Source organism: Chaetodon trifascialis, chromosome 18 (assembly GCF_039877785.1).
Source record: "Chaetodon trifascialis isolate fChaTrf1 chromosome 18, fChaTrf1.hap1, whole genome shotgun sequence".
Classification (NCBI taxonomy): domain Eukaryota; kingdom Metazoa; phylum Chordata; class Actinopteri; order Chaetodontiformes; family Chaetodontidae; genus Chaetodon; species Chaetodon trifascialis.
Window position 1 is genome coordinate 11,193,353 of NC_092073.1, and position 283,607 is coordinate 11,476,959.

General features: G+C 42.8%; 3 protein-coding genes across 7 annotated transcripts; 2 read left to right on the top strand and 1 right to left on the bottom strand.

Annotated features, from left to right (window-relative positions):
• Positions 1-8,429: 8,429 nt before the first annotated feature.
• On the top strand, positions 8,430-241,200 carry ctnnd2a (catenin (cadherin-associated protein), delta 2a). Of its 5 annotated transcripts, none has more exons than XM_070985662.1 (25): positions 8,430-8,702; positions 41,912-42,042; positions 86,152-86,264; positions 112,324-112,358; positions 113,225-113,329; positions 117,079-117,251; positions 122,768-122,822; positions 123,773-123,986; positions 124,380-124,497; positions 125,936-126,068; positions 130,535-130,708; positions 142,437-142,809; positions 166,449-166,581; positions 175,335-175,548; positions 184,886-185,072; positions 196,129-196,246; positions 198,944-199,126; positions 202,920-203,093; positions 205,386-205,536; positions 219,373-219,622; positions 223,401-223,485; positions 232,654-232,780; positions 236,739-236,870; positions 237,438-237,514; positions 238,482-241,200. In XM_070985662.1, exons 2-25 carry the CDS (start codon positions 41,914-41,916, stop codon positions 238,899-238,901), a joined length of 3,873 nt encoding a protein of 1,290 aa, XP_070841763.1. In that variant the 5' UTR covers positions 8,430-8,702; positions 41,912-41,913; the 3' UTR covers positions 238,902-241,200. The 5 variants fall into 5 exon arrangements, with proteins under 5 accessions (XP_070841763.1, XP_070841766.1, XP_070841765.1 ...); XM_070985665.1 differs by having other exon boundaries at positions 238,590-241,200; XM_070985664.1 differs by having other exon boundaries at positions 142,503-142,809.
• A 9,356-nt stretch (positions 241,201-250,556) lies between these two features.
• Positions 250,557-262,437, top strand: dap (death-associated protein). The gene is made up of 4 exons (XM_070986111.1): positions 250,557-250,765; positions 251,652-251,751; positions 257,140-257,182; positions 260,539-262,437. The coding sequence occupies exons 1-4, from the start codon at positions 250,711-250,713 to the stop codon at positions 260,656-260,658; spliced, it is 318 nt and encodes a 105-aa protein (XP_070842212.1). The 5' UTR covers positions 250,557-250,710; the 3' UTR covers positions 260,659-262,437.
• A 3,572-nt stretch (positions 262,438-266,009) lies between these two features.
• ankrd33ba (ankyrin repeat domain 33ba) lies at positions 266,010-280,751 on the bottom strand. The gene is made up of 6 exons (XM_070986587.1): positions 279,918-280,751; positions 270,391-270,520; positions 269,926-270,066; positions 269,196-269,337; positions 268,306-268,504; positions 266,010-267,552 (listed from the first exon to the last, which is right to left on the bottom strand). Exons 1-6 carry the CDS (start codon positions 280,365-280,367, stop codon positions 267,007-267,009), a joined length of 1,608 nt encoding a protein of 535 aa, XP_070842688.1. The 5' UTR covers positions 280,368-280,751; the 3' UTR covers positions 266,010-267,006.
• Positions 280,752-283,607: the final 2,856 nt, after the last annotated feature.

Consider the following 283,607-nt stretch of genomic DNA (forward strand, 5'->3'; position numbering starts at 1 on the left):
CAGCCGAGGCACAGAGACTCACGGTGGATTTACCGGCACATAAACAATTTCAACACAATATTTACAAACCGTGCATACAATGACGGCATGTTCATTTTCACTGACAATTACGGTTTACAGGCGATCCCTGTGAGCTGCCAACACTGAAGCTGCACACAAGAACCTCACTTCCTTGCTAGTTGCTGTGCAAATAGATTCAGACTTTTGCAGCTAAATCTCAACCCATAAAGGAAAACTTAATCCTTCATTTTTATTAGAAACATTCACACTCAGCACAACCAAATTTGGAGATATTACATGAGCTTAACTGGACAAGAGGAGTATGAAAAACTCTTATCTGAAAAGTAACTTGTAACTAGAGGTGCCAGGCAAATGTAGTGGAATAAAAAGCACAAAAGCATGTAATGGAGTTTAAGTATAAAGTTGCATAGTGGAAACAAAGCTCGATAAGAAAAGACATTACAGCCATCTGGGTAATTATGGAAAGGGAATCCACACAGTCAGCTTCCTCCTTCCTCAACTAAGATATGCTACCAGTTTAGATGTCATCTCAAACTTAATGAACCTCCACCCACTAGCAAAAAAAAGAAAAGAAAAAACCATATGTTCATCCTTCTTTTGAACACTTAGTTTTTTAAATATCTGACATTTCTTGGGCACACCTTTACAGATATTTGCAGCTCAGAAGCTTCATGGCCTCTCACTCCAGCTGCTTCCCCTCCCATCACTCTCCAGACTTTGTTCTTGAGTGTAACAGAGATGAAAAACTGTCCATAAGTAAAATCTATGTGATATTTAATGTCCAGAATCTTGCAGCTTTCGACTCTTTAAAAAGAGAAATGAGAAAAGATATTGAAGAACAGATACTGGGTGATGTGTGGCACAGAGCTATTCAGAGAACGTGTTCTTCTTCTAGTTGTCACAGACACATTGTTGAGTTTCTGAATCTAATTTAATTATTTATTTTTTGACTAGTCTGGCTGTTCTTGTTTGTTCTTGAATGTTGAGGTGTGGGCTTGCTTTTATTCTGTATTCCTTTATTATTGCTACCTATGTCTCTCTTTTTTTTGCACTCTTGAAATTAAGTACAAGTACCTCAAATTCATACTTACCTGCAGTGCTTGTGTGAATCCACGTAGTTTTATTCCACTCTGTGCTGCCGCCTGTATGCTTAAACTAAGGTTAGATGGCTTGTTTCATCTGCACATTAATGCAAGTGTTAAATGTGTGTGTGTCTGTGTGCGTGTTACAGTGCCGGAGCTCTCAGTAATTAAAGGCATCCATCAGATTATGACAGCGGTGCCAGGAAGCATTGCATCGTGGGACCCAGAACGTGATCAGGGTAACATGACAACAGCAATCAAACACACAGATGATGTTTCCCGGCAAGGTTCCTCTTGTTTCCTGGAGCGTTGTGATTCATTTATAAGCTATGTGTGGGACACACAACATCAGAAGTGGTGAAGTTATTACATTCCTCACTTTGACTGTTTGCGTATCATCTGTGTGCTGATGCATGCATGCTTTCCATTCTTTTTGTATCCTCCCCTGTTGTAGAGGATGCATATCAAACACTGGAGCAAAGTGCACAAAGCCCTACGAACGATCGTTATTGTTTGTTGGGGCCAACATGGAGTTCGAGTTGGGTGAGGTTTGCCGTGTGCTGACAGGAATGTAATCAAGTATTTCTAGGTTGTCTAATACATCATTCGGGCTGTTCCGTACATACGGGGCTGTCTGTCTGGAGACACGGCACAGTACACATGCTGTGCGCAGGATAGAGCAAACACTGGAACGGTTAGCAAATAATGTAAGAAGTGACAGATTATTTAGCTTGTTGCTGGAAACAGAGTGGCATTTTTTGACAAAATGCTTTAGACAATGAAGGAATTCAAACCACAGACCAAGCAACGTGGAAGGAAACGATACAAAGAGGTGCTGTGCTCACGCTCAGGTTGCATTTTGCCTTGAGGTCATGCGTTACCTCCTGCGGGCTGAAAATACAAACTGAAATTTCCCCAGGAAAAGTACAAATGTATTCTGAATCGGGCCCTGCAGCATTTGAGAACAAAAGGATCTGGTTTGGATTTTTTCTTTAAACCAGAAGAATAGACGGCAGTGTTGAGAGAGCTGTTGATGACAGCAGCTGACGTGAAACGGATCCTTGAGAATGCTGGGAGTAAATATAGGAGGGTTTCAGGTTAGACTGACACAGTAAATAATCGCACATTGCACATTTGTGATTTGGCTTCCCTTCATGTCATATATCAAACTGAAAGCAAAAGCAAGTCCACAATGACCATGCATTCATGAACATTTATTTTGGTTTACTGATTTCTGTCTGTGTGGGAATGCACTGGAAAGTGTTCATTGTTTAATTCTCGGATTTTACTCTCCATCTGTGACTTCAGATCAATCACCGAACATCAGTTCTGTATTATATAAAGATCAAATTGTCATAGCAGGAAAGCATTATGATTGTCTCATTGCATTTATTGCTGTTATTCTCTTTAATAAACATCATTCTATTATTGCCAATTTTGTGTGAGTGTCCATTCTTTGTTAGCCAGCGATCATAACACCCCTCTTATTATCTGATGTATAATAAGGCTACATGCTAACTGGATGTTGTCCTGTTGCATATTTGATCACTTCAGCACCTGAATAAAAAAAGAAAAAAATGTGACTTGTTACACATTTATTCAGTCCCTTCTGTCTCCTTTTTAAAGTGCTGTGAAGTGTTACTGATGGCCCCTTGTGGTTCTTTCTCTATCTCAGGTGAAAACTGTAAATGATTTCTTGCCCGCTGAGAAACATGACATTTAGTCATTTGTTCAGTTCAAGTCAAGATTAGTTTTGGGCACACACCCAAACACTGTGCTGAGCTCTTCACAGTCACAGACAGACATGAGGGTGTGACTTTGAAACACATCCTGGAATAGATTGTTGCTTAATATTCTTGAGTGAAAACTACGTTACTGGTGTGATTTCCCATAAAGTGAGTTGCAAAACATTTTATGAATGGGAAAGTTTGATCATACACTCGGACCGTGAATTAAAAAAAAGGAATAAAAAACAGGAATTTGCCTGAACTTGTGTAACACCGCACACCCGTTGTTGGAGAAGTTGTGTCCTCTGTTTTTAGGGCCATTTTTCTGTAGTTGTCTCAACTAAGTGAAAGTTTTCTGTGTTTCATCTGTGTTTTATCTGAGCATGAGGCCAAGCTCTTTGCACCTGTCACAGTTTTAGCAGTGTGGGAAAGCAACAGAACACCTCATATGCATGTGTGTAGTTCACTTGTGTAAGTCAGTGTTTGCTGTGAACCTCTTCTTCCATGTACTCTAATGACACGTGTCAGGTTACAGTGTGTGTGGTACTTCCACACACTTCCACAAAACCCATACACCATATGGCCAAAAGTATTTGGGTTTGTGCTACAGCATAACGTGACATTTTAGAGAATAGTGTGCCACCAACTTTCTTTGTGGCAACAGTTTGGGGAGGGCCCTCAACATGGCAGTCCTCCCACACACAAAGCCAGGTCCAGAAAGAAAAAGTTTTCCCAGTTTGGTGTTGAAAAATTTTTTCTTAGCCTGCACAGACTGCTGACCTCACCCCTATCTGACACCTTTGCCATGAATTCAGTGCAAAAACCTCACTGATGAGGAAATCTCTGCCACCAGGTTCCAAAATCTGATGGAAAGACTTCCCAGAAGAACTTGCAGCAACTTTACTTTTGGCATTATTTTGTATATCTCTTAGCCTGGAAGTTTACTGTAAAAGTATCCTTTGGGCTTTTCCTTGCACTTTGGTGCGTCATGTGCAAGTAAAACGATGCCTGTGAGATAGATCAGGCTGAAAACTTGTGGCTTTGCGTCTTTGGCAGAAGTTGATATTCCTAAGAAGACTCCTCCCTTATAAGCCAGCTAATATGCAACCCTGTGCCTACTTGCCCTCTGATGCGTCCTGCTGCCATTGTCCCTGCTTCTTCACTGCTTTACTTCTGTGCTGAATGAATTGTTTTTAATCCCTCCACCTCACCAGGATCCACCTGTAGGCTCCGTTTTCACAGGGATCTCGCTCTGTGCGTTCATCTGCTGCTCAGTATGTTTGCATATGGAGTTATAAGACTTGTCACTGATGCCAAAAACAAACTGCATTTTCTCTTCAAAGTTTCCTCTATAAACCTTAAATTTTTGATTTATTTATCAAAGTGATACCAAACTTGCACAAACCACTCTCATAACTCAGCACATACCGTCTGTATTCTGGCGTCTCTTTCAAGGCCATCAAGTAAAAGCCTTGTCTTGTTTCAGCTGTATAAAACCATTTCTTCATACCTCACATTCCACTTGATGAAAAGCTGCTAGTCTGTGAGAAATCCATGCACGAATAAAACCACCTTTGATTTCCTCACCAGGTGCTGTAGCGTTATCTTTTCCCTCATTTTGGTGTAAACGTTGTGTAAAAGGACAGTTATGTACTGTGACTGGGTTTGTGTCTTTTCACATTGTCAAATGAAGAATAACGTCAGCTGAAAGTTCCATCTGATGGGTGTGAGTGAGATTAAGGAGGAGTCTGGAGTGACCCAGTCTGATTTTCCAAATCGAAACTTATTACATAAACATGGAGCAAAACAACACTGTAACCAATGACTTGCACCAAGTGGATTTTACCGCGTTACATTTTTTTTTGTTTCTCCCAGTTTTACCACAGACTTTTCCATTTTTCTCAGCTTTTCCAGAGTCATACAGTGACCACTAAACTGTGTCCAGACATATAAAAGGATAGACAGTTTTATGACTGTGTTTAATTCATTACAGCATGGAACACATATTTGTTCCTTGCTATTTGTTCCATTTGTTTGTGCTTAGATCTGGATGGTCATATCATATCTCAGCTTGGTGGTACCATCTAGTGGTTATTCCTCAGACATGCACGTGCACACACGCCCCTAAATACTGAACATAACACGCACAGGACGGAAGAAGTGAACATAACAGAGGTGGAAGATTAAATGAAGGTACTTTTATTATAAGAAAATCACAAAAGCTTCAGTTACTAAACCATTAGTTTAATGAATACAACTCAAATTGACCTCCCTCACTTTACTTTTTATTTTCTCTGGCTTTTATCAAACTTGTAAGAAATCAGTTCCCAGTCTGTAAACAGGCTGCTAAACAGCAGGCAGGGATATGCAAAAGAATAAACTCAGTTCATCGGCAATATGGAAGAGATTTCAGTATGTCTTTCAAATTCCCTTTTGGCTGTAATGCTCTTCCAATATGGGATGGTGGAATAATCATTCAAATATGTCTGTTTTGTCCATATGTTCAAGATAAAAACAACAAACACAAGCAATTACAATATGACACTGAAGTGCAGGGAAAGCAAACAAAAAGAAAAACGATTCAAACAGGCTGTGAAAGCAGACTGCAAAACCTCCTGTTGTAAGTGAATGACACTGAAAGACAAATGAATGGTGATAATGATCAACAGTCTTGCTTTCAGGACTTTCTCCAGCAGCCAGTTTGCTGCAGAGGCACAGGCAACGGAGGATGGACAGTAGAGCCCCAAAAACAACAGTTGTGAGCAACAGCTGCCACTGTCAATATAACCTTAATTTATCCGGAGAGATCTCCCTGAGAGCGAGCCACTCTTTTTCAGGAACACATGATTCATACTTGGAAGCTGTCTAATACAACCACAGTGTTCTCTGCTGGTCAGTGAGCATGAGCAAAACCACCCAGAGGGGTTAAAGTGCCTTGTTCAAGGGCCCTGTCAGCAGTGTCAGCGTGGGAACGGCCTGTTGGTCATTCTGCCAGGCCACAAACACAGTATGTCAGCATGTTGGATGGTTTGTAAAGCAACCAAGAAACCTAGCTACATTATTCAGTCTATTGTAGTTGAGAGCCACAGTCTCAATTGGTAAACAAAAAGTTATTCACCATTTAACTATAGTTAACACTAATTTAACTGTGCATTTTGAAAACTTGTGTTCTTTCTTTCTAGATGCCACAATTTCAAAGCTATGGCGACGATTTATGATGGGCAAAGTCTATCCGCTGGAAGCTGGACATCACGTCTCCCCCTGTCTGTGTTTGGCAGAGCTGTGAGATGAAGATAATAAGAAGTGAATCAGTGATTTGCAAGTGTTCTTGATATAATTACAAATCTCAAGCTGAGGGTTGCTGTAAATGATTTTGAAGTTATTTTTTTCCCCAGTCCGGGTCAGAAAAAGCGTGACTTTTTGATGCAGTGCTGACTGCAACGTTCACAACTACAGAACAAAATGTGTGAGCTGAAAGTGTGTGTTCATTCACCCTATTATACTTCAAAATATATACCTCTACGTGCAGGAAATACAGGGAGGTTCTAGTGACATTTGAGTTTCTGACTATCTCTGATTATGGTCTTTATTCCAAACACACAGCTTTTTCTTTCCTATTGTCTTAAATGAAATTACTGCTGTTATTTAAGTAAGGAAAAACATACTGTATGTGCTGTGTGTGTTTACACCTGTATCACATGGTATGTAGTGTTAGTTCAGGTGATTTACCACTGACAGCTCACCCTTTGGTTAACTTATATGATGCACACTTGTTGGAAGGTGACACCTGCTGCAGCACCACTGCTGTTCTTAACTGTGAGTACAAGTTAGCGTAAAGGTGACATGGCAGCATGTAAAGAGTGGAGATGTGTCTGGTATCAGTGGATCGAACACAGCGAAACTCATTGTGAGGACACTGGTGTTACTCATTACAAACCAAAATTAGTGCAATTTCACATTCTTCCATCTCATATTTATTTATCTGTTTATTGAGTCTTCTTCTCAAACTATTTCTAGTCTCTACAGATACATTAAAGATCCAGTTTCTGATTGCTTACGCAGCATCCCACAGCACATCTTTTTTTTAAAAAACCTCTGTAGCATTTCTTCTATCCCACTACAACAATAGCATCTTATCCAACGCAGCAAACTAATTTGGGTAGTAAACATGCACTTTTTGCTGTACAGACTATACAACAATACATAAATAAAATTTAAAAATTAAAGGAAGAAGAACACAAATATATTGCCACACATTAAACTTGACCTGAAATAAACTGATCATATTGAATAGATGGAAAAATGTTTACTTGGCTTACTTATTAATGGTATGGTGCTTCTGTCAAATCTCCTATCAAAGTAAGGTCACTTAATGCCACGAAACAAATCAGCACTGATTGTTTCATTATTTGTCATTTTTGATAAGAATTGTGGATTCAGTGAGATCATCTTAGGACAGTCAAGTTAAAAAGAGGAGACAGTGTGCACAATAGGCATATTTCAACATAATCGAGATTTTCTAACGTGTGCAAGGAAAGACAAAATTGAATTATGAAATAATTCCTCAATCCATTCGAGCCAGCAGAGCAGGCTGTGCAGAACTTATGACACAGCCATACGTATCTGAAATACTCAGCACTTCTTCACCTTGGGAAACCAGGTGTGTGTGTGTGTGTGTGTGTGTGTGTGTGTGTGTGTGTGTGTGTGTGTGTGTGTGTGTGTGTGTGTGCGTGAAAAGTGAAGGAAACTGGGGGTTGGAAAGATGATGGAGTGCTGGTCAGCTAATATTATCATCATCATAACCCAACTGGGATCTGGTTGCCATGGAGTGTACATGTGCAGAAGGTGGGGGTGGGGGGATGGGGAGTTACAACAACAACAACAACAACAACAACAACAACAACAACAACATAGGTGGTGGTGGTGGTGGTGAGGGGAAAAGGACGCTCACACAGTCACAAACGGGGACTCATCTCTCATTTGAAAACAAAAGCCACATCCACGGAAGATCAACCGAATTGAATTTTAGGGTTTGGGCTCAGTTTTGGTGAAGGGTTCAACTTCAGTTGAGGGCAAGAGTCGGAGCTAAGATGTGTCATAGGGTCATGGTAAAGCTTTTGCTCCCAAGGGAATAAATACATGCTTATGTGCTGGTGTGTGTCGAAGGGGGTTGTTACAACCGACTAATTGGTGCCATGGATGACCTTCTACAAGACACTATAAAGACGTGCAGCACACGGCACTTGCTGCGCTGCAGAACTGGAACAGGAGATACGCCCTGATAATTCCCTGCAGGCTTCACTGACGCTCCCCAAAGGTCTGTCAAAAACAGAAAGCAAGGAGATCGCAAAGTGAATATGCACGTGACACACATTCAATGCATGAGACAGCTCCCAGCCTGCCTCATATCACCTGAAGATGGCGCTCCATATCCTTGTATGCTGGCTATGGTGCGCGCGCGCGCGCATGTGCGTACATGAGCGCGATAGAGGGCTGCTGTCTACCTCCTCTCTGATGGTGTTGCCTCCCCGTCGCTGCAGTGCTTTGCTGCTCCCCTCTCTCTCTCCCTCTGTCTCTCTTCGTCCTTCTCTCTCGCTTTCGTACCCAGCGCCTCGCCACTTCCTCCTCCGTCTCTTCCTCAGCCTTCTCCTCCACCCCGCGGATGCCTCAGCCTCGCACCCCCGGCCCAGCATACCGGCAAATGGTCGCTCCATTCCCTGCAACTCTGGACGCAGGACGCAGCGAAAAGGCGCACCGCTCTGTTCTGATCTGATCTAAGAACGCTGCGGATTGACTTGAAAGAGAGGCGGACCAGGGGCAGAAGGGAAACAAGGGGAAGCCGGTCGCTGGCAGTGGCCAGGATCACATTTCGGTAAGTCATCCCGTTGTTTTCCCTGCTGTAGACTTAACACGATGGGGCAGAGGGGGAGAAGGTGACAGCTCTTCAAGACGCCGGCGTTTGTGGTCCACAGAGGACGTGGTCTTGCAGTTTGGAGATGAGCAGGAAATCTGAACATGACTTGTGGATCATGCATGGTGGATGGTTTTTGGGAAGCTGCTGGTTCACAAATGCTTTTGATAACAAGCTCGCTGCGAAGCTTCTCTCAAAAACTGTGCTCTGATCACCCAGCACACAGCCGATATTTGGCCCCAGCTGACTGCTGACCCAAATTCAACACTGGTTGTGCGTAAAAGTGCTCCAAAGGTGCGAAAAGCAGCTTTAAACAAAAGGAGTATGGTTGCTCTTCCTCACCAGATGATGGTTATTTTGTTTTGATGAGTCCAGTCACAAACAGAAGTTAACTTGCTATATCCTTAAACATATGTGGACATGATGTCATGGGAAATGACTTATTACTGGGCCACATTCTCTGCCTCAGACATTATTGCACAGTGTATTGCTTATCAGTCTCATCGTCCGCTGATGCCCATTAAGTTTCATGGAGCTGCCTTTTGTCTATAAGGTTCTGGAGCATGAGGGGTGACACAAGGATAAGAGTATGGGTAAGGCTCAGTACGTTTCCCACAGCTGTACTTGAGCTTTGATCAATAGACATTTGCAGGAGGGGGATTGTGCGCTGGCAGTTTGTCAAGGACATACAATATATCCAGCAGATGATGTGGAGGGAAGGAGGAGGAGGAGGAGAAAGGGGGCTTGGCTGCTGTTAGGCAAGCTGTGGGTCCATGTTCAGCCTAAGGCATGTCAGCACTTGGGCAGGTGTGTGATGGGCGGTTGTACAGAGAGGGGAAGGTGTTAGTGTATGCTCAGGTTTGAATCACATTAAACCCTTTGTTTTTTGGGCTGCGTTGCTCCGAAACTGTAAAACTTTGAGATTTGCAGGTCCGCAGGCAGCTGCCTCTGTGGGCAGGTGAGCAGCCGTGTAACAAGCAGAACACAATCCCCTCTAATTCCCCTCAAACTGACCTCCGGTGCAGGAATATGGGGATATAGATTTTTCTCCCTCCTGCGTCCTCCACAGACAACGCCTGCTCAGTCTGTTTAAACCAGCATGTTATTCACTTTTTTGAGTAAAATAAGTGATGACAGTAAAACACTCTCCTTGCCCACAAGCCACACATCTTCAGGAACTTCAATAGATTTATTGTTGAAGGATAAGTAGCATTACAAAAGACCTATCACTGTGGGAACTGTGTCTCACTCACTCACACACACTCAGAGACACACACTCCATCCTCTCTGTAAATTTCCTAAAGATTAGCTTCTTTTATGTCCAGTGAATGTCTCCAGTGGGCATGAAAAGCCTCGTCCTTCATCGCGGACACAGATTAAGCTAATTCACACAGCAGCGCAGGCCTAATGCCTAATCACTATGCTGCGCCGGCAGAACAGAACAGAACAGTCTTTATACTGTGGCAGCCGAGAGAGGGAGAGAGAGCAAAGGGGGAAAGCTAGCCGCCGGTGCCTATTGATCGGACGGAGGGGCTACTGGCAGGCGTCCACAGGATGGAGTGCTGACGACAGTCCAAAGAGCTGCCGGGATGAGCTGTTGCCTTAAAGAGTAATGCTGATGAAGGGAGTGGAGAGTTTGAATTATAGTTATCCTCCCTGTGGCAGAGCAGGGTCAGGGAGAATTTGAAAATACTGTAACTGTTAGGAATTTTCTTTCACTCCAGAGAGAGAGTGGGGTGTGGTTTTCGTGCGCTGATGGTGTGGCGGATGTAGTACCGTCGTGTGACTGTCAAACTTTGCTGTTCATGTTGCCGTGTATGGGAGACATCTGATACAGCATGCTGGAGCCAAGGCCAGTTCTTGACACGTGAAATGAGCAAAGACTGAGATCAAGAGGCTGGAGCTCCCCTGTGAAATGTCTTATTTGAAGTATGGGTGTCAGGGATTGGCGTCAGAATCATCTTTCCAGGCTGTAAAGTAGCTCTGCTCATTGCGTATGATAAATCTTTAGCTTACGGTAAACTAACTGGTGTGTTTCCATGTCAGAAATCAATTTTGATCTTCTGATTTCATGTGATCATGTGCTTAAAAACAAGACAGAAATCTTGTCTCAGTGGCGTGAGACTGTTTCCATCCCTTCTACCTTCACGTGTTCCAGGAATTTTCATAATTCATGTGACATGTAAGACAGCACAGTGAGCAGGGAGACTGTCCTACACCAGCTGGACCTGGAGCACCTGTCAGTGAGCAAGACCCTGAATCTCTACCAGGTCCACGGCATCTGCTCCTGGTAGAGAAACCTGACCTTTGACCTCCGCATCAAAGTAGACAAGGCCAAAAAGTTCTTCCCAAAGTGTCACACTGTGCATTTATTATTTTAAGACAGACACAAGATACAAAATGTTCCTTAAACAAGTGAGAGTACTCTGTGTCTTCCTAATCGTGCATTGTGGTCAGTTGTGTTTAAGAAGCTAAATATTAGATTAGATGATTGTTGAAAATGCACAAATGGCTTTCCTCCAGAGGAGATATGAGGCCCGGTGGCAAATATGGTACCACTTTGAGGTGTGACACAAGCCCAGAGGCAATATCTGATGCTGCTCATTTGTCAACATGAGGTGAAAAAAAGCCAGTGTTGTATTGACTGTATGTCTTTTATTAGCAGTCTAGTCATCGACTGATATGAAATTAAAGTCTAGTTTCTGTGTTTTTCTCCTCCAACACACAAAAATTGCTCTATTCTTTAGGAGAGAAGTATGTCGAGGTCTCTTCATGTCCTTTCCATCTATGACTGCTACATGACTGAAAGAAGAAAAAGTACAGACGAGACAAATGTAGAACACGAAGCACCATCAAGATGAAACACTCTGATGTCCTTGAGCTCTGTTATCTGCTGCATGATGGTGGCGTTTCGTTCTGTTCGTTCTCTAAAATGCGGTGTGAATGGGCCTCAGGCGGCTGGTTGACATTTGATCCATACTTGTCAATTGCATTGATTGCATATGCATGGACACAGGGGAGGTGCTCACTGACAGCCTCAGTGAGCTCATCAATCAGCTGACTTGATGCTTATGTTGGTGACTAGATGCTCATGAGCTTGTTTAATGACATAAAAACACTGATGTGAAACTGCTAATGGACAACTTTACAGTATTCCCATTACTGTGGAATTGTTACAAGATTACATACATGTTATGGACCATTAAACCTGTAATATCACTCTTCTTTCCCTCAAGGGTGCTGCGCACTGCACCCAGCCTAGCTATCTTATGAGGCTATGTCCAGGTACTATTCGAGATGTTGTTCTTGTGTCCATGTGATTAACATTGCTGCCTTTACTTCTATCAATCAGAGTGAGAATGAAATACATTAGCGGCTTGCCCCATCAGGAATATATTCATTCCTGCCAGTGTTGCTGCAGGTCGATGAGTCCAACTCACATATCCGGCAGCTTTAAAGAGAAGTACTGCACCAGCCATATATTTCCAAAGAAGGAATATTAATTTTATTTTAGAAAGTCTGCAACACAACATAATACAATTCAAGAAAAGACTGGAGAAATAGACGACCCCTGACTGGGTGAAATATTTTATGGATATTTCATATTGTATTCGATGTATAACAATAACAGTGCTGAACAACTGAAACTGTACAATTAACCCAAAAACTGAACTCAATAAGTGCTGGTAGTTTGTGTATAATTTCTATCACATATAGGCATACTGTATGTATTTTTTTAGTAGTTTTCTGACACTTTTAAAATCAAGAAGGCCTCATTACCCCCCTTGATGCTTTGGCGACCCCTAGTGGGCATACCAACAACTAGATTAGCCCTGGTGACTACACGTAGCACTCCGTAAGTCCTCACTTGAAGCTGCAGGGTCCACACAACCTTCATCTCTGTCATTTACCTAACATTAGCAGACCAGCTAAGAAGACACACAATGTAAATTAGATAACTTTGGATTTGCAGGAGCCACATTCCTCGTCTCCTCCAGCTACATCCCGCCTTGTGCCAAGCTAACGCTTCCTGGACCAGTCTATTTCCTGTATGCACAGTATTGAAATTGTAGACAGTCCTTCATCAAACCCCTGGTTGGACATCAACATGCTAACCCCCAAAATGTCGACATAATGGACCCTTACTGCAATTACTGTAATGTAATCACTGAATTGAAACATGTAATGCCTTACTTTGCTCATTAATGAAAAACAATCACATTACTGCCCAACGCTGCTCCTATTGAGGCACAGCATTCCAACGCACCACTTAATGACTTGATCTTATTGCAAATCAAGTCGGTGCATGTGAACCTGCAACATATTGTTTTCACCTTTGATCAGTAGACACAACTGATCGATTTAGGTGGCTCTTCATCATACACTCAGTGTGATGTCCTTATTAGAGGAGTCCATTTTTCAACCAAAAGGTCAGGCGCCAAGGCCTCGTTTTATCACCGGAGAGTCCTTGAGCAGGACACAGAATTCCTCGCAGCTCAGAGGATGTCGCTTGTAACTGACCCTCTGGTCTCTTTGCAAGGAAGAGGAAGCGGTGACAAATTTTCCTGTTGGTGATAAGTTAAAAAAATACAGTTTAATAACTGGAAAATGGACACAAAGGGGGATAGCACTTTGAATGCCACACAAGGAATGTTTTAAGATTGTATTGCCAGGCTTTCTGCTGTTACGGCATGACCTCTTTTCATGCTTCCCAGCACCATCAGTGTATCCTCGCCATCTGCTGACCTTCACATTATAGCCAGAAAAAATATTTGTAGTTTAGAGGTGAAAGGAGTGGACAGTGTCATCACATTACTGCAGCCTGGACTGGAGCATGCAACTGAAATAGTTGGCCTGTTTGAAGCTGCACTTGAACCTCACACAAATGGCCAATCAGTTTATTTTTGGCAAATAAGGTGAATGTGCAGTGTCTTAGAGTAAGGTGTGTGCCCCCCCGCTTTGGCAGACAGGTATTGAGACTGAAGGCACTGTTGACAATACCCCGAATCATCTGTCACTTAGCTTCATGCCATCATCTGCAAAAGTGGGGTCAAGCTCAGGCAGCAGTTAGGAATTTAGTCCTCTGAAGTATCCTTCAGCATTTAATCTTCCTATCAGTGATGTATCACAGTCCTTCTTCTTTCACTGTTAGAGAAAGAGAAGAAAAGTTATCCAGCTTTAACAGCACTTTGGATTTATGGCTCGATTTCCACTGATGCCACATGTAGTAAAAATATATGGCCCCATGGTGGTGAAGGGTGGTAAAAGGTAAAACCATTCACCAATTGCTGTGTATTGTATATTGTGGTGATTAATGAGAGCAGGACTTTGAGAAGCGCACCAGGAAGAAGGCAGGAGAGAGAGGAGGTAGCGATGTGTCAGTGTTGGCATGAGTCCAGCAAGGCAGCAGTGTGTGTGTGTGTGTGTGTGTGTTTGTGTGTGAGAGAGACAGACAGAAAGAGAGAGAGAGAGAGAGAGAGAGAGAGAGAGCGCTGTGTGTATGGCTACTAGTGTGTTTCTGCCTCCGATTCTCCTCCCATCTTCTAATGAGCTCACTGCAGATGGGACTCCCTCTGTCGGCCCACTGCCCTCCTCCTCTCCCCCCACTCTATTATCCTCCCTTCCCTTCAGTCTTTAGTGCAAGGGAAAACAAAGGAAGGAAGAAAGAGAGAAAAAAGAAAGAGAGAGGAACTGGGTGATGCGATAAAAACGAAAAGTGCGAGAAGGGGGGGGGTTAAAGATGCGGGTGAGAGAAGATGGGATTCGCAGGAAGGGGTAAATTGTGAAAAAGATGGGTGGAGATGGGGCTTAAGTGTGATACAGAGAGGTGGAAAATAAAGAGCTTGTTGGGGAGTAAGAGTGGCTCATAAGCAGTGAGAAGAGGAAGAAGCATGGAGGCTGAGTGAGAGACCAGGAATCATCAAAAGCAAGAAGTGACAGAGAGGTGTGAAGAAAAAAAAAACAGCGAATGGGACGAGGAGCAGCACAGAGCTACACCAGGCTACATTTACTAGAGTCAAAAATTAAGAGGCTGCATATCCGAAGGTAATGGTATGTATTTAGTGCAGGCTCTACAGTGAGAGCAGCATGTCTGTGGTTTCCTAGCCATGACATCACTTCTGCGCCTGCCACAATGTACTTGCTAAGCTGAATTAATAATTGGCTCAGCTAGCCAGGTCTGCCTGAGTTAATTGAGCATCAAAGTGAAGCCATAGCCGGAGCACAGATCATCTTGATTTCCCTGGGTGAAAATGAAGCCCAGAGTTGGCTTGTGCACGCATGACTGAGTGTGGAAGCGTGCCTGTTTGTTCATCCGTTGGTGTGTGTCTGTGACCTTTATTACATCTAAGGGGGCGTTCGTCATCAGAGTTCATATGTGTCCACAGGCTGGGAAGTCTATGTGTTTGCATGTGCTTGTAAGTGCATATGTGTACAAGAAGGGGTGTGACTGCTCCTAAAATAATGTGTTTTTGCATGCAGACATTCTGCTAATGGTGAAATCTGCATTACTGCTTCACCACCTACCTGTTCTGCCTTTCTGTTGCATTATTATTGACGAAAATATTGAATTATGCCCCTTTCCCCTGCTGAACTTGCACACCAACCCCTTGTTTGATGTGTGAGAAAGTAAAAGATGCTAAAAAGGGATTTGCAACAGGTGCTCCAGGTCTAAGGACATTAAATGTTGCCTGACAGGAGAAAAATGAAAGAGCAGGAGAGAGAGAAGAGGTTGGGAATAATGACATGTTACGTGGCAGGGAGCAGGGAGATATATTGTCTCTGACTTCATCTATAGTCTCTTTGTACAGAAACATACTATTATCTTTCTGGCTGATCAAGTGGGAAATAACATGTTTGGTAGGATATGAACACCTGCGCCTGGATGTGAGCGGGGGCAAGTATGTGTGTGTTCATTTCTTGCTTGTTCATTTAACGCACACGTCATTGCCTTTCTCTGTCTACACAATGACACATAGCTTCACTCGCACACAGCCTGAAATCAGGTCCAGCTAGTATCATCCAACAGTACCAGCACTTTTTAGACGCAACCGCTGTTTTGCCATTGTGGCTTTTGTGCGTGTGAGTGTGTCTAAGGTTTTGCATGGTTCCCTTCAGCAGTGCTGCTTCGCTTGAGTGACAAGTTAAAGTTACTGTAAGGCAGCTGTAAGTCACAGCTAAAAGCTTAACCATCATCCATGATTTTGCCATCTGTGGTGTTGAATACTGAATGCTTCCTCACACCACCTCTCAGATTGTAATTGGTAGTACTGGTACTCCATTTTGTATCAGCAAAGTGCAACATTAGTCAAGTTTACAAGGCTGCATGCCTTGTAAACTAGATGGACATTCATGTGCATTCATGTCCCCTGCTTATTTTGATGTTTAACTGGAAGTAGAAGCACTTTATGTGTTAGATATTTTTGCTTTGCACATCCCAACTGATACCTGTAATTGGCAGTTACATGATACCATCTGACTGCTGTCGAAACTAACAGACGTTTGATGAAAGGTGTTATTTCAATAAATCACTGGATTTAGTAGTTCATCCTCCAAATATCCAGATGTTTTTCTACTTTACTGACCACAAAAAAATAAATGAATATATAAAATACTGGTAGTTATTGAAAGTGCCTGTAATAAATCAGTTTTTGCTTATCAAAAGAGAAATGAATCACGACTCAAAGGGACCGGTTTCTAAAGAATCTGATCCCTTTAAGAGGAAAATCTAAAATATCTGCCTTTTAATTGAGCACATGCCCAATCTAAAGTCTAGTGAAAAAAATGCATGGGGAACATGAAACCACTCTCAAGCTGCGTCTGACAGTAGTTTCAGAACTGCTGAAATATTTGGTATAGAACTTAAAATCATCTTTACGGTAATAAACAAGTGGACAAATTAAGATGTTTACACTTTCTAAAGTTGATAAAGTTGTGCTGCTACCCCACAGTGAAGCACTAATGAGCACTTAATTTCAGCTATGGGGACAAACATGAAATAGCATTTTGTAATATTAGCGTGAAATCCTGCAATTGACCTTACTTATATATTAACAATGAACTGTTCTGAAAGAGTGTAACTTTACTGCAGACTGAAGCATGCAATGCACCTTAAAGTTTGTGAAACATATCAGCATTATTCTTCAGAAATGAATGGGTTCATATAAAAAATATAATCTCTACTTTCTGGGTATTAGTTTCTTTTCCAAGCTCATATTTCTTTTCCTCACTTTCTCATTCACCAGATCTTGGGTAATCCTTGATCCCCCCAACTGACACACACACACACACACACACACACACACACACACACACACACACACACACACACACACACACACACACACACACAGAGTGGGATTTCTATCTTAAAAGCTTGAGGCCAGCGAAGTGGTATAAATGCCATACCTGATGCCTGTGGTCAGATCAGCAGGCAGCCCATCAGCAGCACACACTGATCCCTATCAGCCGTGTATTGCTGTGGCTACTTCCACCTGCCAATCAAACGCCCTCTCACATCTGTAGAGAAGGATTTGATTGAAACGATGGGAAAGACAGAGACAGAAAGAGATAAGGATCGGACCAATATGGCCCATTTATGGATCAAGCCATCTTATTTTATCGGCTTGGTGTGTAGGGTTTACGCGTGGGTGGATTTGTGTCCACCTCGACCAAGACAGAAGAAAGTTTAGCAACGGAGATCAGAGGCAGCAAAAGAAGGAGATATGAGAGCAAGGCGAGACAGAAGGTGAGAGGTGCTGCAAATGGCAGTTCGACATGACATGCTGACTGCGAACCTACAGCAACCACCTGTAGGACACAGACCACATTGTGCAGTATATAAGGGAGACGCTGAGAGAGGATTTGCAAGTGTTTTCAGCACATCTGAAAGGAGAACGGCAGCCGAAATAATGTTTTGACCACGGGGCTTTTTATTAGGTTGTTTATTGATGTGTGTTGACACTGGAGAGCTACATCCACAGCCGAGCCTCAGCTCCTGCTGTCCACATTATTCGATTTCATTTCACAGTCCCTGAGCTAACAAAGGCAGGTTTTCTGTCTAGCTACACATTGTGCTTGTTCCGAGTAAAGCTCATACCAGTGCCAGCTGTATATGCTCTGTCCTGATATTCAGCGTTTTTATTAATGCCCAGTTCCTCCCGAGGCATCCTTTGTTATGCAGCATGCCTGACAACAAAATAATTTCTGTAACATAACAGGTTTCTTCTGCTGGGTGTTTTCAGATTAAAATATAAGTGGAACTCCCATGGACTGTTGTGCTGCACGGAGCCACAAAAACACAGGGTTATTCAGGAGTAAAGGATGATGAAAATGAAGGTGCATGTTTTGTTGTGAAGCCGGGCCATGAATTATATATCACAGACATCAGGCAGAGGAATGCTTCATGTTAAGATCCGTAAGCATGCGGTGGATGCTGGAGGTGCTTGGCAATGAAATTCAACAGCCTGAATGATGGTGAAATAAAGCATTCTTCTTATTTTACTCACAGCATGCGAGGCGCCAGTGCATAAACCTCTGAGAAATGTTCCCTCAGATTTGTAATTTGCGACCCCAAATCACAAATCATTCCTTTAAATAACTAAACATGAGCTCTGTGTACTTATTTTGTTGCCTTAGTTGAGTCATTTTTGCCTTTGAATTATTTAATTGTCTCCTAAAATCTCTTAATTTGCCCGCTCCCCTTATGTTTTATGGAAACTCAGCAATATGCCTTCTTAAAGGGACACTAAATATAACCCAGTGTTGTGTTTAACAGCTAAAATACATCCAAGATTTACATAAAACTAGTTCAAACCGTTCATAGCTAGATTGTCAAGGGGACGAGAACAATTTAACTCTATTAATTTGAGGCTGCATTTAAAGATTTGAAGGAACAAATTAAGTAATTTGTGAGTATGAATTACTAAATTGAGGAAACACATTAATCGAGCACACTAATTAGTCACTGGGATGAATTACAATTTTGAAGGAACTGTTTATCAAAAACTCCCCTTGTAATTTTCTCTAGTTTGCAATGAGGTTACTTTAAATGTTAATGGGGAAGCGGTATTACTAAGCCAGCCATTTGTTCCATTCCTACAACTCTCCTGAAGCTGGGGGTTCAGCGTCTTTCTCAAGGATGCTTAAACAAAAAATAGTCCACATTAAAATATCTTAATAAGACTAGACTTATGTTATATGTTTTGCTGAGTTTTGTTAGATTATCCCAAATATTCGGTGCGTTTCATTTGGTTGCCTGTCAGCGATGACACGGGAAACACCAGACGATGCGTCAGAGTGGGGAAGGAAGTTGTCCAACATGATTAAATCTAAGTAAAACTTGAATGTTACCTCGTCCTTGTGAGTCATATCACATAGATTTTCCTCAGCAGTGGTGGTTGTTTAACTATGAAGACAGCAACTCCTATGATCCCACACTAGTTCATGTCATCAAACTCCCTCTTCTGTTTTCATTGTATTGATTGTTATGATCTCCCATACTCCAGACTGCAGTCAAATTTGCACTTAAACCTTCTTTCTTCAACATATGTATAGTGTTTTCACAGAATTCAGATACGTTCGTTAGCAAAGGGAATGCTTTGGGTGCTCATTTGGCATCAAATTGCCTCATGAATAGCATTTGATGTTACGTCTTCATTGTCTGTGATACGCTCTGCATGGGCATCCTGTACAGATCCCAACTGTGGCCAGGATCTAGAACTGCAAGTGCACATTAATTTCACTCATCTGTCTTCTGTGGGTTCCATCTGCCATGTATAATTCATCAAGCTACTCTCTGTTGATATCCGCATAGAAATTAACTTAGATATTGTGCAGCTCATGAATTTCTAACAGCGTATGTACACAGTGGCACCACAGTTGTACATCAGCTCTGCTGTGTCTCGCTTGCGAGAAGCGGAGTGAAAAACATTTTGTGTTTTGGAATGTTTTCAATCGTGAAATGGGTAAAAAAAAAAAAAAAAAAAAAAAAAAAGTGGCCCACAGGCTTTTCACGAAAAACGTTGGTGAAGCCAAGCCACCCCTCGCTGCTGTGCGTACCAATTATGGCTGGATTCTGTTGGAAATATGTGGGCCACTGTATCTTAGTAGCAGACGCCAAAAAAAGAATAGGGTTGCCTGGGCGTGTCTGTGTCGTTATTGTTCGATGGCACAGGCTTGGTAGAAGGTGCGCTGACAAAGAGAAGATCAGAGAAGCGGAGGAGGTTTGATCATTTTAACCAATAACTGGCTTCACACTCAGAGAGGGAGACTGAAAAAACAGGTCATGCGTGGGTTACTGTCAATGCTCCATAAAAAAAGTAACAAAGTGATGGTGACTTAGTATTTTCAAATGCCATCTGGTCTTAAACTTCAGCTGTCATTTATTTTATAATTACACCTCATTTATCTTATACAGTATGTGCTATATCTGCATGTGCTTTTTTGCTAATTTTGAGCTTCCACTTTTTTTTCTGTGAAGGCTTTAAACAAACCAAACAAATGCTGCTCGCACATTCTTTACAAAAAAAAAAAACTACAGTCATTTGCAAAGACAAGATACCCCTCGCTGTTGTTTAGGCCAATTAGGCTCGAAATCTGCCGGGTTTGGGCTCGTGCCAGACATTTGGAGTGAAAGTCTTTATGTGTCAGAGAGAGGCCTATGAAAGGGATGGAGAAAAACAGACTCGCAGATTCCCAGAAATGCACAGAAATCGCACAAATCACACACACACACACACACACACACACACACACACACACACACACACACACACACGCCATTTCTGTCACTCTCATCTCTCTTTTCTCCCCTCGCTTTCTCTCTGTGGACTGCAAGATAGACAAGACGACACATATTCTAAAACCAAGAGACAAACAATTGATTATATACGCTATAGTTGCAACAAAAATCCACTTTGGAGCCAGGGAATTGTACAAACACACACGCACACATACACACACAGACTGCAGGAAAGAGTGAGCCACTGCCAGAAATCTGTGGAGGTGGGAGGGTTGAGTTAGTAGCTCCCTGCTGCACTGCTACCAGCTTTCTTATGTGATATTAATTCAACTAATTTGACCTGCACTGCAGACGTGGCATGATGCAAGAGGTTTTCTCAGTGTCTCTGTGCAAAGGAACCTTTGGCTCAGAGAGGTTTTATTTTTTTTTCCACTGAATTGGACTCTGTGGGTCTCTCCAATAGATAAAATGATATTGATTTCACGGACATAGCAGGAAAAGCTGAGGATTATATTTACTGCAGGCAGGCAGTAAATATCTATCTGCACCCTTCTTTCTGGTAGATGGACAATATTAGCGTTTCCACATTCAAAAGGTCACATTTAAATGACATAGTTGTGATTTTTACTCGGCATTTACCATTTATGAATCCCATTCTCTGCTGGGTCAGGAGTAGTTTTTGGATGGGGCAATTTTCCAGCTTCTGGGGTGGTCAAACTATGGCCTGCGGGCCAAATTGGGCCACTTTTTCAGGCCACACAGTCTATCAAGTGTGTATTCATAAAGAAAACCCGTCTCCTTTCCAAAATAAGAAATAAAGTATGTGCTCAATTATATACTGTTAGCGTTGAAAAGCTGGAACACTGATTTCAAGCTCGTCTTCACTGACGTGTGACAAGTTTGTTGAATTGTTGAATAATCTGGGATCACAAGGTCTAATGAAACCAAAGGCACAGTGAGGTGTCTGACTTTGATCTTTTGGAGGTTCTTAGCCTGCCAGCACGCCAAGCCTTAAACTGTTATGACGGGGGGTTTGGGGGGGTGAGCGAAGGGCGGAAGTTTTTAGATCCCGTCAAGTGTTTCAGAGCGTTACATCATTTCCATGTCTTCCACCAGGAGAGTATTGCAACTGTTTTAGAAGGAGTCATTTCCTTTTCCCCTCATATAGTGTGATTTTGATGGGTCAGTGAAATAACTTTTCGTGACGCGTCCGCTGACACTGGCGTGTAATGGGAACACACAAGCGCATGCTTTTCTGTTTTGCACACAGCGAAGATGTTCTGCAGTCACGTTGTGCAGCGAATTGGATTTCCATTGGTGGTTAGTCAGGCTGTGTTACTTTTTCTCCCATTATGGCGCATTCGCTAAGACAGCTTCTCCAGCCGAGGCGCACCACCCTCATCCTCATACCCAGTGGTGGACGGTCTTTGTCACCCAACTGGTGGGGGCTGAGTGGAGACAGCTCCATGCTGTGTATGGCTCATGCTCATATCATAGATGCACATGTGCAAGTACATGCAGGCACACACAGTGAGTGTATCCCAGTGCACACACTTTAATGAAAGAGCCTACGCCCACTCCCTGTTTTTTTGTCTTTGTCGCACATACCGCAGGGCAAATTGAGGGTCAGCAGGTCACCAGCAAGAGTCCAGGGTGCCACTGAGGTCCAGTTGTAGAGAAGCCGTGGTAATTATTAGCAGGGTTTGGTTGCTATGACAGCACAGAGATCACCAACTCACTGCAGGCTTGGAGTGATGTAATGGTCCAGTAGAGGGAGGGGATTAGACTTTGTGAAGTGCACATCAAAGTACAGCAGGAAGAAGTACTGATTCTGTTTGATCAATAATACACAAATATGACTGTAGATACTCTGTGCAGTTGCAGTGCATGTATGGTGAAGTGGCTTTCACTTACAATTTGCACGCTGTCAGTCTGACAATGCCAACAACTGCAGTTTTTTTTGCAAATGCATTTTTTATTTTTTAGAGTTTCTTTTAATCTGTCTGCATAATCTTATTCTCATAGCTTGGCTCTATTTTTCATATCATTGATCAAACATATTATATATAGATTTTTTTACATTTATTTATTGGGCATAGGCTCGTGCTGGAATACAGGCAAGATCTCATCATTGCCTGCGGCCTATTGAGGAGGGAGCTGATCTATCATTAAAGCCAGCTCATTATGACCTGTTGGAGGGGGAATATGAATTTGAAATTCTAATTTTTATAGTAGCAGGCTGTCGTACATATTGGTGTGGGGGTGACTGAAGCCTGAATATATAACAGAGTTCCTTGTTATTGCTCAAATCTCTGAAGTAAACCTTCGGTCGAAGCAAAAATCAATAACGTCATTAAATAGCAGGGTGCCGGTGCTTTGGAGTATAGAGAACGTTAATTGGATAAATTTAACTCTAAAGTGCATTCATAGTTATTGTGAGTTTCTATTTGCATTATATTTCTCTGTTGCCAAAGTGTGGACAGGATAGGACAACAACAACAACAACAAAAAATCAATTAGCTTCGAGATGTAAATCTAGCAGGTGCATGTATTCAGAGGTGTCTAATTTCACTTGACTTAACCAAACATAATGAACAACCTCCAGCCAATCGTAATCGATTCCAGACTGAGGTAAATACTTTGATATAAATCACGCCGACAGCGAACATGAAGGATACACGGCAGATGTTGCGTGATTAAAATTAAATAAGCATGTGTGTCAAATTCATCATGCTGTTAATTTTTGCACTTGATTAATGCTGCTGCCTTTACGAGTGTGAGATGTTTTCTGTGGTGTCTGGCAGTAATTTAGTCAGTGCACAGTTTTGTGCTTGCGGGTGCACTGTGGTGTGTTTGTGAATGCAAAACACAGAGGAGAAAGCAGTGTGACTTCTTCCTCCTCCTCTTCTCCCTCTCTGTGCAGAGGTGTTTTGCCACTGCAGTTTTGTCCCGTTGACAAGAAAGAACAAAAACAAGGACAAATGGCTGAAAAGGCAATTTGGCAATCTTGATCTCCTGTTTTGGATCTCTCCCATCAACCGAACAGCTTTCTGATGGTAGCCAGCCAGTTCTCACTCTCGCAGTATGACTAGTTTAGTTCATGTAACAGACTGACTTACTGCTGGTGGTAAAAAGAAATAAAATGTTTAAGGTTATCCATAATGACGCGTTTTGATTCATTCTTCTTCATGATCAGACTGGTGTATTTTCACTGCCACTTCATGACTCTATGACTTTTCCTGTTCACCGCCATCATTCATTTTGTGACCCCACATCCAGCAGAGCAGCATAAACCAAAGATCATGTATGTCTTGCATTACTAATCATCCCTTATAATAATTATGACTGTTTTATTCTTCAAGTCTCAGCTTATTTAACTTTCACATTTTTTGCAGCACATTCCTATTTATGTCTGAGCCTGATTTGTTGTCCGTTTCCTTGGAAACCATTGTTCACCAAATGCGACTAGACTCGCTGTGCTTAGTGTCTGCAGCCTATCAAGGCTATCGCATGGGGGTGGCATGTTTTGTTGGTCTTCGTGTTAAACCCCTGATGCTTCTAGCAAAAGAACTTGAGTAGACTCAGCTGAATTAGACTCAACCAACCCTCAAACATTGACAGCTTTGTCCTCCTATTTAGGTGCTGAACGAACAGATAATGATTACCTTTTCCTCTCTCTCACTCCAGATCAAGCAGTGTATCGTGTCTCTGTTCATCTATCAGTCCCCTCCCCACACACACACCCAGACACACATACACTGGTCGAGGGAACAGCCATGCCAGGAGGTTAACAACTCACTGAGGTCCCATATGTCTCCTGCAGCAATAGCAGCTACTGAGAGCCTGATCACACCTCTGAGGAACAGAGGGAATGAAAGAGAAAGAATATCCTGAATGCTTTTTAATGAGTGATAATGGAGTAGCAGGGATTGAACTTGACACGGCATCTCCGAAAGTCACATTGCGAACGGTACGCTGTGATCGTCTCATCGTTTTTCATTCCAACGCATCGGACTTACGATGACTTGAATGTTCCGTCGCGTCTGTGTTTCTTTGTTTTCGTGGAAACTTGTTTAGAAAGCATGAGTCAGCGTTCACGCAGAAACACCTCCTAACCTCGCTTACTTTACTCACTCTATGTCTGGATTTCTGGGTTCAGCCGTACACGTGTGTGTGTGCGTGCACTGTCGCACACACACATTCTGCACTCACACAGTTAGACAGACTAACCAGCTGCCCCAAGGCCTTTTGGCTTGTGAAAAGGGACAGAGAGCTCTATTGTTTTCCCTGTGATTCAGTTATTACACAGAGATTAACACAGTGGAACTCCTCTGTGACACCCAAGGGCTTTGGACCCGGAGAGAGCGAGCACTGAATGCCTTTATCTCTCTCTCTCTCTCTCTCTCTCTCTCTCTCTCTCCCTCCCTCCCTCCCTCTCCCTCATATCTCCCCCCTGTATTTCACTGTCTCTCTGACAGACACACACATTCTTGCACATGATGTTACGCACTTATTCAGGCATTGCCAAACAAACAGTTGCAATTATGGCTAAAAATGGCACAAACACAAACACACGCACACACGCACACACACACACACACACACACACTGCTCATGCATTTGTCTGGAGGAATGTGTTCAGTGGCTGATAAGCCACTGAGAATAGGACAACAACATTAGAACAGAAATGCCAGCGCAGCGACAGTTCTTCCACACACACGCACCTGCCGCACACATTTGCATACTGCATTCACACACGCACACACATTCACATATCAAACATATAGAATCTTGTTATTATATAACTGGCAGTGATGGGACAGATGCTGCACGACAGGCACAGCAGCAAACAAAAAGATGTTGTAGATCAACCAAACAAATTAGAACTTTGATGCCCACTAATTTACATCACAGATCAGCAGAAGACATTGAAATACTGCACTTGCAGCAGAACCGCTCTCTATACCAGAGACGATTGTCTCTGTAGCGAACACATGTCAGTGGTGCATGACAGACATGAAGAAAGGGAGGAGAGGAGGGAAGGGAAGGGGGGAGAGGAGAGAGGGAGGGCAGGGATAGAGACAGCGAGGGAGGGAGATTAGAGCGAGAGGATGACGTCATGCTGATAGGACTGAAGCTGCACAGCCCCAGTGGGATCTCCCTTCCTCTGACAGATGTACGGCATCCTAGTGGGATCAAACACTACCAGCAGGAGGACTTTCTGCTCTGAGCGGCTGGAAGAGCGTGAAAATAACATCCAAGCCTCGCGTGTGTCCTCATGCTCATGGGTGTCAGCTGTTCACATGCATGCTTCGCACATCAGATAGCAAAAGCATATGTTGTATCCATTTAATTTCCCCTCACCACAAACACTAACACTTCCTGTCTACACTTCTCAGGTGCTTGTCTCAGATGCACACAGTTTAGCTTTTTGATGAATTAATGATTTAAGGAACTAATACTGCAGCTAGCAGTGGCACGCATTTGATAGATGGATTTACTGATGGTTGGTCTAAAGCCATGCATGTAAACCGTCTTCTTTTTCTATTGCAGCTAAATTACTGGTATGATACAGCAGCATTAACTGTTTTGACAGTTTCTAAGATTATTAGCAAGCATTTGATAGGTAAAGGCTGCTAATATACTGAGAGCCGGTGATTTTGTCTCTGTAATATCTTTACTTACAGGTGCTTTCATGGCTCTTATATGTAAATGCAGAATCGCTTTTTGTGTGTGCTTGCGAGCGCTGTCACCTTATGTAAATTACATATGTATTAAATGTCAAGGCTCTGAGGGAGAGGGTGTGTGGATATGTTGATATAGCAATGTTCCTGACAGCTCCCGGCCCCTTTCATCCAACTCTCAGGGGTATACTCTTCCTCTCATGCCACAGCGCAGCCTCTACACCGCGGCTTTATAGGTTTCATACTGTGGTGAGCTCTGCAGCCAACAGAAGCCTCTGCTATGGATGGAAATAATAAAACTTTATATTGTGGTAAGCTACATTATAAATGGGAAGCTGCTGAGGACTGGAGCAGCGATATGAGCATCTCTTGAGTCACAGTCAAATCTGTAGTGTACTTACAGTATGCTTTGTGTAGAGGATTGATGAGTTATTTGCATCTTGAAATGAATCAATATTAGAATGCCACAGATATTATTTTCCTTAAAGAAAGAAAACTGGTTTTGTAAGTGAAATTGAGTTGTAACAGACTTGTAAGAGTGGATATTTCTTCTGGCAGTAATTTCCTTTTAGAAAATTGGATGTCAGTTTACAATTTTTGCAAGGAAACTCATCTTATTTTCTATTGGTTGCTGCTTTTTGTGCTGCCGGTCACAAAGAAGTATCACCAACGTGTCAATGCTCTGTCCAAGGGCAATTAAACGTAGCGTTTGGAGAGAGGGACGGCGTCATGAATTTACTTTTCCACCCAGAATTTTCCCAGCTGGCGACTGGATTCAAACTAGTGAAGCTGTGTATTTACACTGTATGCATCTATTTTGGTTTGTAGAACAGCTAGTTATGCAACCAATTTAAACACACCGTGTGTGTTTGAGTGTGTATGTGCAAAGCAGATTGTGTTTGAAACTCGCAGGGGCTCACATGATTATCAGACTGCAGCAGGGGCAGCCTTCTCTCTCCCTCACTCTCTTTCTGTCTTTTCCTTTCATGCCTCTTCCCATACTTTCCCTCTTCCTCCCTGTGTCTATCCAGCCAGCTCGTTGAGAATCCCGACCCCTGTCAGTTTTGATCTCCCACTCTCCAAGTAGATGCCCTACTTATTTAGTGGGGAGGGGGGGGCTGACATCACACTGTAGATTGGAGAGAGAAATGCAAACAAGAACAAAAACAGCTGGGAGCTATCTCAGAAGCAGGCAGAAATAAGTGACGAGGACAGGTTTATTGAATTCCTGTATTTGTGTGTTGCAATTTGCACTTGAATCTTAACATCCTCGTGTTTACTACAGTATGTAAAAAGAAATTTTAAAAAGTCAGATATGAAATGGCCACCCATTTTTCTTTGGTCCTATATCTCATTCCCCCCTTTGGTCCTGTCTCAGAGGAATGCACTCTTTCATTAGATCACAGCCTGACTCAGGCCTGCTGTCTCAGAGATAACACCCAGGTAAATGTTGGCTCCTATCCCCTTTGAATGCCAATCATATCTTCACTACAAGACAGCTCATGATGACTATCGCGGTCAAGGTTATCAACTGAACCCGCTGCACCGTCATTGCTCTCTGTCTGTAATGTCTTGTGATCTGTCACACACGTTCTCCCTCTTCCTCTCTGTGTCTCCGGTAAGTGTTTAAGATGGGATACGGTGGCGCTGCTTTTAGGAGCGCTCCTTTCAGTCCAGTCACGCTATCTCTCCACCTGTCAGAGGTGCTGGGAATCCATCTCCGGCATTAACAGGTTAGTGCTCTGCAAAAGTCAGTGGCTCAGATGATAATTGTGCAGACATTTGTGAGTGATGAGTTAAGAGTGAGGCGTGATGCCGTTTTTCTTGGATTCCAAGCACTTCAGAGGGATTACGTGCTCATGCAGGGTGTTTGAATGTACAAAAAGAGGTGTAGGTTCATGTAAGTTTTTCTTTTATTTGCAGCAGCTCACATTTTTTCTAAGTTAATAGACTTAACAAATTGGATGTATGATCCTGAGTGAACCTCAGCAGTATATAGTGCCTGTGTTCGCTGAGTGTCTTTATTCACTGTATCAAAGACTGAAGCTCCTTTTAAGTGCAACATATCTTTGTGTCATAAGCGCAGGCAGAGAAACATCGGGGTAGCAGTGTTTTTCAGCACCACGGACAGCTCCAGGATGTCCCTCTATAGCAAATAGCTGCTGTCTGCAGTTATATTTGGAGCTTTTATGTCAAGCATTGGCTATCACCAGCCTGATTCCCACTACAGGGTCTCAAAGAGCCAGCCAAAGCCCACTCATTATTAATGTCAATCAATTTTCCAAAAAGCAAAATTACCAAGGCTCGTTTTTTGGAACTAGTTGCCCATAGCAGTGGAGCCAGACTTTCCCATCAATTACATTAATGAAGGTTTTCGAGCTGCTCGAGGTGGCCTCAGCTTGAACAAGACATACGATATTTGGCTGTGCTCGTGGGCATGGGGGTAATGAGGCTTAATTTCTCCAGCAGGGCCAGCAGGATTGTGCTGAGGCATAGGAATAAAAAAAAATATTAACAGAAAGACAAAGGCACTATCATATTACTTAAAGGTAATTATCTCCAGTGTATCTCTCCCATGAAGAAAAAGTGTAGATTGTGGCACTTGGAAGAAGAAATAAGTTCTTAAGAAGCTGTCCGGTGTCACGGTATAATTAGGATTTTTGTAAAGCAAGTGCAATAGGGTCATGTTGCTGTGTTCTCTTTGGCATGCTAACATCCTGAAAAGGACTTGCAGGCAGAGGCAGCATGTGGGATGGGTGTTTCACTTTCACCGTGGTGAGACAGGGAAAACACTTACTTTGATGGAATTTTGAAATATAGAGGCATAAAAATATAATTGGACAACACTGTGAAATGCTGCCACATCCCAGGGGTGAGATGAAGACCACATATTGTTCCATTTTCTTGCAGATTTGGTCCTTCCCAAAATCAGGCTATTAAAGGCCTTTGCAGGAGATGCTCTGTATTGGTAGATCTTTAAAGGTTTGCAAACAGTGTTTATACATACTGCTCTGTTTCCCTCACAGGACTGTAAGTCATGGACAATGCTTCTGAGGCGTAAAGGAAGCTTTCAGTTATTGTAAAGAAGCATTGGGAGCTATGAGTGGCCTTCCCTCAGGCAGCTGCTAGCTGTTAGTGTTTAGTCCCTGTGTTTCTTGTAAGACAGACTATTGCTTTTCATTGCTATAAATGGATTTGAGGATATTGCATATGCGTTTGCATGCTTCAGTGAATGCATATGCTATTCTTAACATATGAAATGGCTTCTTCCTCATGCAATCTGCCATTGCAAATACTGTGGCTTCTGAACTGTCATAAGGTTTACATAATATATAAAACAGTGGGAATTCTCCACATGAACATATACCCCAAGTGTCTGTCCCAAACATGTAAGTCAGAGAGTGAGTGGGATGTAGGATATCATTATGTGGTCTTTCTTCAAAGTAGTGAGGGCAATGAAAGCAAAGCAAATATACATATATGTGTGTGGGGGGGATCTCTGATTGTATGCATGAGTAAATGTGTTTACATTTCAGAGAAGGAATTAGATAAAAAAGACAGAAAAAGAGAAACAGAAAAAGTGGACAAAGGGCTGGCCTGCTGGCTGACTGACTGACAGATGTTAAGACAAATGATCCTGGCTGATGGCAGGACAAATCCAGTAGCAGTGGACACCATCGCTGAACCCTGTCATACAGCTTATTCAGTCACCTAAGTGTGACGTGCGGATGGCTGATTAAACATCAAATCAATATGTAACAGACAAATTGTTATATTTGAATGCACATACAGGAAACCAGTGACACTCTTCCACAAAAGGAAGACCACATTTCCCACAAGCCCCTCCTGGTTATTGTCACAATGTTGTTAAAAGTGCCTTCCTGTGCAAGATTTTTCACTTTGTTGAGAAAAGCAGTTTGGTTAGTGTCAGACTGCAAAGGAAGGAAAGACTGTTTGTTTGCATCCCGTGTGCGTGTGTGCAGTTGGCAGTATGCCGATTATAAGGAGATTATCAGGTGCACATTGTTCTGACAGGTGTGAAGGGAGTCAGAGGGAGGTGTGAGACAAAAGAGAGAACTGAGATGCAGGAAAGGTCTGATTTCTGCCCATCTTCTCTCCCACCCTCTCCTTTGTCTTGGTGCTACCCCTTCATCCTCTTCCACCCTGTTTTTAGGTCTTATCCTCCTGATCACTCGGCGTCTCTTGTTTTCTCCCCATTCCGTCATCTCCATCTTTGTTGCTGTGAGTGGGTGAGTTACTCTAACTTCCTGTATGTGTCCCATCTTGGGTTTCAGAGGTGACAGTGGAATCTGTGGCACGCTGCCTTCCTGCTGACAGCTCTGGCTTTGGGAGGCAACAGTATTATTTCAGACGCGTTAATGAGCCGCGGTATCTATTAGTCTGCCAGTCAAGGTGATGAAACCTGCTTATGAGCCATCATTGTTTCCAGGCACAAGGCTCAGAGCTGCATTAGTAATCACCAAAAGTCTTATCCCAATTTCATCCCCTCACCAGCGCTGCTTTGTTTCATTTAAGACACGGCCTGCGTTGACCTGCCTTTGACTCTGAGGCTTCGACTCATTTTCGAGTCTGTGTTATTGCCATCGAACTAATAAGGGTGTCATAATTTAAGGTCAAAATTTGCAAGTCAAATGTAATGTCTCAGATCCCATAGGCCCAAATGTGATGAAGCTCGAGAGAGATGATGCATCTTGACACTGTGATTGGCCCAAGAAATGTCTGCATTTATGGAGAATGACACGCTTCACAGCAATTTGGCAGCAACAGCACGTTCATGTTCCAACTTATTTTCATAACATCAAATTAATTTGCAAACAGATCTTTTTTTTTTCCTCTCAAAATGATGTGTGTTCTACTTGTCTATGAAGGAACATGTTCCTAATTGCCAGTCAGATGTTGCCTGTACCTGTATAGACAGTACAGTAGGTCTGGGATCAGATTACACCACGGTGGGCTCTTCTGTATGTCCGTTTATCCGACTACGTTTCTCTCCTTCCTGTCTCCTGTCTGCCTCATTTTCCCGCTCTCCTTCTCCCTGCCTTCCTAACGTCAAACTCAAGAAAAAAAAAAAAAAAAGACTATGGGGGGAAAGTTTACAATATTCTGTAGCAAGAAAAAAAAGTTGGAATACTTTCTACCTCTTTATGGTTTCTCTGACTGTGGGAATAGAGATTTCTGACTTTGTATGCAGATGGTTTCTCCTGCATGTCTTCAAACCCAGCGCCCAATCTAGGTCAACCATCTTGCCGCTTCCCTGCTGCCTGACTGAGCAGTGTGCATATACAGTATATGTGAGCGCATTGGTGTGTACGTCTGTGGATTTGTATGTGCTGCACTTTCAGTGCTCCGGGCTACAACAACAATAAAATTTTGAGATGTATTTGCTTTTTCTCCTTTAAGAGAAATCCATTGAATATTAATTTTATCTATAATAATTGGTGTATTTAGAGTAATATGTTGGAATATATCATAGAAGCGCAACAGGAGCAATAGCTGGAGGTATTGATCGAAATAATCAGTGCTGCCGTCTCTGTTGACTGCTTGCACTGGGGCTTTGAAAACGAGCAAAACAGGCCTAAGGCGTCAGATCACAGTTGTCTGTGACCAGCCTCCTGAATCACTGAAGCTGCTGGAGCCGTGAGCCACACCCAGCTTCAGTCTCACTTTGTGCTCCGCTTGCGCCTCTTCTGGGGTTATCTGAGTTTGTTCGTTTCTCCAGACACAAGTTTGACAAATCACCAATACGCTTTTTGAAGACGTGCGTGTGGACGTTCACACTTTTATTCCTTTTGTCACGTTTATGAGCTTTACGCCTCTGGGACTACACAAGCATCAAAATGCTTAAAAAAGCACAAATTCATGTGATTTTGTAGCTATTTGGAGATTTGCACAAATTTGCACTCATGCATAATTTTATATGAGTGATCATATTTGTGGTGAATGTGCGTTCTGTGCCAGAAGTCTACTGGTAATGTGCCCACACAAATATGAAAATTATATATTATGGTGTATTTCTGCTATATTTTTTTTTTTTAGATTTAAGCAAAATCATAACTCGCTGGGACTTTTGCTACTGCAACACTTTCATCTGTCCTATGAAAGATGGAGCCATCGGAAAATACCGACATCAGGCAAAGACATCATGCAATGCTGCTCCAATCGCTTGTGAAATCAGATGTACAGGGTATTGACTGAATTTGTTTCCAGCTTTTATTGTAGTTTGTGTTCTTGTCATTGTTGTGAAGAGACACAGAAGCAGACAGAAGCTTGATATTCATTAAAGACACAAAAGTTTCAGTCATATATTTTTTTTCTGTTAAGTTGAATTAACTTAAAAAATGAATGAATGAATAAAACTTTTGTTTGTGTCAATAAGATTGGTTGATTCCACTAAATCCCTGTGTGATGTATGAGGATGGCCCTTAAACTCACACTCCCACCACTTAAAAACACATTTTGACATCGTCCTGTATTGTGGAGTTCTGAAACTTGCGTTGCCATTGAAAGCCTCTTGTATAAACGATCTGTTCATTTAAAACCCTCCACTCATTAATCAACATTATGGCTCACAAACAAACTTGTTAAGGTTTGTTGTTCCTTATTATTTCCGATCTCTTTGTTTGATTTGGCAAATAAGTAAGAACTGAACACTGCGCAGGCTAACATGACATATTGTGCTTCAGCAGTCATTTATCAGTCAAGATTAATGATGGAGGTGTCAGGATCTGGACTGTCTGACAGCTGTCTGGAATGAAATCTATAATGAAAACCATAACTTTGACTACAAGGTGCTAAGAAGGAGCCTTATGCTTAAAATTTCCTTTGACACCCTGCATTGTAACGTCTTTGAACTTTGACCAGAGGAAGAGTTTGAACCACTTCGTGCAGTTCCAGGAATGGCCCCTTTCAGATTGAATCAATGAATATGTAAAGCACATGAAAAAATAATAAAACCCCAATGTTTTTCATTACAGTTTTAGTGTTCTTCATTTCAGCTTAGGGGAAATCTGCTCACAAGAATACTCTATCTATCTGTGGTTGTGGGTGTGTCTGCATATTTAAAAATGTTTATGCGCTCGTCTGCACAGCCTCCAATGTGAGTCGTGATGTGGTGTGTACGTGCGCATGTTTGTCCGTGCACCCTCGCAATTCCTCAGTAGAGCTGACTGAATTATGCATTATTCAGAGTTTAATATTAGACGTTACATGGAGGTAAATTGGAGCCATCAATCATCTAAGACATTCATATGTGGCAGACTCTGGGAATAATTTTTGAAAGGCAAAGCAGTCTTTGGAAATCAGGAGTGATTGGCTGGGGAAATTGGGTGTGGAAATTATAATTATTATTTCTTCATTTTCCAAGCTTTGCCTCATTCTGATGACATTAGCATTATTAGCCTTATGTTCAGGATAATTATTATTTGAGCTCTAGAGGATGCTGATGAAGTGCACTCAGCTAATGAGTTACAATATATTCAAAACTCAGAGAGTCAGACGTTTCTATCAAGTCGAATTTCCATGTCCCTCATTTTGAGTGTCATAAACAGGAGAACATTACATGAGTAACTGTTTCTTGGAGAATTATGCAGGTTTGATGGCTATGGAATTCTGTTTGAGATTCGAGCTAAGTGAACATATTGACACGAGTCAGTCCGTTCACAGCAATAGACGAACTGCACTTACGTGGCTGTGTGTGTACATGTGTTTGTCTTTCCTTGAATTCTTCATGCTGGGTTAAGAGACTCCCCATCAAAAGCCAGAATTTTCAGAGAGTGGCTTTGTATCATAAAAACGTAGTCTAATATGCATGAACAGCCATGTCACACTGAGCCATTTTAGAAGCATTTGTCTTTGAAATGTGATACAGTGCATTAGCTCCTTTTGTGCCTGTGTAAGCATATCAAAGGAAATACTGACTGAATACCGACTGTATACGGTGCACAACAGCTTTTTGTGTGTGTTTTTCTTAATAAAGCTGGCCCACAGAAAATAAAGTCCTCCACCAGAGGCTGGGCTGAAGAACCAGTTCTGATTTGGAACTGGTTCCAAGATCATGAGAGGTGGATATTACAATTGCACTTACTGTTGCCTGAAACAGAAATAATTTTGTCTGATGCTCCTGAGTCGGCTGTTATGCACACACACTGGAACGTATAGTCATAGTATGAAATTTGATGAATTTTTCCAATTTTTCCAAAATGATTGCTAAATTTCTGTGTTTTTGCACTAATGAGCAGTCTTGAATAATAGATATGGACTAAATATACATTCCTTTAATTTTATCTGGACCAGAGCCAGAGCTAAATGATATTGTAATGTGAACTATTCAGCCAGTGACATGCAGTGACAGAATATAAGAACTTATATAACTCTTATATAAGAAATATGCATTTAGGTATGCATTTAGCCTTTTTTCATTATTCTTTTGAGAAGATGCCTAATAAATTTGGGACTGAAGCTGTTAAGTCTACAAACTACATGATAGCCTTTGTGGCCTTACAGCACATTACATTACAACACTGCTAAAACTCTTTTTGCATATAGCTTGCATTTCTGGGCTGCAAAACAACACTTGCTTTAAGACACTGCTGCACATTGACTGGCTGAAATGGCATGCCTCATATATCTAGCGCGGTAGAGTTGAGTTTGGTAGCAGGAAAAAAAATCTGCTATCTGAAAACATCAGTGGTGATCATCAGATTTTGGTGACAGCCTCTCAGGAGTAATCCGTTGTAAAAGACCTCTTGCCTCAACAGTTTAATGTAGCCTCGAGCAGGTTACATTATAAATAAAAAGGCTGACTTATCCAAGAACATAGAACCTCTCTTCTGTCAGTATCATTCCGGCTTCTTCCACAGACATGAATAACTCACGCCTGAAAACAAAAGTGATCCCATGTTGTCAGTCCAGATGCTCTCTGGGTTATACAGGAAATGTCTGAGCAGGTTTTCACAGTAAAGATAAAAAGAAGAATGAGTGCAGGTGATCACCGTCAGATCATGATAACAGTGTTAAGTGTGTCCAGTGGCAGCCACATTATTCTTTGAAACCCAGTGTGGAAGTGATGCCAATGTGATGCTTTAAGTTGTTGTACTGCACTTAATACAGTACTGTATTGTGCTGAGTAGGTACTTCATTGTCGAAACAGTCCCTCAGGCTACGGTGTGAAACAGGCTATTATTTTTCACCAGGAGCCAATTTTAATGATGCAATGAATGCAGAACCAGTTTGGGATTTTATAAAGAATACATTATACAAGCCTTGCCTAACCTTATAAGTGAAGTGTTATTGTGTGTATGTTATTGCATTTAACATTTGCTCTGAAGTTATTCAGTGCAGTTGTACATTTTCATTTCATTCATTTACATTTGCCAAAAATTAAATTTGAAGTCAACATACTTATATAATTGATAACATAATACGGTACCAATTTATCAAACTAGTACTCCTTATGACTCTTGACTGTAAGATAAGTAACTCAAGTAAACTGTCAAGACCTAAAGGAAATTTGTTTTGCCTTTGTAGTTTATGAGAACTCCACAGCGCCAGCTCAAGTTCATGTGCACCTAGTTTTATATTTCCATTCTCAGTGATTTAACCAGAATATCATTATATGGCATAATAGCATTTTTGGATTTTTTTAATTATTTTGAATAGCAGGTCTTAAAGGAAAGAGATATGACAAAATGGGTAAATTGACTTGCCAGTAGTAGATGACGACTGGCTTGAGGTACACACTTAATCAACAGTGATCAACAGTGCTGTCTAGCCTGTAAATACCTTGGAGCTGGTCAGGATATCCCCTCGGTCTGCAGAAGTTAAGACTTTGTTGACTGCAGGCATTTTTACTTGTAATAGTAGGAAAAAACGCAGGTGTTAGTCATAACATTAAGGAGGGCTCCCAGTAAGCCGTGGCAGTGATCCAGCATGCACAATAACAGGACCCTGAAACTGAAACAGCTAAATTGAATTCAGCCATCATCAATTTTATTATTTACTCCTGTGCTTCCCTTCCTGTGACAAGCCAAAATGTCTTCCGTGATAAATGCCAGTTGTGTGTTAGTGTGCAGTAGATGTGCTGGAGGACCACCTACAGTATTTCACATCCCTGAGAACCTCCTTCTCTTACAGCAGTCATCCAGGTCTTTCTAACTTAGATTGCATTTCAAAACCTGGTAAATATTTCAACAGTGTCATTTCATGTGAAGGGGAGAAGCGTGCTTTGGATTGTGTTTCCTCTGAGGTGCCCCCCAGTCAAACATGTTGAGGACAATGGCTTCCTGATCACGCAATACTGGAGACATGGCCTGGGGATGGAACAGGAGACAAAAAAAGAGAAAATATCAAGAAGTCAAGAAGAGAAGTAGTAGGAATTTTCACAATTTTGAAAAGTTCTGTCTCCCTGAAGTGGATCAGAGAACATTAATGATTATGAACATTGCATAGTGAAACCAAAAGGACACCAGCTCACTGCAAACGACTGGTCAGACAGTGAAACCAGTTAGATTTTAAAATGGAAAGTTAGAGGGACAAACAGGTAAAAAGAGGATAAAAAGAGAAGATAAGGTTAGAGGGGAGAGCTGGGCAATGCAGTCAAGCCAACAAGGCACGGATTCAGACAGCTGACGGGGCATAGGTTAAAGGGAAAGGATGCCGGAGGAAAATGTGTGCATGCACTGAATTTATCTGTCTGCGTGTGTGTTTGTGTAACACACACATGTTCATGTAAGGTGTGCTTTGCCACAAGGGGCCGGTGTGAAGGCCTGCCAGGTCACGGCGTGAGCATGGGTCAGAGGTGCCCATCCTGCCAAATCCTATGACTCGGGGTGTGAGTAACCTCAGTGTTTGCACATAGATGCAAGTGTTTTTGCCTGTGTGTGGAGCAGAAGTACTTTTTTCAGTTGTGTGCAGACAGTAACAACCAAGTAGACCAGATACCCACATTTAATAGAATGGAACAGCCATGCTTAAGAGAGTTCAACTTCAAAACCCTCAACCAGTTTTACTGCAATTAATATAATCAGTAGGTTTTTCACATCTATTTAATTTTCACATGTTTAGTAATTTTTTTTAGGATCCTTATTAATATCAGTTGCATATATAATATTTTTTATTGCCACCCTAAACATCCATTGTAGACTAACAGAAAGACAATTTTTTTGGCCCAGTCCTGATTCAAGTGTAGAGTACCTGCCAAAATCTAGTGTGAGCTGACACCTATATTTGCCAAAAGTTTGATTAAATATATATCTGACAGCTTGAAGCTGTATTTTTCAAGAGCTGCTTGATTTGAATACTGAATGTTCTGGTTCAAAACTATGAAGGTGATGAGCTTCAGTGACTCCTGACACTGATGTGAAGCGACCCACTAGACACAAGATGCACCACTCTGTTGGAGTTGTTGGGACCTTGAAGTCCATGTGGTTGTACCGTGGTGTCGCGATGGCGCTTCTCATAAACACTCTTTGGCTGAGTCACCGGTTTTCCTTGCAGAGTGCACACACACCAAACAAAAGTTCTGTTTTGCCATGAAGTTACTCACAGAATTAGCAACAGTTGATGTGACCTGCCGCTGCTACCGTTTGTAATTTTAACCAGTGAATGCACGATCTTAGATCAAAAGCTGCTCGCTGAGTGATGTGTACACGGCTGTTTTAAGAGCAGAGAGATAACAGCTCTGTACTTTCGTTTCAGCTAAATGAATCTGTGTATTTTTCCAACCGGGGTGTCAGAACAGAGTCAACCATCTCTAATTTTTACTCGCATTTGGGGGGCAGTGCTGTACTGTAGAACATTGCTACGGTTATAATTTAATCATTTTCAATTTGCTCTTGAAAATACTGTAGAATGCAATGTAGAAAATTATTCAGACACAAATGAGTGATAGCATTGATGCAGTCGGTGGCCAGTGGCTTGAAAGACGGGAAAGCTTTAGAAAGATCCGGCATGTTTTGAGATCTGTTGCTGTTTAGGCTTGAGTTGTTGAGCCTGAATAGCAGACATGCTTTCAAAGAGTACAGTTGTTCATTGACTTGTTTGGTTTTCTCCTTTGCAGACTGCAACCCTCTGAAGAAATTAGTAGTAGAAAAGCTTCAAACTGTGATGTGCAGTTTTTTTCCTCCTGTTGGGAGTTTTTCTTTTGTTGTTTACACTTTGCTCTCCAAGGAACTCCGCTAAACGCTTGGTCCTCTACTATACTGTCAAAAACAGGAGGTTTTTTTCAGAGCTTTTCTTGTCTTATCTAGGCCCAAGCCAAATGAAATGTCAGGCCATCATTCCCGCTCAGTTCAGCAGGAAGCCACACACAACTCAAATCAGGACGAATGCGTTGCAATTAAATGTGTCCCCAGAGCTATAAAAGCCCCCTCCAAGCTGAGGTTCCTGTTACATTGTACCCTGCAAAACGTAACACACCTATTCAATAGCAGCTCAACTGTGCCTGTTGACAATAGCCCAGGAAGAACATTGGGGTGGTGGAGTATTGTGACATTTGATGGCAAATGTGTTTGTACTGGGATTATCTCTGAAGCAGCCAATATACAGTGAGCCAGCTTTGCAATTTTCTGAACACAGCACCTGTCTGGACACTAATCACAAAGGGTTTGTGCCTTCCCTCTAAATGATCACTGACTTCCTCAGACAATAAATAGCCACAATGCCGTGTTTTGTTGTATGGAGCGGCTCAAAAATTGCATCGCTGCTGGGTTTGGATTCAGATTTATTTCCTTTAGTGGTTCAAGAGAAGGCTTGGACCACAAGAAAGCACTTATTAAAATCACTCAAACCTTGCTGTGCTTGCTGAATGTAGTATTTCATGCTTATATTTGTCATTTTACTGAATAATGTGTCAGAAAGCAGTGGGATAATAGATTATTAGATGAACCAATGCCACAAAACAGTGTTCTTCAGTGCCAGCAGATGCAAAAAAAATAATTGGAATTTAATAACGAATCAGTTGCTCATCTACATTTATGCAGACTTAAACAAAGTAGATTTTAAAATCTTCCCAAAAATACAAAAAAAAAAAAAGTAGTGGGTACAGACATGGTACAAACAGGTGTAACTAATAAGAGCTGCATTTCATTTAGGTGTGCCAGTGCAGATGCTCTGCTATTGTGCAGGCTGGCACACTGGCATGGCTTACTGGCACAGCTAAATGGAATGAAACCTTCATTAATATCATTAGTCACACCTGTGATTTTGCTGCCATGAGAAAGGTCTGTCATGCCTATTTCAAAATACGGTAGGTTTTTCGTGCTGCAGATGTAACTGAATGGTTTGTGGCAACAAAACCAAACCACCACAGCAGCAAACCATTGCCAAGGAGCCGCAGATTAAATTATTGATGGAGCACGTTTTTACATAGGTTCATTCTGTTGTGGCTGTTCACGGCTCCAGTTCATCGCTGGAGGTGTTCACTGAAAAAAAAAAAAAAACAACAACTGCTGGACTCCACAAAGAAAGTGAGGTAGCCTAAGTCTGTCCTCTTCCCACTTACTTGCACATTTGGCTGTCTCATTCAAGAGAAATGCGGCAGTCAGCCAGCTGGTGTAATATGGTCTTTGCTGGGGTTCTGGTTGCTCAGGAGCCAAACTCTGGTGACTCATCTCTACTCAGGAGGGGAGATGCCAGACACAGTAGTGGTGTTTGTCAGTGAGAGTGAAAATAACCATCTGCGGGCCATCTCGCTAGCATCTTTTATTTACCGACACCACCCTGTCTGGCCTGCTGTCTGTCTGGTGGCTAGCTGACTGGCTGATACACTGACTGGATGTTTGATTTGCAGGCTGTCTGGATCCTCACTGACTTTGAAAGCTGACTTGCTTGACACTAATGGCTCACTTACCCTCAACGTCTGTCTGATCCGCTCTCTAAATGGCATTACTGTAAATAGATATTTGCTCTCAAAGAGCTTGTGTAAAACCGTGAAACACTAGTAAAATACATGACTGAGCTTGCATTGCGTATGTGTACATGCACCAGTGGGTCTATACGTATATGGGTTTAACCAAAGCTAGTGCAGATTTGCATCTCCGCATTAAATGTTAAAAGGGAAAAGTGTAAAGCAAGAAACTCAATGATCAAATCCCACACTCAATCAGTTCATTATTTAGTCTTTTACTGAAGTCAGGGCTGCTGTATTGACAAAATCCCGTCCCCATGGTCCTTTCTCTCTTAAACTCGCAGACCAATTTCCTGATTTCTCTGACTTTTATTTCCCCGTCTCTGAGCTCAGACAGGAAAGAGGCACAGAAGCCTTTTATTGATGATTTAGAACAATTCAAATTAATGTTACAACAGGATGAAATTTTAAATAATTTAGCATTTTATCGATGGCTCAATTTAGTAAAGTGTTGAATGATGCATCTGTTATCACTGCAAGTGTGTCCAGGCCTTATGATGAATTTCGGAAAAGAGGAAAGTCAGATGTAACCATGCAGGACTGATGCTAATTTGTTACATTTTTTTTCTAATAAAACTATAATAATTGCAATTCTCATCTCTTTGAAATGAATTAGTTAGAGACATGCACCACTTTCCTGTATCCTTAATAAAGTAATTACAGTCAGGATAAGTGGGGCATCACATTTTAACGAGTCTACAAGGACCCCTATTTGTGAAGTGACATGCTGGCAGTGACACAGGTGAGATGTGTGTGTGTGTGTGTGTGTGTGTGTGTGTGTGTGTGTGTGTTGCAGACTAATTTCTGTTTGTGTTTAGAGTTCAGGCTTTGGTATTCATTTGTATGCCATAAGCAGCCACTGTATCCACTGTGTTGTAAACTCACTAACTGGCTGACATGTTTAAAGGATTGGTTCCCCGAGATATTAACTGTCATACTCTCTTTCATTTTCTACTCAAACTTATGTGTATGAGACCCGGGAATCTTGGTGTAATGTATACACTGACTTTGCAAGCTGTATTTAAAACTTTATTAGCTACTTAAAGCATAGTTTATTGATAATAGCTTTGACCGGTTTATGACTGGGTTGGAACACGTAACCCTGCAACACTCCCTTGGGGAGACTCGCCTCACAGTTTGAAAACCTCTAAATAATCAGTGCCAGGTCTTTTCTGGTGTAAGAAAAAGTGCAATTATTTGTATCTAAATTTTGGGAAACTAAATTTCTAATTGCTTGGAGTTGATGGAAACAGAATGAAAATACACCTTAGCTGGTTCCACCGTTGAAAAAAACATTTTTATCCTAATGTAACTGTTTTTATCCAAACCCTGTCCTAATCTTAGCCCTCACCCATGGACAGGGCCGGCAGTAACTGAGCTAACAACTGCAGGGAGAGTGTATATTTTGGGAGCAATGGCCCTTTGGAGCAATGGGCGTTTATTTTCCGGATAACATGCTGTCGGACAAATGGCCTTTCAGTCCTATGGGACATTTTTCCGACTACTGGGGTTTCAGAATAATAGGCCGTCTGAACAATGGACAGGCCCTGAAAAATGGACCATATGACAGAAATGGAATCATTGAAGAAGATCCTGCATTGTTGCTACTGTGCTACTGTTCTGTGTCTCCAAAGTAGAATCGACTGAATATTCTTGCATCAATGCAAGGTGGCAACTTCTAAGCAAAGTAAATTTATTGATCTTTAAAACACGATTGACATTGATATGACCCATTTTTACTTTCACTTTTTTGTGCCTCAAAAACTGCAGGAACTTAATCATGTTTTTTCTTTGTGTGTGTGTGTGTGTGTGTTCATATTAGCGATGCCGGTGCCAGAGCAGCCTGCGGAGCAGGAGAAGGGGGCCATGGTGGCCCCTGTGATGCCAGCCTCCAATGGAGAAAGATCTGAGACAGAGACGACCTCCTCCATCCTTGCCTCTGTCAAAGAGCAGGTAGGAACTCTCCCATGTACATGTGTGTGTTGCATATTTGCCAGACCTGTATTATGTTCAACTTTGATAAGAAAGGCACATTTCTTCTTTTGGTTGCTTTTTCTCTCGCTCTTTCCTCCTCTCTGCATCAGAGCCCTTGACCAACTTGCCAAGGGGTGGGTCAGAAGGTTGCCACTGTTATTCAGGGAAGAAGGCGCTCCGCTGCTTTAAAGTGTTTGAAAGACACCAAAGATTGATTGGTGCCAAGGGAATGCTGGAGTGTAATAGATGGAAATGATGGAGATTACAGGGCAAGAGCTGTAGCCAAGTAGACATAATTGAAAAAGTCATTAAAATCAAGGCAATTACTCGATGGGGAGCATTGGAAGGAAGCTGCAGTGCTGCAAGAGGATAGGCCGGGCTATGATGCTGCCTGGTTTCAGGTTAGCAGGAGAAATGGGAATTAGGGAAGGGAAGGGAAGGATGACGTAGAAGAGAGAAGAAGAGGCAGGTGCGATGATGTAAGGAGGGGTGGGTTGCTTCTGTGTGAACAAGTAGGGAGGTGGGAGGTGGGTGTTGGACAGTAGTGATTTGCATGTTTTGCATTGGAAGCCACTGAGATTAAAATGTTGGACTGAGAAGGGGCGGGAGAGAGAACAAAAGGAAGGAAAGATTGGAGGGGAAGTAGCTTTGTGGGTTTGATTAATACAGTTGCGTCCATGTGGGAGTTTTGCAGAAAAACGTCACATTCAACAGCCTTGGTTACTACAGGGCGTGTGTTTAAGCCTGCACAATTAAATCAGTATCCTTCTCTGTGTGTTTTTCTTCGCTTTACTGAAGTATAAAACAGTCAACCTCATGCACGAACATGTGCGCGACCCTTGCTTGCACTTTGAAAAGACATTTTGAGTCCCGACTGGAAAAAAACAAAAAAGGTTCTCACTAATTGCATTTGGTGATTTGTGTTTAGCCTTGGACTTATTCCTTTGTGTAATGGAATGCTGTCTCATTTGGATTTAGCTCATCAGCAAGAGCAATACACCATAGATTTATCATTTTGCCTATCTAAATCGACTCTGAAGTTCTCCTTAATTTAATACCACAAAATATTCCATTTACCCTTACCGAGTGAAGGACAAGTGCTGATGGCAATTTAAGTTTTTTCCTCCTTGCAAATGGCATTCATTTTTCTTTTTTCTCTACCAGAGAACCTCTCTGTGCTCTCACATTACTGACTCATTGAAGCATGCAGTGGACCAGATTTGAACCTGTACCCCAGCCCAGCCCCCCCCCCCCCCCCCCCCCCACACACACACACACATGGGGAGCTGGGGTTTGCAAATGTGCAGAAGTTACCCAAAAGAGAATACATCACAGACATGTAGCTATTGTTGAGGTCTTATTTTCTTCTGCAGTGCAGCAGCAACTCAAAGCTCAAAAAACTCCTCCCCTGAGAAAAATGTTTGGGAAATTCATCATTAGTTCCTTGTTCGTTCATCAAAAAGGCAATGCCTTTGCATTCAGGTGTTCGTGCAGCATGTCACAATAAGTCTCGATGAGGGAAAAGGCTGCAGTGACTGCTGGAATATGTATTTTTTCCCCATCAGAACTATATAATTCAGCATTGATACATGGTGTCAGGTTGTAAAAATAACCGCCAGCTGTGGGATTTTTCATCCTTTTCCTTTCACCAAACATTTTTACATACTGTTGAGATGCACTAGACAGTCCATTCTCCCTTTTTTGACATACAGATTGCGTTTGGTCAAACGTATTTGACCAATTGCTTTGTTGGAGCTGATTATTGGCCAGCAGCAGAAGACAGTGGCTGCAAAGGATAATTTCCAAACAGAAATGGCTTTACAGTAACTACATTAGCAATAGTTTGAAGTGATAATTAATAGATCAGATCAGATTCATTTGGACTGTATGTCAGATCCTTTTGTCATCGTGACTCTACACCAGTCTCACCGTGATTCATTTATTGCATTGATTTTGCTTCTAAAAATTCCTCTAAAATCAATAGTTGCAAAGAAGCATATGTTTAACTGATTTTTCCAATATTTCCTTCTACAGTCCCTCCACCTGCACTCCCTGTAGTTGTTCCTCTGTTTGGGGTCCCACAGTGTTTATTGTCGATAAGATAGTGTGTATGTATATGAGACACAGATCTATTTGTACACCAACGTGATATTTCATGAATAATGTATTTCCACACCAGGCACACATGTCCACATATTAACTGATGGTGTGGACAACACAGAAGTGTGATATTATGTGATATTTTGATATGTTCACACTGTGGATCTTAAATGTAGATTATCTGTTTCACTGATTTCTACACAGTCCACGATTTTTGGCTTTTTTGTGTGCACAAAATGTGTGTGCATGCATCTGCAAGTGTGTAATAGATGCAAGATGTAAATGTCTGATAAAAGGTTAACACTAAATATAGCTCTCACATTCTCTCTGCCTCACACTAGCATGCTCTGTCCAGGTGTGTGTGTGTGGGGTGTCCTTGCACATGGACACATTGCTCCAGTAACCCAGCAGGCCCACTCCCGTTGCAGCACATCATCATGCCTAACACACACCTTCCTCCATTGTGGTGTCCGCCGAGGATACACAAATGCGAGAAAACACACATGGCTTGGATCCCATTTTTGTGGGCACCATCTGTCTGCTTTTTGAGTGTGTGTTTTCATGTTAGGGGAATTATCTTCTACCACTGTTAGCCCAGGAAAACGAGTCACAGTTGGGAAATGGGAAGTTCAGTAAGGGAATGATGGTCTGTGACACCACTCTGAGCTGTCACTTGTGCTGTTATTGGGCCAGAAAATCCATATTTGTGAAACAGTATGGATGTAAAGTACAGCTGAAGTGGTGAAAGCTTATTGTTATTTGTGAATATTATATTTCTATACAGTATCTTTCTCTTTTATCTGAACTTGGCAGATGTATTGTTAGAGGAAACAGGCATCTGATTTCCCATGTCCATATTCACATAACTGCTACTGATATAACCACAAAGAAACACTGCAGTGGAAACACAAGGCGCACCTATTACACCTGCAGCTTCATTCTTGCCAGTTTGAAGCAAAAAATACACTTGCAGATATTTGACTGCAAAGATGTTTCATTCATGAAGAGGCTGCCCGTACTGGTTGTGTTAATGCAGGACTGACAGTAAAATTAGCCAATTTATCTCCGTCAGGGAAACAGAAAATAGACTCAACATACTGTAAATACAAGTGACAAAGAATAAAATGAACGGCTGCATTTTACATCAGAAGGCAGAACTGCAGCACACCACATGTAAAACGTAATTACAACTGACAGCACAAAGCAACTTTCTGGAAATAGTTGTAAGTTTATACAAGACGTGATATTTGTTACTCAGAATTTATCAGAGCCTGCCAGTCTGCTCTACAGCTGAACCTGCCATAACATTAACACTTAACAAGACTGCCTTACCTTAAACCATCAGGTTTCCTTCTCCTCTTCCTCTGTGCATCCACAGTATTCTTAAGATGTAAATACCTAAATTATATATAGTAAATTAAATTCACCAGTTTAGAAAAGCGATTACTTCAGCAAAGCGTATCGTACTGGTCTGCTGAAATTCTTTCTCTTTTGTACATTGATTCCGTGGTTTTTGTGGGGGGAAAAAAAAACAAAAACATCAAGTGGTCCATTAGCTCACGACCTGTGAGCTCCAGCCCAGTTGGCTTAGCTGGTCACAGAGAAATGTTGATGGGAATTCCTTACGCAGAGAAGCAACCCAACAGCCAGTGGTAATGCACAAATACACCGCTATTCCAATGAAGTCCCTGAGATTTAATGAAGATACATGACACTGAAAAGTGCATTCTCCTGTAGTTCTGTTAGTCTGGTTTTAGCGGGCAAAGCACTCCGACTGAGCGGTCCTGGCTTTGCAGGTCATGGCATGACCAGTTCTCTGTGTACTACACGCATCATTGCTGCTAATAACTCTGGGGTAGCTGAAGGTGTGCCATGTGTCTCCTCCAGTGCATGAAGTCCCCAGCTATTTTTTGTTGCTGAGGACCCTCACTTGGAGGGCACACAGCAGCCAAATGAGCAAAAAATGTGTGACTAAAATTGAAAAATGCAGTATCCATATTTACAAATGCATTATTATACTAGTCGCTCATTTTTCAAAATGAAGCTACTGCACAGAGAGTTGAGTATTCCAATGCATTATTGTGGATTGTCCTCTTAGTTACCCACTTAAAGCCCACAAAAACGAGGGGTCTAATTGAATGTACAGGAGTTCGAAAACTCAACAGGAAATCTGCTTCATGCAAAATCTCCACATTCTCAGATGGATATCAACTGGCTATCCCTCTTGTTAGAGTTCTCATAGTTAATGGCAGTGTTGCTACAGTTGGAGCCATTTGAGTTTCTCAAGATGCTTTGCAGTGTGTTGCATCATGGCTCAACTTGCCTCAGGAGAGCTCCACAGAGACCAATTTAACCAGTGCTGATTTGCTCTACAATCTATCAGTTTTCTGCATATTTTCATTTAGCTGGAGTTAATGTCCTGCTCTGTTTCTGGAATAAGCCCTGGCAATTTAACCTTGTTTCTTGCTAAATTATAATCTGCATGTTATTTTGTGTTTTGCCATATCCCTGACTGATACCACGAGTCAATGATTCCACTCATAATGACTTTAATGAAAGCTGTTTTATATGCCGTGCTGAACACCCAGCAGCCAGTTAATCTTACCTGAGAAACATGCTCTGGCTTAAAGGAGGTGTTGCTTTGTGTTCTTCATCTTCACATTTTAGCATGTAGCCAATCTGTCGCTTTCAAATTACATTCTATTATTGACAGGTTGTGGCATTTTGTATCATGGCTTAGTAAACAATTATGCAACCTTTGAGCCAATTAAAAAAAAAAAAAATGCAAAGAAAAAAGAGACTGAAGGCTGAAGGGAAAAATGATAAGTTATTGAGCAGTCATAGAATAAATCTTTTAGAACAAGAATATTTTCAAGGTGTTTAAGAATTACAGTTTATTATATTGCCTTAGATCCTACTGACTGCTTGACTGAAGACATGACCAGAGCCTTTCATGTCTGGATCCTGTGTTTTTAGATAAAATGAAATGAGGTCTGTCTCTCAAATTGGTTATGAAATTATTTTGTGCTTTTATTAGCTTTCAGTTATTATTGCTGAAAATGGCTCCGTCTGTTTTTATTACTACCTTTTTTGGTGTTTCTCCACAATGTGCATGACAGAAGCAAAAAAGACAACTTGGTGTGGAATGAATGGAAGTGGGCCAGGGTCCTGTATGTGCTACTGGGCTGGGGAAGTGTTGTGCAGGTGGGCGGGGGAGGTCAGGTGATGGGGAAGAGTGGGAACATGCATGGGAATTGCAGGACCTGAATGCAGACAAGGAGGATTTGAGACTAGGAACTGGGTGACGTTGTGACAGTTGGTAAGATCATAGTTTGGTTATGGTGACACATTTCACACGTACAATTTACACACAGCATCACACTTTGCATGTAGAATTACGCTGAAGCTGTCATCAGCAAATTACATGATTCAAAGCATTCCAGACATGCACAGCCTGTCACGTTACAGTGCTCTTTCATGTGTGTGCATGCATGTTTTCACACCTCCCATGCATGCATTGCAGTGAGTGAACTGGGGGAATTGGAGGGAATAGAGTTAGATTGACCTCAGTTTGGTTGTATAGTTTAGAAACCTTTGGTAATGTTAAATCTTAATGTTTGAAGGGTTGTTCTTAATAAAAAATGTAATTTTCCATCTAAAATACAGTCCACATTTACAATCAATGTATATGGTCCATGAGCACTGATCGGGGACTTTAAACTTCAACGTCTTGTTTTTTTTGTCATTTGCAATATTCATTATCACCGTGAATATTGTCATCATCAGAGCTGTAGCCATCACTATCATAGTCAATGTCATCTTCATCATATGCTTCCCTTTTATGGAGTCAGATCAGTCTCAATAATAATGAATGTAAGTCAAATCCAAATGAAAAAAAAAAGTTTCACGAATACATTTGTAATGCACACACACAAATATTTCTTGTATAATCCACAAATATATATAATGCATTTAAAAGTATTCAGAATTTTCATCAAAATCATGTGCTAAGTTAGTGATATGGCGTTTAACATTAGCTTTAGCTAACAAGTTAACTGTTATTGTGATAATGCATATTACATATATTTGCAGATATTAAGATACACGTGTGGATTTGTTTTCATTTATATGGAACGATACTGTTTCAAATAGAAATCCTGAAATACATGTGTGCATTAAATAATATTGAGGTTCATCTGACCCTTCCGCATCTGTAAAAACACTTGCTCCTTCTGCACGTTGCTGAGCTACACTGTGCTCGTCCTGCTTTGAGTTTGTTGCATGTGAGCTGAAAGTATCCATAAACCACTCAAGTTATCACAGGTTCACAACTGATGGAGGCTTTGCGTATTTGAAAGGAGCAAGGTCTTTTTCAGAGCAGAGAGGGTAATGTATTCGATCCTCTAGACTGCTGACTTATTCTCCAGACTCCTTTTCTTTGGTGGAGCTTCAGTGCACTTCACTGGCCTTTACAGTGAGCTCAAAACTTTCCATTCGCTAATATGCTCTCACTAAGCTTGACTACTGTTCTGCTTATTTACTTTGCATATTCTCACCACTTTGACACTCTCGAACACTCATAGGAGTTTCTTTTTAAAGTGATTTTGTGTAGGTGTCTGTGTGTCATTTACGATTTGCGCTGAAACCGCATTTGTGTAGGTGTGTGTGTTGTTTGTGCATATGTGTATCCTAATAGACTTCTCTGCTTCTCTGCCTCAGCGTCCATCTCTGCCTCTCCTGTTCTCTCCCCTTTATTGATACCGTGTCTTTTGCTGGGGTTGACAGCTGTGTTTTGCAGCTGGTATAAATTAATTCTATCTCAGGGTCAGAATGACTGGGGGGAAAAATGAATCCTCCCACACAACCACAGCTATCAAATACAGCAACTGATGAAAAACCTTGTGACTCCTGAGAAAAAAAAACTTATTTTCCAGTTGACAACAATGGTGAAATTACCAATAATGCTTTGAAAGGGTTTCCTAGGGTTGTGGAATCTGATATCTGTGACACGGAAGACCATGTAAACCTTCAATTTATGCAAAAGAAATTGGAAATTGTAAGGTTTCTCGCTGCTATAACAGCATAATACTCTTACAGCATGCTCTTTCTGCTGTGGTGGCGGTTAACTCTGAAATGACACTGTCATACCACCTTACAGTTAGAACTTTGACAGCACATTCAGAAAGTGGATGTGCTAGTTCAAAGCTTTTTGTGCTTTGAACCTATCTGCCAGCCCCTCTGCCAGTGGTTTTCAGGCTGAAAATTGGGTTCGGTGCCTCTTTCACTCTGTGTGTGTCGTCGGTGTCCTTCAACATTTGTCTCTTTCACTGTGCCAGTGTGGGAAGAGATCATTTAGCTGGCGGGACTGTGTGTGTGTGTGTGTGTGTGTGTGTGTGTGTGTGTGTGTGTGTGTGTGTGTGTGTGTGCGTGACTGGACTAATTGCACAAACATACGTACGTACAATATATGCTCTTTTGTGCATGCAATTATTCCTGTGAATGGGTCTTTGCCTGCTTGTCTACCTGTGTGTGTGTGTGTGTGTGTGTGTGTGTGTGTGTGTGTGTGTGTGTGTGTGTGTGTGTGTGTGTGTGTGTGTGTGTGTGTGTGTGTGTGTGTGTGTGTGTGTTTAAGCCATGTGGATAACTACACTGTATAGATGGTTGCCTGTTAGGTATAGAAGAAATTGCTCAGCCTGCCAGTAAACACACTCAGCAGGAAAGATTGGGAGACACGGATGTTTTTTACACACACACACACACACACACACACACACACACACACACACACACACACACACACACACACACACACACACACACACACACACAGATATCAGATAATACTGGGAAGCCAAACCTGTCTCACTGCTATGAGGCATTCTTCCAGCAGTTGCTTTCTCACTCATTCATTCAGCAGAGAGCCGTGCTGTGTGTGCTATCCCTCCTGTGTGTGTTTCTGCCGCCTCCAGAACACCTGATTCACTCACAGATGCCAGGTGCACTTTTAATGTAAGAGTCCTATTCCTGGTGAAGACTTGTGGCTTTTAGATTAACCTAAAGGCTGCCAAGGTGACTTGTAACGATTTTTAAGCAAGCCTCAGTGGGATATATGTCATGGTAGCAGTATCCCCTTGGCATTTACTCACAGAGAGAGCATCTGGGGGAGACTGGGGCAGAAAAGGGTGGTGTTCAGCTGCCTCACCCCGGCTGTGGCAGGGGAAGAATTATTAGTTGGCCCGAAGGCTGTTGTGCTCTTTGGCACCGTTGTTGTGTGTGTGTAGTTGAGTGTGTGCGTGCATGCATGAGCGTGAGTTTGTGTCTGCCAGTGGTGCTGCAATGTTCCATTTAGTCAGCATCACCCAGCCAGCACCCCCACTGCACTGTCACCATCATCATAACTGGCAGCTGGCAGGCTACATGCTACTGCAGCTGCCATGCTTTGGGCCTAAGAGAGAGAACGAGCAAGAGAGATGAAACATGAAAATCGGGCAAGGTATGTGTGTGTGTGGGAGGGGAGAGGACAGAGGGCACAGGTAGAAGATGCAGCGGTTTGGAGAAGTTATTTGTTGGTAAATTAATTAAATGACAAAGAGGGAAAGAAAACAAGGTAGAGAGGGCATGAGAGAGAGGGAAAAATGGAAGAGAGAGCTGAGTTTCAGTGGCAGCCATCCAATACCCAGCACTCCGAGACAACTACCAAACCAGACTTGCCAATTACCGTTTGAAGGTCAATCAGCAAAAGTGGAATCACAGTACAATGCTGTTTGTACACTCTCTGTGGCGGGGATAAATGATCCAATACAAACACTCCACGACTGCTGGGAAGCTCACCAAAAAACTAAAAGTTTATTCAGGAAGAACAGCCACAAAGTTAAAACTTTTTCATTCAAGCTGATGAAGGCTTTAATGCTGATAATTAAAATAAAAAGTCAGTTGCTGGGCATGCTCTTTGCCCCTGTAATGACCAGCTGTAGGCGCTGCCTTTGTCAGCAGTCAGGACAGACACAGCTCTCGTATGCTGGTTGGGACTCCCCTCAGTCAATGAATGTACTCAGTATTGATTGTTTTCTGTATGATCACGGAGACACCTGCAGCTAACCTTTCTTCCACTGCATGCACCATTTTCATTGTGGTTATTGTGGCCAATCTACCATAAAACATGACTCTTTTATTGAATTAGGTGTCTCGAAATTAAGGATTCTGCCTCATCTAAAAATGAATCTGCTCTCAACATTTCAAAAAGTGAGAGTGTACATTATGCCAGGCACAGCGACACTCACCCATCTTATAATAAATGAGTTGTTTGGAGCTAGAAAAATCAGTTGTTACTGATATGTCACTGGGGTATGATGACTTCAGTCATAAAACAGTAAAAGAACTTTCTAAGTACCAACAGTTTGTTTTGGAAGTTCTGTCTGCTCTGTGATGAGAGTTACAGTTTGTAGCAGCTACAAACAACTGAAATCTGGGTCAAAGTCTGCAGCCTGTCAAGGTTTCCCCACAATGCCCCACCAAGCTCAGACTCAGTATTAATGTGTTCATTTGTTATGTGTCCACCGTCCCCTCCCAGAGTTATATCTGGTAATTTCTGAACGATGCAGAATCCTGTAGAACCAGGAAGAACAATGACATTGTTAGACAGGAAGTCTAATGAGGCGTGAAATCAATATGTACAATCCTGCCTCACCCGGGGCATGCTGGGTAATGGAGTGTCAGGAGTGCTTTGGAGCTGTTTTAATCACAGGGACCTTGGATTATCCACTCGTAAACAGGCTGGTTACTGCCAAAATACTGCAACCCCCTGAGATGTGTGTGTGGCTGTGTGTGTGTGTGTGTGTGTGTGTGTGTGTGTGTGTGTGTGTGTGTGTGTGTGTGAGTGTGTGTGTCTGTGATTACTTTATCCATAATTGAAGAAAACTGTGCGTCCATATGCCCATACCTGCATGAAACAAAACAGAGCCGTGTATTTGTGCATCTCTGCGTGAATTTAGTGTGAGTATGACTGTGAGATCCCCATTCTAAGTGTGTGATCATGGCTCCGCTGCAAGGATCACAGTGACCCCCTCCCCACATATTGCTTCTCCCTCACTCGAGTTCTGTTTCATTAGCCTTTACCGCTGTGACAGAGTCCAACGCTGAACCTGCATGTGAAGTAAGAGCTCTTCCTGCTAATCACTTAGCCTGCCCCCTCCTCCATCCCCACCACAAAATCCCACTACCATCTGCATGCTAATGCTACCTGAGCCTCAAATCTAGCTCAGGCTTGCATTTGCCTGCATGCTGATGAACTTGTTAGCAATATCTTGAATGCTAATATTGCAATAGCCAAAGGGCTAATGTGCAACCTGAATGCTAATAATATATTGAATTGGAATATCTACAGGTAGCACTGTAAGTTTAATGCTAATGGAAACATTTTGCATATTTGCAGCCTTTCTTAATTCTCATTCCTTGGGCGATAATGATCTGTTGGATAGCTGCCAACATGAGGCAATTAACAAGACTTTTTCTGATTTTGTAAAACCTAACCTCAACTAATGTAGTAAACAGTGTAACATTGACTTAAAATCAGTTTCACTGCGCCAATATTCATTTATCCGTTGTTATTTCTCTGCATGTCTATGGAGTGGGGTGCTCTCCAGGGCTCAGCAGGTCTCAAGTGGTACAGCCGTGTGCTGCCGTAACATTGGCGTGAGCTAACGCCCTGGAGCCATGAGCGAGCCTTGGAAAACTGCACGCTGATGTGTGAGGAAAGCATCGATTAATTGAACGTGTCTGTCAGGACCGTTTGTTTACAGGCAAAGCTAAGCGTTGGGGTCAGACACCAGGGGAGATGTTACTGTTGGTTAGAAGTGGAGAAACATTGCTGCTAAGTCCAGTTGCTCCACTGTCCTCTGCCCATTACACAAAAACCACTGCAGACACAGCACATGCTATTGCGTGGGTGTTTGAAGGGTACCTTTCCGGTGCAGGCTCTACATTGCTTTCGCTTTTCCTGTTCCATTGTTTTCATCAATTTGTGTGGGTTACTACTTCACAGAAGGTGCTCTCTCTGTTGACTGTCTCTCCCACTCTGCCTTTAAAATCGCACTGTGCTAATGATACAGTGTTATTTATATCCCTTAAACAGCCACGGCTCTTCTTTTTTTAGCTGACTGGAATCATTTTAACTTCAGTCTGTGTACTACAATTCAAAGATTGACTTGTTCTTTACACTTGATGCCACTTCATCTGGTCCTGTAGTCTGGCTGACATGATTAGAAAACATGAGACGGCCCCATGTGGTTAAGCTTTATCCCTATTTGAGAGGAAATAGGCCTTTCATTCTCCCTGAGTCCCTATCGATCAGAAAATGAGAAAATGGAAAGATTACTCTGTGATGGAAAGAGCCATTAAAAAGCTGGGGAGGCAAAGAGCTCAGAAAATGCCCAAGTATTTATCAATTCACTGGCAATTTTTTTTTCTTTTTTTTTTACCTTATTCACCCAGACAATGTTTGCTGATTGTGCATGCTCTTTTGAACAGTGCTCCTCAGTACAGTTACTGTTTTCTAATTCATGTGTTGGATCTTTAAAGGCCTGCTGTTGTACAGACCAAACGTGTTATAATGAGCTGACAGCAGTGGCGGACTCAGGCTGTCTCAGGGGCAAGGGTGAGAAAAATATAAAGGGCACCAGCTGCATGTGGTGGGGTACTAGTGCTCAGAGAGTTGTGGTGCATTCATGGTGAAACTGTTCCAAACCCTTTCCTAGCATGTAAAACCGAATATATCGCACAGCATCACATTTCTCCACTGCAAGGCCATACTAGAGGGTAGTTTGTCGCATGCGCCACAGTAGAGGGCACCTTACCATGTTTTATCTACTATGGGGGCATCCAAGAGGGCATTTTTGCTGTGTTTTTTTAACAGGGGGCACGGGGTGGCAATCATGACTTAATATGTCTCCGCCTGAGAGATTTGTGCATGAAATGACTGCCTGCCAACAAATCCACAGTGCTTGACATTAGACTGTCAGTCGTAGTAAAAAGTTGGATTGTCATTAGTGTTAGCTTGGTACAGTAACTGAGCTGTGAGCAGCTGAAACAGAAATGTCTGTGTTTGGCACGAACACAGTGGAACCGGTGATAGGCAATTTATAAGCAGCCGGTGTCTTGTGTTGAGGTCATCCTCAATAACATGCCACACGCCACATTGCTGATAATGTTGGGATCTCACATCCACTCCATTCGTCTTGACAAGAGGGACAGTTTTTTTCTGCACTGCATAATCTTTTACTGGACCAAGGCCAGCGGGCTATCAGTTACGTTGGACCCTGTAGACCGTCCCCTTAGGTAAGGAGGCACCGCTTCAGCCTCACTTTTAGGTGCAATGAAGGACCCAGTTTGTGGCCCTTGTCCTTCTGAAAATCCAGCCTCTGAATTGGGACACAGTCACACCTGGGAGCTCTACAGTACACAGAGTCCTCTACTGCTGGCCACTGAGCAGCTCCACTGGGGTAGATGAGGGTCAAGCGCCTTGCTTAAGGGCACTCCTGTGATAATTGTTGAGGGAGCATCGAGTGTTACGCATTTGCTTTCTCCTGTCAAACCATGTTTTTGCAAACTGTTCTTTCTGAGTGCTGTGCAGGCTTTAAACTGTGTGAATTTACTGTCGAGGACACACTTGAGCGAATGTATGATCGTGCCTGTGGGTCTGCAGTCACATTTTATTGATGGCCATTTAAATTCTGTCCTACTATATAAGAAATACTTTGCCCCACAGCCTATAGGAGGAGCTGCTGTCGGTATAGTGTCCAGTTAGTTACCTGCACAACATGCTGCAGCATGCAGACTGTACAGTCTCGCTGGAATCTGTTTAACACTTCTTGCATAAAGTCTTGACGCCAGACGAAGTTGATCACGCTTTCCTGTGGTTTTCACATTCTCCAATCTTATTAAATGATAAAATTCATCAGGACACACTTCAATGATTGAGGTACAGCAGTGGTGACTGAGAAGTGCATTTATCAGTGTGATTTGACAATTACAGAACAATACATCAACTCTGAATGCAATTTATATTTTCATTACATTTTTTTCTTACTTACTTCACCATTTTGATCTTGCTGTCTCCTCCATTAATGCTCTGGGAAAAGGGGTGGGCAGAGACAGTTGTATTCAGTGCAGGAGTATATCTCTTGCCCAGGTGGAGTTGTTTTTACTGTATGAGGCATACACATGCCCATATTCCTGGCATATTATATAGCATTATGTCCCCGGTATATGATGTATGTCTTTGTGCCTACTATATGCAACATTACATCTCCATATGCTGTTCTGTGAAGTTTATTTTTGACTTCAGTTATCTCCATAGGCACATTCAGTGTAATATGTCACAGCACTACTCTGCGCAGCGCAGCAGGAAAGCTCAGCTAACAGCTTTGTATTGCACCGTAGCCTTCTCCCCTCGGCATTCTAAATAGATAAATTATGATCACACTCCTCTGCAGTTGTCTGGCCGCCAGGGTTGACATATACACTGTAAAGAGACTGGCTAATGAAGAATGGCTCTGTCATTGGAGTTGTCTCGAAATAAGGCAGATCACTCCATCTCTCTTCCTCTCTGCCTTTCTCTCAGTCTTTCCTGTTGTTCTCTCACTCTTTCTTCCTTTCTTCCCTTATTGCTCCATTGCACCTCCACCCATCATTCATTCCAGTGTTTCATTCTCTCATTGCATTCTGTCTGTATGGAATAAATGAGGTTTTGGTGTTGCAAATGCATCAAACCCCTTCACCCTCTTCACCCCTCAGCCCCCCCCAACCCACAGTGCTTTGCGGCAGTTGGAGATGTGCATCTAACCATCTCTAATGAGCTCACTTGCGTTCGTCACTGTCGTTGTTGTTGTTGTTTATGGTGAAGTAATTTGTGGTTGCCATGGAAATTGTCTCTGTGAAATGTGCCCATCATTACTTTGTGCTTAAATCCATCATTGCCAGTAGCCTGGAGGCGGGCAGATTCGATATCATTTTTCCATTAACTTCTTGAGGAAACTGGATCTGTTGTTTCTGTTAGTATACAATATTTTTAAACACACATTCAGTCTTTAAGTCCTCCGATCGCTAAAAAGTGACTCTGATTCTTATGTATTATAATGATTAATGGGATTGAGTTGCCAAGATGGGCATTTTCCAAAGGTGTGCTTCATTCCCATACTCCTCTCCTCTGTGAGGAAGCAGCTGAGTTTTGACAAACCGTGTCATCATCCAGGAATTCCCTTTGAACTCTGTCTCTGGACTGGTTCTTGAATATTTTAGTGGTGGTAGGGGGTGAAACCTCATTTGCTATTTTTTCCTCTTCTTTTCCTTCCACTTTGGGGTGGAAATGTCATATTGTCAGTGGGATATGCCCATGGTAGTAGCTCTGCCCTGTCTGGCCTAAATGTAAATGTCAGTAGAGATGTTCTAAAAAATGTGCTTTTCTGTCTATCACCTCATTTTCTCTCGTCTTCCCTTTTCTCCTCTCCTCTTAGGTATCTGGGCTTCATTCTTCTCTTCTCATCTCTCCATCCCCCCCCCTTGTTTTTACCCTCTCCTGGCTATCCCCCCTGCCTCTGTATGTTTTCTCTATCCTCTCTGTCATTTAATGTCCGCTTTCGTCCTGAATTCCCCCTCTTCCTCTTCTTACCCTCTATGTAGTGCCTTCCCCTTCCTGTCTCCATCTGTAACTTTTTAAGCCTCTCCACCTTTATCTTTCTTTCCCTTCTCTCTCTCTCACCCCACCCCTCGCTACTCTCCATCTGTGTTATATCTCATTGGTACAAGTCCGCTTGAGTGGGCTGCCAGTAACATATCATCTGTCAGTTTTGTTGCTTTTTTTTCCCCATAACTTAACCTAATTTCTATTTCTTCTGCTTTATTTGCTTTCTTTGGCTTAATGTTGCGGAATGAGTTTGTGAGACTTTTCCGTACTTGTTTCCATGACCTTATCAGACTCTGCATTCCTAACCATCCTCCGCTGTTGTCTCTTTCTCATCTTTTCTAGTCTCTTCTTTCCCACGCACTTCCCTCTTCCCATTCTCCTTTCATCTGTCTCACTCTATTATCTTTTTTTGTGCTCCCTTTGTTACCATTCATCAGTCTCTTTCTTTGTCTTTTTTCTCTCCTGCTCTACCTACCACAGTGCTTTTCTGTCATTCTACCTTCCCCATTGTTTTACACCCCCTCCCTCAGGTGGCCTGTCTCAAACCAACTTTGCCCCTTCACCTTAATTGCGATTTTGGGTGTAAAGGCTAACACAGCCTTCCTGTCAGGGGAGATTTATTCCCTCACCTTTTGGAGCTCTTGATCAGGGTCTGTGTGCATCTGTAATCTGCCTCTGAAAGGTGAGGCATTCACCCTGCACCAGCCTGCTTTGGCCCTCCCCCATGGATGGCTGGGGACCGGGCCTGTCAACGAGGCATTAAACATTTAAAACTCGGTCTGCAGATCACTCGAAGCATAGCAATGGAGCCAGCAGTCTTGGGTCTGAAAACCACAGGGGGAAGTAGACAAGGCAGAGAGAGGGAGAGAGAGAGAGAGAGAGAGAGAGAGAGAGAGAGAGAGAGAGAGAGAGACTGATCGAGAAAGAAGAAAAATCTCTTCCTGTCATTTTCGTGGAGACAGTGAGACATAAGAGCTATTAGGGCTGGGCGATTCATCAATTTTTATTTTCAATTACAGTTTTGGCTTCCAACGATCATGAAGAGAAGATAATCAAGACAAAGCCACTACTGTGTCCCAATCTGTTTTGCAATGATGCTCTCATTTTGTTTCATGTTGTAAGTCCAACTCACCCCTCTCCTTTACAGCAGTGCGCTTTCACCCCTTCCTGAAAGCCTTCAGTCTGTGGCAGGTTCTGTTCACCTCACTGTGTGCAGTTTACGCAAAAACCCAACCAAACCAGCCACCGCTTGGATTTTGATGCGCGTCATCCCAAACACTCCGCTTGTAGTGGGGCTTGAAGCCGGGTGAAAGATGGAACAAAACCATGTGACAGCCAGAAGGCGACCCAGTGGACTCTCTGAGTTCAATATGCCAGTAGACTCAATCCTATTGGGAGAAATGTGGCAACACATCAGTACTGACGGTGCAGAGCCAGAGAGGTTTGACATATACTGCTGCCAAAGTCAATCACAGCACAAATACGTTGAAAGAAATGAGTCAAGTGAATGAAATGAGAGATTTTAGAGAGAGCAGAAGGCACTGCAGCCATTAGTTCTGCATGCTGAGACGGACATTTCAGAAATGTGTCCTTTTCTTCTAAGAGTCCCACAGATGTGCTATGCATACAACTGGTCTTAGCTCTTACGTGTGAATTGGCTATTAGTGCTGCCCACGACTGGTGATATCAACAAGCATTTAAAACTATGGCTGTACTGTTATGCAGCTGGCTCTCAGCTGCAACACTTCCTGGTTGATAGGTGGAACTACATCTCAAACATTCTTTCACATTTTGTTGGTGGTTGCGAATCGTGCAGAGTAAAGGAGGTTTTTAGTCAAATAGCATACTTTGCTGATGACACAGCTATAATTGGAGGTCTGTCACTGTTCAGTCAATAATAATTAACACCAACCTAGAATTTCCACTGACATTTGCTCATTGGAACAGCCAATTACGGCACATTGAAGAAATAGAGCAATCAGTGACATGCACGTTCTGTGACCATATGTGCACATGCACGCAAACACGCATATACACGCACGGAGAGATTGAGATGCACAAAAAAAGAGTGTGAGAGTGCGTGACCAACTTCACAAAGATACTGTTGATCCTAAAACGAGCTGAGGTCTTTTTCCAGTAGGGATGTGAGAACAGTGCTGTAACACCTGAGCTCAGTGTCAGCACTCTTTGCCTCCTCCTCCTCACCTCTCCTCAACTCTCATCCCATTGCATTTCCTCACCTTTGCTCCAACACTACTGCCTCTTTCCTCTTCCTCATTTCCTTCCTTCCCTGCCCTTCTCTGTTTCTGTTAGTTCTCCCTGCCTCTGCTCTGTCACGCACAAACAGGAATGCCATGCTGTTACGTGCCATAAATACAGGCAGGGTCATAAAGCATTTTTTTTTATTACAACCAGATCATTGCACAGACACAGAGAGTGCTGTAGGGATAATTAGAAGTGCACCGCTGTAGAGGCAAAAACAAAGGCCCTTACAAGAATAGAAGTGAAAGATAACAAAAAAAGAGACAAAGGAGTTGAGAATGGCATAGTCGAAGAGGGAATGATGGGAAAGTTGAGAGAAGGGCACAGTAAAACATGTTGTGATAGTGCTGATGTAAGGAGAGATGGATGAAGGAGAGAGTGAAGAACTAAGCAGGAGGACACAGGAGAAGAATGACAAAGTGTGACTCAGAAACAGAGACAGAGAGATGGGGTGGAGGTGCACACTGAGTGTTTGCCCCTGGGCCCGGCTGGCCAAAGGTAAACCAGCAAGACAGCACAATGTGTCACTCTGCATTTTGTCAAAAACATAGCAAGTTATTTCTGGAGGATGGGAGGTTCAATCTTAGTGGCTTGGGCTTAGTTTCTCCTATTGTATGGCTGCACTCAGCTACCCACAGTGCTCCGCTGAAATACATATAACTCTCCCAGAAGGCCTTGTTGACATTTCTTTCTGTCTTTCAATCCTCAGTGTTGAATTTGCTCTGTGAGAGTGGTGCATGTGTGTGTGTTTGTGTCCTGCAGGGAACTGATCATGCTGACATTTGTCTGTGTGAGAAAAGAAACATGTTGCATGTCATCTTCTTCTGTCCCTTTCTGTTACTCCCTAATGAAGCCTCTGACTTTTATGGCTCATACACTCTCCTGACAGTCCTGGCTAACATGCGCGCTTGTGTGCACTTACTCACATACACTATACATGCACATGAACTCTCTCTATGCCACTCTCTGTCTTCACACACACACTGTCTAGAAGGCTTAGCCCCATTGTTTACATATGGATAATCCCCAACACAAACTCTAGGAGGAAACCCTTTCAGGGTTTGTAGCTCGTCTCCTTCTGCAAAGCGACATCTGGACGCAAGCATGTTTTATCATACTATGATTGGCCTCATTAAACAGAAGTAGCTTTGCATTAAAGAAAACAGTCCAGTGAGAAAACAGTCCAATCGGATTTTTTAATGTGGCTGAAGGAAGACAAGACCAAAGGAATGGGTTGGGTGGAAGGTTGAAAGAAGTGTGAAACAGAGGGAGGAAGATCAGGAAAAGGTCCGTGGATGGATGTAAGGAAATGAGGCTGGTCAGAAGGAAGGTAGCAGGAAGTGCCAGAGGACAGAGCTGAGGGCTTAAGATGGATAGAAAGGTGAAAGAAGTGTGAAGTGTGTGGAAACTACCTGAAGACAGGAGATAGAAAAGTGAATGACGTAAAGGAGACAGGGTAGAATTTTGGATGGAAGAACACATGAAGGAGGCAAAGAAGGGAAGATGTATGTAAAAAATTATAGAAACCGAGGAAGAAAATAAGGAGATACTTCAGCTAAAGCAAGAAATCAAATCTTTTGGTTACAATCTCAAATAACTTCTTGTATTTGTTGCAATAGAAGCACATGTTCTACAAGACAGTTCCAGATGGCACATTACAAGGCAAAGAAGATATTTAATATCTTTCAAATAGTAACCGTAATCAAGCAGCATTACTAAGGAATATTAATGACCAATGGAATGTGAAACTTCAGTATTTCAGATAGAATAACTAAAAAGAAATCCTGTACCTTGATGAATGTATTGGTGGGCTGTTCTATGCCGACCATGGCAGCATCTTGACATACATCAGAGGTAAGGCTAAAGGTGTCTGACAGATAAGTATTCATGCGTGCATGATGTGATGTAGATCAATGCGAATGAGTGTGAATGAATTTTTTTCTCACCAATTGCTCTCATATGCTGTGCAAAGACACACACACACACACACACACACACACACACATGCTTACACTCACTCATGCATCTCCAGCCGTTATTGTCTTCTCCCATGTCCTCTCCCATTATGCAGCTAGCGCTAACAGCTAAAGTGCTTTCCATCCAGCCCTCAATTAGATAACAGAGGGCCTAAAAGGCTGCTCTTTGCACCTAACACCACCTAACATGAAAAGAGCATAGTGGGAAAGGAAAGGGGGTGGCGTTGGGGTAATCACATCAGTGAACTCCTTGATTGCTTTTTGCTTTTCAACAGGTGTCTTTTATCTGTCATCTGTGAACTGCAGCTTTAACACTTTGACCCCCATACCATTGCCTGCTTTTAATGTAGAAATGTGACGAAGGAATATAATTTTATTGCCCTCTTACTGTAATTTAAAATAAGATAGACAAAACATAATGGAGCAGCTTATCTGAATAAATTCATTCAGATGTTAGATGTTGTGTTTGTCATTCTTAGAGCTCATTTCTCATTCAAAATCAGCTGAGGTATAGATACCCCCCATACAGCACTGTTTTTGTAGTGGATCCAAACAAACCTGCTCTCACAAAATTGGATCGAGTGGTCAGTTTGTGCAGTCTAACAGCTTAAAGTGCAAACTAGGGATAAATATACAGGCTATCAGAGGTTGAGGAGTCCATGAAATACATTTTTTTTTGATGGTCTGTGGTGCAGCAAGCTAACACAGTAGCACAAAGAGGCTAGCAATGGCATAGAGAGGCAGCAGGGTAAAGCCACATCCAGAGGGAGAATATTTCCACATCTAACTCTGTGAATAAAAAATTGTATTTCCACACACACCTGTGCGAATATATCAGCTATTGCGGGTTGATAAATTATCATGATTTTATAATGGAGTGACACCTAGTTTGAGTATTGCATCGCGGGAAGTTACCAGCTGCTGTGAGTGTTTGGGTGGAGTGGGGGGCAGAAGAAGCATTAGGAGAAAAGCGCGAGTTTAATCGAGCCTTTATTTTCCTGGGAGATCATACCCGATGCCAGGCAGAATTGCATAGTGAAAGTGAGGCTTACAGGGAACCAATCTAAACACAGGCGGTGTCATTATTCTATAGCCACTACATTGTGCAATCAACTTTTACTTCATAATGATACATTAAAGCAAGAAACTTGTCTATTGCTACTTTTAAATAGACTATTGCTTTTCACACATCTGCAGTTCTGTCATTATCGTGTGCATCTAAATGTACCCAAACAAGACTAAGTGAAAGCAACTTTTTAATCACTTTAGTAAACAAATCCACAGGCAAAAGACAGTAATAACGGAAATATATTTTTGTATCGCAAGTCTCCACAGCGGTAGCCCAGTTGCACATATATCATTGCCTTCTAAAATAACTTGCAGACAGTAAACAGAAGTAATAATGTCTCCTGAAATGCGCATTCATTTAAAGAATCATCATCATCTGCTCATTCAAGTGTATCGGGAATTCTGCGTGTTAATATCTGGGAAGATCAACATCAGTTTCCTCTGCTTCCTACAGCCCTGCTGGTTTTAAATGGGACATAACAAACTCATATAGTAGAACAGCTTCCCCAGCAGATGTGTATCCATAATGTTCTATTAGGCCTAGTAATATTTTCATCCTGCTTTGGCCTCTTCACTGGGTTGTGCTGTGACAGGAGATTCCACCTGTGGTACCACCTTCATACAATTAAAGAATCTAGCCCCTTCCCACCAAAGAAGAAGAAAAAAAGAGGAATAGAAGGCGTCACAAGTATAAAGTTGCCTTAGTTGGCATGAGTCCTCGTGGAAAAACAATGTGGTCTATTTTCGTTGACAGGTGTTTTCCTTGCTATGAAGCTGTTATGAGATATAAAGTTTATGATGTCCAGAGAGAAGTATTTCCAGGCCTCAGCTGTGGAGGACTGAGCGTGGTTTAATATAACCATTAGGAGAAGGAAATGGAGATGCTTTCCCCCAGGGTGGCATAAACATCGGGATATTTTAAAACCATTGCACAGTGGTCGACCATGGTGCAAATATACAGCTGCCCTGGCACGCATTGCATTCCCCTATATGTTGTATTACTATCATCTTGTATTATAAGATTCTTGAAAACCATCACAATGAATTCTGTGCAGATTCTCTTTAACCCAGGTCTGACAAACACACAAATTTGGTATATAGTGCATCCAAACATACACAGTTAAGGGTCGTCATCTTACAGCCCCCTTCAGGCTAGAGTGTGTACACATGCACAACTCACAGTGACATTTCAATAAACCTATCAATGACCTCACTACAACTATCTCCACTCATTCCATATATCAGCTGCATTGGTTTTTGCAAAGCAATAACCCAGCACAGAGCACCAGACTCAACATCCACTCAGAATAAAACAGATTTATTACATTGCCTTCATTTATTTATTTATTTATTTTTTTTTGTCTCATGGAGCTGCATTATGCTAGAAGGTCATTCACTGGCTCGTGAATGTTACACTGTACATTTTGAAAAGAGGAATAAAGAAGCGAGTAAAGTGAAGAAAATCACCTTAGAGCCTTGCATTTTAAGTTTTCAGTGTGCGCACGTGAGCGTGTGCATCTATGCTATAAATGTCTATAGCATACATGGTCTATGTGTCTCTTATGCGGCATTGGACCTTATTTCCCTGTTGCACTGATGTCCTTCCAAGTATTGTCTGTGGCTTTGTCTCTGCTCGGCCTGCATATGCATGTGTACATTCGTATATAAGTACTGTATGCAGACTTTTTATTCCTTCCAACTGTGTTAATTGGTGTGTGCGTATGTGAGTGTGTAGACACGTTTAGTCTGCTCTGCATACAGTGGACTGTGTCTTAATTGTGCAAATATTATTTATATTTTCCAAAGCCCACTCCTGTCCCTATTCACAGCAGGATTAACTCACTTCCGTCAATACCCGCTCCTTCACATTTTAATTTAGAGAGGATTTATGATATTATATTTCTTTTTCTCACAGGCTGAACTGTTTGAACAAACTAGATTGCACAGAGACTGCTGAAGAACCAGAGTGTATGAAGCGGTTTTTGCGGCTCACCTTCCCACAAGAGGTTGGTGGTTGAGGAAGTGTTCAAACTGCAATCTTCCTGAAGGCTTTGACAGCTTTGATCAATAATGCCATAATCAATGACAGCGAGTCACAAGACATACGAGAAGTCATAAAACAAAGTGATTAGATGACAGTTTGTTCAGACAGTAGGATACTGCTCCTGTCTGCTCCCTGGATCTCCTTAAGGGATGGATGAGAAAGATACAACTGTAGATATGAGTGCAATAGGTGATGACACACACACATACACATATTGTTAATTCTATTTTTGTGTGTAGATGTGTTTCTGTAATCACTGCTGTGTGCCTTTGAGTCCATTTCTTAAGCAGTGTGTCTTTGTTATCAGTGGCAGGCTGTATTCCCCGAGCTGTTTGTGATTTTACCTCATGTTTTTGGGTCTCTCTTTAAAGATTCATTTTTTTCACAAAAAGAGAAATATTTAAACGTACTACAAGGAGTTTTTGAGTGGTTATCCAACAGTCTCAATGTAACACCGATGCCTCTGTATGGCCGACATAAGCAAATGAGAACATCAGCGAGACGACTGGCTATTTTCATACAGTTATCCTTAATACCTGTCACTGGGTTGGATTCCCTACAAAAAGAAAAAGAAAAGAATTGAGATCAAAATAAACCCCCCAAAACTAAAAGGTATGGTGATGGAGCATGAGTCAATCTTGGTCAATCATTCAACAGATTGAGAGATTTGCCGGAGTCAGGCTGCACAGTGGCGCAGCAGGTAGTGCACGTGCCTCACAGCAAGAAGGTTGCCGGTTCGATCCCCGGGCGGGGCCTTTCTGTGTGAAGTTTGCATGTTCTTCCCATGCATGCGTGGGTTCTCTCCGGGCACTCTGGCTTCCTCCCACAGGCCGAAAACATGCTCATTAGGTTGATTGGTGACTCTAAAATTGCCCTTAGGTGTGAGTGTGAGCGTGAATGGTTGTCTGTGTATATGTTGCCCTGTGATCGACTGGCGACCGGTCCAGGGTGTACCCCGCCTCTCGCCCAATGACAGCTGGGATAGGCTCCAGCCCCCCCGCAACCCCGAAAGGGATAGGTGCTATAGAAAATGGATGGATAGATGAAAGGAGTCAAAATGGATCCTGAATTGGCTCTCCTCCTCCTAGACAGGTATGTATGTAGGAAATGTTCATAACTTGTACAGTTACTATTACCGAGCAATGGAATCTGTTGTTGGTTTACATGAAACCCAGGTGTGTGTTTCGTCGTCATATTGCAGTCATTAATCTTACATAGCCACAAATAGTTCTGTTTGGCATATGCTCCGCCCTGTCAAAGCTATCCCTACTGGGTTTAACTCCACACATATTTCCTGCCTCTGTACGCTGTACAGTTGTGTCTCTCAGGTCCTCATGTACAGTATATTACATCGTGAGGAGCTCCAGCCCTTCTGGGAGGCTACATTTTGAGGGCCCGGAAAAACTGAACTCCACGAAGACACAGAAAAAGGTTTTCCCTCTCTCCTGCTGCTAGAGCAGAGCCTAGCTACCATACTTCTACACAAGGCGGCCTACTTTGGCAGGTGATCAAGTTTATGCTCGCCTCTCTGGCATTTCACACCAGTGTGATGCTCAGATTGATGCAGCTCAGAACAACGCTGCTGTCCTCAACTGTCTCTGCTATGGCCACTAAGCTGGGGAGTCTTTCCCTGGAGCTAACCACTAACATCGCTATGATGGTGCCCTGACCCTTGCCATGGGGACAACAGGGGCTGCATCCAGGATTATGGCCGGGCAGGCTATGATACAGAGAAATATTTGGCTACACATGTCTCAGCTTCCCCCTTGCATCAGACAATAGCTGCTGGATGGTCCCATATTCTCCAGTGCCCGTGGACCACTCCTCCAAAGTGCCACAGCTCACCTGCATGAAGCAGCTCAGGAGACGGAGAGGGTGAAGAGGCACACCTTACATCCGTACCTCAGCCTCGTCAGCAGCACAGGATGCTCACTCTGGGAAGAGGCGCCCTGCAGCTGCTGCTGGGGCTCTGCTTCCACATGCACCCACTGCCTTTCCGCCTCTTCCCCAATGTGGCGTCCTCCTCTGGCAGCCACGGTTCAGCAAACCCCAGCAAGAACTGGCAGCAAGTGTGCCACCAGCCCACCAAGCCAGCTCACAAACAAAGCCAGTCAGTGGCAATAAGAGGATGCGGGTTGCATATGTCTCAATCCAGCTGACCAGCTGATTTTGCAGCTTCCTTCACACAGAGACACGCTGCAACACGCACAAATTTCTCAGAATTTCATGAATAATAAATCACTTGTATTACTGACTGTAAAGAATTGTAACCACCATTCAGATAGTGGTGATGTCTCAGCACAACCTGTTTCAGACTCAGGTGTTTTCAGGACCACGGCCAGCTCTGGCGTTTTCCAGACAGCCTTCCCATGGCCAGAGATGAAGGAACAATTGTTTCACACAGCTCCAGAAAAAGCCGTGAGCTGGCTGCAAATTATGCCAACAGACGTTCCACAGACTTGCATGCACACACTTAGAGAGCACTGCTCATCGTGGCAAAGCCTGCTATCCATGAATACATGAATGTCAAGGCTAATTTCAAGATGCTATGCACTCCAGTCCCCCCCCCCCCATTTCTCAGTGTGGCTGAAATGATCATGTCATTATGCCATCTCGGACAGAGATAACAACCCTGACAGCATAGCTGCTGGAGCTTCAGAGGAAGAAAGCCATCTCCAGCGCACCTCCCGTTATTTTCTCATACCAATGGAAACCAGATAAGGCTGATTTTGAACCTGTCTCAGATGTGCTTGAGTGCAAACGACCCCAGTGATTGGTTCACTTCCATCAACCTGAGAGATGCATATTTCAAAGCTATGGCTGCTGGTTTGCATGCAGATGCTCCATGTTTAGTCTTAGCAGATAATGTCTTGTTGAAGTCTACTTGAATTCTTTCTGTTCTTCTGTGATGACGTTGGGAAGCATAGACTTTTCAGAAACATGCATTATGCTGAGCTCTGTGAACACTGTAAATGGGAAGAATGTTTTTGGGCTTTAATTATTTCTAATTTCTAATTTCAAAAGAGGAAAATCTGGTTCCACACAGTAATACAGAAACAGTAACATATCTTTCTAAAACAGCTCAACTTTCGACATCCCTTCAACGTTTAGCAAGATGCTACCTGTGCATGTGTGCGGTTGTGTGCGCGTGTCTATGTGTGGGTGGGTGTGTATGTGCCCTCCCTGTCTCTCGAGGGGAAGCACTAGGCAGTCCCTCTCCACTGAAAGTGCTGAGTGTGAGGAATGGTGTCAGATGACAAATCTAAGGGACAAACTGCATCTGAAGCAGACAATCTTTATCGTCTGTCCTTCACCCCTCCAACTCTCTCCTTCCATCCCTCATCTATTTCCCTCCTCTTCAACTCTAAAATCCCCTCATCTCACCGTAATTCGTCGTGCATGGTGAGTAGTGAAATGTAGAACGTTTTTATTGCGCTCTTCTATTCTAAGCAGTTCCTTTTTGTTCTGCTCTCTCTCCTCCTTGTTTATCCATCCGTTTACTTATTCTCAGAGTAAAACAAAGACGAAAGCAATGTGATGCCGTGCATCAAAGAGATGACAGTGAGTCATCAACCCCCCCGTGATTACTGACAGAGCTTTGCACTGTGGGTAACCTCCATCATGAACAACCCTCTTAGTGGGTGACAGCATTACAAAAAGATGCTACACACACATGCACGCGTGTGTGCACACGTTCACGCACATACCGTACAGAGGAATACACACGTGTGTGCATGCATACACATACACAGAGGTTTAGAGTATGTTTGATCTTGTGACTGAAGTGAAATTGAGAACAATGCACTGATGGCAAACTTTCCAAACCTTCTGGATGATCGAAAAAATTGGATAGTAGTCAAGTCCAGAACAGGGCTTATTTGTGAGCCACTGTGGCTTAGAATATGAAAATATCCCCTCGCAGCAGCAATATGCTTAGACATGCACACAAATACACTCTTCAGGCAAAAAAACATTTGCTCTGTCTGTTTATTCTGTTTATTCAACTGTGTGCTGCAGATTGAAAAGGGTTTTTTCACAAAGCAGAAGTTGCAAAACAGACAAGTCGCATTAAGAAACAATAAAAGGTTTAAATCAGAAATTAATTACAGGAATCAATCATTTTCCCCTCTCTTCACTCCTGCTGTATCCCTTCCCTCCCTCACCCTTTCTCTCTGGCTCCCAGTCTATATAACTCCGCTTTGTATTTTGCTTTCTCGCATCTTATCTGTGGACATAACCCCCTGCTGTGATCCACTGCAGCCTTTCCACCCCTCTACTCTCCTCTTTTTTATCATTCTTTCACTGTCGTCCTCTGTCCTCCTCCCATCATTCCCTCCTAGCCTTCATCTCGCTCAGAGGGGGGCCGGGAGCCATGTTCCTACCTAATGATGCATTGCCGAAGGGAAAGAAAATTTGACAGTTAACAACCTCCTCTCACTCTTTCTCAGGCAAGCACCCACATGCACAGATGTGTCAGATACGGGCAAGCGTATACTGGAGTTTCATAGCCTGGTAATGCAGCAATGTTGAGCCAGCTACTCAACGGTGGTCTCTGCATTCATTTCTCTACCATCTGCAGTAACAACACAGCTGCACATACTCTACCAGGTGAGCTACCTGGATGGCCCTCATGTCAGTTTTTCTAAATCCAAACCAAATTATTCCCCCTCTTCTAGGGTTGGTTGGGATACCTCCTACGCCGTCTTGTACCCTGTATTTATTCCTATGTACTCCTTTCCCATGAGGTCATTCTGTTCTTCTGTGGTGGTTGGCAAACTAGCTTAGAGGTGCATTACCCCCACAAACTGTCACTCACATGTCACGGGAGAACGTGGTAAGCAGTCATGCTGCCCAAAGCGCGTTACCTTGCGAGGCAGCTACATTCTTGAGGTCACACTAGAATCCAATCATAATTTCCGACATAGTCTGCAACGAATATACTGTATAGCAGAGACACTAAGGGATAGTTCCCACGGGGGAAATGATATTGCCAAATGTCCGCCAGCGGATGCATTTCTACCAATGCACGCTATATACTTGGATTTATGAGGTGATACAGATCTGGTCAGAATATCCTGTGGTGCACAGATTTTTTTTCCTGCGGGATCCCTAATGAGATAGAAAACTTTCTTCCTCATGCATATTATTGTTTAAAGACTTTAAAAACCAATTACCAAGTGCAAATCAAGTGAAGTCATTTATATAGCCCAGTCACCCCATGTAGCAAATTTGCTTCAATGGTCTTTACAATTTGTGCGATTTACAGTGCTCTCCATTCTTAGACCCTTGATTCAGATAAGGGAAAACTTCCCCAAAGCCGCTTTAACAGGGAAAATAATAGAAGAAAGATGAAGAGCAACAGAGGAGGGATGCCACTCCCTGGATGGACAGACAGTGCACAAAAATAGACCAACATAGTAAAATTATAGTGCAGTCGTTCATCTGTAAATTTAAGCACAACCAGACTACAAACTCCACCAGATATCTGTGGGATTTTTCAAAGTGAGCTGACTGTCACAGTGTGAGTGCGATTTAAAACCTTATTACCTTGGATGCTTGACAGAATAGGATTCACTGCCTAGTTTGCCACCTGTGTTGACTCAAGGCTACATTTCATAAATTTGTATGAGAGACGTTAGAGCCCACAAGGAATTTTCCCCATATCCTGCCTACAATTAGCAATATTAAATTTGATGAATCTCTGCATCCATCACATTCACACGGGGAAAATCTGGTTGTCAGCAATCTCTGAATATTTCTCTTTTTCTCTTTTGACCATTAGGTTGGAAGCTTTTTTTATCATAAAAGCAAAGCAAAGAGATTAGAGATAAAATGTTTTGCATGAGGTCTAGTAAACTGATTTGGATTAAAGATAGTACGGAAGAAAGGGAACTCATGCCAGTAATGTCTGCCATTATTTCTTACTCAGATTGACTCAAACACATGCAAATGCACTCATTGATATATGACTAATTATGTGTTCCTCTTCTATGCATGTATGGGCATGTATTTATGAGTTTGTAATTGTGTGCCTGTAATTTGCATTCAGATTTTCTTTCTCCAGCTTTAATTTTAGCTGAACTCCCCCCACCTCCCCCCGACTCATTCCCTGTGTCTCTTCTTACTTAACCCTCCTCTCCTCTCTCAGTTTTTTCCCTCCTCCTCTTTCTCCCCCTCTCCCTTTCTCTTTCTAATGAGATGACATGGCTACAGTGTTCTTCTTCCACTCAGTGACAGCCTCTCTGTTGCCAATTAGCGGTGGAGACGCCAGCTTTCTGTTTGCCTTCCGAGATTACATCTATGTTTGTGTACACAACCCACAAATGAGACGATCCACTCAAAGTCCGGACATCTAGTCAACAAATGCACTATATAGAAAAGTGTGTGTGTGTGTGTGTGTGTGTGTGCGCGCGCCCATGTATAACTCTGTTGTGGGGACATAAATGTGTTTACACAGTCACATTGTGAGGATAATGTAAATCAGTAAATTTTAGAGTAAGTAAGTCTCCAGGAAATGAATGGAAGGCTATGTAATGTCCCCAGAAGTGGTGAAAACCCTACGTGTGTGTCTGTGTGTGTGTTTTTCAGTGTAGTCTCTCATCCACCTTGATCACAGTGTTTATGTCAAGAGAGGAGAAAATGGGAGAAAAATAAACATAAATAGAAGTCCTAAAAACAGGAATTACTGCACAACTCTCAACATTCACAACAGTTTTGAGGGAAATTGCGCAGCAGCTGAGGTAAAAGCGGCGCACGCTGTGATCGCACTTGTTAAAGCAGTTGAGTGCTCCTGAAAGGGACATGTACAGTAGTGTGTCAACAACACTTCATTCAGCATTTTAAGCACAAGGTGCGTTATAAAGACATGTTAACATGAACATATATCTCTGCTTGCAGCCAGGTGCGCCAGGAGTTCTCCTAATCTGCCATTTTTTTAATTGAATCATATTCCACCATGAGCTCTGCTGTAAAATACACACTTGCAGGACCCCACTGCCCATTAGTGCAAAGCCATACAAAGGGCCATAGACCCATTATGAATTAGATCTCCTATATTGAGTGTAAAGACAGTATTGCAAAAGAAAAAAAGCCTGTCTGCTAGTAAGCTCATCCCAGTTTATTTAAAAGCAACAGTCAATCTACTGTTATACTTAATTTGTTTGATTTAGAGATGTGTGAGGGCAGTGGCAGCCTGTTGCAGATTTATGATAGCCTGCTCACGTGATGGCCAATTGCAGTCTGTTCAGCGCCGAGTCCCAGCGGAAACATGACACCTCTCGTAGCGGTGAATCATCACAGCTTCCGATTCGCTGAAACCAAGCAGTTAATCTGATTCTCAGTTCAGTTTTTATGAAACTTCATCGTAGTACCGTGGCAGGAAAACACTGAGGTTCAAATAAAAATAAATAAAATAGGTTATTGTGGGTCACTCATGTAATGTGTTTAACAGACAATGAAAATCTGAAAATTCCAACACCTGCACACACACTTTAAAAAGTATGCAAGGTGAACAGTCTGCACAGCTTCAGTCTATCTCTAATCTAATGTGAAATATTCTGTTTGCATGTTGCTCAACCAACGCTAACAAAAGCCAAGATCCTGGGAAATGGCTGCCTGCCGTCGTCGTAGTTGTAAAGGCTATGAGATGATTTGTCACATGGACCCTCAGGAGGACTAAAGCTTGATATAAGTGACATTTTTGTCGACATAGAAGTGACTGCTCCTCACATGGCTGCTACCTTCCAAGCGAAAACAAGCACTTGACATTTTACTCTAATGATCACTAGCACTTGCAGCCATCATGTTATCTACAGGTGAAGAGGGGTGGGCAGGAGGAAGCAGTGAGGCTTTAACAGAAAAAGAGGTGTTTTACCGAAAGAGGCCAGTTTAATGTAACCACTTAGTGTGTCTCTCACTCACACACACACACACTTTCATATACACTGCCTTCCCCGCATCATGCTGGGCATGTCTCTGTTTGCATGTGGCATTGTGTCTGTGTCGATTTGCTTCACATTAAATGGGCCACACTCTTCTGCTTTGTTGGAATTGTGAATGCTTTATTTCACTGTTGTGAATGAACTGCAAAGAAAGGAGCTGGCAGAGAAGCTTGTTAAGCCCTTTGCCCATCATGGAAAACTGCGCCGAAGGGCCCGTCTGCGATTTTATCATTGTCATGCTTGTCGCTTCAGTTTTGGCTTAGGGATTTACATACTGTATCTGTCCTACACAGTCTCACACACACTCAAGTGCTCACATGTGCCTTCACACATACATACTGTACACATGTGTGTACACACTACACTGAAGAAGAGAAATACATATACTTTGAATTTCAAACATGCCGACAATTAAGACAGACTGAGGAGCCCACGCAGACTCATGCCGTAGCACATCTATGGGATTTCACAGACACAGACACACATGAACTTGAAGCCACTATCCACTGCTCAGTAGCCAGCGTCTTGTTCCCCTGCCTCTCATTTTCAGTTCTTTCATGCTCTCATTTCTTTGTGACGTTGACTCCAGCTCCCCATTTCTCTTTTCATCTCTTCACATCCATTCCATAGAGGGTGGTCAGCTGCTGTCTTAAAGAGCGGTGAATGTACAGTGTAAGGCTTCAAGCTCATTGGCTGGAGCTAGCTGCGCTTATGTCTGCAACCTTGCCTGTCAGCAGGTATTTATGTATTTGTATTTATTCATTTATATTGTCTGCTTTGCTTCAGAGTTAGAGGAACACCTTTATATACTGCCTCTGCTTTTATAATTCCAGCAGATTTTTTTTGTTTCGCCTTCCTTTACACAGATGTTCTGCTTGTGCGAGTGTGTGTATTGCTGAAGCAAACACTTGCACCTGTGTCTGCATACGTCCGCCCTGGTCTGTGTGAGCATGCAGGGGTTTGCGTGTGCTTGCGCGGGCTAATCTATCAATACAAGTGTTTGTGATTGCCAGCGGACGGATGACCTTTGGGGCCTCTCTGGAGTCCCCTGTCACATCATGTGGTGAAGATAGAGGACAGGAGGGGAAAGAGCTGACAAAGAAGGCAAGGAAGGGACTTGCTGGGTGAATAAGTGTGTTTTTTTAATCCGTTGTTCATGGAAGCGTTTTGCTGAGCGTGCTTGCTCTTTTCCAGCGGCGCCCTGCTTCATATTCATGCGCTCGCAGTCTCACCTGGCAGCTGCCCAGTACAGCTACAGTCTTCTGCTATACTTTATCACTGGGCTGCTCCATTGGAGCCTGCAGAGAGAGTGCCCTGCTCAAGGGCACGCTGCCAGAGGGCAGAGTGTTTACACATTCACTTTGCTTGCCCAGAATTTCCCAGCTGGTCTGAGAAGTTCAGAATCGCAGCCTTTTGGTCACAAGCCATTTCTCTAATCTTTAGGCCACCACCACCACCACCCCGAGCTGAGTGAATAAATAGTGTCTCCTGAATATCAAATAGAATATATCCATTTTACACACTCAATCGTTATTTTTATAATTTCATACTTACAGTAACTACTTTCACATATTTTCTAACTCAGAATGTAAGGAGCATGTGCCGCAGCAATACTCCCCAAGAAGATAACAGCAAAGACAACAAATGAACCATTCTTTCTGGATTCTTATTTATAAAATGCATGCCAAAATGTGCAGTGCATGAGCTCAACAAGATGTCAGCTGAAGCCAGATGTTGTGTCTCTCTGCCAATATACACAGCGCTGCAGATTCATCAGCGAGTTTGCAAAACACTTAACCATCAGTACATCACTCCATTGCCAGACAAAGTGATGCCGCCAGCTAAGCAACCCTCAAGTTTGCAGCTAGCTGTGACGGTATGTGTGAGCATGCACCCGCCGGCCCGCCCACCCGCCCACACACATGGGCTCATAGAGCTGCAATGGCATTTAGGCAGTGACATTTTCCAAGTGACATTTTGTCTGTGGCCAGGCCCGTACTCACTGAGCCTGAGCCCAATCGTGCTGTCTTCAGCACTGTCATGGAGCCAACAGCCAACACATAAACATGCATGTGACCTTGCACACATGCATGCGAACGCGCCCATGCACATGCACACACACATTCTTGCTTGTCATTTTTTTTAGAGCTAATTAGGCTGGACTAGAAAACTTGAGATGATAGTCTAGACAAGTGTTGGAATTTAAAGTGATTGACTGATTTCCTCGCCTGCAAGCTGTCTCGACGTTGACCTTCGTCAGCTATCCTTTGCTGTTTCATTGCCCATATGTACAATCCATATGTTCATTTAATCACTGGCTATTTTGCTATATATACCCTTACTGTTGAAGACAAAGCAGATGACTTTTTCTAACGAGGCAGACTAATCGGACTTGATTTATAGATATGTGTTTTACAGCTGCAAACCTCATTAAATCATTATGGCCTAATGAAGGGAGATCAACTTCTCGCTTGAGCTGAGATTTGGCTAGGTTTTGGAATTAAAAAAAAAAAAAAAAAAGAGAAAGGAGGAAGAACACCTGTCCACTTAAATCAGTCCATTCAGAGCATTTTGTCTCCTTGGTGTGACAGGGGTGTTTGTTTTATGTTCATTAGAAGACAGCAGGTTCCAGGTCCAGACTTTTGATTGTCTTTTCTTGTCCTGAGCTGGGAAAGAAGAACCAGACAGGAAAATAGAAATAAGTAAAACAGAACATTGATTTCTCTCCTTGGATATCAAGTTCCACCTATAGTACATCAGGCTGTCAGATAGTGAGGTTAACCTAGGGGGGAAAAAAAACATGGAAAATGCTTTGTGCTTCTCTCGCTGGTGACATTTATTCAGTCTACCAATAAATGTGGTCTCAATAAATGTCACGGAAACGAAAGAAGCGGTTTCTTTCATTTTTTTAATCAATGTACATTTCCACACCATCAATCCTGACACCAGTGGAAAGCAGTCTCCATAGTAGAAATGGTTCAGTTGATGGCAGGCAAGTAATGTTATAGAACCCAATTCATCTGTAAATTGAGACCATGTTATTTAGTATTAAGTTCAGCTGTTTTAGCACTTTACAGACCAAATGATGTTTGCTGCTCGGTTCCACTGCTGTGCCGTATTGCATGTGAGTATATTTGTGTATGCCAAGTGCATATACAGTGTTTTATCAAGGGACTAGAATATTGTGTTTGCCCATGTCTGCTTGCCTATGTGGGTATTATTGAATTGTCTATTAAACACAGAGCAAGGGAAAGAGAGAAAAAGGATGAGAGTATTTACAGTGGGAATCGTGTAGTGAATAGCCATCCTTATATAAGGCACACTAATTAGACAATTCATCACAAGTTAAATACAGTAGAACTTTTACACAGTATTCAGAGAGAGCAGGAGAGAGAGGAAGAAAGAGGGAGAGGGTGTGAGAGAGGGAGGGAGAGAGAGAGTTAGAGAATAGTTTGTGTTTCTCATGTCAAAACTAAACAATCTGTTACTCCAGACAGTTAATCATGAAGGAGTTAATCACTGTAGGGCTTCACCAACAGGTTCACACACATTCAATCAAACATGCGCCAATGAACACACACAGGCACTCAGGAGCTGGGCAAAATTGGCTGAACCAAGTGACATTAACAAAGGCTGCTACTCAGGCAATTTTTCAGCGGACTGCCAATTAGAAGTACGTGTCTGCTCCTGCAGAGGTTTGACAGTGGTCCTTTGTATATGTGACTTGTCAAAAGTACCAGACTTTCAAAAAGGCCAGAGTTTCTGCATGAATAACATGTACAATCAGCTAAGAGGGTAAAAAAAGATCTGATTCTGCAGGTGAAACGCTCCTGCAAAGTGCGACAACTTCACTCTGTGCAAAGACTGTATCACAGGTCTGTGTCATGTGCATATGTGTGAAAGCTCTGAACAAGCTGACACACATTGTAATGACAAAATATCGGCTGCGTTTTGTTTTGTTTTTTTTAAACACGGCCTAAATGTGGCTATGTTGCAGAATAATGTATCAGAAAAATACTTTAGTATTTGTATTTTCCCATTCTTCCATCTGCAGACTTCCTTCTTTTCTTTTTCATTATCCCCTTTAATTTCATTCTAGTCTTATGTAACCTTCACAGCCCAAAGCTATGCTAATGTGCAGCCATAATTAGGACAGAGAGAGCTATGTTGTATCTGTTTGTGTGTGTGCGCGCGTGTGTGTGCGCGCGTCTCTGTGACATCAGCTTGTTTAAAATCCAAACCACTATTTTCAGGCTGTCCAGGGTTTCCTATTTGCAGTACAGCGGCACAACCTCACAAGCACATATTCTTGTGCGCACACACACACACACACACACACACACACACACACACACACACACACACACACACACACACACACACACACACACACACAGTGAAAAAGAGACATACACACAAACATACGTGCTGGAACAAAAAAGCGAGAGTGTGACAGAGTGACAGAGTGAGAGAGAGAGAGAGCAAAATTGGAGACTAAGAGAGAGATGATTTCATTTTGCCCACTGAGCCCTTAAATAATTTAACGAGGGAGAGATCTGTCAGAGTATTGCTGTGTTTGTGTGCTGAATATTTATAATGCATATAAAACTGTTATGGCCCAGCTGTTTGCAGTCATATGTCTCAGGTCTGTGCAGTTTTTTAAAGGAGCATTAGAAACCAAAATCCAAACAGACACAGCTGCTTCGTTGCTCGCGGTTCACTTGTAACATGACCAGCGTTTGGAGGTTTTATTTATGAAAATTTTGGCAAATATCTTCAGTGTTTTTCCAACGAGTGACAAACCATTAGCCTGGACCCAGCCTCATGAATAGCTTATTTTCAACTGTTTAGTGATGTGGCTCTTTGATTTGGCTGTCTTTGAAGCTGTTTTCCTGAATTCCTCTTTGCCTGGACCAAAGATATTTTAATCCCGGGCTCATATTTATCAAACGACTTAGAATCACTCCTAGGACTTGCGCTGAAAGTTTGAGCAGCGCTAAAAATACTCCAAACTCCTTGCAGAGCATGTAAGGTGGTTATGAAGTTTCCTGCGCCACTCGGAGCAAAGCTTACGAGTTCACCGCTGAGAGTAAACAACATCAGCGTTTTTCAGCACTAATACTTAAAATGAAACGGAAAACCATATTATTTTAGTTTTTAGATTATTTTACATGGGAGAAATGAAATGCAAAAAATACCTTCAGCTGTGGGTATGTTATGTGCTTACAAATATGTAGAGGCTGAAGCTAATTTTTTGCCAAAATCTCCTGTCAGCTGCCTCCTTAGTAAAACACACTGCCAGTATAATGAGTCACAAAATTCAGATGGTAATAATTGGCTCCAAAGCTGTCCACACCAGACAGAATTTAAATGAGCGTCAGTTATGATCCATCCTATGTGTGACAAAGGGCCTTTTTACATAGCGCCATGAACAATCAAATGTGTTCAAAAAGCCCCTTCAGTGAAGTTAGTATTGCACTGTATTGACAACACAGCTGCTTTTAAGGTGTCTAGAGAGAATATGCGCATGTATTTTAGCTGACATTGAAAAGTCACAGCTAAAAGTCCAAAATATGTTTCCTAGTGTTTCTGCCAATGTTACACTCTTCCCTATGTGATGTCACTTTATCCACACTTTGACTGTTGCTGGTGGAGCAGCTTCAGCGCTTCTGTTTTAATATCATTCAGTCTTGCCTCATCGTTCCCCGTCTTTGTGAGATATTTGCTCTCGTTGCCAATGAACTCAGCTGTGTAAAATTCCAGGAAGAAGATGGAAATTTAGTTTTGGTGTGTGTTTTCTCTCAAACGCTACGATGTTTGTTGTGTTTTCAAAAGCCCTCTTAGGATAGGATGCAACAGTTGCTGTCTGTCGGCTTTACTCAGTCAGTCGCTGACTTCATTTGGTAGTATTTAGTCACAAAACGTAGGCTTTATCACAAAGCATCAATGTATTAAATGTTTATCCTCGGGAGTCAGTTCTTTTTTTCCACTGAAATGGCAGATTAAGTTCATTTCCCGTGTAGGTTTTATTCGCTTGACCAAAACATGTGTCGTTTTGGAGCGGCCTGACAGGCGAGCTATTTTGTGGTCTGAAGACTTTTTGTTGAGGCTGCTTTCAAACGTTCTGTCAAATCAGTAGGACATTTGTCAAAGATGGATTTTCATTTTCAAGTGTCTAAGTAAAACACGCTTCATTACAGACTAAACAGCTCTGTTTTCAGCGCCTGCCTCACCCTCCTCCTTTTCTGTGTACTTTGAACAGAGGTCACCGGAGACGTTACTGGACATATCCCACAGAATCAACCTTAATCTTCTCTTATTTGTGTTATTTCTCCCCTCCATCTGTGAGTCCTCCAGCCAGGATAAATGAGACCCTGAGAGCAGTGCGCTGATGGCTGTTTGGCCTGGCCTTGCCTGTGGCTGCTGTGAATGCTGGGAAGCATGTGCGGCATGTCCGTATCGCTCTTTAGTGTTCCTCTGTCAAGTTTCTTTTTCACTTTACTCCTTTTATTATCCATACCTTTCATACTTCCTGAAATCTTCTACGTTTTTTGGAAATTTTTTGTCATTCGAATGAATGGATGGAATGTTAAAAAAAAAAAAAATCACACCTTTTCAAGGTTTTTGAACTCCCATCTACTTTGAGCAACAAACTTTGAAATATTTCACATCTTTTATGCATTTTGGGAAATAACATTCTCATCTTATTAGACCATTTCCCACTTTTCAAACTCTTTATGCTCCTTCAGCCGCTGCTTCTTACAGATTAAACCCAGCAATGCAGTTGAGCATCACAACATGCTGCATTCAGTAGAAGTAGAAGCACTGCTGCCATTCATGTGTGTGTGTGTTGTTTGTGTGCACTTATTTATGAGCCTTAATCCCTTCAAGGGGAGTCCAGGCTGTTATTATCAGTATTGATGTGCTGTCCACTGCATTACTGTCATACCCATAATCACATTAAACAACACCCCTCAGGTATTGTTGCTAATGTAAATTAAATTTCGTTAGAAGCAGGCTGATACAGAAAAGGCCAGTCATCACCGCAATAAGAAGGACTAGTATCCCTGGTGTACAACAATAATGAATCATGTGTTATGGAAAAAGATAGCTGTTAATGAGTGAAGCTGATGCCGAATGAAGCTAGACCAAGCTGCGTAATATTTCTTTGTCTAGTATCACCGTTTGCCAGATGGCGAGAGCACCTGCGCACACACCGATGCACAGGTGCACACACATGAACGGTGATGACACAATGAAAACAGGAGTGCGCATGCATGCACACAAACATTCCCACTGTATGAGGACCATGCTGATGTTACAATCTACAGCTAAAATCAGCTCTTCTTTTAAAGAGGAAATTGATTATATGACTCATCAAGGTTCTTGCCCCGTCGGACTTAACGATGGAGCACAGATTCCTTCAGTCAGTATAGTGTTATTACAACCGATAGAAACGATGGGCAAATGTACGAAATGTTATCCAAGTTGCAATGAGTGGGATTTATCCTTAAAGGAAACCCTAAACCAAGTGACTTCACACAAAAAATAACCATCACAACCAGCCGTTTGTTCTCACAAAGATAGAAGCACAAGAACATAAACGCACATGCCCCATGGCAGGTAACAGTGAACCGTGTTCAGACTCAGACATATAATACCTACATTGTTCGAGAAAAAGAGTCATTACCATGATCAGGGCATTCTTGTGATCTCTCTTCCTTTCTTCTCTTTCTCGTTTTCTTGTTCTCTCTTTCTTACATGCACACGCAGAGGGAGTGGATCAGGTATCTCTCCCTCGGCCATTCTCTCATGTGACTTTCATCAACAGAGACGTCTCCTCTGTCTTCCTTCCTCGCTTTCCCTCCACTCACTTTATCCTGCCCTGCAGTCTTTGCTCCCCCCCCCCCCACTGCTCCTTTCCTTACTCGTTGACTTTTCACTCTTATTAAAGTGACAAGTGACAAGACAAGTGGGGAGGGGGTGATTAGCTAAATTTTAACCATACCTAGGCTTCGTGAACCACAGCTGTAAGTTTAGACCGGAGGAACAGGGGGAGATTGCTACTGTGTGGGAAATTTTAATATGCAGGGGGGGTGTCAGAGGAGAGGAGAGTGACCTTTTTTACCAGCTCCCATTCATTCACGCTCGCCTCTCCCACTCCTCCATTCCACTCAACTCATCTCAGTTTTTTTTCTTTCTTCCTCGCTGATTGAGGAAAGCTAGAGAGAGAATGAAAGAGAGAGAGAGTGTTACTTCTCAACTAGAAGGTCATAGCTCTGTTTGATAGCCTTTTGTCTCCCATCCAAAACCAGCACTGTTAATAGCTGCCCATAGGCCACTTTATAATGATTGGGCCTTATCTCTAGACACACACAGACAATCACGCACAGGCAGCACTGTGTCTTTATGGTGGCGAGCGGGAAAATTTAGCTTTCATGGAGGAAGAACTATACTGCTGTTAGTTCTTATACTAACAGCAGTGAAGCTAAATGAGGCCATAGCTGCTGTTTAGCCCATTTAAAGCTCTGATACATGGGCCACTTCCCTCCTATTTATTGCCTGTGTATTGTAAAAGGTTGCCTTTATTTTGCTTTATTTGCCCTTCGAAAAACTCCTCCGAGCATTATCCAATGAAAATACATTCTGCTGATCAGTGTGTGAAGTTCCTGCTTTCCATGGAAAACTTGAACATGTGAAAGTGACAGAACACTTCATAAGTCTGGATTTTCTCATTTTATTCTCTGTAGTTTGGTTGTTTTTATTTTTGAGAAATTTCGCTCGGGGGCTTCACTATTGGATAATGTGATGCTCTCTGGATCCCTATAAGGGGGATTTCCTTTTCTGTTGCCCTCCTCCACAGGGAGGTCAGATATCACTCCTGCATTGTGCCTCTGGAGCTCTTGGGGTTTAGTGTCTTGCTGAAGGACATTAAAGAAGAGTGGAGGATTTCATATGAGCAGTAGCACACACATACCCAGGTGCAAGTGCAACAATATATATTATATGCAATATATATTAATACAGTGTGTGCATGAGGGATTGACTTGAGAAGCTTAATGTATCAGTTTGGGCTCCAGTTTCAGTTTAAAATGCAGCTGTGTGTTGGTGGTAACGCAGACAGCAAGAAGTGAAAGTCCACAGAGCTGCACCACTGTTTTCCTTGCTGTGAAGCTGTCTTATTAGCATTAATTGCCTAATGAAACCTTCTCGAATATAAGATGGGAAAATGAATGTTGAGGTGAAACTGAAACAGAGGACACTTGAGGAGATATTGCTCATTATAAAATAATGTTGTCATAATACCAGAATTTCACATTTCAATGCAATACTGGTATGTAAGTTTTTTTGTTAAACAACCTGCACACAGTAATGATAAAGGAAAAGTCCCTGAACACATTCATAATAATATTAATAGTACTGGTTGAGGACCAGTTGATTTTCCTCCCTGCTGTTTTATCTGTGAACCCTTGGGTTGAAAATCTGCTTGTAGATCTGCTTTTTAATACTATGACTTTAATACTATTGAATGTACCATATCATTATAATTATAGTTCGTATAATTTTAAAGACGTGGCATTGATAAAGTATCCTTGTATCAGCACTTTTGACATCATGAAGAAACTTCAGAGATTGGTCACTTCCCTCCAAGTGTTGGTGAATTGTTTTCACTGTCTGATGTTTCCTGTCTCCTTTCAGTAACCAGAAGGAAGCATGTTTGAAACACAGATTTTGTGTAGATGATCAAACAATTGCTAGTGGTGTTCTGCCATCAATCAACATCCACATGGAGTGCACTATATTTAGCCAGTATGAATTATTTCCCTCGAAAAGCACTTGTTGCTAACCCCCAGCCTCAACCTTCTGCTTTTTGTAGAAGAAAAACATAAATGCATCCACAGACACCTCTGAGAGAGCAGCGCAGGTATGCTAAAGGGCAGGGACTGTGTGTGGGAGGAGTCACAGCCTAATTTATAATGCTGGGGGGGTGGTGGATGCAGTTCTACAGTTGCCATAGAGACCTCTGTGGCTGACTGCGGGTGGGGCTTTGTGTCTCCTATCCATTCCTGAGAGGGAGGCAGCAACGCATGCACAACATAGTGAGATCCTACAGCTCCAGCATGCAGCTTGTGCATTTTGATACAAGCACGCAGACGAAGCACAAGGAGCACCTGGTGAAACTCCCCACTCATCAGTTTTGGATCTGTTGAACTGTGGCCATACATTAACCAAGGTAAATATATTACTACATACAAAGCAAACTGTTTGGTCATTGCAGGTTACAATTTATGGACTCAGCAGAGCGGCGGGGGCTTCATAAAACACACTTGCGTAACAATCAAAATAACCGGTATGACAAATCCTGTGGTTTAATTAAAACATTAATGAGATCATATTAAGTTTGTATGATGATCAGAGTCATACAGTGATCCAGCTTTAGCCCTGTTGCACTGAGCTTCATGGGATGTTCAGGGAACATTTTAAATCGTGCTAGAGACAATAAATCGCCTTCAGCTGAGAGGCAACTTGTTTGTTTTCCTTAAATGTATAGCAGGAAAAGAAATACTGCTTTTCTCCAAAGATACTTCTCTAGCATAACCATAAAGATGTCCAAGTACCAAGTCGTTCAGCAGCTGTCTCACAGATAGCTATACGGCACACCTTTTCTTTATCTTTGCATGCCAAGTGTAATTCCTTACATTACTGCCAGTACCCTGAAACAAGGACAAGAACTTCCTCACGATATTGTTAAAATATTTCCTCCATAATAATTTACTTTCCATCCATCTGTGGATTTTATGCCGGTGTCAGGTTGAATTTACTGCGCTTCATGATTTTCAGACTTAGGTGAGTGATTGAGCTTTTACAGAGTCAAATGTTATGGAGCTGGCAGATGTGTGCTTTGCTAAAAACATAATTCAACAGAAGTTCTTCTGAAAAATATTATGGAGACTTTCTGATGTGAAGTTGCTAATCATATTTTCGAGATTTCTTAAGTGTTGCAATTACGACAGTGTCAGGATTTTAAGTGTTGCTGACTTTTTTCTGGCAGTGTTAGTGCAGCTGTTTTCTGTCTGAATTTACTGGTGCTCATAACACAGTGGTGTACCGTGTTACTTGCTGTACTATACAAAGAGAGAGATGTAGGCCTCCACATGCATCAAAGACAAGCTCTCCAGAGGAACTTTCAGCATCCTTAATTGTTGGTAAAACATAAAACTGCTGCAAAGACTAAACTACTGAAGGAAGCATCCAGTTCCTATATGTTGCCTTCAAATGCTCTTTTCTGTCTCGTGCTTTCAGCTCTTCAAAATACACAGCTGCATGCAATTGGACAAGTCAGTTAAACTCACTCCTCTTGTAGAGATACTGGTACTATCCCCTGGCCGATTGATAAATGTGCTTTTAAAAGTCATCCTCATTGGCATCATTTATTTTACATATCAACAGCATAGCAGCTCCTTAGGCAAAGGGATTTCAATGAATAAACGCGTGATAAGGGTTATGCATAATTTAACAAATGTTACCCAGATATAGAACTGGCTTAACAGGCTTCCCATCTGTTTTCTGTTCAAGCATTACCATGTTACCTTAGAAGGCATTTAAGATACTTTACCATCGAGGCATTATACATCAGCAATTAGCATAATGCTACTTTAGGTGCAGGGATTTGCATTTTTACACCTTGCGGATTTAAAACAGTTGCAGCTGTGGCAAACAAGGTGACAAAGCAGTCTGCTGCGGGGAGCAGAGCAGGGCTTTGAGGCGAGGCACCTCACTGTAAAACAAAGCTGTAATTTAGAATTACGGGTCCAGAGGGTTTAATAGACCCTGCTCAAATTCCCAGCGTCACTTCGCTTTGCAAATCATAGGGGTGGCTGAACCTGCTGCTTTGTTGTTCGCATGTATAAGATTTATCCTGTTGCAGGTGGAGCCGGGGAAATCTAGAGAGGAGCTGCTGACAGGAGGCAGCGCAGTGAATGGAGGAAAGTGAGGAGAGGCTGACGGAGAGAAGCTTAAGGAAGGAGTGGGGAGAAAGGCAGATTGTGCTCGGCTAGTGGTGTAATGGCACCACTAGTTTTTTTTATGTGAACTTACAGCATATAAGCAGGGTACTGACATTTTTACATATATCATGCAGTAAGAAGTAATGCCTGAGAGATAAAGGAATTTCCTACTGTGAGATCAATGAACTACTACTACTACTACTACTACTACTGTGTATGTATGTGTTAGGGCTTGCATTCGGTGTGTGTGTGTGTGTGTGTGTGTGTGTGTGTGTGTGTGTGTGTGTGTGTGTGTGTGTGTGTGTGTGTGTGTGTGTGTGTGTGTGTGTGAAATGCATGTACAAGAGGAAGGCAGGGAAGGAGGGAAAGAAAGAGTGTGCATATTTATGAGCAAGTGGCTGCTGTAAGCATGTGTGGAAAAGGGGTGAGGGAGGGAGGGAGGGAGAGAGGGAGAGAGAGAGATGAATTGCATTGTGCTCTGTAGTGTTGGGGAGGAGAGGGGATTGGGGTTGGAGACTTCAGATAGCGACTGGGGATCAAGTCATTCACAGCTTCAAATGGCTTTGAGAAAACCAATCAAACCAGCATACACTCTCTCTGCGTCTCGCTCGCGCGCTCCCTCCCTCTGGGTGTTGCACACGCATGCACCCGGTCGTTCGTACAGCATATCTTCGGCGGGGTGGAGTTCGCTGCACTATTGATCTCCTTCCATGTGGCTTGAGTGCAGCAGACATAAACATGCGCGCATGCACATACTTACACACATTGATTTCTGGTTTGAAATGTCATCTGTCTGGCTCATAGCTAGATGACTGATACGGAGCTGTCAGTAAGCAACTTAAATAGCGAATGTGTCAGCACACACACACACACACACACACATACACACACAAGCAGGGTTGGGTGAAGACTGATACATTCAGGGGTAGTCAGAGTGAAAGGAGCACGCTCATGCCTCCCCCGGCATGTGCCATCCGTGCAGCCTTATGCAGGCAGCTCCCAACAGTGTGTTGGCATGGGTGTAACCTGACAGGAAAAGGCAGCTCGCCAGACTGTAGCCACACATGAAATCATTTGTGGCTGTGTGATTGACAGCAGCGCTGAGTAGAAGTACATTGTACCGCAGGGGGCCCTGGGTTGGGATTGAACCAGGGGCACTGCAGTTAGGACACAGCCTTGATGCATGGGGTACACACTCACCAGGTGAGCTACCAGGGGGCCCCATTAGTGTTTCTTTTTCTTTAACATTTTTAACGTTTCTCTCTCTTATCTTTCCTGATAAAATTAGGGACTCCAGACAGTAAACGTGCGGAAAAAAATCCTATCTTCTTTACATTTTTGTCCATCTGTCTTTTTAAAAGTGTGTCATTTTTCAAATGCAAACATTTCTTTGTTGAACCAAACAGGAAAACAACGCACCTGGGAATAACGCACACTTCATGAAGGAATTCCACAAATATCTTCATTAGACAGATTTGCAGTTTGCAACCCAGTTTTTTGGTGGAGTGCTTCAACTGCTCCAGTTGACAACCCTCCCGCTCCACACAGCGGATGGGATTAAAGGGCTTTTTAGCGCACACATTTAGAACACTTTCAACCCGTCACTCTGCCTCACGCCTTTTCTCACCTGTCAATCACGTTCATGTTAATGATCACACTTCATTTTAACTGTCGCATAGCTGTCTTCCAGCCCTAAGCTGTTTCCATGACCTGCGGCTGACAGTGCTTCACTTCTCCTACGACAAGTAGACTGCAGTCCCAAAGCAACTTATTATTCACATCAAAATACTCATCCCATACTCTTGGATGACTTTAAAAAGGTTATTATCGCACATGAAAAAGGGATTTTTGTGGTTTTAACAGCTTTCATATCCCACCCTTCTCCCACTAATGACCACTTAGATGGGAAAGACAAAAAGTTTTTTAAGTTTTCATATCTGAAGTAGATAGAGGCAGCAGAACCTCAGCCCTGTCTCTTACTCTATCGCTTTGTCTTTGTCTGTCTCTTAAGGAGCTTCAGTTTGAACGCCTGACCAGGGAACTTGAGGCTGAGCGTCAGATTGTCGCCACCCAGCTGGAGAGATGCAAGCTGGGATCAGAGGCAGGCAGCATGAGCAGCATCAGGTAACATGCAAACCTTGTTTTTCTGTGCGTGTGTGGTGGGTCAGGGTTGAAAAAGGGGTATCAGGTAATACACACTGTCCCCATCTTTTGTGGGTGGTGGTTGGGCTTTGGTGCGGAACGGATATCGGTGTGTGTATGTGCATGTGTTCTTATGTGTATCAGGTTAAATCATACATTGTGTGTGTATGTGGGACTTCGGGGGTCATAATTTCCCCAGCTTTATCAAACATAACAAGGGGGTCTACACAAGTGTGCAGTTCAGGTTTGTATTCATGTGAGTGTGTGCTCCCCCCAATACGCAAGTGTGTGTTTAAACTTAGAGGATGATGGAACGCGTTCTGGGTCATTCACGACACTAACGCTGACTGGACCTTTATACACCTTCGTCACACACTCTAGCACACAGACACACACTCACACACGCTCAGCGTACACAGCCTGGGTGTTTTCTCCTTAGATCTGTGGAGTGATGTTACTGGAAAAGAACAGTGTCCCCCCTGCTGTGCGGTGCATTTATCAACAGGATGGATTGGAACAACACTGAGGTTGCAGGCAAAATCACACACACACAGATAAACACACTCGCACACAAGTATGCAAACACATCGACGGTGTTACATGGGGTAAAATAACACTGAGTGTGTGGTGAGCTTTACACCTATGCTATACAGACATACCGATGTGAGAGTATGATGAGACATTTCACAACACGCACACTCTCACATACTGCACTGACACACAGCACGGTAGTTGAGGGCTTGATATAACAGACACATCAACACAGCCCTCGGCAACATTGCTGAGGGTGTGACAACACGCACCTTCACCCACACATATATGTGGTCCATAAAAAATCTTCGGTGAAGCATTAGTATTTCACTTCCCGGAAAACCTTTTTGATACAATACAGCATTAATTAGCATGTTAACCAGACATGCAACCCTTCAAAATACTTCATTATGTTCCCCATTTATAAGTCTGACCTTTGGGCTGCCAAAATTGTTTTCAGACGAGGGAAAGAGAGCTCTTAACAGAAAGAGGGAGTAAAGATGAACGAGGGATGGATGGAGGAGAGGAGATCTATGTGACTAGCATGCTGATTTTAAATTTTATGCTAACAGCTCAAACCTTTAGCTCAATATCTGCCCCTCTCCTCTCATTAAACTGCCGTCCCCTCACATTCTGTCTAATGCAGGCTTTGCCTCCCTGTCAGTAAAAATCCAGAGCAAAAGTAAAGTTTGGTGGAAAGTTGGGATACATCTGATACACTTGTGTGTATGTGTGTTTTTGTGTTTGCATGAATTTTGCTGTGATGTCAACTATTCAGGTTCATATAAATTCAGCATCCCTCTGACTCCCTCAGGCAGCTCATTGCATAAGTACACAACCCGGAGGGGGGTGGGCAGGAAAACAGAGCACACTGGAAAAAAAAAGACACTCTTGAACTTCCCCAGTTCGTTCTGTTTGCTCCAGCTGAGTCTCAGATGAGACTTTTTGGTGAAAGTTTAGAGGCTCCCTTCCTGGGTTTTTGTTGAAGTTCCATTATATGCTAATATGCCTGGATAGTGATTCTAAAATCACCTGAGCACCAACATCAAAGACAAAGTAAATGCATACTGTAACTCAGCTAAACTGTATCTGTTTATTTAATTTTGGTCTCTAAATTGCATGTATTATGCAATGTGTGTGTGTGTGTGTGTGTGTGTGTGTGTGTGTGTGTGTGTGTGTGTGTGTGTGTGTGTGTGTGTGTGTGTGTGTGTGTGTGTGTGAATAATCCTTGCCATCTCCATCATGTAAGAATTATAGCAGGAACTCAGACACTTGTGGTTGTCTCCATAATCATAAATCAGTTCATCAGCCACATATATTTATTGTTTTTAAGTGCGTTTAGTGCCCTCTTGTTATTTTGGATATATGATGGTGTGTGCTGTTTCAGGTACCTGGACTTTGGTGTATTTAGGAGTGGTTTACATGCCATTATGTTGATACCACTGCTTTGTTTTTATCACCCAGTGTTTTAAGCTAATAACTAAGATGAATTTGTCATTAGCTAAATTACTTGACTCCAAATAAGCAAGATCATGCTTGTTTAACACTTAAAGTCTAGAGTTCAAGGCTAGGCTAGGCTCAAGTATGCACACTTTCATATATTTCTATATGAAATATACATTGATTTTTTTTTCAGCTCATCTTTTAACTCTTGACTCACTGACTTGTCGGGCTTATTAGCCTGATGTCAGGCTATCATAATTCATATATATATTATTCTGATGAGTTAGGACAGGCTTGTCAATAATTTTGAATCAGGCAGCTATGAAACCAAAGGCTTGTCTTGGCGGAGAGATCTAGATAGCATGTCTGGACTTCTTTGAATATTTTTTCCGCCCGTTTCTGCATTTGGATCTTGATCCCCACACGCGACCTGTCACTATCTCATATACAGTATTTGATCATTTGTGTTCATGTTCCTGACTGGTCCTCAACACATGTTAAAGTTGGTGAAAATGCCATGTCTGGCAACACTTCATCGTGGCTTTATCTGGACTTGTGCATCTGTTTGGGTGCATTCTCTTTACGCTCGCGAGAATGTCTGCTGGTGCATGTGTCTGTGCCAGCAATAGCCTGTCTGCTGTCAAGTCTGCTGTCTCACAGTTGCATCATCTTCTGATTATCACATCAGATATGGAGGATTGGCCTAGCTAAGCTTTTGTCTGCTGACAGCTCACTATGTGCAACTGAGTCCACATCAATCCCTGTGTGTGCTCAAATTTGTCAGTGCGTGTCAACCAAAACGTGTGATGCACATTTGTCTTCCTTTTGCAATATTGTTTACAGAGTTTACCCCCTTTTATGATTCTTTTTTATTCCATTTTGATTGACATTAGTCTTCATGCAGATTCCAATGCCCCCCCACCCCATTTTTTTCTCTAATCCCAAGTATAGATATTAGTGTCTACAATATAGCTGTGAATGATCAGAGAGAGTCTGATGCTATTCAGAGAGACAGCGCTAACCTTTCCCATGGTCTCCAACATCACCACTCATTTTCCTCTCCTTCATCAGGGTCTCAGTGACAGGCAGCAGCTAAATATAGAGTGTAGTGACTGGCTCTGAGTGAATAGGTGTTCAAATAAAGCACAGGGTGAAAATGAAAGGAGGATCAGTTAGTTGGATTGGAAGGGGAAAGTGAGACAGTTAAATAAATAGACAATAACTAGAGGTCTTTTATGTATTCTATATAGAATTTTTGACATTTCATGAAAAACCTACTCTCATCCGTCTAAAACTGTTTCTCTTTTCGTGAGTCTGTATTCTCTCAGACAAGGTTTCCTGTGGGCTTCGGGCTGCAGCCACCATATTCACTCAGCAGTGGGTCCATTACTCTGTTAGGAGCCTGTCAGGGTGAAAGCTACCTGGTACCCTGTAGTTTTGTGTGCGTCTGCTTGTGTATTATTGTCCCAAATGTGTGGGTTTTTGTATTGCACATGCTTGGGGCCAGCGCTGTGTTTGTGTTTGCGTGTCCGTGTGTGTTCTTGGCAACCGCTGCGAGCCTGCGTGTCCTTAGTTGTGTTCCGCTCAATAAAGCAATTCAGGCATCTCCATGGACTCCTCCTCAGAGCTGAGGACCCTAAAAAATGCCTGACTGTGGTGCAGAAACCCAGGGCATTAGTTTCTAACATCTGTTCACACTGTGAACTGTTGGCATGCGGCACACACTTTACAGGAAGGAAACACACAGTGGCACACATACACATTCACATGCAAAAGCGTAGAATCCAAACGCCATGCCGAGACTAATTTATCATTTTCTAACATTAGTGGTAAGTGGCAGCCAGTGGGAAACATTTGCTCCTGCTGTCTTTTCTGCCTGACTGGCTGTGCAGCTCAAGCCTTCAGTGCTCTTTAAAAGGAGTATATCACTGAAGTTATGTTTGCTGTCTTTCAATTAGTATGCAGTTATTTTTCATCATTAAGGATATGCCAAGACAAACAATGATACAGCACCAAATGACGTTCAGAAATGACATTGCGTTAGTCTTTCCTGCAGATGAAGCTAATCACCAAGATCACTTGCTGCATATGTAGACAAAGGTGATTTCAGTTGATTGTGGTTTGTTATTTGCCTGCAATATACAGTATTCTATAGCTTTAAAGTTGATATGTTAGTCAAAACTGGAAGAAGTCAATATATGGAGACATTTAAGAAAACTTGTGCAAACTTGCAATGTCAGTTTTCTACGCATTGATATTCCAAAAGTTCCAGGATGTTCAGTTTTTAGGGATGTGATGATGTGACCAAACAAAACCTTAAGAGTTCAAGGCCAAAACACTGGAATTATTTTTAAACTGGCTCCAGCTTTGAAAAGCCACAGTCGAGTGTATGATGATAGCGATTGTGCTCTCATCTGTTCCATTACAACGCGCTGTAATAAAACATTAGTTCTGAGCTTTATGAACTGTGTGCCGGATTCTCAGCATTCGTATCTGTTTTTCACCAGCGATTAAATAAATCATCCGTAAAGCGCAATTCTTAATTCACTAATTGTCGCGTAGACCAGCAGATTGCATGTGCTTCAACAGTGTTTTTGCCGCTCTCTGAGATATAAGGCAGATGAATGTACAATTCCTTGACAGATTCAGATCACTGAAGGTCCCGTGGCTTTCATCTGCCTTGGAGAGCCCTTGCTGGGCATTCTGGGATGCATTATTGGTGCATTAAAGCACTGCCTGTGAACTCTTGAGGAAATAATGGGAAGCTGGCAACTAAGATAATCGTAACCAGGGGCAGTAAATTATCAAGGCCATATATAAGATGTCGCGTAAGCTTATGGATTCACCGGCAAAATTTAATTATGTTGTTGTCATATTCCACTGGCTACAAGCAAACATAGCACCAGCTCGGTGCCTTGTGGCAATGTTGTGGAGTGTTTATTCATATATGATGCGATAGATGACGAAATGCAGAATTAGAGCAATCAGCTATGCTTTAGAACAAATAAAGTACAATGAGAAAGTGACCGAGTGCAAAGGCATCTTATTATAGAAAAAAGGGGGTTAGAACGTAAAAGCCTCATATAATAATTCGGGTGGGGATCCAAGCCGAGGAAGGCAGCCCCTCAGTTGGTATGCAGATGACATGCAAAGTTGAGCGAAACAAATGTGACCTCTAGATGAGTGTTTTGTTGTGCTTAATGGAATTGGTAGTGTTTAGTGGAGAGAAATGGGAGAATCAGTGCTGGGGGGGAAGCAACGCAGAAAGAGGGAGAGAAGGAAAGAGACAGAGAAAGAGATAGATGGCTAATAAATAGCTTTCATTACCCTGTGGCAGCCACACAATACATTGATGTATTATTTTTAATTTTTACCTGTTGTCTCTCTCTCTGTCTTTTGCTTGTTCTCATTGTCTCATTTTCTGTCACTTCTGTCCTCCTCTTGCTATGCACATCTATCTCTCCATCCTCTAGTTTTCATATTTCTTCATTGTATTATCACTGTCCTAATAAACCGAACTCCCTCTCTGTGTACTCTTACAGCATGTCTAGTCCTGGATCAAGCAGAAGCAGCTTGTGTTTAAGTCTGTATATGTGGGATAATCACTTTTGATCAGCTCTGTTGACCAGGCGTTCCCTTTGGCCGTATCATTTACGGATCCTGTTGTCATGTATTTATGATGCTCATGGGTTTAAGCATATGGATTACATCTATTTTGTAAACAGACAGATCCTTGCTTCAGGCGTCACTGAATTGTTATCTGTCACTGTTGATGGAGCTTGATGCGATTTATGAAATTAAGAATTGCAATACAGAGAGAAAGAAGACAAAAGATCCCTAACAACAACAATGCCGCCATCAGGCAGGGATGGGCGGTATGACCTGCAGTTCATATCACACAGTTTTTTTGTTTTGTTTTTTATGGTATATATCGTAGCATTTACGTACAGCAGCAGACACACACTGACATGGATCATAGAGCAGAAGGGGCTTTGGTCTAACAACAAAGCCAGCTGAACTTGCTTTGCTGTATGAGGTTCCACAAAAAGCGAAGTTAAAAAACCTCAGCCGGCCTACCACTTCAAATGAGAAGCCACGTCTTCGAGCCACTGTTAGCAAGGAACAGTACTTCCTGGATGCTACTCCAGTTTGGTGGCACGGTGGAACAAGCGGTAACACTTTCGCTAGAAGGTCCCCGTTCGAATCCCGCTGTGGGCGCTGGTGGCCTCCACCATGCCTTCAGTGCTTGCGGCTCGAGGAAAGGGGCCTTTCTGTGTGGAGTTTGCATGTTCTCCCTGTGCTCACCTGGGGTACCCTTCATAAAATACCCCCACTAAAAACATGCAAGAAGATCACCACCTGACCAATGGTGATGAAGAGAGTTGGTCCCCGGGTGCCGCTATCGGCTGGCAGCCCACCGCTCCTGGTCTACCGTGGAGGAAGGCAGACGATGGATGGGTCAAATGTGGAGAAATAATAATTTCACAAATCATGAGCATTTGCATGATGTTGTGTGTGTGATAAAAATAAAGTATGTTTCTTCTTCTTCTTCTTCTTCTTCTTCTTCTTCTTCTTCTCCTTCTTCTTCTTCTTCTTCAGTTCAATGAGTATGTGCATAGCTCCTTACCTGCGTGTTATTGCGGCCCAAGTAAAGCACATTATTTTCAATATGCAAAGACATTTATCATGAACTGGCTGAAAGTGACACCGTTGATGTTACCGAAACCTGATACCACCTGCATGGTCTTCATTAATTCATGTGGCCTTATTCTGGCCCTTTGTTCATGTGATAACAAGTGGTTGTACACAGGTGGATGCATGTCATGTATGTTGAGTGAGTGACAAGCACACACACACAGATTCAAGCACATGCACACACACAATATTTTCATTGCTCTCAGTCATCTGTTTGTGTGCTCTGCTGTCAGATATGAATGTTGGTGTCAACATATTGAACTGATACAGATACAGAAAAAGTGTGTGTGTGAGAAAGATAGAGTGAGTGAGAGAGAGAGAGTGTGTGGGAGGCCGAGTTAGGTGTAAAGTTCATGTCCTGAGGCAGTAACAGCTTTCTGATTGTGTTGTTCAGACTTACACATCTGCCCAAAGACCCCTCGGGTAGGTCAGAGAAAAGTAAGGCCTGAGTGTCTGCATGTGTGTGTGTGTCTGTGTGTGCGTGCACTGTGTATGACAGAGAACAAAAGTATTGAGTCACCGCACACACATGCTTGTCCTGCTGTACATTGGTGCCCAGTTCCAGAGCCAGTATAGGACTATTTATTCTAATCAAGCTGTGGCATTTAGTTCCACACCAGCAGGGACCAGTGCCACTCTTTGTGTCGCGTGTACAAACACACACACCCACCCACACACACACACACACACACACACACACACACACATATCCACATGTTTTCTCACCCTGTGCCCAGGACTTTTCTCAGGGGCGAACACATTTGCTAGTCTATAAAGTTGTCCTACCCTGAGGAGCAGACATTCACGCCACTGGTTTGGTTTTGGTTTTCACACACTTTAGAGTTGATCACAGCAACTAATACACCCCAGACACAAAAATCCCCCTGCTTGTCTGTCATTGAATAAAGTTTTGTTTGACTTGTGCTAACTTCTCTTCTCTTCTCTTCTCTTCTCTTCTCTTCTCTTCTCTTCTCTTCTCTTCTCTTCTCTTCTCTTCTCTAATTAGCCATACAGCCAGCATACCTTGCTGATGGGAATATCATTAGTTAGGCTAGTATTTGGCCAAAAACCAAAGTATTAGATGAAGCACAGTTTTGACGATAGCGCTAGATTAAAGTCAGGACATCACGAAAAATAGAAATATAAACTTTTTTTCACCTTTTTTGCAGGTCTGTTCTGTGCTCAATTAAAGTGTGGTTCGTCCTTTAACATATTATCATGTTACACTGCATGAACTCAGTATCTTCTGTTTATTTTTACACGACATTATTGCATCCCCTTAATTTGAAAGGAGTTTAGAGACCCACGTTCCACACAGGTGATTTCTGTTTTATGTTGCCTTTAATTTATTGGACAAGTCTGTCACATCCGGACAGCTTTTAGACTTCACGCACTTATCATTTTACAGCTTTCTCTGTGCTCTCGCTCTCTGTCCCTGACCACCCTCCTGTTTTTGCCATGGCTAAAATACTATCCAATTACATTCCTTTATCTCACTATACCCCACTCTCGTCTCCTGCGTTGGGTGATAATAGAGGGATCCATCACACCATTAGCTGCAGGCGGTTTTATAAGCTCAGCAAAATGCTGCATAGAGAGAACTCAAATTATATGCCGCCGCATTATTCCTTAAAATACGCCTTGTGTTTGGGCCTGTGTGTGTGTGTGTGTGTGTGTGTGTGTGTGTATGAGTGATGATGATTCTGGGAGTCATGCTCCCCCCTAATGACTGATGATGCATTTCCAAGAGGAGAGGAGAAAAATGGTGGCAGGTGGCGACATCTCTCACACCGCTGTCGTCCCCACTGTCTATCTTTCTGCCTGCCTCTCTCTGTGTTGTTTCATCTCTCCCACCATCTATCTATCTTTGCGCTTAAATTACATCTTGGCTTTTCACATTTTAGTGAGTGCGTTTTTTTTTTTCTCTCTCTCTCACATGGCACATTTCACTGCATATTGAGAAACAGCACCTTTGGCTTTGTGTTTCCTTTAGAAGACTTGATGGTATTGCTAGTAGCCAGGTTAGCTGAAATGAAAATTGTTCAGTTAAAGGGCGTTCAGACAGTATTCAGACTTACTTAATACTCCCATGTGCTGATTAAAAAATGCAGTTTTATCTCAGCATCCTCAAACAGAACAACACTCAAGTGCAGGTGGGCAGGGGTTTAGAGATTGATTGTTGCTCTGGGACACTTAAGTACAGCCAGTGTATATCAAGTATACGAAGATCTTAAATCTTGCTTGTCCAGTCGATGGCTCATCTCTTAAACAGTTGCCAGAACAGTGGATGCTTGGTCGCCTCTGAGCGTCTATCTCTGGTTTCTGTACTTTGTACAGAGAGATACCACTATTTACACTGCTTCCATTTCTGACTGTGACATCCTGTTAGCGTATACCACAAACTGTGTAAATAGTGGACAGAGCTTCTGGGTCTGAAAAGTGAAGCCGACATGAAGTGCCTTAAACTTGCATTCTTTGGAACTCCAAGACAAAGTCTGATTGTATGTGTGCTTATGAGAAAATTACCCTGCTTCTCACTTGATTTATTACCTTAGTTAAACAGTTTCTTCCAACTCCCAAAAAGCCATGATGGTCGCAGCCATAATGCCACACTTGAGGCTTTGGAGCAGCAGTCAACAAACCAATAGGTGATGTCACAGTGGGTTTATACTCAGTTTATACTGTCAAAGACTTTGTCAGCTTTCTGTCAATGATGGCTGGCAGGTCAGCTGCCACTATGTACTCTGTTAAGGATCACATCTAAAATGTTTCAGATCTCGATGATTCTTTCCAATATGTCATCTTTTTTCCTTCACCGTCAAGTGGCGTGGTGAGTCCAAATAATGTCCCTCTGCTTCATTCCGGCTGTGGAAGTGAGGGCGGATAGATAGATAGTTCATGTTTACTCCTGTAGGAGTCAGCAGCTGGTGACTCCATGTTAGTGGCAAGGAGACGGAGGCCTGCAGGGCCAACAGCAGCAGTGTGTGTCTGTGTGTGTGTGTGAGAGAGAGAGAGAGAGAGAGAGAGAGAGAGAGAGATTGTGAGTGTGAATGCTTGTGCGTATATATATGTGCACCCGCGTGTGTGTGTGTGTTCTCATGCTGAGGGGAATCGGGGGTGTTTGGTTCATTAAACATGCAAATGCATGCTTATCTTCCCCCAACACCAGATAGTGGTGAAAATAGATAAGAACCAACCAAACCATGCCAGAGAGACAGAGAGAGGAAAACGGCGAGAAACTGAGAGGGAAACACTGAGACAAAACACAGACAGAGAGAGAGATGATAAAAAAAAAATACACAGCAAGAAAGAGAGTGAGTCCAAAAAACAAGGTGTGGAGGAAGAACAGAGAAAAGAGGGGAGAGCAGCAGAGAGACAGAAGAGAAATGAGCTTATTAACAAATGCTGTGGAAGGTAATGTCTCCCAAGAGCTTATATAATAGGATACCTGATGGCTATTTGAGCATGTGTGTTATCTGTTTTCTTTGTTTTTGACATCATTAGCCATTGTAGCTCCCCATGATAATATTTGTGAGCAGGTAGTGCAGTTGTCTGTTTGTCCATGCCACTCATCCATTACTTATTGATCAGACAACTCTGATCACATTTGAACAAAATATGGCGACATGATGCATTTCGCTGCTGCTTCTGACATTTTTTGCTTAAATTACAGGTCAAACCAAGGTGATAAATGTGATGCTGATTGACCGTGACAGAGGCTGTTTACAAGCCCACCATGTTCACTGCTGATGTTGTTTGTGATCAGCGCTGAACTCACCCTGAACTCACCACATAAAACTTTCAGTGCGTGTGTGTGTGTGTGTGTGTGTGTGTGTGTGTGTGTGTGTGTGTGTGTGTGTGTGTGCATCACTTGGTTTGGCACTCCTTTTGACTTTGGTGCTTAGAATTATTCTGAGGAAAAGAGTGTGTGCTAGTGTGTGTGTGTGTGTGTGTGTGTGTGTGTGTGTGTGTGTGTGTGTGTGTGTGTGTGTGTGTGTGTGTGTGTGTCAGTGGAGGCAGTTATTAGTATGCATTTATGTGGGATTATGGTCTTCACTTTGCTGTCAGTTCAACAGGAATGGCTGAAAAAAGTGTGTGTGCATTCATCCATACGGAGACGCAGAGGTGTTTTGTTGACCACACTCCAAAAACTCGACAGGCTATTACAGTGCTTTTTAATATGCAGCATTTGTGTGTGTGTGTGCATGTGCACATGTGACACCCCGCTTTTCCTGTCTGCCGCCTTGTAGGCATGTATTTTTCTGTGTCTGAGTGTGTGTGGTGACAAGCGTGATCAGTGTTAGGGAGAAAAGGTTTCCATTTAACAGGATTAAAATAGGATAGTTCAAAAAAAGTCAACTGTAATTCACGACAGCTACGTTAAAAACACTGTGATCACAGCGCAGATGCATCACAGAGACACAGGTGATTACTGGTAATGGTTGTAATGTGTAGTGTTAGTCAATATTATGCTTGTATTGGGATCAGCAAAGTATTACCTCATTTAAAATTTCAAGTGTTCCATTGTATTGTGTTTCCACCTCCAAAATTAAAGCTGAAGTAGTCGCTGGAAGCTCTATCTTCGCACCAGTTATGGACTTTCTGGAGTTTTATGGAATTTTACAAGATGGCCTGGAAAATCTTGTGATTTGATTGATTTTCATAGGATTCCCATGATTATGAATATAATATAAAAGCAGGTAATTTCACAGGGATAAGCACGTACAAAGATTATATCGGACTTCTTCCATTAATTGCAATATTATACCAATATAGAAACAGGAAATAAAAAACATTTAAATGGCTATTTGGATCACATGTGTTGGTTGAAAGGGAATAAAGGGAATGCAACTTGAGAGGTTAAAGACCCCGCTGACACCGATACCTACAGCTTTCTGTTGTTTGTAAGCTCAACCAGCCGTCTCGTTTGCATTCACTGGATATAATTAGAACCAGTGCTGCAGGTAAAGTTATAAATGCCCAGAGAATTGGACTGAGAGAGGCAAATGAGAGAAGAAAAGAGGATAATAGTAGAGGTGAGGGAAGAGCGCTGGAGAGATAATATATATAGAGAGAAAAGGAGACAAATGGGTGAGACTCCAAGATAGTCTCAAGCAATATTAAGGGATAAAGAACAAGCTGCAAGCTGCATGCAGAGTCAGTCATTAATATATTTGTCCCGGTGAATGTGTGCATGTCCATTAATGCGCAGGACTTATAAACATGGCTGCTTTTAAGTTCTTGTCCTCTTACTGTCATGAAAAGAGTTGGTGCTAGAGGGCCTCAGAAAACTCTGCCTTGTGTGTGTTTGTGTCAGTGTGTGTGTGAGAGAGGAAGACTGAGAGGGCAAGCGAAAGAGAAAGAATATGAGTGAGTTTGTCCTCTTGAGGCTTCATACCCTGAGGCCAAAGGAATCAGTGCCTGGAGCAGTTTGAGCAAAAGATTTTATAGTGGAGGCATTGTGGGCGATAGGTTGTGTGTGTGTGTATGTGCGTGTGTGTTTGCATGGCAGGGATGGGTTGTTTTGGTGTCTGTGTGTGTGCCTTTTCTTTTCACAAACCCAAGTTCATCACTTTTAACTTTGGGAACCTCACCAACACTTTGTCATTAATATGTTGCGACAGTGGGAAGAGGACAAAAATCGACAGAAAAGACAAACTGTCTGTTTAGACTCCAAGCCTTTATTCTGCATCGTTACCTCTGGTGCCTACATGAATATTGAAGCCTTCAGCAGTTTGAAAGCAAACAAAAAGACAGGACAAATGATTGATTGAATTCATTCATTGAAACATAAAACAATGCATGCGCTATACTGTGCTGTGCTGCACAAAGCATCATATTCCCACAAAGACTTCTTAGAGGATTTAGATTAACACAATAAAGCTAGCAAGTTTATTTCCTGAGGGCCAGGAGTAGGATGTGGGGGCAGAGTCCTCCCAAGAGCCATAACTGGATGCTGTGATTACACTTTTCATTGTGACTTTTATCACCTGCTCTGGATGCTCCCAAATCGATTTTTGTTTGCATTGTAACCCAATGAGTCAGACGGTGTCCTGGGTGGTGAGAGTCGCTCAGCGCTTTAAAACTGACATAATCCTGATGGATTCCTGTGGAGAGTCACAGTCTTTAACTTGTGCGCGAGCATTGAAATGAGTTGGAGAGCAGCTGGTTTCATGTGACATCCCATGTGAATGTAGATTGTTCACATATTGGCTATAATTGTCTATAATGCACATATACTTAGTATTTTAAGCTCGTTTTTTACCGTAGGTACTTTTCTTTTTCTTTTTACAACAATGGATATCCTTTGTCTGAGTGCAGACATGTGGTGTTTGAACAACAGATTTCTGTGGTGCCTGGCAGTTTGCTTTGTTCCAGTTTCACTTGTTATGTCTACTTTTCCTTTTTTCCTGAACCTGTCTCCTTTTTGTATTTTTTATCTCTGGTCCGTTGAGACTCGCTTGTGACAAATGGCCTTATAAACTCGCAAAAACTTGCATGAGGCATTCACGGACGACAATGAACTAGTGAAACCAACCAAGGCAATCACGTTAAATATTGTACATGTATGTCTCAAACAAGCTGTTCTGGTCTTCAGTCTGGTCTCAAAATAGTGTTGGCTCGTGTGCTTTTTTACTATCTCTCCATGAGGCCAGCTGCTTCATGGCTAGCTTCATTGTTCTAAGGTTGCATCTGCTCTGAGGTTCTAGCCATCAGGTACAGTACCTCCCATGGCTATTTTCCACACTAAAGAGCCTGTTTCTCTGCTGTCCTGTCTGGATCAATGTCATAGAAGATGGAGGAAAAAAACAAACTCTAGGTCTATTTCTTTTTTTTGTACGTTTGTGTATGCGGGGACGATCTAAAGTTTTTAAAATAGATGACTAAACGTATGCATAATGGACAGGGGAAGTGAAGGGTCTTGATCACTAAACAAGGAAACATGTCGGCAGCTTCCTCAAGAACACTGTGAGGCCTCATCAAATAGAGCAAATCAGGACACATGCCACATGGAGGTGTTCAGATGGGGGACCCTACACGTACCCACTTAAAGTGATATTTTACTTTAGTACTTTATATACACCTGCAGTGCAGAGCATTTATTGCCCTCAGGCACCACTGAAATTAATTTTTTTCCCATTCTCTCAATATCAGAAAAAAAGAGAATAATGTGAGTATATTAAGGACACAGGCTGAAATAAGAGTGTGTAAGTGTAATTATCCGTGTTTTGAAATATATTTGATGCACATTCATTTAGCGATGTCACCACTCAGTATCTTAGGCCTTAATAAATGAAAATCACAATCAAAGCAGCACAACCAAACACTGATTCTGTTGCAGTCAGGATACTGTAGTATGTGTGTACTGTGTGTGTGTGTGTGTGTGTGTGTGTGTGTGTGTGTGTGTGTGTGTGTGTGTGTGTGTGTGTGCAGATAAAAACAGAAATGGAAAATGAATGCAACAAAGAGGAAATTACAAAGAAATAACCTTTACACTGTCATATTTTCCCATAGCAGCTTCGTATACTATTACCCAATCACTAAAAAATCAAATCTTAACATCTTTTCTGCGTCTCTGTCTTTTCAAGATGTTAGCAATGTTACACATTTGACACCTATAGACAACAGCCTGCAAAATGCTAAGAATTAACAACTTTGCAATGCTAGCAGAGAGACAGGAAAATTCACAAGCAAGTTAGCTGCACACTGCTAGCCAGATGGCCTTTGCGTGCATTGTGTGTGTGTGTGTGTGTGTGTGTATATGTGTGTGTGCGCGCTCTGGGTCTGAGATGGATGCTGTTGAGTCATCGCAGAGCAGACATGGTGATATATTGTGATAGCCAGCCGGCTCCTCTCCTACCAATTAATTAAAGCCTCAGCCTCAGGGTCCCACTGCATGTCCTACCACATCATTCTCATCGATCAATCAATCACACATATACATGCATAGATGCCCACATACTGTATAAATTCATGTAGGCTGAACAGCCTCATCGCCTTCCACACCTACAACCTGCACCATGTTATTTGTGTAATAGAGCATGGGCATCATTCATTTTCTCTCGAAAGAGGCCATGTCACCCTCCTGTGCAACATTAGCCGTCTAAAGCATTAATTACAGTCGAGGAATGTGAACCAGATGAGTGATAGGTCCAGCAAGGCATTAGTATACATTACATGACCACAACTGGACTATGTGGGAATGGGTTGAATAAGAATTATTCAAAGAATGTGATTAAATGCATCCCAGGAGCTTGCTATTGTGAGGAGCACAATGTACCCACACAGCTTCTTTAAATTCAAACAAATGGCATATTGAGAGAATGAATCACCCAGAAGCCTAGTTCTTGAAATAGAAATGGAGGTTGGCCTGCAGAGTTGTGCTAAGTGACCAGAAGAAACTAAGATCAAGCTCAGTGCAACGCGAGGATGCAAAGCTCCCCTGTAACAAGATTAGCGTCCGCTCTAATGTTAATAACTGGGCGAGAGGCGAAAATGAAGAGGCTTCTGTAGACTTCATTGAGCTGACCTGTTACACGTTTACACGGCATTAGTGTCATCAAACAAGTTCTCAGCTAACATTTGCTCCTGTTCCCTCTCATTTGACATGTTGAATATTGCACTTAATTGCGTTAAGTGTTATCATTTTCTCAGTGTGCGTGCTATTTTTTTATTTTTTTTTTTTTAATTTGACAACTATCTCACACTTCAAGTGCTCTCCCCTTAATCATGAATATTGACAGTATGAAGCTCATGTTGAGCTATTATGCTGATCACACAGTCAAGCGGCGACAGTTCTATGCGGTGTAAGATTACAAGTGTGCATTTGTGTGTGAGTGAAGCCACCGAGTATTGGTAATTGGTCTCATGGGGCCCTCAAAGAGAGAGACGGTGTAAGGCGAATAACCTCTCCCCCTTGCATGCTCACACACATACTGTACACACACACACACACACACACACACACACACACACACACACACACACCCTAATACATCCCTCCACTGGAGTGGAAGCTGCTGAGAGTGACGCTGTGACTCCCACTAAATCATTGGTTAGATTATCCTCTGGGGAATGAGTGATTTAGACTGTGGACTGCTTCAGCCCCTAAAGCTTTGAGATGTTCTATCCACCCATGACATCACACTGCTGCCCTTGAGTATGTGTCTGTGTGTGTGTCATATCGACGTATGGGTTTCACGGTGCCTGACGGGCTGTGGGAGAGATTACGATTTATTTAGCAGACAAGATGCAGACGGTGGGGTGATTTCGGTTGTTGTCTGAAAGAAATATGACTCAATGAATCAGACACAATGGATGTAAATGCACACGCTTTAAGAACAGGACGTACCTCCTTCCACTCATCTGAAGGAGCAGATTTGTGTGGATGTGAATTGGGTGTGAAATTGCCAAAAGATAAAAGCTGTTTGACTGGGAAGATGAAAAAGTTATGAAAGTGTTCCATCACTCCATGAAAATGATATGTCCAAGGGAAGTGGCAGACGTGGCACAACATGAAATATCAGCTCCAACATAACCTTTAAAGGAAACTAGAATACACAGCGAGAAACAACATCAGCATCAGTTTCACTCCACTTTGTAAAAAACTGTTTTTAAAAACGTCTAAAGCAATGACTGACTGCACACTGTCCAGACCTCATTTTGTGGTAATGACAGTTCTACATGTAGAATCAATCATCAGTGACTCACAGTGGCTGAGGCTGAACTGTTTCTGACTGTGAGCCAGCAACACAGTTCACAAATTCTAGTTACTGTTCCGGCCAAGTGTTTTCACCTTTGGTCTCTGTAATCTGTGTTAATCCTGTGCTGTTTGTCTAATTATTGGACCTTTCAGCGTTACATGCAGGGGTTGACATCTCATATAATTTTAGCATTTAGCCTTTCATCTGCTCATCTCCAGCTGGAAACATTTGAAGATGGATATTTTGTGGAATTACGGAAATATTTTTTGTGTACTACGACTTATATTACAGTCACTCGACTGAATTTAGGTGAGTTTTCATGGGCCAGCAGTGTACTTATTCATCATCTGTCCTTCTGACTTTAATTTGCTAGTGTACTTAGCAGCCTGTGGTATTATTATTCATATGTAAATGTGTATTGTTATGCTAATATTACGGCCACTTTGTCACATGTGATTATGGTTCAGTCAACGAGGCCTTAATGGAGCCAACAGTGCATGTCGTTCAAATAATATTGCAGATGGGTTTATTAAAAGAAAAAAAAAAAGTTTTTGTTTGACATCACTTTGTTGAAAAAAATGCATATAATGTGGCACACAAGTAGAAAGTTTGAAATTGGCAAAAAGGCGAGGTATGAAAGGCAAGCTTATTATATTTAAGTACTTTCAGGTAAAGGGATTATATGTCCGTATGTGTATGTTTATGCATGACTGGTGCAAGTCTACAAGTCTTCTCTACCTTGAGAATTCCCTACTAAACACTAAGCAGAGTGTTGGGGGCTAGCTGAATCAGCATGATATTTATGTGATCCTTAGATATAACCATCCCATTCAGAAAATCAACAATCTATTCCTGGTGTATAGAAGCTCAGTGTAGCAGCGTCCAGCTTGTAATTGGTTGCTTTACTTACTACCGTACAGTATGGTCTTTATTTACAGACTCACTGCTAAACTGACTGCTGTCCACATGCATGACATGCACATTAACTTTATAGGGCTCCTGGGTCTCTGCATGATCTACAGAGCAAACTGGAAGATCTCAAAGCACTGCACATAAATAAACCAACAAACACCACAATCCAGTTCTTACATTGTGTTTCAGTGTATTGAAGGTAAAGAAAAGGCTCAAATACTCTGGTTTAATGATGATCAAGCAAATCTCATTGTTTATACATTGTTTGACATAGTTGATATATCAGAATAACTTCATCATCAAGAGTCAGCATTAAAACTTGTATTCTATTGTTCAGTAATATCAAAAGTGAAACTTTTATTCTCACATTTTCCTAATGTGTGAGCTAGAGCTCTTAATCTCTAGTTCAATAACATGTCAGAACAGTCTCGCTGCAGTAAACCTTGTTAGATGAGTATAAATATTGGACAGCCTCTATCTGTGTGGAGTACAATAATACAGGCCACAGCCAGTGTCAGGCCACCCGTCCCTGGTGAATTATGCATGGAAGTATTCTGTCATTATCTGTGTCGGTGCAAAACGGAGATAGCCCACCTATCATAATAACTATAATAGCTTGGTGATTTAGACACACACAGCAGATGTTCATGAGCTGAAATAGTGCGACCAGCAGGTGCTGCTCACAGTGGAAACCCACATTTGGTGCATGTGTATACGCACACAAGTAACTGTATGAACAAGCATGTGTGCAAACGGACTGGAGACGCATGCATGCCCTGTGAGCGGCCCTGCACAATCTGCAGTGAAAATATATGCTAGAGTAATTGCATGCATGCACAATCTAACGGGGGGCTTTCCAAAATATTCCCCGGGCTTTGTCCTCAGACATAAACAGATGTATGTATGTGCTGCATGAATGTAGAAGTTTGTGTAGGAGGACACATACTTAGAGTGCATGCAGGTCCACAACCACATGGTTGTCGGATGAACATCTGCATGTGAGTGTGTAGGACTTGAAAGTGGGAGAGGAGGCAGCTGCAGAGAGCTGAAATATCTCTATTGAACTTGTCAATACCACGGTGCATTGTTTTCTTTGGTTTTTTTTGTATCGAGAGAGGGTTTTGAAGCGGCTGTCAGCAGTCAGGCATTAGAAGTCATTCCAGCAAACACTTTGACTAGACAATTCTCTTCCAGCCTGACTGTTGAACTGTCATTCAGCTGTCATACTCACAAAAGTTTGTCCTCAGCCTTGTTGCGAGCACAATGGACCGCTTTCTGAATAGAGTATCAGAGAGCTCGCACGGATACGTACAGGCACGCTCATATAGACACATATCTGTATATTATGAAAGTAGACCTGGCATATATGCATCCACATAAACAGAAACACTTTTTGCTTTCAATGCCTCAATGTTTCAAGTTAGTTTTCTGTTGGTTTTATTCTTTTTATTCACATCGTCATATCGCCCCCAACACAAAGGCTACACACACTCCTATACACACACACACACACACACACACACGCGAGCGCATGCCACCCCCACTTCCTGTGCAGAGCATAAAAGCCCACTCCTCTGGCTTGATTGACAGATTACCGTCATGGTGTCACACTGCCATGCTGATGATGAAGTGCGACACTGTTGTTATGACAACCACCAGTGGGTAGATATGTATCCATACAACAGACAGATCTACAAAATAGATTGAGTGGTTCCCAAACCAGCTCCGTGCCCAAAAGTGAGTCGAGGCACTTTTGCCTCACATTACCTTGCATTTTTCTCCCTTGGAGCTGTTGGTTTTTGGCATCAGTGAACAAAAAAATTGTATAATAACCTTTCAGCATATTGTAATTCATGTAGTCTGAGGGAAAACTAGGCTTCTGTGCCTCCTCTTGGCTCTGTTTTCAGGCTTTCAAACAACCAGCGCATGACTGGAGACTGGACAATCGCGGGTCATTTCAAAGAGAGAGGGCGTTCCTAGTGGCTGTTCTACAAATGCAGATGTGCAGGCACGTTCCTTCAGATGGTGAAAGCCCAGTCTTACATAGCCAGACCTGTCTCCACGCTCAATTTTGTTAGGATTTCTGAAAGGGGAAAGGCTGATTCAGTGGCAGAAAATCCTGCAACTTGTGATACATTTCCAATATCTCTTTTGTCTTAAATGGCGCGTGGTACAAAACAAGTGCGACGCTTCTCGGCTCCACACGGACCTTTGTACTCATTATGTTCAGTGCCATGGCGCTCATATCGACGAGTGGCAAAGAGGCAGGATGACAAAGTGTGTGTGTGCGTGTAAACAGAAATCTGTGCACACAGTCAGATTGTGGGGACTCGCCATACTTGTGGAAACAAAATGCCAAATTTTAGGGTTGAGGTTAAGGTTAGACAAGCAGTGGTTATGTTTAGGGTTAGGGTAAGTCTCCAAGAAATAAAAGAAGTCTATGTAATGTCCCCAAAAGTGATGAAAACCTAACGTGTGCGTGCATGTGTATGGATGTGTGTGTGTTATACTAGCATGTCACCCCGCTGTTAGATGGCGTCACAGCTGCCTCCTAAGCCTGGGGCGCTCTGCCCCGAGGCCACGAAGTGCCGGAAGGACGTCTTTGAGAAGGCGAGTGGCAGAGACAGGCACCAGGGTCTTGGCGAGGCTCGCAGTGGAGAGCGGGCCCTGCGAGGCACAAGGTTTCACAGGGCACCCGACCTCCTCTCCTGCCATTTGAACTTGTGAGTTTGGTGGAAGGGGTTTCGCTGAGTGATACGAGTCAGCAGAGAGAGAGGTGGACAGTTCTTCACGGTGTATGTTCGATTGTTACCTGCAGGTTTAAAAGAATCAGCTATGTCACATAGAATCTCATAAAAGTTTCACAACACGTCAGTGTGGCTCAGGTTCTGCTCTGCACAATAAGACAGATATTTTCTCTTCAGACTGCCCTTCAGTGTAGATTTGAAGATACTCTCAGGTCACGTCTATGCATTTCCTACAGTACTGAGGGGCAAGCTGGTCAAAGTACGAACGCTCAACAAGATTTTTGGTAGGTTGCTTGTGAACAGTCGGCTTGTAAACCCTCCCGGAAAGATTTCACAGATGAGGGTTCTGCTAAGCAAGTGCAAATTAGATGAGAAGTTGAGAACAGCAAGGCAATGCTTCTTAGTGCCTATGAAAGAATAAAGATATTTAAAATGTAATTTAGACAAGATCTGCATCCATTATTGAGCCTCATTGTGGGGGCTGAAGAGTTTTATTGATTTCTTCTTTTTCATTAATACTACCTACTTAGCGCCTTGTCACCAGCATTTGTATGTTATATAAATATAAAATTGTACTGGTGTCCAGCTTCTTGCACCACCCATAGTTTGTCAGCCCTGAAATGATCCATGATTCTTTAGATCAGCTTTCACAAAAATCTTTGAAACTGAAATGAATCATTATTCAACCCATGTGCTGTTCCCAAATGTCTGCCATCAAATGCTTTGAATGTGCTTTCCATCATAACACGTCAGTCATAAAATATCAGCAGAATTTTGAATGCTTAATGCAAACACACCTGCTTTATGTTAGAGAATACAGTTTTTAGTGGTTTCAGTGATTTTTGTGATTCATCTAAATACAACAGGTGGAAAAATGCGTTTGTCTAAAATGTGGCAATGAAGGAAACACAGAACACTTAATATCCTGTCCCCCACCCCATATATACTTGTATAAGAAGTAGGAGATGCAATCATTGAACCTCATTCCAAGCTAATTAGTAGGTTTATAGCTTAATGAATGGCCTATTAAATAGACTGGACTGCTTTGTAATGGCCAGCTTCCCCCTGTTTGGCTTGAGTGCTTCTCTATCATTCAGGTTTATTTCAGCCCCGATGAACACCAGTCACACTGACAACTGACATTTAACAAAAGCTGGAAAACAGGGCAGCGCATTTAGGAGGTGGATCACCCCTCAGCTGGAGAGCTTGATTTCAAGCAGCCATGTCCACAGCTATCCATCCTGCTTGTTCAGCTCTCCTTGAACAAGACCCTGAACCCCTCCCAGCTCCCAGCTGTGCTGTAGCACCTCTTTGCAGGCGAAGATGAATGAATATCCTCATGGAGATCAAGGAGCACCATCTCAGTTCCTACATCTCTGCCTTTTTGTGTATTAATAATGCTCATATTGGCAGCCTCTCCAACCTTAAAGCCACTATGTGCTGTATTATTTTCTCTGCCGCTCTGCAGGGTGTTACTCGTGTGTGTGCTGTATGAAGTTAGCCCTGTTGTTACAGGCCCATTGTCACTTTCTGCCAAAAAGATCAGATTTCTTTCCTACTGATCTTATACTTGCTAGATAAACACTGGAAATTAAATTTAATTGACATCCCCTGTTCCACAATAAAAACACAGAGACACTGAAATATGGATTTATGCCTATAGCTAGTTTTCAGAAAAGCCAGGATATGTTGAGGGCCACCTCTTGCTGAGCCATTAGTAAACATCAGACAGGACATTATGGTCTATTAGGCTCTGGCTTTAAGGCCGGCAGTAATGAAATAGCCCAGGACTGCATGCAGAGCCTGCCATTAATTCCTCTCTCCAACTCAACAGGATAGCAATTATCAAACATGTAAAGCACTTTCACTTCAGCGTTTGTGTGAATTTGACACTGTGTACGTGTTGATGTATTTTTTTTTTATCTGTGAGTATCCACACATACTGTGTGTAACTAAATGTTGTGCACATACTGTATGTCAGCGTGTGTGCGCACAAGTAGCCGAAGGCCATTAAAATTAGCTCTGTGCAGAGTTTGCAGCTGAATGCTTTAACTGTAGAATATGTATGAATATGTATTCTTGTGTTACTGAGAGAAAACCTTGGATGTGTGCTCACGCGGGGAGCGTACATACATATACACACATCTGCACTGACGGCCTTATCGGGACCGGCAAGTGTTCTTAAGTGCTGATAGATAATCTGTGAAGGGAGGCAGCCGGAGGATTTGAGCAGAACCTTGTGTGGCAGTGTGTAACTCTTTCAGAGTAATGCGCTCCGAGCTGAGGACTAATGACTCATGAAGGATGTGGCTGCTGGGATTCCTGTCTGGATAGCTACATGCTACCTTAAACACATGTTAACCTGTTTTTTAATGGTGTACTGAAAATCCAGAAATGTACTGCCACTTTCATACATCTTTTCAGCAAAATCTCTCCAGTGCAAGGTCACACATAGATGAGCCTGTATGAGGCATGTATTTATGTACACACACACACACACACACACACACACACACACACACACACACACACACACACACACACACACACACACACACAAAATGCATCTGTAGTGAATAAATTTACAAAGCATTTCTGATATACCACTAAAAAGTTTGTTTGTTTATGTTGAAGTCACTTTTGAATTACGGTGGTTATAGTTTAAGAACTTGAGTCTCCACAAACAGACAAACATACACATACACACACACACACACACACACACACACACACACACACACACACACACACACACACACACAAATTGGGTCTATATATAAACCATATTTGCATAATGTATTTTCTTCTTGGACATATCTCTGTGAATGCTAAGTAGAGTGTGCGGGTATGTGTGCATGTTGATTTCACCGGGAACGGTAGAGGACGCTCTCTGTTGACTTAAGCTGTGTGGCGGTTGAGAGTGACGTAGTGAATTTAAAGTGTCTCTTTAATACAGGCTCACTGTTAAAAGAGAGGCACTGCCTCACCGGTGTTGTGGCATTGCAGGCGAGAGTGTGCGACGTGGTGGAATAATGCCGTGCTTATTAAATCTCTCTCTCCTGTATGCCAACTCTCCGAGTGTCTCATGCAAACTTTTATTTTTCTTCTCTCGCCTTGCTTTCCTTCTCTCTCTCTCTCTCTAATCAAGTCGACTTTAACACAGTGACACAGTGTTACTACGCTTACCCTGTTGTATTTCCTGCAGCACATGAAAACATAGCTCCCCCACCACCTGATTATGATTCTCCTTTACGGGTGTGCTGGTGTGAGTATGTGCACAATGCTAGCGCTCTCTTTAAATTTGAATTTTGCCTGCAATGCAACAGGATTAGGTCTCATGAACCAGTCTTAAATGTACAAGAACTATTTAGAATAAAATGATGTGGAGTTGGTGCTTGCAAGTCTGAGGTATTTTCTGCAGAATGGCATAAAAATGTAGCATTTTTTGTTTTCCCAGCAATAGTAATCCTGCCCCTGAATCAGCTGTTGTTTAGCATGCAAAACAAGTGTAAATGGTAAATGACACTTAAGGGAACCTAAATCACTTGACCTTAACTTAGTTCAGGCTGGAGAGTAATTGTTAAGTAAGTTTACACTGCCCATGTGAAGACCCTTCATCACACACCAGGGAATTGAGCTGTTTGCTTATTTCCTCAAAGCATTTCATTAAACGTGCATCTTTTTTTGTTCCAAAAATTGCTGAAGTACCATTTAAAGCATGTGGGTGGGCAGCTGAAAGGATTTAATGATGAAAATCATTAGTCCTCAAAACAGTTACAATATTCTAAAAAGGTAAAAGTACTATATAACCAGTGATTTCAAATTCTCCCATTTAACCTTTTCTCCCACATTTGATGGTTAAGTGATTTAATTTCTGCTTTGGAAATTGATAAGTGCTCTGACTTTTACTACATTTATGCTTGGCCCTTCTTCAGTGCTGCACTAGTTTAGCACAGTGGTTAGCAATTACATAATAATGATTTTCAACTAAAAAGAAACGTAGGACGAGCCGCATCCTGAGGTCAAGATGAGGCAGAGATCATGCATCTGCAATCAGAGATGTCAGACGCACAAAACTATTGACTATAGTATAAATGTTAATATTGATTCCTGCAAGTGTGTAATTAGAATGCTGCCATCTTTCTAAACTAAATCACAGATATGAGATTGGGTCCTGAATGCCACCAGAATTCAGCAGACAGAACGGAAACACACAGGGCAAGCCATCTTCTTCATACCCTTTCAGTTCACATTCATTGTGTATTAAATTGTACTTATTTTTGCCTTCTGACTGCTTTAATAGCAGTGAACCCTGTTGCTCTATAGTCTCTGTAATGGCCTCAGCAGGTTTTGCTAATTGAATGGAGGTTAGATTCCAGATGGTTATGATTTGATTTGAACCATGATGGCGGTGTGCTGGTGTCTGCAGTCTGACTCGAAAATCTACACCCGAAGTGAGATGTCAGCGGCGCATAGGCGCCACAGAGGCGCCCGTTCGTTCCTTTCAGTCCACACTGGCCTCAACCTCTGGCGTTGCCGTCATGCTTCAGGACCAGCTGTCCTGTCAGCAGCACAGATCCTGAGGTTCTGCAAGGACAGCAGCTCTCCAAGCTGTCTCACAGGCTGACTGAAATCAGAAATTCATTCACAAATAAGAATATTTCAAGTCAAATCAGAGCTTTTCATTTCACCTCTCCTCTGTCCTTCATTCATGATGAGTAAATAGCTGTTATGATAGCTGATCTTTTCCTTTACAACCCTTGCCTGGCTCCATTGCAGAGTATTAACCACCACTGCTTTACAAGACTCCGATGGTCCAGAAATAGGCTCCCGTGTTTAAAATCAAAACTTACTCAACCGTTTAAATCAATTTCTGAAAGCTATTTAGAAAATGGCCATCTCTGGAAGACCATTACAATTGCAGCCGCGCAGACAAATTGATAGATAAACACATGTAAATATATTCACTCATTTTCGTGTACCTCAACAAACTTCTACACTCATGAAGGCACGCAAACACTTTGTGCACAAATTGGACAAAGACACCCAAGGTGCACACGCACACACACTGACAGACATGTAATTAGAAAGTCTAGTATGTGGAATACCAAACAGTCGAAATGCGACAAACTCAGACACAAGCCAACTAGACCAGACAGCCAGACTAATGGTGTAGATGAAGTCAGATGAAAGAGTCTATATGTATCAGTTAGTCTGTCCGTGTCTGCATTGATCACACAGCAGGCGGGTCAATACTCGTCTCTGACTTTCTCTTTCTGCCTGTCTCTTTCCTTCTACCTTGCTTTGGCTTTTTCTCTCCGTTCAACCCCCCATCAATCTCCGATCAATCGACAGTCATCAAGAGTTTTGTTTGCATGTGCGTGAATGTGTGCGCGTCCACCTGTCGCCGCGCATGTGTCCGCGACACAACATTTGCGAATGAAACGTTACCTGAGTGCACAGGGCCTCATTCTGTAAAGTGTTCTGGTTTTGTAAATGGCTGCCCAGGGCTGACTAATGACTGAAATGGCATTTAGGAATTTTACTTTATTTCTTATTATTTTGTTGTTTGTTTTTTCGGAGTTCAGCAGAACAGAACATAAAAGAGATTCGGGCCATTAGCGGTTCATTTCAGGACAGCAGAATTGACAGTTGCTTTCGGTGCAGTAAATATTTTCCATGTTGTTCAAATATTTAAATGCAGACATCATTGTGAATGTCTCATTTTAGAATGACTCTGCATTCAATGCAAATGAACAGCCAGTTCAGACTGCTGGCTGAATGTCTCCTGCACATATAAAAAAAAGAATCTGAAGGTGACTGAACCACATCTCCATTTTTTATCTTCTGCTGAAGATATTTGACTCGTCTTGTGTTTTGTAAAGCACTTTGGAAGCTTTGTTGTCGTCTGCCTTTGATTTGAAAATGCTGCTCCTCTTTCTTGTATGCTACTGTTGTTGTTCTTTATGAAGTCTCTGTGTTATTATTAACGACATCCTTCTTTTGCAGTTCGACAGATGAGCAGTTTCGCTGGAGCGCTCAAGGTAAAGTTCACCATGAATGTTTATACAAGCACACACACACACACACACACACACACACACACACACACACACACACACACACACACACACACACACACACACAGACACATGCCCATTGACTTTGGTCACTTTTGGGGGCATTACATATACTTACCTTAACTATCACCACTGCTTGCCTAACCCTAACACTTGAAGTTGTGTTAAACCTTACTTACACTGAGAGCTTCAGCAGGGTTTCATATTTGCAACACTTCTTGAGTTGAAGGATTAAATTTATTGCCCCAACACCAACAAAACCTGTTCCGCCTCGTGTCTGAGTGACATACTAGGAAAATTGTGTGTCAAGGAACATTTGAAATTTACACCAGCAGCCCAGTAATGTATGGGCAGAAGCACCCACCCACATACCTGATGGATTAAAGGATGATTGCAGACCCACACACACACTCACGCAGAGGCATAGACACACACTCTAATGCATATCAGAATAACTAAGCAGTGCTAGATCAAGGCCACTGTTGGTTTTGACAGTCTGTGTTAATCTTCATTTGTAAAGACCTCGAACATACACCCATTGCCTGTTTTTCTCACTCAGCTGCTGCTCACATATACACAAAAATGGACTTACACAGTCCAGTCAGGCAGCTCCCTGGGCAGACTTACCCGGGTCCTTTCCTGCACGTAATCCAAATGCCCTACAGCTCACAACCAAGTCGTAATGTGTAGGGTTTTACGAACTCTGAGAGTAGACGATTGAGGTTACAGCCAAGAGGGATCTCATTCATCTTTTGGCCTCCTTCCCTCTGTCCCTCTCCTCTTTGTCTTTGTGTCTTCCTGCGTCTCTCATCCTCTTTTCTCCTTCACAGCGGATGGCCAAAAGGATATCGAGGATGAGTTGACCACAGGTTTGGAGTTGGTGGATTCCTGCATTCGCTCCCTCCAGGAATCAGGGATACTTGACAGTGGAGAACGTAAGTGCGCTTCTCAGCATCATTGTTTGTGTGTCTGTGTGTGTGAAACCAAAGCTGTGCTGCCACCGAAAAACAAAATACAGTTTCTAATTTTCATGTTTATTCACATTTGTTATTTCATGCATGGGAACTTAGTTGTTTTCAAAACTTTGCTAGCACATGAATGATACAAAATCAAGGTCTGCTCAACTCGCAGGCATTTCAGCAAGAGTAAACAAAGTGCTTCAAAAGGGATGTGAATCTCATTTTTAATTCTCTCCTTAAACTGTGTCACTGTGGGGAAAAATACCCAGGCAATCTTAATAAAAACTACACCTGTGTTTGCTTTAAATACTGAAGAATTATGGTGCGTATTGTTTGGTAATTATTCTTGTTTTCCTGAGAGGAAAGGACGGCACGTACTCTCATTAGTCCGTGAGGCCGTCAAACATCTGAAGCAATTCCCTGTGTTGATATCGTGTTCTCACACAGATTTCACATCAACTTACAGAAAGCATGTTGAGCCGAGGGAGGATTTTGTTCCATATTAAATCGAGTGTATACTGTCGTTAGAGTAATTGACTGTGTGAAACTTTGTTTTCTCACCAGGTAAGAGTACAGCTGTAGCAGGGCACTGAAAGGATAGCGTACAGTAGATGAATAATAAATATGACTGACTTGAAAGCTTGATTCAGAACTAGAAGATTCTTCTCTGAGCAGATAAACATTTCATTGCTGCTTTAGGTAACAGCCAGGAAGACAGAAGTGCATAAACAGACAAACACACAGTGCTGCTCATGGATTTTGACCAACAGCTGTCCAGTTTGACGCAGCCTCCCCGTCCTGCAGGCCTTGTATCCTGATAAACTAATTCAAACAGCGAGATTGAACGAGAGGCCTCCTGCGTATGAGGCCTTGCTAAACGCGCGTGGCATTTTCTTTGCAGGTCATTGGTTTTGGATCACTGCATTCCCATTTCACTTGTCTGTTGACCTTTTTGATAGTTGATATTGCTGTAATGGATGGCATTTGAAGAATTCGCACTGTACATATTGCTCAGCATATTTCTACATAAGGGTTTCACCATTTGTCATTCATGGTGCTATAACAATGGGCTGGCCAGTGTGGACGGCCTACGTAATATGTGCGCATGTACACATGTGAAGCTGAACAGGATAGAACAGGAATATTTTTACTCAAAGTTACTGTTGCTCGTCTCCTTTGATAAGAAACAAGTTGCATATTTAAGCACACGCCCAACAGCGGGAGTGTGCAGTGGGGAGTCAGATCATTTGAGTCTGGAGGAAAATTGGAGGAAGAGTCCCGTCTCTCCTGCTTCAGCTGAGTCCAAAAAGAGTCTCATTGTGAGCGCTCTTATTGTGGTTGCTCCATACCACCTATTTTTTCCCATTTTGCAAATGGGCTTCTACCAAAAGCATCACAATGTGTGGGTACAGATATATTCAGCATAGCTTTACGTGTGTGTGTGTGTGTGTGTGTGTGTGTGTGTGTGTGTGTGTGTGTGTGTGTGTGTGTGTGTGTGTGTGTGTGTGTGTTTTTGCTGCAAATAGCTTAGTGGTAAATACATAGAATAGTGACATCTCGCTGACTGCAGTGCAAGGTGGAACAAAACAAGGGTGGGGGGGGGAGTTGCTTTCAGCTGATGCTGTGGTTGGAAGGTGTCACAACAGAGCCACACACACAAATTCTCAAAAAATGTTCATGTCATGAAATGAAATTTTCCTCTAAAGCAATTACTGTGGGGCTTTGGTGTATTGTGCTATCTTAAAACCAGCCTTTTTAAAAAGGTATAACACCTGTGTGTTTATGTGAATTGTGTGTGCGCGCGTGTGTGTAAACATTTCGCTGATTGAGTAAGAATACGACGCTCACAATTTGACCAAGCTGCTGAAATATTTATTTTCACGTGAAAATGGAGACTGTGAGACTCAATAGAGACATGAAAGGACTTAAAGGTGACGAGCAACAGTGTTTTTTTATTTCACCCTCTGACTCATACGCACTTCATTTTACACACAAACAGTACACACATAGGCTGTATATACTGTCACACAATGCACAAACACACTCCTGCTAAACACAATAACTATGTGTCCATCTACCAACCTAATGACTGTCCTATCATCCGGCACCGACGCACTGTGCTTCACACGTATGAACACTGAAACAAACGCGCACCGTTTTAGTCACACAGCGCACACGATGTAGCAAACACCAAGGCTGAGCGATGATGAGTTTGGGAGCTCCCACTCAGTCTGCGTAACACTGAGTGCTGTTCAATAATTCATAAAAAGTAAGGGATGAATCGAGATGAAAAAAGACAAGTCTTTTGTGAAGGCAAGAAGCAGAGGAGTTGATCTCGGTTCACAGACTCACAGGGAGAAAGAGATTCTGGGGGAAGAGTGGGAGAGAGACAGAGAGAGCAACCAAATAGAAATGGGAGAGGAATAATAAGGGGCTTTTGTTATTTTGGGTGAAAAAAGAAACATGCCAGTGAGCTCTGGGGAAGACACTTATTGTCGACTTTATAAAGACATATTCATGATATTTAGAAATTTGAAATTGGGAAAGTACGAAAAAAGAGAGACACTCTAGATTTGGCTTTCTTATCCTGCCTAACCTTAACTACACATGATACATACTTGAAATTTGTAGCCAGAGAGGAAGTAAAAATAGCAACTTGGTGAAATATTTATACGTCGCTGAGTGAACAGGTCAATGACCTAACAGCTCTTCAGTAAAGCCATACCACAAGTAGAAACTCCTGTAAAGATCACCCATATAACCACTGACTTTTGAGTGGTTTGTAACTGTCCCTGCTGTACGCCTCATCACTTCTTACACAGTTTAAAGACAGTCCATCTTAAAAACTGCCTTATGATGCTCTTGTTCCCAATCAATATGAGGCTTATGCGGAGAGCATGGGATTTAGAGCGAGAGGATTATTATTTGACGCCACAGCGGCGACTGCTTCAGGTGGTTGGAACGATGCTGCTTCGAATCTGAATTGAGGTTGCTGTGCGTGCGTGTGTGTGTGTGTGTGTGTCGTGTGTGTATTCATTGTGTACTAAGGCCAGTCTGATTCATGCAGTCACCTACATTAGTACTTTAATGGTGCTTAGGCTGTCTGAGTCTATGGAAGGTAAGCTGAGTGTATTCCAGCCATTTTCCAATATCCTGCAAAGCTTTTCTGAACAACAACAGAAACAAAACAGTGTGTAATCATTCATTTCAAACTTCCGTCTTTCTCACACAAGTGGTCAAGTGAAGTTTCGCTCGAGTCGGCAGGACAAGGTAACATGTTTAGGGTGGTAACAAATCAAGTTATCAGGTGTTCCATCTATTACAACTTTCTTCTTTGCAGCCCTCCTCCTCCCATCCTCGCCATCTCCCTGGTCCTCCTCCTCCTCCCATTCTCTCTGTTCCTCTGTTTCTCTTTCCCTCTGCTAATAAATTATGTATGCCATCTTCAACTCACAGAGTGCTGCACTGCTGCACTATCTGCTCTAAATTGCTGCTCTCTCTCTCTCTCTCTCTCTCTCTCTCTCTCTCTCTCCCCCATTTCACTCTTTGCCTCTCAATCTTTCCCCTTCACGCCCCCTCTCTTTCTCACTCTTAATCTCTCTCTCTCCTCACTCTCTCACTCTCACCATATATATATGCACGCACACACACTCACTCACACACACAAACTCAACTCAACCCCCACCTCCCACCCAACCATGCACTGCTCCTGTCTCTGTCGGTAGGACCAGCTCTTCTTTCCCAGAGTTCCTTGCAGCTCAACTCCACCCCGGAGGCTTCGCTCCAGTACTCTGCCAGCTACCATAGCAACCAGACCCTCGCCCTTAGCGACAGCATCTCCGCAGCAACTCCTCAGCGCAGCGGGCAGGTTGGAGGAGCTGTGCACAGCTACAACCAGGTAGGAAATACTGCTGTACACAGCTGATGATGATGAGGATGCAAGCGTTAATGATGAAACTCAAAACTTGGACAGGAGGCTGTCGGTCAGGGAATCTTAATGATTGACATCCGAGGAGTTTGACTGTGAAGGTAACTCACCTGAATGAGTTTTCCGTAGTTTCTAAATAGAACTGCATTGTGTTGTTTTGCCATTTGAAGGCACCTTTGAGGACCAATGTCGAGATACACTGTATATGTTGATTTTCCAGTTCAACATCACCCGTCTCCTCCTCTGCCCCCTTTTTTCACGCACTGCCTCGCACAGTGATCCTCCAGCTACATGCAGCTCTGACTCTCAGCATGGTTTTGTTTGACATCACAGTTGAGTCTAGCTTACCAAGTGTGTAAATGCGTATTCGTCCGGACTCCCATTTTATTAGCCTTATTGGAATGGTTTAGTCCACCGACTACAGCTGGCTTTTCAGGCAATCCATAACATTTCTCTGTGTTTGGGAGGACTTGAGAGACAGGGTTAGACAAATTCATTAAAGCTGTTTAGAAGGAGACAGGTAATCGGATGCTCATAGACCGAAATGAGGAGATGATTAAATGCACACAGAGACTTCTCAGCGAGTGTCTGGTTCACACGGACTTGAGAAATAAAGCTGGAGACAAATTCACATTTTAATCACAGCAGTGTGCTGATGAAGAGAGAAAACCCACCAAATTACTTTCCAGCCTACAGGAGCCAATTATTTCAAATTTTCATGTCCTTAACATATAAATGGTAATGCACATACTGTATACACACATGCTTACACACACACACACACACACACACACACACACACACACATATGCGTTTTCAAACCACCCACACATCTGCTAAATCAGTGAGCAGCTGCAGTGCTTCATTAAAATATATTGCCAGTGTCTGGGGCAAATGCTCCATTTGTGATAGACGATTTAATGCAAGAGGAAATATTTTAGGTCAATAATTATAAACCGGATGATTATTTAACACTGATCACAGCTCTTTGAAAGTATCCTTTTTGCATCTTCACAAGTACCTGCGCACGCTTTCAGTACGGTTTCCATCTGTGAAGTGAATGGCTGTTGGTTTTCTGTCGTGTCATTTTCTCATTTGCTTATGTGTGCGTGCAAATCTGTGTGTACGTGCGGGTTTGTTTGCTCATGTACACGCGTCTCTTGAAAGCAGAAGGTGAATAGGTGGTATCTGTCTTTGTAAACATATTAATTCATTTCCCCCTGCAGTCACACCAAAGCTCATTTCCAGAGCTGGTTTCAGAGAAAGCTCCCCTTCCTTCTCTTAATGAATAGGAAATACAAACAGGAGTAAAGACAGAAAGATTGAAGAACAGACCTGCTTATAGATGGATGGACAGATAAGACAAAAGGAGTTTTTATTTTGTCTGCTTGCTGAATTTTATAATACTTCTTGTCCTGTGTTTGCCTTATATTGCAGAATCCCTGTCCTGTTTTTCTCTTCTCCCTTCTTCCTTCCCTGTCCTCTTTGCTCACCATCTCTCGCTACGTGAGCATGAATATGTGTGTGTGTGAGTGTGTGTGTGTGTAGCCTCCTCTCTGATGTTTTTGGCTTGTCAGTGTAATGGGGCCAGTGTTGTCAGCAGGGCTTGTTGCTCATGAATAGCTTTACAGCAGCCAGTGCTGCTGGATAGGCAGGTGCAGCTTGCATGCATGTGCGCTACATGCAGCACTTCTTGGCATGTGCACATGCATATGCACTTGATGCACTCCTTCCACCGCGTCTACATGGGTGCATTTGTTTAAAGTTTGCACAAGTGACTGAAAGTGAATGGTCTGTAGCTCCTCTTCTGTAGGGTATTTATAACCCTGAGAGGCCCCGCTTTAATAATGCATGGATACATGGCACCTCAAACACCCCAGTGTTTTACTGGAGGAGAGAAGAAGCAGCACTGCAAGATGACATAGAAGAGCATCAAGAAAGTGCTCTCCCTCACACACTGCATCAGGCTTTCTATCTATTACTCACCTCAGCCAACAATTCATCCATACTTATTCATTTACCCGATGAATCACCCATCCAGCTGTTTCTCTGCTCATTCACCCGCTCATCAGTCTTCATCAGTCTTCATCAGTCTGCAGTCCATTTCTGTCTTGCTTTTTTCACATCTGCAGTGTTGAATACAATCAAGTAGCATAAAACCATTAATAGGGTTCTTAAACTCAGCTTTGTGGCCTGCATCTCATCAGCCTTAGATGTCTCACTTGGCTTCATAACCTACTAAACTAACACAGGGGACTTGTATAGCAGATTTTTATGGTGCACACTGCTCTGGATAGTGGCTCACATCCCGATTAAGATGTCTCTCCGGCTGTTTATAGACACTTTTAATAATCCGCTCTCTAATAACCTCTTTATCTGTGTGCACTCAAACAAACAGATCAAGTGACATTGGATACATAAAACAGTTTTACAAGTGCACTTACCATAGGTTCCATGAATGCCTCGAAGACTCAAAGTATGTAGTTACAGGTATAAGAGAGAGTAGGATATGTTACCTGGGATATTACAGTAAAAATCTAAATACTGATGTATTTAAACACAGCATCATATTTATTCTGCTTATTTTAAAATTCTGGGAATGTCGATTTATGATGAGGCAAAGGATTTACATAAATGGCAAAAGCCTTGGTAACACCGGGTTTGCCGTGGTGATGGTGGCTGCTTAGTGACTCCTGGGACAGACAGTTCATTTAATAAAGATTAAGCTGAGAGGCATTACTCAAATTCTAGCCAAGTACTCCAAGAGCATAATTCTTATCGCTTCGATTTTTACATTGTGAGAGAGAGAGAGAGTGCACTCTGCTGAACGTATTGCTGTAAAATATCTGTTTGCGACATCAAACATGTGGGAGATAGAGCGAGCTTAGAGGCCCTTTTTTCTGTTTTGCTCCTGAATGTTCTGTTAACATTGGACTCGATGGGGCAGTTGGATGGCACTCCTGCCACTTTGAGGTTAATAGCGTAAAATGTGTAAGTCTGAGGCAGTTACTTTGTTTGAAGAAGGGCAGATTTTTCTATGTTGATAGCAGTAAATTATGCATGAAGAATGAAAAGATGTGGGAGTAAGTAAGAGGAAGATGAAGAGACGTTTTTAAGAGGAGTTTTAACAACTTAACCCCACTCTGCATTGGCGTCCCCTCCTCTAACGCTGAACATTGCATCTGTTCATTTGAATGGGGAAAAATTTCCCCATAAACCAAATATTTCAGAAAATTTGAAAGACACATAAATGAAATGCAATTTCTACTTTCAACTTTGTTGGCCAAAAATGAGAAAAAATAACCATAATGGAGAGAAACCGAGAAGACCTTGATGAATTGTGCCTTTCTATTATGAAAGACTTCATGATTCGTGGTTGTTTTGAAAGAGTTGACATAAAAAATAGTGATTTATTTCTGGAAGTTGTCAGAAAAATTAGACTGCACTTGCGTGCAACAGCTGAGATTGCTGTTGACAGTTCTGAGGAAATCATAATACATGCGAAGTCAGTTGTGTGCTATTTGGCTCTTTATTCCTACTACATAGTAATTTAGGAGCATGCTAATAAGGTGACACAGCTGATCCTGTTAGATTTTAACCTGTTTCTGTGCCAACAAGCCATTTTTCTCTTCATGGCCACAGATTTTGACTGTAGCAATGACTCCATCAGAATATTTACCATCCAGGGTTGCTGGTGTGAGAAGAACATCCACCCCATTCTTTATAGTGGAGTCAGGTTAAGCTATAGCTTCCATCCGGATTTACTCCTTGTGAGCTGGGATCAGGGTGGGCTGAGCAACTCAAGGTTAAAGGCTGTACTGTGCACTTTCAGCACTTCTTCACACACACAAAAACATGTAGGCAGAAACATACAGTGTCATGTTACTGAGTCAAAAACATGCATGAAGATATATGCTGTACCATAGCGTATTGAGTGTTTTACCTCTTCCTCATTTTCCACTCTCTCAGTCTTTGTCATTGTCCTCCTGTCTCTGCTACCCTGCCTGTGTTCCTCTCTAAACTGTTAGATTTTTAAGAAAGTGACTGCTAATCCACTCAGAGATAAATCAGCTTCCATGACCCCTCTGCAAACAAAGCAGGGCTGGAACCAATGGCCCGTTGTCTTCAGCAGACATGCTTTGGCTCCTCATAAAGCAGGAAAATATAACCAGAGACTGCCTTTGAGAAGATAATGGGAGATTGTGTGCCTGTGTGGGTTGCTATATTTATCCAGGGAAGGTTTGCTGAACAGGCATGCTTCTTTTTTTTCTTCTTCTTCTTCTCGCCCAATCTTCTTGAAACTGTTACAAGATATATCAACACAGTGTTCTAACATAACTCCAGATTATTGACATGTCTGGCTGTGTGAGCTTTTTGTGAGACACTGGTTATTGGATGATCAGACATTTTTGGCCATTTGCATGATGTGCTTACATGTGTACTTAAGTGTCTTCTTGCCTTAACATGCAACTTCACAGACAGTCATCCGTATGCACAACAGATCAATATAATGACAATCTAGCAGTGTGGATATTCAAACATTGGCACCTTGTTAGTAAAGTTGGGGTGTTTAAAGTTCTGCCTGAGAGTAACTACAGTATATGCAGCGATGACAGTGCCCCAAGGTGACTCAGTGACTGTGTGCTTGCATAATGTGACCATGTGTGATGTCAGGCTAGTAATAATGTATTTGAATCACCTTTACAGCTTTAAGCATCAACATAAGGCTATATGTAGCTCAGTGGAGCACTGGCAGACACCCCCCCGCTGTCTCTGGAGACTATAAGAGAATATATTAGGATCAACCAGCATGTGATGTGTGGTAGAAACACATCTTATGCGCTTCCAACTTTGCCTCACTCACTGGCACATGGCTCCTCAAATAAATTTGCCTCAAAATGAAGAAAAGGCTGCTCGCTTACATTGTGTAACATCCATAGATTATTTTACCGTACAAAAATCAATATGAGTGACTTAACAGCAAAGGCCTTAGTCTTACTCTTTTATCTAAATTTAATTACAGATTCTCTTCCTTTCAGTATTTGAGAATATTGGGGTTTATGTGATGACAGATGATATTGAGACATGAATAGACTATGGACTGTGTAATCCTCTCTGCTTTGAGTAGGTGGTGCAACAAGGCTTCATGACAAATGATTTCAGTCAGCTGAGCTCCTAGGACTTCATGGTCTGCTTCTATGAGTCCGTTTGAATCACCCCTCTGTTTTCTTTGGGGATTTCATTACTAGCTGCTCTAGGTTCATTCGGGACTCCTCAAAGGCTTGACTGAACTCATTGTGCATAAAAGTTTTTGATGGCAACTACTACTACTTTATTCTTTTTTATCCCATTTTTCTTAACTGTCTCTCCCTTTCCCTCCTTCCAACTTCCCCCTCCCCTCTAATCCCTCCCTCTGTGCATCCCTTCTTCCCTGTCATGACTCTTCTTTCCTCACTTGCTGCGTGTGCTCCCCCACATCCCTTCAGGTGACATCTAGTCGTGCCGCCCAGCAGCAACAATCGCAAACTGGAGCAGGGTCAGGTAAGAACTCACCTCTCCTTCTCTTTGCTACTCTTCTCTGTCTCTCTTCATGGAGAGGCATTTTCTTAATAATAAATTAATCTGGCATAGCATGAAGCACCGTAGATCCACAGAGATGACATTATGGAGACACTGACAGACATACATGAGAATTGGAATAAAAACCTTGGTACTAGTAGAATGTTTTCGGAGCCTGCAGTATGTATAATTTTCTTACATGTTGAATTGCTCCTCCGTAATTTAAGCTACATTGCCTCTCATCTCTGGAGCCACTGTGGTTTGGGATAAAGCGTTTGGACTATGCACATATTGCATAAACTGGGTTATATTTTCCTTTATCCAGCCTGGTTTTGATTTTTTAGAAAACTCTTTTTTTATTGACCTATCATGCCCTAACAATCACACTCAAGACTTCCCAATACAGCATGTTTTCACTGAAGGGAAATAAAATATTATATCCATCCATTTTTTGACACTTACATCCAAAATACAGTACAGCACTGACCACGGAAGTGGTGTGCACCCATGCAGGCATCACACTGCTCATCTCTATTTTTATTTTTCCGTCCCGCTTATGTGATACATCACGGTCTTGCCCCATGTATTTAGACCTGTTATCCAGGGCTAGGTCACAGTGGCAGCAGGCTAAGATAAGGGCTAAGGTAGCCCCTCTCCCCAGCAGTGTTTTCCAGCTACAGTTCCAAAGCCAGATATATCATCTCTCCGGTGTGCTCTGGGTCTAGTCCCCCAGCAGAACTGGAGAGTACCGAGGCCGTATCCTTTCGTGGACCCCATCCAGAGACTCTAAGAAGGCCAGATACTCTGAGCTGCTGTCGCAGTCAGACCTGCCTGTATCTGCCCTCCAACTCATTGATGTCAGCCCCACCACAGTCTAACGTCTGCTGCTTTTTGTGTTTATTGGATTTCATCTCCCTTCCTTTGCTTTCCAGGTATCTACTACTCCAGCTCCACCTTACCTGCCCAGCGTGTCAGTTCCCCTCTGTCTGGAGGAGGGGGAGGCTCGGGATCCGGTTCCCCCAGTAAGCTTCAGCGCCTGGGATCGGCTTCCGATACACCGGGGTACTCCACCACTCAACGCCTGCCCTCCTCCTCCTCGTCCCCCAGCAAACAGTCTCCTGCTAATCGGCTGGCCAAGTCATACAGGTTGAGAGCCACAGTGACTGTGACATTGATATCGATTTTGATGTATTGCAGTTGATCCTGATGTGTAATAGTCTGATGGTGTTTGAATGTGGAGATGGCATTTGAAAGAATTCCTCTATTTAACACGTCAGTCTCATTCATAGGTTTTACAGACAGTATGAGAGGAGTGATAAATAATGAGTGACTACAATAGAATAAAATAGAATGGAAGAGGAAAATTGCCTTTGGAGTTCATTGTCCTCCAGTATATGCCGATACGCAGTGAATATGAAATACGCATTTTACGCTTGATAGAGGAAGTATATGACAGTTTTTCTATGTGAAATGGAATGAATCATTTTGCAGTCATTATTTTTCTGATAAATTATGTTGCTTTGCCCATTCGTCTTCCAGCACTACAGTTGCTGTGACAACTGCAGGAGGGGGCGGGTCTCCCCTGAGGGTCGCATCTCCACCCAACTCTACAGCAGCAGGGGGAGGGGCCAGCTCATCATCGTCCCCTCTTCACCAGGTGAGTCTTACAATGTGAACACCTGTGGTGGCCACAAAAACTAGCAATTGAAACCAAGGCAGCAGTGTTAGACGTAGTGTGATAATGATAATAATAATACATGTTACAAACACCTTTCTAATATAGAATGCAGCTCAAAGTGCTCAAAGTGCTTCACAAAAAAAGAAAACAATAACAAAAAAGACATAAAAGACATATAGAGGTACATAAAGGAGTAAATGTGCATAATCCTTATGACAGTCAAAAAGTCAAGTACACGGTATAAAATGCTAAAGTAAAGGATACAGCCAGTGAAACAGGATCAAGTCAAGATCAAATAGAGCAGCAGCATACATAAACTTAGTAAAATAGTCTGGTAAAGAGAAATCAATATAAAAATTGCTGTAAAACTTAATTGTGTCTCACACTACGTAACGTGATTATAAGGGCATGGTTCATCAAGATTCAGCTTGTGTGCGCACATAACCTTCTCCCTCCTCCAGTGAAGTAAATTGTGAGACCAGTAACCACTTAAATATTATCCTGACCTGGCTTGACAATGATTTAAATGTCAGATTTTTTGGAGGACTTCATTTGTTTTACCCAGCGCAGGTTTATCTTATGGTTTTCCACTCATTTGCACTGTTTTTAATCACAGCGCACACAGTAGATTTAGAAAGCAGTTTGACACTGGCTATTATATGTAGCATAATAGCACAAAGATTATATATAAGTACAGGATTTACAGTGGTAATGCCCAGTATTAGTCATTTTTGAACAGAGCAGTAATTGACAGTTGTATCATTCTGTTTGCGTATGATATTATATAGTTGGATAGTATTGATTGATGCCAAGTGGCTGGGTGTTACAGGGAAGATTATATTCTTGTCCACTTTGTCAGATCTTTAATCATGACAAAGAACGGTGTAGTGCAGCTCCAGAGCAATTACAGATTGAGTCATATCTTCAAACAAAAATCTATACAAGTCAGTTTTAGTTATGTAATCGTTTCAAATAGCACCTTATTTAAACTCTGGTTTCTGAGGTAAATTTGTTGGATGCTCAGATCCAATATCTCACACTGTACCATGATGAGAAGTGTTTTTTGAATGTGGGGGATTGCATTTTAAATTATGTTCTTAACTCAAAGTGGTTTGGACATGGTTTACACATAGTGCCAATTCTAATTTAGAAGCCCGTTTTACGAAAGTTTCTCAGTTGGATGTAGACACAAAAGTCAATTGGCAAAGTAAAAAGAAAAAAAAAAGAAAATTGGAGGACAGGTACTAACTGTTCTTTTCTGAACGGCACAAAACAAAACATATCAGCCACGTGAGCTGTTGCACATTTGGCTGCCAACGCTGTAATTAACAGGAAGCAGTTACACCAGTGTACACGAGCAACTTCACGCTGTATGTTCCCTGAGTTTATTTACAATAAACAACTGTTGCCTTTGCAGATGAGTTCAGGCATAGGGAGCTATGCCACTCTGTCTCCCAAACGGCTGGCAGCCCACCACGCTTCTGACCAGTACAAGATCTCCCACGAGCTCTACGCTACTGCTACCCTGCAGAGGCCTGGCAGTCTGGCAGGTGGGAGTTCACACACTCATGCAGTCCACACGCACATACACATAAACCCAAACATGTGTCACTCCAACACGTGCATTTAGTAACTTTCCTCAGTCTGACTGATTAAGCTGTTTTCAAGCTGTACTGTGAGTAGTAAAAGGATGTAAGAAGATCTTTCCCAACATCAGTATATCTTTGAGTGTCTGTTGTTGATCCTGCATTGTGTGTCAGTGGAGCATTTGTGCAATAAGACGGGGCACATGCCGCTTTCAGTGTCACAGCCATTCTAAGAAATGTCAAGTTCTGCATTTAAGTCTGTTGAATTAGCCAGTCTTTTATAAAGCACAGTGTGTTGCGGTTGGTATCTCCAGGTTATCGACTCGTATGTACTTCACAAGAGGCGTTGGAGCATCTTTGGGGCTGATCTTTATCAAGAAGAACTTCAAAATGAACGTTCACAGTTACATTTGTGAATGATGAGCTGTTTTTGAACAGCTCTGTTGTGACTGCGCGCTTTAAGGAGATTCAGATTGTCTTTGAATAAGGTCTGTTTGCTGCGTCTGGCAGCTGAGTGTATCAGAACGACACTGGTCTTAGTTCAGGCAGCATTCAGGCTAACAGAGACTTTTATTCGCTGCTGCAGTTGCATTGGCTAGTGAATAGCTCGCTCTCGTGACTGCAAAATTGAGTTGGCTGGATGTCAGACTGGAAATGAAAATGTGTTGTGGAAGCTGTTTATGGCCCATAGAAGTGAAGTGTAAAATTTTATTTGAGGTTGGCTGTTTGTGCCTGTTTGAATTAAATACACTAGATAGCCCACTGTTTCAAGGACTTTAAATTCTCAAGGCTTGTATTACAAGTGCCATTCAGACTAAAAGCAGTTTTAGATTACCTCCCTCTTTCATTTGGCTGTACTCAGATTTATGCCCTGTGCTTTAGAGCATGTAACTGCAGACAAATTCTTTTGTTACGTGTCTCAGTTATTTATTTTTTAAGGATTGTGGAAATCTGTGAAGATCTTTATGTCTTTGTTTTTGTCTGTTTCTGCTGCTTCTTCCTTTTAAATGTACATGTGGATATTTTGTGAGGTAGTTGCACCTGTGAGCTGAGTATAGTAAAGGTCTTCACCATTTTTGTATGCCGGTGAATGAAGAGACTCTGGTAAAAGCCAAATTAGTGACTTTGTTACAGCCTCGTTCGCCGCAGCTTGACATAAATGAAATATTTGACGTGATTAATATTGATTAAACCAGGTGGCAGTGTTTTGAAGCTCTGGAGTAAGTTGAATTGATTAGTCCTTTAAGCTCAGAGCTATATTGATGAAGAACATGACCTTCATGCTTTACCCTGAGGGCATGACTGTGATCTTGAAGCAGCGCCTGGGGTTTCATCTCTCCTGAAGAATTAAACGAAGACGAAAAGACAAGAATGAGTCCGGATGAAAAAACGAGACCTTATACTGTGACTATAATTAGCAGACCTCCGTCGTATGATTATCAGATTTTGCTTTCATGAATTTGGACAAACACGCTGTGGTTGATCATATCAGAATGACTTAAAGGAAACACCAATCCTGGAAATGCAAGATATCAAATCATTGTAATTTTCTTCAATTTCTGGTCCAGCCTAGAATTATTTGTAGATACCTTCAGCCAGAGGTTTGCTTATCCCCCGGTGGGTATTATCCTCCTGTAAAAAGCACAGTAGAGTTCATCTGAGTAGCCTGTTTGGAGAGGTGCTCAACAGCTCTACAGCACCTACTCTACAGTGGAGTTAAGCTGCGTAAAACCAAAATCGCCCCCAAAAAAGAAATTACCTCTCTGTGCTTTTTGCATGAAATGGTGTGAGCGATGCAGTTCATTGTGTGTGAATATTGCCATAGTGACGCAATACTATAATACAAGCCGAAGAAAATGAGTTCTTTAAGCAAAAAGAGATAATTAAAAGTTAATCAGTTAAATATAACTGAGCTTCTTTGGCAGTGACACTGACTAAGGGCTGACACTGAAGCCTCAGGCCGCAGCTGTGATGCCTTGGACGTATAGATAAATGGTCCTACAGTACATGGTTACATATGAAAGAGAAAGAACGTAAAACTCCTTTTTGCTGTAGATGTTGGCAATATTCAGTTTGCTTTGTTTTTAACTGCTCAAACAGGACCAAAGCAGTAAGGGAGCCCAGTTTTACATTTTGTTATCCTTTTTATATATTTTACAGAATGAAGCATCATGGGAGGTCATCTCTGTCGTTTTCTCCCTCTCTCTGCATCATTCTGTCTTCTCTCTGTAAAGTTCCCTCTCCTTTTGAAAGAAAGAGGTCACTACTTCCACGAGTGGGCCCTTGCGAGTCAAAAAAATAAATGAATAAAGAAATAAAACCGACTCACCATGACTTCAAAGACGAGAGGCACGAAGGAAGAGAGAGAGCTGGGATGAGTCATGTCGTTAATGGGTGTGTCCATGACTCTAATTAGCACTCCTTCATGCATATTCTGACCGACTCTCCCTCTCTCTTGCTTCTTGTCCCTCTGTCTATCTGTCTCTAAATTCGAAGAATTTCAGTTGAGCTCACTGGGTGTTGCAGAGTCCATAATTTCAGCTGTCTCTCCATCCATTTCTGTCACTTTCTCAATTTCTCTCCATGTCCTTTGTCTCATTTTGTCACTCCCTTCACGGACTCTCTCTTCGACTTCCTGTTTGTCTTCTCTATCTGGCTACCGCTGGCTAGCAGAGTGTGACAGCAGGCAGCCCACAGGTACGTTAGCGAGGCAGGTAAACAGGCCAATCAGTTGAAAGGAGGACACAGTAAAACTCAATAGCTCAAGTCTGGCACAGTGAGACGAACCTAGTGTAGGACTGGACATCCAGACGGGCTCTTGTTCATCCCTAAAGATGATAAAGGAGGTTTAGGATAATAACAAGCTCCTGTTGTGTATTTCACTTTGGGTCTTCATCATGACTCCTCTTTGAAATACTCTCTTTTACTTGTCTTGCTTTATTGGACAGTGAAGACAAGAATTAGACACCGATCCTAAGCTGCAACAAAAACTACAGTACGTGATGGCTGCATGGCACTGTATGTGCTTGATCCCACTGAGACGGCTGAGTGCCTCAGATCCATTGATTTTTGATACGATCTGAAGGGTTGTGGGGCTTTGACTGCGTTAGAGTTGAGGGTGGATGCACACGGAGGTTTGATTCGGAGTCTTGAAGCACTGCACTCGTCCCCCCTCATCCGCTGGAAAATCCTTGGCACGCGACTTGCCATCGACTGAGAGCTAATGCGATATGATACGACGTTGGCTCCACTGGACCGTCTCCCTTTCTCTCAGTCGCTCGTGGCTTTCTAAGTCTGTGTGTATGTATGACTGCGTGGACGTCTTTTCACTTTATCCTCTGCCATGTCACCTAAGCCCCGCTGACTCGTCTTCACATTCGCCCAGCCTCCTCCTTTTCTTCTCTTTCCTGATTTTAATTTTGCTCTCTGTGCTTTCATAGGGAGGCCTTACATTTGTTCCTCTGTGTAATGAACAAATGCCTGCTGTCAATGTCTTCCTTGCCCTGTGTCTGTGGGATTCCTGCCAAACACAGAGCAAGAGGGGGGGACACTACATCTCATTATTTTATAGCTGACGACCAGCAATGTGTTCTGTGGAGATTAAAAAAAAATGAATTACAGAGGCATCCCTCTCTCTCGCTGTTTTCTCTCTCTCTCTCTCTCTGTCTCTCTGTCTCTCTCTCTCTCTCTCTCTCTCTCTCTCTGTCTCTCTGTCTCTCTCTCTCTCGATCTCTGCCTATTTCTTCCTATCTCATGTGTCGCTATGCACGTATCATTTTCTTGCTTTCTTTTTCTGTCAGTTTGTTGCACCTCTGATTTAGTGCATCTCTTAATCCTGACGTCGACTACCACTCGTACGAACATATAAACACACCGTCATCCTAATCTGTCCGCTTCATAAACAGCGTGTAGTCTGTCACTTGGCGCTCAGCTAAAGAAAAGGTCCAGGGTGAAAATGGACAGGTCTAAAAACAGAGGAGTCATGTAGCCGTGCTTTTTCTGGCGTGAGCTCTGTTTTCCTCCTCTGTTCTGCCCTCCCATCATCACTATTGCAGCCTTTCACCCATCATCTCCGCACGGGTTCCTTTTCTCCCCTCCTGTCTCTCTTGGGCACCCATCCATCTTCCGCCACATTCATTCTTCCTTATGTGCTTCTTTATCCACTCTTCCTCTTACATCCTCTTGTTTCGCCCTCCGCGTCCTCTGTGGTTCTCATCACTGCCTCACCATTCCACCTCTCTTCCCATTTCCTGCATGAAATTACAACCTATCTTCATTCTTCCTTACCTCCTTGAAATCCATCTGTTCAATTCCCCTGTGCCCACCGTCCCTTACCTCATGTGCCGTACTTATCCTTCATTTTGTCCCCTCTCTTTCGCGCTCTATCTTCCTTACATCTTTTTTTTTTCATCCCTCTCTCTTTTGTTCAGGCTCTCGTGGCTCCTATAGTAGTCAACACAGTCAGGAGCCCCTTCGGCCCTTGGGTTCCCCAGAACACCACATAGATCCCATCTATGAAGAACGTGTCTACCACAACAAGGGCCCCATGAGGAGCCTTAGTCAGAGCCAGGGGCCAGATACAGGGTCCTATCGCAACAACACCGGTAAGGCCCTTCCTGCATTTCTATTACCAGTTACAGCTATGCAGTTTCATTATACGATGTCTTTAAACTCGTGGAACTGAATGTATGAGTCCTTTAATTTCACCATTCTTAAACCTAAAATGTACCTTATAACTTCTTTTTCATACTCTTGTGAATATTTAATATATATCAGCTGTAGAGAAGACCCCCTTCCCTGCAGCCGCTGCAGACAGACAACAAAGATCATAGGTACATTTAATAATGGAGCTGGGATAAACTTATATGAGCAGCCAAAAGATGAGTTCATTAGGAGCTTAATCAGTTTCTTTTTTTTGTCAGTCACACAGCTCGCATTCATTCATTCATTCATGTTAGTTGATGCTTGCTTACCCAGTGTCACGTATACGTGATGTATGCTGTGTACAACATTCGTCAGGACAATATTTTTCCCATGTGAGTTGAATGTTACAGCCTGCATTCAGTCCATCAGTCCCACATTACTGTTTCCAAGAACTTCATGCAGCCCAGGGACAATGGAGAAAATACATACAGAGAGTAAAGAATAAGGAGTACTGAAAAAGCCATCAACAGCCATTATGTTGTTTAGAAAGTACCCATTCTGCATGTTTCTTTTCTTTTTTTTCCCAGAAGCACAGTTGGGAACATCCTCTGTCAAACTCACACAGTCAGGCACACTCATTCTCACCCCCTCCCTCCGTTACTCCATTGTTGCCAGCAATGTATTTTTAATAGGGCCTCATTGAGCTTATCTCAATGTGGGTTTAGGTACGCCATGTTAATCCCATTACCGTATCATACCCACATGAAAACACCCAAGTCGGTCACGCCACGTTCACAGCTCCCTCGATGTCATTAACCAGCCTAGCCTTAATAGCTATCATTAGCATTTGGGTCAGAATCATAGCAGTAAATATGCCACTCCAGACCAGCGTTTGAGTCGATCAGTTTGACTCACTTGAAAGGAGTGAGAATTGCCTTAAAGCACAGAGCTCAGCTTTTGAAGCACATTTCAGAGTGAAGGGGTCATTTGGTTTCCGCTTATTCTTGCGGGATATCGCTTTGATTACTGTCGGTGAAATTCTGAACAGCGCATATAGCGATAGGATTGTCTTTGCAAGCAGGAATTAATCAAATAAGTGCGCTTCAGAAGTGTACAAAGAGGATCCACTGTTATCTAGAACTCAGTGTGCCTTCCATTTGTATTTCAATAGATGGGTATAACAAAGCTCACAGAGGGAATTTGCACTGCAGCTGCAAAAATCAATAGACTGTGGATTAGACCATGTACATGTAATTGCAACGCTTGAGGTACACAATGCGCTTCTCCTGTGATACAGTATTTTAATAGATTATCTCATGTTGTTTGAGCTAAATTCTCAATCAGAGTATATCAGCATGAACCTTTTCCATCCACAATATTACCCCCTACTGCGCTTGGCCCATGTAACTGTGGTGGTAAATCAACACACCGAAGATGAACTGCACCTTGAAGCCAGTGGGCCGTTGAATTAAGTTTGGCCTTAGCGCAGCATGTTTTAAAAGTCACGTTAACAGTATGTGCAGGGACTAGGAGGTTGTCTATTAAGGATTCATAATGCACAGAGTGATAGCAAATAGTGAGCTGATAAGGGCTGTGCTGATATGCTGAGTGGTAAGTCATTAATTATGTCATTGTGCCTTTTCTTGGCATGGCAGCCTCACATTATTGGTTCATTAAGCTGGCATGGATCAATGTAATTAATTCTATAAGTCATTCCTTCTGCGGAAAGGGAAGGGAGACATTTGTGTGGGTATTTCATATTTGCAGAGAGGTAGTCAGTGGGGCTGTATACGGCGCACAGTTTCAGGCTAATTCAGGGCCAGTTTAAACGAGGCACTTGCAAGTCAAATGAAGCTCACAGTATGCATTGAGAACGTGGGCCACCACATTACTTAACTGCACACTTGACTGTGAAGAGGAGCTGCTTGATACAACAAAACCAATTTAAGGGACTATAATTGTACATGCAGTGTTTTTTTTGTTTTTTTTTTAACTGTGGCTGTTTCCTGACCCATTTTAGGACAGAGAGACAGGGGGAAGGAAATAGGGAGCAAGGACAGGACATTAAAAATAAAGTAAAGCAGACGCATAGTGGGGTCAAAGCTGATTTGGTAAGTTTGTAGAGGCTAAATGTATGATTTTTATTTCTTTTTTTAAACAGTGGCACTTTCTGTAGCTGAGGTTTTACTTTATATTTTAGGGAACTTGTGTCTGCTTTCAGCCTCCTCCATCCGTCAATAAACAAACAGACCTGTATTTTCTTGAAGTCTGCTGGCATTTTCTTGCAGCGCGGTGGACAGCAGTTTGACAACACGCTCGCAAATTCAGTCAGGTCCAGTTTAAAGCACCGTCATTTGGTTATCCTGTCTGTCTGTCTGTCTGTCTGTCTGTCTGTCTGTCTGTCTGTCAGTCTGTCTGTCTGTCTGTCTGTCTGTCTGTCTGTCACAGCTCAGTCCACTTTTATGTACTGTGTTGGCCTGAGTGTTACTGTAGATTAACATCATTGTCATGACTTCTAAACAGAACTGAAGAAAATCTAAAAATAAGTTGTTACTGAACATCTGCTCCACCTGTGTGTGTGTGTGTGTGTGTGTGTGTGTGTGTGCGTGCGTGCGTGCGTGCGTGCATGCGTGCGTGTGTGTGTGTGTTTCTGTATCCGGTCAAACCTCTCTCTCACATCCACACACCTTTTTTCTGTCATTCTCACTGACTGCTGTCTCACCCTCTTCATCCTCTTTCTCCTATCCGCGCAGCACATACACGCATCCACAAACCGCATAATAATTATCGTGCAAGTACAAGTGTGTATCTGTGTTTCTGCACTATGCATGTGTGTAGGCAGCGGCACACAGTGTTTCATTCTTGGATTAAACCAGGCCACTGCCCCAGAGGACTGCAGGTTAATGTGGCCTATTTCAAGCGATTATTCCTGCATGGTCACAGTGTCTCTGACACACACGTGCACACACATGCATTCAGTCGCAGTGAGGAAAAACCCTCAGGATGTGGTTTACACAAGACATTGTGTGTTTTTCATATCAGCCAACAGTTTGTCACTATGCTTCCTTTCTGTTTATTTTCAGTCTCTCTGTTCCTGACATCATCTCCTTCTGCTTCTTATTGTCTTCTTTGTATTTTTATATGTACGTCTACATTTTTTTGTCCTTTGTCTCTTTTATCATAGTCTCTATTCATTCAGACATCAGTGAAATCTTGTGCATTAACTCTTTTGCCTTTTCTTCCTTCCTCATGCTCCCTGCCTCCTTGTTTTGTCCCGTTTTCTTCCTCCCCTCCTGCCTGTGCTCTTACATTTTTGTCTGTGTGCCTTCCCTCCTTATTTCATGAAAGCTATCTTTGCCTGTATTAATGACTCTGACCACTGGGAATAACAGCGGCTCTGAATGGATGTGGCACTTTTTCTCTTTAATAGCCTATCATCAGACCTGCACGTAGCTCAGATGGCGACAGCGAGAATGGGTAGATTCACTGCCACGGCTATTTGTCAGGTGCATCTAGTAGCCAGGTTGAACTATTGCTGTTGATAAGGGGTGTTATGTAGTTTAACATTGCTCCCTTCAGTATCTGTGGAGGAGATAGACACAAATTCTTTTACAATCATTAATCAATCACGGTAGTCACGGTAAACAGCAAAGTTACAGTTTCTCAACCATTAACAGAACCAGATAACCAAATGGTACAAAGCTTTGAGGGGGGAAAAATGAGAATTTGCATTTTGTGTAATACTTGGCAAGCAGTTTACATCACTTTTTACGTCACTACAGGAGCACTGCTCTGCTCAGTCCTGTAGTTTTGTTCAAGTGTTTATGTCTTATCACCTGCCAACCAGACAGCACCATGGACACTGCTTTATTCTGCATCCACTCCAAAAAACAAAGCCAATTAAGAGGCTCATCTAGGATACTCCAGTTTACTCTCTGTAAACCATAACTTCTGACTGCTCCCCTAAATCAGGACGGACGCTGATTTCTGCAGTTGAATAATGATTTTTTGATCATTGACCGCGTTTATTTTCCTGTCCATTTTTTGGATAAATACAATGACGGCTGTGGCTTTTTGAGACCCACAGAAAATGTGAACACACACTTTTTAATGTCAGGTTTATGCAATCAAATGCATGCAGCTCCCGGGACAAGGGATCAACTCTGTTACATAAGCACCAGGGTGTGTGTGTGTGTGTGTGTGTGTGTGTGTGTGTGTGTGTGTGTGTGTGTGTGTGTGTGTGTGTGTGTGTGTGTGTGTGTGTGTGTGTGTTATGATGTTTCTCGAAACCAAAGCAGGATTATTTTAGCTTGAAGTTGCAGCTCAATAGCAGTGGTCCCCTTTGCCAGCGCCAATGTGCACACACACGAGCACACACACACTGCACATGCACAATAAGAAGGTTTGAAAGAAATATGAAGAAGGCTTTGCATCAAACCATTAAACCAATCTGCTTCCCCCTTTAAATCTGCTGTGTTCCTTCTGTAATGAGATCTGACACCCTAATGAGGGGGACAGAACAGAGAGAGTGATGGAGGAGAGAGATGAGATGGAGAAAACAAGCCCAAGAGACTAGGGAGGACTTGAGAGAGGGTGTAGTTACCGTGCGTCTTCTGACCAGGAGGCAGGAAAAGTTCAGGGCACCTCTTGAATAAAAAAAGTGACGGATCCTTGAAAAGAAAGGAAAAGGAAAAGGCTCACTTTCATCTGGCACATATCCTCCGGTATCCATATGTGGCTTATAATACTAATTATACTAACTTGGGTTGTGTGTATGCATTTGTGTAGCTGTAGTTGATGGAAATTATTTGTAGCTTCTTAAATACTGTACATACCCACACACTGTATATGCATACATGAATACATACGTACACATTGTTCTAAAGCTTTGAGGTAATCTTGTAGTCCATACAAGTAATAGTGGTAATTCCTGCCAGTAAGTTTGCAGCGATTATTATGAGTGCATGGTTGAAATAAGGTCAGTCTTATAGCATAGCATTGGAAATTGATGCATCTTAGTCGTCCTGAGTCACCAGTTCTCTATCAATTAGTGTCCGATAAGACCTCTTTGCGGGAAAACTAAAGAGCTGCAGCATCGTGAGACCTTTTGGCTGAAGCATGTCCCCAGTTACTCCAGTGTGTCACTCACCAGGCTCTGTCTGTCTCTGGGTTAGATTAGGTTTGTTTAGCCAGGATCAATTTCAGCTTGGCCCCTGATCCTGCTGGTCTTTTAATGAACCTACTGCCTTTTGAACGCCAGTGAAGAAAGAGTCGCGAATTTGCACTTTCTTATTAAGTGTTGTTTACTCCACTGTGAAAGCGTTTGTGCTGGTTAGAAACACACTTTATGACTCACACTGCACCCAGCTCTCTATTGAAAGACAATGTCTGAGATTAATTTATCTCAGGGTCAGTCTGAAAAATTGTTTAAAAATTGTGAAGAAACAGGACAGGAAGGAAGAACTGAGGCGAGGAAGAAAGAAAATTGATTTATTTCTCTGCATTTTTAGATGATTTTTCTCTGCTGTAGTCGGCTTTCGAACAGATGAATTGAGCTGTGACAGGCAATATAGCTGTGACCTACACTACTATTCAACTTAGTGGACAACAACTCAATTTCTAAGTTGAATTCAGGTGATTTATACTGTGGCTTAAACTTGTACAGTATTTACAGTGAGTTTTTGCTGAAGCCTCAGAAAGCTTTAATTACCAGCTCATAGCATCTGACTTACTCTACAGATCAGCACAAATTCTTTCCCTTGTGAAAACATATGGCCCTTCATAAATGTAGGTTTAAATCAAGTTGGTGCTAGTCACGCTGCACTGCCTTCTCACACAGACACACCAGCAGCCACTAACGTGGCAAACACATGTACAAAGCATGCACAGGAACACACACAGGCATAAGCACGACTTGTGGCTTGTGACTTGTGTCCCATGCTATCTCAGTTTACACGATTAGCATATTCTCTGTTTTATCAGCAGTAATGAATTCATAAGCACTGACATAAACATTCATTTGTTTTGGTCCTCAGAGATCGCAGATAAATTGAAGTCAGCACAAAAGCAGCATTGACTGTCTTCATCAAATGAAAAGAAACATTCATATCTGCTGTTTAAAGCATGTTTTATTCATTAACTGATTCACAGTTTATCGTTGTTTATGTTGGTTATTACTTCTGTGTTTGCTGTTTTTCTCCTCATCAGGCAATATATAGATATAAATAACCTGGCCTCACAATGGTATTGTATCTTTAAAATCAACAATCCCTCTGAAAAAGGTTTGAGAAGTGCCTTTTAGCCTCGTTTCTCATAAACCTGTTTCAGTGTCACTCCATTATTTCGAGTGAATTAAACTCAAATGTACTCTGTTCGTTAGTCATGTTCAAGCTAAGTGTGATATTCATCCATTTGCAGACCCACTTATCTTATTCAGGGTCGTGGGGGGGTGCAGCTTATTTCAGCACACAGTGGGCGAGAGGAAGCGCGCACACAGGAGAGGAAATTCACACTGCACCTGGGTGGTAAAGAGTGTCCAGTCCACCTAACCTGCATGTCTTTGGACTGTGGGAGGAAAAAAGGAGCATTTGTCTTTCATTTCTCAGATATTTGTCAATAGGAAGAACATGAAAATGATTTCCCCCTGCAGTGTTCTGCCATAAATTAATCCAAGAACGGCATGTCAAATCCGATGTGGTAGCAAGCGCAACATTATGCTAATGTAGGACAAGGCAAGCCAAGGCAAGTTTACTTGTATAACAGCCAGTTAACAGTATAACAGTAGTTGTGCTATATTATACATAAAGAGCCCATTTCCACCTGGCATTCAAATGGAATATGTGTTAGTATACATTATCCAGATTCTTGTGATTTTTAATGCGTTCTTGTTATCCTCGTTGTCCTTCAGAGCAAAACTTGCATGTGAGTAATATGAGATGGCAGCGAATCAGACTCCCCTAAAAAATCGTGGACTTTTCTGAGCTGTTGATTTAGGGGAAACTTTATTGACTTGGTGAAATGTAATATATTAATTAACGTTGCTCGCTCTCTAAATTTGAACAACAACCTATATTTTACCTTGAACCATGCATTAACATTCATTTTTACTTATCAGGATAACATGTCTGGCTGCAGATTGCGTTTTGATAGCGGGTGGAAATGTGGCCAAAAAGACACTAGACAAGATATGAATGCCATATATGAGCATTTTGCATGCAGTGGCCATATGCCTTATATAAAAACAAGAAACTTACCTTTGACTTTCACTATTGTCCTTCCGCAGCATGATCATTTAGTAGATATGACTGGCCTGGAGCCCCTGCTGCGTCTAAGTGGCAAGCTTGGAGAAAGACATGGCACCTTGACTCATAGAGACGAGTGTCCCACAGCTCCCACACTGTAAAACTCTGTATGTTTGATACTGAAAGTGTAAAAGAGGGCATTTGTGTGTGTGTGTGAGTGCGTGCGTGCGTGGCCTCCAGTGCTTCCAGCTCAGGAACATCAAGAGCTATGTGTTGGCCAGGAGGTTCTCCCAGGGATAAACAGAGGGAGAAACTAATCCTTACTCTCCTCCATCCAAGCAGTGTGTGTGCATGTTTGTTTGTGTGTGTGCGTGCGTGTGTTTGTGCACGTGTACTCCATCCGTGGCTGCTCTAGGCAAGGTTGTCTGTGCATGCTGCTGCATGACCTCAAAGCATTAGAAAGAGACGTGTTACATGCACACATGTTTAGTCCGTGTCAATCACTTGCATATGTAGAAACCCATGTTTGCGCGCTTGTGCACACACCCTATGCAAGTGTGTGTATGTGAGACAGATAGAGACTGTACTGAGGGGTTTTGTGTAATCGTGCTGAGCGCTGAAGCGTGTCGAGAGAAAGGACATGTCCTCAGCTCTGATCACATAGTTTACTACAACCACAATAGAGGGAGAGAGATAGTGAGACAGAAGGGTGTTAGGGAAGAAAGGGAGAGAAAAACATGAAATGAATGGATGATGGAGAGAGGATGACACATGAAAAAAAAATGGAAGTAGAGAGGGAGTGCAGCACAGCAAAAGAGAGAGGGCAGGGATTGAAAGGGAAGGATTCAGAAGAGATGGGTGAGGAGAAAAAAAAGATGGATTGAGGTGTAGACAGAGTGGGACCGACCTGGAGGGGGAAGAAAGAAGTAAAGAAAGGAGAAAAGGGCAAGGGAGCGATGGAGAAAAAGAAAGTGACAGAGACGGAGTAAGACTGAAAGAAATGGAGGCAGAGATGAAAGAATGGGGAGGACGGATGGACATGGAAAGCTCAGAGAATTGGTTTGATCTCTGTAGTCCCCCCCCCCCATCTCTCTCTCCCTCCCTCCTCCTGTTTTCCTCTATCTCTTGTACATTCAGCGAGGGCTCCCTCATCTCAGCAGCCCAAAGAAAAAGTCTGCCCCGCTCTAAGCTAGCCGGCCCCTTAGTCGACTGGCTAATTGTGGAGGTATCACTGTGTCAAATGACTAATAGAGTTTCCCTTCCCGTCGCTAATCTGCCAGCAGGAGCACAGCCGCGATTTGTTTACTCCACACCGAAGCAAGGGAATACAAAGACACACCCGCCCTTTTATTTCCTCCCAAACGCAATTTCACGCCGCCAGAGCGTTAGGTGTGAGAGGTGTTAGTGGAGCATGAGCGTGCATGTGAGTGTCTGTTTGTACACACAAGGCGCATTTCACGATTGGTTTAATATTTCATGAAACAGCACAGTGAGTTCGCCTCGTGCTGGTCTTATTACAGACACAGCCTCTGACACTCTTCCATGCAGATGTTAGTCTTGCTGCACTTGAGAGGACCTTTCATTTGTGTGTTTTATTCCATCACCCCAAAAACAAAACCTGAGCTTCCAATTACATGCTTAATTTTCAACCTAAATTGAATCTAATTATTATCTTCATATAATGACGTTCTAAGTGACACAGTGTCTCGAAGACTGGTCAAAAATGTCCATTACTCCAAAAGTCTGAAACCCCAGCTTGTTCTCACAAGGACAGGCAAACAAGAGCACATACACAATGACACATGCATGCATAAACAGGCGCCCACACGCTGATTTTTGCCAGGCAATATTGGCCCCAAAGGTCAAGTCATCAGTCAGAACACACCATTACCAGAGGAAATGATAAATTCAGCAGCACTCCATTTACTTAAGGTAGGAGAAGAAGAGAGGGAGAGCGGGCAAGAAGATTGAATAAAGAAGAAACTGGAATGCATAAAGAGGCGTGGGGAGGCTGAATACAAAGTAACAGGATATGAAAACAAAAGGGACGGGCAAACACATGAATTTGGCAGGACATTTTGGGGGGATTTCTCTGTCTTAATGCTCCCTGCGATCTCAGTCATGTGTGCTTTCTTTCCTGTTCTTTTTTCAAATTGTGCCCAAGGACTTCCCCATTCAGTGGTCACAGCACAGGCTATTAAGATAATTTGACAAGGCACTGTTTTCCCACTCCCTCTTTGGCTCTGGGGCTTGTCCTAGTTGGGTGTCTCTCGGTGAGCGCACACTGACACTGGTGGTGTTAGCTTAAAGTCTCGGCTGCTAATGAGACGTTCAGAAAGACAGACGTACCGCAGACACCATCCAAAGAGTACAGAAAAGACTGGGATTTGCCTCTGATGGGAGTAACTCTGCTTCATTACCCTCCCATACCCTCTGTTCTACGTGGCTGTGCTGTCGCAAACTCCATCGCCTCTTGTTTCCTCCGTCTGCCCTCTTGTTTGGCTCTTTTTCGAAACTGCAGCTCTGTCCCTCATCTCTCAGATGTTTCTCTCTTTTTCCCAGGCTCTCTCGCCGTTTCTCTTTCCCTGCCTAATTCTTTGGATCTTTGTCAAATTTGGGGCATCAGTAGAAGAGCTTGCACAGCCTTTAGCCTCATGGGCATTGCATGGCAAAGTCTGAAAGTTGGATTTTGCACTGTCTGGCTGGCAATGGATTTTTGTTAACCTGATTTTGGAGTTGGGAAATAAAAATATGCTAATGTAGTTACATCATCCAAAAGGTTCCCTGTGCCTCTAGTGGGCCGACTAATGGAGTTTACCAGATATGGTGAGAAGAATTTAAATAAGAGCTTTGGTTTAATCTGTCTCATGTACTAGATGCGTGGGGCAGATCAGAAGTGTGTGTGGGTGTGTGTGTATGAGAGAGAGAGAGAAAGAGAAAGGTGAAAAAGAGAGAGATAAGAGGGTTGTGAAGGTCAAGTAAATGCCATCACTCAAGACAACGCTAAAGAGCAAGTTTGTTGGTCACATAACGATGAGACACTCAACCTCAGCACACACACCCACATTCACACAATCTCTAATCCTTTGTTAATTTAGTGTGTGTGTGTGTGTGTGTGTGTGTGTGTGTGTGTGTGTGTGTGTGTGTGTGTGTGTGTGTATGCTATAGAAAGTGTAAATGTGTGTGTTTGTACGTTTACACTCATGCATGTTTTATGAGACGCACAGGAATGCTTGTGTCCTGCCCCGTGTGTATAGTTTGAGTGTGCATGTGTCCCAGTTTGTGTGCACTTTGCCATCCAGACACATTTTCAAGGCTAATTCTCTTTGAAAGAGGAGGCGCGTTGGCCTGTGTTAATGTCCCAGTCAAGCACACATCCACATATTGATTTCAGGGCCCTGTGATTTATCGCGTACTCCCCGAAGAACACATTTATGGTGTTTTTGCATGTGTGTACGTGTGTGTTTCTGTGTAGACATACCTCTGTCCTAATGACAGATGAGGTGGATCCCCCCACACCGTCTGTCTCAGTGTTTTTACAGCCAGAGAAACGAGCCCCCCAGACTCACATTAACACCTTGATATATCACCGATCCGCCGCTCCAACGCGGTGGGGAGAAAAGGTGACAGCTACTGTGCCCCAGCAGGCTGCTTACATCGCAGTGCAAATCCCCATTCAATTTCCATCTCACTCTAAAGAGAGATGGCCTGGTGTTTTACTTTTTTTTTCTCTTTTTTTTAATGTATTTTTTTAGTCCTTAATGCTCACCAGGCAGATGTCTCGCTGTGTGGGAAAAGTTTCCGCTATCGTTCTCTAGCTACCTGCAAATATGCTTACGAGTAAAGTTTCCATTATTCATAGCATGGAAATGGGAGGCTAATGAGCCTTTTGAGTGACAAAAACACTCTCTGGAAACTGTTGCTAAAGGGGATTTTTACTAGGTTACTGGACTTGACATTGGAATAGAACTATTGCTAATTTTTGTTAACTAGGGTAAATTTTTTTTTTTAATCATTTGTTTGTATTCTCAAAAAGTCGCGTTGCTTTAACTAGAATTTACAGAAAAAGATTTTCAGCACAATCTTGTCCATGCAGTTTATAGGAGGTGATTCTGTTTTATATTTTTCAGCCACTTTTGGTCTTACGGAGCCATTTCATCAATCAGTAAACTGATCAAACTTTAGTGTGCTCAACTTTTGACGATTTTTCTCTTTTCTCTCTTCAATCCTTCCCTCTGTTGAACATTGGTCCTTGGTGTTAATCCTGGGCATGTGGCCAATGTTTTTCCATCCATATGGAGACGTGGTTGTCTTTTCCCAACAACCTGTTCGTCTCTGTGTCTGCCTCTCTGCTTCTCTCCTCTCCTTTCTTTCTTCCTGTCCTTCTCCCCTCACCTTTTCCTTTGTCTTCTCCTCCCCTCCTCTCCTGTTCAACTCTGCCCTGTAGACCTGACCCAGCGTGTCCATGACCAGGTCCTAAGTTATGTCCTCTGTCCCTACTTTCCCACCATAGCTCCCTCCTCCCCTGGTGTCGACTCCGCCCCTTTGCAGCGCACAGGAAGTCACAGCACGGGAACAGGAAACTACAGCCGTGGCGGGACCAACAACTATGCCACAGTGGGACCAGGCTACACCTCAAGTGGAGGTGGTGGAGGCGGAGACTTGTATGGCTCAGACCCCTATGTGGCGGACCCCTACCGCACTCTGCAGTACTGCCCTTCAGTGGTCGAATCGCCCTACAGCAAGTCTGGACCAGCTCTGCCACCGGAAGGGAGCCTGCAGCGTTCACCTTCCATCGACTCTATTCAGAAAGACCCCAGGTAGGATGAAAGGAGTGTGTGTGTGTGTGTGTGTGTGTGTGTGTGTGTGTGCATGAGTGCGAGCGTCTGTATACAGTACATGTGTTTTATGGGGTTTATTGGATCACAAGCTGCGCACATCATGGAGCATAGCGTGATTAAACGCACTTAGAAATGTGATAAAAAATCCATGTGTTGGTGTGCAAGAGGATTTAATAAGTTTGTTAAGAGTGCAAGAACACACATATCTATTATTACTGTACATTTGTGAGGACATTTTTATTGACATACATTCTTTCCCTGGAGGCTGGGTCTGATTGGATGTCCCTGCTTGTGAGCAGGCTATGAAAATGTGTTGAATACATAGCACATGTAAAACATGCAAGGATCTGCATAGATGGGAGCATGTGAGGATGAAGTGTAATCCAGGAAGGGCAGATTGACTAATAGATTCATAAGTCTGAAGACCCATCAGATACCAAAACACTGCACAGCAATTTATAATACTAAGAGGAAGGATTTTAAAGAACTCTCAAAGGTTCATGTCAACAGAAATCATTTTATCTGCTGTCTAGACAGCTGTGAAGTAAACAGGAATTACCATGTTTACCTTACAAAGTACCAGGAATGCGCGCGTGCTTATATTTGATTGGCCTACTCAGGACGTTGCCGGATGATGTCATATTGGGCTGCGACAAAAGTTGACCCAAGTTCAACTTTTTTGCCAGACAACCATGCAGATTTTTGTCTGAGCCCTCTACGCTGGACCCCAATGAAACACAAAAATGAACATTTAGTGAAAGAAAGTGCCTCTCCAGTCACTCACAGGCTACTTTAGAAGCTCCATTTCCCCTCCCTTGGTGTCACGGTGTGTGTAACAATGTCTTACTGGGCTGTGATCACATCCATCCTCTTGTCTCTGTAATTAAGTAAAGCTCACTCTCCCCTATAAATTTCTATATATATATATATATATATATATATATATATATATATATATTTCATAGGACCCTTGATGTGTAATTCTTTTAATTACACAGTGAGAGCGACTGAGACGTGCATGGATCAAGTCTCAGCAGCAGTTGTCAATCACAGGAGAGAGACAGGGAGAGCAAGCGAGGGAAAAAGAAAGACAGATAAGACAGAATAAGAGCGAGAGGATGGGCGAGAAATATTTACACCAAGAGTGAAAGAATGAACAAATGATGTGCTCAGTCAGATAAACGTACAATCGTCCTCAAGATGAAGTATCTGATAATGAGTGGAATGATGGTTAATCATTGATGGAACGTGATTGACTGGCTCAACACTCTCTCAGTGAAAAGCTTATTTATAGGTTGGACTTAATTTTTCAAATAAAACAGAATTCTCTGCTCTCTGACTCATGAGCGACCGTTTTACCTTTTCTCTTTTTGAAAAAGCGAAACTTTTTCTCCTCTTCATAGTCTCACCGAGGTTGCGAAGCCTTTGTTGTTTGCACTCTGTTGCAGTTTGTTGTCGGCACCTTGTTGTTTGTATACACAGAACATTCCTCTCGAATTCAGCAAGAGGCAAAGCAGTAATATATGTTCTGTTTTCTGTAAAGGTATCTATACCAGCCAGTTTTGTGACAAAGGCACATTAGTCACACAGCAACAATATAAGCAGTCGCAACAGTAAGTAAGTTTCTCAAAGAGACGCTGTACAGAGAAGAAGCAAGAGCTGACCTCAGGTCAGCAAGATAAGGGTCTCATGGATTGCAGTCTCTCACATATTCACACGTATAGTGCGCTCACTATTTGGCTGCATGAAAACATGTAGAAAACGATGTGTCTGTGTGTGTAAAAGAAGGAAAAAAATACAACGTCAAACACGTCAGAGAGCCTGAAAATTGAATGCTCATTAAGGGATAATCCTGAAAATGTATTAATCTATTTATCAAGCTGTTGGAGATCCAATTGTGTTTTCGTACTGTGGGTTGTTTGCTGCCATCCATCACAGTGCAATATGGAAGACAGTTTTTAAATCTGTGCTGCTTTTTTACTGTCTAAACTGCTTCAACAAAGGTGGTGAAAACATTTAAAAGTTCATTGCAGTGTGTTAGTCAGAAGGAAAGAAGTGGAAGAGGAGAAGTTCTGGAAAGAGAGCCGATCAGCCTTTTGTCATTTATCTCCATCTGTAGTTGAGCTGACTGGTACTGGGTGAAGATACACTAGCTGTATGCTATTTACAGTCAGACAACTATGGTCAGAGCAGGCTCAATTTCATTTCTAACTTTGTTAACTTTGGAAATGGAGGCTCTGCAAATAATGTAGAAGCAGGGTTTAGGAAGTAAAATGTGCTTCTAAATGTATACACAAACTATTATCTTTACGGTACTTGCAAGACAGTGTTTATTACTGGCCCACTAGAGTCATTAAAACATTTACTCATACACAAGCACACATAAGAGATCACTTTGTTTCCCTCACTGCTTCAAGCTTCATATACTACATGTACAGAGAAGCAGAAAGACATCTTGTTTTTCCTCCTGGTGCACTTTATTTTAGACAGTGAACCTTACTCAGACGCTGTTAAAGAAATGCAGCCATTTCTTACACGGTTCCAGTGGTTTGAGAGCGCTATTGTGTGTTGGATGCCTCCCACAGAGTACAGTAAAACCTTATTTAATTAAAAGTTACAAAGTTATTTATGAGTGTTTTAAAATTCGGACTTTACTAGCTGGAGCCTGATTGCTGTAGACTCAGCATGTTGTACGTTTTCATTCGTTTGGGCCGGCCATGAATGCCAAGTTATTTAGAGCCACAGGACGCCAAAGTTCATAAAACCTGAAAACAGAATGTAATAAGTGGATTTTCACAGCAATACCACATTTTGGTTTTCTAGTCACAAATGCCCCATCCTTGTAAATATGAGCGCATTGTTCTGACTGCGGCAACAAAAGACAATGTACACATGCACTGAAGAGCTTAAATGCGTCAATATCAGAGTTCACTGTCCCGTACAAATGGGAGAAATTCCACCAAATTTTATCTGCATTCATGGACCTTAGCGTCTAATGTTTTTGTCTCTAAGTGACTATTTTCCAATTGGGCTAGCATTGAGCTGCAAATGCCAGCCGCAAAACGGGCTGCAATGAAATCCTGCCGTGTGTTTGCACCCCGTCAGTGTACGCCCACTAAAAGTGTATGTTTTTACCACTGACAGGCTCAGATTGTTATAACAAGTGTCTGACAACATTATGGAAAGTATCCCTACAGACGCTTTGTTAAAGAGTAAGATCCTTTTTGTTTAACCAGACACAGCTGCTATACTGCTCTCAGCAAAGCCACCAGACTCCATTTACAGAAACAGTCATTTTATCATCATGAGACGCACTTCATAGTAAAACTCACTAAAACCTTCTTTGTTCGTCTTTCACTGCTCCAACAATCACCACCTACTCTGGCTTGGTCGAAATAAACTCTTGATTCACTGAATCGGGAGAGGAGTGAAAGAGAGGGCAGACGTCAGAGGGGCAGGGGGAGAGAATAGCCTGTAGAGTTGGAATCGCTGGGCATTCTTCAACAGATTTTCCTTGTAAAAGAATTTTAATTACCAGATAAACCCTTCTTCCCGTCAGCACTGATGAAGTGAAGGTAATGGTGATGTAGCTTTTGTTTGAGAGAAGTGCGGCAGTCAGTGGTCAGAGCTAGCCTGTCTGCCCTGGCTAGCTGGACTTTAGCTCAGCCCTCCTCTCCTCAAAGTGTTTTTTAACCACACTGATTGCTATACTCTGCAAGTGAACAAAATTTACTTTTTCCAAATGTGACACAAGTGTCAAAAAATTCTGTGAAAGTGCTTTGCAGCTCAATCCAAAGAGCGTAAATGACATGGCTTAGCCTTTATCCGAAGCAGGATGTAGCGGCACATGTCTGTTGCTCTTTCATTAGTGCAATATGAAAAGCTGCAGCTCAAAATCTCTGAAAAAAAAATCTCCCATCAATTTCCTGTCATTCTGCTTCTTGTTCTTCCCATTTATGTTTTTAGACTTCACAGGAACAAAATGTCAATTCAGCAGTACACTTGGTTTTCTAGCTTTCTTCCTGCAACCGAGTCATATAAAAATGGCTTTAAGTCCTCCCATTTTGGTTTTTATCTAATCCGTTAGCATATTTTACATCATATCATACGTTTTTCTTTGCCATGAGGTTAAATGGCCTCCTACTCAAACTCAAACTCTCTCTTGTTGTAATTGGATCTAGCTGAGCTAACATGAAGTGCTAAATGAGTTATCAGCAATTAGAGACAAGAAACAGTCTGAGTGAGGGCAGAGGTTATGTCTGTGTGTGTTAACGTCTGGGTGAGTGTGCGCTGTGCTCAGGAGAAGACGGTGTATTTTTTTTATAATTCATTAGCATATTCTATGCCTCACTCATGTCCATTATTCTATTATGTGCATGTGTATATATATGTGTGTGTGTGTGTGTGCATGCACGCACTGGCAACCAGTAACACAGTTAGGGGCTATTACTGTTGCAGAAGAGTGAGCGCAACAGAGCAGAGGTGAGGACGGCGACACAAAGAGAAAACTCAATAACCGCTAATGGATGGGAGTGAAGACAGGAGAGGAGGAAGAGAGGGAGATAAGGGGAGGGAGGAGGGATGGAAGGAGGGAGTGGTGAAGATGAAGCTAAAGCGAGGGAGGCTGATGAACACAGCGGAAGAGGAGGAGGAGGAGGAGGAGGAAGGGAGGAGAGGAGGCATATGTAGGGTAGAAAAAGGGAGGAGGGGAATTTTGTAGAGAGGGGAAAAATGGAGGTTGTTAGATGAAGATTCAAGATGGAGGGAGGTGAATAAACAGAAGAAAGAGGGAGCAGAAGTGAGGAAAGGGGCAGAGCATAATGTAGATAAGTGCTACCCTCCATTGTTTTGTTTGTGTGTTTTCCTATAAGCTTTCTCCCCGAACAGAAATCTCACAGGCACCAAGTTTCCTTCTTAAATTGAATATTAAAAACAACATCGGGAGCCAGATGAGGAGGAAAATATTGAGCGCGGACCCACAAAACCAATGAAAGTGTGGCGGGTTTGAAGGGAAGACAAAAACCAATAATGAAGGAAATGAAAAAAGGAAAAAAAACAAAGGGGATTGGGAGAGTCTTAAGTGAGGGAAGACAGCACAGAAAGACATTAGCTTAGGGAATAAGGGAGACGTACCTTGAGGGATCGAAGAAAGAATAAGGAAGGAGGGAGGGATGCAAGACATGAAGGGGTTTCTGGGAGGATAGAGTGATGAACATTAGCTCAGAGCTCAGGGAGTTAAGGAGCAAGGAGGTGGGGGCCAAGGGTTAGTGTTACAAAGCGTGGGAGATTAGAAAGAAGGAAGACAGCGAAAAACATCATGAAGGGGGACTTAGGGTAAGCGATGAGAATTCACAGTAATGCAGAAATGGGGATTGACAGCAAGGAAAGTTCTAGTTTTGTGATCAAAAATGAGACTGCAGTATTGTTTCAACTGTGGGGGTGTGCTTGACTTATCTCATCAAACACTCCAACAGCCTGAAATGTAGACACAGCACTTCAAGATAAGATAACTCAAACTCCACTCATTTACATTTTCTCCACAAATCTAAAATGTGTTCACCCAGCAGAAGTGATGTGCGACGTAAAAATGATTTTGTTGTGTCAAGCAAACCGCAGTCAGGAATCCAGGGGTTAAAGCCCCATCACTGCAACAATAGATGTAAAAACGTGCATTGTTTGTAAAAGGAGTACCCCCTGTGCCCCCATCATTGGCTTGATACAATGGAGCTGCTGACATGGAATTGCTATTTACAGTACTTTGATATGATGTGATCTGGTGTGACACATCATTGTCACCGCTCCGCTATTCACCGACAGTGTCTGTTGGCTCACAGCCTGAGCACAATGCTCTATTTATGGATGGTCAGCGGTGACCCTGTGCATGTCGGCTGGCGTGTGTCTGTGAATGGGGTCTGTGCGTTTGTGCACCCACGGCTGTGTCAGACAGGAAGATGGAAACTGTGTGTGGGGACATAAATGTGTTTACACTGTCAAATTGCGGGGACTTGTCTTCCTTATGGGGACAAATTGAGTCTCCAGAAAATGAATGCAGGTCTAGTGTGTGTATGCGTGCGTGCACGTCTGCGTGCGTGTGTTTGTATCTGATAGCAAAGGGCTGATGCAACACATTCCCATGTGTTACACGGTTTAACGGACAATGATATGTCTTTGTGTGTGTGTATGTTTAAGAAACAGAGTGAGAGAGAATTATTATGCAGTGATTACTCTTGTTGTCAGCTGGGCACTTGTGTCAATGTTTATTTATGAACGTGTGTGTGTGTGTGTGTGTGTGAGAGAGAGAAACTGAGCGGGTGTATTCCCTTCTTGCAACCCTTGTCTGTTTGTTTTAGTGCATTGCTCTGTGTGTTGGACACATATAGTTTATGTATGACTCTACAGAGGGATACCTGCTTTACATGGAAATTGTGGCACTTGCGGACTGCGCGTGTGAATGTGTGGGAAGTCTTGACCATTGGATTAAATTCAGAGAGGGGATCCCATACACACTTAAGTGCCCAGTTTACAACACAGTGCACTTGGGGATTTCTATGGTGTAAACTGTAAACTGCTGTGTATACGCCTGCCTGGCAACACACACACATTATCTTGCTCTTATTATGCTTCTTCTCTCTTTACTTCTTTTCTTGTTTTTTGGTCAGGCGGGAGTGAATGAAAGACACTCATGGAACTGAAGTAAATTGTTATTGAAATGCAGGCATTGGGATGTGTTTCACTGTGTTTGATATGTGTGTCGATGTTGTGTCAGTGTTCAGCTGGCTTGACAAATGGAGAGAGAGGGAGAGAGTGCTTCAGCACCACGGACAGAGGCACAGAGATACATTAGGGTCGAACGTTTCAGCACCATGGAGAGAGACAATGAGTGTGAGTGGTGCCACTGTATACACATACTACACCCGAGCAACTAGGGGTGTTCTGAAGACTAATTTGAGCAAATGCATGCATAAATGAAAGTTTAAACTTTGACAGGTCGACTAGTCTAAAAGAGAAAAAAAAACAACATACCTTTTTAACCAGAAACAGCCACTATATAGCTCTCACCAAAGCTACCAGACTCCATGGACAAAAACAGTCATTTTATCATCGTAAAACACACTCAAAATTAAAACACACGAAAACCCTCTTGGTTTGTCTTTCACTGTTCCAACAGTCGCCACTAACTCTGATTTGGTTGCATTAAAGCCGTGACTTAGCGAATCGGGAGAGGGCCAAGGAGAGCAGACATCAAAGAAGCAGCCACGGAAAAGACCGTGTAGAGCCAGAATATTTTCACATCTAACTCAGGAGTTAATTTCACTGGACATTACGGCCGGAGAGATTTAAATATATTAGACTTCAACAGATTTTCCCATTAAGACGTAGCTAAATGATGGATAAGAGATTCTGCTGTGCATTATGAACACATTGTCCTGTAACTTAAATGTGTACACTAATAAAATAATTAGAATGTTAACTACTATTTCTGGACTAGCGATGGTAGCCCCATTGAATCGACTAGTTGACTAATCGCACACATCCCTTCTTGCATCCAGATGCAAGGCATGCACATTGACTGAGCATTTTTCATGACGTGACATTTTTAAAAATGCCCTTTGCTGACAGAAAGAGTGTTTATGTGGCAACTTAGCAGCTTCTTCATGCAACCATGTATTGCTTTGTAAATAGTAGATATCAGTGTTTATTTTTACGGTGCATGTAAATGCATCTTAAGTTAATGAGACAGTAAGGGAAGTTAATGAAGGATGAAAACATTTTGTCCGTTTTATAGCTGTTGTGTGCCCTTGCTGACAGAGTGGGGCAGGAATGGAGAGAGCCAGTCAGTCCTTTTTGTGTCCTTTGTTATAAATCTGTGTTCTACATCAGGCGTGGAAAAAGGGACAAAGGAGAGGGGGAGAAAAATGAAGTCGCAATGAGGGATAGATAAAGAAAGATAAAAGAATGGGTTAGTAACTGGGTGACTCAGGGATGGAGACCGAGGGAGAGAGGGAGGACAGTGAGGGTGTGAGAGGCACAGTCACAGGGTGAACAAGGGATTTAAAAAAAGAGAAAGGAAGGAGGAGAGAGAGAGACAGATAGGAGGACACACTCTATTGGCTCTCAGCACGGCCCAGGGGTAATTTCCTCTCCACATGAGAAATGCATGCTGGGATATGGAATTACCTCCAAGGGAGGGTAATGATGCATTGCCAGAACGTTGGCCCTGAGGCACAGCTGTGTGTATGTGTGTGTGCGTCTGTGTGTGTGTGCGTGCATCTGTGCCCTGGCCATCATCCCTGCCTGTTCTGGGTAAATTGCCCATTGTAGTTATTTTCCTTTTCTGCGGTGGCCTATCTGTTTGTGCGTGTGTGTATGTGTGTGTGACCTTGGAATGATAACAACCCTGTGTGTCTGCCTTCTTCTCTGCTGCGGTGAGCTTCACCCGAAATCTGAGGCCTGGGAGATAGAAGGTGAAGCGTATTAGGTGGGTGGCCGTTGGGCAGAGGCACACTTACACACGCATTTAAATGTAAGTGTTTAGATAAATGGGAGAAATTGCCACACAGATGAGACTTGCACATACACATAAAGTAGAGGCTCAGGCTAATAATTAGATATTTGGCTCTCGGGCAGTAAGAAATCAGAAAAGACAGCGTGGACTGTTCTCAATTTTTTTCATTGTGCATTTGTGTGTGTGTGTGTGTGCACGCTCTAATCTGTGCAGTGGCTAATTAATCTGTCATGTCCTTTTGATCCAATCATTACATTATTGTTTTTTATGGTAATTGCTGCCACTAACATTTCGTCAATTAACATCCATCAAACCTTTCACACACGCACGCACGCGCAGGAGCGAGCATGCACGTGCAAACGCACCTATTCAGCACTACAAACTAATCTATAGGCTCGGCAAGAAAGGTTCTAATATGATTTTTCAGCTGCTTCATGCTCAACAGAAGTACGGCAATAGATGCTTCCCATCTCTCCTCCTCCTCCCACCACCTCTCTGCTGCTCTGTCTCCTGACACTGGCCGCATTTGGGAGGGATTATGGGAAAATGTCACACCAGCAGAATTATTGTATATCTTCTCTCTTCCCCACGCCTCGTTTCACCTCACCTCTCCTCTAGCTCGTACTTAAGAGCAACTCAGGCTAACCATGCTCGCTCTATCTAGAGTCTTAAGGCTGCACTGATAGAAACTAAGCAGAGCTCTATCTGTATGTTCTGATGAGTCAATATTCCAGGTGAGACACGCTTTCTCTGTATGGATCTCTGGGTGCTGGTCAGCGTGAGCATAGACTACATTTAACATGAATGCCGGCAGGTTTCTGTTACATGTGTAGCACAGAGCTATCAGTGGAACGGCCCTCGTGAGACGGCGCTACCAAGGTTTTATTTTCCCTTGGACTTGAGCGCAGTCTCGCATGAACTCAGCTCTATCGACCTTCCACTCAGAGAGATGTATCTTGTCCTTAATTACCTCTTTTATTAACATCCACCACAGACATTAATGTCAAGCAGTTGTACATCTTGCATGCCACTGCTATCTTTGAGCAAGGCTCAGTCTTCCATGGGGCTGCAGATGTTAAGGTCAGTGAGTTGTATATCTCCTGCGCAGGAGAGGGATCTTGACCTTTCGGCTGAGTTGCTTGGAGGAAATCAAGCGGTGAATGCTTGTTATTGGACCCAGCGGGACTCGGTAATGACCAGAGAGCTCAAATAAAGCTGAAATTGGGAGAACAGGAGTACAGAATGTAAGATTAGGAAAGCAGCTGGATACATGGAAATAAGGGAACATGCTGATTAAGTAAAAATGTAACTTGCAAAAGCAAAGTTACATTCGTTGTAGAAGCGTAGGAGGAGGAGCCCTTCCAAGTGTGTCATGGTTGTGCTCATTTGAAATTCTAATTGCACACATTTCTTGTCATAGGTCATCACATTTAGTCATGCTGCCATGTCAGTATCAGTCAGCTGCAGAGCTACAAGAGCACCTCCATATTACAGTCATGTCTGAGAAGCCCACTGACAAACTCCAAAATTTTTGGAATATTACCAACATTGGTCTTAATCTAAATTTGTTTTTGGCACACTCATTAAAGTGTGTTGCAGAAAGGATAAAGCAGCAGCTAACTGAGCGAGCGATGATTTTACAGAAGCAGTTGCAAACAGAGATGCATACTATTTTTTCAGAAGTCTAAGTACGGTAAACTTACTTTGTTATCAGCCACATATGCTTCTTTTGACCTTTTTGCCTCTTTGTAAGTTACTGCTCTAATTTTATCTCCATGAGATTTCTCTTCGCTCCTTGGCTGAGAGAGAAGACCTCTCAAACACCATTCTGACACATGTAATACTAAAGTTCTCCAGCGAGGCCCTGAAAAAAAAAAAAGCAGATGTCAATATTGTAGTGGAATGGAGAGGGAAAAACACAGACTATAAGAAAAGCTCCATAAACATGAAACTAAATACGGTTCAGTCTGCTGGGGCAGTGCTGTGGGCTTGTGACGAGAAGGTCATTGCTTTGACCCCCACGCTGTCAGGATAAATCTGGAGAGAGAAGAGAGAAACAGCAGCACTTGAACCTCCCTCCTTACCACCCACCACTGTAGTGCCCTTGAGCAAAGGCCCTTAACCCCCTCAACTGTACCAGTGGAGCTCCTCAGTTCCCAGTGGATCAGACTGTGTTCCTGGAAAAGCACTCGCATCCACTGAATCCATGAATAAAGCCAAATAAATTAATTGATGGCACTGTGTTGATGGTAGCCATTGTCAGGACACCCCGCAGTAGTTATTTACTATCAGGAGAAACACTGCTATCTACCGTGTAAAAATAGGTGTTCGGCTGTCTCATTATTCATTTCATTATTTATTTTCACGCTGGGAAACTCTCCGATTTTCATCATAGACCCTCTGCACGATCTGCAGAGTCAATCCAAATGTTTTCATTGAGTCATGACAAAATAACTCCAATGCATCCTTGGGGTGCTGACTCGATTTAGAAACGCTCTCCATCATGCATCCATCGCTCTCCCTCTCTCTCTCTCTCCTCATCACACTCCTGCAGGTAGAGAAGGCTCGGCACTGATGATGGGTTAGGAGGTGTAAGCATTCATCCGGCACCCAAAGTGCTTTCTCCCGCCCTCTCAGTCTAAACACAGTTCTCCTACACTTCCCCATTGTCCTTTGTGTCTATTAATGCAGCCAGTCTATCCCCTTTTTTAATGCCTTCCACTCTCTCCCTCACACTCTCTCTTTGCAGCTCTCTCCCCATATTCACACCCCCCCCCCCTTTTTTTGTCGCCACAGGCCATGAAGTGATTCCTGAGGCTCCACTCACCACGCTGACAAAAGTCCTGCGTACATGTTTGCATCCGAGTGCGCCTTTCTGTCTGCGCTTATGTGTGTGCATGTGCTTTTCACCTCATAATATCAACAAAGGCTGTCCTGTCAGCCAGAGAGATGCTTCATTCGGAACATGACTCAAGTGAAACACTAATCTTGGTAGGATGACGACAGGAAGAGAACAAGTAGAAGACAGAGAGGGAGAAGAGGAGAAACACTTAGGAAGAGAGAGAGCGTGGTGAATTGAGTCACAGATGCAGGCCTTTGTATGAGTCATCGGACAAGGTTGTTGGGGTTGTGTTACCCCCCTGTGTGTGCAGAGTACATGCGTGTGTTTTTGTGGCACAAACTTGCACTCATGAATGCTCCCCTGTGTACATTTTGTACCTGCTGAGTTATTTTCCTGAATCACCTCACTGATTTTGCCCTCTTGAATTGCCATTTGTCAACACAAACACCACAAGCTGACCTCATCTTTATGTCACAATAGATCAATATTATGTGCAAATCTTCATGCCAGGTCTGTGCCACGCTGCATTTAATACCGTCAGAATTAGCTGTCATTTTAAGGTTGAAGGGCTGCTCATGGGTTCAGCGCAATCAATCTTAAAAACCACAATCAGGACTCTTCAGTGAAAATGCATTGAACAAAATGATTTTGGGCAATTTCAGCTACACATTTTTATTGTTTTATAGCTGCCACAGCGCTGTCAAACAGGCATTGTCTGAGCTAGGTTACAATTTCACCCCTCTTCCATCATGGGTTTTACTGCCATGCCAGCAATCATTTTGCAGGGATGGGTGGACATGTGGAAAATAAACGTTTTCTCACTAAATTATACCACTTTAGAGAATGCAGTCGTCTGTGTCATTGAAAGGTTGCTCAGTGAATATCAGGCAGCAAATAAACCCATCCTCAGATCATCCTGATTAAAAAGGTGAAAAATGAACAATCATGGCTGTCACCTCAGGAACGAGTACGAGTCGATGTTTCTACAGTTGTGTCCGTATTCCTTTGAAATCTTTCGTTTGACTCAGTGCAGTCTGCACTCTGTCGTATTGCGTGACCTCAGCCATGTTGGAGCTGCGGCATGTGATGTTTCTATTACACAGCTCTGTTCCTTGTTCTTCACTTTCCTCCCTCCCCATCTTACTTGAAGTGGATGACTGCTTTTAGTCTGACTTAATCCGCTTTGAAGGTTGTATTTGTGTGTGCGCGTGTGTGTGTGTGTGAGACATGTCAAAATCTTTAAATGCAGCTGGCCACTTTTGGGAAATAGTACATTCCCTCAATGTAATCATCATCATTGATCACAGTCACATTGTCAGTCTAATCATCCTTAATCCTGATTATCATCATCACATCCACCTTCTCCTGCTCCACCGTCATCTGCGTTCATACACTCTGATGCAGCCTAATCAGCATTATCAATGTCACGATCACGACGTGTTCGTCATCCTCCTAATTATTCATTTTATACCGTGTTTTGTTGTCTTATTCATATTTTGTCATGACCATCTTCTTACTTTTTATGTCATCATCTCCCTAGTCAGCATCATTATCAGCGTGTTCTTTGTATTGTCTTGCACAGCTTTTCGCAAATACAGTACTGCTCCAACTTCTCTATGCTGTATTATTGCCCCAGTGTGAACTAATGAGAATAGCAGGTGCAGAAGCTAATCACTGGTTTATTACTTTTTCTTCCCTCTTGCGTCATCTTGCTGATTACACTATCTTTCGGTCACACACACAAACACGTTCCACACAAAGCACCACTGAAATATTAATATGCTCCCACCCAAACTCACACAGCGCCCAAGGAGAGTTTAGCCACCTCAAGGTGAAATGTAAGCTAAGTTCACAATTACCCTGCAATGCCGAGGCAGAGGCAAATCAAAATGAATCGCAGAGCCGTTTTGGGCTAGATATAGAAGGGCTGTACAGCTGCCTGTTCTTTAGAGGAGAGGAGATGCAGGTCTGGAAAAACTTCTGCAACAGCAGACCTTGAACGTGGGAGTTTGACAATGCAAAAAGTTTATGGTGATTATTGCAAGGTATAAATGGCTGCCAAAGGGCAAATCTGCTCCTACCTATTTAAATCACAGACACGGGTGGATCCCTGAGTGGGCCGACCAACCACAGGTCCAGGGGATGGAGGCGCTCAAAGTGTGAAGTTACTGTTCTTGTTAGAGAGCGAAAGGGTTCAGTCAAGAGTCCTTTTGAAAAGCTGAATAATTTCCCTTCACATCACTTTAGAGATGACACAACAAAGAGTGACACCATCAAAGGGAGTGAGCCAAGTGTATTTATATGCGTTTAAGTAATTGGGTTATTTTCTGCATTAACCTGGTTTCTCAAAGGTCATGTTAATGAGAAACCCACTTTCCATTATAGAGGCGAGGGGTTAGAAAAACCTAGTGAAAAGAGCCAGAATGACACCGACTAAGCCTGATTTCATGGCCATGTGTGTTTCTAATCTGGTGTTTTAGAGAAAAAGTGCACGACAAAGTTCTTGGTATCAGTGGGAGGCGTTTTAGGCATCTGTGCCCAGTAGCCAATTAACATGATTCATCATGATGCACCCACAATCACAGCCAAATACACCGTCAAACACTCTGTGATGAGATCTCCGTGATGCCCCTGCAACACATCCACAAAAATAGACTGACCTTGCACTAACAAACATTCAGACACGGCCTCAGTTAAGAGGATCAATGAAAGTTCCCACTAACTGAGACTCTGAATGGAAGTTTTCAGTGGGCTAACTCTCTCATATTCAGACGCACACCGCATAAAGCGTGTGAAAACTGTCTTGGGCAATCATAGTTCAGACAGTTGACATATGGTAGTACGTGTGTGTACAGTGTACAGTATATGCCCATTATACACTCAGCACACTGGAAAATCCCTCTCTGCAGCTTTCTGCCTGCACCTCATCTTCTTTCCATCCGTTGCTTTTTGGAGAGCTGTGCAGCTTGCCACCGTGGCCTCCACTCATCTACGGTGTTTTAGTTCTGGTTTAGCTTCCTATATACAGTACCCCTCCCTCTGACAAGGCACAGAATGTGTTCAAAAAGAAAGAAAGAGATTGGAAAAAAAGAAAATGAAATAACAGAGAAAAACAAGGTGTGTGGCAAAGATCTTTTTGTAAGTGGGGCGCCTCAGTGCTGAAGTAAATTTACCCTGTGTGTGTGTGGGCAGTTTGAAGGATTCACGGGTTTGCATAGGTGTGTGTTTGTGTGGGGGGAAAATACTGTCAAAGGGAGCAAAGAAGTGTGTGTGTTTGTGTGTATGTGCTTCTGAGTATACATGTTATCTGCCTCTCTTGTTTAATGTCAAGGCACAGGTCTCTGACCTCTATAGTAAATGTCTCCTCTGTAATGTGAATCTGACAGCGGATGAATGTATTACACCCATGTGCATACACACACACATACACATGTATACACACGCACACACAGCTGTAGATGGTGCTAATATCCAGCTTGACCTTATCAGTGTGATGTTCACATGGCAGAATAATTCTGGATAATTTGTGGCTGTGTGATGCACGCGGACACACAAAATGACCTTCAGTTGGGATGAAGCATGAAGGTGCATTTGTTGGTCATGCACACACACACACACACACACACACACACACACACACACACACACACACACACACACACACACACACACACACACACACACACACACACACACGTGCATAGGTGGCTAGCATCCTCATTAGCATCATCACAGTAAAAATAGCTAACCTTTCTTCATTCAGAGGCCAGAGCAGTCTAGTTGACATGATTGCATCTCGGCTCGCAAATCAAGAGACAATGGGGCAGTAATTTTTGAGAAAGCTCTCCTTCATCCACCAGTTTAATCTTCTGCTTGTACTATGATTGGCTGAGTGTAGTGGATGGGCATTTGATTGGTCAATTTGTTCACTTGTGTTGCGTCACTGCTGAAGTTAGAGTGGTTCTTCTCAATCTTATCTGACATTATTGCAGTGCATTCTGCTGATGGTGGTTCACTGATGTCAGCTCTCTCATCAGTCTGTGCAAAAACCAGCCCCAGCCTAAAGAGGACTGGTACTCCTCTGCTTTAAATCAAGCTACAGAGTGGTCTTCTCAAACCTAATCTTTAATCAGCTCTGCTGGTACTGTTCTGACCTTTGAGGAGGGGAAAGAGACAAAACAAATTACCCATCAGGATCAGTAAATCGGTATTATTAATGTAAATTCTACTAATAATACTGCATATCTACATGTCTTCTGCAGGACCATGTTACTGTGAGTGGAGCATGAGCTACAGTTTCCTGTTGAGGCCCACCAATCTTCTACTTTTCCATGATTGTGTGGATTTGGAGTGACGCAAACCATGAAAACCATTATAATCAGCCAAGATCTCTCCTGTGTTGAGCTGTATCAGAAGCGAACAGACCTCTTTGCAGTGATTTACAGTAACACAGAACTATAGTTTTCTATCTACGTTTCTCTATCTACTCGTTTTACACTGTATCTCTTGCTACGACCAAATTGTTTTTTGATTGAATAGATGTTCTGAGGGAACCAGGCTCTGCCTTGCTCTTGCTTTGGATACAATAGAATACACAGCTCAATCTTAATGAGGGTGTTGTGTGATACACTGTAATGGTCTAGGTCACCTCAGTTTCTATTGGCCCGTCTAATGAATGTTTGACTGAGTGTATGTTTCACTGGCCTATTGTTTGGCTGTGTAAACATCCAGTAATTGCACTGTGTAACAGGGGAATAGTGCCACTGGGCTGAAAATTACCGATCAGCAAATGTAGGATAATAGCTGTGTGAATATGTGTGCATTTTTGCTTCTTTGTAGATAGGAAAGTGTATGTGCGTCTCAATGCACATGCACGATGCAAGGTTGCGCGCTTGTGTGGGCACATGCGTGTGTGTGCTTTATTGAATGTAGATATGCAGGTGAGTGTGCGCGTCTTTGCTGAACTGCAGTGTGTGTATGTATTCAGTATGCTGTGTATGTACATGCGCGCACACCCTTCTCTGAGTGTGTTTGTAAATGAACACCTGTCTGTCAGCTTAATGCCCTATTCGATTAGGGCTCCAATTCTGTGTGTTCAGCTAATTGCAAGGACTAGTGCCGGCGTTTGTGTTTTCCTTACCCTGGCAAATCGCTCCATGGCCCCGCACACTAATGTTCCCCTTCATCAACCCCACCCATGCAGCCTCACACGTGCACACGCACACGCTGTCTGAAATGACTTTTCTACATTTTAATTTTCAAGTAGACACATTTATCCAGAGCAAATTATCAAAAGGGCAACGAGTAGAAAAAGCCAATGTTCATAAACTGCTGTAAATTGGTGGAAAGTGTTTGGCCAGTAGAGCAATGACAGAGTGAAAGAACAGAGCAAATCCAAAGGAACACTCAAAGATAAAAAGCACCATCTCCCCTTCCTTCTGTACGTGAGTTCTGCTTTGGATTTGACACTTTTTGCATAATCACTCCTCCTACTAACTCAGCACTTGTACAAGAATTATAGATGAAGTGCACTTTCCTACTTGAAAATCACACAATTAAAAGACAAAGATTTTACTGGTCTAAAGATTTTTTTTTGAACTCATCGAAGACATTTTTTGATGCTCAGTGAAGAACCATAATTACTTTGTCAATCAGTTTGAATAGCTTGTCATCAATAATTGGAAGTCTACTTAGTCTTTGCATTAATAAATGCAAAGAACAAGTATCTTAATTTCGATCAACCATGCACTTTTTGGTACAATATACAATAATGATAGTAATTACAGTTCTGTAGATAATAATGTAAAGTCAAAATATATTAGAATTGCTCAACTTCTCTTTGAGCTTGCTAGTGACATACAGTACATTTCATCACCAGCTCTTCCCCCATCATCTCTCTCTCCATTGCGTTCGTGTCTCATTCAACACCTCTCATTCTTCTCACTCCGTCCTTTGTTCGCTTTTATTCAACCTCCTCAGCCTCCTATTCCCAGCTGGACGATGCCATAGAGAAAGCGTATTGATTTTTCTCCTCGTCTGTGTGGTTGCTGCACGGTCTTCGGGTGGAAAAACTCCAGACTCGCCTTGAGAAAGAGAGAGTAAGAGAGTGACTGGAAAGCAGGGACGGAGGTGTGTGCAGACGAAAAGAGGTAAAGAAGAAGGAGGAGAAGCCACGTGTGGCCACTAAAGACATGAAGAGACGACTCTTCCTCTGTCCGTTCCATTCATCATTTATCTCCTTTTCCCTTCCTCGCAGCAGATTCTCTTGCTGTTATTCTCGGTTTTCTTCTCTCTTCTTCTCGTCTGCTTTTCTCTTTAAGAGTTACCTTCCGTGTGGAATAAATACTTCCAGCTCATGTTTCTATTTCCATGGAGAGAGGTGATCTGTGATTACCGGAGCAATTTCCATTTGCCTATCAGTAACTGGGGAGTAGTAGGTAAGGAGGAGGAGGGAGGTGACAAGAGATGATTTGTTTTCACTGCAGCTGACTCACCACAGATTTCTTTTTCTTTTTTTTTTGTCCTCTGTTTATTTCTGGATGGGTTTCATCCCCGGCTCCATCCACCCATCTCTATCTATCCATTTGTCTGCCCAGCTATTACGAGCATCACCCTCTCTCTTCCCCACCTTTCATTGATCCCCTTTACTGTGGCAGGGATTTGTGTTCGGTTCTTCCAGCTGCAGCAGAGCACCACACAGAGACATTTTTAGCAGAAGAGAATGGCTTGTGCAGAACATGCAACTCTGCTCAAGGCCATGAGAGCCTAGAAGATATCGCAGACAAGTTAAAGCTAGCATCCATAGTGATTTTGTATTAATACGTCAATAATATTCTAGATGAATAATAGTGTATCTAATGCCCCAAATCGACATAACAATCTGTCCGTATGATTCTACTTGTCAGATCTCAGCTCGCTGCACATGTCTATGAGAGCCAAAGACAAACTTCAACTTCCCTTTCAAGCTTTTATCAGCATCAACAGCATTAACAGAGATGTTTTTTTTCCCAGATAGCATCTTAATTAAGTTGTGCTTTTAATTAAAGAGACCCGGGACTACACTTTGAGTCAATGTTTGTGCACCCTCACCTGCATCTTATTCTGACTGCTGTTTATTGGTGGAATTGCTAAGTATTGACTCTCCCTTCACCAGTGAGCTCTACCTGAGAACACGTACAGGAGCATTTGCAGATACATGAGCATATATATTTGTGAACAGATGCACAGAGGAGCTGATGTGTGGAAATAAAAGTACAGGTTAGGTGTGCTCTATAAAGGAATGCCATATTTACTCACATCCATACCACTCTTACACATACTGTAAATTCAAGTGTTGACCCATTGTCACACCCCCTTAGATTACTGGCATCCAGAGGCAGAAACTCTAAGAAAAGTGCCATCAGTGAGAATGAAAAGGTGCTGTAGAAAGTGTTTATTTTAGGGGTAAGAGAAAGTGCACATAGTAAGAGGAAAACAGACAGAGGGGAAGTGGAAAAGGGTGAGTGTGGACTGCTAGAATGATTTAAAAGCCAATATTTGAAAAGTGTGTCATTTGCTCCTCTGTCAAAGTCAAACTCTTATTCAGCTCCTCAGAGTAACACAAGAAATTTGATCATCAAGGCAGTAAATTACCTAAATTGCATTTTCTCTCTTTCTGCTCTGTTCTTCCTGATTTTTTTCTCCCTTTTCTCTCTCTCTCTCTCTCAAACCCCCCCCACCCCCCCACTGCCTCTTTCTGTCTCACTTTCTCTCTCTCTCATAGTGATGAAGATTGATGTTCAGGTCCTAATTAGCATCTGCTTTGGTATTCACACTGCCAGTCTGTCCATTCCTGACCCTCCAATCAGTTAACAGACATGACAGGCCTTGTCCAATCAGATTAAGGCCAGCAGGACAGGCTTCCTGTGTGGAGTTGTCACTCCAGATGCATTGTGGGCCCTGCTGATGGATGTGATTCAGAAAGGGAGACCCCAATCATGTACACTTGAGTTGTATATGCAATCAAATGAGGTTGTGAAGATGGAGAATAAGACCAGATCCATTACAGCGCCGCAGTGGGTTGTAAATCTTGGATTGTGCAAATGTTGCAACTGAACAGTCTTAGTGGTCCCATTAAAACCAATGTTTTCAGTCCCGGTTTGTTTTGCAGCACCTTTGGTAACTGGTGTCATGGCAACTGTGGTTCAATAATGCAACAGGAAAAGAACAATTGTGGATGTTTACAGCACAGTCAAACATGTCACCATGTTGTTTCAATAAATGAGACTTAAGAAGTTAGTCACCAATGTTGCCCGACACAGTGACGCTGAACTCAAATGCTTTCTTTTGCATTGCTGTACATTAACTATGTGCACACACGGGCTTTTGTCTTCCATATCATGTCTCCTGTTATCTTTTGTGTTTGTAGCGTTGAAAACTAGGTCTGATACAGGTGACGTATTAAAGATTGTACGTTGAAATATTAATGTATTTGCAGAGACATCAAAGGTCAGGGTCGGCCACAAAGTGACTTTTCTGAAGCTGTTGCGCACTTCTGCAGTGTAACTCCAAACCTAAATCTGTGTAAAGCCTGACAGTAAATATGAATATGTAATTCAAGTGTGGGGACAGGTATAGATGTATAATTCAGATTTCCCCTCAGCTGCCTTTCTGTGCCGTTTGACTCTTCATGAACGCAAGACACTAAATTTCATAACCCAGCCGCGCTCATTTTTTAGCATTGTCGTTATTTATCATAGTCTCCATTACATAATTCATCCCTCCACACCTTGCCTCTGCCATTTCATCCGTTTGGGTTCAGGGATACGGCAAACATGACAATGAATGATTCAACAAGAGGAAGACGTATTGCTGTCACTCATGACTCTCCCTCCAGCTTCAGCCTTCCTCTAACCAGGCAGACTGGAATTATTTACCGCACCGATCACCAATCTGCGTGTGTCTGTGTGTATATAATTAGTGACTTTTCACATTAGATGAGCATTATTTTATGTCACCACATGTATGGTGTGTGTGTACTTTACATCAGCGGTCATGTTGGGATTTCAGCTGTCTCATGAGACGTGATCATGAAAAGAGGGAGCTGTGTGGAGAAATTTCATGAAAAGAAAGAAAGCCTTTGATAATGCCTGCATTTTCATGTTTTACTCTTCTATCACGTTTCTCTTCCCTCCGTTGCGTGCATGTGTGCGTTTGTGTGCGCCTGCATCAAAGCCCTACCATCACACAGCGGTCTTTTCTTATGTCCCAGTTATATCACTCTGTCTCTGCCTCTACCTTCCCTCGCTCCCTCCCCCATCAACCCCCTTGCCACCTGCCTTTATTCTCAGTGTGTCAGATTGTGCTCCTGCCATACCCAGTGTTTCCACTGAAAGTATTTCGCTGCATCACGCCTCCGCATGCCTCAAGAAATGGCAAAATAACCCGTCTTACCAGGAACACTGAGCTCTGTGCGGCAACGCTGCCACCTAATTTATCCTCATGTGCGGTGTGTTGTATCAGGAACAGGTAGCTCAGGTTTAAAAAAGGCTAGTCAACAAATTGTTCTGTGCTGCATTTATTAGCACGCGAGGCATAAAATGATAGATTGACAAAGAATATGGCACGTAAATGGCAGAATATTGTGTTGCAGACTTCTCAAAAGCCATGTGGGTATTTAGTGTGAACCCCGCAGTTTTGTTGGCATTGCCTGTTTGATCAGTTCTCCTTTTTGCGGGCTCCTCTTCCCTTTCAGCATGCATCCTGCTGTTTGACGTCACTGGCTTGTCACCTAGTGGTGCATCTACCAGGGCTGCAGCTCTCATTAGCACCTGTGTTGACATGACTGGCATCTCATCTGAAGGTTGTTTTCCTCTTTCTCTACCCCCTTTTTTTTTTTAGTTTTATCTCCTACCAGCTTCCTCTCGCGCATTGTGCCCACAGTTGCCTTCGAATGCTCTGGTTTTCCCCCCTTAACTCTTCTTCCTCATTCTCATTCTCCCTCTGTTTTTCACTCTGTCTCACTCTGTTTCTCTCCCTACCAGGGCTTTTTAATTAATGGCGAGCCATGATGCTTATCTTATCAGCAGATCACTCTGCTTTCTATTAACTACACTGACAGAGCTGGGAGGCTGCGGGCGATGGATGACACACACGCACACACAAGCTCAAACTAACGCATACACAGTCATGCACATTAACACATCGTCAAATACGTACGTATGCTGAAGTACAGACAGACGAATATGAAGAAACTTGCAAATGCGTGCACGCACACACAAATGCATGACACATAAACTCACACATGAGCAAACTGAGACAACTGTGTCCACATAAACACACATCATGATCCTATCTTAATCTTGCTGCACACTCACACACACACACACACACAAACAAACAAACTGCCCTGATGCTATCTGGCTGTGTGATTTAAGGAGTGTTGTTTGAGGGTCTCTCCTCCTAAATCCCCTAAATGCCTTGGGAATCCCTCCCTCTTCCTCCCCCTCTCTATCTCTCCTCTCCCTCCCTCCTTCAGTCCTGCTTTATGGCTGAATGAACACTTATCATTCAGCAGATAAAGAGCCGTCCACGCTGGAGCTTGCTTTATCTTTGAGAGCCATGTTTACTCCCCGTGAATGCTCTGCTTTTCACAGATGTTTCATAGACCGCATTCGCTTGATCTGACAGAGATGAGAGCGCTGTGTCGAGGCTTCATTTTCTGCTGCAAAAACTTCAGACACACACACACTCAGTCCTCTACCCCATCAATTTTCACTCTTCAGGCGGGTCAATTGTCCCATATTTACCACATTTTCATGTTTGGGGAAGCTGAGCTAGGAGGCAAAATAAATCAACGTTTTTCACGATAGCTTGATGGGGATTACAGTGAGCCGCGTTTTGGCACAGAACAGTGAGCATGAAGGCAGAAACAACAAAATCAATCCTCAAACACCACAATCAATGGGAGCCGCAAAATTTCGACATAGGTTTTCTTCGGATCTCATTGAGAGTTGACAGTTTTCTGAAAGCAGCGAGAGAAGGAGAGAGCCGAAGAAGTAACAGAGAAACAGTTTACAGAGTGGTTATTGGAGAAAATATTACAGTGGATTGTGGAGACGCACAGTCGCCCACACTTTGTCGCACACTCATAATTTCCTCATTTGGGGGACTGGAGCAAAACAATTATCAGCGAGGGATAATACAATAAAGGAGACCATTTCCTGGGTATTACCAAGGGAGAAAACATTTATTTCACTCTGTCCAGTGCGCTCATAGGAGTGTAAACTCCTAATGGTGGAAAGTATAGAACATAACTCACACCACTCACACTGCAGACAGCATGCACACATGAGGAATGCTGCATCGTGCAAACTTTTTAGCTCGTTTTCTAAGTTAACCCAAAACTATTTCCAGGCTTGTGTCGTGGTTGTACTGAAATTCTCTATTAGATTTCTTCCGTTGTGTTACACTACATCTAGATGATTCAGATGGCCTTCAGCTTGCCCTTCACCACAGTCGTCTCTGGGATTCTTGTTATTGCCAACCACTTTGGTTCTCAACAATCATCTCGATGTTTGGGGGGGTTTTCGCATCGCATTTTGTGTTCCACATAAAAACCGCATGCCAGTCAAACTGTGCAGACAATAACATGATGTGTTTGTGTCCTTGGATCTCAGGGGGGCTTTTGTAAGTGACTCTTGTCTTTTTCAGACGTAGCAGCCACCATTTTCAAACACAGCTGTAAAGCTTCTGTAAAGACATTATTTGTTGAATCATCTGGCCATAGGGGGTTTAAAGACATTCAGAGAATACCCAACAAGTTATGTGCAAATCAAGGTAAAGCCAGACTTTTACATATTTATTTGTAGTGTTCATGGATGCCTGCTTAACCTGCTGGCCTCATCTTCACATGCTGTCATTTCCAGTGTCTGGGACAATGACAGTGTTTTGACAAATTGGGCGTTCAGTGTATGATTTGCATTGTTTCTGAACCACTGTGTTGCTCAACTTTTAAAGCTCTTTCCTATAAGACAACAGAACAAAGTGGATTTTGACATTTAAATCTCTGTTATTCATACTCTGTCTTTTTATCTGTCTGTCTTTCTCTGTGTAAATTGTGTATATGTAAGCGTGTGTGAATGCGGGCATGAACGTGTGAATATGGGCACGCTGGGAAGAGCGTCTCTGATTTTATTGGACTACTTTCAGGTAATCTCCTGTGTTCTGGCCAGATGCTTTGTTCGAGTGCTGCAGGAATCAAAGCGTCTCTGTCTGTCTGTGTCTCTGCAGAGAGTTTGGGTGGAGAGATCCGGAGCTGCCAGAGGTGATCCAGATGTTACAGCACCAGTTCCCGTCAGTGCAGTCCAACGCCGCAGCCTACCTACAGCATCTCTGCTTTGGAGACAACAAGATCAAAGCTGAGGTTTGTGTGTGTGTTTTCAGGGTTTGTGTGAGTATTTGGTTAAGATCAGGGCTGTAGCGAAAGGAATGATTGTGATTTGGATGATGAAAGCCATAAAAAGGTATGTATAACTCCTGTGAGTTGCAGTTTTAAAAAGTTCTGGCTGTTTTGAATTTTTCCTGCAGTCGCTTTGAAGAAATAGTGCATTAACTAACCCGTTCCACACTGATGTTCTGCATGATAAAGCTTGTTGCAATCTCCGTCCCTAAGCTGTGCCTTCTATTGAGTTGTAGCTATAGTGGCAGTAAAGTTCAATTAGTCCCAAAGTCACTGGTTTGTCTCTCAAAAGCAATTTTGAAGGGAATCCCCTTTGGAAATCTCTAATAAACCTTGTAATAAGGCTAGAGGCGCTCTAAAACAATGACAGTGTTGCATGCAGATGCACATGCACTCACATTTAAACCCACAGATACACAAAGTCCTTTCTTCAATGCCCCCAACACAAACACACACACACATATACATCCCTCTCCACCCTATATTACTCTCAGAATCAATTTACCACTACATGCCGGTGAGGGCATTGACATTTTTTTCCTTAAGAAATGAATTTCAGTCGAGTCAGTCAATAGCTGCTACTGCAACCTCATTGAAAAGTGAAGCCATATTGCTAAAATGCTCATTCACGCACAATTACAAAGGCGCACAAGCAAACGGGAAAAAATGATATTAACTATCCTCAAAAGCAGGCAATTAGACAATGTAAACATGGAGACACAGCTACTTTTCATTCACACCGACCCACTTATCCACCCACACAAACAAAGACATACAGATACGAAAATTCAGTCACACATACAAAAACATCGCACTTCATTCCACTCCCACTCCCCGAGCCACCCAGCTCCGAGAGAAACCTAAGTGTTCATGTCTTTCGTAATGGGTGTAATTATTGCCTGAATGGAGGTGTCCAACAATGGAGAAAATAGCAACAGTGTATTGACAGTGGATGCTTTGGCCTGCCTTCATCAGTCTGTTTGATTGCCTTGCTCAGGGCCCAAGGCACTGCTAAACAGTATTTACACAAATTAAATCTGGAAGAGAAATCAACCAACCAGAATTGACGCTTCGCATCACATCAAATCAACACACACATATCTACATGCACACACTGGCACATGTGTGAATGCAGCACGTGCCATAATGTGCCTTCAACCGTGTGTCTTTAATAGTTTTTAATGAAAAATGAACTTGATGATCACTAAGCCAGATACAGGATATTAGTTTAGTTAAAGATCCTTTTGTTAGAATGAAGCAAGATATTGCGAATCTCAGTGTGTTGATGTGTTTTTATACTGTGATGAGAATAATTAATTTGTTTTGTTAGTGTTTGTTAGTGTGTTACCCATGAAACAAAGCAGTGAACCCCTAACTGTTACCGACAGTGTTTACTTTGTATTTTCTACATTCTAATAGTTCTTCTCCTCAATTTAGCATTTACTTTGTTCTTGTCACACTTGAGAGTGAAAACAATTCATTTGCCTCCTCTGTTTTACTTCTGAAGTGTTATAAAACTCAACAGCACCTTTTATTGCGCGAGGTTTGATCAGCAGTAACGCCGATGCGCGTATGTTCTGTAGAGCCATCACATTAATGATGGAGCACGTCTTGGAACATCTTGACTCTCACTGACGTCTTTTTCTCATATCGTCTTTATGTCTGTCAGTATTCATTAAATTTCAATCAAAGGAAGTTCAAATGAAAGTTTCATAACAAAATAAGCATTTCATGGCCTTCATGAGTGAGTGTGAAGGGTAGTTGGTTTTATCTGTGCATTTCATCTATTGATGTTTCCTCAAGTTGCATGCTAAATGTAATGAAAAATGTTCCTTTTGTTCAGTGAACTTTTTAAGTATCTTCATGGCTCTTCAAGGTTGTGACAGAGCTGCACTATGTTCTTTTCAACAAGTTTCAGAGTTGAAGAGTAAATGTCTTTGTTCCGTTACAAAGGCTACAAAACACATGTGGGGTCATTAAGGTGGTACAACTCAACATTAATCAATCAATTGCTTTATTAATTCTGAGAGGTAGTGATAAAGACCAATAGAACTGTTAGATAGAACTGACTCCCACTTAAAGCCATGCAATACAGTTTCCTTACCGTCAGTGACCTGTTCTTTGGCTTTCTGTGAAGTGTGACTTGATAGAGTTAAGTGACAACTCTTCAGTAATAATTCCTTCTCAGAGTTGTAATTTCGCCACAGGATTTTTATGTATGTAGCACTCCCTCTCATTGTAGCATTTCACAACTAATGTGCCTTATATTTGCTACTGTCTTTGTCATATTATCAACACAGTGAGTGCGTGACACTGTGTCAGTTATACAAGACACATCACACAACCTTCTAGCGATTGTTAATTTTCACATATCACATGTCGTAAAAGTAGTTCTTAGTGACTGAGTTCTGCTGTGTGTGTATGCGTGTGTGCGTGTGGGTGGGGGGATGTTCAAATGCGTGAGGTTGCCTGTTTTAAAAATAACCTTCGCCAGCAGTAGTTGAATATGCATTTCATTGGCAAATGACGTGACAGCTTTATTACCCAGGGATTCATAACAAGGCAGGTGTCACAGAAGATTATTTAATGAAGCGACAGTTTATGCATTTTCATTTTCTTTTCCTAAAACTTGGCAGACCGCACAGCTGATGTTGTCTTAAAGGACAAGGAGACCCTCTTTGCCTGGAAACGCTTTGTCCTTTCAGGGGTCACATGCTGGAGTTGTGTCCTGCAGCGTCACTGCTCCGTCTTGCTTTAGTTTCACAGCTGTGTCTTGAATTGCTCAGAAAATGTCTTGGCTCATGTGGGTACCCCCTGAACACAGAGGCGAAACTCTTTTGATGGTTATTCATACATATGTATATTCATTATTTATTCATCAATGCCTCAGCAAAACCAGAGGTGCCATTTAAACTTTTGACAGCTTCTCTCACAAATAGTAATAACCACAGCATCAAATCTAATAGTGTTAATTTTGAAAGTGTGGCAGGTCATTTCAGTCATTCCTTGTAAATCCTACAACACCTATATTTTCAGGATAATGGCTTCAAGATTTTTCATTCTTCAGATTGGATACCGTCAAGCAATAGGCTGTGATTTCCTGTGATTTTAGACCTGCTTAGAGTCTTACTTAAAGCCCTCTTAGCTGTTCAGTCACAGAAAGTTATTACAGTACTTTCATAAAATGACAGTAACATACCAATAAAAGACAATATCAAATATTAAAGGAATATACTTTGGATAATCTAATGAAACAAGAATTATTGTACATAATTGGTTCTGGAATTGGAATAAAAGCACATTTTCAATGCTTAGCGCGGCTTGTATGTGAGATGGACCAAATCACTTAACATACATTATGCATGTAGATGGCAGCTATTTGTTATGAGTGCTGATCCAAAGACATTTCTCTCATTTTCAGTCTGCCAGACAGACCTAGGGGGCAAGTGACACACTGAGCAGCTAAATACAGCAGCAACATGGCTGCAGTTCATTGCTAAAGAGTTACTCTGCTGGGCGAAAGAGAGGAGAGAGACACGAGCTGAGACAGAGAGACAGAGATATAAAGAGAGAGAGAGACAGAGTGGAGTAAATAAAAAAACAAGAGAATGGTACTTTGTGTTACCTCATTATCAGGTAACAAGAATCCAGTATGTGATTTTGGGAAGTGTGGAGAAAGAAGAAGAAGAAGAAGAAGAAGATTAATTAGCAAATTGTCCCTAGATGGCAGACGAGTGTGTGAGCGTTACCTGTCTCACCACAGGTGTCTGTGCCTTTAGGCACTTGAGAGTGCATGTGCCCAATCAGATGTATGTGTAAGAGTGTGTGTGTGTGTGTGTGTGTGTGTGTGTGTGTGTGTGTGTGTGTGTGTGTGTGTGTGTGTGTGTGTGTGTGGCGGGGCAGCTGGAGGTCTGGCCTCAGCTCAGATTACAGTTGACCACAGAGGCAGCTTGGCGAATTCATCTTCAGCATCATTTGTTGCTACTCTGGACGTATACACTCATACTGTACCCACAAACACACACACGTACTTAGATGCACGCATGTGAACAGTTGCCTGCACTTTGCACACACACACACACACACACACACACACACACACACACACACACACACACACACACACAGTACAAACCCACTGACATATCATCTCATGCAGGAACACCAGAACACACACACACACACACAAACACACACACACACACACTGTGTCAGGCTAAAGTTCAGTCGCATCAGTAATTCATTTTGGGTAGCAGACTTGTCGATATCCATTTATCTAACAGACCGGTTGAAGGGAGAGGAACGTGCCCCCTGACTCTGTGTCACCCCCCCCCCCCCCCCCCCACACACACACACACATATCCATTTTGTTTAGCTCACACCTCCTATATTACTGTGTCCTTCTCCCACTTTATTTTGACATCAATTACCTTAATTTCTCCTCCTCCCACCTTTTTTATGATATTGAATATTTTCTCCTGCAGCAGACCTGCTCAATTATACAGCATAGTGCAGATACAGGGATCATCTGGGTGCTGGAGACCGGATCACATTCTATCGCAGTTAGAATTAGGGTAAATTCACACTGTTTTACAGTTTGTTGTTAAAAACAAGGAATGAAGTAAAGTCAATATGGTACAGAATCTGGTTTTAGATTTTTAGACCGTGAACCATGAAAGCTGCAAGCTGTGATTATCTGTCAGCATGACAGATGAGAAAGACACAGCGAATGATCCAAAGCAAATACTGCAATAATATTGCATGCTTTTGTCCCACTTTACACATTGCAAACCATACAATTTTCCACTCTGATCACTGTGTAAAATTGTGTTTGTTGAAGCAGTTTTTGTTTTTTTAAATCATGTAAGTGTTGCACTTACATATCACCGCTGACATCTGTAGGAGTTGTTCATCAATGATTACTTCAGTTAAAAATACTTTTGTTTAATTTTTTTAGACATATTTCAGGAAGAGAAAGGCCTCTTCCATCAGTGATGGGTATTTTGAGCATTTAAACAAAATTGTTGTTAATACCTTCAAGGTAACCTTTAGAGAATATGCCTATAACTGGCCCACGCGGCTTCCTGTCACTCTCTATAATCTGGCGTCAGAAAACTAGAAATAGCCTTTGAAATGGGTCTACATCTGTTAATGGTCATAGTACCACCATAGTATAATCAAAGTGCTTTGGACCACCCACTCAATAACACACAAACAGTCACACATTGGGATTATCAAGCACTTTTCCGATTCCCTGCTGTGAAGAGTAGTGATTTGTGCTTCCTTTGTTGCCTCGCGCTTCAAACAACAGAGTGGAGCCTTTACTGTATTTGTCAAGGTAGATTTTCCCAGTTGTGAATGTTTTTGTTGACACTGTTGCAAAATTAGCTGTGCCCTGGCCTCAGAACAATTTTAGGTAGACATAGGTTAATGCCATTTTTGGCCCACTTTCAAACGCTCCACAGGGGGAATGTTGGCCTACAGCTAAGAACTCAATTAGCCGAAGGTTGAAAGGCTCTAAAATGCAGTTAGCCCTGGGCTAAGTGTCAGGTTTAAAAAAAAAAAAAAAAGCCCTTGCGTGTGTGTATGCCTGCCTAAGTGTGTACATGCATCCAAGGTTGAAAGCTGTGACACATCCTCACTCTGTTTCCTCACTCCCATGAAAACAGTAAACCGTCTTCAGTGTGCTGCTGATGAGTGTCGACGTCCCATATGTGGTGACTCACACAAACTTGTTAGGCTTCGCATGCCACCATCCCAGGTATGTGTCACCCGTGTATCCCACTGCCAGCTTTTACGCCGGCAGCACCTCTGATTCCCACAATCGCAGCTGTCACCGCTGCTAACTGTTACCACGGCAATGCTGTCGCTATGGGTTACCAATAGCCGTGGCCGCCGCGGAACAGCGGGAGACAAAGACGAATCAATCTGCGCTTCTAATCTTCTTTACATGGAATAGAGGAATAGGCGCAGAGGTATTGGCAAGCCTTGTAGGTGGCTCAGAGGCAATACAAAGTAACAGCACTATGGCTTTTATGGAATAACAGATTAACTGTGACACAAGCATAAAGAGGAGAGGGGAGCGGAGCAGAGATCAGTGCGGGGAGGGGACGGGGAGCAGAGAAGAAGAGAGGAGCAGGGGTGAGGACTGGAGGGCATGGGAGGGCCTGCAAATCAAGTTTAGGAAATTGTGTGGCCAATGGAGCAAGGTTAGTTTGCCATTCACTGCATCCCTTAATCCATTTTAATTGAATAGATAAGCAAAGTCATTTGGCTCGATAAACTCCTGCTGTGTCATCAAACACCTCCATCCTCTCACTGCCCTCCATCACTTTCTTATGCTGTCTTTTCTCCCATTCGCTCCCTTCACCCTCATTCTCTCTCCTCACCCACATTTGTCGCTCTTATGTTTCCACTATGGCGAAATCAAACTTAAATTGCACTTTGTAGACTCTCACTCTGACGTGTTTGTTGGTTTCCGCATGCCAGATGTGTGATGTCTCCGCTGGAGATTAAACACTGTGTACCAGACATAATCATAGGAAAAAGAGTGGATCTATTTGTTGCACTGTTCCTGTCAAACTTGTCTAAACTCCACCCATCTGGCGCTCATCTGGTGCTTCACACTGAAACAGACCGTTAGAATTAGTGGCAGCACTTCACGTCCCAGGTCTGGGGGAGAACACGCAGAAAAATAAAAGAGGGTTTCAGGAAGCCTAATTATGCATGAAACTGTGACAAACTTTTTCAAGTTATCTGGCTGAGTAACTCTGCCTGTTGCAGTCCTCCAGAGATTAAATGAAAGTAGAAGCGTGAAAGACAGGCTCTCTCTCTCTCTCTCTCTCTCTCACACACACACACACACAAGTTGCTCCATCCATGTTGCAGCTAGTCTCCTGGTGATCACAGCAGCCTGTTTCTGGTGATTAGTACTACACCCCTGTCGATTGGACTAAACACGGGTTGCTTTGAGCTCCTTGGCCCCCTAATGCCAATGTAGATCCCTGCAGTGGAGATGCAAAGTGGGAGGGTTTAAAAAGCAGCAGCGTGGGGAGAAGGCAATGTGTTGCTCCATGGGGGGGAGGCATTATGTGTAACACCATAGGCGGAAGGCATAATGTGTAACACCAGAGTGCGCTCATCGCTCTCCCCACTGCGCTAACAGTCCTGACTGCCTTGTCTTCTCACAGAAACAGGATATGATCATAAATCTACACTGATTGGTTTGTTTGTTTCTCTGTGTTTATGTGTGTCTTTGTGTGTATTTACATAGCAAATGCAGCACATATACAAGGAGGTGATTACATACACACTGAGCAGAGGGAAATGTTGACTGCCCTTTACAGAGTTGTGGGGCCACCAGTAAAATACCTTCATATAAAGCTTGGCCAGCTTGTTGGTGGTATGTATATAACTCATATAGCTTGGTGGGTTAATTAAGGGCGTTGACCCCTTTCTTCATAGTCATTCAGCTCAGAGGCTTTCTCCTGTGTTTTAATTAGGTTTCAGTATCTGCTCTTTTACCTGTTTGGTAAAAACAGTAAAAAACAAAGAATCGCTCAATAATCGTGCATAGTTGCCCTTTTGTTTCACTTCATCCATTCATAGTTGAATCACAGAACAAGCCTGAGATGTGAGTGGAGATTCAGAGAACTGGAACGAGGCCTCTACATTTCCTACCTAATTGCAAACTTTGACAAACTTTTTCAAGTCTCATTGTATCATTATCCTCAGTTATATGTTAGAATTTCATAGTCAAAAGTTGTGATCTGGAATGGATAAGATGGAGCTACAGTTTCACAAAGGGTAGGGACCACAAAAGCCTATTCAATTCAATATACCTTTATTTGTCCCGTAAGGGGAAATTCCAAATCTGTCTGGTCTCTGATACCGTTTGTCATTATTTCAGGTTAGAGTTTCTGCTTTCCATTTCCATCATAAATATTGTAGAAATCACATGCACAGTTGCACCATTATTCATGGTGCACATGAAAAATAGTACAATAATGTTACATAAAGCGATTGAACCAGTCTATTTTGAGAAGTGCTTGTACCTCCCACCTGTTTTCCTTTTCAGATAGTAGAAGCCAAAAGTGCCAGTCATAATGGGTTAGTCCGTTTCCATGCGCGTGTTCATGTGAGGAAACATGAAGCAGACAACCGAAAAAGACAAGTGCAGGCAGGATGGAGATACAAGGACAGACAGACGCACATAGGGGAACAGAAAAAACATGTATTAAAAATGCAGGGAGAAACAGACATGTGAAACTCGGAGACATTTAGAGACGGGGTGATAGTACAGCAGCTCATAGTTGTTTTAGATTCGAAGCATAGCTGGAGTCACAGCTCTTTTCCTTCCCTCATCAGTGTAATTGTGTCATTTTGTGGAAGTGCAGTCATTAGCTCTATGTTCAATTAGTACATGTTGGATTATTAATCCGATAGCCAGGACTGACAGGAACTGTGCGCCACGCACACACACCCATACTGTATTCTAAAGTAGCTACTTGCAGAGATAAATAAAGCAGCTGAGGACCACAAACATTTCCTGATGGCAGATGTTAATTTCAGTCAGAATAATAGAGACTTTGTGTGAGTGTGCATCAGTGCAAGTCTAAGAAGACTGTATTTATTAATGACCGGATGTTTTTTCCTTCCTATACTTAATTCATTTAAGTAGAAAGCACATCATTTGACACGCTTTTTTTGATCCTCAGATTCGCAGACAGGGAGGCATCCAGCTGCTGGTGGACCTGCTGGACCACAGGATGAGCGAAGTTCACCGTAGCGCCTGCGGAGCCCTGAGGAACCTGGTGTACGGCAAGGCCAACGACGAGAACAAAGTGGCCTTGAAAAACTGCGGGGGGATTCCTGCTTTGGTTCGGCTGCTGAGGAAGACCGGAGATGTGGAAATCAGAGAGCTGGTCACAGGTGCAGTATCTGTAACAAACCGACACCTCACCTCCCTGTAGCTGCAGTTATTTTCCAGCGTGACTCTGCTTCTATGGCCTGAGGAGAGGTTATAATGGTGTGGTATGTGTGTGTGTGTGTGTGTGTGTGTGTGTGTGTGTGTGTGTGTGTGTGTGTGTAGAATTTATATGTGGAGATGCGAGGGTGACACCTACACTAAAACTGGGTAATTTGATATACCTCTGCAAAACCTACGAGTACAATACAAACATTGCAAGAAAAGATCTTTCTTTTTTATTGTTCTTTCATTAGTTTATCTAATTGTGCTTATACATCTTGTTTCGTGATTTTAGCAGACAACTGTGCAGCTGATTTCTCCTGTGACTCTTTTAAATTATCTAGATTCGGTAAATTCACAACATTTAATACTCTGGTACCCGGTCATGACTCATACCTACTTAAACACACGTACTGGAGGCACGCACACATTCAGAGGAACAAACACACATTCTCACATACTGCATGCCCACAGTGAATTCTAGTCTCATTTGGCCTTGACAGTGCCAGTAGTTTTAGCTGAGTGATTTTACTTCATGGAGAATTTATATATTTAACTTTGACTGAAAGAATATTCTTCAGAAAATGTTACTATTCACTCTGCAGAAAGCAAGGCTGTTCATCTTCAATCATCAATAACATTTGATATTCAATCAGAGTTCTCCTCAACGGACTGATAGAAGAATAAGAATGCAGAAGAAGCAGCGATGCAGCCAAGTGTTTTAAAACATCATTTCTCTTGAGAAGTGTTTTGCTGTTTCTCCACTTAAGTTATAATGCAGTATAGGTTTGTATCTCTGTTTTCTGCGTGGGTGCACGCATACCATCACAAAAGTGTGTCCACCTAACATTCAAGTCCCGCAAGTGTGCCGTTTTACAATCACTGGTCAATCTTGTTTTCACCTTGTGGGCATGAGCAGCGCAGGTTAGCGCCAGTGCACTGGAGACACACGCATACAGCGGGGCACACACCCACATGCACAAAGTTAGAAATGCACATGGATATGCACTCAGATGCACAGTACATATTGTGGAGATGCACACAAGCATCTTTGTAGGCAAAAGATTTATAGATTAAATTTTAACACCCACCTTAGCACACAGATTTTACATGAGGTGATATAATTTGATCTCCATTCCTCCTGAAATAGTTTGCAATATTCCTCCCACAAGAATTTAATATTCTTCCAGAGGCCCTTAAGTGCTGCAGCAAACACATGCGGCGCGTCCCTCTCTGCTTAACGCACACTCACGCTCGCACACACGAGCATGTATGTAATCTAAATGTGCAGCGAGTTCTTTTCCAGCATGACATCGATTCTGCAGCCTCAGGACAGACAATAATGATAAACCGCTGCGTGCGCATGGGTGCTTGTGCGTGGGGATTGTGTTTGTGTGTCACAGGAGTCAGTCTGTAAAAGTAAAAAAATCTGATTCTAATGAAATTCAGCAAGTAATAATGAGTGTCTCATTCATCGCAAAAACACACATGGACAAAAAGTTCAAGTTGTCTACAGTTTCTATGAATCCAGTGAGCTGTGTCTGGAGAGGAGATGCTCCAATGAGCAGTTCTCCCTGGCATGTAATTAAAGAACACTTAAAATCTTGCCTTTCTCCAGCCTATGCTCTCTCCTTGACCTCATGCTCTCATGGCGCTCCCTCTCCTTTACGCACCTTTCCTCTCTCTCCATTATCCATTTGCATGCTGGCCTTCTGTGTGGTTCAGCGTCTCGCATCACATTTTAGCACATTTTAGTGCGTATCTGCCGTTGTATCGCCAGTGTTCTCGCTCCCTTTGCTCAGACAGAAGCCCTCTTTGTTGTACCAGGTTAGCCGTGAGATAAGACGTGTTCACACTCTTACGAGAGGATTGGACATTCCAAAGATAAAGTGCAATCACTCTCATTCACTCATACGCACGCTGACTCGAGCCGAAACACACAAAACCACACATGACACATGCACACGTGCACACACCGAAAAGGGAGATAAAGTCGATGGGCTGCTCTCATGTTCAATTTGCCCTCTGACCCTATTGTTCCTCAGTGGGGAAGCGAAGCTCATCTTCAAGTACACACACACACACACACATGCACGCTCAAACATCCATCCCTGGATGCATCCCCATAGGTCACTCGCTCTCCGGGGAGAAGGGGACTCATTGGATCACAACAATGACAGCCAGCATGCTGGCGAGGACTTTTGTGTCTCCCTTTACAGACCCCTCAAATACTGATAACAGCCCAGGAAGGAAGGAAGGAAGGAAGGAAGTGTTACATTTTCCCGACCTTTTCAATGTTAATGATACCACTGTCACGGGGTGGATGGAGGCAGGAAATACAGCTTGATAGAGAACGACAATTAGAGACATGCAGGTGGACAGGGAAGGAAGAAATGCTGAGCAGAGGCTGGGTGGAAGATGGAAGTTGTTTCTTCTTTTCCTCAGACCAGATAGTGGTATTGAAGATGGTGAAACACAACTGGAAGAAAACAGTGATTAGTAGGAAGGTTGAAAAAGAAGGGAAGGAGGACTGGCTAAACACGGGGAGGAAAGATGAATCCAGCAAGGGAAAATAATCAGGAAGAAGGGAGGAATGGTAAGAATACTGAAATCCAACAATGGATGCTGTCCTACCAACTCCCCTGTGTGCAAACTCCTGCTGCTGGATGAAAACAAGTTGTGTTTTTATCCCAGATAAAAAAGCAAGAATGTGCAACTATGAGAATTCACAGAATACTGATACTGAGCCTCACATGTCAGTGATGACAGTCACTGGACTTCACCTATAGGGACACACTGTACTGGCACCTTGAAGATCATCACCACAGTGCTGCAGAGAGTAAGATTAAAAACACAGCTTGGAGATGGAGTGTGTGTGTATTCATGTGTGGTCCATAAGCAGATTAGCAAATTAAATGCACCACAGGTCATACTGCGTTTTGAGCTCTGACTTTTATAAATAGTCATCTCACACACCACACACTGTGAAATTCTATCTTCCCTTTCCCTGACTCTGCCTGTCTTTGCCCTTTTCTGTCTGGCTCTCATTGCTGCTGGCTGAGTGATTCAGTGTCATGCATGCCTCTACCCTGTTGTCTGTTTACTCTGGTACTTAGCATAGAACTCCACTCTTCAACTGCTTTCATGCCACTGCAACTATATTTGAAGTCTATCTTCATTTGCCTCACAGAACACCCTGCTAGGGCTGTAATTCGCCACTTGAAACTGTTACTGTGTAATTACTCGGCAATTCAATTAGGCATGTGTTCTGAGTGTTTTGTTTTTTTTGTTACAAATAGAAAGAATGAGTACAATGTGTTAAATTTCTTTTTATGCCACATTGGCCATTGACACAGTTTTAATTGAATGTGTCCATTTTGCTAAAAAATTTTACACAGTGATTCAGTGTTTGTGTGTTGAGATGATGGCACGGAGAACCAGTAACTAAACACATTAAAGAAAGACACATGCATATATAGATATATATATCTGATGGGGACATGCTGTTGTAAAATTAATTAGCATTTAATGTGTGGAAACTCATCAGGCCATTGCTGCAAATACCACTGTTTTAATAAATAGTTAATTAGCATTATAAAAATCCAACCCCTGTTCACTCGTCTGCCCTGATATGTAGCAAGAAGGCATTGGATCAATTGCTCTGCCAAATTGCATTCTTGTCAAAGGCTGACCTTCATTACTAATTGGTGGTGATTTGAAAGCAAGTAGATGGCAGTTGGTGACCACCAGAGGTTCATCAGGGGTAGTGGTGCATGCTCAAATTACATCAATAGACAATGATCAACTGCTGGACTCAAAAAAGTAGTTGTGCTAGAGTCATAACAAATCAGCCTCCTCATTACTGGCTCTGTGTTGTCAGCTTTGTCAAAGCACTTCCCCTATTCTCTGTGATTAAAGAGTCTCTTTAGGTCTGGGGAAATGAGACAAGCCATATGTTTTTCCGGATGACCGGAAAAACCTTCCCTCAACAGTTTAGCCTATCTCCTGGTCAGTTTTGAAGTTTAAATTTAGATAAACTTTATTGGCTCGCTTGGTCTCAGCGTGAGGTAGATAGGACAGAGTCAAGGCTTCCGGGCCTGCCAGTAAAAGTGTGGTCGATGCAGAGGCTTTGGGTGTCAATAGGAGATGCTATCCTGACCGTGGACCCTGCTGGAGCTGCTGCCGCCTGCTCTGAAATGGTGTTGAGCTGAGAAATCACTGCTGGGCAAAGTCATGTGGGCATTTGAACATCTTCAACTGAAATGACAAATGCACATTTTGGCAAAGTGCTGATTGATATTCCGTCCACTGATTCTGTTTAAAATATACAGATCGAGACTTGAGCGTGCAAACCATCACAAAGAGAAGTGCACGTGTCTACAGAAGTGACCGACACTTTTCTGCTTCTGCAAGCTGATGGTGCTAGCGGCAAACCAACACAGTCAAATAATAATGTTGCCATCCTTTGCTGGAAAATTCTTCACCATGGCTTCTGTTGCTTCAAGGCACGAATCACCGCTCCGTGTAGATGTCCAAATCTCCATGTCCCCACTACAGTTATAGTACTTGCCAAAGCCACTTTAATTTAAGTCAAAGCTCGTAACCTTCTTTCAAAAATGCTTGAGGACAGAGCTCCATCAAAGTCATTACAGTGATTCCTGTGGGGAAACAGGACGCCTTCAGCAGGATGACTTTTTTGCTGCTGCTACAATGCTATGAAAGTGTTAGCATCCTGCAGAAATTTCTCTGTTGCATTTTCACTGTTGGGGGCACAGGCAGTGACAATTTACCCACAATGTAGGACTTAGCCTAGTGCTGACAAATGTTTTCCGCAAACATACTGTAAGATGACAAACTGTGTGACCTGGGATCAAGTCAGCAATTGTTAACCTGCCGTCATCTGTAACTTTTTCCAGCACCAATATTTCCCTTTTGATTTTTCATTCACAGGTTTTTATAGACACATGAGCTCTGTCATTTGTCGTCTTCGGCTTTACTCATCAGCAGGTTCTGACCCCGCAGCTAACTAATTCACATCGAGTCACACAGTTGAAGGCTGTTTAATAAAACATCGCCACTTGAGGCCTAACAGGCCTCACTCTCCCCTTACAAGTCATACTCTCATTTATTCATGAATTCATGCAATCATCTCCCCATTTCCCCAAACCACCCAGCTCCTAGGAAACTGTCCGTCAAGCGTCTTAGGGGAACTCGTCGCAGGAGGGAGAAAAAGAGATAAAGACAGGGAGAGAGAGGGGAAGAAAACAGAGACGCACACTCACACACAGGCACACACACTCCAGGGCTCCTGTATGATGTCATTGTGTGTTGGTCACCTGATGTTATACCCATAAGGACACTGGGCTTAGCGAAGCATCACAGATCTATATTTCTAGAGCAGGCAAGTGTGTGTGTGTGTGTGTGTGTGTGTATGCGTGTGCGTGTCATCCTTAAATTTGGCCGATGTTAGACAGCAGACACAGTGTCCTTGCCCCAGAAAACACTGAAGGGTCTATTCCTTTGTGTTTCTCCCTCCTTCTGCTCAATCTTTGTCTCCGCCTGCAGAGATGTGTACATCACAACCCCACCCTCTCACATCGTTCATGTGTGTTGTGTGTGTATGGGTTTGTATTAGGTGTGTGCAGGTTCATTGGCTGGAGAGGCCAACGAAAGACAACAGGATGTCCTTTTATTGAGCCAGTGGACGGGCCCTCGTCATCGGAAACAACGTGTTTTAACATGATTGCAATCACACACTGAAAACACTTGCTACCTGAGAAATTGACTGACACCGTAAGAAAGAGAGGAACAGGGAGAGAGAGAGATGTTTGAAACCTCTGAGGTCTCCAAGTGAAGTGTTTTTCTCAACGCGTGTGCCTTCATCCATGCTGAGGGTGCCACAGAGTGCATCTGTGTGCGTGTGTGTTGTGGATGTTTGAGCTTTTACCTTGGTTTGAAAAGAGCCCATGAGAGGGGAGAGACTGAGAGGAAAGACAGAGACTCGAGATGTGAAACAAGAGGCTGATTATTGAGAGTGAAGGCAAATGCTGCTACGCTCCCACACACACACACACACACACACACACACACACACACGCACACACAAATATACTCACACACACACACACACACACACACACATATATACTCACACATAGAGTGTGAGCACTTGATTGCTGCCAAACAACATACAAGGTCATCGCCTTATTATCACCCTCCTCTTCTTGTCCTCCGAATCTCTCTCTCACACACACACGCACACACATGCACACAGTTGTCCTCTTTCACTCTCTATAGCACCTTCTTTTTTCACCTTTTCTAACACTCATATTTTTTAATCTCTTTGTCTTTTTACTTGCACCTCTTTTGTACTTGGTTAGACTTGTTTTTTTTCTCTTACATTTGGATCATGTTCTCTCTCTGTGACTCCTATAATTTTCTTTCCCTTTGGTCTCCTCTCTCACCGTTTCCACAATAGCATTCTGTTACTTGCTTAGTTTCCACATATTTACCTATAGTTTTATTTGAAAATAATAACTTGAACTGTTCTGTTCCTTAAGTGCTTTGTTTTTGTCTGTGGTCTGTCAATGACTTACATTTTCCCTCTTTTATTTGTTCCTTCCTTTATTACATCGCCCATTCTTTCTCATTGTTTTCTCCATCCCTGTCTTCTTCTTGGCCTGATTTTCCTCCCACCCCTTTGTCTGTCATGTGCAGACTGTCATTGTGACTGACACCAGCGCAGTATACTGTTAGGCATGAAGACCGGCGTTGCTGTTGGTGACGCAAAACTTGGCTGCTTGTCAACACCCAGTGCCTCCACAGCACTTTTATGTGCATTGTTTCAGTGAAGTGAAGCTCATATCCATCATTAGTGACACAACCTGCTCTCCATCCACATTTTTCAGTCCTTTTCGCTGCAGGCAGGTCAGAGATCAAAGTTTAGCAACCTTCTTGAAGCTTTTAGGAATTCATTGTCTTGCTCAACTTCAGTATTGCTGTCGTGTCAGATGACTGACAGTATCTATAATCACTGCTGTGTCACTCCCTGCCGCCCTTATGTTTCATTCCCATTCGCATCTAACAAGATCTGGATTGTGCATATTGCATTGTGGAATGAACAGGACATCTTTTAACTGCCTGACAGCCTCTATGAACATGGTCCATTGGGTACGGAGCACATAATGGCTTGAGTTGTGCCCATATTTTATTTGTGTGGTAACTGTGCAAATGAATGACATCTGTCATGTGGGACCTGTGACATCTGGAGCCTGACACCGAACACATGAGAGATGGTGACCTTCAACACTGCAGCTTTTTATAGTTTGTCATATTAAAAACGTGTTGCACATCTCCTTTGTTGTCTCAATCTGTTACTGTCTCCCGAAACCATCACTCAGCTCCTCCAGCTCTCTTCCCCTCTCATTAGTTTTCTATTTCTGTGTCTTTCATCTCTGTCGCCCTCTGTTTCACACATTTTTATCGGATTGTTTGTTGCCATATCTGTTTTTTTGATCTCTTGTTCTCTTGGTGGGATGACCAGTGCAAGCAACGGGAACTAATTAACATTTTTAGAATATGAGAATGCTGATGGAGCTTGTGTGCGTGTGTTTGTGTGTACGCGTGTATGTGTGTGTGCATGATTGTGTCACAGCTGACCAACAAGGCTACTACTGTCACCGGTCTGCAAAGAGGCATCTGGTATTCCATCTGACAAGAAGAAGGAAAATAAATGTGTGTGCGTGTGTGTGTGTGTGTGTGTGTGTGTGTGTGTGTGTGTGTGTGTGTGTGTGTGTGTGTGTGTGTGTGTGCGTGAGTGTGTGAGTGTGTGTTTTGTAGGTGATTGAAAGTATCCAAGTGTACATACAAACTTGCAAGTTTTTCTGCCAGCTCGAGGATGTGTGCATATTGTTATGTACATCGGCTATATATCGCTGCATATGCTCGGAGTGTATTTGTGTATATATGTGTGTGTGCTCTCCACCGCACAGCGTGTGATAAATGATGCACTGGTTGGGCAGTTGGCATTCTGCCTGGACCAACAAACTAATTAATTTACTCGGATATCACAAGTATCAGGTAGATTGTGGAGTCGGATTTCAGAATAAAAGAGTGGGCGGCATTCTCAAAGGTGATAAAAATGAGGAGTCATTTTCTTCCCACATTGCCAGTTCTGAAGTACCTCCATACTTCATTTGTAATGTTCCAGTACAGTAGAAAGGTCTGGCTGATATCTTTACTATTATGCAGTAGGTTAGAAAAACGGTTTAGATTGTTTTAAACTAATCAGAGGGACAGGTTTCGACTGCACCGACCTCACAAAGTACAATCAAATGCATTGCCCGTGACATCTCTGATAGTGGAGCCATTTGCTTTAATACTCTGTGAAATATGTGTTCATGAATGATATGTGGAAAGTTGGCAGAGAATGAAGAGGTAAAAATGTTAAGTGGAAAAGAGTGCTGTCCTCACTTAGCTGTGCTCTGAGGACACAGATTTGACAGAAGCATTAATAGGAAGAGACGGGAAACGTCACAAATCGCACTGTGTGCTGTAGGAAACCCCGTACAGAAAACTATAGAAATGTAGCTTTGTTCCGCTAAATGTATTTAACTGAGCGTAAATGCACAACACAAAGCTGTCAAATAATAATCATTTGATTGCATTCTTTTATTTAGTCCTAAAATTAAGCTGCACTCTCATTTACTGGCATCATTAGCGTTGCAGCGTGGACATTTTGCTTTTGCAGCAATTCTGAAATAAAGTCTGCATAAATTTGAAGTCATGTGAGTTTTACATTCTTAATGATTGTGTTCCATCAGGTTTAAAAGCTTTACCAGGACACATAAAGATCAATTTTAAACTTCATGAGCACCATTTGGAAAAAGATTGATTTCCTCTGTTGGCAAATGGAAAGTCAACAATCTTGATTACATTTCTATAATTGGGTATTTTTTCTTGTTCTACTTAGCAGACATGTCAGGACCAAAGACTCCTGAACACCGTCCTCTTCACTTGCAATCAGACTTATTTAATAATGACATTTTGGTTCACAGACCTTTCTTCATTTTTTTTTTTTTTTTGGTTTTTATTTCAAAAGATAGCCTGATGAAGGTTATTAAACAAAAAGATAACCTAACCCTAACCTGTGGTCTCCTCCTGCACTCCTCTTGATCCACAGGTGTGCAAAGGCTTTTCAATTCGTGCAATTCAATTTGTGTTTTCTTTGGAACACTCTTTATTAGCTTTTACAAATGAATGCAGACATAAACCACCGTCTTTCTGCGTGTGTGCATGCAGGTGTGCTATGGAATCTGTCGTCATGTGACGCTCTGAAGATGCCAATCATCCAGGACGCCCTGGCTGTTCTGACCAATAGCGTCATCATCCCCCACTCCAACTGGGACTCCTCCCCCAATCACCATGACGACCGCAAGCTCCACCTTCATACCTCCCAGGTGCTGCGCAACGCGACAGGCTGCCTCAGGTAAAAGCAGCACACACATATACTTGTGAACTCATACACACACACAGGGCCAACAACATCCCATATACATATTCTGTATGTGTTTCCAGTTTCTTCCTTATCCCTTAGCAGAACAGTATATAGCTCAAATAATCATGTTATTGATTTCCTGCAGACATGCAGTAGTACTGTGCATAATTCACCATGGTTCCATTAAGCGCCACAGTGTATGTGCGCTGTGTGCGCGCACACATTATTTACACAATTCTACCTCCTGAGATTTATCGTAATGAGGACGAATTTTATCATGAGGATGAATCTCGTCTCCTCTGAATCTTTATTGCTGCGTGATTATACATGCATATATTCAAAAACTATAAACAGTAGTCTGCGTGCAGTTGTTTCCTGCTCTCCCTCTCACTCATTCTCCCATCTCTCTCTCACACAAACTTGAGCCGGTAACCATAGCAACAACCCATCCACACACACACACAGAATCCTTTGTTTGTCAACACCTTTTTTGGCACATTGTGCTGATAGAATATGTTCATCGTTGTTAAAGCCTGAAAAAATGAAGGGCAGCTTTGTAGATCATGGCGCTTATTTGAGAGAAGTTGCAGAAGTTAAATCGTCACTCATTCAGTTTTGAACGCTTCAGTTGGATTTATCTTTTGAAAGTTACACGTCCTACAAACAGTGAAATAGTGCTGAAAAATGTGAGCTAACCCCAAAACAAAAAAAATCTCTAATGCCTAATTTAATTCAACAATCTGCACGTATGGTGATACATTATCCCAAAGTAATGCTAAATAAACGAGAATTTGATCCATTGAATGAATACAGATGAAAACATTGCATGTGTGTTCACACAGCAACTCAGTTTTCACTGCATTGTTTTTAATTTTTACTCAATAAATCAGGTCTAATGCAATTCATATGCTGATTTTAAAAAAGTTGGTTGAACTAATTGTTTTGCAATTTTATCGTAAGCTCTACTCAATTTTCAGTCATACACTCTCTGCATATAATCGATCTTTAAGCCATATTAGCTCTGTGATTGGACAAACAGCACTTCAATCAGCTTTTGTTAATGCAAGAAAATTAGCACAAAAAAATCAGTTGTTTGACCATTTGCCATGTAGTTTGACTTTGGTTCGACCTTGAATATGAGCGATGCTGCTACAATTCAGCCTCTGTCCATAGCAGCGTCAGCTGCACAAACACACTGCTATAGTTGTGATTTTTGATTCTGGCTATGTGTATTTGACTTGTATGTCATTAGCACAGAAAAACGAACTCTGGACCTTGATCCCAAAAACAACATTTGTTCATCTATGTACACACACACACTCTCACACCAACTCCTCAGAGGGCTGAGACGTTTAGACAGAAAAACCTCCATGTCCACTTGGCTGTCTCCCTTTGAGCTGTGCACTCAATCAACCACCAGCAGCCTCTGGATTAAACCTCACCCCACTCGCTTTGCACAGCTCCTCTCAAGCTGTTTCCAACGGTTATCTCCAGCTATTGAATGTCTCTCAAAGGCATTTCAAAGCCATTTTGAAGATGTTACAAACAGGTTTTTGTATGCATTCACATAAATTTGTGTGTAAGGTGCTACGCTATGTGCATGTCTGTACGCAGCCAACATACCAAAGCTGAAGCACCACTTGCTCCAGTCATTGTTCCATTTGTGATCTCTTTAAACAATACTGGCTTGCATAATTTTGGTCTTCCATAATTGTGAATGCTTTTCAGTCAGACTTCTCTGACTGTGATTGCTATGTGTGCTGCACTACTCCACCTCAGAGGATCTACTACTATAATGTGAAGTACAGTACCTTGATTTCTAAATTTGAACCTAAGCTGGCAGTGCTGGGTGTATGGCTTGGATGCAGTGAGAGAAGGCATAAACAAGCTTTTGGAAAGTAAAATCCAATGTGGTTTCTCTCTTATAAACCTCTGCAGCTTCTATTGTCAGTATTCTAATGGAACAGCACAGGAACTGCCATGGGGGCCGGCGGTACAGGACACCATCATTATACACAATAACTCAACATCACGAACACCTGTACAAATCTAATTCACTCCACTAATAGCTTTGCATTTGCAATAAATTTTACACAGGGGAAACTTATAGTGTCATTTTTTTTCTTTTTTTTCCACAGGGATGAGTCAGAGTCAGAGCAGTGCTGATTTAATGCAGCACCGCATTTGCATTTGGGTTGCATTATATTTTGTCCACCTGTGTGTGTGGATGGGGATGACAACACTTTACATTTCTTAGGAAGTGAGAGGATGGTCCAATAGGTTATTACTGCTGAAATATCACAAAACATCTTTGTTAAGAGAGAAGTACTATTAGATAACCAGGTGCTCACAAGGGTGCAGAATATAGATAGCTGTTATTATGAAGTTATTTTTAATGTTTAGTACTGATGAAACTTATTCATTTCAGCAGTTTTATGAGGGAGCAGCTTGCGCATCAGAGATAATGACTTTTGTATCTTCAAGCTGCATTTAAAATTCAGCACATTATTGAAATTTATTTGGATGTTTTTGCTGTTTACGACCAAATGAGCTGAAATGTTTCTTCATTACATATCAGGCATGTCTAAGGATTAGTAATACCTACATATGGTAAGTATGTGGCACATTTTGGTAATAGCTAAGTGTCAGTTGTTTTTAAATCATCACCAGAAAAGAGGAGGCGGATCTAAAGGGTTAGTTCACCCATTTGAAAAGAATATGCGTTTTCGTTCTTGGTATACGTCGACGCAGATCGGAAAGAGTTTGCTGTTGAGTTTTTCAAATGTCGCTTTTCAATTTGTGCTTCTCAAACCGAATTCACCACCACTGTCTTCAAATAAAATCTGTCCCACCATCTGCAGGGGTAGATACCAGTACATGGAAGATACGTTCTTGTGATTTGAGGGAAATTTAGAAATAAAGTGTACTGCATGCTACTGTGTGAAAGAACATTCGTAGTGTTTCTTTTAGTTGTTTGTTTATCCTAAATGAAGGTATATTTCCTTAAACTTTAAAGACAAAGTAGAAATATTACATCAAGTTTATTATTTCCTAACTCACTAGGGTGTTTATAGGACTTAAGTGTCTGTCTGTCTGTCTGTCTGTCTGTCTGTCTGTCTGTCTGTCTGCCTGTCTGTCTGTCTGTCTGCCTGTCTGTCTGTCTGTCTGCCTGTCTGTCTGTCTGTCTGCCTGTCTGCCTGTCTGTGTGTTCCTCTGAAGATGCAGAGGATGACAAATGATGCTGCCACTGCACTGCTCCACACTGCGAAGTTACAGATCGAATTGTAAAAGCTGGTAAAGGAGGAGGAGGAGGAGGACAGGAGAGTAGATGAGAAGAGGGCCAGAAGTTTGAAAGATTAGAGCAGAGAGAATGTAGAAGTAGGAAACAATGAGAAGGAGAGACTAACAGGATCTCAGAGAAGGGAGCGGAGACACAGAGGGAGTAATGAAGGTGTTTGTGCTGCTCTCCAGGGCTCTTTTCTATCTCACTATCTGTTCTGGGGGGGTTAAAGTGACACAAGGCCACAGTGTTCAGGCCCCAGTGTACCTCAGCTCAATTTCAGACCTCTCACCTCTCTCATTATCCCTTCGCTGCGTCTGCTTGTGTGTCTGTGTACATGCCTTTGTGCACACCGGTGTATCTATGTCTATTTATTGGTGTGTGTGCATGTGTGTGCATGTGTGTTTGAGGGTGTATGAACTGTATGTGAGCTTGTACGTGTGTGAATCAATCTCAAATCACAGCTGGCATGTGGGAGTTGCACATGATAATAGGAATGAACTGGTGTCAGGGCATCAGGTGTTTTTGATTTTGGGTTTGTGTTCGTGTGTGTGTGTGCGTGTGTGTGTGTGTGTGTGTGTGTGTGTGTGTGTGTGTGTGTGTGTGTGTGTGTGTGTGTGTGTGTGTGTGTGTGTGTGTGTGTGTTCACATTTGCATAGATTAAATGTGGGCCAAGCAGCTAATGATCGTGATGGACCCATATGTTGTCTAATCAGGTGGTGGGCATTAAAAGCCCCGCCCTATTCATGCAGTTGTGCACGCGCGCACACACACACACACACACACACACCCACGCACAGTGTTATCAGGCCAGACACAAGGTCTCCTGTGGCGGGGTTTCCATATCCTCCATTCAGAGGCTGTTTACCTCCCTGCAGGTTATTGGTTTACAGCCAAGCCAGAAAAAACCTGCTGCCTCCACACTATACACAATGTGTGTGTGTGTGTGTGTGTGTGTGTGTGTGTGTGTGTGTGTGTGTGTGTGTGTGTGTGTGTGTGTGTGTGTGTGTGTGTGTGTGTGTTGTGCGTCCATGTTTATTTCTGTGCTCATCAGGATCACACTCTCGTAAACACTTTCAATTTGTTTCCTTTCAGACACCCACAGATGTGGGAGAGCAGTAGGATGAGTTATTAGATGAATGAAGAATAAGGAGTGTGTGGTCACGAGTGAGTTTGTTTCCATATTTATTTCAATGATATTAATTGGTTTGTATGCATGTGTGCGCCATCTGGTGATGACCCTCTGCTGCCTGTGCCCTCCTCACACACACACGGTCAGACACTTGTGCAGAGCGACCACGCACCAGCTGTTTGAGACAAAGTCATTTGTTCCTTGAGCGACATTAGAGAGCCATCTGTCCCAGAGTCACTCATGTTCACATCTTTCCTGTACATGCCGCATGAATCTTCAGACAACTGAAAATATAGAAACTGACCAACCACACTGTTGCACCTTGGGAAGGAAAATCAATGCCAGATGAAACATGTATAACCTGTCCCGTACCTTTTAAACACTGTAATTGGTGAAAAAGAAGTTCAGCTTTGCTGCGCTTTAATGACTTCCAGTCGAGCTCCTGCAGATACTTGGAAGCTTGTTAGTGAACTTCTTCTCACTTATGTGTGGATGCTGCTTTTTAAAAATATGAATGTGTTGACAACCGTTCTATGTGAGTCATAATACCCTTAAGGGTGCTTTTGGTAGCGTAACTTTACATTTCCAGTTGATTGGAAACTAGTTAAAGAACAGATCGGCCATGTTTTCTTTGAGAAATCAAGTCAGTTTATTTATATATATGTGGCACATTTTAAAGACGCAGGAGTTGACCCAAAGCGCTTTACAGTAAATGCAAAGGTTATAATCTGCCTCAACACAGGTATGCATGCTTAAAGAAATAAATGGTACAGAAAGAAGACAATGATACAATAATACAGAGAAGGCAAGAATGAAAATGGTAAAAATGTTCATATCAGAATCAAACTGATAAAATTGGGGAAAACATGATAAAAGCAAAGTCAACGTGAAGCGACCACCGGGCATTTACTAATCAGAGCGGTGCAATGGACCAAATCAATCAATCAAGGCAGATAATTTGTAGCCTGAAGGTTTGATGATAAAAATGTTTGACAGGTTGCTAGACTGGATCACAACTGGAAGAAATGAGGCGGAATGTGACATGCTATCCCTTCAGCACCGAGCTCTTAAGTCCAGTAAAGCTGGAGCCAAAAGAAGAAGGCTGTGTTTGTTCTGGACAGCTTCAATGTAGAACTGAATTATTCCTCTTAAAAAGGACTGTTCCCTCTGTACAATGGCTTTAAAGATAATTAATAGATTATTAATCATAAGAGGTAATTGCTTTATTATTCCTCTGGGTATTTTATGGTGTTGCTGGACAGTGACAGTGGAGAGAAGACAGGAAAGGAGGGACAGCGAGATGCATCAAAGATACCCAGCCAGAGTTGAACCAGGGACACTGGTTCAGTTTCTTCATTCCCTTATTTGTGTGTGTGTCATTAGTTCCAAAAATGACATTTTTCTGTCTTTCTTCACATTTAATGACACTTGCTCAGCAACACTTTCCCTAAGAGAGGGTTCATACTACAACGCAAGCACACTTCTTCCAAAAATTTTTTATATAAGTAAGCCAAATGTTGTTTATCATGCTCCAGGAATACAGAAAAAGCTGAATATTAAAACTTTATGAGGACTAACAGGTAAAGTGGAGACTTGCTCTTTAGCCCAGGCACCACCGGCACGACCTTGTTACTTAACTGCAGCTTAACAATGTTTAATTCTGAATGGGACCTTAAATGAAGTTCAATGTCTTTTTGCTCAGTAGGTAATTATTCAACAATGCAGGCTAATGATTTAGACCGAATTAATGAGGATTGACACCAGATAGGATGCAGTGTAAGCCTGTAATGGACCCGTTAAATAGTAGAGATTACCAGTTAAATTTAAGGACATTCACAGACACACACACACACACACACACACACACACACACACACACACACACACACACACACACACACACACATACAGAAGTCATTGAAGACCAGCATGTAGTTGCTCACATGCCCTCTTTCAAGTGTCTTAGAAGTTCATGCTCACACACATTGCTTTAAAATGTCACCTTCCATACTCTTCATTCATGTTATAAAATATGACCTGCGCTCTCTCTCTCTCTCGCTCTCTCTCTCTCTCTCTTGCTCTCTCTCTCTCTCTCTCTCTCCCTCGCTCTCCCTCGCGCTCCCTCTCCCACTCTGAGTGATAACCATATGCACAGATTATGTTGCCAGGCTCTGTGAATCCCTTATGTTAGAATGAGGAAACTGAGTCAAACAAACAAAGCTAGCATTAGCTAAATATTCTGTGATGCAACACAGCGAGATGTGGGAATGCCTGAGGACACATTACGCCGAAAAAAACAAAACAAAAACAAGTTAGCAGGCTATTTTCTGCATAAGAAATCCTGCCCTCGCTGTGTTAGTCAGTAACTAGCACAGAAGGAAAGGCATGTTGCAGAAAGGCACAATATTTCATGCTTCATTAAAGCACCACTACACTAACAAGCACACATGCACAGGCAGCGAGCACACACACACGGACACAGGCACAAGTATGCTCACATTCTTTCTTGCGTGTACGCACAAACACACACACACACAAACGCACACTCATGGCAATGTTCACCTCCAGTCCATGGGGCAGCTGTGTACAAGCTTTTCCAGCACAGTGTGTCCAGACGGACACAAGCTATTAAGCAGTGCTGAACAAGCAGCCAGTGTAGCTATGTACATAACACGGGGCAACATCAGAATTTTCAATTCTCTGTGCTTCAAAGATTGCACAGGCGTGCCAGTTAGTAATGATGATACGAACAAGAAAGACAGGGGCCTGTACTGAGAGTACATAGACATCTCCTGTACACTGTATAGCGCATTGCAAGGCCGTGCCTCCACCTGTTTGGATTAATGCACCTCCTGCAGGGTTGTCATTGGTCTGGTTTCTAATTTTCACTTTGAAAAAATTTGGCTCCTCTAGAAATGTGGAATTTCTCTAAAACTGTTCATACCTTTTATTTGGATTGTGTTTTGAGTCCAGTTTTTGGGTAAGAAATGGGACATGAAGAATTGTGCTTCTACAATACCTGGTCTGAAAGGAGCTGTGTCCAGGAAATCTGAGCTTGCATGGCACGATCTGGCTGTGAATAACTAGTCAGTTATGACATTACAAAAGCGTATTTGGAAGGCCTTGAATTGCCTCACAGTGACTCAGAAGCTGACAGTGACTGAAAACCAGGGGCTCGCTAAATGTCAGCGAGAAAGCCTTCAAGTCTCTTTTTTTTCCTATTTTTCATTAAGAGCTTTAAGTTCTAGTCCAATTTATATACAGCATCGTGAAGGGCACTCATTCTGTCCTGACTGAGTAGATCTTTGCAGGCAAACATCCCCATTTTGTCAAAGTTCTCTCAGTGAAACATTTATGTGGCACAGCCAGGTGCCTTCGCCCCCACCCGTGATATGGTATCAGATAAAAAACTTGATGGAACTCTCAGTAAAGTCAGCATATTCAAGGCTGTGCGTTAAAGCAATAAATAACCCTCCCTCTCTCACCCACCCACCCTCCTGTCTTTGGTGCTTAAACATTAGTCAAGGTGAAGCGTTTTCACTGTTCTGTTGTTTTATATCGACTCGACAGAGGATTGTGTCTCTGCTAAGCGGGTTTTCCATCGCGTGCTAGTTTGCCCATTAGCATTCAAAGTGGATGGAAATGACTTGACCTTCTCTTGGAGGCGGAGAGCCGTGAACGTGAAGTTTTAATTGAGTTCTTGTGTCTTCCCCCCTCTCTCTCTCTCTCTCCTCCTTTCTTTCTCATCAGTACAATAAATGATTGACCTCATCTCATAGACTGGTGAAACAGTTGTGATCTCTTTATTATGCCAGTATGATGGATGAACTTACTCATTCATGCCATCGCATTGTCTCCTCATTCACACGTCTACTACAGTGTTTTTGATATTTCGCCTTTGAAGACGGATATTTAAACTGATGGGACTGAACTTCAGTAGTTCATTCTTTGATTTCTTGCTCTCTGTTTTGCCTGTTCTCTGCACCTGTATCCCGGTAACAGAAGAATAATGGAGGCTCATTGCAGTAACATTCAGTGTGTAACAACCAGCCACTAAATACAGAGAATGCTACCTTTTCCCATAATATGCAGGTAACAGCGCACCCTTCCATAGCATTAGTTTGGCTATTGCAGCGTCTCATGCTAGCTAGTGTGATTTGCCCAATAAATAAAAATGTATTGATTTTGTATTGAGGTCTAAAACTTTTGTGCTTTGCCTCGCGCTTATGCACAGCTGCATTTCTTGTAAATTGTTGGATTTTACTTGATTTTACACATTCTGTGTAATCCATTTTGACCTACATTTTATTATTTTATGCTATGATTTGATGCTTTATCTGTCTTTTTCTATGTGAAGCAGCAACAAACTGACTGCACTGCCTGTTTTCCGCCCATCCCAATATTAATGTAAGCCTGTTTTTAAGGGTTGTGTCGGCTACATTTCATAGTGTGTGTTTTGGAATGGCAAAATTAGCAGCACCTGCCAGTGTGGCTTTCATGGAGAAAATAGTGAAGATCACTGATCTACGCAATCATCCACTTAAATGTATCTGCCTCCCCCGAGCAATGTATTTCCACTCTACAACTATCTCCACGCTATTAGTGACAATATTGTGTAATCTAACAGTTTCAGAGGACATCACTGCCTCCTTCCATTGTCGCTATGAACTCAATTGACCAGAATTGATTGAGCAAATTGTGACTATGCTGAGGAAATGTACTGAGTGGTTGGGACAATGAGATTCTAAGACTGCGTGCAGACATTTGTCTCTTGGGTATTTACACACACACACGTACTACACTACGTTTGTTATGGCTGTAACATTGATTTCCGAAAAGCTGTCTACAGCATGACACACGCTCTGTACTCACTTTATTATTATGTCTTCATAGCAGCATGTTAAGTATATACAGTACATCAAAAGGATGTCCTCTTCCTGGCGAGGCTCCCTCCCAATAATCAATTTAAAATCTGCTGACCTATTCTTTTTTTTGGGTCATGTATTTCATTGGCAGTAACACTGAAAACTCACTGATAACATTGACCATCCTAACTATGTCCAATGTGTGTTAATGTAAAGCATATGCTACATATCTGACCTTAAAGCATGTCATTTTTTGAAGGCGTGCATACACTCAGCTGTGTGCAATGCATCGGGAAACATTATGTCTTATACCATGGTCTGGGTGAATACTCGATTCTGATTGGCTGCAGGGTGTCCATTAAAAAGTGTTATAGGACACCTATAAAAAAAGTTCCCGTCAGATAGCCTGATTGATCTAAATTATTGCGCTGGCTCAAACGCTAGTTGGTAACCGTGGCAACAGATTTAGGATAGACTTGATACACATTTAATGATCAGTGAATGGTGGATAATATTTCTTGCAATTAAAACGATTTAGGAAAATCTGTGGATTCTGTTTCTTTGAAATAAAATTTCGCATCATCCTCTGGACACACACAAGCGGTAAGAGGTGCACTTGCCCTCTGAAATGATACTTTGTATCACATAACATAACGTTAAGCAGTCATCTCTCTTCCCTCCACTGATTAGTCCTAATATAACAGCTGCAGCCGACCAAGCTGCAGGTTCTGTGGCCAGAGCCGGTTACCTTGGCAACGCGTGACAATGAGAGATATTAAATAGTACACTGAGCCGCTTCTTGTGAAAAACTTACGATTTAAACGGTAAAAAACAACATTAATGTATTAATAATTGATTTCATATTTATTTCTTTCATAAGTGACCATGGTATAAGCGGGATAATGCCGACGAGGTGTCCATTATCAGAAATGAATGGACGACGCGGAGGCGTGCTTCCGCTGATTATGGACACCTTGTCGGGCATTATCCCTTCCATATATTATATACAGTAACTTAGTATGTGATTCATACAGTTATTTACACATATATGAGAGTCAAAGTGTCTGGGAAATACAATATTCAGTCGAGCTTATGTTACACACCTCAGTTTCATATTTGCTTTATTGACACAGGCAAATGAGTCAGCGTCTGCTACGGAGTGTCTCTGTATCACAGACAGCTCCACAGTGAAACCCAAACAAATCCAACCCAACACCACCCACCTGTACCTCCAGTTCAATTAAAATTGTATTCATTATATCTGGGCATCATCTTGGCAAAGATGCTAATAATAAATGGAACAATATTGTCAAATTATCAAAGAAGCGTCAGTGTGCATGTTGGCTGTGAAGTTCAGACTGACTAAAGCAGCCTCCCCCCCCCCCTTTTTATTTTTTTTTGGGACTCAAGTCAAGTGCTTTAGATTGAAGTGAGCCTTCAGGGCATAGATTGAGATGTATCCAGAATTTTAATGTTCCCTTTTCAATTGTTTAGTTTAGGGAGAGCTGCCAGGTTCCCTGGTCTCTCTCTCTCTCTCTCTCTCTCTCTCTCTCTCTCTCTCTCTCTCTCTCTCTCCCTCTCCCTCTCTCGTTACCGGCATCCTTTTTTTCTTTCATCTGTCTTCCTGTCTTATCTTCTCTCCTCACCAACTGTCTTTCTTCCTGCATTTGTGTTCCTCTTTCTATTTGGCAAACACAGGTGCATACACACATACTCTGACCAGTGTTCTGTTTGTGTGTCTGTGTGTGTGTGTGTGTTTGTGTGTTGCAGGAATGTAAGTTCTGCGGGTGAAGAGGCGAGACGAAGGATGAGGGAGTGTGATGGCCTGACAGATGCTCTGCTCTACGTCATCCAGACCTCTCTGGGAAGCAGCGAGATCGACAGCAAGGTGTGTGTGTGTGTGTGTGTGTGTGTGTGTGTGTGTGTGTGTGTGTGTGTGTGTGTGTGTGTGTGTGTGTGTGTGTGTGTGTGTGTGATTTCATATCTTATCTTGGGTTTATGTTATGTGCATGATCATGTCTGCAGAAATTCTTTCAGTTTCTTATGTGCATGTGTTTCCATCTCCATCCATTGTGCTTCGTATTAAAACCACACCAGGCAACATTATCGTACAGTAAATGTGTGTTTTCAAATGAAATCATGGAGCTCGGCTGCAAGAGGGAAAAGTGTCTCATTCAGTCTCTGGTAGACATGGACGAGCTGGTGAAATCATCTCATTGCACAGGAGGTGAGAAAAAGAAGAAAACAACAATGGGTGGAACCATTTCACAGCCACAAGGAAGAATAATTTTAGATTTCAAGGAGAGTGTGGTTCATCAACATGTTTTATTTAGGACAAATGAACAATCTTAAATTCAGTGCTGCAGCACTTCTTGCTGACAATTTAGCTCAGCCAGTAGACAAAGTTGAGTGTGTTCATGTTCACTTTGTGTTTTTCTGCATGAGGACATGTTCATGTTGTGTGTTCACGACACAGCATGTGTGGGCAAGTCAATACTACATAAACAGTTTTGTGGATGGCTGACTTCTCAAGGTCTCCCTGTCTCCCAGCCCCTCGAAATGGCCATCCTTAATCACTGTTTAACCGTCCGCCCCAGTCACCAGAGGAGGACTGCAGTCACCACAGTAACAGAGACTGATTGGCAGGTGAACCACCAAGTGGTCACTGTTTAAAAAGCCACATGCCCACTTTGCCTTTTCTTCTCTTTTGCACACCTCCTCCTCACTCTGTTTACTCACTGGCCTCTTTAGTCATCTGATCTGTGTGGTCATCATTAAAAATACAGTCAACAACATCTAAGGTATATCTCTTTTAAAAGAATGTATTTGTAACATCTCCTAAAACAAGAATGCAGAAATGATTAACACACCGAAGCTGAGATGGTTGAAGTCACTTTAGGACTGATTATCTACCAGTTCACGTGCAGATGCTCTTCATTTAATCAGTTCCCTTTATGTTAACGCTCTCACAAAAATATCCACTCGCCGTCACTCTCAGGACGCGCGTTTTGATCATCAAGACAGTCTCAGCTCTCTCCTCTTCGCCTTTCATGTCCACAGATCCAGGCAGAAATGCACAAGATCAGAGGAACGTTCACTGTATGTAATGTGACAATTATGTTTTATAGTTCATCGTCCCATTAAACACATTCTGCAGATTACTGTTATTATGCTGTAAGGAACTGCACGGATGTGAGGAAGTTTTGCACATTTAAATAGGTTGCACAGTATGTACTGGAACACAGAGCCAATTCACTGAACTGATACAGTAATTTAAAATAATGGTGCAAGACCTAATAGGCTAAGCACATCATTTTACATACACAACCAATATAGTGCTGACATTTCATAGATTATATGATGTTGATATTTAACAGCTTGCATTAAATGTGGTTTGCCTCTGGAGGGAGAATTTTACTGCAAGTCCATTAATGTATGTAGTGTAGCTTCTCAGAAGGGTGCGAGGGACAAGCAGATTATGGACGCACAGTGTGAAAAGAAGCAGAAGGTCATACAGACGTAACCTTTCAACAACAGAAACGACTGTAGTCTTGTATCAGTTTGTTTTCTGTAGACTCTTATTCAACGCTAAGATTGGAAGTTCTATTGTAGAGCTGCTGATTGGCAACTGACCCCAACCTCTGACTGCCCTGTAGAGACTATGAGCAACGCGTAATCATTTTAAACCCGGAGTGAAGAGGTTTTTTTATTGCCTAAACCAGGCAGCAGGAAAGAACAGGGCACTGACTAAACGTGAAATAACAGATCGAAATATGAAATGTCAAAGAAAATTGTACATAAAATGGAACTTCTCCGGCTTCATTCTATAATAACATGTGAATAGGATTTCAGACGTGACTGCAGCTCGCTGGAGTGAGACATTGTTTTGTTTGTTGCGTCTCTTGAGGCTGTTCAATTACACTCCTTAGTTGTTTTTGCATAAACCAACGGTCAGACAGAGAGAAGATTGATGATTTGTCTCTCTTAATTTCCACTCTGTTGACTCCCGATGACTCCCCTTTGTCAGAGGCACCAAACGCACGCACATGCACGTGCAAGTACAACATTCATACACTGTAAGGATTAGTTTGCTCTCATTTAGACTCACGCGCTCCTCCGCTGGCAGCGTTGCCTCGAAACTTGGTGTTTAATGGGGTGTGATACAATATATCGGCCTTGTCATTTTTCCTCATTTACCTGAGTTTCTTCTAATCTCATCTCAAAGTCAGAGCTAACAAAATACGGCAGCATATTACCTTTGAGATTATCTTAATTCTTTCCTTTCTCTCTCTCTGTCTCTCACTCTCCCCGTCTGTCTGGCTCGTGGGTGGGGGTGGAAGGGTGATAGAGTAAAAGTGTGAGAGTGGGTGGTTTTTATTAGCATGCTTTGACTTTTGAGTTTGCACTGTGTTTTCAAGCGATATGTTTCATTAAATGGCATCAAACACAAATCTTCCACCTCAACTCTCTCGCTTTATGCGTTTATATCTCTTTTTCTCATCTCCTCTTCCTCCCCCCCGACCCTCTCTTCTTCACTGCCCCACTTCATCTCTCAATCTCTCCCAACTCTTTTTTTTATCTCCAGACGGTAGAGAACTGTGTTTGCATCCTGAGGAACCTGTCGTATCGTTTGGCTGCTGAGACGTCCCACGGCCAGCAGGGGGGGTTGGAGGAGCTGGACGGCCTGCTTTGTGACGGCAACGGCCGCGATGGAGAGAGCTCAGGCTGCTGGGGGAAGAAGAAGAAGAAAAAGAAGGGAGCCGATCAGGTGAGGATAGAGATAATTGGCAGGCAAGGGAATTATGGAGATATGGATGGATATAATGGACGCAGTGACCAAAAAATGGGTTAGTGATAATGGTGGTGGTGGAGAGCAGTGTCTAACACCGGTCCAAAATCTCCCATAGGTGTTGGGTTGAGATGAGGTGAAAGTGATAAGCATCATTTTCATACTCAAAACATTCAGTGACCCCTTGTGCCCTTTACGGAAGCATCTGCATTCATTACATTCGTCAACTGATGTATTCATTTCTTCGCTTTCATTCGTTCCCCATCTGAATAGATGCACATGGGTGCAAAAAGTAGACGGCTTTCATGATGAAGCAGGAACGCCGAGGCAGCCGCGCCTTCAACCGGGACATGTGTGGTAAATAATGGAAAACAGGGATGAAAATCTCAGATCAGAGTAGTCTGATCAAGATTAGTTGAAAAGCATTGGCTTTCATAATGCATTGGCTCATAAGCCACCCTTCTGCTGTTTTTAATCATATTTTATATATCTAAACTTTTTAAGCCTAACTTTTCTTGTTTAAAGCTTCATTGTGCCTGCTGTCTACTCCTTTTTTCAGTCACTTAAGGTCAGGGTTAACTTCTCTCCGTGGACAAAAACCCACCTTTTCATGGAGTCAAAAGCACACCTGACCTGACCAAGAGCATGTTAGAATTGTCCGTGGGTCCAAAACCGAGAGACAAACGCATCCTTAAGTTGCCAGCCTGACTTATCCAGACCAAATATTTGAGGCCCAAATCTATAGCTATATGTGTGCTGTATTTCTTCCTTTATTGGCCAATGGAGCTTCAGATTAATGCAGCGCATTGGCCAAACTGTGTCTTTGACTCTTCCCAGTGGGCATAGTATCTGCTTGAAATACATGACACTCACGGACATGGACCATTTGCACAGACAGAGAGACAAGAGAAAGGAATAGAGACATTCTTAATACATCACTTTTTGAAAAGAACTGAATCTGAATTCCACTCCTACAGCCAATACTCAAAAGATTTGGTACAAATTGAGGAATAGACAGTAAGACAGCCAGAGGTGATTTAGATAGGACCAAGTAGGAGGACATCAGAGGTATACACTTCACCATGAATATGAGAATGAGGGATAGTAGTTAGTGAGACACAGTACCATGCACAGAGACCACATTAACATATAGTAGTAGTAGTGTTAAGATGCAGTCGGTATGCTGACTTTTTTTCTGAAAAACGCTTGTTAATGCAAGGTGTAAGTGCATTGTGGTCAGATCTTAGGTAGGTGTAAACGCAGTCCTGACAAAATGATGGCATCCGTACCCAACATAAGAATGATACAAATGTTTGTTTTTAGCTGAGATAAAATACTGAAATACTTGAATTATTCAACAGAACTTTGTGAAAAATTAAAGCAGGTGGGAAATGAATGATATACAGCAAAAAAATAACTGTGTGTGCAACATGTTGCACTCATCTGTTCTGCTGTTAAAGAGGTGTATTATTTATCTAGACAGAGTAGCCTACACGGTGGTACTGCAACACACAATGTTTTTCATACAAAGGAATAACTTAATGTCATACATTGGCCTCTTTACAAGAGGGGACAAATAATTTTTGTTTTGTAGACAGCGTTTTACAAAGTTTCCAAAGTTTCCTCTAACTCAACAACTCAATTTTTTGAGGGAGTCTGGAGCTGATTTGCCACCACCTCAAATTACTCGTGGGCAGGTTTTGCTCTGGAGGACAGAGATCTGATCTCAATGAGGATAACGAGAACGCATTAAAGATACCAGGTCCAAACACAAAGGCAAGATCGGATCGTTTATTATCCAGATAACGTATCTGGATGCAGATCCCATTTTGATACCAGGTGCAAATGGGGTGAGAGAGAGAGTGAAAGAGAGGGGAAGATGGAAAGACAGGGGAATGATGTATGGAAAAAAAAAAAACAGGCAAGAGGGAGAGAGAGACAGATGGAGAGCCTGAGTGAGGGAGAGAGACACAGGCAGTTAGACTGTAATGAAGTCTCCTTAGTCATTTATTACAGGTTCAGACAGCAAGGCCAAGGAGCAGCACGGGAGCCTGAACTGGACCTAAACACTCCTAATGGACTACTGGAACACACACACACACACACACACACACACACACACACACACACACACACACACACACACACACTCAGGGCTATTCTACGAATTCAAGATGTTTAGCTGTCCCTTGAGAATTCTTGAAGCAAGTGGTCCAACTTTAGAGAGAACATAAGTGAAGTTAGGATGAAATGACGGTGTTTTTGAAGGGTTTTATTAAAAGCTGAAATCTGTAACATTTCACATTGTCGCCCTGGAACTACAACAAAGATGGCAGAGCATCTTGTGTTTGTACTAAATCTGGCAGCTTTCGTGTTTTCCCATTCTTAACCATGCAGACACCAGTTATGAAAAATGGTGTATTAGTTATAAAGACAGTATGGGATTCACCTCCTAAAAGATGAGATTTCAAGGTTGCATGTGGAATTGTTTCTTGTAGTGAAGCAAATACACTTGAAAATGGTTGGTATACTTAATCTTTAGAGAATTTTAGATACACAAATTAACATTATACATTAATATTTAGTATGCAGGATGTCTCTAGGCAACAGAAAGTACTCCACTGTGAAAGAGTTGATGCCTCTTCTAGTGCCTCTACACACTTCAAAATATAAGAAGCCTTTGATTTTATGATCAGAGAATCTATGTATAGATAAGAACATGCTCACGCGCACACACACACACACACACACACACACACACACACACACACACACACACACACACACACACACACACACACACACACACACACACACTCCACAGCACCTCTCTCAAGACACACACTAGCCTAGTTTACCTTGAGACAAGGGGAGGAGGGGAAGCAGTAGAGCGAAACCGAGAAGGTCGATAGGGAGAGGAAAAACTGAGAACTGGAGAGAGAAGGATGGAAATAGAATAAGAAAGCGGAGGAGAGATGGAGGTAAGCAAGCAAGAACGAGAGGGAGAAATCAAGAGAGAGGTACAGAGAAGGAATCAACAGGAGACAAAAGAGGCAAGATAATGACAAGCAGGGAGAAAAGAGAGGGGAAAAAATAGAAATGAAAGTAGAGAAAGAGAGATAGCTGTGGGTTCATGCCTACGTGAAAGAGGTGTGGGCATGTCACTCAACAAAGAGTGCAAACATCAAGGGACTCTATTGTAGTGGAGGAGAGGAGGAGGGTGGAGGTAAATGGGGAGAGAGGTGTGGAGCTTTCAGTTTATTTGTCAAAGCAAATGTAGGAGTGAAACATTCTCTCATAGTCTCTCTTCTCATCTCTTTTCTCTCTGTCTTTTGCCCTTTCCCACCTCTCCCCCTCCATCACTGTTCTCTCCTACACAACAGATTGACGGGGAGCGATTTACGCAGTGTCTCTTTGACTTCTTCATATGTCAGGGCCTGCTTGAGGGAGATGCAGTTTGCTTTTAGAAATGCATGCAGTCATTCTAACATAACGCATGCACACACAACATACGCTGCACTCAGCATATGTTCTCATGACCCCTCACGGAAATGGAGGGAAACTCAATGTTTCCTGCTCCTTTAAAAATTCACTGCTCAGGTGTGTTTAGTGTAGCTCAACCCTGACTAAAAATCCTGTTTTAGTCCACCTTGCTGCCGTGATGTACAGGTGTACTCCAGGACCTTTCCACCAGAAGAAAACAGTAAAAAACTGCTTCTCAGTTTGGAGTAAAAGTTAAAAAAAGTGTCCCATCCTGTCTCCTCTTTCACAGTGGGATGGTGTGGGCCCCTTTCCGGACACGGCAGAGCCTCCCAAAGGGGTTCAGATGCTGTGGCACCCAACAATCGTCAAACCCTACCTCACCCTGCTGTCTGAGTGCTCCAATCCCGACACCCTGGAGGGAGCAGCTGGGGCTCTGCAGAACCTGGCTGCAGGCAGCTGGAAGGTAACGGCTAGGTCTAAAATGTTTACCGCTTCACTTGGAGCGTCACATTAATATGATGGGAGCCTAGGAGGATAATCATGTAAATAAACCACATTCTGGCAAAGCATAAGTCTGTTGATGTAGAAATGAAGCTCACGCTGTTCTTGCCGCCATTCTGCTTTAATAGAGCATCAGGTGAACACTGAAAACTGTAAACGCAATCGTGTGTTTGTCTGTCCATTTGTATGAAGGGAAGGGCTTCATGATGAGCTTTTCGTTCCTCAGCAGTGCAGTGAATGCAAGAACACACAGTGTACACATATTATTTGTGCAGATGAGACGCTGTATTCACATCATTCTAAGTACCACAAACTACTGAGTGTGAGTGTGTGTGTACATATATGCGTGTTCTTTTTAGAAACTCTCCCCGCCAAGAGCTGCTCCGCTCTCAGACAGTTGAATGTAGCAAGACTTGAGAAGTCTTCTGCCTCCCGTCCATTCATATAAAATGATTTAGTCTAGAATAGAGCTCTGCTTTGGCTTCTGTTTATTGAAAAGACATTTGTTAGTGGTAGACTCTTCGTGAGGGATGCTGATTTTACAGGATGGTCTTGCTGAGTAGCACATGTGTTTTCATGGCAGATATCCACTGAAATGTTCACAAGCGGTTAATATTAACAAGCACACAAAGGAAGGTTGGATGTGTGCAAACAGTTTTTTTTAAACACTGATCATCTGGTTAAATTTCACTTCCGTCTTTATTCAAATTCAAAAGCTGATTTGATTGCAGGAAACGCCTCAGGACGGGGAATAAACAGCTCAAAGAAACAGACAGTTGGAATAATGTTCTTTTTGCTCGCTACACCATCCTGCTGACTTTGAAATATGTTGTGCACAATCCCATTTACAACCATTTTATGTGTTCTGTAGTATATAATACTGTTCAGTAGCAATGCAATAAGTGTAATAATGTAAAGTCTCCAAGCCTGAACTCACCAGGGAGCAGAACCAGGGTTCAACAGCAGCTGACTGATGGAAGCAGCTAGATGGTAGTAATGTATGAGTCGTGCAGTCATATTGGAGAGTACTGTTGAGGGCAGCTGTAGCCTGGAGGGAGGTATATATAAGGGTAAAAGGTAGGAAGTGTGACGGCGTAATCCTTGGAATGACCTTGGAATCATAAAACTGCATCGGACATCAGGGAATGTTGATGGAAATGTTTATGTGGTCATAAAGTGCTCAGTCAAAAGGTTACTGTTACCGCTGCATGCGAAAACTTGAACTCAAGAGGGTGTGACAAACAGGAGGAGGAGCGCTCTGCGTTGAGGGATGTCTCTTAGGTCCTTTAAATGTGTGTGGGAGGTGTGTGTATCTGATTTCTATTGGTAGTGGAATAGACAGAGAAATAGCGGGGGGGGTGGAGGAGAGGCGATAGACAGACGAGGTAGAAGGAGGAAATGATGGGGGCAGGTGGTCTTCTGGAAATCACATTTTCTATTTTGGATCCTTACTGCATGTGTGCGCCTGTGTGCGCCTGTGTGCGCCTGTGTGTGTGTGTGTGTGTGTGTGTGTGTGTGTGTGTGTGTGTGTGTGTGTGTGCGCGCGCGCGCGCGTGTGCTTTGTCGTGTCTTCTCTAAGCAAGCCCCCTCTCCTGACTTTGAGAACTAACAGATTGAGCTCTTGGTTATGTCATAGGATCATTTCCCTCAAAGGGAATATGAGCTATAGTTGATCTCCAAGAACAACAATGCTGTGTTTTAATCTTAACATACCCTGGAGAGGTTAATTAGTCTTTTAACAGAACCTTTTAGCTTCGCACTTCACTTACTGATACCCATTCTTGGGCGCTGCTTAACACCACCGCAGTCTTCTACAAGTGACCCACAAGGCGGCACCGCTTGAGCCGTTTAGGGTCGAGTGGTACATTTAAGCGTACCTTGATAGTTATTGAGGGAGGATAGAGTGGTCTCCAAGCTCAGAACTCTTCTCTCTGGTTCATATAATTCTCCCTCTTACTGTATATCACTTGTGAGTCAGTGTAATGCCTCAGCTGCTCTCATATAGCCCCTGAATATAACATCTCCCTCTCAACCTCGCCCATTGCACTTTGTCTGTCTCTTCTCCCTTTTTCCTATCACAGCCACATTATTTACACTCTATTTATCACTCTGCTTGTGCATTGTAGTACAGTTTGGCCTCAATTTCCTATCAAATCCTGTGTGTGGGACCTTAACTATAAACATACAGCACACATGCTCCTCTGTGGCCAGTTCTTGCTGTTTAACTATCTTCCTCCTGCTCTCTCCTTGTCAGTGGTCGGTGTACATCCGGGCTGCTGTGCGTAAGGAGAAAGGCCTTCCCATTCTTGTGGAGTTACTGAGGATAGACAACGACAAGGTGGTGTGTGCCGTGGCCACCGCTCTCAGAAATATGGCCCTGGACATCAGGAACAAGGAGCTCATCGGTGAGTGCTGGTAGAACTCCTGACATGAGGTGGTGAAACATCCCCCCACCTGTTAGACCAAATCATCACGTGGATCGCTGGCATTTTTAATCACTGTCAAGTCTCGTGACTTTGGACACCTGCGCTGCTGCGCTCAATGCCGTTCTCTGTTGTTTGCATGTGAAGAGCTACCTCAAGCCCATTTAATGTCTAATTAGATTCTCTCGTGGCTGTTCTACTGTGGTCTGTTCCTGTCAAATTGTTTTCATTTAAGTATGCACGTCAAGAGCTTGTGTTCAAGTGATGTAACACAAGGGTAAAAAGCCTGCAGCCAGTTGCACCAATTAGAGGCAATTTAACGCTAATGCCAGCCTTTAGTCATCTTTGCATTTCAGCATCGAATTGCCTTTTGACCCATTAAATGATGTTATTGATTAAGACCGTTAATTGGTAATTACAAACTGGGATCAAGTCTATATAATGAGCTGGATTTTAAGTGAGGCTTTACATACACTCATGTGATCTGAAATTACAGTGCTCAAGAGCTGTCATACCACACCATGATGGTGCAGGCGTCATGGTTGTGGAAACTATTGCAATTCGGTTTTCTTTTTCTATTTTAAGTATTGGGTAAAGTAATTATACCTAATTAGGATGTGCACAGGATGAGTAAGGGGAATAAACTGGTAGTTAATATGTATTTGAGGGAAAGGCTGCAGAAAGAGGGTGAGTGGGAGAGAGATATTGCAGCAGAGGAGATGATCAAATCAAAGGCTCCGTTCGGCTTTGAACACCGCTCTCTGGTAATGACTTTGCCTCTGACAGGCTAACGGATGGGCAGCATTACCAAATCTAGGGATCACTCATTAACCTGACACATTAAGACTCTGTTATGTGTGTGTGATGAAACACACACCATGCACGCACTGATCTGATTGCGTGTTTGTGTGTGTACAGTTTGTGTGCATGTGACATCCCCCAACTCCGTGCCTGCTATCTCTGATTATCTCGGCTTCCTGGTGGGCTCGGTGGTTTCTATAGCAACCCTGTTACCCTCAGTCTCAGGCGAGAAGCTTCTGAAGCCTCTCTTGGTTTAGCTGAAGCGTTGTAAGATCGACGAGGTGTGCTGCGCGCAAAGCTCAGCAGGCCCATACTGTGATGGTCTGGCTGTCGCACGGCAACAGATTGCAGGGTAACTGAAGCCTTTGCACAAAGACACTTATTAGTCTAATTGGAATTTTTTGGTTTATGATTGTTTGATTGTACCATTGTTTCTTTCTTCAGTGCGCCTGCAGGTGTCTCAGCAAGTCAGTTAGTTAGGTGTAGAAATCTTTACATTCATTTTTAAGATGGGCATTGCAAGCAACAATAGTATTTGATATTCACTGGGAAGTATTCAATCATTCTTCACCTCCTCTTTCTCGCTCACTGGTTGCTGTAGACCTGATGAACTACTTTACCACAGGTAAAAAACAAGGGAAAATGAGACAAGATGATAGTCACGTTAACAGTTCGATTTTGAATAATTTAATGACTGTTCAAAATGTAAATATCAGGACGAAATACAATTATTACAATTATCAAGGATGAAGATTTGGGACCCTTTGTGGACTATAGTCAGGGGCAGGGTGTCTAACAAGTGCATTGATTCGGGTCTGTGTTTTAAGAGACGACGTGTTCTCAGCACTTGCTCCGACCATCTCCAACTAACGAACTCAGTTCATTTATTATTGGTCCCTCTTGGTGCCTGATAAGGCAAGGCCGCTTTGACTATTGGAAAACACAAATTTATTGCAACATCACGGCCAAAATGTAGGGCACCAAGTCCAAAACCAGTGGTGCAATAACAAGCGATAATTATATATTATGAAGAAAGCACAGTGTGCAAGTGAAAATTAGGAGATTGAAATTAATCTGAAGTTTCAACACTCATGCAGCTATTAGCAGTGTGAAATCTTAAGAGCGGTCACAACAACATTTACAGTGAATAAATATTTAAGTTACTTACAAAGGAAGCAAAAAAATGAAAGGAATGCTGAGCTTTCACTAGAAGTCATTAATGACACCATCAAGCACATCATGTTTAGGACAGCAGTTTAAAAACGTGCACACAAAGGGCAGCCATTCACTGCATACTGCCCTTAGAATCCGAGTACAATTAACTGGTAATTAGCCTGATCAGCCACCGTCAGCTAACAGTAAAAACACACATTGTTTGACTGTAGACCATCAATCAAACCACTAACTAACTGGAGTCAATCAATGTCAGACGACCTTGGCATACTTAAGCAGTTACAGTGTTTCTGTGGTGGTGACAGAACATTAAAAATATACATACAGTATTTGAATTGAAGCTCCCCAGGGAAAATGACCTGACATGCGAAGATATTAGATGAAAAAATATGGAAGGAGACACGATTTAAATGCACTTGATCCATATCATCAGTTTCCCCTGACACCAATGATATTCAACTATAATATTATTGGTTTTAGGAGAATACTGTCATATTCCAAGGTCAAAATCAAGTCTGTCTGAGCCATTTGCTTTTACATTGCCAAAATAAATGATTATTTTGAATGAAATTAAAGTAAAAAACATTCTCCATGTTTTAATCAATTCCTCCATTTGACCTTTTACAATGAGAAAAGTATATGTTTTGCTCTGGAAATCATTCAAATGTTTTCTAATTGATTAAAATGTTAGAGGTAATTGGTCATTTTTTTTTACCTTCAGTCTTTTATAGCCATTAGCTTTCCAAGCAGAGAGAGAGATAAAGAGGAGAGTTCTGGAAAGAGAAGTAGACACTGTAATGAATGTGTGCTTCATGGAGAGAAAGGCAAAACACACAGGCTGATTAAATAATGTAATTACTTGCAAATTCACAGGGAAAATCAATTCAAATTTGTTTGACATTTTCATTTGAATATACGCTTCACTTATTCAGTTGCAGGGTAACATGGTTTAAATCCTGCATGTGATTAGCTCTCCCAGTGTTATTTCGGAGACTTATGAGAGGGAGGCAAATAAAGATATGTAATAGAGAGAGAGAAAATTAGGCCCATCACAGATCATCACTCTCGGGGAGGTGTGGACATGTTGGGTTAAAAATAGACAGACGTGGGCAACAAAGCAAAGATCAAAGACTGCTGTTAAAGTAATGTAAGTTAGCAGCATTGCTAAAGGTAAATGTGGTGAGTGGTTCCTGTGACACAAAGAGTTATGGGTTCAATTTTGTGCAATCTTCCAAAATCAGATATGTTAAAGCTCCCTTAAGCCATTTGAGCAATGAGTGTCCATATACTCTACATCCAGCAGTGTAAAAGCAACATGGGCTGCACACACCCCATTGCTTGCTTAAGACTGTGGATGCTTAATGACATTTTAGCCACGGTTTGGTCCTCCAGTTAATGAAGAAAAAGATCTCCATCTTGTGCTTGTCGAAATGTTTGCTAGAGATTCTTTGCCAGCCGCGCTCCTTCTTTTTTTATATGAAGCGCCATTGTTGTGGTTTTCCAGACTGGCAAACAAAAATAATAAGCGAAAAGCAGTTGGAAACTGCGTGGAGCTGCTGCAGAGTGGGCTTTTGACCCTCGGTGGGATTGTCTTCACAAGAAACCTTCATTCATTTGTTCAATAAAATTGCTTATTGCACCTAATAAGGCAAAGACGGTTGGCTGTATCTGTTCACGTAGCTAACAGGCCTTTTTTTAAATTTAAAAATGATTAGTATCCGCGGAGTCAATGATTATTTCAAAATCAGCTGACAAATCAGCTGCTGTTCCCATCTGTTCAGACAGCTAAATGGCAAATGAGACAGAAAGAGACGGTCAGTGTTAATGACACAGTGACACAGAAAGTCTCGGAGAGAACGTGGACAGAGGAGGAGAAAGTGAGCGGGATCACTCCGGGTTGAGTCTTTGCTCTTGGCGCGGTGTGAGTTGATGTGTGTCGACAGAAAAGGGGTGGAGGCCAGGCGCTCCTCAGAGGCGAGCTCCATTTGCCCCATGTCCACAAGCTTTATTCACAGCGGTGACGCTAACCTCCGAAACACCTTTTTCTTCACCACACGCGCTTCCGCAAGACAACAGTTTAACCCGAAGCGACAAAGCGATTTCAAAGAGCAGCGTGCGCGGCGCTTTGTCGATCAAAGGTCCATCTAATCATCATATCCTTTTTCATGCCTAATCTAGGGGAAGTCACCTCTTCCTAAAAAGCAAAAACCGAATCTCTTAAACTCATGTGGTAGTGTGTCATAAGATGTTAGTGCCAGTGAGTTTAGCAGCATCACCTTGGGGGAATGGGAGTTTGCATGAGAGCTCAGCAGAGTGAGCGGCGATGAGAATCATCTTTTGCACACAATAGTCTCAGAGTGTCAAATCCTCTGGAAAGCACTGCCTGATTGGGTGAGGCACAAGGCTTGAGAAGGATAGAGTGAGGCCAAGTCAGGCCGGGGGGGGGACTGAGTAAGGGTGGAAGAAGAGAAGAGGGCAGAGCAGTGGCAGCTACTGTAAAGAGCTAACCATGTATGTATGCTTATATTCCAGTCCCTCTGTAATGTGATTTTGTAGCATATTGATGTCGCTGAGAATCATTTTTCTCATCTGTCAATGTTTTTGTCTCTCTCCTGATTTCACCTCCTTCATAGTTTTTGATTTGCATAATGCACTGTATGCTTGTGTAGCAATAAATGAGTCCCATTCACCGCTACACCGTCTGTCAGTGCAATTCTTCCCCATTTACTTACAGATGGTAATTTGACACACATGAATTGGGAACAGCACTGGAATGCCAAAAAGACGCTGTATTTTTTATTTTTTTTCCAAACACAGCAAGCATTTGCTAAAGGTTCCCCTAAATGCATGCTGTGCAACCAAATCCAGAGAGAGTGTTTAATGAAAAAGTGATTAATGCAAAAATCAGCATAAATTTAAGACATTTAAGGAATTATTCTAATGTGTATTTTAATGGGAATGCATTAAAAATGTGACGTTTAGTAACAGAAATTTGGATTTGAAACTTTTTGAGGTGCACTCGTACATCATAACAGCACATCGATTCAGGTTATTTAAGTGCCTCAAGGTTTTCAATCCTACGCTGCATTTCTGTGAATCAGTGAGTCGGAAATCAGAGCATTGAGACCTTTTAGCATTATTTAATATTTGTATTCATGATGCGCACATACGTTCAAGAAGACTCACTGAAAATGTTTTAGCTTGAAAATGTCAAGAAAATCGAACCAGATGCCAGATTTGCTGGCTCCCTACCGTCCTGCGTTTGGACTCCAGTGTTTGACCTCCAACATCAAGCAAAGCTCTCCGTGGTTTACTTGAAAGTGGCTCAAACCACCTCTTTCATGTGAATCTGGGGCCGCTTGTTTTGGTGCACACCCAGGTTTGATGTTCTCATGTGTGATAGGTGCAGGAGCTCCTCAGTTCTGTTTGAAACCCATCACATGAAAACACCTTTGGAATACTGATAACACGCTTTTTTTTTCTGATTGCTTACTGATTGCACAAGACACCCTATACTTAACTCTTTTTTGAAGTCAGAAAATCAAATCAAAATCACTTTGTCTGACATAATGAGGACTTTTTTTGTGAAAGTCAGAGGCAAATGTTAAACCTCAAAGACATGTGCAACAGCAATTTAGCATTATATCGGTCCCCAAAATGTGTAACAATGATGTAATGACAGAAAATGACCTGTCCACTTCCACCTTCTCTCCATCTTCTCCTTTCATCTCTCCTTCTTTTGCTCCTTCCCCTCCTGTTTCTTTGTCTTCTTGTCTTGTCACACCACACCTCTTATGAGCTTAAGCCTCCCTTCCCACTCTGTATCCCGCATTTTCACTTCACAATATTGTTTCCACCTCCTTGTCGACAACATCTCATCTCATTCTGCTTCTTTCTTTCTTACTCCTCCTCCTCTCGTCCATTTATTCCACACCCACGCCTCCCTCTCCCTCTCCTTTCCGCACAGCTTCAGACATGAGCTCATAACGCCTCACCTTCCCTCTCACGCAGTCTCCCGCTCTTTGTGTCTCGCGTTGATGACATCAGTGCTGGGGAGTGTTACTGTGGAAACCAAAGCAGCGCGCCGCAGGGATGTCACTAATTGCATGATTGTAAATGTGTGGGTCTGCATGAGATTGTGTTTGAGGGGGAGGTCAGGCACTGTGAGACACAGATGCAAACAAGGTGAAGGAAAATCACAGGTTTCAAGCCTTTCATATAAACATTTTGTTCTCATACAGACACATACTTACACGCACTCTAATTGCATTACAGTGAAAGATTGCATCTAGCTGGAGTAAAAAGAAAAATTACATTACAGACTAATGCTCCTTTGTGGATACCTGGCCATCAAATATTTTTATTTATTGAGCTTTCATAACATATTTTAGTATTATTTCTATAGTAAACTGGATTTCATCAACCCAGACAACAACAACATGTACAGCAGCACCACAAATAATTGCAAATAAATACAAATAGAAAGAAATCAGTGCTCAAAGCTTCAAAAACAGAAAAAAAGAAAGAATTTAGGACCAAATAGGTCACCAGAGAAATTCCATGTTGTGCTTTCCTCTCTCAGCTTTTCTATATATTTTGCATTCCCTGCTTGCATTACGGTAAGCATCAACAGCTTTGGAAGGCTAGAACGACAGTGTTACTGACTACGTCCACACACACATTTCACCGTCCCTGTTGCAGCCGTACTTTATGAAATTTCCATCACCTTCGGGATGAATCTCTTGTGAGGGTCTGGCATGTCTTTTATCAGTGCACTTTGTTCTCTGTGGTGTTCTCCGTCCTCTACTCTCGCTGTGCCCGACTGGGAGCACGTCAGAGAAACAGAAACAGAGAACAGTAAAGAGACATAGAGGGAGGGAAAGACGGGGCTGTCATGCGATGATGAGATTTTGGTCTTACAGTCATGTTCAGGTGATCTGCGGAGGTGCACAGATTCATTTAGCTTTGCTCGTTTTTTTGTCTTCTAAAGGTGCTAAACGACATAATCCGAGCTGTGCCCTCACGATTTTATTTAAGAATATGTTTCCGCTTAAGAAGCGAGCTGATGATCACTGAGAACTGTGACAGACAGTATAACCTTATCTTAACCATCACAATGGGAATTCTGTCTCTGTCAGTGTGTGCATAAATACAGTGCGGTTGTGTGCGTGCATGCATTCCTTCCTCTTCATGTCAGTAGAATGTCTTTAATGAAGCCACAGGTTCCTGGCAAAGGGGAAAAAAAATCACCCCCCGCCTTCTCCCTCTCTCACTCTCTGTGTCTCTCCCTCCTCTGCAGTTGATGCTGTAAACCTGTCACCCACAGACATCAAAGAGAGACACAGAGGGCGAGATATAACTGGTGTGAAAAGCACCAAACACAGGCAGGCAGAATATTTTACAACAGGGGAAGCGACAGCATGCCGCTTTCCAATTTACCTCCATTCCTGACCTCTTTAAACCTGCTGTGTTTCATCTGTCTGTACTCTCTTCTGCATTTCATTTTATTTATTAATTTATTTATTCACAAGTTAAAAAAGGAGTACAACTTGCATTGTAGTGGAGAACCAGACTGTCTTTGGAGGTCATTCATATTTATTTTAGCTTGACGAGGATGTGAGGATGCTGGTGATTGGTGGCTGCAGGGTGTGTGTTTGTGTGTGCGCAGTTTGTGATTTCTATTTTCACTTCTTTCTGGCTGCTTTCCAAATGCGCTCGTAGTCCAGAACTCATTAGAATGTTGGATTTTATTATTTGGATTATAGTAATGGAAAACAAGGAAAAGTGGTTTCGATAAAATACCCCTCCCTCCTCCCCGAGTGACAACACTGATGTTTGAGAATATCTCCAGGGTTTGGATGTTGATGTAGTTCTGCTGTATAGTTCCAAACTCAGTATGAGCTCTCAGAAGCTAACACTCAAGGGTTGTAACCACGTCACTTTCATGTTTTCCATAAAGGAATATTCCCACAGAACAGAAACCAACTCCCTGTTGCTTTGCATCTGGCGCCCCCGTCAATGCTGGGATTTACCACTGATTAAATCAGCGCTGAGAAACATATAAAAGCACTGAAACACAAGTTTTGTTACTGAATATTTGAATAGCAGCTGTAGTGCCGCATTATCATACCACATTTCAAATGTAGCTGATGTCAAAACACAGTAGGGTAACCCCATTTTGAACTGAATGGCTCACTTGCTAAGAGACAGAATTTAAAAAATGAAAATAAAAAGTGAACATAGTGTGTAACCCAATTCCAAAAAACATTTGGAAGCTGTGTAAAATAATAAAATAATAAAATAATCGTAAGTAAAACAGAAAGCGATAATTTGCTAACCCCAAAGGATGATATATTCAATTTTTTTACTTCATCAACTTCAGTGCAAATACATGTTTATTCTGAATTGGAGGCAGAAACACATTTCAAACCAGTTAGGACAGGGCCAACAGAAAACTGGGAAAGTTGTGTAATGCTCAGAAAACACCTGTTGGAACATTCCACAGGTAAACAGGTTCATTGGTAACAGATGATACAAGGAATTTACAGTGAATTATACGAAAAGTTCAGACCCTTTTAAGTTTTCCACACTTTATAATGTGAAATGCGTTTAGTTTGGGGGTTTTTTGGTAACGCGTTTCAGCCGTCTTGTTGAAATTAAATCTTCGTCCCAGCCTGAGATCCTGAAAGGTTTTCACTCAGCATTGCTCTACATTTTTCTGCAGCTGTCATTGTGGCCACATATTTCAATCTTCATTTCACCAGACCAGATGATTTTGCTTCACATGGTCTTTTGGCAAGCTGTCATGTGCCTTTTAGTGAAGAATGGCTTCTGTCTGACCACTCTACCTTAAAGGCCTTTTTCTGTTTGAGAATGATGGAGACTACCATGCTCTTTGGCATTCAATGCGGCAGAAAAATTCTCTTGTATCTTTCCATAGATCTGTGTCTTGACACAGCAAGGCCAAAAACCAACATTTAATGCCCATGACCTTCAATCCCTCAGGCTGCACTACATTAACAACCAATGTCGTTCTATAAAGGCTATTACTAACACTGCCATACTAGAAAAGCAAGACTCTACAATGCAAAGTGAAAGCCATATATGCTGAAGAGTCCACATTTCAGATTGTTACCAGGGCAAAGTTCAGAAGCCAGCATCTGTGAGGGTATGGGGTTGTGTTGGTGCCAAGCTAAACTACCAGCCGAGCTGCAGCAGTACACTGACACTGTACCATTGGCTTATATTCAGCCTAGGACATATTCATAGAATCCAGAAAGGGTTTAGAAAGAAAACATTACCAGAAGCTTTTGATACCAGCAAGGATACAGCAGCCCACCTCGGGGACCCCAACCCAGTCACTGATAACTGTGTATTAACCATCCTTTCTTCTCATACAGTCGGACGCCACAACCAATCAAGCCATTTCATCTTTCCCCACATCTCCCTGAGACAATTACCTCCAATTTCGCTTCAATAGCACTCTCCTTTCTCCGTCAGTAAACAATCAAATCACTCCATTGTTGAGGGTAATTGGATCTCTTTAAATCAAATCAGCCATTATGGCACTGATGAAGCACGGCCCTGCTCAGCGGAGTTAAGCGACACATGAGGGAATGCAGCACAGGAATATATTAGCAGTTCTGCCTCCCAGGTGAAGATGGCTATATTGGAGGAGTTGTGTAATACAGGTTTATTAGACTGTGCAGTGATCAGCACAGCCCTTGTTTCTCTCCTTGAGGACATGTACCAGGTTCAGCTCGCATTTCAGTGACAGGGAAAGGAGGAGAGAGGAGATTGTACTCCAGCATGTAGAGGTGCTGTGTGTGTCGCTGTAGGACTTAAGGAGTCGCCACCCACTCATAAAAAATCCATCTTAATTTGCCCCTCAGCTCTTTTAGTTTTTTCCTTGCTGTAAAACTACCTGTGACCACCGTGAGGTTACAGGAATAATTGCTGCATGACGTTCCTGGCTTTGACACTTAGCCTGGCCTCTGGTTGTACCTGCTGATCGATGTAGTCGGACTCACCCTGACACTCAGATTAGTCATTTGTCAACTTGATAACTAAAACTTTAACGCGGCCTCCAGAGATAAATTGTATATTTTAGCAACCCAGAATTTTAACAAAAAATGTCTTCATCAGGGTAATGAGCACATCAAAAGATTTGGCTTTAAAAATGTGTTAAATTTTGCATTAGCGTCAGGAAAGTGCAGCAACTCCCTCTCATTTATGTGAATCTATAATTCATCAATATGCTTCTCGCAGGCTCTGGGTATCATAGTGTCTGGATTTGAGAAAAGAGGGCAGATTTTATTTGACTAAAGCAGTGTCTGAGCACAGCTTTGCTTTAGTTTAGTTTAGTTTAGTTTTTGCTGTTTATTTCTGTATATAGTATTCATATTTGATCTATGAAAACTCTGTGAGCTGTTAGAAAAAAAAAAACAATTAAACCCCCAAGAGACAAAAACATGACATCAGTTGAGACAAAAAACATCTTGCATGGAGACAAACAACTCATCCCAAAAGAAAACAAACCAAAAACAGAGTTAAACAGCTAGAAAACCTGATAATGAGGAATGCGTGTGTTCAGGTGAGCTGTGTGTTGGTGCGCATGCACTGCAGTTTGGGTGTGTGTTGTCAAGGTGAGGTGTGTGTGAGGCTTTCAGTCATTGTCTTAGTACCCAGTGATTATCAGGAGGCAGCGTCTTCCTCTGACGGGGTGTGTTATTAAAAGGGTTGGAACGAACGGCCTCTCCATTTGATTCTTCAGTGATCAAGACGTTTCACATCAGCATTCGCTAATGTGTGTGTACGCACTTTGTCTCTCTTTCCCCGGTTGCTCCGTCCTTCAGTCATTCCTCTCCTTCCTCTCCTTCCTCTTTCTTCCCTCTCAAACACGGGTGACTTCTGTGTGGTTTCCCCCTCCTCTTTCACCCCCTCTTCCTCTCTCTACTTTCATAGCCTTATCCATTTCACATTCGCCCCCTGTGGGATGAAAGTGATGACTGTGCAGAGATTGATAGGGACGTGCATGCACACACCTGTGTACACTCACACACACTCACATAAGCATATTTTAAGGATATGCTGACAGCAGTTTATCAGAGCGTCTGCCTGTAAGCAGAAAATACTTAGACATACACGTGGATATTCCTCTAATAGTTTAAACTGTATACTCTTCACCCTCCCTTTGTTATTTCTGGATTCCCTACAGTCAGTCAGTTGATAAATTAGCCCTTCACTCAATCAGTCAGTCAGTCAATCAATAAATTGTCAGTCATTCGCGCAGTAAATTATCTGGCAGTCAGTCAGTAAATTAGCCAGTCAGCAAATTAGTCATGCAGTGAGTAAATAATTCATGCAATCACTCAGAAATTACTCACATCATCAAATCAAAAAGAATGTAAATTAATCAGTCAGTCACCAGTCGGGAAATTAGTCAGTCTGATTCAGGTCAGTCAAATATTGAGCCCTCCTCTCAGGGTGCAGCTTGTCCTCACAGTCTGAAAGACAATGACCGTTTAACCTCTGCTCAGCCTGCCAGCCGGAGATAACGCTCGGCCAATTAACTCACAGCTCCATCCTCGCGTGTGTGGATGTTTGTGCGTGCTTGTGTCTGTCTATGCGTGCCTAAATTCAAGTACGCAACCACGTTTGTTGTGCAGCGGCGTACGTATAATCAAGCATTATTCTGACGCGTGTGTGATTTATTCTATGAAGGTTGACGGTGTCATCTGATTTTCCTGCTCTGTGTGTTGCTCTGCTGCTCTCGGCCCTTCCCAGACCTCTTAGACTTATTAGAGGTAATATGAGCGACCACCAGCCTGTAAATTCTCCTTGGATGTTACAGTGATGGATTGGTCTGGGAAAAACATTCAGCAGTATGAAGAAGTGGGTTTTTTTTTTTTTTTTGAAAAACAGCAAAGAAGAGAGTGAATGAGGAAAAGAGGGAAAATAGGAAGAGGAGATTTTAGGTTCAGCAATTGCATTGTACAAGTGTGTACCTCACAAGGATGTTTTGTTCATGCTTTTATTTTTCAGCAAGATTTAATAAATTCAAAGTAGCAGCATGGGATGCAGGAGATTAGCCACGATTAGCCTCTGATGCCAAGTGGCGGTTATCAAGGTGTACTGTACTATTGTGGTGAAAATGAGCTGTTTAGACACAGCCGGTGAAAAGTATTTTGCATTTTTGCGGATTTTGGCGCTTTCTCAGCCAGCAGAGAGGACGTAATGGTCCACTCGAAGATGATTTAACACTTACGTTGGCGCTTCCTGTTTTTATCTACTTTATCTGATCCGGCACTTCTGCGAAGGGCTTGCATTTGTAAAATTTAGAAGGAGACAGTGACTCACACTGAGCAGCTCTTCAGTGTTGTTTTCACACACACAAACTCGCATGCATTCGCACCGTTTTAAATGGCATCCTTTGTCACAGCCCACAACATAACAGACAAGGAAGATTGATTTATTCTCGTGGAGATGCTCATCTGATTGAAGTGCACCTTTTAGTATGCGTCGGGGTGTAAGAGGGCTCGTCCTAGTCTTCTATTGGGTGGATTTTGTTAAAAAAAATTAACCACATTTCATACTTGGTTCATCGTTCAACAGTCACTTCTGCATACAGATTGATTCTTTACCTGGAACATGACCTGTGGGTTTTGTCCCAGGAGCTCAAGATGGTTCAAGTGTAATTGACAGGTTTTGTGATGGTCAGGCAATCCCTTTCCCCTTGACTGCTGCTCATGTTTGATGAATCATCACACACCACCTCAGTCAGCAGGATCATCTCTTTCCTCATCTCTTCAGTTCCTCTCCTTTCATCCCTTCTTTCACTCATCACCTATTTGCTCTGATCTCTCCTTTATTGGCCCATCTCCTCAGTCATCTTCATATCTCATGATCGCACTCTCATGGGAAGCTCTACTGTGAGTAATCCACTCAGAAACACTGCAGGAAATAACAGTCAGTTGTTTCCTGAGTGTAAAATGAATTTAAAAAGTGAATATATACGCAGATGTTGGCATCTAAATACAGGCCAACATGCCTGCTACAGGCTGCCTTACTGAGTTCAGATTACGTGGAGGTGGTTTTGTCCTCACCTTCCATCATTCGCTCTTTGAAATCCACACTCCCACCAACTCTTTAAACTCCCCTCCACTCCAAATGTTATTGCTTCCATCTGCTCCACCCTCTCACTACCTGAGTTTATGGGTTTCCCATTCGACAGCATCTCCCGCACTTCTTAATTACTCCCTCTCTTTGTTGCTTCGATCCCTCCAACCACCCATTCTTTGAATGTCATTTTTTTTCATTTTCCTCATATGCCAGCCTTTTCACCGAAATACCACGAGTCGCCCATTTTATTGGATTCTCAGCATGTCTGCATTAGTGTGGGTGCGTCAGAGGATTTGCTGTGTGCCCTCTCAAACTAAAGCTTTATGGAGTTATACAAACCACTCTCTAGCTGCAGAAGACAGTTGTTTTAAAAGAGAGTAAAAAGAGCAATATTGGTTTTTGTTTCTTATTGAGGTTGTATAGATTTTTATACCATAAAAGTCATCCATATCCACACTCAACATAAATGCTTGTCTGAAATCATCCCTTTCTATGGGTGTATGAACTGTCATAAAAAATAAAAATCCTCACCCCCACACATCAGAATGATATGTTCACGTTATCCAAGCTCAATCTGTCCCTCTACTGGTCACATAAATCCATCCAAAGGCAATTTTTAGAGCATTCGTTCATGATGTTTCCAACAAAATCTGCTACATATGGAATGAGGTGTCTAATAAAGCTTGACCAGTATTTTTCCTTCATTGTCTCCACACACACCAGGTAAATATGCCATGAGGGATTTGATCCATCGGTTACCAGGCAGTAGCAGCAGCAGCAACAATAACGCCACCAGCAGTGGGACTTCTGTGACCACAGGCCCTCCCAGCAAGGCCATGTCAGATGACACGGTAACTGCCATCTGCTGCGCACTGCATGAAGTCATCACCAAGAACATGGAGAACGCCAAAGCCCTGCGGGATGCTGGTGGCATAGAGAAGCTCATCGGCATCGCCCGCAGCAAAGGAGACAAGTGAGTACGCCAAAGTTTTGAGACTATAACTCACTGTCGCTACGTTTACATGCAGTCAATATTCGCATTACGGTCAATATTCTGGTTTCTGAAACATTCGGAATAACCTGGTTACATGCGTGAGCAAACACGGTAATCAATTGGGATATCCCAATCAAAACAGCGACGCACGGACAACCTGTTGACACACAGAGAACGTCATGACGCAATGCGCGTCTTTTCAAAAACAACAACAACAACAACAGCATGGCGGATAATGAACAGCCCCGGGGCTGGTAGCAGTCGCCTTCATTGCGCTTTGGTGCTGGTACTGACCCACCACCAGTACTTGACACTAATCTGTCTGACTTTCTTCATTAATGGAAGGCCAGAACGTGAAGAAATAGGAAATGGAGCCGGAGCTGTGCCATCCATATCCATGCTACCTGCACTCAAAAGACCAAGGTTCCTTGCGAATAGAACATGTGCAGAACACTAATTAATGTTCCGTTCGATGGGGATATTCCAATAGGCGTATACATGACCAAATATTCGGGTTAGATAAGGAGTAACCCAGGGGTCATATTCGGTTTTTTAAAAAGGGTTATTGGTGATATTCCGGTTATGAAAGGGTTACTTGACTGCATGTAAACGTAGTGACTGTCGCTGTGAGATGTTACAGCACAGTAGCACCACGTTGTTCATCCCTGTGACTTAACATCACTTGAAATGCCAAATTGGGTTCAGCACAAATCCTCAGAGTGCGCCGAGGATCGTGACATATAAAAACAGTTCATGGAAAAGTATGTCGTGTTTTTATAACAACACAACAGATTTACCTGTGCTGTTGTTGAAGTGGTCATCATATCACAATGATGATGTGTGCTTAACATTCTGGTGAAGTAAGATGAAGAACACTCACTGTTCCTCTCACAACATAAGCACTGGTTTCTGACACAGAAGTAGAAGACAAAGAGGAAAGAGTGTACTTACTTCTACGTTGTACATCCACATTTGTTTGTTTGAGTCACTTGCATGTGGCTCGGAGAGAGAAAGATGTTCTGTCGCCAAAATAATCTCGGAATAAGCAAGGGGACAAAATGAGAATACTCTGTAATGACTTGAAGTGACTTCTCTTATACTCAAGGACAACCAGCCTTGAATCCTTAAATCCTAAAATGTAATGTAAAGGCCAGGACAGACAGATTCTTACCACTGTGCTGTACCTGTCGAGACATCACTCAGCTCACCTGGCACTGTCAGTAGTGACCAGTGGCTTCATGTGACCACACATCCATCATTCATAACTGCGCCTGCCTTCCCTGTGACCATCCATCCACAACAGACAGCTGGAGAACAACAAGGAGGGTGCAGCAGGAATATGAGTCCCATCACCGGGCCTCGCTTCTATGGCAACCAGCGGGTCAGGGGTTGCCATGACACCACTGTAATCAGACGGGGGTCAAACGTTCATTTATTGTTATGGAGAGAGACTCGGTCTATTTAGGGAACTGTGCTCAAGGGCACCATTACAGAGAGAGATGAAGTGCTGGATGAAGCCTTCATAAGTGCAAATTTCACAGCGACTGTAGTTTGCTGCTAATAGCCCACACATCTTCATCTTCTCAGGATAGGTATACTGAGGATAAATGCTCCTTATCAGCAGTGCCATGCCACATTCGCACAATTACACACTTTCAGATTGAGAAAATGCCCGTTACAGTGCTGCCGTAGATAGCCAGTGTTTACCAACTTCTTTGAAACAGTGTGAGCTGAAAAATACAACAAAATGAAAAACATATATATATAAATTTTATGGCGTATACCTTTGAAACACTAAATACCAAAACACATTCCCATCATACGCACAGCAGTATGGTTTGGAAATCACAAAAATGATGCCACATTTTCTACACCCCGATGGCTGGAATATATTGCTTCAGCCAGATGTTATGAATAATCATTATCTAAGGTATTTAAATATTTTTTTTTCTTGTGGAGATGAGCATGTCCTGTTCCTTGGAATCACTTTATTCATGTGTAACTGTCATACGTTCCAGTGCATTGTGTTGGCTGGCAGGCTGGTGCAATGGGTTCCTGTTGATACCATTCCCCATATTTCAATTTTCTAAAAACACTCTCTGTTCTTTTTACTGTTTACTGTTTTATTGAACGAGCATTGAAGGGCAGGTCTTGCAAACTGACTCCTACTTGTGTCATTTTTCAGATAAGTGGCAGGGATGGGACCATTAGCATGGCAGAGAGGGTCATTTTAAACTCATCTGGAAACTCTTAGTTTGCCAGCAAAATCATTCTCCGCTGAGAAGAGCAATGGGCCTCATACTCTTAAAGCCACCGCAAGAGGCAGTGGCCTGCACATGTGTTGTGCAGCTGGCAAAGACAGGGGACAGCATAACATAGCAACATTGTCCAAAGGAACGGGGTAAGAGATAAAATAGGATAATCCTTAATTAATCCCACAGCAGGAAATTTGCAGTGTTGCAGCAGCAAAGCGGATGGTGCAAAAGTAAGAAGCATCAGTTAAAAAAAGCACTGATGAATAAGTAAACAATATAATATGTAAAACAAGGTTAAACAGACAGTTTGAACTGGTGATTTCACCATTATTGCACATAGGAGGGATTGATATTGTACAAGTGAAATTGTTAGTTTCGGTGTGTGATTTTAAAGCAGGAAGGAAGTACCGGTAGTATCTCTCCTTCACACACGGCAGGTGCAGCAGTCTGTCACTGAAGGGGCTGCCCAGTGCTGTCAGAGCGTCCTGCATGGGGTGGGACATGTTCTCAGTCAGGGATAATAGCTTCACCACCACCCTCCTTTCCCACCAGCTCCACTGGGACGAGCGGGCGTCCCAGGACAGAGCTGGCCTTCTTAACCGGTCTGTGAAGTGTCTCTGTTTCAGCAGTCGAGATGCTGCCGCCCCAGCAGAAAAATCCATAGAAGATGGCCGCTGCCCCCACAAAGTCTAGGAGTCAGGAGAGCCTCATGCTCTTCAAGAGACCTGAGTCTGCTCTGGCCTTTCTTATACAGTGCATTTGTATTGTCAGTTCAGCCCAGTTGATTATACAGAGGAACACCCAGGTACTTTATGATCCCTCCATCTCAGTGTCTGTTCCCTGGATGTTCACTGGTGTAGGGGGAGAGTGTTTACGCCTGCAGAAGTCCACCACAAAGTCTTTGGTTTTCCCTGCATTGATCTGGATGTAGTTCCACTGGCATCAATCCACAAATCCCTGGGTCATTTCTCTGTACTCCCTGTCGTCCCCGTCTGTAATGTGGCCATCAATTCCAGAGTCTTCACAGAGTCTGAAGTCTGTAGTGCAGAGGGTGAGGAGGAGGGGAATCAGGACTCTTCCCTGCCAGGGCCCCCGTGCTGCAGACAACCATGTCAGATTCACAGACCTGTATCCTGACATACTGAGGTAGATGGTGAGGTAGTCCATGATCCATGCTGTGAGGTGGTGGTCCAGCCCTGTGTGCTCCAGCTTGTCGCTCAAGCATGGGCTCTATGGCATTGCAGGTGCTGGAGAAATCAAAACATGATTCTCACAGTGCTCCCAGCCTTTTCCAGGTGAGAGAGGGATCTGTGTAAGAGGTGAATGACAGCACCGTCCACTCCAATGCCTGGTTGATACGTGAGTTGTAGCAGGGCAGTTGATGGGTTCACCAGGGGCAGAGATGGACAAGGACCAGCCTCTCCGGGGGGGTTCATCAGGTGTGATGTCAGTGCCAGAGGTCCAGGAGAAGTAACTCTCTCTCTTTCTCCATCTCTCTCCAGACACTCAGCAAAGGTGGTGAAGGCGGCCTCTCAGGTCCTCAGCAGTATGTGGCAGTACAGAGACCTGCGTTCCCTCTACAAGAAGGTAGGATGGTGTACAACCCTATTACCCTCTGTCATACACATACAGTAACTCCAAGGCAAACATTCATTTCCTACTTCCTTTCCTACAATTCCATGTATGGTGAATTCTGGCTACTGGCTAAAGACATGAGACCAACAGTAGATGAAGAATTAATGTGACTTCCCAAGTCTAAATCTACAGTATACATCTTATATAATGCATTAATGACAATTTAGTGTCTTGTGAAATTAACTATTTTTACTCCGTTACCCTCTTCCTCTTAACATTTCATCAATCTTCAATCCAGTTGTAATGGTAATTTTAACATAAAGCTAAAACTGTATTATCCCTGCCTTCACATTATCATATATCTAGCTAGAAGCTTCATGTTGTCATAAAACTGCAATTGCAAATCTCCTCTGATAAGGGCCTCTGATACGGAGAAATTCATGTGCAGTATGAATAAATTATGAGTTTAAAAAATGTTATGTCTGGATGCACTTGTGTTGTGAAGGAGCAAGAAAAGTAACAAGCTGTGGCAAAAAAGGAGCGAGATGTCGAGCTGGCAGGCAGTAGCGCTTGTGTTAATTACATTAGGGGGTTTTTTTAGAATTAAAAAAGTAATTACTATATATGGCAAATTGGCCTTAAACTATGTGAGGATGATCCATGTTGGGATGAGGGCTTTTCATTCCCACTGAGGCAGGTGCTGAGCATGATTCTCTGCCGAAACTGTTTAATGAAGCAATTAAAAACCACACCTGATACACACTTTAAGTTCTGATTTATTCTGAATGGTAAGCTGCCTTTTTGTGTTCGGACGTCTGAAGATTTTGGTTTGACCTTTATGTTCTTGAATGCCTAGCTGAATCCTCAGTGGCTGAATTATGCCTTGTTTTCTGGTCAGGATTAATCTCTGTCAGGATTTGCTGTTGTCTCCCAGACTCAGTGTGAATCTCTGCCGGCTTAAGCGGCTGCTAAGCTAAGCTAATTTTACCCTGCAATGGACAGCTTAGGCAGACATTGGCGATGCTCGCCCCTGGCTGCGACTACCAGGCAGCAGTTTTTGATTTGGTGTTCACAGAATATAAATACAAAAACCTATTTTATACTTACTCTAAAAACTGGGAGACAAATGAAACCATCATATTTAAACTAAGCTTGATTTGAATTTTGCGAGATGCATTTGCTATGACTTGGAAATCCTGCTTTTATCATCACTGGGACTAAGACACAATCAGTCCATGCAGCTGGTCCCAGCGGGGTGATGTGAGTGTAATTCATGTAAAGTATTGGAAACTATGTGATATATGAACCAAGGAGTGGCTACATTAACAGGGCGCTGGTTCAGTTTCATGAGCCATGCGGAGGGTGACACTGTAAGTACATTATTGTGGCCTACAAATACGCTTTGAAAGAAAGATGAAGTGACTGGCAGAGGGGGAAGCTCATTTTGTCATTACATTACCAACGTGGCTCTCCTAAACAACCTCAGTGTTATCATATTTATTCAGCAGATACTGGTTTGGAGACGAGCCACTGTTGCCTGTGTGGTTTATGGCAATACGTAGGTGTGTCTTCATAAATGCTTCATGTTTGTGTGTGTAACCAAGTGCTTGCATGCGTGGGGGGGGGGGGTAAAACCTGCAGGTTCTTTATTTCTGTTGGCTTTAGGTTGTGTCTTGTTCCATATATGTGCACTTCTGTTGTGTATGTGTGTGTGTGTGCGTGCTTTCGCCTTGAGGTCAGTCATAACCACCTCAAAGCAACAAAGAATAATGGGGTTCTGCTGGCCACCATCACAACTGAGCAACAGTGTTTACAGAGGCAGACGGATCAATAACTTTGTGTTAGTCACCAGCCTTTTGTTTTGTTTTGGGTTTTTTTTTTTTTTTTTTTTACACGCACACATACACACACATTGACTTCAACTGTTTCCCAATTGGACACACACACCAGCTAACATCGATGCTAGTGGTTATTTACCCCATCAGGGAGACTGAATGGTGTTAATGCTGCTGGCTACCAGGGAACTGTAGCTCATTAATACAGTAGCTTACTTATAGCTCACATAAAATGGCACCAACGAGCAGAAAATGAGAAAGGTCGAGCAAAACGATGATTGGTGGGTGTGCCGCTCTAACTCAGACGCACACTATTTCTCTCTCACGCGCACGCAAACGCCGTCGAAAGTTACCCTCTCCTCCTCCGGCTCTTTTGTTTCTTTTCAAATGACAAATACACACGCAACACGCTCGCAACTCGATTAAAAGCTCCTTTCGCTCGTCGTTAATGAGGGAATATCTGCCACCAAGGTTATCTGCCATTCAGCGCGCTGCAAGTTTCGAAGCCTAACCAACAAGTTTCAGTGAGATGTTTGGATTAAGTAACACATTCCAGGGAGGTGTCCTTGGCTTTGAATGTGTCTCCACACAGAGATGGAAAAGACGACGAGAATGAAGCTGAAGATGCGTTTGAGCTGCATGAACAATCTCAAGATGTACCATACAAACCCTGCAGTACCTTTGTGATGTTTATAATCATCAGTGTCAGTCGACTAGATGTTGTTGGAAATGTTGCATTTCATTGCATTATGCTGCATGGGAAAGTTTCCCTCTTATTTATTCTGTTTTGAGGGCAGACGTGTATATTATTCAGTATTGTCCCATCTCCAGCTTTTCATGTGAAATCTTGGTTGAAAGGCATTCAACAGAACATCAAGAGAGATTATTTGCACACTGCAATGTGATTCACTTCAACAAGTCAGTGTTATTTCCATCAGATGATAAACAGGGATTTTCCCACTTGAATTTTAAGTGCCTGAACTTCACTTTTCAAAGACGTCAAAACCTCAAACAGAGCGATCTGTTGTTCTTTAGAGTTATGACACAAACATAAACACATATTTTTGAAGGTGTTAGTGCTGTAGAAGCTACATGGCTCACCCAGATGACTTTTTGTGCGATCCGAGTGACTCTTTGTGTGATGACTTTGCAGTGCGCTCGCTGTCATAGTCCGAGACTTCTGACTGTCGCTGCAGTCACTTCAGGACAGGCCGCCCCGTGGCATCAGCGCGTCCTCGCCTCATCCTGACGACTGTGTCCCTCTCTTCATTCGTCATCCTCTCATCCCCAGCATTACACTGAACAGTATCCCCATGCGGCCCCTTGGAGCCTCATCTGCTTCACACTTCTCTAATCATTGCCACTGGATAGCATTACACTCGACTGGATGGCATAACACTCCAGTGATCAGACATGAAGGACACTGGCTTTACACGGCAGCCGGGCTCGACAAAGGTGGCTCCTTTTTTTAATATTATTTATTTATTTGTTTAATTTTTTTTCCCTACCCATCTTTGCCTTTTTTTGTTAAACTATGATTTAATAAAAGACAGATATTAAAAGAAGGAAAGAGCTTAGATTGATGGCGCAACATTTTCAGTTTTGCTTCTGTCTCATTTGATCCAACGAAATGTAAAAAAAAAAAAAAGAGAAATTACTTTTTCAAAACAGACTTTTTTCACTCCACACCAACAGGAAAAAAAAAAAACCTCATCCATCACCTTTAAATTGAAACCAGATATCATCTTCAGTCTGTCCTGCTGTCACATCCCCAGTTTCATCCTAACTCATCCACCCGTACTTCATCATAATCTTTCCAACATCAAGATCTTATAATGCAGTTAAAGTGTTGCTGTTATCCAAGACAGCTTTCATTAAGTGCAGCACAAACAATTTAAATGATCTGACTCACTTTTTTGGCACTTTTTAAGCAGTTTGCATAGTTAAGCTGCTGCTTATGCTATATGCAGCCACTCTAAAAATTCCTTTGAGAGGCTGATAGACACCATACCTTCCTATTTACTGCCTAAATTGCATGAACACAGCCTGGTTAGTGACAAACCAGCCTAATTTTATAACTGTGTAAATTGCTGTGTTAGAGGATCCACACTTTGACTTTATCGCCCAAGTCCAGAGCTCCAAATAAGTGACTTTCCTGCTAGTATCCCTGCGTTATGTAGTAGGTCATGGGTGTTAGGTGCAGCAAAAATCCTGTTAGCCTCCAATCCAAACATGGATTAGCATACAATTTAGACGAAAGTGGAGTCGGGTGTCTCTGCAAAATGTCTCTGAGCAGAAGGGGTAGAAAGAGACAGCGAGGTGAGGAAAGAAAGTGAGGTGAATTCTTGAAATTTTCGGTTTGAAATGAGCACTCATGAGCTTCGTGCGAGTGTAGTTTTGGAAAGAGGAGAAATGTGTTGGGTCAGTAATGAGTCAGTTTGAGCTGTGCTGGCAAAGGCTTGTTTGCTTTGAAGTCCTGAAGTAATGAGAGCGTTTTGAAACACACTTTTCAACTGCGTAGAAGTTGTGGGCGTGGGTACACACGCATGTTTGTGCGAGCGTGTGTGTGTGTGTCTGTGGAAATGTGTGTTTTTGTCAAACCGCGGTAAGAAGAGTTAATCACTTCCTACAGCAGCGCCATGGGAGCAGTGAGAGAGGGAGAAAGGAGAGAATTGCAACAGAACGGGGGGCTGGGCTGCCCAGCAGTTTTTGAACGCGCTAAAACGAAAAGTTGAGCGCCCATAAATAAACAGTAAGTCTGTATGAAAATAGCATCTGAGATGACTTGAAAGATCAGTGGTGCAGCAGTCATTAATAAACCAAAGCCAAAATCTGTTTGTAGCAACACTAACACTGACTTTGGGATAAATCATGTATAATAGTCTCCAGAGTGCGGTAAAACTCTACTTTTACCCGAGTTTATTTAGATTATTTGACAGGATGTGTCCTCATTCAGAGAGAGAGAGAGAGAGAGAGAGAGAGAGAGAGAGAGAGAGAGAGAGAGAGAGAGAGAGAGTGTGTGTGTGTGTGTGTGTGTGTGTGTGTGTGTGTGTGTGTGTGTGTGTGTGTGTGTGCAGTGTTTCATCTGCAGTTCCTCAGAGGGAAGCCACAGGTCATCTTTTAAGTAAACAACAAATGTGCAGGACTGATCAACAGGGATTTCAGTAGAAAGCAGTGACTTGAAACATGGTCACTTTGTAAATAAAACTATTCTTAATAGGACCAGAAGGACCGAATTCTCCCTCTCACTCTCACAAACATATGCGCTCACTCTCTCTCACGCACACTCAAGCTAAACGCTGAATTTCATACTGTGTGTTTACACCGTTACACTTTGTCATATCTCTGTTCAGTGCATAATTTCTGTTGGGCTGCCGTGCTTCATTTCTTGATAAATGATCTAGCCTGGGCACTTAATCAAACACACCCTCACACACACACACAGAAGCCCACATATCATGCTCACATCACAAACACACACAAATCACAAAAGCAGATACACACATGGATGGAGAGGTGGTGTGACAGATGGGGATGAGGTCAGACAGATTCTGTGTTTGTCACATTTGTGGCAGATTTACAATATGTCCCAGGAGTGTGTAGCTCAGTATATGGGTGTGTGAGTGGGAAATTTGTGTGTGGTGTGTACTGTGTGTATGTGTGTGTGAGGTCACTAATTGCACAACCTAGTCCTTTGCAGGATCATTGCAGTCATAATTCTCAGGATATTCCTATAAATAAAATGGTGAGTTATAACAAATATTTGGTTTGTACAGTTTCACGTTAAATTGTGACTCGAGTCTCTCATGCTTATATTTGAATGTTTTTGACAATAGCTCAGACTGCTTTGTGCAAGCTAAAATGAACCTCTGCCTCTCACCCTCTGCCACACAGCATAGACAGGGTGAGACAGTGAGAAGAAGATGAAAAACTTCAGTCGACATCGAACCAACCTCAGGCCTCAGAAGCTGCCTCTGTGTTTTGCCTGGCTTCCCTCTGATGTTCACCTGTATTAGACGGGGAGAGGCAGAGGGAGAGGAGATGTGGGTGTGTTGAGATAGCTTTTCTCAGTGTGGTGGCTGAGAGAGCTGCGGCACTCTCCTACGGTATTCTGAGCCGTTTACCGTTAATGCAACAGAGGAATAAATGTCAGTTGCTCAATCCGCAGGACCACAAGCGACCAAAATAAAGAATGCAAAGGTCAGAGGCAGATTATTCCTGTGAGCATGGATTGATCATGTGTGAGTGAAGCTCTCACAGCTGTAAATCTGAGGATGAATGAGTGCGAGTTTGATAGATAGAGAAAAAAGGATGGAAGGACGGAAAAAATGACAATGTTCAGTGGTCAACGGGGCCCAGAGGGGACCCCACCACTCATCATGTGTAACCTTTTACAATTTTTGCCATAATTGCTGTCTGGCATGAGTGCTGCCAGACACACACACACACACACACACACACACACACACACACACACACACACACACACACACGCACCTCATTTGTTGGGGCAGCAGTTGCTTTTTACCTCGCAGTCCCACGACCTTCAAATAAGCATCCAGTGATGGTGAGAGCAACAGGCAGAATGGTTGCCTAGCAACCCCCCTTTTTTTTTTCCTGACTCATTTTTACAGTCGGGGCTGAAAGGAGAGTTAGAGACCGAGTGCACGAGAGAAAGAGGAGCCGGGCGGACGGAGAAGGAGGAACAGGTAAGACGAGGGGAATAGGTGAGAGTCAGAAAGATCGGGTGCGCTACGTGGGGCTGGTGTGACTGCAGGTGTGAAATGTCAAGGTAAGGTGAGGTTTCACAGTGCACACTCGCCCTGATAAAGTATTGGAGCTCGGCAAAATGGTGTGAAAAAACCAGCCACTGCCTGATTTGGTCCCATATGAAATTTTGATGTTGATTTAATATTTATTGAACCCGCTAAACCTCACTGACTGGCTGGTGGGCCAGACGTCACAGACTAAAGCTGGGCAGCCCATCATTGTTCACACCAGCAGGACCTTATTTTGAATCCTTGTGGATTCCCCAATAGTTTCTAGAAATACCAAGTTTGTCTGTAAATATCATGAAATCGATGATGAACTGGAACAAGCAGATACAGCAAATCAAAATGTTGAATATAGTGATTTTCCCGACCTTAAAGCTGTGTGAAAGAAAGGGAAGAAACTGGATGTTAATGCATGAAGTTCATTAATTTAAGTGGAGAGATAGTAACTGTGAAATGTGTTTAAGACATTTTTATATATTCCTTTCTATACTCACTGCTCTAATTAAGATAGGACTTTCGAATGCAATTATGATTTCTAGTAACTGTTCCTCATTTTGCTTGAGGGGGCCCTTAAGGACCCCTGTGGAGCAATCCTGGTCCCCATGTGTGAGTCACATTTACAGACAGCAGACCGCACACATCACTCTGCAAAATACATTCATCATTCAATATTCAGAGACAATGTTCATTTGAGCAGCATGACAGTTTGACAGTGTCCAATTGCACAGCGGCCCAGTGTACCGGAGGGAGGTGACATGGTTTATAATGAGATGTGTTGAGGGGGGAAAGGGAGAAAGAGAATATGAAACAAGGTGAGCGAGAAGACTGACGGAGGAGTGGATAAATGGATGAAGTGGAAAGGAGGGAGGGAGGGAGGGAGGGAGGGTGGGAGTCTGGAAGTAAGCTACCTTTGAACTGCTGTGTGTCAGAGGATCCAGCTTTCTATTAGTCCTCAGTGCTGTGCCAGGAAATGGGAGTCAGATGGAGAACATGGGACTGTGCTGACTCCATCCCACTTCCCCCTCTCTCCACCTCTGTCTGCACCCCTCCCTGTCATTACCTCTCTCCTCCTCTTGCTATCTTTACCCTCCTACCATTACTCTCCGTCCATCTCCCTCCCCCTCCTTACTCTCATTACTTTCTGTCATCTTTTGTCTTTCTCAGCTTATCCCCTGTCTCTGTCTTTCTGCCCCTGTCTCCTCCATCTCTCAGTCGTCCCTTTCTCCTCCCCTCCGTCTCCCCCTCCCCAGCCTAACTGTACTGGAGTGATTCACCTCTCGCCACGTCCTCGCAGTCCCGCTGCTGAGCCGAGGCCCACAGACACTAAAGCTATGATGGAACATGCCTCCATTATCTTTTATCATCTGCATGTGTTTTGCTTTCAGAGGTACCCAATTATCTTAATGCTAAATTGAATTTGGTTCCAGCTCTGTGATTGTTGTTGACTCTCATAATCCATTTTTATGAAAAGGGCTTTGCTCCAATCACTGCTAAACTAATGCAGATACAAAGTCATTGGCTCGGCAGTAATTATGCTTGTGCAGTTGTTATTTGTATTAATTTTTTTCTACAAGGACAGCGGGATTCACTAAGCTCAGTCTTGATGCAAGTGTGTTAATTTGCGGTGTGTGGATGGGTATATGTGCACATGTGGGTGTTGTGTGTTTGTCAGATTCCAGAATACATTTTTGACTCGCCTACCACAGATTTGGAAATTCAAGAAATCCAATGTTGAAATACAGTTTCTCAAACCAATGTTTAGTTTGTCAGTGTGACGTTTATACACACACACACACACACACACACACACACACACACACACACAAACACACACACACACATCACAGTCAGTGTGATCCTTTCTGATCTGCTGGAAATTGTTGCTTTAAATTACAAACATTTCCTTCATTATTTTCTATGTACAACATTGTGTGTGTGTGTGTGTGTGTGTGTGTGTGTGTGTGTGTGTGTGTGTGTGTGTTCCCTGCTTGTGTGTCAGAGTAAGACTCAGCAACCAACTGTGGCCCAAACTGTGAGGTTAAACAGTTCTTCTATGCTTTTACTGCAAAATGGGTACACAATCAGTATCGCAAAACTACAAATATGCAATATTCAAACAAACTTCATCCTTGGGATTATTTAGAATAGTGTTTTCATCGTTGGGAAGTCACAAATCTGTTTTGATGAGTGGTTCAAAATCAAAGATTGGTCAATTTTTTTTCTCATTAGAATACATACATTATTTTTAATATAATTATGACTATAATCATTGTTTATCTAACCTAATAGGTGGTTCGAGGGAGTTATTAAGTAATATGATTACAGTAGTTTGATTACAAAACCAAGTTATTCTTGCCTTTATAATATTATGTCATAACTCATAAAAAATAAAAATGTCACAGATACTCTATGTGTTTGTTGGAAATATTTCGACTCCTTTGTACACATCTTTGGATAATGACAAATGATAACTAAGCCTTCACCAACTGATGTTGGATTCCGTGTTTGTGCAGTCACTTGTCTAACGGTAACCAATGTCGTCTTTGTTTTTGTGTGTTTTTGTTTTGCAGGACGGTTACTCCCAGTATCACTTTGTGGGCTCTGCCTCAACGATAGAGAGAGACAGACAGAGGCCGTACTCCTCCTCACGAACCCCCTCCGTCTCCCCTGTCAGGACGTCCCCAAATAACCGCTCCGGTGAGGACACTTACAATACGGACTTTTGTAATCTCAAAAGTTAGTTAAAAAGGAGTCATAGTGGACTGTCATCAGCCTAAAGTAATCAAAGGCAGATTCTGTTGCAGGTGTTTTCTCACAGCCAATCAGCTGCCTACTTCAGAGTTTCAAGGTGATTTCTTATTATTTGAATTTTGAAGAATTATTTTCTTGCTGAGAGTTAATGATCCCACTCTCGTGTGTGTTCGTTAAATTAGAAACTACAGCCAACAGGTGATCAGCTTAGCATAGCATGAGACTGGAAGCGGCATACCACCACCTCTAAACTTAATACTTTATATTTTATTCATTTAACTTCTGGAGTCTTGCTGTCACCATGAGGCAGATTTTCTTTAACTTTGGACAGATCCAGGCTGGCTGTTTCCCTCTGCATCCTATCTTTATATTTAGCGAAGATAGCTAATCCTCTTGATCTAGCTTCATATTTAGATTGCTGTACAGAAAAGAGAGTGGTGTTATTCTCACCTGAAAAGGAAAAATAAAATCCACATAATACTCCCATGAAAATGCACTCATACATATACCACCATGTGAAGTTTTTGATTATGAACAGTCCCTCTTGTGCCCCTGTTTGGGAATGAATTCCTGCAGAATAAAGGTAGAACGGACACATATGTGCTTACATTTGTAACATGATGACAGCCAGAGGGTACAGAACACACATAGAATCTAATGAGTTATAATTTATACATCAGCCAGTAGCATTGACATTTACCAGTTCATCAGTCTTTACACTGGGGATAAATAGCTGTTAGCATCAGTCCTCGCTGCCCACAGGCTGTCATGCTGTAAAGTCTGATTTTCGCTAGCCTTTAGCTTGAGCCCATTGGCCTTCATGCTTAGCAAAGGGCGCATTAGCATTAGCTGTTAGCATCAGCAGTAGAAGAGCCTTTAGCTGTGCTTTCTCCACACTGGGCTTAGCAAGCTGATGAGGCAGAAAAGTACTTTTCCTTCCTCCCAGCTTAGAGAGGTCTTCAAGGACCCAGCTAAGAGAGACAGAGGGGGTGAGAGTGGGAGAGGAAAAAGTGTGTGTGTGTGTGTGTGTGTGTGTGTGTGTGTGTGTGTGTGTGTGTGTGTGTGTGTGTGTGTGTGTGTGTGTGTGTGTCAGCGAGCGAGAGAGAGAGAGACAGAGAAGGGGGTGAGATAAACAGAGAGGGAGATAAAGAGAAAAAGCACGGAGGCAAGAAGAATTAGGGATTGAGGGATGGTTAATGCAGTAAGGAGGAAGTGAAGGATGAGGATTTGACTTTGACCAGCGACATTCAAAATAAGTAGTTTTGGGATGATTGTGCACAGAGAAATGTGTGTATGTCTGTCGTACAGTGGAGGAGGTGGGGCAAACGGGAAAACGGCTGGAAATGACTCCCATCTTCTCTCCTGCTCCTCCCTACTTTGCACTCCTCGCCTCTTCGGTCATCCGTCCCATCTTATTCACCCCTTTCATTCTTCTTCTCCTCCTCCTCCTCTATGCGGTAATCCTTCTTTCTTCTCACCTCTGCCTCTGATCTCTCACTCTTTACAGGCTGCCTCAGTGTGCGCACACACACTCTCTCACACACACACACACACACACACACACACACATGCATCTGTATCTCCTCTCTGCATATGCTCCAGACTGCAATCCGGCCCCTTAGAGATGGATCAAAGTAGAAGGAGTAATGATGGCGTGCAGGCACACAGGGAGAGGAGGAGTGAATGAGAGAGAGTGAGGGGAGAGTGGTGAAACTGTGAAAGAGATAGAGAGGGGAGGTTGCAGGCTGCGAGGATGGGAGCGCGACAGAGGGAGATGCAGAGGGAGAGAGAGAGAGAGACCTTTGCATCCGTCATGGCCCCCACAGGCTCCTGCTGTGTTTTGCGCTGATAGAACGAGTCTCCCAGGCTCTCATATCCAGCAGTTGCGAGTCAGGTCCCCACGGTAACTGTCTGTGACAGGTTTGAGCACCCACCTTAATGGAATCTGCTGCAGAGGTGTCAAATGCGATGAATTAAATATCAAAAGTGTCTAAACATCATAAAAGGCTGTAGCTCCTGCCTTCCTCCGTTTATCTTTACTAAATGTTTGTGATCTCATTTGCCACGACCAGATAGCTGCTAACCATGTGTACGTGCCTTTGATGTTGAATATTGACGCGTTGGTAAAAAAAAGAAAAGGTAGTCCTTTAGTATTCAAATAGATAAAGTGAGATTCCAGGGGACTCCAAAAATCACTTAAAGTCATTATTCTGTTTGGCTAGGCATGTTTGCAAGTGTTTTGCCCCGCTGCTATTATCAGAGTATACTGTAGGGGAGCAGCAGAAGAGAACAAAGGCTTTTTAGACTGATTTTTGGCGTGCCTTACCTCACTTTTTGTTGGAAATGTTTCTGCTTGCACCACTCAGAGTGGTGCTCTCTATTAACTGAGTGTGTGTGCGTGCATGTGTGTGTTGGGTATTTACTCTCATATATTGAATATTGACATACATGTGTTTATCTCCAGTATCTACGGTCATCTGCTCTCAAAGTTGGGCTCAGCAGATCCTGAGAGCTTTTTTCTAGAATGTCCTTCACTTCTGAGGGGACAGGTTGTATATACTGTGTGCACATATAGAAACGGTATGTATGGTGGGTAGTTTCAGGAATGTTTAGCTAAGCAGACTGAAGGGGCTGATACACAGGTAGGCAGGATTGTGGCAATTCAGTGTGTCAAGATAACAGGGACTGAGTAAGCACTTTACGTATTCTATAAGGGGATTACATTGTAACATGCTGAGTGTGTGTGTGTGATAAAGAGAAGGGGGAGAAAACCCACTGTATGTACAGTACGCGTGCTGGATTAGTCCTTGCCTGCACTTGTGTGTTTGTATGGCTGTGCACAAGCATGTTGTGTGGTGATGCATTCACGTGGGGAAAATAGATCTGCTCTCAAAGCTGGAGAAAGTAATGGAAATATTAGGAAGTTTGTAAAATAGATTTGAAATTCCAATAGAAGGGCGTTGCAGAAGAAGTCTGCCATCAAGCCCAGCTGTACTGAAAAGTTAACACACAAGTAGGATTACAATTGGGTGCATGGCTAATCATATAGTGTATTTATGGTCATAGTAACCAATAAACTAGCAGCAAGACACACCTTCCATCAGTTATAACCAGGGTCCACAGGTCATGTTTTGGTCTATCTGCCAGTGACTGGTAAACTGAAAAAGTTAGTAGCCAAACTATGTTCCTGCTTACCATAAAACTGCATATGATACAATATTATTAAAACATTGTCATTACTACTTACATAAACAATTCAATGAGTTTCGAGCAGGTCCTATTTCTCAAGTACGTGCACCAAACGCTGCAGCTCATCATTTTTTATGTTGCTGTCATGAGAAAGTCAATCTCTCCTTATCCATGAAGGGCCACTTCTGGGTAAATTCTCGGTCAGTCAACTTATGTGTTGCAGTGATGAGAGTTTGTAGTGAAGGAGGCCTTTTTCACCAAGCTGACAATGGCAGCTAACCTCATTTATTTTATTCTCCAACACAGATTTTTACGTGCATCCGGTGGGTGGTGGATGCAAATTTTGGTCCCTGATCGTAACACCTTAACACCTCTTACTGCAATTGATTGTCTGAATTCAACCTGTACCAGATGTGAAATTTGATATTCGAATAATGCATCCAATAACTGGTGTGTGCGTGCGTGCGTGTGCCTGCGTGCGTGTGTGCATGCATGTCTGCGTGCGTGTGAATTCCCAGAAGTGCGTTAACATGCTGGAGGTGACCCTTTATGCTGACAAGCTAAATGATGAATAATGACTATGCACCTTGAAAGGCCAAAACACACACTCACACACTCACAAAATAAGCACGTAGAGTGTGAAGGCACATGCTGTTCTGGGTTTATTGCTCATTATTTTCTGTGTGTGTGTGTGTGTTTGTGTGTGTGCACGTAGCGAGCGCTCCAGCCTCCCCCAGAGAGATGATGAGTCTGAAGGAACGCAAGATGGACTACGATTCCACGGCAACCAACGCCGGTTTCCATAGCAACAAAGGAGAGCACACATCCCGGAAAGATGGCATGGCAGGTGTGTGTGTGTGTGAGTGTGCGTTTGTGTGTGATGGAGAGACAGAGAATAATTAAATGATTCTATTTTACTCCACTCTTTATCTTTCTTCTCTGTTTTCATTCCTGAGTTCTCCTCTCACTTTCTCCTCTTGTCTGTCTTCTCTTCGACCTCGTGCTCTTTTTCTTCTCGTCCTCACACGCTTTGCCATTCTTTCTGTCCAGTATCTTTTTACATCTCTCTATTTCTTTCTTTTTCTTCCTCGCTCTCGTCCATTGTCTGTGTGTCTATTTATATCTGTGGGTCTCTTTTCTGTTCTTTCATTCCCTCTCCATTCTTTTTTGTCTTTCTCTCAATGTTCTCTTGTGGCCACGAGGGACAGACTAATTGCCAAACTTTTAGACAAACTGCAGGAAGATTCTTACTCTAATTAGCTGATATTTCACTGAGCCAATTGTGGAGTTTCCCACGGTTTTGTTGGTCTTTGAATTATTATTATTAACAGTACTAGTGGTATGAGTTATCTTTATCATTCATTCACAGTGTAGTGTTGTCTTTCTCTTTCCTTTCCATCCTCTTTCCATCCAGTTCAAGTATCCTGCGGTACATCTACGTTGTTCCGAAACTCTTACCTGACTGCCAGCGATGATATCAAGCAGAACCAGGTGACTTAATAGTGCCCTATAAATGTACTACACTACACTTTCACATGTACACACAGCCAAGCATCAGCACAGCGGATCCTAGCAGTGCATGCGTGTCGTCAGGGCTCTCATAAATTGGCATATGCTCTCTTGACAAGGTAGTTATTAGGAGAGATGGCAGCCTGATGGACGAGGCGCACACACACACACACACACACACACACACACACACACACACACACACACAAAAGGTGTCTCGCTGTGATAAGAGATGCACTGGCAGAGTGTGCAACAGAGACACGCCCTCAGCTCAGGCAGCATCAAACCACTGCTACTTGAAACCACACCCGACTAGCAATTAAAATCATTACCTTGGTTGATTGCACTAATTATTTGCTTCTGTTTAATGACTCTGCTGGTGAAGAGGGAGGAGTAACAGAAAGCATCACAGACTTTGACGAAGAAGATTAGAACTGAAAATTTGGTTTCTTGATCGTCTGTATTCAGGAGATAATTAATGTATAATTTCCTTTGCCTGGTTGCAAAGTTTTGGTTTTACCACTGGCAGTTAAACTCTGCCAAAACACCTGAACTGTGTGTGTGAGCAAAGGGTTTTTACACACACTATGACTGCGTTTTCAGACACACATCTACACACAGACACGCACACACACACAACTAGCCTGTGAGAGTTACAATATTACAGATGAATTGCCCCCTTCAATGCCTGCATGTAATAGAGAATTCACAGCATGAGTCCCTTCCCAGCTGATTCCCATCTGAGCCTTTTTACCCGTACTGCCTGCTTTTCAAACCTGTCTTCTCCGTGTGCTCACCTGCCACTCTCCTCTCCATCTCTCCACCTTCACCTCCCTCTCCTCTTTTCACTGTGCTCCCACTACCCATATTTTTGTGACTCTCCATTCTTGCTCACTGCACCTCACCCCCACCTATCACTTTTCCGTCACTTCCGCTACTCCCCCACCAGGCCCCGGCCCAGCCCTGCGTCCTGCCCCCACAGCCCCAACAGGACAGCCCGTCAGCAGCTGTGCTAAAAGACTACGACCCCTACCCTCCCCCTCCTTCCTTCCCCCAGCCTCAGCCGCCGCAGCCTCCACCTCACAGCCAGAGCCGCAGCTTCGACGAGGTCTACTATGAGGACCAGGGACCTCCACCTCCTCCATCCCAGCCACAGCCACAGGTCCAGGCGCAGGCCCAGGCGCAGGCCCAACCCCAGCAGCCTCCGAATGCCACCGGACCACCCCGAGACCCGCGGGAAGACCTGCGCATGCATCTGGGCCTCAAATCCACCGGCAACTACGTAGACTTCTACTCGGCCTCTCGGCCATACAGCGAACTGAACTACGAGACCAGCCACTACCCGGCCTCGCCTGACTCCTGGGTCTAGTTACACTATGATGTTTGGGGGGCAAGAGAGAGTCTGTGTGTGCGTGTGTGAAAGGGATTATTTTTGCAAGCGATCAACAGCAGATTAACACAAGGCGACAGTAAGGGGCATGTCGAAACAGGAAGTTGTAGCCAGTGGCAGGAAATGTGTGTTCTCTAAAATAAGGGGGAAGACAGAGCTAGATGGGGGTTACAAAGTGAAGTCAGGTCGAGTGACAAAGAGAGACTGTGCATGTGCATGCCGACATTTTCCCTTTTTTTTTCTTTTTCTTTTTTTTTCCCAGACTGCTTTATTTCTTCAAAGTCAGCTCCATTGCACCGGTGAGTGGATAAGGTGGGAGTAGATATGAAGAAGTGTGTTTGAAAGGGTGAGAGAGGAGTGGGCAGGGGAATATGAAAAGAAGACAAGAGAGAAAACGACCGGGTAGAGAGAGTACGCAGAGGCCTGGAAAGGAGGAGAGAGATGGGATCAAGAAATAATGGGGAGCGGAAGAGGGTGAGCTCTTAGTCTGTAGGAGCAGGAAGTGCCCTGACCTTTTGTTGAAGACAGAGAGAGGAAGAGAGGGGAGACAAAGATGGCACGAGGGTCCTTGAGGAGGTCAGGAGGAATAAAAGCACAGAAAATGATGAAAGCACATCAGGCACAAGGCAAGAAGTGGATGTTTACCATTTCACCCAAGTGACAAACGTAGCACTGCTTTTATCCCCCCTCTTTTGTTCAGATGGCCTTGCCGTCTACAGAGGCTGGAGAATTTGTTGTCAAGGAATGTCATCAATAGACTTCTTTTTGTCATCGTTCTTTTACATCTATTTTTATTTGTACTTTTCTAAATTTTCACTTTCAAGAATGCATTTTTATTTTCCATGTACAGATCAAGGGTGATATAGTGTGTATATTACACATGTTTTTGATGGGGCCACTTATGAAATTCCGATTTTTTTTCCCCATGACTGAGTACTGACTGAAACAACAAAAGCAACAAAAATAAGTGAAATGCGAGCATAAGAAGCAGAACAGACAGACATCGTCAGGATGGATGTCAGTGGACACCTTTGTTTTTGCCCTTTTCCTACCCAGAGAGAAAACCTCGGCAGTATTTGTGTTTTCCTCTCTCCATCAAGTGAATTTCGTTGTGGACACGCTCAGACGTCAAAAGCAGTTCAAGGCTGCCAGAGCATCAGATTGGTAGAGCACACTCCAGAGTCCCCGTCAACAAAAGTGCTTTTTCACTGCCTAAAGAATATATGTGTATGTTTAAAGCACACTCTCTGTCTCTGGAAAGGCTTGTCTTTTCGTTCTGGGGAGCTGATATGTTTGACCGTATCAACTTTCAGTGGTTTCTCATCATCACTTGTGCATAGAAACCGGTCCGTTCAACAAGAGCCACCGTGAATATCGTACATCTCAGTGTACAGTGGAGGTAAAGAGCGAGCGGGAGACGTGACATTGTGCCAAATGTTGACACCTCGTGGGCCAGTCCTAAAGGATTTTAAAGGGACATTCCGTCGAAGTTTACAGACAATGACTGGATGACTCCCTCTGCTGTTTGTAACTTTTATTTTCTTGTGTTTTGATCAGGTGAAGCCGTACTTATTGCTGGGGATCATGAGTAATATCTCCCTCCCATAGATGTACAGACCTGCCTCTCTGTGTTTGCTGAGCATGTGTGGGCGTGCGCGTGTGGGGACGTATGTGTGAGCGCGTGCGTGTGTGCCTTTGTGTACGTGTGCATGTACTGTATGTGACGGAATGGGTGGCCCATGTGTACATGTCAACTTGAGCGAGCGTATCTATGCATGCATGTGTGTATTAGTGTGTGTATGCCTCTGTTGCGTGTATGTGTGTGTGCGTTCCTGTATAAATCAGTGTCCAAACAAGGCATTCCTACTGACAGTTTGTCCAGTTTTACAACATGAAAAACCAAGGTAAAAATCACTAGAATGAATTGTTGATATAGAATGACAAATCTATGAATATATGAATATAAATATAAATATATATATATAATTTTTATGTGCAGATGTCAGTGTCACTAAATGCAACAAATGTTCGCAGTGAAAAAAAGAATATGTGGTGTACAACAGGACTCTTGTTCACTTGACCTAAACGTGGAAGCTGCTGATCTGCCCCCCTCCCCCCCCCCCCCCTCCCCTCTACCCACCAATTGAGACAAAAGAGAAATCCCACCTGAAGATGCTCAGGCTCTGGTGCGAGTTGTGTGTTATTGTGTGTACATGCTTCTTAGATGACCCTGCTGAGAGAGGACCGTACTTGAACACAAGGAAAAATAAAAAGACTCTTTGCAATCAAACAGCATGGTCTCCGCTATTGTTGATCATTTTAACAGATGATGTTTTGGACACATTTGGTCCTCCAGTTCATTCCTGAATTAGCAGCTCTGTCAGATGTTTTCTTCTTGCGCATACAAAGTGAATCATGTGGTGTGTGGTGCTGCTTAATCCGACGCACCTCGATGTGTTTTAGATTAATTCACATGTTTGTGCTCTTTGTTTCAGCTCGGCTTGTGTTCAAAAGGGCTTCAGGTGCCTTTGGAGATCTAACACAGTTAATAGCATGATGTCAGAGCATTTCCCTTCCCACAGCCTGCCTCCTCAGATTTCTGAGCCACACTTGTAACAGCAAAACTGGAAGCTGGAAAAAGTAATAGCAGGTTACGAAGTTGGTCACGTATCTCACTGGGTAAACACAAAAGATGCTTACTGAGTACAAAAACAAGATACTTTAAACATATATTCAGTGTGCAAGGGGACGGTATACAGCAACAGGAATGCTTTTATCACATGCAGCAATCTCATGCAGTAACCCTACAACAAAGGAAGATACCTAACAACCTGCAAAACAGCTGTAAACTGTTTTCCGTGGTTAGACTTCATCAGGAAGCCTTAAACACTGGGGCTGTGTGGAGTTCGTGTCTTTTATCCAGTAGGGAGGGTCAAATCAAAGATGATATCAAGTTGCTGCCTTCCCCCGCCGAGTACTACACCTTCAAGTACAAAACACTGTGGATGCATTTTAAGGGAGTCTATGGGTGTTTTAACAACTTCCTTACAGGCTGACTCCCTGTATGTTCACATTTCCTATTGTCTCTATAAAACATCTTGAAACTTTTCAATGAAATGTGTTGCTGACAACACTGGAATGCCGTTTTCTCACCAGTATATTCACCAGTATGTTCAGTAAAATTACATTTGTTTGAACAGATTTTGGAATTACTGTGAAAGATGTGTGCGTGCGTGCGTGCGTGCGTGCGTGCGTGCGTGCGTGCGTGCGTGCGTGCGTGCCTGCGTGCGTGCCTGCGTGCGTGCCTGCGTGTGTGCCTGCGTGCGTGCGTGTGTGTGCGTTCCACATTTGGGACTCAGTAACATTTCAGCTGCTGTTGTCAGAATCCGTATATTCACATTGCCTATAATAGGATTGTATGCTCCCATGCAATAATGTGCTTTCACATGTATCTTTTAGAGCCATACAGTAGTATTCTGAGTGCTCTATAAATATCAGACACAATGCAAACAATGTCAATAAATTTACACTGTTTTTATACAGACAATTTGCCACGGTTGTCCCCCCTGGCTGACAAGCAACACTGTTAACATCGTGATAGCATCATCTGTTCACACAAACATATTCGCTGGGGACTTGACTGACAGGCGTGTGGGAGCATGTTGTATGATAATGCTTTGGCCCGGCGTGACAGCGGTGGGACGTGGTGTTAATAATAATAATAATATAGATGTGTAAAGCCAATTTAAGGGCTCCTACACCCAGCAGCCTCTGCTGTCACGTTAATGACAGTGGACAGATATCAAAGGCGCAGTAATGGAAATTCCCATTTTGTATTTTTCCCATTGTTTTGTTCCCTCTTTGTGTCGCCTCCTACGACTTTGATCCCATTCATCCACGTATCCATTCGGAGGCTGAGCTGAACTTGAAGCATATTGAGTGAATGAGGCAGAGCTGGAGGTAGCAGCATTTGTTATAATCCATTGGAATTCATGTCTCCCCCTCCTCTCTCCCTCCCCTCCCCTTCTTTGATGCTGTCTTGGTTAGGCCAGTGAAATGTAGAGTTGGGTAATAACTCCATTGCGTTGATTATTAGCCTTCACAATAGCGACAAGCCTCCTCTGTCTGAACGCAATCCCATAGTGGAAGGCTGGTGTAACTTAATGTGGCATGAAAATAGCTCCTCAATTTTCCTACGCACAGCCTTTCCAGAAAGTGCCCTGTTCCACCCTGCAGATGCCTCTGGCCTTCACTGTTTCACTCCCTCTCTCCCACCTTCCTCTCCCTCCAACTCTGATAGCGTCCCTGCCCTTTCAGCCGTCACACACCTCAGGCCAGGCTCAAAAGCGTGCGTATGTGCGTGCACACACGGATGTGCGCGTAGGTGCATGTCAGCACTGACCAGGGTAGGATGTGAAAGAGGGGGAGGAGAGACACGAAGTGAGATGTAAGGGGAGAAGAAGGAGACAGAAACGTAGTGGGGAGCAGGTGGAGGGTCTGTGATTTATACTCTGAGGATTTGAGCGTGAAATCAATTTGTGTTTAAGGAGAAGTGAGCCTCCATGGAGCCACTGTGTGCCACAGATAGACCTTGAGAAATTAATGCTCTCATCTGAAAGGGAAGGAGAGGGAAAGGTGGAGCTTGAAGGACAAGGAAGGTGGAAGGAGGAAGATGTAAAGGAAGGAAAAGAAGGGGAGAGAGGAGACTTTCGAAACAATGGAACATTTTCAGGCATAATGCAGCAGCAACCGATGTTACCAAGAGATGTGCAAGGTGTTGGAAACATCTTTGATTAACTAGAAAACTTCAGCTTAGTTTGTTGAGTTATGAAAAAATAATGGAAAATGAGAAATGCCCCAGAATACGTTATGTCTTCCTTAAAAAAATCCCAAAATCCTTCTATTTTTCATTAGCTAAGAGGAGACTGTCAACAACAGCTGGCAGCTGAAAATAGGGCCCCATTCAGGGGACTAGCTACAGTTCAAATCATATAGGCTGCTGTTTCGAAAACTCCGAACACATCACAACTTAGGAAGTAAGAAGTTTTCGGATTTGCATACACCCTGAGACACCTCCTGTTTATAGTGATCAAATGAAAGGAAATGATGAGTGACACTCAGAGAAATATGTGAGAACACTAAGGTAATTTATTATTCAAAGTTAAACGGGCACTGCTGTAAAGAAAAGGTTTGTTTTGCTTTGAAACCTGGAATAGCAGATTTTTGGGGGCAGTTTGGTTCAGCGGCAACAAGCTGTAAACACAACACTGACACATTATCCATCTTTTAAGTTGATATGTTGAACTTGTCAGTAAGGCATTGCATATTTCCACAAACATTAACATTCATTTGGATTCATGTTTCTGGCCCCCTGATGAATGTAAGTCTGGTATTCACTCTCCTTCCAGTTCTGTTATTGATCTCTACCAAGTCCTGAGGGAAATATGTGGCTCTTTTCTGTTAAATGCTCCACTGTGTTCACCGGCTAGTCTCTAACTGCATCTTGTCTATCGCTTGGTGCTAGACGGGTAGTGTACAGTGGATTTTTTGTGCTTTTTGGCTGAAAACAGCTGCCTGCTGTGGGTGAAAGCAATACTAAAAGAGTAGTGAACATGTGTGCTGGAAAACCAGAACAATGAGCTAAAAGATGCTGTAAAGCTCTCTAGAGCTGAGAAGAACTGCAGAGATTTGTGATAATTGTGGGTTGCATAATGATTTGATCCATCCACAAAATATTGATTGATGTGTGTGTGTGGTTGGATTTCTAAACTGGAAATGTGGTTTGTCTCTTACTGGCTAATAGTGTGCGCTGAGCTTTGCTCCTTCATAGAGATGACTGAGAAGCTGCGAGAGGTAAAAAGAAGACAAAGATGAGAGATGATTGAAGAGATGAAGTACAGGAGAGGAGAAGGCAGAAAAACAGGCTTTGGCAAACAAGGACTCTAGAGCCGTCCTCCCAAATGCCTACTTATTTGAATCAAGTGCATGTACCTCTCATCTCTCATTTCTCTGGCTGTCATAGATTCTGCTGCATCTACCTGCTAAGCAACAGAAGGAAAAAAATATGGCAGGAAGCTTCCCCACAGCGAGATGTTCACTACTGTTTGACATGGGTGTTATCATGGTTCATTTACACCTGCGGGAAGTGGCGGGATGTTTCAATTTGATGCTTGCCAAGAATTCTTTCACAGGACACTAAAAGTGAACGGTGATGATTAGTGCAGCTGAAGACGGCCACAGAAAAATAGTAGTGATGGAAAACCTGTGTGAAAAGCTCATCGGGAATCTTTACAGAAATCACAGCTATGATAGAAAAACTGCTCTTCAGGGAATGAAGGGGTGAGACATGTAATGTGCAGCTGCGTTGTTAGGTGTTCAGTCCATTTTTATCTTGTTTGGTTGTGCCTATGTGAGTGCCTGTGTTTGTGTTTGTCAGGCAGGCTAACATTTTGCATGACTGTAAATCAAGAATCTGATCTGTCTTAACCAGCTCAGCAACTGCTTCACCCACTAGCCCCCTAGACTCACCTGGCAGAGACCTGCACTCCTCTGAGTGCACTCTTTTACTTCTCTCCTAGTTTTGGGGCAGAGGTTTAGCTTAATATTACATAGAAGATTGCATTATGAACCCATTCACACAAAGTAATTTGGCAGTCAACTACAGCCATTTTCATGCAATATGGAAATCCTGGACCAAGGAAAAAATGAAAGTCTAAAACTGTGGTAAATCTTGCAAATATGCTGGTTATAGTCCATTAAGATAGTTGTGCAAGAGTAAATAACAATATTAAGACTCTACAGATACGCTAGTGGTTCTGAAGTGTACAGGCACAGTGGTGCTTTCAGCTACATGCTAACATCGGCATGCTAACATGCTCAGTCACAATGTTGAAGTTCAGCAAGTATGAAGTTAACCGTGTCATTTTCATTAGTATGTTTGCATGCTAACATTTGCTAGTCAGCACTAAACGTAGCTCGTACGTAGATGCACTGAAGTCATTAGGCTTTGTCCTCCAGGGGCCATGAATGTCTGTGCAAAATTTCATGGCAGTTCTTCTGAAAGTGAGTGTTTTTTGAGACACAATGAGAAACTATGGCTGAAATCGTTCTCAACATAAACCTGTGCTTGGGTGGAGATTGAAAAAAAAATGGGTTTTTGAGTTTTTATTAACGCAGCAGCCACTGAATTCGATCCAGTATGCAGAACAAAGCACAACCAGGGCACCTTTCATCGTACTGAACAGAATCCATCAATAACGCCAAAACCATACAGAGATGAGTGAGTAGTTTGCTCTCAGATGTCTCTGTGGTGCCATTAAAATTGTGGTAACCTCGGGTGCACCCCGTCTTGAGGCAGCTGGAATATTGCCTTCACAGTATGTATTTGACTTTTCTGAGAGCGTCTGAGCAAAATCAGCTCTAGATGTACTGTTTTCTAACTGATCTTGACCTCATCCTCCATGTGGAAGAGAACTAGGGCAAAGACAGTAAACCTATGGTGATCAATATAACATCACATTATTACCAATCAATCTGCTTCTTGCACTCTCTTTCCTGTCTTCTCTTTCTGCTTGGTTTAGCTTGACTATGATTAACATGGACACATGCAACTACGTGTACACTCATATAGATGGTTCTCTGTCACATGCACACAACATGTGCACACGTACACACACACACCACATACACACATATGCCATAAGGCGCCCCTGACAGGTATTGAATAGTCAATGCTGCAGAGCAGAGAAGAATCCTTGGTTATTCATGTGTGATAGTGTTGCTGCAGAGGACCCAGCTGGCTCTCACAGAGCTGTGTGTGTGTGTGTGTGTGTGTGTGTGTGTGTGTGTGTGTGTGTGTGTGTGTGTGTGTGTGTGAGGGAGAGAGAAACGGAGAGCATGTATGTGTCAGAGGCATGATTGCATGTGTGCGCGAGACTGTGCGTGTATCTATGTGTGTACACCTGTCAGTTTGAGCAAATTCACTCACCTGTGACGTCCTCATTCTGTCTCTCTGTAAGCCGTCACTGAGAGTGCTCCTCTCAAAGGCCCAGGCAACACACACACACACACACACACACACACACACACACACACACACACACACACACACACACACAGTCATATCAGCCTTGGGCAGGTGTTGAGATCACTGACTTCTGAAGAGGATTTCACCTATGGCAGTTTGAATGTGTGCCATGTATTTTCACCCTGAGTAATGAATGCTCTCCCTCTCTCTCAGTTTTGCACGTGTGTGTGTGTGTGCATGTCAGAGAGAGGAAAAGCCGAGGAAGAGAAAAAGAAAGGGTAGGGGCGGAGTGACACAAAAAAGAAAGTGTGAGAGGGCGGAAAAATGAGCTGGATGCAGAGCTCTGCATTTGTCTTTCGCTTCGGAGTCGTGCAGTTTCTATCAATGACTCTTCAGTTTTTCTGGGACATCACAGGCCGAGCTCTGTCAGAGTGACAGCAACGTCGAATCCTGCAGGACACAAACGCCCACATACACAACTGGAGACGTCTCTCATGTAGCAAAGCTGCATTCTCCCATCTAGTGGCCACATATGCACACGCACTCACATGCATGCAGTTATGGATGCATGCAGAGACGGGCAGAAACCAGCCAAACACACACACACACACACACACACACACACACACACACACACACACACACACACAGGTGATGAGGTTGCACTTAGGGCTGTTGGATATGCTTGAAATCGATATCTTGATGTTAAAAATAATGTTTTTTCCAATATCCATTTCTGCTGTACTACTTAGCAAATGAAATCAGTTGTACGGTGTCTTATGTGGCTCTGGAGGGAGCTTTCCAAAAGCTGAAAGAAAATAACTCATGCCATGATGTCTTTGTGATGTCATCAGGGTTATCTCATGCCTATAAATTTAGCCAATTACAAGCTTGTTTGAAAGATGTGAGCATTGACCAGACTTTGGCGGTTTAGCGAACATGCTACACCATGGGAAATGTGAAATCCTGACTCATATAGAGACTAAAAGTTAGAATATCTTGGCCTCTGCTGCTTTAATTTTGTCCGTTTTTATCTGTCTCCAACAAGTGCCCCAACTTCATGGAAGTGCACTGCTAAATCAATGAAGTACCCTTTTCATTTAGGTTAGCGTCTAATCGCTGAAGCACCCTCAGTTATGAATTGCCTCTTGAAAAATGTATTTTTAACGGGTAAGTAAAACTGCAAAATTCTGTGATTTTGAGTGTGAGGAAATGGCTTTTTGATGCATATGGATGCTTGGCGAGGACATTTTTTTAACTTTGGTCTAAAGTAAGTAAAAGTATTAAGAGCACATTTTTAGAATAAATTAAGCTTTGAATCAAAGACCATTTCTTTAAAGATCCAATATTAATCAGGCAGATCTGATTTACACACACAGCCATGATCACTGAGTCTTAATGTCAATAAAAATTTGATATTTTAAATATAGGAACTCTGTAGGTGTGACTCTGTCAGTTGTCATTGACTATGTGGAGTTGATGACTAAGCATTTACTCAAGTACTGTACTTGAAGTACAATTTCAAGGTACTTGTACTTGTGTATTTTCATTTTATGTGACTTCCTACTTGCACTTCACTACACTAAATTTACTTGATTTATTTAGTTACTAATTACTTTACAGATTCTGGTTTTTAATACAAAATATTATCAACAAATTAAATATTGTGTACTATTATAGATTAAGCTACCCAGCAGTATATAGAATAGTTATAATAAGGCCCACAGGCTATTTTGCATGATGAGCACTTTAACTTTTGGTACTCTAAGTATATTGTGATGCCAATGCTTTTGTTCTTCAACTTAAATAACATTTTGAACGCTTGGCATTTACTTGCAACTCCACTGTGGTGTTGCTGCTTTTACTCAAGTGAATGATCTGAGTACTTCTCCCCCCTCTGCATTGTTTACAGTCTTCTCTCTCCACCAGATAAACTTCCCCAGGCTACAGTGCATCAAGAGGAATGACATCTTAATCAACTTGTCTTGTTAAATAAGAGTTAAAGTCCAAACATTTTAATGAGACATCACAATTCATACTTCTATCAGCAGACTGTATCCTGACCTGTGAGTGAACTCCTGGCCTTTTGATTGGTTGTCAGCACGCCCCCCAGGGACACTAATGCCCTGGCAACAGACTCTTGCACTTTGAGGATAAATGTGAGGCTGGGACCACCTCTCCACTGCCAAAACCAATTGCTCATCAGCTGTGTGTGCGCGTGTGTGTCCGTGTGTGTGCGTGCGTGCAGTAAAACTTGTGGGTGTGGGGTGACATTATAAGCAGGTCTTGGAAATGATCTGATTGCATCTGTATTCTTAATATTTGTCTTGTGTATTTCAATGAATAATTCAAATGTACTCATTAAAAACGGTGTGTGCGCAGCTCTGAGTGTGTGCATGTGTGTGCGTGTGTGTGCACTGTGAGCACAGTGAACGTCACTTCTTCTGATGGTCTGAGTGAAGAACGCAGCTGCCACTTCATACTGCAATTATGCCATTGCAGAGTTGACAACTGGCCTGCACGCATCACTGTGACCACACATGTGAAAGTGTGCACACTCATTGGACTCATTACTCCGCTCACACATCACATCATGTTTTTTCATTGTAACTAACAACTATAAACAAGCACACATAGCATCCTACACGTGCACAATACAGACTTGGCTCTCAGTCTTGCAGTTTATGAATAGAGGCACATGTGGAGCTTGAAATTATCATCCTTCACTCATTTATTTTTATGTTATTTTCTCTTTTACCTATAACACCTCGAGGCTTCGCCTGCAATTCTCAGCTCTGCCCAAGGACACTGTCATGTCAGCCAATTAATGAACCACTGTGGCTACAGCGTGAAAACAGAAAGTAGGTGGCCACAGAGGTCACTGCTGTCACACAGGCCGAGTGCAGTTCTCTTTTTTCTCTCTGCTCGTTTGTCTCTTATGCCTTTTATCAGCTCATCCTGCTGCTGCTGCTTCTCTTCCTGCTATTTTGACATGACGGTGGGCTCAGAGGTGAGAGATGGAAACTGGCTGCTTCATTAGAAGAGGTTCGCTCTAATGATGGCTTCAGTTTTAGAAGCTGTGCAGGAGGTCATGTAGTAGGTACTTAAAATTATGTCTGTTTGGAGGGCCACAGTATTTATTCCCATAATTGGTATTTACAAAATATTTTAGTCAGACATCTGCTCGTGAGCTCAATCAGATCTTCTAATTGCATTTTCCTTTGCAAAGCACTTAACGTCCTGATACTTTGCTTTGTTGACAGCTTCTTTGTGGATGCAGTCCCATTTTTTTATGAACTGTCATTCATGCAGCAGTTATTTGTTGCCCACACATGCGTTCAGTTTGGAGGGGATCAACTGGATCAACTGGATTAATTAGATAACCAATTAGACAAGACATAATAATCACAGCATTTGCACGTATTATTTTCGTATTTCATTATAATGAAATGTCTTTTCTTAATACAGACTATACTGTGTACACTGCTGTGCTCATCTGATTTGCCTTCAGTGCTTTTTAACCAACGCACACTCAGATCAGCTCCATGCACATGACACGCAGGTCACCGACCGACGTCATCGCGCTCCTCAACGGTCCCGTCTGACGTAATCACGCACCGTTTCCAAACAATGCTCAGGAAAAAGCCACGTTGACGATCCAGACTGAAGTGAAGTCCACAATTTGAGGCAGAATAAAGCGGGAATCTGTTTCTGTCACACGCTCCGGTTCCTTCTCGTCGCAGACCGCAGACCGGAGCCGACATGTCATCCCCGCCGAAGGAGAAAATCGAAACCAAAGGAGGACGTCTCCCTGCAGGTAAGGCTCCTCTGGCTGCTGTGTTGTTTTTCAGAGCTTCCTATATGCAGCTGGAGGCCTTTGTTTCTGCTGTATCTTAAACCAAAAGTCACATGATGGTGATGAGCGTTAGTGCGATCACTACACTTCGACTGAGAGCGTGTTTTAGCCTTCACGGTCGCGTGCGGTGCAGTCTGCCCTATTTCTCAATTTCGCACATTTCTCTACTTCCTGATTGGCCTGCGATCTCGCAACATCATTAAACCTGGTCCGAGTGCAGCGATCGGTACTCGACTGCACGGGTTTTAGGTACAGCGTTGCGTTTAGCGCTGCTGGGTGGCGCTGACGTGGAGGTCGTAGCTCCAGCCTGGTGGATGTAGGCAGCAGGACGACAGATAAGGTGTACGTGGACATGAGCGGTGTGGCAGGGCGCTGGGCCTCCGCAGCTGCAGGACTGATGAGATAGCACAGTGTGATAAGAGATGCACCTCGCACCCAAACTGTGATTAGTGGGAGGCCCTCAGCACACAGAGGCTGTTAAACAAACATGCCCATATGTTAATGTCGGTGTATGAGCACTGAAGAGACCACTGGCATTCTCATTTCTATGATCATACGTCTGCAATGAGGCCAAAAGGTCAAGGCCTGCAACGCAACAGCAGCCCTGCAGCTGCTTACAGCTCAGGGTCTTGGTCAAGGACACTTGGGCAGGGTAGCTGCGTGCCAACGCAGCCGATTTAACCTTATCATACACTTAATTATTAAGATGAAGTCAAAACTGTTACATTGCACGTGATGTTTTATATCAGCATCTTTGATTTTACATTGTATCATTTTTAATAAGCATCTATTCTTAAATAATTGTGTCACTTCATGTGGTAATCTGTGTCCTGTGTGTGTGTTGCAGTGAAGGCAGGAGGGATGAGGATAGTGCAGAAGCACCAGGCCGCCGCCGCTGCAGAACCGCCGCAGAAAGAAGAGGATGAAGAGGAGTACGTCAGCAGCAGGTACCACACCCACACAGTCGTGGAGGGATTGCGGTTCAGGGACCTCCTCACCCCTTTGGTCACTGGGTCAGAGCCTCTATTTGAAGCGATTGTCAAGATTTCTTATTGGAAAGTCAATGAAGTGACCACAAAGAGACACACGGTGATCTAAAGCTTGTGTGCGCATGAAAGGTCATAGCCATGTTTGTGTGGACTAGGCGTAAGTGTCTTGTGTGGGGGAGGTGGGACCTTGTCATGTCTGTGCTCGAGGCCCCATTGTCTCATAATCCATCCATCCACACAGTGAGGACGCACACAAACAGCTCCATATGTTCACTGCAGAGATAAAACTGGTTTGGTATTCTGCACAGTTCGACTGAAACACTGTGCAACATACCACTTGGTGGTGTTTTGTAAGATGGTAATCACACCCACACACACTGCGAATTGTCAACTAAGCAATTTAGCTGCTTCCACTTTTCTATAAGGCTTTACTGTAGGCAGTTTTGCTGCAGACGTGTTGTGTACTCTTCACCAGCTAATTCGGTAAACAACATAATTACTGCGTAATTACAGCATTAACTTGAGCGGCCCATTCAGCAGTCGCTATTGTTTGCTATAAGCAGCCTTGGTTTGCATGTTTTACATCACACTGCCTCTGTATGCCAGTGTCAATAATTGTTCTGTTACCCTTTTAGCATGTTTTGGCATTTGCTGCGTGAATGCAGTGTTTGTACTGAGGTCACTGCGCTCCGCCACGGAGGTGGTGCAAGCTTATTTTCAGCGCAGTCGTGTGCGCGCGCTTCCACAGCCTCATATGTCCACTCAATATTCATGAGGACCCGTCAGCTATGTGCAAATCAGTACAGGTGGCGTATTCACACCACATATCGGTTTGCATGCATGTGTGCGTGTGTGCTAATCAGAGGCGATGAATGAGAACTGGCGTGCAGCGTACAGCAGTGAGCAGGGTTCAAGAGCATCGCTAACTGTGAAGAAAGTTTGCGCTCATGTACTTTATACACACACACACACTAAATTATATCTTTTCAGAGCAGGAATAGTGTTAAACCTGTCTGTGGCCAGAAATAATTTTCTTTGCTCTCCTCTCCTTTGTGCCAAGATGAGTGGCCATAATAGGCAGAGCATTAACACCAAAAGTCAGGTCAAGTAGATAACAGAAGAACAAAAACAACACGCAAGCTCGGCTGATATGTGCTTCTCAAGGATAAATGCCTGCTTGAGGAGGAGAGAGCACTCCAGACTGTAAGAGAGGCCGTCCTTCATTCCAGTGGGAGCAGACACTGACCGTCGTTCCAGCCCGTTGAAGATGTTCTTCAGAGGTTGTGGAGTCACACTGGAGGTCTTTGAGAATTCCGCTGGAGCTGCAGATAATGATTATTTGTTTATTAGTTTTATTTTTTGCATACAGTCTTACTTGAAGACAGTTAGTTCCCCAAAAGCTTCCCTGCAGAGCTTGCAGTCAAAGAAGAGGAATCATTACACGGGCTGTGAAGATAAATTAGACAAATTGTGCATTTAAATCACCGAGGGAAACCATTTAGAATCGTCCTTTAGCTTGATAAACTCCTCTTGGCCCGGCTGTGTAAACGCAGGTTTGCCTTCCTTCTGTGAAATGTTTATCTTAAACTAAAAATTACCTGTCAGCGCGTCCAAAAAGAGAGGCTTAGTAACTGCACTCCATCAGTAAATACAGTCAGCGAGGCTCTCTCACTCACACACACTCTGTCTGTCCCTCTCTGTGTCACACTGATGGACGTCTAGCAGGTGGCTACTGGGTAAATTTCGCATTAGTAGCAGCCAGTGAAGCGTTGTAGTCAGGGGAACACCTGCCGTACCCAATCTAGCCGAGATGGACAGATGGGGCAAAGAGAGAGCGAGGGAGAGCGATAGGTGGCTGGGATTATGGCGAGGAGGAGAGGGGGGAGTATTATGGTATGGGAAGCGAGGGATGCCACAGCGATATGGAGATAAGAAAGAGGAGAGGCTTTATCGGGTAAGAGAAGGCACAGGCGAGAAAGAGAGGCATAAGCCGGAGCAAACTGCTGACCCGTGAGAGGCTGCCTGCCTGCTAACTGTCAGGTGAATGTGTTTTTCAAATGCATCAGGAAAAGATCCAGTGTTTCTTCCTCTGTGTAAAAGATGTGAGAGTTTAGAGAAGAAGAAACGGGAGAGACAGAGGGAGACATGGCGAAGGAGGCAAACAGATGAACATATGGTCCTCTCATCACTGGACGTGTCGGATGTATGGATTACGAACCGCTCGCACATCGTTTGGACGAGACTACCAGCTCCACTGCATCCAAGGCGGTGGCAGGCCTCATGGCAGTTGCACTGTCACCTCTCCTACATATTCTGGTGAGAGGTGGAAATGTTCCAGAGCCTGCGAAGAAGAGCGGACGGCACTGCGTGTACGCTCGGCTTAATCACCGCGCACGTACACAGTATGGAGGAATTGTTGTGAAATGTGCAGTAAGCTGACAGCTCATGGCGAAAAGTTGAGAGGAGAGAGAGAGGGAGGGAGGGAGGAAGGGTGGAGGGGGGAGAGGAAAGAGGAGGAGGAGGAGAGACAGGCAACAGGCATCAGTTTCTATAGCAACCACCACTTCGCCCACGGCAACAAACTTCCTGCTGCTCTGAAGCACAGAGAGATGGGTGGGGTCGCGGCGGTGGTGCTGAGGTGTGGTTTCAGAGCTGAAGACTGAGGCGAAAACACCACACAGACATGTTAATGCACATAAATTGGAGTTATTAGTTCAAATTTCCATTCCGTGCCTCCCTCTCCCTCCTCCCTCTCCCTCCGTCTCCTTTCCTCTAACTCCTCTCCTCGCCTGCCACAAAAGCGACTCCTCCCCAGGTTTCCTCGCAGCTCTCTACTGCCCCCTGCAGGCTCCGTCTGTCTCCACACGCAGCCCAGAGCACAGCAGAGGTCTTTATTACTTCTGGTTCCTCGCTCTGTGCGCGCCCTTCTCGGTATCTCTGCTCCGTTTCACCACACGGAGAGAACAGAGGTGTCAGCATAATCTTATGGCTGAAGCTTCTGTGTGGCATCTCGATTGAGGTATCAGGGCCCTGTTGTGACGCGTGATTAAAAAGTCTTAAACTGAGTGTCTGTCATCTATTTAGCGAGCGTTAGTAAAACCTGTCATTTGAGTGTGTCTGCAGAATGTGACTGCACGGTATCTGTGGATTTAACTGCCAGCATGCCGAAAATCTTACTCTCGTCTTGATGTCTGACTAAAAAAATAAAAAATGTATTACCCGTTTGAAGGAGTCAGATGCTTGTTAGCTGTCTGTCTCTCTGACAGGCTCACACCCCTCACTCCTGTCTGTCTGTGTAGTCGTGTCTTATCTGTCTGCTGGCTTTCTCTCTGGCCCGACTGTCCAGTCTGAGTAATAAGAGGCAGAAGTTTGATGCTTCAGACGCAGGGCTGACTTCTTCCTCCACCCTTGCTTTTTTTTTTTCTTGCAGCATGTTTTCGATGCTTCGGGATCCATCTGCAGATAGCATCAAGTGAGATAGACATTCGGCGGAATAGAGACATGTGATAAACCAGCGTGAAGTGAATAACAGCCCACGCCGTCTCAGTGTGCGAACGCATATCCAACCGAGCGTGCCTTTTCACCTCAGCCCCACGGTGTCACACCTCACTGTAGCTTCAGTTGAAATTGAAACTGAGGCGGCGGCTGCACAGATGCGCCGTGTGTCTCTGCAGCACGGTGTAAACCGCAAGTCTGGGTGGATCAGATCAGACCATGCAAAGTTGTTGTACCTACATGCAGCATGACACCTCACCAGGTGGGATCACGATTTAAGTTTAACCAACAGGTTCTTTCACCCCAGCACATGTAATGAATCCCCTGTTAGCATTTTCATACAGCTGTTTTTTTTTTTTCTTCATCTGGCACTTGCCATAAGCACGTGTATTCTCTCTATATTCCCCAGATGACCTTTTTTTTTTTAAACTCTGCTTTCAAGCCAATTGTTAGCACAAAGCTAGCAGCACCACTTCACAGCTAGCAGAGCATTCATTTGAATGAGGAAAGCTTGCGGCGCTAATATGCCATATTTTAGCTAATTGACATGCTAATAGAGAGCCTCTCAACCCCGCATTTTGACAAGTGGCTAGTCAGGGATAATCAGTGAAATTCCAAGCATTAAGTTAATAGCAAGGTGTAAATATTCTCATTAAGATAAGTAGCACAGGGCTATCGAGTGCCAGGATGCTGATTGCAGAGATGGAGGTTAGCCAGATGTGTTGAGAGTCGGTAACTGTTGACTGATTGTGATTAAAAAGTTGTGCGCATGAAATAAACCAGCAGATGTTTCAGATGTTCTGTTTTCCCAGGTGCTTAGATTCCCACTGCTGAGGTTGTGGTTTTTACGATGTGTGCGAGAAACTTTTCATCTTTTCAACACATTAGACTGTTAATGAGGTAAGCCCTGAGTCGGACATGCTTGCTGCTGTAGCTAATGTCTTTGAATGGAGTTTTGAAGGTGGCTACCACAACTGTACTCTTTTGCCGGGGGGGTGACGATGCCGTAAAATTAGACGGCGCTCGTTTGTCAAGTCAAGGTCGATACTTACCTCAGGTTCTGCATTCCTCCTCCTCCTCATCCTTTTCTCTGCCTGCGTTCCTTCCCTTTCTCTGAATGAGTGCTCGCCTCCCCTTCTCTCCTCTCCTCTCCTCTCCTCTCCTCTCCTCTCCTCTCCTCTCCTCTCCTCTCCTCTCCTCTAACAGTCTATTATTATATTGGTATTTCGCTCCCCTGTCCCTCTCGCCTCCCCCTCACCACTCCTCCCCCTCCTCTGTCTGCCCTGACCTGTCTTTACCCCTTCGTCCCCCTTCTTTCCTCCTCTTTTTCTTCTTCCTCTCCTTTTCTCCTCCTTTTCAAATCCTTTCATTTATCATCATCCTCCTCTTTAGTTCTCTTTTCCTCTCATAGCTTCAGCCTTCTCCCTCCTCCCTCCCTCCCCCCCTCCCCCTTCTCATCCAGAAGCTGTGAGCCCCAGTGTTTGGCCAGGATGAATGGGAGCTATTTAAGCTGCTGGCAGGTCCATCCGGTGTGTGCGTGTGTGCATGTGCATGTGTGTGTTTGTGTGATGCTAGACAGAGTGAGACCGTGGGTGTTGTGTGTTTCAACAACTTGGAATGTTCAAATTCAGGCTCACTGTCACTTTTTGAGGTTTTAAAGCAGCCAAATAAGGTAAACTTTTGTAGATGTTGCCAAACTGTATACACACTAAACTGCACCGTTAACCTACACACACAATGATTACATTACGCACAATCACCACAGACTAAAGCCCTGGACACACACTCTGCTTACTAAATTGTATATTGTTCTGTAAATAATTTTCTTTTCCTCTTGTTCTCCCTTTTTAGTCCACCAAAGGCCCCCATGATTGTGTCTGGAGTGGTTACAAAGGTAAGACACACACGCATACACTGTCAGACACACACACACAGACCACCAGCAGTGTTGAAATACGCATTATAAGGTGGTTTATATCTGGGACATGAGCTCTACAGGGAGAGGTAGAGGCTTAGCGCTGAGATGGAGTGAGAGAGAAGAGGGAAAATCAGGCAAAGCAGGGGGAGGAGAAGAAAATGAGGAGAGAAGCCGTGGATCGCCAGACAGAGAACGTGATAAAATAAAGGATTAGGATCAGTAATTATATCGCTGCAATTAAATATAATGCTGTGTTTTATTTATTTATTTTTTTATCTGTAAATCAATACTCTGCATGCCAGTCGCTTAACCGCAGAACACATCTGTGATTGGTTTGAAACATATGGAGTGATTGAATCCTTTTGCCAGGATTTATCAATTTGTCACTGTTTGTGATAAAGCCAGCCTGAAAATTAATAAAGAAAGAGAGAAAATGTTGACACTTCTCAACTGGAAAATGTAAAAAAAATATAAGAACCACTCTCTTAATATATCTAATTGTTGTGTTTATTGCATTTTCCTCTTATAATGTTTAATCTGGTGACACTTAACAGTACAGTATAACGCAGCTCAATGCAGCCGTATCATAAACTGCACCATAAAAATGAGCGCAGAGTGGAATCAGCACCTCTCAGCAGCCTCAACAGAAACTGAAGCCTCTCAAAGGCAGTCAGACAAATGTTAGAGTACATTATATGATCCAGGTATTGCTTTAACTGCGCTGACCTCTCTGTGTGTTTGTTTAGGCTCTGACAGCCTCGACCTGCCGCTTAGAAAAGCGGGTCAAAGTCTGTGAATGGTCCTGTTTGTGTGCATGTGTGTGTGTGTTCGTGTGAAAAACTGTCCTTGAGTCCCTGCGTGGCTCCGTTCCCTGCCTGTCAGACCAGGTAGATTGTTTGCGGAAGATTGCGGTGATATCAGCAAGGTGGCAGGCATCCCATTTATCCCCCGATCCTCCTCTAGCCATCCCATTCGCCCCCTATCACTGCCATCAAGCCCAGAGGCTAGCACTGCACAAATGCTCAGAAAAGTCTTTTAGGGGCTAAGTGAAACACTTCAGTCTGTGTGTGTGTGTGTGTGTGTGTGTGTGTGTGTGTGTGTGTGTGTGTGTGTGTGTGTGTGTGTGTGTGTGTGTGTGTGTGTGTGTGTGTGTGTGTGTGTGTGTGTGTGTGTGTGTGTGTGTGTGTGTGTGTGTAGTTTGTGGCCTGCAGGGATTTTATTTCAATGTAAAAACCAGGGCATTTCCTCGCCATGCGCATTCTATCTTTGCTTTCTCTTTGAATGTCAGAATGGCACTCTCAGATGCTTGCTTGTAAAACTTCTTTGACCAAAGGTGCTTCAGGTGGGTATCTGAAGTTAGGCTGGTTATATCAGGTAACATCTGCATTCAGATCACATCTCCTCCGCCCCACGGGGATCAGATCTCATCAGAAACTTCTATTGTGTACCCCCAGAAAGTAACAGATTGTTGAAAAGTGTATCTTAACAGGACAGCCTTCGAATGTTTTAAACAGAGAGATGGGAAAAGCATATAGGCTGACACAGTTCTGCTTTAGAATCATTTGCATAAAAAAGTCCATATTTCTCAAAGAAGAAAACATGCGGATGTGGGCAAATTCTCAAAATGCATTGAAGGAAATAACTGATCTTTTTTCGACTTTTAAAATATCCTTATTGAGAATATAAGTTTCAAACAAATTCAAAAAGATCAACCACTAGATCTTCTGGAGCCCCATGGACGTAAACACAGTATTAGAGGTCAGTACCTCACCCGCAGAAAATATGCCTTAAACACATTTTCACTGAAATCTTCTTAAAAATATTAAAAGGAAAATTAGGTTTGGAAACAAGACATAGCAAATATCACCTTCCTCCTCCAAACGAGTGTTTTATTTGCGTGCTGAAATGGCAAAAAGGCCAATCAACATGACTTCTGTGCACAGTGCGGTGCAGTAATCCAGTTAATTTATTGCATTGCTCCCATACTTCCGCTTCAGTCGGACAGCGACGGAGGAGAGCGAAGCTTTGAGCTGCGGGAGAGAGACGAAGGCCAGCTGGAGGTCAAATCCATCCACATCCCGTGCAGTTGGCAGTGGAATTGGCTTTAAATGAAAGAAACACACACACACACCCTGTAAATATGTAGCGCTGAGCTACGCACACACACAGGCAGGAAAAAAGTTGCGCTAATTCAGTAATAAACCAACACGCACAGAAAGAGAGGATTAGGGTCAGGCGAGGATGGTGTGGGCGGGCAAAGTTCAGCAGGAGGGCGTTCATTACACCAGTTATATAACTTCATCCTAAGAAATGAGAATATGAGGGAAGCATGTGTTTATTATGTTAATGATGGAGTAGTAACATCCACAACATCTGGACAGATGAGGCGCTTCAGTGAAACGGCAACTTAACTAAATCCTCCGATCCAGGACTTTAAGTGAGAGAATTAAAGCTTCAGTATTAATCCACTTCCATCATGCATGAGACAAAGTGGGTTTAATGTGTGCTTTTCATCAATGCAACGGGTTTCGAGCCCACCCCCGCGGCGCTGTATGTTAAACGCATTTCACAACCGAAGATAAGTGAGCGCGCTGTGCTACAGCCATAAATTTCACCCATCCACTTGAACTAATGTTTCTCTGTTAAATGGGATCGGGGTGATGAAGGCAAGAGAGAAGAGTAGCGCGAGAAAACAGGTAAATGAAGGTGTCTGACTCAAAGCGGCGAAGAACGGGAGGTGTAGGGAACAGGAGGAAGACAGAAAAGACACAGAAACACAGAGGAAGAGAGACGCCAATGCTGGCAGGTAAAGATAAAAAGAAAAGAAGGAAGGAATGGAGTCATGATTGCAGTAAGGTTTATTAAAATTCCGCATTCCTCTGTGAATGATCGAACGCCTGCTTTGATCCGATTTAGACGCGAGGCTGTTTATGTGCCTTTTTCTTGGAATAAGAGATTGAGGCTGCGGAGCAGATGAGCGGGGACAGATGAGTGCTCCATACTTCACCCTGCATGCACTTTGGGGATTTCCTCATTGTTATTATGATTATCTGAGAGAAAGGATTTAAAAATGGGGCATATACTGCACATACCACTCACACTGCACACATCCCTGTTCACTGTCCAGTTGATATCCATTCCACTGATCTTTCCCCCAGTTATAATATTAAATATATTAATATAATATATTAAATAATGCATAGTAGCGCATGGGTGGGAAGACGATGCATGAACTAATTTTGCAGTTCGAGCTTGAGTCTCTTCATGCAAAGCAGTGAGTGCGGTTCATTCTTTTCCCCTTGAATACTGTTGACTGACTGTGTCCTGTTCAGGGTGATAAGGACTTCACCCCTGCAGCTGCCCAGGTGGCCCACCAGAAGCCCCAGCCTTGTGTCCCCAAGCTGCCGCCCGTCCAGCACATCAACCAGCACATCCACCAGCCCCGCAAGTGAGCCGGGCAGCGGGCTGCGCTAACGGCTACGCTAAATCCACCAGCCGGCCTTCCCCAAAGGAACACATAGGATGAAGACGCCTCCCCACCCAGGCGCAGATCTGCCAAATAATCAAAGTAGTTTTTGTTAGCCTCTTATATTACATGTATGAGGAATTTATCAGCAACAGACACCCAATGCCAAACCAGCCATTGTAGAAGTCCCACCCTTTACACCCCACCTGCATTGGTGCTGCACTATTAGTTCTGCACTTTTCAGTCCTCTCCTTAAGAGGGATTGTTCTGACAGCTGTATCTTAAGGTGGTGTAAGTGCCTGGAGGGTCTTCTAAAATGGTCCTCACTCCAGGATCAAACATTAATGAAGAAAATGATCTCAGATCTGCGTCTGTCGGAGGGGGATTCTCACCCCAGCGATGTGCTGACCACTAGCACACATCGCAACAACCAGCCAATCACAGCAACCTATCAATCAGACCAACTGACCAACCAGTCACATCACAGTATTGAGCCCAAGCTCCAGCCTTCTACCTATGATCTTCGCTGACCAAAAGAACCAATCAACAAATCATGAGGTGGATACCAGTTTTTACATCATCCACATAAACCAAAAAGAAACACAGAAAGCAGCTTCCAAATTGCAGCATGGACCAGAGCTTAAGTAGCTAAATACTTGTAGTAATATAAATTGGTCATTTTCAATATAATAGATGCTGAATGAGGAGAACCGGTGGGATGCCCTTTCTCTGTAACAGTGGCTGTCAATAACCAAGCAGCTACTTGATACATGTCATTAGTGGCATGACTCACGATAGCTAGCTGCAGAAGCTAAACTAGCTCTTGGACCATATCAAAACCTGGGTATCTTTTGCTACAGTTTCCTTCTGTGTCACTGTTCTTACCTTTTACTTGGCAGAAAGGAGGCCCACTGATCTCTGATCTGCTCTCCATTTGTGCCCGCCTTGCTGGAGCTGTAATCATATCCATTCTTTCCTAGAAAAGTTAACTAATTTTAATGCAAACTCAAACTACTTAGTGAAAGTCTCGCAGCAGTGCCTCATTGCTTTGATTTCCAGAGTTTTTTCTTTGTCTCATTTGACTCACATGGAGTTACCCGCTACACACCAGAGTCGACTGGAATGAAAATGCAGCCAAAAATGTAACGAAATCTAAAGAAATTCATTTACTGCGAAGCGGCTGCGGGGTGCTTTGTGTTTGCAGTAACATTAGCCTGAACATCACAGGGAGTAATGTGCTTTTATTACAAGTTTAGCAAAGCATTGCAGAGAAGCAGTTTAGAAAACAGCGAGGCTCTTCACTGCGAGATGAAAGGTGCATTCAAGGTACATTCCATAGAAAAGTGTTTGAACAATTATGTCAATTATGTAACGGTTTGTCAGCTACATCTGTTTCTGCAGGTGTGACATATCAGAAATCTGCGTCAGCCACCAAAATCCACTTTGGCTTTTCCTTAAAAAGATGCATATCAACACACACGAACACGTGCTGCCCTTCTCCTGAATCACCCATCCCCTTACACTCAAGTGTCGTTTGTTTCAACACTAATGTTCAGGTTTCCAGGAAAGAAAGAAAGAAATTTATCTTGCCAAGAAGGAACGATTGCCTACGTTAATTTAAGTTTGAAAGAGTTTTATATTTGTTTTTGCTCGGTTCTTTTTCTTGAGTAAATTGTTCAAATTGTACAAATCTTTAGTCATTGAGTGGACTTAGGTATTAGGTGCGGTTGTCATAGTAAATAAAGATATAGACTATCTTAAAAAAGCCTTTGTCAGTGTGTCTATTTGAATGAAAGGAGTGTGTTTAAAAAAACGTTTTCTGCTCAATAACAGAAAGGCTGAATGATCCCATATTCTGTGCTCTGATGAAGTTCGGAGTAGTCCTGCTTGATGGACTGTGACCTGTACCTCACCTCAAGTATTTGAGCATCCCATGGTGAATTAGCACCCAGCACTGGGGGATTAGGGCTCAGCTGGTGTTTTGAAATGAAACAGAAGCACCTCCAAGAGTTGCCCGCTGCTTTTTTTTCCATTTACACACACACACACACACTCAATACACAGCGAGCACCAGGTGTTCGTGCATGTAATCCATCTTTACACAAGCATCTGCAACCAGGTGTTCTGTCAGTTTATGTTAGCCCAATAAACCAGCCAGCGCAGCCTTAGCCGGTGCGAGCCTCTGTCAGCAAGCTGAAACACCCCATTAAAGCCGACACAATCTCCTTCACTCTCCATGGTTGTATATAGTTCTCCCAGCGTGCCAGAGCTCTCATCCTCTGCCATGCCCTATTAGACTGCCTGGAAGGACAGAATGAGAGCTGGGCACTGCAAAAAAAAAAAAAAAAAAAAAAGTCAAGGAAATGCACAATGAAAAGATGTAGTCTTAAATCTCTGAATTTTGGTCAGAATTCATTTGCGTTGCTCGTCCTGCCAGGAAACGTTAGAGTATTTAGCACATAACAGACAATGCAAGGATTGGTTCACTTGTAAGCATCTGTCAGCAGGCCGAAGAGGCTATCTGTCTGTGTCAGTCTGACCCTGAAACATCCTCTTTTACAGTTCTTCTACACTGTAAAAACAGTCAAGGTTATAGTGTAGAGCACTTAACCCTCAGCGCAAGTCCTTCTCATTTATTGCCACTTAATTACATTATCCCTGAGTATACACCACCAGCTGTCGGGCATGTGGTCCTCAGGTACATTAAAACTGGCTTCAGCTAGTTGAGACTGGTTATTTCTGGGACTTAGCTGCCTGAAAACGTTCCACCGGTGCCGCGGTTTACTCTGACAGGCAACAGTGGCTGGAAAAAGGTATTTAGTCACTTAGATCAGGATCTTTTTGGATGCACTCATGGTCATTTTGATAATGCAGCAGTGCTAAAAAAAAAAAAAAAAAGTTACTGTGACATTTTGGCTCCAGCTTCACCAAACCGCTTGCTTTCCCAACTTCCTTTAAAAAAAAAAAAAAATCTTCCAAGCATCACACCACGGGTGGTGCTGCTCTGACGCGCATTGACTGGATTTTATGTAAAACTAACCTATTTTCTTTAATGTCGCTGTTGAAAATGTCTAAGATAAAGTATAATGCAGTACTTTTTTTTTATATCAAGTTTGGTGTTATCAAAACTCCTGGGAGAAGATTTTTTTGTGCGAGAGAGCTGCTCTCCACCAACTTCTCCTCACTTTTTATCAGCGAGGCCACGGCCACGGCCACTCGAGGTTCATTTTTAGTTCACACGTAGATAATCCTGATGCTGATTTAATTGCGAGACATTTTCATTTATTCATACTTTTCGGCATTTCAGAAATGGAATTCATTAAGAAGGACCTACTTTATCCCTGATTGCATCACAGCATCATTTCAAAGAATACTAAAAAAAGAAATTGAAATTATATAGCTGCCCTACCCTGAGCACTGGGATAGATTACATTTAGTTCTTGCTAAATTGGAGAAAAAATGGGGAAATTTATCATGACCATAAGGTTCACATTTTTGGGCATGTATTGTTTAGAAATAAAGCTTCAGATGTGGTTTGCTACTGTTTGGTTTGCTAGAGAGAAATGAAATAAATTAATAAATTATAGCTATTTTTTAACTTCCCTGTACTGTGTACACAGCCACACAGATATTGTTTCACGTTCCTTTTTGCTCATTTCACAGCACATATAGCACATATTTAAAAATAATTAACATCGTCAGTGTAATAGCTGTCACATCCTATAAAAAGACACAATATGAGAAACCCACATGTGACACATCACATCATCATTGCTAATTCTTATCATTTATGCTAAAATAAAGGTGTGACTTTTTAATCACAGAGCACGTAAGGAAGCAGCAATAATCTAAGACTTGTTAAATTATGTTCTTACATGTTATTTCATTATTAGTCTCTGTTGAAAGTAACAGAGACCTATCGAGGGGTGTCACCAATGAGAAAATTATTGCTGTGATCATTCATTGAGGATAATCATGATATTCATAACCTGTGCCATGCAACTTCTTCTCTGTCTAGCGTGCAGAATTTTTTAAGTGTTGTACCAAAACCAGCCAGCAGAGGGCCCCAAGTAAGGATTCCCCCCAAGTTCACAAGTTTGACAGAGGCACTCAGGGAGTGCTGATCTGGAATCAGGTCATCCTGTCTAAATCCCAGCCTCTAGCATCACAGCATGACATAATAGCTGTCACACTTTGAGTGGACAGCGGCCTGTATATTTGGCCATTTCAGAATTTCTATGAGGGATTTGGGTCGGGGAGGGGGGCAGTTGGGGGAATTGCTGACCAAGCCTGTGGCGCTTCATAATCTCAGGTTACAATCTAAGCCAACAGCTGTTTGAGCTACAACCATGACCTAAATATGAACTGATGCATTCAGGGCTAATAGGTTTTGTCTCCCTCCCATGCACACAACACATTCATGCAGTTCATTCCCCCACACTCTGTATGTGTGAACTTTGAATAGACGAACAAAACACAAACACATTATGCACAAATACTACCAGAATTCAACAGCCTGTCATAAACGTAAGATGTATTCCAAAGGAATTTTTCACCAGTTTCGGAAATACTGTATGAAAATGCTCCATGCTGACCGAGGAGACACTGCATACAGTAGACATAGCTGGCCGTGAGACTGCATTGCCAGCAAAAAGCCATTTTCATATGAAACATTTCCTTATATTAATGTTAAATATGTTAATCCTGCAACCACTTAGAGTTTGCTAAGTGCAGAGTTCAGTAAATGTTCGGTTTGCTCCTCTTTTGTCATGTTCAAATGACTTCCTCTGGGCAGTATCTAAGCAGATAATGCCACTCGGAAGCCAATGAAGTTTATTTGAAGAAATGATTTGGCTGTGCAATACCCTTGTAACCCCATAGCAAGTCATCACCATGTATATTAGACACACACACTCTTGGATGGCACTTAAGCTGCAATCGCCACGAGGAGCCACGACCGTGAAATTGTGCTCTCGAAAAATCCCGACAATGTTATATCACTGCTCTCCTCGTGGCTCTGTGTGTTTAAACTCACGGCTTTTTTTCCCCATTATTTTCACTGTTCTAATGTTAAAACGGGGGGCTGACCCTATTGTTCTATAATGGGTCGGCTGCCTTTATCAGAGGGGGCCATATGTTAGGGATTATCACTTCCAGTTCTACTAGTACTGTCACATTGATCGAGGCTCACCCCTAACTCTGACTTATTTGTGAAAATCAAGGAGAAATGCAAAAAATAAAAAATAAATCCCATCATTTTCTCATTAAGTTCCCAACACATCACGTCCGAGGCGCTTGAAACTGTAACAGCGTCATTTGGCTCAATCACAATCACAGTCACTGTTAGCAGAAGTGTTTTATTTCGTCCACGTCATCCACACCAAACTCACACGTCTGAGAGCCTCATTCATTGCATGTTAGTTTATCTCTATTATAACCAGAGTCAATGTGGTTTTGCAATGTAAACATCTGGAGCGTTTGCATTTTCTTATTTAAGCGTCACGTCACAGTAGTGCTCTGCATTTCAGTCTCGCTCTCCAACATTAAGACTAGAAAACAGACTTGTTTATATATACGTGAAAAAGTCCATGTTGAATAAAAAAAAATAAAGGTTTGTCATCAAAAAGCATTAAAATCTCTAATATAAAATATATATGCGAAATACATTCGTGGGTTCATCATTATAAAGCAAAACAAAAAGCATCTAAAATCACTGCTGTCAAATGCCATTAATATTCTATGTGAGCTTATGTTTAGCATTCTAAGTCAATATGACATGCCCATTAGTATTCTCCGCTGAATTATTATAAAGACATTATTCCATAACATCTTTAATAAATTGCTTCTTTTTTTTAGGCAGAAAAATAAACACATTTCTGCTTACAATCCCAAAGAATGTGTGTGTTAATTAGTGTCTTCTGCTCCAACACAGTGTGACACCCTACAGAAACACCGCTGTATTGAGCACCCAAAGCGTAACAAACTATACAGTAGACTTGGCCATCCATTAAAAAAAAAGCAATAAATATGAAAAATAAGTTAGCTACAAACATTTCAAGTATCAAATCCCCTGGGTATTCGCTGTATGACATCATAAAGGACACTGAGCATCGCGCACTTCTGTCAAAGCTCTGGCAGCCATTTTTCCGAGGCCAACCAGCAACAGCAACCTTCAGTCTTCAGACCTCTTTCAGGAACACTGTTGGTAATTTTAGGCTCACCCTGAGCACAGAAACTGTAGAGAAACAAAAGAAAAATCTATTAAAATCAATGGTCTCTCCAGATTTTGTCTCTTTTTGGGGTAGTGTACATGACAACCTCTGAGGCAATGATATCATTTCCTTTTCCCGGCAGCAAGGTGTCTCTTGGTTATAGCCTCCAGCCTCCTCCTCTCAGCCTCCTCGGCTTTCCTCCGCTCTTCTTTTAGCTCCTTGTACCGCCACTTTGGGATCTGCAGCAGGTGCCCCCCTCCGTCTTTGGCGGTGCTCTTCCTCCGGATCTTTTCTGGTTCATAAGTGGACGGGGGGGCCTTGGACACCCTCACTTTTGGGATGCTGAACCCCGGCCTGACGCTGCTCCTCCTCAGCACCATGTGCATGGGCAGCAGGCTGGTTCTCCGCAGCTCCAGGGCTTCGTTATAAGTCACCATGCCCTGGCTGGAGCTCCTGTGTCGAGGCACCAGGCTCTGGGCCTGAAGGCTGGCCCGGCGGTCTGCTGAGTTCTTGGCCACCAGTGTGACCCGGGAGTTCTGGAAGAGTTTGAGATGGCTGTCCACCCTGTCAGGGTTGACAGAGCGGAGCTCTTTGGCGCGCTGCTGGCGGATGATCTCAGGAACTGCGTGGCGCCGTTTGCCCACACTTGGAGGGCTGTCAGGACACACCTGAACAATATGAATAGGATGGAATTACTAATTGTAATATCAGAATTTTTGGGGTTCTACAATTCTGGCTGCTTAATGAACACAAATCAGTGCTTTAGCAGTGTACTGCAGTTACTGGTAATCTTGCATGAATAACCTGCTTATCAGATAAGGCTGCTGTTAATTATATCCTTTAATTATTCTGAATAAATCCCATGAAAATGCAGAGAATTTGTTGATAAAAATTAAAGATACATTAGCGGCAGATTTATCCTTTAATGGCATTATTACACAATATTATTAATAGTTTATTTGCACACTGATTCTATGAAACAGCAGTGATAGAACTGTTTCATCCCACGACTTGATAAAAAAAAAAATCAGAAGTAATTCGCATGCAAGTGCAAAAGCACACAATTATCGACTGTTCTGTCAAATTTCAAGTCTGTGGAAGGTGATTTGCACGCTGAACAAGAATGTTTGGCTCCATCAGAAGATAAGAAAATAAGCTCCGGTATCTCCAACTGTGCTGCGAACGTGCAGACACCACCAGGAATAATGCAGAGGAGAGCAACTTTATAGACTTTAAAAAATCCTTCCTTATCACAAAGACTCATCACCTGTATGTTAATTACTTCACCTTTTCTCATCTTAAATTTGCTTGTTGGTGTGAGGGAGTAAGCGAGGGACATGAGGGTTGGGGTACATGTGTTCCTGGATCCTGTGGAGTTTGTTTAATTGGCATTTAATGCTGATTGGAGCTTAATTACTCACTGTATGGCATGCCACTGCAATGAAAGGGCTGCTCATGGCGGTTGTAATCGAGACCATGTGGTCGATGACACCTTCATCCTCGGGGTTGGTGACATTGGCGATGTTGAAGACGGTCCGCACAGTGTCTGATAGGCGCTTCAGACAGCCACGGGGCTCCTGGGCTTTGGCTACCAGTGATGCAAGTGGAGGCCACTCTAGACTGGGAGAACAAATTTGATAAAAATTCACTGCACACTGTCAATTTTCCTCTGCAGCGTCATAAAGTCAGTCATTGCCTCTCTCAGGACTACTTCTGCATTATGTTTTTGTGTTGCTTGATGCATGTGCAATACTAGGTATAGTTTATTCTTCGCCTTTTCCAATCAATCAATGGCTACTTGCACTGACGCTCCATATATTTACTGTGTGGCATGTCTTAATCTCTGTATCTTGCAGCCAATAGCCAAAAACAAACATGAACCCAAATGTGTCAGGAAAGACCTGCACAGAAACACCAATGACTTGTGCGTAACTACATAGCTTGAATGCTAGTCAGGATTATTTCTACAAAGCCAGCTGGCAGGAATAGACTGTGTTCTCGAGACAGAATCAAGACGCTGAGTTGTGGGGTAGATTGAGTGAAGAAGTAGAGAAAAGTAACTCAGCACCTCGAGGCAAAAAGGTTCATCGTAACACTTTTTTTTGCAACATAATTGAAGTGTAAACAAGGTAACGCCTCTCTGATTTCCATAAAAATTGCAGTTCCCCTGAAAACTAGATTAATATTTTCTTTATACACGTAAATCTGCCTGTCTTGCACCGCCATGATGAAATGCACCACTGCTTCAGATGTTGGCGTATGAGACATTGGCCATGACACACAGACATACAGAGACACAGCTACAGTTTACCTGTATGTATCACAGTACTGGCGGGGGCAGGGCCGTTCCATCAGGCGTGTCATCACCCAGGCAGTTTCATAACGGCCCGTAAATAAAGCCCACTCCCTCGCAGTCAAATGGCGGCCAAAGTCCCTGGCGTTCAGGGCAGCTCCTGGAAGAAGAAGATTAAATATCTCAACGAAAGGACGTAGCAGAAGGTCGATACGCAGAGATGTGGGTTAAAAGATAAGAAGGTGGAAGTAGAAAGAGTTACATGTACTGAAGAGGAGAAGAAGGCTGACGACAGATGTAAGTGCTCACAATGCCAAAATAAACAAATTAATCTATAAGGAGTCATTCCCACCATTACATCCTGATAATGAGGCCCGTCTTGATAATTTGGTATCAAATCTCTTCATTAGTTCCATAGTTATGGCTAAAAAGGAAATAGTCATCTGATAACACAAATCTGAATCACAGCCAAAACTTATTCAAATTGTCCATCTGTCCACTAATTTTCTGAAAATCTGTTCATAGTTTTCTGAGCTGCCCCGATGGCACAACAATGGCAGAATAAACAACATCTTTTTTGACTGTAATCAGTAAAATCTTCCACCTAAAAAAAATGCAGGTATTTTGTAAAACGCAGACACATGAGCGACCCGCTGCGAGGCTTTGCCGACCCCTAGTGGAGGCCGGGGCCCCCCAGGTTGGGAAGCGGAGCTTTAGAGGTTTGTGCATTAGGTGTCATTTTCCTCACCTGCCATCATGAGCGCGCGCACGCATTCCACCCTGCCCTGCATGGCGGCTTTCATCAGAGCGGTGAAGCCGTGGCAGTTCCTCCTCTCGATGTCCAGCCCAGAGTAGTAGTTGAGCAGGTAGTTGGTGATTGTTATGTGGCCTTGAAGAACAGAGGGACGGACAGTAGTTACTGTTGGTCACATACACACTTGTCATATTTTGGACACTGCTGCTCCTTATTTGCTTCCACACACTCCTCACTTCCATGAATGCGATGCAGACTTGCGTTTTTAATGCTTTTTATGCTGTGTGTTCTTCTGTGTCAGCATTAATGTCAAACTGTCCGAGTGTGTGTATTTGTATCAGTGTGCAAATGTTCAACGGTGCTGTGAACCAGCCTGTCAGTGTGTGTGTGTGTTTGTATGTAACAAACCCATTGTCTGATACACTACTGCGTCCACTCGTGTGTGTGTGTGTGTGTTACCTGCTTGAGCGGCAGTGATGAGAGCTGTGTTCCCCTCGCTGTCCTGCCAGTTGACATCCAGATACGGACACTGAGACAGCGCTATGACCACGTCCACGTAACCTTGGTAACATGCAACCAACAGCCCTATCTGAGAAAAAAAAGTGACAGGAGAGGAGATAGAGGAAGAGGAGTTAAAAGACGAGGGAAAGGGAGAGAGGCTTAAGGGTGGAATCAGCAAAAATGTTCAGGAACACAAACTCGCCAAAGGAGATGAAGTAAAACTGCAGTAAAGTGCTGACAGAGAGGAAGCAGTACGAAGAAAAATGCGATTACGGCAGCCAGTGTCAGTAGAAATCCACGAGACCAGGAGATCTTTGTGCATCTTTCAAAACTAACTCCCTTGAATAAATGTGACAACTGTTGTCTTTTCATTGAGAGCTGAACCGACTTGAACTCAGCGGAAAAAGAAACTGTCTCCCCGTCTGATTGTCGCTGGTGTGTGTGTGTGTTTGCGCGCCTGTGTGTGTGTTCGTGCCAGAACAGGAACCCTTTTATGTGTGTGTGTGTGTGTGTGTGTGTGTGTATCTGTGTAAATGTTAGTCTGCGAGCGTGTGAGTCTTGGAAAACTCCTGGAAATGCTGGGTGCTTTCCGGAAGGTGCGCACTTCATCAGCCAAGACAAACAAGTTTACCAGCAGAGAAGAGAGCTGCGAGCAGCAGGAACACAGAGTTCTCAGCTGACATATTATATACATGGTGTACTTATACATTTATACATGAACTGTTTCTGTTAGAAAGTCTCTCACTGGATGGGTCAGAGCGCCGGTGGATAAATGCTGATGCTTGGATTTTCTCAAAGTAGGCAATATATTAAAATATTAATCTGGTTTCAAGATGACTTTTGACAGCAGAAGCATAAATGTACTGCATTTAAATCTGTAAATGACTGCGTTTCAACTCCATGCAAAAGATGACAAAACAAAACAAAACAAAAAAAGAATGCATACACGGGCTCGCAGGCGTAACCTCAGAAGCCGGAGCCCTCGGAAAAATTGAATTTGCAGCGCAGTCAGACAAACAACAATGTGTTGTTCTTAACGACCTATTAATTGGCAAGCATTGGCAGACCCAACAGGGACTCTTCATTAGTGCTTTATTAAAGCCAGGTGTGCTGCAAAGGTCAACCAGTCAGCCCTACTCCATGTCAAAGCACGCAGACATCAGCGCCAAGGCAAACATTTATGTATTCTCCTTCAGGTGCCTGCTGAGAGTCATCAAGACACAGCGCAGGCATTTTAATTTAGACCTTGTGTTTCCCCAATGCGCTTATACCTCTTCATGTAAGTTTCATTTTCCAGTGAATGCACCGCTTGAGATTGAACCAACTTCGCTAAAATAGAGAGTGATAAAAGCCAGTCAGCTGGCTGAGTCATACTGTACATCACCTCCAAGTAGGAGGTTTGCTGAAAGTACATGTCTTTTGTTAACATGCTGATTAAAACAGAAGACACCATTACTCTTATATTTAATGCCATGTGAATGTCAAACCTGTGCCATCTGTGCAAATATGTACTTATATATTTTTTCTACTGTGCAACAGCACAAAACACTGTAAAGCAAGGCAAGGCAATATTATTTTTACACTCTTTTTGTATATAATGTACATGTGTATACTTTATTATATTTTGTATCCCTTTTTCAACATCTCCTTTTTATTCTTGCTATTACTGCTGTCTGTAACAACTTAATTTCTCCAGTGTGGGATCAATAAAGTTTTATCTTATCTTGAAGAGTTAACAATCTGACTCAATTCAAACTTCACTGGCAAGAGTAAAGTTTCATAGAGTTTGGGTGAATTGTTGCGATTTTAACCAAATTTGATATTCTGTGAGTAGATCTGTTTTGTGAACCTGCTGCTGTGACATGATGTTCTTTTCATCAGAGCGCTCATAAAATCTACTTGATGCTTTGCTCCTCTTGGCACAATGCGTTTTTAGTCTTGGTTCCACGGCACACTGCGTTACTGCGCTAAATTATTCTCTCCAACTCTGATGTGGATGTGATCAAAAGTTCTGTCTCGCTGAAATGAATAAATACAATAATGAAGCCTGGTACAGAGAGGGCCTGGAGGTGGATAGAAAACCAAAGTTTGTGCCAGCCACCCCCACATCTACCTACTACCCACACACACACACACACACACACACACACACACACACACACACACGGACATGATACTGACAGGTCGTGTGAAAGGATAGAATTATATGAGCGTCTCCACATAATGAATTCTAAACAATATCACCACTCAAGTCAAAGTCAAATACAAAAGCTCATGCACTTCAATACATCGATCTTACACACAGTTGCAGAATGTTTCAGTGATTCTGTATTTAACCAGCATCAAGAATATATAAGCATCATCAACGTGCGACCTGTCATCTTCTTTAGGTTTAGTCCTCAGTGTGGGCTCAGTTAAAACGATGCCTTGCAGCATTTACAGTACCTGCATGATAGCTGTTTTCTCATCTGTGAGACGAACTGAGCTTAAACTTTTGACGAAGACGAGCCAAGCTGTCAGCCAGCTGGGTACGGAGTCACGGTGGTATTGTGAGCCCAGAGAGTTTTAAGGGGAAAAGGCGCTCCTGTGGAGCGACTTGTGGATTGTCTGGAAGGAGTTCACTCACGCTGGCACAGCTCCAGATAGCTCTATCTGGTTAGACACACGCATGTGGAGCTTGTCTATGTCTTTCTCTTACTCTTCACACACACACGCACACACATTCTTGGCATCCCTCCAGCCTTGCTGTGATGTACTTAGCAGCATGCCCTACAGCATGTCTGGAGCAATCTCAGTCGTCTGACAATGTCCTATTTTCTCTGTGAACCTTTCTCACACACAAATACACCAGCGTTTAACTTCTTTTTCTTTTTTTTTTTTCCTCCCAGGCACTAGTTTTTTATACAGCCTGTCCCTATCATACACGCAAGAATGTTTGTTACATCTACTGGGCTCTGATGCTCTTTACCGGTGGCTGCTGGCAATGTTGGTGACTGAAGAATCAGAGAGAAGAGTACCAGCGAAATGCACTCACAAGCACACGACTGCAGACACAAACATGAATGCAGAAAAGGCAATCATGTGCTACATAATATTATCCACTCAATGGCTAACTCTGAGGCTAAAGGGCTAAAAATAACATCACCAGGCCGCTCAACAACCCTGAAACAATCAAGAGAGGTACTTCCATGGATGGATGAGTGTGTGCACTGCATGCTTGCAAGATAGAGATGGGGTAAAATGTGAAGTGAGACGCTGACAGAGATTCAAATCCTCGCTGATACTTTTTGGAGGATTATGTATTTTGTATATAGGCCAAATGAAGATGTAGACTACAGCAATTTTAAAGCTTTTCATTGTGTGATAGTGATGGATGTGGACTTATGTCCTCCTCTGACTGTAATCTCGTCTGTTTCATCACACTGGATTGGAGCTGCCTTCATAAAGTGTGCTTTTTACACCTAAACTTAATGCACACCTTTTCTTTTATAATGGCGTGTAAAGTATAAAATAGAAAACCTGGTCAGAGCCACTGCAAAGATCCTGCACACAACACCGATCCCAAGACAGTTAAGACCTGTCGTGTGTTCAAAACTACAGTATATTAATATTCACTGACTGCAAGACCAGTTTACCCTGATCTTTGCCTGTTAGGTTGTTGCAATTGAAGTGATATAACTATTTTTTTGTGCCTTACAAAGCAATTTAAGTACCAGCCTCATTAATTAGAACCAAAAACACTTGGCTAATCCACCAGCATTTGTCACCGTATAAAAAAAAAAGGATGAGAACAATTTTATCTGAATAAGTACACAGGACAGAACAGACCAATGTGACAATTACAGAGATTCTTAGCCAAAAGAAGTTGTAGTTGAACTTAAGCTTGCATTTGTCGTCAAGGTGAGTGGGCCATGATGCACTCTGACACACCCACACACAAATACACACAAATTCTGGTCAACATATTATTAGCCCCTGTAGACAGACACACACAGACCCACAGACAAAGACACAAACACACACACTCACAAAGTAATCTGAGGAATATCCAGAGCCAGGAATAGAAAGGCTTAGCCGTATCAGTCTGACACAGAGAGAGAGCGTGGGGGAGGGAGAGAGACCGAACTGTGTATCTACAGTTAATGTAAGAATGCTGTAATAATTGGCTCCAATGAGGACAACACAATGCCCAGTGCAACCCTTTCCAGCCCGTCGAGTTGCAGTTTACGCTCATCTCTGTCCAGACTCATATCATGTACGCAGTGAAGACTGTGGACAGGATTTTAATGAAAGGTACTAAGTGTGTTTTTTGGTGAAAAGAAAGTTATCGCTATATTTGTATGATTCCAGTGAATCATTTCCAGTGAGAAACATGCTGTCTTCACTTAGAGACTATTTTTGCAGAGGAGCACAGAGGACTGATACAGAGCCTCATCACATGGTGCAACGACAAGCACCTGAAACTCAATATCAGCAGAACCAGTGAGCTTTTGGTGGACTACAATCCTTCAAATGTGGATGCTGCTGCTACAGATTGGAAAACGCGGATGCTTCAACCTGGCAGCACGAAAAAATCTATATAATCAGCACAGTTTCCAGGTGGACTCTCACGATTAGTGTCAACAGTTCAGTATCTGACCACATGTGAAATATGGCCACAATGTCCCCATCTGTTCCCGAGTTATGGTGTCGAAGAACGGCCAGAAAAGTGCTTTTGCGAAACATTATGATCAGAGACGATTCAGAGACGAGAGACACCACACTTAAGAGTCATTTCCTGTATCTGGATCATGTGGGTGTTGGCTCTCACCGGCCCACTTAGGAGACATGTGGCAGGTCCTGAGTCTATTCACTCCAATAGGAGAAGTGAATGTTAGATTAGGACAGATTCTTTGACCCTACAGTCACTGCAGTGAACACTGGACTCACTTAGGAGACAGGAAGTGCAAACAATTTCGCACCACTGGTGCATCGTAAATGGGAACTCTTGTCATAGGGCATCTTTGTTATGATGTTACAGTGAAGTTGACCTTTGACCTTTCAGATACAAAATGTTATCACTTCATCATGTTATCCTATGAGACATTTGTGTGAAGTTTTGTCATAAATAGTGTATGAATTCGGATCTATTGCCACTAAACCTTTGAGTCCAAGTCAATGTTTGTTCCAAATATGAAGAAATTCCCTCAAGGTGCTTCTGAGATACTGAGTTCATGGGAATGGGATGGGATGGGGTGGAGGCAAAACGACTAAGACAGCATCCCAAACAAGTAGAAACCTGTTTAATCTCCCCATAATGTCCAATTGGCCTTCCACTGGGAGAGTAACCAAGTGCCTGCTTCCCTTGTGAGTTCCCCTATGTGACTTCCTCAATAAACCAAATTTTCTAAATATAAATCCTGCAAATCATCTGAACGTCAGATAACCTGTTCCTCTGCAGCCTGCATAATCCCAGTATAATATGTCGGTTTTGCATTTTACAGTAAATCTTTGTGCTCAAGAACGTGCACACATGTGCAGGAAATGCACTCCAGCCCGTCCTCAATCACATACCATACGCACTGACACACAGACGTACTGGGCCATGTTTCTGTCAATAGCCTCCCTGTTAGCCGTCTTTCTGTCTGCAGCTGAGCGTTCACATGGCTGCATCAAATCAGAAGTGTATGACTGTCACTTTGATTTTTCCACTCATCTATACTTGCTAGCAGCATCATGCTTATTACCATCTGCAGAGCCCGATTTCTGTCTCTCCCCGCCTGTGCCTCATTTAGTCCGCCTGCTTGTTGGTGTGATGGTCGATGCGCCTGTTGGTCAGCTGTGCTCCTCTGCCTGTCTGACACTCTGCGGTTGACTTTGTCGTCTGGTCCCTGAAACGTACTGTATACGTCCTTGTTTGTCACCCGATCTCACCCCGTTTGGAAAATTTGATTGTGTTCTGGAGCAGGAGTGTGCGTGTGTGTGTGTGCGTGTGTGTGAGGGAGAGTCAGGCAGGGTGGCCTAATTTAAGTTGATTGGATTCTGTGTGTGTGTGTGTGTGTGTGTGTGTGTGTGTGTGAGAGAGAGAGAGAGAGAGAGAGAAAGAGAGACTGTCCTAAACAGGGTCAGAGGCCTATGGACATTGATACAGTTGATACATGACATTAACACACACACACACACACACACACACACACACACACACACACACACACACACACACACACACACACACACATCTCCTAATGGTCAACATTCACAAGAGACCCTGATGTTTGTTGACCTGCATTCACCCCTTTTACAGCACAATGCCATTAGTTTGTTGAACTCTCATCCAGCCAGCAGCCATTAGTCACAGCACTGACAATACAGGGATTCTGACATCACAGCATATATAATAACTATGCCTTAATTAGAAGGAGAATCATTTACACGTGCTTGAATACGACCTACATAATGGCTTGTCATTGAATTTAGCATTCAGACCGTGTTTAGTTTAAGCATGGATTGTCTCTCACAAAGGGAACAGGGGACGTGCTCTGTCTGTTTATGTCAACAAGTGTTTGTCTGGATGATTCTGTTGTGATCAGGATTTCAAACAATGGATGCGACTGATAATTTGTGAAAAAAAAAGCATTCATTTTGTTAAGTGAACCCTCATCGTCGGCTGGAATATTTACAAAAAATGGCTGTACGGTCCACTGCAGGTCTACGGCTCGTGTCTATCAAATTTCCTTTGCATTCCTAAAGATCCATTTTGAAACATTTGTTCTTTCCTGTCATGTCACACTGTTTTTATTTATTTATTTTTTTTAAGCAAATGTTGCTTTGGGCTATTGGGCTTGTTTTTCTTCCATCATTTCATTATGAAACCTATTTCTGGACCATATTAATGTGATGTAACCGAGTGCTGGCTATAAACCAAACAGACCCTTGTGGATACTTTGAGTCCAAAATCTACCATTCCTGTTCACCACATCATATCAGACCACACACGGCTTATGCTTCCTTAATACCTTAACCTTTTCTGTGCAGCATGCAGTGAATGTACTAATTGAACTACCATTAACTACAGCCTCAGGTTTAATCTCTTGTGTTGGCACATATCCACCTCGCTGAAGTAACTTTCAGCACAGAAATCCCTATCAGCTCCTGCGCTGCTATTCTGTAGCTGACCCTGACATCTGACCTCTCTGTTGAAGGAGAACATTAGCATCAGAGGCAACAAAGTCTGTGCATGTAAATATGACTGAACCTCTTCTCTGCACCCTCAGAGCTTATTTAGCTCTCCAAGACAGTCTACAAAACATCAATACAGCCTACTCTTTCCAGAATGCATCAGTGTTAACATTAACTATTCTTAGTGATTCCACCTGTTTAGTCCACTTTAACTGCAAAAGGGATACGCTTTTGAACTATTTCTGTGCAGCCAGACAACAACACAATACTTCCATAAACTTCAGCTATAATTTAACACGACCGCCACAGTGGTTTCTTTGTCTTCCTGGTATGTAGTCCCTCTTTGTCTCGCACATCGCACTGTCAAGCTGTCTGCTATATCAGGATGTTGACATCTGCGCTCGGATGTTGAACACACACGCGCACACGTGCACTAATGAGCTAAACAGATTGATGTAAACGTGTTTCTGATGGATGTGTTTCCTAACCTGTATTGTGTCTGGGTGTGTGAGGTCGCAGGGCATAGCAAAGTGAATGGCGAATGCACTAGCACACATCCTAGTTCTGCATGCAACCACAGAGCTGCTACACACACACACACACACACACACACACACACACACACACACACACACACACACACACACACACACACACACACACACACAAACACACTATATGCAAGCTTGTGTTTTGGGGCGCTTACAAATGAATCCCCTCTATCTTACATTCCAATGATGTCATTCCTACTCTTCCTCATCAGTAATTACATACATACTGAGAATTAAAGAGGGAGAGGTGGTGAGAGAGGTATAGAAAAGAGGAGAAGAGACGCAAAGAAATGGGGGTTGCGAAAAGGTTAGAGATGCAAATTTGTGACGTAAGGTCAGTAGTATGAAAACTCAGACCAGCTGGGAAATGTTCAGTGGTGAAACTACAAGAATAAAACACACCCTTGCTCTGCAACTACAGGTTAGCTGCCTCTGACAAAGGCGCTGCACTCCAAACCTCTCTACCAGAGCTCTTTAGTTGCCAGCGGTAGAAGACTCTATAGCGATGTGCTGCTTCTGTGTAGAAAAAAAACTAACCTCACACAAATACTGTCACTATAATACATGATAAAAGGCGTGTGGTTCCTGTTCAGCACAGGGCTCATTGCCAGCTAATTCAATTACTGTTAAGCAAAATGTCCAGATCAATGGAAAGTAGCCCAACGTCCCATCTGTACGGATTGATCTCTTTGCTCTGGGCTGCAGTTCTTTGGCAGGCGTGAAGTGATACACAAGGTGTGAAGGGACGCGTGCTTTGATTGCACGCAATAAGCAGTAACTCTTTTGATAAATCACCTTTTGGGAAAAATCTAAATTTGTTTATGGAATTTTTAATAATTCAACAAACAGGCGCGGCTACTTTGCTATTGTCGAATTTATGGTTTTAAAATGCATCTTGGGTCATTAGCAAGGCTGTCCTTAGACACACGAATACCATCATCTCATTGGTAGATGTGTTTACCCACAGCCTCCCACAAATTGAATCCAACTCCAGAAATAAGAAAATGCAGTCAGATGCACTCCCACATACACATAAATGTGCCTGCATGACCACACACACACACACACACACACACACACACACACACACACACACACACACACACACACGCAGGCAGCCACAGGACTGTGAGTTCTGCTAACCATGAGAGACTTCGGTGTTTTTATAGAGCCTGAGGTTTCTCACCCTCGCAAAAATTGAGGTGTGTCAACACAGAGACCTGTCAGAAAAATGAAAAATGACTCAGGATAAGGGTGTGAGCTCATTATAGAAATAAACCGTCAAAGGAAAACAAGAAAACATATATAAGATTTAAAAATGAGGCATTTTCCAGCCAAGTCACATATCAAAATATCAGACAAATATTTGATTGTGAATTGAGTGATTATTAATCAGATCATTATTGCATTAAGTTAAAGATTTATTGAGACGTTTGTGTGATAGCCAACATGGGCCTGGAAAGTGAGACACTGCAGTAAGCTCGGACTTCCTTCATCTACTGAATGTGAGGCTTCTTCACTGAACCTGTTGCACGGAGTGACAGGCAGGTGATGGAGGCTGTCTGCAGACGGGCCTGTGTGTGGTGGCCAACTAATACCCAAAAAGTGCACCTGAAAAAAGCCATTGCTCCATAACTTGTCCATAAATGATGTGACTGCAGGCTTCTAAGAAATTCAACAAAGCCTTGTCCTTCACTCTAGTTTGTTACAAGTGATGTGTGACTACTGAAAGTATTAGTAAGAGGTTACTCAGTGCCCCTACTGTGTGCTCCGTACCCTGTTATTCCTGTCCTTCTCCTTGACCTCCTCCTCCTTCACTCCATGCCGTATCATTATCCGGACGATAGCCGCGTTGTTGGTGCAGCACGCCTGGAAAAAAGAGAGGGGCCGCGGGCTTTCCGGAGACGGGGTGCGCTCCGAGTCCGCGAACACATCATCCGGCGGGTAGAAGGAGTCGTCCGACGCGATGCTCCGGCAATCTTCCAAGTCCTCGAAGTCAACTTCTTCGAATTCATCATCGTCTTCCTCCCCTCCGTCGTCGTCGTCTTCATCCTCCTCATCGCACGAGCCCAGGTAATCCTCGTCAGAGTTGGACAGGGGCTCCTCAGCTATGGTCGGGTGGACTTGGGTGATGTTCCCCCCGACTTTTTGCTGCTGGAGCTGGAGCTGTTTGACCCGGACAGACGAAGCGCCTCCTCCATCCCTGTCGTCCGTGATAAGCACCATCTAACCCCCGAGCCTAGGGCACTGTCCTCGGGGTAGAGTGCAGCCTGGCACGCGGGGCGCTGGCATGGGACTGGCTGTCTCTGCAGACAAGAGCTGAAGCAAACTGCCGTACCCAAAAAGTCTTTTACATCGCCCACTGGAGCCTAAATTACACAAACTCCCTGACCCGTGGCGTGGACTAGTTGAGCATGTTGCGCGTGCAGTTGCCCATCAGTTACCCTCGGAGTTGTTGACGCTGTGCCCATCTGAGCCGTGAACGCCTCACGAAGTGCGCTCCCGACGCACTTATCCGGTTCCAGAGCACATTAATGGAAAAAGCAAATTGAAGTGGAGCTAAAGCAGAAAGTAAAACTGCTGCGCACACGACCGACCGTCCCATGTAGGGCGGAGAGAGACAGCAGCCTGATAACATACAGTCACTTAATCCGATTACACGGAACTGGGACCTCTCTCTCTCTCTCTCTCTCTCTCTCTCTCTCACACACACACTCACACACACACACACACACACACACACACACACACACACACACACACACACACACACACACACACACAAGAGATTAATTCTGCTCTGCTGTTACTGAAACATGAATGTTTTTAGAATATTCATACAGGGGTATATGAGGTTAAGTTTGATGAACAACATATTTATCTGTATATTGCTTTAGTAGGTCGTTTAAATTGAGATTTAAAAGAATGAAAAATTACAACAAATTTAAAAAATGTTGTCTGAGTCATACGCTGTGTGCTCTTTCAGTAAAACTAAAGTAGAAACAGGCAGTTTATGTGTGACTTCCCCCTCTATTCTTATCAGTTTTTTAAGCACCATGTGACAGCAAACACTGCATAAGTCAGAGTCACTTCTGGACACTTACAGTACTGTGTCTGACAAATTGTTTAGTTTGCCAAGTGTTTGTGGTTTCACTTGATATTGAAAGCAATAAGAATTTTAGGTTCTTCTCCTTTTAGAAAAAAAAAAAAATCCCCTGTGTATGAATTTACGATACATCTGATTCATGAAAACTCACACTGGGGAAAGAACAGCATGAAGTGCCAGCCTGTGAGTCAGCTATCACTTCACTGTCAACCAAAAAAGGTTCACCAAATATAAGGCAGGTTAGGTTCAAATTAAGCCATTAACATTATGTAAATGATTGTGGTATAGAGTAGTCTGTGATTCTGAGATCATTTATTTTACACACAGCCTCAGTGCATTGTGTTCAATTACCCCTCTCTCTCTCTCTCTCTCTCTCTCTCTCTCTCTCTCTCTCTCTCTCTCTCTCTCTATCTTTCTTGGCCAGCAGCCTGTAGAGATAATAGAGACATAGATTGGGCTTGTGTTTTTGTACATGTGTGTGGCCACTTTGGTCTCACAGACAAATCCATATTCATTTGCAGGAAAGCCAATGTTTTTATCTAGTCTGCAAAAAAACACTTTTTTATATATATATAAAAGTGAGTAAAACCATGACAAAAAAAAAATCAGCTGTGAGTGAGAACCTTGCTATTACAATAGATATCCTGCATATGGTAAGACACGGCTATGAGGTTTACACCAGTGAGGTACACATTTGACCTCTGCATCCTGTTTTGATGTTACCCAAAATATCTTTTATGTATATGGTTGTTTTCATTATGCACGAAAAGGTATCAGTAAAGACAGGGTAAAGCGAGAGGAGATGATCATAATTTGTGTGGATACATACACTATCCATCATCATGAGAATGTGTGCCTAAATGTTCCAGCATCATTATATTATTATTACAGGCCACAGCCAGATTTAGAGAGACGATCCTTTTTCTCCAGTAATTAATATCAGTTTGCTGACATCAACTGCTGTGGAAAATCCGAGTGCATAACAATCCCAGTGTGTACCCATTATTGCTATACCTTCATCTACCCCCAGCTGAGAGCTCTGCTCTCCTGTGGCTCCTCCATCTCTATGGTATCAGTCTGCTGCTGTGTGCTTGACAGTCAGTGTAAGCGCTTCCAGAGATAAATATCTGTTTCCCTGTCTGGTCAAGCCACAGACAAAAAAGCTCTCTGGTGAAGTTAGGCTTAGAGTGAATGTGTAAATGACACGCAAGACACTACTTCCTCACTCATCTACTAAAGCCTGTGTAGCTCTAAACTGGGTATTTTGCATGTGCGGGGGGACTTCACCCTGATCTATCCACCAGCATTTCTAGCGCTGCTCGGTGCAATGTTCAGCTGGATAAAGGTGTCAAAAAGGCAAGTTTGCTGCCAGTAAATATTGCTTGAGAATAAACTGATGTTTCAGGGGATGCAACTGAACAAGTGGAGTAAATTTAAATGGCAGAAGAGATGCCGGTTGCAAATCGTAATAGAAAACACTGCAAGTAGCCTGGAGAGCACTCTACAGCACAGTACAGATTTGTGTTCCTTGGCGTTATATGATGTTCAGACAGCTGTATTATGACTTCAAAGTGCTCACCGTGCTTTAGACCTGATCCCACATCCCCATATAGTGCAATATTGTAGAAAACTATCGAATGACCATTTGAAAAATCTTTTGTGTTGCACTCACTGTGATGCACATGCATTCACCCTCTGCACACATGAAGCCATGTCAGACTTAAGACACTTTGTAAACAGCACAACACTACCAAATAGCAGCACCACTTGCACAGCCAATTGCATTACCTGGGCTCAGAAGAAAAAGCTAAATCTCAGGACAGATAATGACAAAGAGCTCTTCTGTGAATGTGTGTGTGTGCCATGTAAATGCTGAGGTTTATACTGGGTCCCTGATCCCTATACATATTCAAGGCTCTTTTAGACAACTATATTTAGCCAGAGTAGAGCACTCAAAAGCTGTTCACATATTCTCTTTCTTTCTTCCATTTCTTGAAGGAGTCATCACTGTTGGAACCCCTAACCCTGAACACTACATGTGCAGTGACGACACTACTCCTGCCATGTTGCATTAGCTACTAATTTCTGCAACTTAGCTCTGTGTATCACCTATATAAGCAGACTGATAACTGTGGATGGAAACACAGGCAAGCAAATGTGCTTGTCGGACATAACAAGGACCTAACATCCACTTTAAGTATGCCTCAAGGTCTACAAATGAGAAGCACTGTAGGACAGGCTGTCTAATCAGAATGTCCCCTAAGTGGTTGTCTTAAATATGTCTTTGACCATCAGCACCGCCAGCAAAATATTTCTTTAAACTGTGAAATGACTGCAGTGTGGAGGGCTTGTCATATAAA

Excerpts from the sequence above, each read along its gene's own strand:
- ankrd33ba (XM_070986587.1), bottom strand. The coding sequence starts at position 280,367 with ATGGTGCTTATCACGGACGACAGGGATGGAGGAGGCGCTTCGTCTGTC. Across the intron at positions 270,521-279,917 it reads AGAAGGACAGGAATAACAGG|ATAGGGCTGTTGGTTGCATG; the intron begins GTACGGAGCACA and ends TTTTTTTCTCAG. Across the intron at positions 267,553-268,305 it reads TTGCAGTGGCATGCCATACA|GTGTGTCCTGACAGCCCTCC; the intron begins GTGAGTAATTAA and ends CATATTGTTCAG.
- ctnnd2a (XM_070985662.1), top strand. The coding sequence starts at position 41,914 with ATGCCGGTGCCAGAGCAGCCTGCGGAGCAGGAGAAGGGGGCCATGGTG. Across the intron at positions 130,709-142,436 it reads GTCCTATCGCAACAACACCG|ACCTGACCCAGCGTGTCCAT; the intron begins GTAAGGCCCTTC and ends TCTGCCCTGTAG. Across the intron at positions 185,073-196,128 it reads AACGCGACAGGCTGCCTCAG|GAATGTAAGTTCTGCGGGTG; the intron begins GTAAAAGCAGCA and ends TGTGTGTTGCAG.
- dap (XM_070986111.1), top strand. The coding sequence starts at position 250,711 with ATGTCATCCCCGCCGAAGGAGAAAATCGAAACCAAAGGAGGACGTCTC. Across the intron at positions 250,766-251,651 it reads AGGAGGACGTCTCCCTGCAG|TGAAGGCAGGAGGGATGAGG; the intron begins GTAAGGCTCCTC and ends TGTGTGTTGCAG. Across the intron at positions 251,752-257,139 it reads GAGGAGTACGTCAGCAGCAG|TCCACCAAAGGCCCCCATGA; the intron begins GTACCACACCCA and ends CTCCCTTTTTAG.